Below are 207,146 nucleotides of genomic sequence, written 5' to 3' on the forward strand. Positions count from 1 at the left end.
AAACAATACCCACTACATAATAATATATTTACAAAAGCAAATACACGGAGGTCATAAGTCCAAGCTACCACGACCTCTGCAAAAAAAGAAGCATGAGTTTCATGACGAAGCATAAAACAATACCCACTACATAATAACATATTTGCAAAAGTAAATACACAAAGGTCATAAGTCCAAGCTACCACGACATCTGCAAAAAACAATACACAGAGGACATAAGTACAAGCAACCACGCCCTCTGCAACAATTAAAATATCGTCCCCATTACCCAAACAGGCAAAGACAGGCAAATTGGTTTGTAATCAATAAGCATTGGGTTGTGATATAGGTAAGAGACATTTCCTTTTTATACCGTTAACATAAAGCAAACAATGTACACGTGCATACATTAAAATACTAACAATTATAGCGAATAGGCTAACTTACTCCAAACCAAGCACCGTGACGAGATTTACGAAAGTAGCATGATTTTCGTGACATAGCATAAAACAATGAACACTACACAAAAACATAATTGCAGAAGGAAATACACAGAGGTCATAAGTACAAGCAACCACGCCCTCTGCACCAATTGAAATATCGTCCACCTTACCCAAACAAGTAAGGCAAATTGGTTTGTAACACAATAAACAATAGCTAAGCCTTAAAACTTAAACTGTCTGCCTCTTTCATATAAGAGTATTTAAATGTATGAATCTTTAATAATATCGCATATAAGTATGTAACTTTTCGTTCTATCATGCTGCTTGCATGTTAATTATTATCATTATGCAATAAAATTTTGTATTTGTATTTGTATTTAAATGAACCATGTCTCATACAGATACATAAGGTGGATATACGTTCTGCAAACATTTGGATGCTATTAAGGATTCAGTAACTTGTAAAAAGAACATCGGGTTTATCATCAGCTATCATTTTCCATAAGTATGGTAAATAAGTACATTTTGATCGCAAACGCACAGTATCGCCACCAACACCAAAATTAATTTTACCCGATATCTCTTTCACAAAGAGATAAATTTGACCAACTGCTACGTGTTTTGCATAAATCAAAATCGTGTAATCTATCCGAATTGAAGAATGGTCAAAAATTAACTGTACGTTTGTTCAGAATGTAAGCATACAATAGCTAAAGCATAAAAGTATAGTTCGATTTTACCTCAAATTGCTAAAAGGAATTCACTCCAGTCCAAATTATCCATAAAATTAAAATTTTTCACAAATAATTTTTCACAAATTGTTTGATAAGAATTACAAGTTAACACATCAAATGCTGATGATAAAAGTAAGTGACCACAACGCACTTACACGTGAACTCGTGCTGACCCCGCAAGATCATTGACCAATAAGAAAGATGTAATCCAATCATGCACTGGTCATAAGTGAAATTTCTCTGCACGTGAAAACATGTTATCTAATTTCAACAATTTATCGTTTAATTAAGTAGGACAACTCTGACCTTTTGACCAGTCTAGAGACATCATAAATTTACAGTAACAATATCTCACTCTTTATTTAAGTCTTAGTAATAAACAATTAATACAGAATTATCTTCTCTGCTGTCTTAAATTATTTTATTCAGCTTAATTGTCAATTAGCAAATAAAATTGGTTATACTAAACTAAGTACTGTATGCACGTTGTTTTGCATTCATTATGAATCTATAACGTATCATCGACAAATAATATTTCATTCAGAATTGTCGATCGCAAGCTTTCAAGTTTGTGACCGAAGTGAACATGATCTTGACATTGATAAAAAAAATCAACACAGATCATGTAGAGCACATGAACAATAAGTGAATTGACTGAGCCATGATATTTTTTTTTAATTATTTTCTATACATTGTCATTTGTTAATTAAAATTTTCCTTAACAGTTGTTTAGTGATTTTGTGTATTTAATTTGTTCTTTAAGAATCATTAATTACTATTTACATTCCAGTGCACGTTTTTTCCATTCTTTCATCACGGTTTTCCCCTCGCACTTGCGCTGTGTGGTTGCCGAAGTCTAACGAGATGTCTCGTAGTAAAGGTCACTGCATTCGGGAAAATATCGCCGAATAAGCGTGCGGGAAGACAATAATTCAATAACAGTACATTTATGTAGATGTTGATAATATAAAGGATTTTCTTTTAGAAGAAAGTTCACGTACACTTGTTTTATAGTAAAACTTAGCAATTCAAGTATAAAAAAACATATTCAACTTTTTTTTTCAATTTGAAGTTTCATATGACTTTAAAGATAGGATGCATCTTTTTGATTAAAGACAAATAGTCACAAATCTTCTGATTTTTGGTAGGTGCTTATATTCTTTTTATTTTTAAGATGCAAATTTATAATTTTACTTGTATGTCCTGGTACCTGCCTTACATTCATTCTGATTTAGTTGATTGCGCTTGTTTATTTTTTTTATGATAAATCCAAACAAATTGTGATATGCCAGTTTGATTTTATGATCAAACAATAATAAGTAAAATGGTAGTGTTCGGATGTTCAGTTCAAATCATACATGTGACCGACAAATATTGAAGTGGAAATAAAAAAATCACATGAGTTACAATTGTAGTATTTACAAATGGGTCAACAGGGAAAGCATATTCTGCTACTCATGCACCAAACGTCACATGATTTAAAAGTATCATCCAGTGGGGAGTGTCAAAGCAAGTAACATGTCAAAACCGGTAACCATGTCAGACTAACAGTATGGACATGTTCTATTAATGACATAGTTAAAATATAATGAGTGAATTTAGATATCGCGATAATATCACGATCAATCAATTCGTTATGGCGACTGTAGAACCTGTGAAATTTTACTTTCTTTTTTTTTTTTTCTCTTCATTCCATTTTTTTAGCTGCTAAACAAATTGAAAGAAAAAAATGTCTAAAAAAACAAACCATTAGAAAACAGAGAGTTCCTCAAGCAACACTTGTAATAAAACTTTGAGTCGGCTTGACACCGTTCATTCCATTGTTTGGGTTACCATCCTAGCAGACCTGTAGATGCAATGTAAAACACAGCTTCACAACTAAAGTGTTTTTTTTAATGATTTGTTTTTCAGTAAACGTATCTATCAAGAAAGCCCGGTTTAGGTAAAATCTTTGTCTGAAGTATAATTCAATTGTAACCACGTCAGTCCAATGCATGCCTCAGTTTGTTGCGAGTACCAAGATAAACTCGGAAGTCATGGAAGGGTATTCAATGTCTACATTAGCCAATTGACCTTGATAGTTTCATAATAAACCCTTTTACACCGAAGCAAACTTTCAATCTAAGGGTGATACAGTTGTCATGTTATATTACATAGTGAATTAGAGCAGCAGTATTCAAACATATCTGTAAAACGTAGTTGATTTAAAAAGTTGAGACAAAAGAGCAAACAGAGGGCTTTATTGTTTCCAAAAAGTTGGAATTTGTTTTATCTCATTCAACTCAAATAATCATTTTCTTAGATTTAGATAATTGATAAATCATAATTTTCTCTTTAATGATATAGGTTATTCATATGCTAGTGTCATACATTTTTCTGTTTCTGTTCATTTATATATCCGATTTAGTATCAAACAGCATGTTCCTCTTAGCAACTGGTGTCCACGAAAACGGTATTTATTTGCTTTAATAAACACACTATAAATTTGTGTATTAAAACAGCTTCATGTTTAATTTGTTTTTGATTTTTTTCTAATTTACTATCAGCATTCAGCAAAGTAAATTTTCTTTATATATCGGGTAAGACGCTTCTAATGATGTTTCCTCGAGAAATAATGCAAATGAGTTAATATGTTGCATGTTAATTCAAATAACATAGTTTAACAGATGTAAAAAATGTATGATTGTGTTTTCGAAATGATATTTAATCAGTCTAGTTTGACGCAAACAAACTGCTAATTTTGCTACCTTTTTTCTAAGACGACCTACGTTTCTACAATTTTCGCTTCCCATGTTCTTTCTGCATAATAAGTGGAAATTGTTACAAGCTAACAATTTTAAATGTAATTAGGGTTCTGTTTGATGGTCAGTTTTTTTCCCACAGTATTGTGTGTAATGTTTGTCCTGGCACGTGCCTCACAGCACACGATTAGGTTTTGGCTGGTGTATATTCTTGTTAGATAAAGGCAACAGTAGTATACCGCTGTTCAATAGTCATAAATCGATTAAGCGAAAACAAATCGGGGTCACCAACCAAAACCGAGGGAAACACATCAACTATAAGAGGAAAACAACGGAACAGCAGAAACACTGAACTGCAACAAAAACAAACGCCAATACTATTTACGTTCTATTTCTTTTACTGAATTTCTGTGTCATATGGTCTCTTGTGGAGAGTTGTCTCATTGGCAATCATACCACAATTTCTTATTTTTATAATAATATAATTCAATAAAATTGTGATGGAGAATTCGATTTTATAAAGCAATGATAAGTTGCAAATGTGGTATTAAGATGTGCAGTACACGTCTCTTTTGTATTAGCCAAAGAAGAAAAGAAGTGAAAATAAAAGGAAACCCGTGAACTGAATTGCCAAAACTGGGTCACCAACCAAAACCGAGGGAAACACTTAAACTATAAGAGGAAAACAACGGAACAGCGGAAACACTGAACTGCAACAAAAACAAACGCCAATACTATTTACGTTCTATTTCTTTTACTGAATTTCTGTGTCATATGGTCTCTTGTGGAGAGTTGTCTCATTGGCAATCATACCACAATTTCTTATTTTTATAATAATATAATTCAATAAAATTGTGATGGAGAATTCGATTTTATAAAGCAATGATAAGTTGCAAATGTGGTATTAAGATGTGCAGTACACGTCTCTTTTGTATTAGCCAAAGAAGAAAAGAAGTGAAAATAAAAGGAAACCCGTGAACTGAATTGCAATTGTGCAGTGAACAAGTGTATCAACAGGGTAAGTGTATTCTGCATATATGCTTCACTTTCCAAGGTCTTATCCAGTAGTAAGTGTCACAGCAAGTAACATGTCAAAACCGGTAACAGTTTCTCCTTTTTCTCCTTATTGCACTTTCAAAAATGACGAACATCAAATTAAGATTTTTTAGTACTAAAATTCTGTTATATAGATACAATGGATAAGCGTTGATTCTTGAAAAAGAAACCATGAGCCCGAAGGGCGAATGGTTTGTTTTTCATGAATCAACGCTTATCCATTGTATCTATAACTTAAACTATTGTGTTAATGTCTTTTCAAAATTAAAGCCTTTTTTTTAATTAGAAGGTATTGTAAGTGAGTTTCAATAACCATGTTATCGTGTCCAACGATGCATTAATAAATCTAAGATCACAATTAATTGGTTAATAAAATACAAATATAACACAATACGTATGCCTTTAAAGATCTTTATATTATCAGGCATCTGAATATTATCTGTTTTCACAAAATAAGACATATTCGAACTTATTTCTAATAAAATTGAGAATGGAAATGAGGAATGTGTCAAATAGACAACAACTCGACCAAAGAGCACATATAAAGTATATATAATAGGTATGTTACAGAAATTTCTAGCAAAAAGCCTAATTCTAGGCACATCACGATTTTCTCGCATAGGAATTTGCGAATAAACATTTGTAGAATTATGTAGTAAAACAGCGGAAATCATACTATATTTATAAAACATAAATGGACAAATAGAATGTAATCATTTTCGTTTCAAATATGTGAAATAGCCAATAATAATCCAAATATAAACGGTAAAATTCGCTATTATTACAAAAATATCCACAATAACATACAAAACAAGAAGAAAAAAAAACCCAGGAATTCTCCAGATTAGGGACAACAAAGAGAATACAGGGATTCGAACCTAAACCGACAAGTCCCTACCTTTAACTCATTGATCTTAACCACGCTAACCTCGCGGCTAGCAACTTATACTATACGATTGCCTATTATGTATATATAAAGGTACAAGACCTGTGTGTCCGTTGTACCGATGTATAGCATATGTTCATTTATATATATATATATATATATATAAAATAGACATTGAAATTATAACCCATTGGTAGCCGAGAGGTTTCGTCGTTATGTTGATGTCAGTCACACATAACAGATTTTAAGGACGGGTTCGATTCCCAGTGAAGGCATAGAGAAATTGCAAATATTAAAGGTAAGTTTTTAAATTAATTCCATTAGTGAACAGAAATCAGTAAATTAGCCAATTCAAACTTAATGAAATTAGGCACACAAAGGAAACAATTGAATATAATTTGGTGAGTCCATTTCAGCGACAGATTTAGGAAGCGTTGATTCTAGAAAAAGAATCCACGGTAAATGAATAGGCTGACGTCAGGACAATGGTTTAATATTTGAGAATCGTTTTGTAGTATATGTATTCCGTTAATAAAAATCTATGATTGCATATATTAAGTATCTTTGTTATACAAACAGACGTTTTGAAAGATATTTTTCTCTGCAAAAACCGTGTTACTTTTTAAAGGACATACCACCGAATTAGCGACATGGAGACATAAATAGTATACATATTCCAATTAAAGATCATGACCTGAAAAGATCACCGAGAAAACGATACTGTTACGAAATGTTGTCCGTATTCGTTGACAGACATTTTACGACAGTCATTGTTTTGTAGCGACATCACAAAGTACAACTTCATTTGTTCCTAACGCGACAACGGTTTTCAAAAATACAAATTTCTCTGTAAATGTTATACTTATGGTAAACTAAACGACCAATTTAAAAGGTCGACAATATATCAATAGTGAAATACATGAGAGTACAGAAAAGACAGACATTCAAAGTCTGATTCATAACCTTGAGGAGGCACAATTTATTTTGTTTAGTTCAATGGTTTCGTGTAATCAATATTTATTTGAAAACTCATCAGAAAATTCATAAGGAGCAAGGCTCGAATTCAATCTTAATTGACTAGGATCGTCAATTTTCCTACCGTAGGTCAGTGGTTTTCTCCGGGCACTCCGTCTTCCTCCGCCAATAAAAACTGACCGCCACGAAATAGCACAATAGTGTTGAAAGTGGCGTTAAACACAAATCAATCAAACTATCATAAGGAGCAAGACAAAAGAAACTGCTAAAAAAATCATGGATCATACAAGACGATTATAATTACATTAAACTCTTGGTCATTTTGAAAGAGCCTTTAATGAATTGTCAGTGAAATATCTTATTTATTTAACCACGACATATTACGTGGCAATAAATATGTATGACCAATTTTAACTCGTTTAGTCAATGGATAAAAGTTGGCATTTGATATGCATTGAGTCGGCTAGAATCCTTGTCGATTTGGGCAGGTTACAACGTGAACTTATCTGATAAATATGATCATTCAACGGCATATTCATGAAAAGAAAAAAATACTCGGATTCTGCTACTCATGCACCAAACGTCACATGATTTAAAAGTCTCATCCAGTGGGGAGTGTCAAAGCAAGTAACATGTCAAAACCGGTAACCATGTCAGACTAACATTATGGACATGTTCTATCAATGACATAGTTAAAATATCATGAGTGAATTTAGATATCGTGATAATATCACGATCAATCAATTCGTTATGGCGACCATAGAACCTGTGAAAATTTACTTTCGTTTTTTTTTTTTTGTTTCTTTTCATTTCATTTATTCAGCTGCTAAACAAATTGAAAGAAAAAAAAATGTCTTTAAAAAAACAAAGCATTAGAAGTCTAAGAGTTCCTCAAGCAACACTTGTAATAAGAATTTGAGTCTGCTTGTCACCCTTCATTCCATTGTTTGGGTTACCATCCTAGCAGACCTGTTGATGCAATGTAAAACACAGCTTCACAACTAAAGTGTTTTTTTTTAATGTTTTGTTTTCAGTAAACGTATCTATCGAGAAAGCCCGGTTTAAGTAAAAAAAAATTCTCAAGTATAATTTTTTTGCAACCACGTCAGTCCAATGCATGCCTCAGTTTGTTGCGAGTACCAAGATAAACTCGGAAGTCATGGAAGGGTATTCAATGTCTACATTAGCCAATTGACCTTGATAGTTTCATAATAAACCCTTTTACACCGAAGCAAACGTGCAATCTAAGGGTGATACAGTTGTCATGTTATATTACATAGTGAATTAGAGCAGCAGTATTCAAACATATCTGTAAAACGTAGTTGATTTAAAAAGTTGAGACAAAAGAGCAAACAGAGGGCTTTATTGTTTCCAAAAAGTTGGAATTTGTTTTATCTCATTCAACTCAAATAATCATTTTCTTAGATTTAGATAATTGATAAATCATAATTTTCTCTTTAATGATATAGGTTATTCATATGCTAGTGTCATACATTTTTCTGTTTCTGTTCATTTAAATATCCGATTTAGTATCAAACAGCATGTTCCTCTTAGCAACTGGTGTCCACGAAAACGGTATTTATTTGCTTTAATAAACACACTATAAATTTGTGTATTAAAACAGCTTCATGTTTAATTTGTTTTTGATTTTTTTCTAATTTACTATCAGCATTCAGCAAAGTAAATTTTCTTTATATATCGGGTAAGACGCTTCTAATGATGTTTCCTCGAGAAATAATGCAAATGAGTTAATATGTTGCATGTTAATTCAAATAACATAGTTTAACAGATGTAAAAAATGTATGATTGTGTTTTCGAAATGATATTTAATCAGTCTAGTTTGACGCAAACAAACTGCTAATTTTGCTACCTTTTTTCTAAGACGACCTACGTTTCTACAATTTTCGCTTCCCATGTTCTTTCTGAATAATAAGTGGAAATTGTTACAAGCTAACAATTTTAAATATAATTAGGGTTCTGTTTGATGGTCAGTTTTTTTTTCCACAGTATTGTGTGTAATGTTTGTCCTGGCACGTGCCTCACAGCACACGATTAGGTTTTGGGCTGGTGTATATTCTTGTTAGATAAAGGCAACAGTAGTATACCGCTGTTCAATAGTCATATATCGATTAAGCGAAAACAAATCGGGGTCACCAACCAAAACCGAGGGAAACACATCAACTATAAGAGGAAAACAACGGAACAGCAAAAACACTGAACTGTAACAGAATCAAACGCCAATATTATTTAGGTTCTATTTCTTTTACTGAATTTCTGTGTCATTTGGTCTCTTTTGGAGAGATGTCTCATTGGCAATCATACCACATCTTCTTCTTTCCATAATAATATAATTTAATAAAATTGTGATGGAGAATTCGATTTTATAAAGCAATGATAAGTTGCAAATGTGGTATTAGGATGTGCAGTACATGTTTCTTTTGTATTAGCCAAAGAAGTAGCGTGAAAATAAAAGGAAACCCATGAACTGAACTGCAATCATGCAATGAACAAGTGTATCAACAGGGTAAGTGTATTCTGCATATTTGCTTCACTTTTTAAGGTCTTATCCAGTAGTAAGTGTCAAATCAAGTAACATGTCAAAACCGGTAAATATGTCAGACTGACATAATGGACATGTGCGATCTATCAAAGAATTAAAATGGCTTAGGTGAATTGGGATATTGAGAAAATACTTTGATCAATCAATTCATTAGGGCAACTGAAAAACCTGTAAAATGATACGTTAACTTTTTCGAAACATTTTTTCAGCTGCTGAATGAAATGGGGGGAAAAACCGTAGAAAATACAAACCATGGGAGGAATAAAATGTTCCTCAAGCAGTTCTTGTATTGAAAGTTAACATCATGAATTGCATTTTTAGACGCTCAGTATCCTAGCAGGCCTGCAGTAGCAATACAAAATACAGTTAAACAACTGAAGGAACCGTGTCCATTTAAATAAAAAGAAATCCCGGCTTTAGTGACAACTTTGTCTGAAGTATAATGTAATTGTAATTTTACAAATCACGTCAGTCACTAGCATGCCTCACTTTCTGATAATATAGGGTAAAATAAAAGAGCAGATATCAAATTAAATATCGAGTACCTCATTGAAACCCAACATTAAGGCGGATGTCACAGAAGAGTATTTAATTTCTACATAAATCAACTCATTTATCTCGATAGTATCATAATATGCCCCTTTGCACTGAACCTAAACTATCAATTGCATGGTAATACATTTGAAGTGTTATATTGCAAGTGAATTGGAGCTGTAGAAATGTGCAACTGCAAACCATACCGGGACAAAAAGTAGTTTTTTGCCAACAAAATGGACTTTGTTTTATTTCATCTAACACTTATAATCATGTTCTTAGATATGAAAATTTAGATAAATCAGACAGTTATTTTATATACAGTTAAATGATTTAAATAAATCATGTCAGTGTCACGTGTTTCGGTACCTGTACATTATTGGTTTTCAAGTATTTGACGCTGAGCGTTCCTGGTGACGGTAAATCCAGACAAGCGTCTTGGACGCATAAAATTTATTAACAAATATCATACACGTGGGAGGTTTAATTAGCTTTAAAACCAGGTTAAACTCACTATTTTTTTTTCGGAAAATTCCTGTACCAAGTCAGGAATATAACAGTTGTATTTTTTTTCACTCGTTCCTTTGGTTGACAACGTTTGATTTTGTCAGGTTTTATGGACTGTCCCCTTTTACCTTGGAGTTCGGTATTTTTGTTATACTTTTTTTATAAAGTGTTATTTTCTTTTAGTTTGAAAAATTAGAGATTGAAATCAAGTTGAATAGCTTTCGAAGACTTGTATTTCAATTTCACGGAAAAAGTATTTTTCTAAAATTCCCCGTTCATAAATTTACAAATTATTAAGAAACTAAGACTCCAACTACATCAGGCAAAGTTGACCTTAGAGTTACTATTCTAGTAATATCCCTTTTTACTTTTCAGTATTTATACATCCCTTGCTTTCAAATTTTTGCTTTGACGATTTCTGGTGAAGGTTAATCTAGAAAAGCGCGTCGGACGCACGAAATTTATAAACTGTTATTTACTTTTACTAGCACTGGGTCGAGGGTATCGTCAGTTCAGTAGTCAGTAATTCGGTACTAGCATGATTTATAACATACTTTTTAAAAATTCCCAGTTGATCAATCAAGAAATTATAGAAATCACCCTATCATTATTTTACATCATTACAAGTTTTTAAGCTTGGTATCCATGATGAGTTTATTTAAAGTATACTTTATTTTGAAATTAAGCCCAAAATCTTCAAATTTTCTCTAATTCCTAAAAGCCGATCGCTTAGCGGAGAAGCAGCAATTACCGATTTTAGAGTCTTTTTGTTTGAACCGGCCGGGTTCAAACCCGCGACCTCCACACTCGAGGAGAACACGCTACCACAAGACCACCGAGGCTGTCATAAAAATTGACAAATCACACATGAAAAAAGATAATCTTACCAAAGCATAAAAGTGTACAGAAATAGTATCCCGAACAAACAGCATTCTAAAGATTGTGTAATTAAAAAGTGGGCATAAAAGTTCCCATAAGTTCAGAAAAATTGTCAAATTAAAGCAGGCCATATACTGTATAGAACTGTTAACTGACACATGATGTTATACAATCATAAGAAATGTTACAATTTTGGAGCAAACAGTTACTGAAGAGTATTGTTTACACAATGCAACATACAAATAATCTAATATTTCCATAATGTTACTCTTTACATAATTATAAATTCAAAAAAAGCAAAGCTGATAAAACTGAAACTGAAAACTTATTTGAAGCGCCCTTGTAGTATAATTGCACTTAATGCTTAATTATCTATAAACAAAATGATAATGAAGATTTCAAAGAAAGATAAGTGAAACTTTCAGTATATTATTAAAATATTTATTCAAGAAGCAATGTCATTTCAAGGAAATGGGGATACTTATAATAAAGTTCGCGAACTATTTTGGATAAAACACTTCAAACAGCTTATCCTCTCGGTCTCATTGACAAAATATTGGGACAGGGGAACATATCTAAAACTTCTATCGATGTCATTAATATTGTCGATAAACGTCTTAGAAATGATAGGTCTCATGGTAAACGTAAAAACCGTAATCTACGTATTAAACATCGTATAAATTATACACTTGCTGATCTGTTATCTATAATAAAAAAATAGTGGTAGACATCAATTATTATGCAAATTTGGTCATATACCATTAAGTTAATTATATGATATTTTTCTGGCGTGTGATAAAGTTTCATTTTTTAGCCCGTTGTATCAATACACCCGTATTATTACAGCCTTTTGTCATCACAGGCTGTTTCCTAGTATCGATAAACCTGAAAATCATAAACGGCATTTTCTTAAATTAAAATATATAAATAGAGGTACCGGTATTGATTTTATTAACTTATCTAGTATATTCAATGACTCTATCATCCATAGCCAAATACCTCCGTATTTTGATAATACAGAACCACCTATTATTTCGTATTCGTACAAAAAACTCAGCAGAAGTTTGATTTTTAATTATACGTCAGTAAGATCAGACGTCAATGTAGAAAATAATGCTCCTTCCACTTGAGACTGTGAAACATCTAGTTTTAGATATGTTCCCTATGGTCATGTCATTACAGGAGACCTCAACATCGTTGAAGATCGTGAGGTCAAAACTTTTCTTAAGAAAGGACCTACATATCGTCCTCCATCTATTATAGATTGGAAGCAGTGTCGTCAGGTCATTAAAGACGCTCTGTCTGGCTACTGTAAAAATTGGTGTAAACGTGAAAAATCTGCTAAAAAATGTCTGGACAGTTATTTGAATTAAATTATGAATACTGTTGATATTCGTATATTTCATTTTGAAAACAATTCTGAAATTAATAATAGGGTTCATGATATACCCATTTCTAGAATAAAAAATAAACTCCAAGTACTCGCAAAGCGGTTTGTGTTCGTACCGGCCGACAAAGAAGCAAATAATGTAGTGGTGGTGTGACGCATATACTACACGGAAGTTCTCCAAAACGAAATTATCAATTCTTCTACATTCAGGTCCGTACGCTCCATAGAGAGTCAAATTGTAAACAAGCATATCACTGCCACTACCCAGCTTAAAGCCTTTTCCGAACATTTGAAAATCCCGACTATGTACTGGTTACCTAAATTACACAAACAACCATTTAAATTTAGTTTCATCTCCGCATCTAGTAAGTGTTCTACTACCAATCTGTCAGTGCTTCTAACTACCTCCCTTACTACTATCAAAGAACTTGTAATTAACTTTTGTAATAAAGCTTATGAAAATAATCGTATTATTTATTTTTGGAGTGTTAAAAATTCTTTAGAGGTTTAAGATAAAATTCGTGCTTTTGATGGTCCTTTTAATTCTGTTGACAGTTATGATTTTTCTATTCTCTACACTACACTTCCACACAATCTTATCAAGAAAAAGTTTTCATATTTAATTAATAACATAAACGGTACCAATTTTTCTGCACCAGATGCGCATTTCGCCAATCAATGTCTCTTCAGTGATGATCGAGGCCAAAATATTTGAAAATCCAAAGCTTATTAATATTGAAACATTATTTATTTATTATTTCAGAAAATTGAGATAAAAAAGAAAAAAAACCAGAAATATAAAGGAGAAAATGTTTAGGGAAAGTTAATAATATCTAGTTACCATTTTTTCTATTCAAACAATTAAATTTTGATTTAGACTGTAAATCTGTATCACCTTTTGATCCTGGTAATTAAATTAAAACAGTTAGATTTTAACACCTATATATATAGTAAGTAGCATCCTGTTATACTGTAAAGTCATAAAGATCAAACAGTTGAGTAATCAGTAGTTGTAATCCCTCCAATCAGGTAATTAACAACTGGACCATGCCTATACCACCTGTTGTTAAATACATTTGTAAACTCTGTGAGTTTGATAAACATCATTAGAAAGGTGCTGTGAATTTAAACATTGTAGTTTATTAGATTTTATCACAGGCAAAACTCATGAACCCAAATGTACTAGTTATATAAATTTACAAAAAAAATATAAAATATTATATACTCCGAAACCTATATCTTTAATTTTTTTTTAACATCATAGTATCTAAAAGTAACTAATTTCACCAAATGTCATACTTCCCATGCATTTTCCAGTTTCTTTTTGGAGGTTGGCATTTTTGTAATAAATGGTCTACTTTTTAATTTTTTTCTATCAGATGATCTTTTTTATTACATATTATAATTAATCAATCTAAATCAGTTATGTCATTGTATGAAGGCATGACATAAATTCAGTAGTATTATTTTATGTTGTTTTTTTTAGTGGAAAAGCAGAGTTAAAAGGGGAGGAGGGGTAACCTTATATAGTCTTAATGATCTAACTGAAATGAAAAACAATTATGTGGATAAATAAACTTTATAAAAAGAAACAATAATATTATTATTATAATGTCCATGCTCCTTCACAGTGAATAACATTTTAAATCAAACTATGCAATATATGCAAGAGATTGCTTTGTGAGACTTAGTATAAACAAGCATTCACCAAAATACTTTTCTTTTTCAGAAACTACAGGAACTGTTGTATAATCCACCCATTGAAGAAACTAAGAACCCACCAGAATTAATTCCAACAGTTCCTATGCTCATTGATGATGAGAATGCTAACCCATCCCTAGAACCCTCTGCAGACCAAGAGTCACCTGTACATGTATGCAATAAATCTGTACCATCTCTAGTCAGCCCTGAGCAAGACACACCTGTATGTTATAACTCTGTGCTATCTCCTGTCAGCCCTGAGCCAGATAAACCTATACATTCTATTAATGCTAGTAAAGGTTGCAACAGTGATAGTCAGGAAACCACTCATTTAAAAGAAATTGAAAAGGTATAATTTTCATAACTGGTTAAATTCATGATGATAGAAAATAAGAAAATGTGGTATGATTCTACGAGAAACCAAATGACATGGAAGTTAACAACTATAGGTCACCATACAGCCTTCAACAATGAGCAATTGTCTTCCATTAGATTTTTACAAATCATTCATTCAAAAAAAAAGGAAATCAATGTTGTGATATTTTTATTTGCACATATAAATATGTATATTTGAACATTTTAACTTGTAGACTTTGTTACTTTGTCCTATTTTGGCATTTATGATTTAAATTACATTTCTGTTATTATAGGTAAATGTAACTAACTCGTAGAAAACAGCAGACAGTCAGACAGCAACAGTTTCAACTCAAAGGAGGTTCAGATCTGCCAGAATTCAAGTTCATCCGAAAACAAAAGCTAAATGTGAGTTATTCCATAAATACCATCAGTTTTTATTGGTTTATTTTGCTGACTAATTTCTAGTATTAGTCCCTGCATTAATTGACTTGGTACTGTCATGACATGAATATAACACTTTTTTCTAAAAGTTCTTGTAAACTTTTCGTATAAAAATTTAGAAACTGAACTTCTGCATTATCATGATTATATTTTGGAACATGTTTTTGTATTGGAAAATATAAAATATGAAATTTTAATTAAGTAGGATTGCAGAGGTCAATTTTTCTCTCTGGGGGCACTTCCATCTTCTTTCTCTAACAAAAACTGGCTTTGTGTATAATTTGGAGTTTAGTATGACGTCCATTATCACTGAACTAGTATACATATTTGTTAAGGGGCCAGCTGAAGGACGTCTCCGGGTGCGGGAGTTTCTCGCTGCATTGAAGACCCATTGGTGGCCTTCGGCTATTGTCTGCTCTATGGTCGGGTTGTTGTCTCTTTGACACATTCCCCATTTCCATTCTCAATTTTATTTAGTACCACAGTATAGCCAATATTGCTAAAATTGGTGTTAAACACCAACAATTAATCTTTTGCAATTTCAAGTAGCTGACAGCTAGTGCATACTTTTTATGAAGTGTATCTGAAAGTTACTATTTCATTTTTGTCTACTTAGGTACTCAAGCTTACTTTCAACCAAGATACCGTAGTATGGCTATTCAGTGTGATCTCATACCAACACCACATCAGCCACAGCCTGCAGACAATACAACAGAAAGAGTCCAATAACATGCTAATGACATTGAACACATAACACCTGATGATCCAGTTATTTCTGATGATCCCGAAGATCTTCCATATGAACCATCCCTTAGTGATTCTTCGGACAGTGGTGGTAGTGATGATTCTCATAATGAGTAAGTTGCTTTATAAGGTTAACATTATAAAGGAAAAAAAAGGATCGGGAAAATATAATAATACAGTGGACAAATTGAATGAATACCACGTGCACAAATTGTGAGCTAATCAGTTTATATGGGTTTGTTTTTAAATCATAAAAAGTGGAAGTTGAATGTCAGTTGTAAAACCAGTTTAACCACTCAACACTGCAAGAACAAATAATTGAGAATTTTTTGTAAAGAAAAGTTACTCAGTATTCCAATATACTTGTACTCTATCGTGATTGTTAGCTTTGTTGGTGGAAAAAGCGATACATTGTAGTACCGAAATAAACTATTTTGATGTAGGTATAGACAATTGCTATCATATGTTATGGGAATGTAAACAAATTACCAGAAGTGTCCAATTTTGTTAATATTTTGTCAAAAAGTAAATTTAGAATCATGCTTTTAGTTTTAAAGGAGTAAAAGTCCTATACATGTAGTAGACAATGAATTGCATATATATATTTTTTTCCAATTAATCGGTTTCAGCAAATAAAGTTTATCATGCTTTTCATTTTACTTTAACAGATCAGAAACAGGTCTACAAGAAAAGAAATATATTGTTAGTGAAGACCAGCTTATGGACTTGTTTAAGATATGCCGTAAATGTTGTGGTTGTGCTATTGCTACTATTTCTCAAATAGTGGGGACTCTTATAAAAGTTGAAGTCAAATGTGAACTTTGCAACAATTTCAAATCAGACCTTCTTTAACCATCAGAGACATTTCCTGTACCCAGCCGTAGTACGATTTTGGAAGCACCAGCAAACGCAGCATGTAGTAAGATACAGAGACGGTAGGGAGTCCCTGGTCGTTGGTGGTGATGTAGGGCTGATATTCCAGGCCATTCTGCAAAGTATGGGTCTTATTCAATGGTAGACTTGAACCAAGGTGTTGTAATTGATGTCCAACTGGTTCAGGTATGAAACACATAACACATATAATTGAATGTAACAAATTATTGATTATGCAGTATTTAATCATTTCATAAAACTTTCAGAGATTACTAGTTTTCATCAGAATCTATAAAAACCTAGGGTTTCTTCAATGACAATATAGTTATTTTAATGACAAACAAAAAAGAAAACAAACCACAGATACACAAAAAATGGATATTGGTATTTATAACTAGTTTGCCTTCAACAAATATTTTCTGAAGAATAAGGTAAACTGAGAACTGTTTGCAATAACTTCAAACAGACTGTATAGTCAAAAATAAAAGTTGAAAATACGTAAGAAATAACAAACAATGTTGCAAATGTAAAATGATGAATGTTTATACATTAAAGTTCTAGTGTGTTATGCAAAAGTCTGAACAACTGGTATCCAGCTGAGGAGTTGCAATTTTATGCCATAAAAGACCATGATATTTATTGCCTAATTCTTATCTTAATACAAAATCTTCAGTGGGATGCCTATAAATGTTGCTTTCTTTTCCAGAGTAATGAGGTCAAGTCCAGCAATGCTATGGAAAAAGAAGGTCTGATACGTGCCTTGAAATGGATAGATGACAACAACTTGTCTGTCAAGACGCTTGTCACCGATCAGCATCTTCAAATTGTGAAGTACGTTAGAGAGAAGGAACCACACATCAAACACTACTTCGACGTCTGGCATGTGGCAAAAGGTTTGTTTAAAATTTGTTGATCGATCTGAAAGATCTTAGTTTTAATTTAAATTTTAACGATATTTTATTATGAATTAACATACCACTGAAGAAAATAACAGTTTATACTTGTATATTAAATTCCACCTTAGCTCTTTTCTTGAATGAGCCTCATCAGGCATGACGAAAGAACAGAAGCAGCTTTATGGCAAAAATGGACCTAAAAGCAAAACCTATTTCATCTGAGGTAAAATTTGCCTGAGGGAGTTGAAACCTTGGAATAAATTCTTTAACTTACCAATGGATAATTTGAGGAAATGATCCTTAAATCACATAAATTTGGGTTTTTTTTCTCCTCAAGATATAGTTGTAAAAAAGTTTTCATTTTTGTATTAATCTTGTTTTTAACAGGTTTAAAGAAAAAAATGGTTAAACTCAGTAAGGAGACAGACTGTGCAAAAGTTGGAGAGTGGATAAAAAGCATCACAAACCACATGTACTGGGTAGCAGCTTCAACACCAGCTGATGATGGAGAAGAAATGGTGTCCAAATGGTTGTCGGTGGCTAACCATGTACAGAACATCCATACAGGCCACTCTGACACATTTCCAAGCTGTAAACATCGAAGATTAGTGGGACGAGACAGGAAAAAGAAATGGTTAAAACCAGGTATGATATTATTACACTATTTGTTAGTCTTGTTATATCATAAAATTCAGGCTTTTGGTCAAAAGGCCATTTAAAGTTCCTACAAGGTATATGTTAATGAGGGAAAAATCAAGGCCACAAAAAACAAAAACGTTTAAAGATGCCTTAGTTTAAATGAATTTTGAATATATTTTAGGCCGCAGCAACAACATTTCTTGTTTTTATATCAAATATAAGAAACAAGACGACGCTTTGACAGGAAATCACATGCAATGTTACATAAGCCAAGTCATCTTCTTACAGTAATGTACCTCAATCAGCACCCAATCATCAGGAATTATAAAGCATTAAGTAACATTTTCATTTAAATTTCTATGTCCAAATGATATTATTCAGTGGAAAAAAAAATGCATATTCACCAGGGAGACCGTAAGTTTCCATTTTTTAACTTTTTCTAACTCTAAAAAATTTTATTGTAATAAGAATATGTATCAACAACATCTTACAGGTAATCGCAATGAGATAAAAGGTATATATGGAACAGCAACCCAACATGAACATTCAACAGAGTAATCTTTGTAAATAAATAGATGAGTAAGACCTTGACTTTTTGTAATAATACACCCTTTTGTCTATTTATTATTTTGTGTCATTTGTTTGCTGTCTTGTTGACACACACAGTACTCATCTCCTTTTATTCATAATTCAATAATATGGTTATAACCCAGGCACTTTTAATACATTGTAGCTCTTTATTTTTTTTTTAAATGATATGAAATAGCTCTTTGTGATATTTTCCAATTTTGATCACTTTGTTTAGTGAAGGTTATAATAATATAACTATCTTTCAGGATACATCAACACACTGATGAAATCTGTAAGAAAAATCGTTGAAGGAACAAATATGCGACAATCGCCAAAAGTACCAATGCAAGCACCAAGACCACTCTGTGCCGAGTACATACATCCACTAAAAACAAAAGCTATACTAGAAATGCAATCTCGATTTAGGAAGCCAGAAATGTAGATTGAACATCTAATAAAGAACAAGTGCTAATTTTGTAAACATGACATTTAATTTGTATAATAAATATTGAATGCTTGGAATATTTGTACATATATATTAATGTTTGTAAAAAGTCAATTTATGCTTCTTCAAAACCTTTGTACTGGTTTGACTGGAACTTGTTTCTTATTGCAATGGTAGCACATGCTGGGAGTCGAACACGTACAGACTTTCCAAGATATCCCCAACCCCATCTTGCCAACTGACGATAGGCTGTATAACGATTTCTCCAAAAAATAATAAAACATTTATATTATATCAATCAGTTTTGGGGAAATGTATCTTGTTTTGGCTTCAGTCAAAGGCAACTATTGACATGTGCATTTGCACTGTATTTATTATTATCTTACCTCCTATACATTTCTAGGAATATGATTGGTTTAAAGCATTCGCATGGTGTATATTTCATATAAGGTTAGTAGGCGGGGCTTATTTCAGTACACAGTTAGTAGTGGTGTTACATCCCTTTATAAAAACAACACGGTGTTGAGGAAAAATCTGAAAGGTTTCAACAGACGAAGAAATTGGTGATAAACGATTGAAATAAATTCATAAAACACATTTAAAGGTAACAAGTTGTTACTATTGGCATTTGTTGTTGTGTAGACAAATGAAAGTAGGTTCTAAATACTAAGTATTGAAGAATTAATCACTTTGATAGGCCGCTAGTCTAAATACCATATGTGAAGATAGTCGGTAAGATAAATTTGTTACACGATGTGCTAGTGACCTAATACGATGTATATGGGGTCAGCAAATTCCATATGGGGATTCGAGCTTCGCTCTCATCCCATCTGGAATTTACTGACCTCATATATATCGTATTAGGTCACTAACACCATGTAACTAATAATATTAATCAAATATCACCTTATTTACTGGCTGTTAAACAAAATGAGGTCTCTGTAAATTATTTGATGTTGGATTGCTTATGCATCTATATTTTGTCTACGTCTATTATCATGATTATGTTATTATGTTTATATACATGTATGTGATGAAGCGTTATTTATATAGTAATGAAAATAAAATTACTATTTATTAAATTATAAACTCAATCTTCAGTTGTCACTTGAATCTCTCCATACTGCTGTCTGTACTGGTAATATGCTGTTTCCAGTACACACTGGTTCAGACACACAGGCTCAAATCCAGGATGCTCTGTGATCTGTGATGCATAGTGTAGGTGAAGGTAGTTCCTCCATTTTGTCTGTCATTCTGTTTAGTTCTTTTTCATTTGCTGTTGGCATGGATTCACAATGTCCACAGTCACACCTGCAAAGTAAAATTACATTTTAAAATCCAAGAAAATAAATGTAGCACAATGTGTTACATTAAAAACACCTATACAACTACAGCACAATGTCGCACTAAAAATGCAAAAAATATTTGGTATATATGATGTTGACATAAATGTGGAAATAATTTGTTAAGTCTCATACATGTATGTTGGAATGTTATGGCCAGAGAACTACATGTAGCAAGAGATCTGACACTTGATAATTGGTTTTTGAACAAGTTTAAATGGATTTTGAAAGATAAAGAAGTTTAGGTTTTTAAACATTTATTTTCTAAAAACAAAAATTCAGAGCCTTCTATTATATTTAATTTAGATAGAGGGTGGTAAATTATAATGACATAGCTGTAAGTTTAAAAGGTGGGTAAACTTATGAATGCCAATAAATTCGTGAATTAGCCTTTGTATCAGATAAATGTACATATAGATCTGTCTTTTCAGTTAAATGCATGAAAAAAGTAAAATTTTATAATAGCAATAGTAGAGAAGTCTGCACATGAATGGCTTAATTATTTGTGAATTTGTTGTTCAAATGGGTTTGCTATTTAATCAAATGTATTTTCCTGTCTGCAGCAATTTAAAACCATTTAATATCAAACAATTTTACATACCAGTTTGTATTTCCCGATCTGGGTTCCATATCGACGTCCCCATTTTGCGTAAGATCTTCATCATCTTCGCTACTTCCCTCTGAAAGTTCTGGCTCAAACTGATAAGGCTGAATATCTTCTGCTCGATCACCATCTTCAATGCTTTCAAATGAAGAGCTTTGGAAGGATAGCGATAATTCAGAGTTGTTTTCATCCATGTTACGTTCGTACTGATCAAAATGAAACAAATCTCGGGAGTTACCCTGTATACGTCACTTCCGGTAAATCTCCTTTTCCGGAAGTAGCATTGATTGGATTTTCCATAGGTAAAAATAGTCGACCTTCACAAGCTATTTTCTCCGTTATTAGTAGACCAAATTGAATCGGGTTTTTTGCATTCTTAAACGTTAATTACGAACTTTAGAATAAGACAAACATGATAATAGCTTTTTAGTACCTCTTTAAATTTTCTCCTGAACAACATATATGTACGTTTCGGCGAAAAAGTGTATCGACAGGTAGTAGGTATTCCTATGGGCACTAATTGCGCCCCTTTAATAGCAGATTTATTTCTGTATTGCTATGAATCTCAGTTTATGACCAAACTCAGTAAAGACACGTCATTGTTACATTTAGTTGACACATTCAACAATACCTACCGTTATCTTGATGATATTTTTTCGTTAAATAATCCAGAGTTCTCTAAATATACTTCCGAAATTTACCCAAATGAACTTACTTTGAATAAATCTAACATAAACAGCAGCAGTTGTCCTTTTCTAAATTTAGACATTTCAATTTCTAAAGGGAAACTCCATACTAAAATTTACGACAAAAGAGACGATTTTTTATTCCCTATTGTTAATTTTCCTTTTTTAGACGGCGATGTTCCTTTGGCTCTATTATACGATGTTTATCTATCCCAACTCGTTCGTTATGCCCGTGTGTGTAGTGATGTCATAGATTTTAACGAACGTAATCAATGCATCACTGGTAAATTATTAAGTCAGGGATTTCGTTACCATAAATTACTTAAAACTTTTACAAAATTCTTTCATAGATACAAAGATTTGATTTGTAAATTTGGCTGTACCTGTAGAAAACTTATTAAAAACGGTATTTCACATCCTAAATTTTCCGATAATATTGTACTTAAAGCGCGGAAATCACTATGGGATCCGTGTAAACTCACCGAACCTTTAAACAAACTTATTAGTAAAGGTTATCTAATCAATTTTGTAATAAGATCTTTGAATATTGTTTACATTGGCACAAATATCGATTTTGTCATCAACAAATTAAAACATAACTAAATTTGTATTCTTTTCGAATGGTGCTTTGGATGTATAAAAAACGCATCAACGTTCATTTTCTATATAGAAATTGCTTTATCTATATATTACATTATACATATTTATTATAAGGTTAAATCCAAACTATCCTACTGCTTGTCGATATTTTTATTTTGGCATTGCACAAGACATGTTTTCTTTGACTGTCCATGGCATTAAAACACTAAATCCCTGGGATGTGTTTTAGTTGATTTTAGTCTCTGATGCATGATTTTTTATTATTATTTATTATTATTAACTAGCTTTCAGTAACTGCGAGTACTCTCAAATCTTACTTACTACTTGATTTGACCTGTTACACAATTTGTAATGCATTTTTGTTATTCAATGTTTACTTATTTTGTGTTATATCTCGTCTCACTATCTATAATATGTACCACCTTTGAGTGTAGTATTGAGTAGGACGATAAATTTTCACTGCTGTTCTCGTACTATGTACAACAAATTTTATTTATTTTGTAAAAATATCTCCGTACTCCTAACAACAAAATTATTATATTTAAATTTACCTGTGTACCAGGGTTTCCCCTGGGTCCATTTTCTTTTTCGCCACCTCTTTCGCCAAAACAATATACTTTTCGCCACTTTCAATTTTTTTTCGCCAACTAACAATTAACATGAATATATTTTTCTATAAAATTTTCATTCTTTCTAACAAACAAAAAAATCAGTTTGCCACATTGTTGTCTATGATAATTCTACATATCTTTTTTTTTAATCTAGATTGTAATGAATAAACACTAAACATTTACTTTTTAAAAGATACTGTAAAATTGCAATATCGATCATGAAATCATAATTTTTGACTTCTGGGAACACGAGATTCATCGTCAATAAGTTTATCGGATATATATTTTCCCGTCTAGTTGAAGGATAAAGACTAAAGTCAGAGATTTTTCTTTCTTTTGAATATATTTCTTCGTAGCAACAGTTTTTTTTGTCCGGACCATCGTAAAAAGAAAAAGTCTAGACGTAAAACTATGCTTGAAATTTGTGCGTCACTAAAACGGTTGTAAAGTACTGGTACCTACTTCAAATCAATTATTTCTATCAAAGTAAAAGGATAAAGTTTAAAGTCGCAGATTTTCTTACTTTTGAACAGTTAATGTCACAACAACAGTTTTCTTTTCCGCCCATCATTTCGTAAAATAATACAATCAACACCTTTATTAATTAGAGTATTGTTGCCTACAGCTATGAAATGCACTCAGCTGATTATTGATTTTCTGTCACAGTCGTTACGAGTTCAAGGTGAATTCCGAATATTGTCTGATCAGGTAAAGTCCGAAAACAAGAAAAAAGTAAACAAGATGGATGAAATCGAATTGTTATATTTCTTTCGCCAAATTCTTTCGCCAATAATGAATTTTAATCGCCACAATTTTTATTTTTTCGCAAAACCCTGTTTTGTACGTTATTTTATTTAACGCCGTTTTGTCCAAGGTCATAGTTGTCTTTTTGACATTGTGTCATAGATCAAATTTATTCGTTCATTGTATGTTTACATGTTTTTGTTGATATGTCTTTTTGATTGAGTTAAGCCATTTCAATTGATATTTTATAGTGTGTCTTTCTATGTTGTAATGTAACACTACTATTTCAGGTTAGGGTGAAGGTTGGCGCCTGTTAAAACGTTAAAACCCGCTGCATTTGTTTGCACCTGTCCTAAGTCAGTAACCTGTTTCAGTGGTTGTCGTTTGTTGGCGTGGTTCTTAAGTGTTTCTCTTTTCTCGTTTTTTATATAGATTAGACCGTTGGTTTTCCTGTTTGAATTGTTTAACACTAGAAATTTTTTGGCCCTTTATAGCTTGCTGTTCGGTGTAAACCAAGGCTCCGTGTTGAAGGCGGTACTTTGACCTATAATTGTTTACTTTTTACACATTGTGACTTGGATGGAGAGTTGTCTTATTGGCATTCATACCACATCTTCTTATTTCTATGTATAAGTGGAAAAACAAAAACAAATATCTTTCCTATCAAGGCTTGCTACTATTTTCCTTTTCTTCACTGTATTTCTTATACCGGGAAATAAAATATAAAATCCCATATTTTGGTTTCTGTTATAACGTTTTCATTTACTCAACTTTCCATTGTTGTTACATCCTCGTTGCATTGATTATATTCCACTTCCTCCTAAAAGGAAGCACGAGACTATATAAAGTCGCATATATAATTCAGTTACTTTTACTTCAAAACATTGACCTAATGTGTACTACATTTTCACAGAGAGGATATCTAAAGTTTAATAACATTTTTCTGTTGTTTTTTTTTTTAAGATTGATAAACACTGAAGGTAAGACGTTTAGAAATAATAACTAATTTTATGTTAAAACTTCTTTTGGTTTTACATTTTATATTAAAATATTTCCTACATCCTTCATGACGGAAGTTTATATGATACCTCGCTTACACTGTCACATGTCCATGTTCAATGAACTGTGAAATCTGGGACAAAATCCTGATATGCTTGATTTCTTGATTGTCAAAACATATGTTACGTTTGGAGCACGTGTTTTTCAAAAAAAAAATCGGCTTTTCAATGGGAACCAGCTGTGTCCCCTTCTTTGCCAGCTTGTTGTTTAGTAAAACAAATTATGATTTAATTTAATATTAAACATATATATATATATTATATACTTATGATCAACACTACACGAAACTTATTTGTAAATTATGCATCAAAGATGAATGATTATTGTTTCATAAGATGTATTTTTATTTTTATTTCAAATGAAAAACAAAAATCAGCATAAATTAACAAAAGCATGTGTGGTTTTTATTGTAAAATCAGTTCTTTTATCATCATATGATAAATCAATAATTTAGGTGCACATTATTAGTGAAACGATAAGAAAATATACACCACAAACTGCGATAAAAATTTATGTGTCTTTGTTCCCAATTATATTGTTTTTACAAATTTAACAGTATAAGGTGCATTTTGAAAAAAGAAATGTTACAATTTTGTTTTTATTATATTTTTTTTTATGAGGGGGTATTTGATAATTTGTTCTGTTTGCAAAATGTAAACTAAAAACTTTTAAACTCAATATAATTAGAATATAGATCACTGATTTCATTATACTCATATGAGTTACACAAGTCACGATAGATCGATATCTTAATTAGTTGACTTTAAATGATTTGATGAAAATATTGAAATGTTCGGTTTACCACTGGTAACGTTACGCAACGTCGTTCTCGTAAACTTTGATCGACTTTCGTACCAAATTTCAGAACTTTGCTCTTTTTACACAGATTACATTATGATTTTTAACTATTTATTTTCTTTAAATGGACACTGTGAAGTTGATTTATTATTTATTTATGACATATACATTTTTTTTATCTTACAAGTGAGGACACAGATCAGTGTGGATAGTATATTTGGAATTCTGACAGTGTTTTCTGACAAAAAGAGTTCTCTGTTTTTTTCCCATAGGGTCCTATGTTAAACTGTGTTGCACAGTGACAGCCAACCTGTATCAAACACTTGAAATTAGCAGTGTCGTTTATTTAATATTTAGTTTAATGTTCAAGACTATCATGCAGGAGACATTGATTGCATGGATTACAAATGATTCTGATAAATTCTGATCCACAACTTTAATTTTGGATAGCAAAAACTCAAAATTAGGAGAGGAACACATTAGGTGCATTTCTGCATGATGTGATTTTAATATGCGAAATGGAATCTGAGAACCTGCATGCATGTAATATTTGTATGGTTCTATTTTTGTTCATTTGTTGTGGCCATTTCTTACTTGGGTTTGTCAACAAAAACTGTAAATTAGCTAAGAATTTTCCCAGTAACATTGGTAAAAGATTTCGTTTAAATGTCGAAATTAGAAGATATTTTATGGTTTTAAGTAATGACAATACCTGGAATGACGCTTAGGGTTAGATGAGCTAGAAAGTACACTTCTATATTATTTTAGTTCTTTCTTCGAAAATGTCTTCTCCAAGGCCTGCTCGAAGTTACAAAAAAAAGGACCAGTATGAAAATGATACCAATTAAAGAACCTTCGTGAGCATACTTCAAAGACTCATAGCTCCTACAAAAGTCAACTGATAAAAATTTTTGTGAATATGTTCTAATCATCTTCAAAGTTTCCTGAAATTCTGTTGTATGGTTTCAGAGGAGTTGCGATGAAGTGAACAGGACTGATGGACAAACGGACTGACGGGTCAAAAACATTACACTTATTTACTTTGTTGTGTGGGGTACAATAACTTGGTAAATCCAATGAATTTGTTTATGATTCTTAATTTCTATATATAAATTATGACAAATAGTGTAGACTTGAAGAAATATGAACTATGACTTTTTTAGTATTTGAAATTAAAAAGGTATTGTAAAATTGTTCTTGTTTCAAGATTTTTGTTATATGGATAAAAATATAAGTGATACCGGTACAGTAAGATGCATTTTTGTTGTGATATAAAAGTGAACAGTGCTGTAATTAACATTTGCACAAATTAAGAAATTAAGAAATTAACGAATGAATGATAAATGTTTAACAATGAAAGAAAATTTTAGAAATTGATTAGGCCTTGTGAACTTTGTCCTTTTCTTTTACATCAATAAACATAATGTATAAGTGAATGACCATTTAAAAATTCCATTTTTTGTTAAATTATTGACCCTTATAATTATGTGCAGTTTCATTTAAGGCCAATAAAAAAATAGGTGAGTTTCCTGTTGCATGCTCCCAAAAAAATAAATTGGAAGGTCAGCGGCTAATTCCACAAAACATCTTACGAGAAAAAAAAACTTGTAAGTCATGACCATTTTAGTATAACTTACGATTAATTTTTGTCGTAAGACCCCTCTGGATTTTATTTCCATCAACTTTTAGTTTTATCATGAAGTTCGACAAATGTTACCAACTGCGAGGTCATGTGAAAATTTATTTAAATGGGTATGCTGACTGAATGATTCTTTTCATTAACCACCCATGGCCATCAGATCAGTGGATTATCTGTTAACAAAAATAATGACATTAATTTTGTGACCATTGATTTCTCATATATTTAACAGTCTCAAACGTGTCCATTTCACCCAAACATGTCCTTTAAACCTCAAATCGCCCAAAACATATCCAATTTTATATCCCCAAAGGGTCTAATCATTTACTTTGCCAAAATGCGTTCGAATTTTTATTCTCCAAAACGTGTCCTACAATTGTTATTTGCCGAAAACTTGTCCACTTTATGAAAACTTTTAGCTCTAATATGTCCTCAGTTTTAATGCAATAACGTTTACCATACGGCATTCAATGATGGGACAGGAGACACGACTGAAGACGTCGGGTTTCGATCATTTTAAAAAAAAAAGTTTAACGCCGCTATCCAAGGATATCTAGAGGAAAGGTGTAGTGATCCGTGTAGTCCAAGATGTGGTACACTATGCACAGTTAAAGATTACTGACTTAATTCTGCTCAAATGAATATACACCAGATAAGAAAAAGATTATCACTACATAAAATTATCTTCACTTGCTAGCTTTTCTTAATTTTTTATCAATATGATAATGATAATATTATTGTTATAATTTTGGAAGGTATTTCACACTTTCAAAAATCTTATAATTTTATCTTGCAAGTTTTCACTAGACTAGTGCAAGTTTTCTCAGTGCTTCTACTATTGATTAAGTGGTCATTTATTAGATTAGCATTAGTTTGTTCAAAGAAGGTTATTTATATTTATCATAATTTGAGATTTAATTTGCAACACATACATTAACTCTAGACTGTTGATTGCTTAATGCCCAGTGGCAAATATTTCATGCATATTTAGAGCCAACATAAAGATTGCAATTAGTTAGTTTTGTACAGTTATATTCATTGTTTACAAAATTCTGTTGTACTAATATACTGCAGTGATGCCTAAATATCTTAATAATGTATTAGGGTATTGCACGGACAGCTTCTTGCAAGAGTTTTTTCTGTGCTTTTAGAGAGTTACTGTTCCATTTTCACTATAAAACAATTAATAATCCTGTAGTAGCGATTAGATTTATTTTTAAACAATGTGTGATTAATTTACAAATCACTATTTAATAACGGTGGATACGATTGAGCGTTCCTAAAAGGGAGACGTTTTGGCTTCATATAGAACGTTTGGGAGATTGGCCACGTTTGGGTGTTCATAAAAAGGACAGGTTTTGGTGTTCATTGACGTCTGACATATGGACACGTTTGGGGGGATGGACATGTTTCTGAGTGTACATACATATTACTGCTTACTTGGGAGCACTAAATGTGCACTTCAAAAATACATAATATAGTAATAGTTTATATATAATATGAAGAGAAAAAGCAATAATTATATGCAACCTTATATATGTATTTTAACCAAAAATTTCTTCACTACAAGTATTTAACATATCCAACTAAATAAGACATCACATGACTTCGATGACGTAGCAATGCGCCATCCATAGTAAATTTGTCTCATAGACATTGCATAGGCCTTTCAATAAACTTTAATTTTTCCGTTAATCCGATCCATTTTCTAACTTTTGCACCTCTTTCCTTTGTCTTTGAAAATAAATCTTTCTTAAAATATTGACCCTGACTGTTTAAATTTAGATGAAATTACGTCCCTGATCAATTGTTAATATTGCTCTTTTTCTCCTCATCTGCCCGTTGACTGTATTGTATAACCAAAAAAACCTTCGTCTTCTTATACATCAATTTCACAAATTCCTTAAACAAATGTATAACTTTGCACCTATATTGTAATATCTGAAACATACATCTAGCGCTGCATTCTATTTTTAACAGTTTAATTCGTTGGCAAATTACGTCCCTAATCGATTTGAAACCATGATTTTTTCGACGATGTCGGGATTTTTCCAAATGTCAGCTGTATCATTTGTCGTGTTCATACTTCAGATAAATTTGCCTTTCTCGTTATTTATTTGGCATATTTCTGAAAGTGGCATGTTTTGTCCATGATTATTTTAAAAGTAGTTTTTTTCGATGCAAAAAAAATATTTTTGTTACAGTCAATACATATTTTACCCGCGGGAAATTCTTCCAAACATAAAATTCTATCACAACACTGGATAAAATTTCAGCCTAAACTCTGATTTTCTGAATTTTTTTTTTTTTTTTGTAATTTTATTTGACAAAGTTTTTACCGAAATTTCTGGATCTTGATATCTATTTGTCAAAACTTATTATCGTTACAATGCCATCGTTCGTTTATATAAATTAATGTTAAGACATCGTATACGTTCGGGTATTTCACATCACATCTTTTATAGTTATGTTCTATGAAAAGCACAAAAATGTCGTTATTAACCTCAAAAACTTACCAAACCTTAAAACAGACTTAAATACAAAGGATATAAAAATTAAAAACAACACGTTATAAATTTCATGCGTTCGAAGCGCTTTTCTGGATTTACCTTCATCGTTACGATATTGTTGTCAAGTCATTAAAAATGGCATTTTTTAAAATTAATAGTGATTCACTCATAGGGTCTTTGCATAGCAAATAAACACAATTATTTTAAAACCAGTTTTTGGCATGATACGGGTTATGTTCTTTTCGTATAGTTTATGATGGCATGATACTATCGGGAGGTATTGTGGTTGATATTCATATGATCAAGATTTTTCAATCAGTTTAATTGAGGTCTGGAGCTGACATGTCAGTAACTGCTATTGATCTTTTGTTAATTTATGTTTATTATTGTCATTTTGCTTATTTTCTTCTGTAACCTATTCTGAAATCAGACTCGAACTTCTTTTGAACGGAGTTTTACTGTTCGTTTTGCTGAGTGTTTGTTTATTCCACATTAGCTAGAGGTATGGGGGAAGGGTTAAGATCTCACAAAACATGTTTTGACTAGAGGTATAGGTGAAGGGTTAAGATCTCACAAAACATGTTTTACCCCGCCGCATTATTGTGCCTGTCCAAAGTCAGGATCCTCTAACCTTTGTTAGTCTTGCGGGTGTGTGTGGTTTTTTTGTTTTTGTTTTTATTTTGGTTCATCTGTATGATTCGGTGTGTTTGGTGTGGTGTTAATTTAGCTGAACTAGTATACATTATTGTTTAGGAATCAGCTGAAGCGCGCCTCCGGGTGCGTGATTTTTCTCGCTGCGTTGAAGACCCATTTGTGGCCTTGGACTGCTTTCTGCTCTTTGGTCATGTTGTTTTCTTTTTGACACATTACCCGTTTCCATTCAATATCTTAATACCGAGACCAATTCGAACTATGAGGCACCCTGTTTCTCTCCTTTTTGGAGTTCAAGCTATTCCCTTAGTTGTTTTCACTTAGTTTGTATATTTAAAATAGATTTATGATTTTTTTTTATCAGTACACTACTGCTGCCACATATTTTCCAAGATACGAAAAAAAACACACTTTTTACTATAGCAATTTGCTAAATACTATTTTATACTTATTGTCAAATGAGATATTAGCTAAATATCGGTAATACTACATGACATTCTTATCTTATACATGCATGTTTTGTTAAATATGTTATTATTTATGTCACGAAATATTGTATTATAAGCAGAGGCACTTGTCACTGAAAAAGTACCGATTGTTTCCATTAATATAACATGTTATGTTAAGGTATGTAGGTTGTTTTTTTTAGAAAGACAAGTGTCTGTAAGCTAAGCTGAGATGTCAGCTCAAATTTGCAGATAATACACGATGCTGCGTCTTGCTTAATTTTTTATTAAATGTCTTGACAAAATCGTGGTTTGACCTTTATTCTTCATTTTTTGTTTTATTTTTCTTTTCTTTCTCTTTTTAATTATTTTCTTTTTTGTGCTTTCGGGCGTCTTTTAATAAAAAGAAATAATAATTTAACATATTATAAATTTGAACTTAAGTTAACATTATGACGTTCATAGTAACGTGTAATGCTTTATAATTAAAACATATGCTGTCATTAAAACCAGGTTTAATCCACCATTTTCGACAGAAGGAAATGCCTGTGGATGCTATCAACAGTTTTTTTTCTATTACGTCAAATTTTGAAGGACCATGCATAAGTGACCCTTGGTGTTAATAAAGATACTTGTATAAAACTAGATATCACTGGAATCAGAATTTTCTCTACTTTATAATGATATTAAAAAAAAAGTGTAATTTTAACCAACAAAAAAAGTTCTACCCAGAGAAAATGAAAAAAAAGCAAAATCTCAACATGAAAAACCTGAAATCAGGTCATGTGCATACCCATAGAGGCATGATGCAAGCACATTTCAGATAATCAAAACTGTATGAATTTCAAAGAATTTTATCTGGTCTTTTGAAAAATTCTCAATTCAGGGTACGTTCGCCTGCTCCAGAAGAGCTACAGTAACAACAAATAAGTTTTCACTTTTCATTTCCAAAAAACAGGAAGTTTACAGTGTTGTCTCCTCTGAAAACAAGTATATTTAATTATTTTTTTAAAAATTATTTTGATCTTCAACCTGTTTTAATTGAAAGCTAACTTACTCATTTTTACTATCAAATGCCAAAAAACATGATACTTTTCCCCAATTATGAAAGGGATTTCCCTCCATGGCTATTTTTAGTCTTTTATACGAGACTGTTTATAGCACCCTGTACCAAGTGAGAAATATGACAGTTGTTTTCCATTCGTTTGATGTGTTTGAGCTTTTGATTTTGCCATTTGATAAGGGACTTTCCGTTTTGAATTTTACTTTGAGTTCGTTTTTTTTTTGTTATTTTACTTTTTCAACATTAAACTATAATGTGTATGCTTTTAGATTATATATAAAAACACGTGGAACGTAAAAATTATAGTGGTTTACGGATGTTTAAATCTCATAAATCCATTTAAAACATACAAACCAATATGAAACAAAGCTGAGGCCAAGGCTTCCAAAGAGTAAGCGTCTCCTAAGTGTGCTGTATATAAGTCAAATATGTGAATCCACACTCAGTAAAAGTAAAAAAAAAATAATACCCGTTGAATAGGACACAATCAGGCGATCTTTCTGGTATCAATGTAAATGTCGTCATTTAGTTTAGATAAATCGCATCAGTAAAAAAAATCTCGATAGTGACAGTAAAACTTATGTAGTGTCGATTTTAGTCGTTCTTTCTCATAACTCTGTTGTGCCAGTGTTTGTGTTAGAACCACATCCCTGTTAATGAAGTCATAAAGGCAGATGAGTATGTTATTGCTGGAATGCGAGTTTTGAGTAACATGCCATCATCAATAGATCGGACACTAAAATTCAGAGTTTGGAAAAATCTTTTTTGTTTTTGTCTTAGAGGACATTCTGTATTAATTCTGCTTTCATGATGAGTACAAAATCAAGTCAGCCAGTAGGTTCCACAATTAGTAATTTAGTAATTTAGTACCCAGTGCAATACCGGCTGTTTAGGGAAATTTCAATCCACCAAATTCGACAATTGTGTGTTCAATCAAAAAGTCCATTAGTATGATGATGTTATGTTCGGTATATTTAATAATTCCTATCAGAATTCTTACAAAATGACACATCCCGTTTCTTGCAGAGTCCAAAATAAAAGCTCCTCGAAAAAACCGATATATCATCTTTAATTGATCAAAATGAACACTTTCGATAAAGAAATAAAAAACTTATTTTATAATGTATATATTCTTCCATTTCAATATTCGTATGAATTGTCTTGTCTTAAATATGAAAAAAGGTCGATCAAAAATTGTACACAGATCAGACAAATTTAACCTTGTTCTTTGGACTTCCCAGAAGTACTTAAATTGTTTCAATCAAACAATGAGTTTGTTTAAAAAGTAATACCCTTTGAATACTCAAATTGCTTCGCAATTATTTTTGCTATCTCCAAAACGACAAAGCAATAGAACTCTGATCATTTAAAGACATTTCAGTCCTTTACGTTCAATAACAAATTCAGGTTCAGGGTGTAGAGGCTGTACACCGTCATGATCATATTTATTTGATTGACAAATATCTTTTTCGGGCATATTTTTGGGCGATTATTACCATAATCATGATAATGGACATTAAATCCCCCTTTTCCTTCAAATCCTGACCCACCCCTGAACATTTTTTAGGATTTGAATTAATGTTGATATCATTCTCACGGATTTAACATATGTTTATACTATCCGAAAGGGTGGCTAGAACAAATCTTATTGTATTCTATTTATCAAAGTCATAAAAGCACAAACACAATACACATCTAATAAATAGACTAATACATAATAAAATTAATTATTTTGATCTTTAGTCGTGTATACTTAAACTTTGTGAATCTATTGGTCTCGAAATTTTGGATATTTCGCTACTTCGCCTTCTTGTTGATAGACATATATATATATATAATTTTTAGAAAATTCAAAGGATGACAGTCTTGTTGATTGACTCATGGAAAGTAATATCAATTTCATTCTACTTTCCTTTTTGATTTTCTGAAAATAGCATTGAGGTCTAATAATTGGAAAATACAAATTGATACATGACATACATTACGCGATTACTAAATCAATAGGATCGACACTAACGGTAAGTTGTTTGTCAACGGATTATTTTATTTTTTGAGTTTGTGTGCACTTAGATAAACATGTCCCCATTTCAGAATTACTATTGATAACATTTCACCTTTTCTGTTTATATACACACTTACAGCCTCTCGTATAGACATGCGCATTTATAACCTTACTTTAACAATGATTTGTACTTGATGTGTACTGACACAAGTCGTGTTTATAAATAAAAATATAAGAACCTGTCTAACAATAAGAACCATTTACTTCAAGATTTACTGCGTGTATATAATAAAATTGAGAATGGAAATGGGGAATATGTCAAAGAGACATTTTCCGTTTTGAATTTTCCTAGGAGTTCGGTATTTTTGTTATATTACTTTTTAAACGTGGTGGAACTTATAGAAGTTTTTAATTTGTGTTTACGGTAACAAGTACGTAAATGGATGATCTCACGGAATTTTATGAAATTTTGAACACAACTAGAGCATGAGGAACTGCACATGTACATCGAAAGAATGATATATTTAACTTTTATACTTTCGGATATGTAGCAAATAAAATATCCAGAAAATAAAAGTACAAATGCAAAGAATACATGTAAATATCGTAAAAAAAAAGTAAAGCAATTTTAAATAAAAATTAGCATTTCTCGAAATCCTGGCCTATGAATTTCCTCTAAATAATGATATGTTATTGCCACTTAAATTTTCATTTTATTGATATTAAATTCATAGGGGTCACCGAATTCTGTGTTTGAGTATAAAGAGTTGAATCTTTTGTACAGCGTGGAAAAGTATGAAACAGGCAAACATTATCGTGATGTCGTGGCTAGGAATCCGAATTTTTGACGTTTCTAAATATTGCCGAGACATTTAAGTGATTAGTACAGCAAAAACGCATTCGATGACCCCATATTATTTTCATATCGATGAAACGGAAATTTTAGTGGCAATAGCATATCACTTTTAAAGAAAATGTGTAGGACATGTTTTGATTGAAGGCAATTTAAAGTCAAATTTTTCCATATTTTTGTCGATATTTTCGTGCATTCTATACACCCCCAGTTTTTGGTGGGGTTCATGATGCTCAGTCTATGGTTTTCTATGTTGTGTTTTGTGTACTGTTGTTTGTCTGTTTGTCTTTTTTTCTTTTTTAGCCATGACGTTGTCAGTTTTTTTTTCGACTTATGAGTTTGAATGTCCTTTTGGTATCCTTCGCCTCTCCTATACATTGGCACTTTTATTTTGGCAGAATATTCAATTTGCTATATATCCGAAAGTATAAAAGTTACTTTTTTTCGATATTCAGATGCAGTTGCACTTCCTCTTATTGCTTGCAAAAATCTCATAAAAGTTCGTGAGATTGCTCCTTTACGTACCTGTTACCTTAACATCATCAACTTTGTTTTTTTTAAACAATTTTTAATTTCATATTCTTTGTTGTAAGTTTAAGATGTCTCTTTTTTTATGAAGTAATGCCGAACATTTTCTTTGTTTTCAGTCCTCTTCAACTTTCTACCTGAAAGCATCAATGAAGAGTTTATATTCTACTTAATTTGGCTTTTCAGCAATTTTGATTATTCGAACGCCACTTGTGAGTCTTGCAAACAATACGCCTGTCTAGCGTGACAAATATAAGCCAGGTATATTTCACGAGTTTTACAACTACTTGGTCGATGCAACTGCGTGTTGACGTTTCGTCCCCGATAGTATCAACAGCTGTGTAGTATTCACTTGATCAGGTAATGTTTGTAAAACATTTGTCTAATTTGTTAAGTTATGATACTAAGGATTTTTTACTCCCAGGCAGAGATGACCATACCTTTTTGGAATATTTTATTTTCAATGCTCTTTTATTTTAATGTGAGCGACACTGATGATTTTTGTGCTGACGAAACGAGCTCTGCCTTGACAAGTTATAAGGCTTAGCCTGGTATCTTTTGTCAGTTTGTTTTCTGTAATTTTCTTTTTAATAGCTTTCCTATCATACAGTGCAGATATAATTTATTGTTAGTAATGGCGACGAATATCTATATTTTATTTTCCAGGTAACAGCATATGTCTATTGGTTTCATTTTGGAAGACCTCTTGGCCGTAAAGCATTTTACTACATTTTGAATGTATTAAAACTATTCATTTCCAAAACGATTAGGTAAGTTCATGTTCCAATCTTTCTTTAAGATTTTTTTTCTAAAATGAAACACATACTTATCAAGAAAGCTTCTTTTATGACAATTTGTTAGAAGGCTAAATATAACTTTTGATATGGGACCAAATATGTATTTATGTAATTAATTCGTGTATAAGTCCCAACTTTTAATTACGTTAACGACGAAGCACATTGTAAAAGTGTCACACAATTTTGTGGTTCAAGGATTTGTCAAAAACATTAAAAAACACTTCCCCTTTAATTATATTTACAGCCATCAATATGTCTATTCAGTTCCGCAACAGAGAACAAAATCAACTCACAAAATGGATTGGAGGGAGGAAGAAATACACACTTTTGTATAAGGCATCCAGAGACGGATGTACTCATACAGCTTTCCGTAATAACTGTAATAACAAAGGACCAACAGTGACAGTCCTTTACAATACTGACAACTTCATGTACGGTGGATATACGTCGGCTAGCTGGAAAAGTATTGGAAACTATCAGAATGACGGTTCAGCATTCCTCTTCAGGTTTTATCAAAATGGCAAGTGGAAACCAGTACGGATGCCTATCGTGAATGCCCAAAATGCGATCTACGATCACCCTTCTTATGGACCTACCTTTGGTGGGTATGACTTGCATACATTTTCGAACACAGTAAACTTCGATGGAACAAGCTTCCCTTTAAATGGATCTGCTAGCTTTGGAGTATCGTACACTATGAACGGAGAAAACTACAAATCTATCGCTAATGGCCATCTTCGAGTAAAAGACATTAGAGTTTATTTGGTAGAAGGTAAAACATTTAATGATAAATTAATAAGACAAAATAAGATAAAAGATTTGACATAAAAAAAAGAAAATATATAAAACAGAAATATTGACGATATAGTGTTTCCATCTATCTACAAATTTTGCAAACAGTGCCACGGGAAAGGTTAAAATAGACTTCAGTTTAACCGGTCAATTAGTTTCTGTTGAGGTCATCTTGAAAACTCCATATGTTTCTAGGACAAAACTTTGATCATGGTTTTATGCTTTTTTTTTCTAATTGATAACTGTGTGTTCTGAAAAATATTTTTTTTAAATTTCATTGTTTTACCCTTCAAGTTGGCCATGTTACTATAAACAAATTGGGGTATTCTGTACTATTATTTTCATTCTAATTATTATCATTTTAATTATTATTGCATAAGATTTAGCTGGCGACACACCACTGGACGGATCATGGCGAAAAACTGCCAAATGGAACCTAAAGGTAAGCGAAAGTAGTTGTTTTGACTTGTTTGTTTCCTTAAGATTTAAACAACAATATTTTCAACTACAAATCAAAGTAATCGTTAACTTCTTTAATACCGGGTTTGTACTAACATTAGCAACACGACGGGTGCCACATGTGGAGCAGGATCTGCTCACACTTCTGGGGCATCTGAGATCATCCCCAGTTTTGGTGGGGTTCGTGTTGCTTAGTCTTTAGTTTTCTATGTTGTGTTTTGAGTACTATTGTTGTTGGTCTTTTCTTTTTTATCCATGGCGTTGTCAGTTTATTTTCTACTTATGAGTTTGAATGTTCCTTTGGTATCTTTCGCCTCTTTTCTAGGCAAAAGAAATATTACATCTGTGCTATATTTTATTGCGATTTTTTCTCTTTTGGGGTTTTTGGTACCTGCCAAACATTCAATCTGATTAATTTATTTCTGGTGTATTATCTTCTTATGATATGATAAAAGTTTATCCCGAAAAGTGAGAAGAACACGTTTTTCAACTTTTAGTTTTTGATTGAACAGTAATTAGATAAAAGGGTAGCATGCTCATGTGCAGTATAGGTTAGACAACATGAATATTATGGTGTGATGTATACGTCCACGAGATAGCAGCACAACGATAGCTATATGGCATTTTACCGTCTACAACAATAGACAGGTGTCTAGGTTTGAAAAAGAAGGAAAAAACTATTTAATCAAGAGATATGTTCAGTGTTTATTATTTCGATAGTATAATTTGCAAACATTGAATTAAATAACTCTTAATATGTTAATTAAGCAGATCTTTTCGAAGTCAATTATACATCACAGAGGGAGATGGGCCACATAGTCTCAATACAAATGAGATGCGGAAATACTAACACTTTTGGATACCAATTATCATTGCCTTATTCTTAGTTTCCATTAAACTGACCTAATCACAAACTTTGTCAAAATTTGGAATAGGACACTATTCTGGTATCTTACTGTAACTTGCCTATAGGTGTTGCTGTTACCTTTACCTATTGTTCAACCAGATTATAAAATTAACAATACAATTTGGACATTTAAATTGACCTGTTGGTATTGTTAGAGTTGATGAACAGATGATCACTCATGCATTTAGAGTCTTCCTTGATGCTGTCCCATCACTTTACCTGTTCAATTGTCACTGTAACTGAGATAGGTCTTTCAAAAGTTCTCCATGGAGTATTAAGGCTTCAGTTTTTATCTTTGTTAAATAACATAACATGCAAACAGTTTAAAGTAGTATATATGGTGTAAATAAAGCAAGTGTATAGCTACAAGATGAAAAATTATTTCATGTTCTAAAATTTGCCATCCAGTATTCCACCTTCAGTACTTAGTATTAGAAATCATTTTAAAATATTTTACTAACTTTATTAACTTTTCGGAATCTTTTCTTTCATGTTTCACTATATCAATAGAGTTTTTTCAGTATCCAAAGTATTCTGTTTAATTTCCTTTGATATGTATCACAATTAAACAGGTGCAGAGTCTTTATATTAGATCCAGAATTTTGTAATTTTATATTATTTCAAATATCACATTCAAAATACATATTCTAACTTTACAAATATTTTGGAATATTTTAGTTTTATTTTTCACTATATCACTTAATTTTGCTATATCCACAGTATTCAGTTTTTATTTCATTTCCCATGATATATGTCCCAATTAAAACATATTAGAGCCAGAATTTTATAATGATTATTTCCAATATCACATTCAAAATGGTTATCCTCACTTTATGAATTTTTTGGAATATTTTTTTTATACTTTTATTTTTCACTTTATCACTAGATTTGACTATATCTACTGTACTCACATTTTATTTCATTTCCATGATATGTATCCCATTTAAACAGGTAAATCATCTTCATATAAGATCCAGAATTTTATAATGATTATTTTCAAAATCACATTTAAAGCCATAGAAACATGTTGGATGAACTTATTTCTCCTACTTGCATTCCAGTTTTGATTTTTTTTACCTTTTAGATTAACTAAATCCCATCTTAAAAAAAGTGAATTCCTTTGAGTGAACGCAGTAATTTGATGCACAAAAATCCTAATAGATTTCAAAGAAAAACAAGGTATACTCCAAAATTATTTCGAATTTTACATGTACATCATCATGTGAAACATTTTGAATGAATTATTTCCTTCTTGATACATTCATGACACTCCATTCTTGTAAAAAAAAAGTCACATTTTTAAGAAGCAGAATTAAATGGCATCTAAGAAGTGAGTTTAAATAAATTAAATCCCAATATTTTATGCACATTGATTCCAATAGATTTCAAACACTGTGAATTATACTCAAAAACGAAATGTTTGGAGGGATATATGAAGAAATGCACAATATATCCATCTGAAAACTGAAACAGAAAACACCTGAATAGCTATTTCTTGTTTCACTGACAACAAACAGGACAATACTATGTTTAAGGGTTAAAAATTTAAAGATTCATGTATCATGTAAAAACAGTTTAATGTTTATACATGTTAACATATAGTTAAGAAATCTATTATTGATTCAGATTTTAGGTCAAAATTAGATTAATTATCTATATTGGTGATTTAAAACAATGAAAACCAACAATATTTTCTTTCCTATCAACTTTATAATAGAATAACACAAGGTGAAGAAAAACTTCAGGAAAAAGCATGCTGTAAGGTTGGGTTAGGTGAATAAAAAACAGTACAGGTAGCATAAAGGTAGATTCAACTCTAACAATACTAACTGGTAAATTTAAATGTCCCAATTGTATTGTCAATTTTACAATCTGGTTGAACAATAGGTAAAGGTAAACAGGAACACCTATAGTCAAGTCACAGTAAGTTCTGAAAAACAGTATTGCGAAAAATGTCGCTTGTGAGTTCAAACACATACATATCGTATCGGTATTGCGATATTGATAGTGACCGTACAAATTACGAAGTGTCGTTTTAAGTCTTTCTTCCTCATAACTTTGTTAGACCAGTTTTTTTGTGCGAGGACATTCCTGCTAATGCAGTTCGTATAGTATATAAATGCACGAGCGTAACGTATCAATCGAGAAACGTTAGGGCCATACAATGGGGAAGAGGGGATGAGGGAATGATACTGCTCAGAAATGGGAAGTCCGTGATTGGAAAATTCAAATCATCAAGTTTGTCATGGATTCATGTTTGAAGTCGTCAATCTGCGTCAATATCGAGAGAAAGATCAGATTATGAGGCAGACCTTCTAGTTTTTGGTTCTATCTTTAATCTCAAGTTCACTGGGATATCTGTGATGCAAGCACTCACAAAACCGGTATCTACGTCAAAACAACATGGTGGAAATGTGGGGTATATCCCTGTTTAAATGACACTAGCGATATCGGATATTAGTATCAATCAATTCATTATATCGACCGTATAACATGTAATGTGATTGATTCGGTGTTATCATTATTTCAGCTCCTAAACGAATTGAAAGAAAAAGTAGAAAAATACAAGCCTTTGAAAGACTTAAAGGTTCCTCAGGCACGTATTCTGCTGGTTGGACAAGTAGGAGCAGGCAAATCTAGCTTCTTTAACACCATAAACTCCATCTTTAGAGGCTACATAACCAGTCAGGCTTGCAGTGGCAACGCAGAACATAGTTTAACAACGATGGTAGGTTTTTGTCAATGATTTCCGGTTGTCGATAGTATGCATACGATTTAAACATTACAAGTTAACAAACAATCTCATTGAAAACGTTGTCTTCATTGTCATTTAAAAGAACGGCGAATGATACTAAAGGAACATTCAAAATCACATGTCGAAAATAAACTGACAAGGCCATGGCTAAAACGAAAAATACAAACGTACACAAAACACAACATAGAAAACCAAAGACTGAGCAACACTCGGGTGCTCCGGAAGGGTAATCAGATCCTGCTCTATATGTGGCACCCGTCGTGTTGCTCATGTTAGTACAAACCCGGTGAAAAGTCTTATTCGGTAGGTCACATTCGGTCAAAAGGGGACGGGATTGTAATTACGACAGTTGAAATATATCCGTTGTCATCTGTGAAACGGATCTTCCATAACGGTCAACCAACTCGTGGTGGTGTCCGTAAAATTTACGAAGGGACGATTTCAACTTCACCAGTTAGAACTCTTGGTTTAATAGCTTCCTTGTGAGCAGCAACCCTCTATCAAGGAAATCATGATAGAAAATACAAGCCCTGGAATATCGTATCAACTGGGAGATATGTACTCCTTATGCAGGTGCTGCTGGAATGTTGCTACACGGAAATGGGAAGTTTACAATTTTGAAATCATCTCTTTTGCCGTAAAGTTTTGTTTTCATCCTTGTCAGTTTCTAGATGTAAGTCAAGATACTAGGCCGACTTAACTGTATGTGTTGTATCCTTTATCTCAAGTTCGATTGGATAGATGCGTTCAACATAGACACCAAATTTTAAATTATTTAGTGAGAGAACATCATCTATATAGCGGAAAGTGAGGTTAAAAGATACTGCTAACTTCTTTATTTTTGTCCTAAGTTCCTGTATCAAGTCAGCCTCATGTGAATATAGAAACAAGTCTGTCCCCTTTGGAATGCCGATTGTTTGTTGAAAAAACACGTCCTTCAAACGTTACAAATATGTTGTCAATAAAGAAATCAAGAAATCAAGCATCTTGATAATGTCAGTTTCAGAGAATTTTTTGTTTGAATCAGAGTGACTTTTTACAAAGTACGAAATATATCAATATTAAAATGTCAGAATCATGCAATCTACAGTTTTAAAATAGAAACGCACACACCACACTACTAGGTCACGGGAAAGGATGCAATGTTTCACCAGTTATCTGGATAGATTCACAATATAGTTTGAATGCTCTATGTATTTTATTTGGCTTTCATACTCATAAAAATGAAATACTAGTAGTACGTGCATGTGGTTAATGTGGATTAAGGCAACACAATTCGCAATTTAGGTTTTAATCAATCAGAGTTTAAAAACATAGTGTCACAATGTAATCCCTGATGAAATGTGCCTTAAAGATTCATTTTGTATTTATATTGTATTCATTTACATGCTCTCGACAAAAGATGATATCTGCTTCATTGAAATTTTGTCAAATTTTTTGGTCAATAAGGACCTTTTGTATGTTTTGTGAACCTTCTTTTCTAATTTTAATAATGTCTGTTTAGTACCGAATGTACCAAATAAGAAATGGGCAATCAGGGACACCAATGAACTTTAGACTTCATGACACCAGAGGACTTGAAGCTGACCAAGGAATTGATTCACATGAAATGAATTACCTTCTTGATGGTAATTTACCAGACAGACACCAGGTATTATAATAATGTGAAATATTTTAAGGTAGCGTATTTGTTTTATGTCATATAGCATTGAAGATACAATGCTAGGTACATTGTTTAATTGGGTTGATAGACTTTTGTCATTTCCCCCTTGAAAAAAGTACTATAAAATAAGAATCTTTTTAATATGAGAATTAATATACCCAAAAAAGAGTCAACACAATGGAAAATAACAGAGAACATAAATTAAACTTTATTGTCATATTTTCCACTTTTGTTTTTTTACAAACATAATTTGGTGGAGTTCCTCAGCTGCAAGACAATTTTTAAAACCAATTTAAGAGACAATTTAATAATTTTTCAAAAATATTGATATTGAGAATTCTCTTCATTCAAATAATTTTACAATAGGTCTTTCACATGGTTGTCAACTTTCATTTTTTAATAGTTCAATCCCTCTGTACCAATATCAGGAGATACAGCAGGATTTGTTGTGAGTCCTAATTTAAGTGACAAAATCCACTGTGTCATATTTGTACTTGATGGAAGCATTGTTGATGTTATGCCAGAGAAGGTTATTGAGAGGATGAAGAACCTACAGCTTCGTATGAATCAAAGAGGTTTAAAATTCTATTTCTTTGACATGTTAGCACAATAGCAAAACACCTATAGAACTAAGGGTTAAACAATAAAAAAAGTCTAAAATGAAAACATTTAGGATTGAATTACATGCAGATAAAAGTATACATTGACTAAGTAACTGGAAAGATATATCATCTTGTATACTTCAAGTCATATCCGTAGAGATTATAAAGAAGGGAACAAGTTTTTTGAAATAAAGAAGCATGTGTTGAGTGTTGACTACTAACATTGAAATATTAAGACTACATTAGTTCAACTTAACTGTTAAAATTCTATAATTTAATAATTCAAAAAATTTATTTTACTCTTCCGCCTTCTTAACCAGTGTCTTAACAAGACCAAAAGTTGGAGATGTGGGAATGTGCAAGTATGCCTGAGGCCAATACATTGACATCTAAATAAATTCAATCTTTAGTTGCACAAAAATCAAAAAGGAATGAGCAAAGTAGCCTAAAACTCGGACCAACTTTACCTGGGGTGTTGCAAATAAGTTTTATACCAATTACAATGCACACAACACATATTTCTGGTATGTATTTATGTTTATGTCCTTTAAAGGGGCATTAGCATCGAGATAAAAAAAATAATAAAATATGATTTGTTTTTGTTCAATCATTAATGAAAGTGAAATAGTGAAATAATAATTCGCTTTTAGCAGCCAGTTTAGTTCAATTTTGTCAAAATAAGCTGAGAAACATCGCTGATGAATTATTCACTTGCAAGTGAATAATTCGACCTCATTTAATCCGTATTCATGTGACCTTCAATTTAACCCATTAGCTACAGATTGGTTACGCATGCATTAGTCGTGTTCAGCCATTAAAAGGAAAAGAATGTCAACATTTAAAGTGAAACAAAGGTGAATCATTTCGTTGACTGATTCGATCCACAAAAAATCATTCTTATATAGGCAAAAACGACGATTATCTGATTTTTTTAACCTATAACATGAAATCAAACAGACCTAGAAAAGTCCAATTGCACGAGGTTGCTATCTATTTATATTTATGTTTATGTTCATATCGGGTTATATGACCGTCGGCAGTCTTCGGAGGTCATTTCGATGGTTGATTAGATGGCGTCTAAACTAAAATACACACGAAAAGCTGATATATATTTTCGAGTCCATCCATTGTTAATTGTTTATTTCAGTCTTATTGTAATTTGGATATACGTTTTAGTATGTTATAAATCAAATATGAGAGTTTGAGTCAAATCGATGAACATGAATTTGACAGTCTATCCCCCTTTAAGTAATGTAACTAATGTAATATTCAATTTCGCAGGAATCCCCCAAGTAGTTTTGCTTACCAAGATTGACAAAGTGTGCGAGGCTACAGCCACAGATATATCTCGAGTTTTTTACAGTCCAGTCATCCAGGAGTCTGTAGATAGAGTATCCCAGATAATGGGGCTTCCAAGATCACACATTTTACCGATCAAGAATTATGAATCGGAGACAGAGCTTAATGCAAATGTGAATATTTTGGCTTTACTGACCTTACAACAGGTGTTACATTTCGCAAATGACTACATGTATAACTATCTTGACCAAATTGAGGAAGGGAAAGTTAGACAACTTAACATAAGGGAATAAGTGAAAGACAAACCACTCTGATTGAATAGAAACTTGTATGCCAAATATATTAAAAATTTGCTGTATGCAGAATATATTATCAAGTAATCTTATATACTTGAAGTATTATCTCATTAGAATATAAAGTTAAGAACAAGTTTTTTTTTAAATACAAAAGCAAATCTTGAAAATTGACTTCTGCGGTTAAACGACTTTGAATGTCAAAGATAACCTTAACAAATACTGTATTGTGTGTCTTTGTTTATTTTAATCAAATTTTTTCCTCTTATATATTTTAAATGACTCAGGAAATTTTCAAATAATAGTACAAGCAAATAACTAACATCAAGATTGAAAAAGAATTTATATTATCCTTCAATATTATACACAAACAAAAATAAATTACAAAGAAATAAATGTGATATCCATCAATAATTTACAGTTTATATTACACTACTTGCAAATTTTCAGACTCTCACAAAGTTTTAACCATGATCTTGTAAAACAGACAGGGATGTTCCCTCTTTCTAAGGTTTTGGATAAAAAAAAATTTAAATCAACATTATTGTTTTTTTTCAATGATATAAAACTTGGACCAATACACTTGATATAGACAATTAATCTATTAAACAAAATTTCTGTGTGTAAGCCAGTATTAATACAATACAATTTATCTCAAAAACAAACATGAAATTATCACAGTTTAGGACGGACTTAATTCTATATCACGGTTTACAATAGCATATCATTATGTACAATCATTTTCAAAGCACATTTATTGTATGAGATTTACAATTTCTTCAGTGAAATTTTAAAAGTTCTATCACTGACAGAAAACAGTATGAATTTTCAAGAATTTTCAAGAATACAGTGTTATCTCCCCTAAATCATTCCTGGTTTAGCATACATTGGCAGATGGTAATAGGTATAACTAAGGAAACTGAGGAATCTGGTATTTACAGCTCGCTTGGTTCCTGTCTCTTGATAGATCTTCAATAATTGTTCTTTCTGGGATTCATTCATCTGGAAAAAAGAAAGAAATTTAAGAATATTTGTGAATAGAACACCATGCTTCCCTCTCGCACTATCACACTTCATGTTCAATGACCATGAAATATTGGTCAAAACCCTGATTAATCATATATTAAAAGCAAATGTCCACATCTTTATAAACTTGTGTAATTAGGTTCAAGTTGTTGAGACAACAACTTCACTGAAAACTTCCTTAAACCAAAACTAACCAGATATGGGACAGATGACTGGACACATCTGTGTGTAAGCCAGTATTAATACAATACAATTTATCTCAAAAACAAACATGAAATTATCACAGTTTAGGACGGACTTAATTCTATATCACGGTTTACAATAGCATATCATTATGTACAATCATTTTCAAAGCACATTTATTGTATGAGATTTACAATTTCTTCAGTGAAATTTTAAAAGTTCTATCACTGACAGAAAACAGTATGAATTTTCAAGAATTTTCAAGAATACAGTGTTATCTCCCCTAAATCATTCCTGGTTTAGCATACATTGGCAGATGGTAATAGGTATAACTAAGGAAACTGAGGAATCTGGTATTTACAGCTCGCTTGGTTCCTGTCTCTTGATAGATCTTCAATAATTGTTCTTTCTGGGATTCATTCATCTGGAAAAAAGAAAGAAATTTAAGAATATTTGTGAATAGAACACCATGCTTCCCTCTCGCACTATCACACTTCATGTTCAATGACCATGAAATATTGGTCAAAACCCTGATTAATCATATATTAAAAGCAAATGTCCACATCTTTATAAACTTGTGTAATTAGGTTCAAGTTGTTGAGACAACAACTTCACTGAAAACTTCCTTAAACCAAAACTAACCAGATATGGGACAGATGACTGGACACACAAATCAGAATACATAATGCTCCTTACTATCGTAGGCAGGGCTTAACAATGTATGATACTGATTCATGTTTGCATAAACCCTGTTTCTGAAATAACCTTCATTAGGTACATTTGAGACCACAAGTTTGGCAATCCAAAAATATTGATTTTTTGAGACCAAATCTGGATGAAAAATAAAGAAGGTTAATAATAAGTGTCAATAGGATATCATGCCCCTCTTTCGTTATCACATTTTTATGTTCAGTGACAACGAATTGATTTGGCGTAAAATTCATTTCCTGAACAAAACATATAGAACTGGTCATCCCTTGTTTTTATAGGTACAATTGCATAATTTTTTAACTGAAAATTAACTCCTGTAAAATCATTTAAATCATGCCCATAAGCAATAACACAAACTACCTAAAGACATCCAGAGTATCCCAGATAATGGGGCTTCCAAGATCACACATTTTACCGATCAAGAGTTATGAATCGGAGACAGAGCTTAAAGCAAATGTGAATATTTTGGCTTTACTGACCTTACAACAGGTGTTACATTTCGCAAATGACTACATGTATAACTATCTTGACCAAATTGAGGAAGGGAAAGTTAGACAACTTAACATAAGGGAATAAGTGAAAGACAAACCACTCTGATTGAATAGAAACGTGTATGGTAAATATGTTAAAAATATGCTGTATGCAGAATATATTATCAAGTAATCTTATATACTTAAAGTATTATCTCACTAGAATATAAAGTTAAGAACAAGTTTTTTTTTTTAAATACAGAAGCAAATCTTGAAAATTAACTTCTGCGGTTAAACGACTTTGAATGTCAAAGATAATCTTATAGTCTGCTTTGCTGTGACATTGCTGCATAACAAATACTGCATTGTGTGTGTTTGTTTATTATAATCAAATTTTTTCCTCATATATATTTTATATGACTCAGGAAATTTTCAAATAATAGTACATACAAATAACTAACATCAAGATTGAAATAGAATTGATATTATCCTTCAATATTATACACAAACAAAAATAAATTACAAAGAAATAAATGTGATATCCATCAATAACTTACAGTTTATATTACACTACTTGCAAATTTTCAGACTCTCACAAAGTTTTAACCATGATCTTGTAAAACAGACAGGGATGTTCCCTCTTTCTAAGGTTTTGGATAAAAAAAAATTTAAATCAACATTATTGTTTTTTTTTCAATGTTATAAAACTTGGCCCAATACACTTGATATAGATAATTAATCTATTAGACAAAATTTCTGTGTGTAAGCCAGTATTAAAACAATACAATTTATCTCAAAAACAAACATGAAATTATCACAGTTTAGGACGGACTTAATTCTATATCACGGTTTACAATAGCATATCATTATGTACAATCATTTTCAAAGCACATTTATTGTATGAGATTTACAATTTCTTCAGTGAAATTTTAAAAGTTCTATCACTGACAGAAAACAGTATGAATTTTCAAGAATTTTCAAGAATACAGTGTTATCTCCCCATAATCATTCCTGGATTAGCATACATTGGCAGATGGTAGTAGGTATAACTAAGGAAACTGAGGAATCTGGTATCTACAGCTCGCTTGGTTCCTGTCTCTTGATAGATCTTCAATAATTGTTCTTTCTGGGATTCATTCATCTGGAAAAAAGAAAGAAATTTAAGAATATTTGTGAATAGGACACCATGCTTCCCTCTCGCACTATAAACTTGTGTAATTAGGTTCAAGTTGTTGAGACAACAACTTCACTGAAAACTACCTTAAACCAAAACTAACCAGATATGGGACATATGACTGGACACACAAATCAGAATACATAATGCTCCTTGCCATCGTAGGCAGGGCTTAACAATGTATGATACTGATTCATGTTTGCATAAACCCTGTTTCTGAAATAACCTTCATCAGGTACATTTGAGACCACAAGTTTGGCAATCCAAAAATATTGATTTTTTGAGACCAAATCTGGATGAAAAATAAAGAAGGTTAATAGTAAGTGTCAATAGGATATCATGCCCCTCTTTCGTTATCACATTTTTATGTTCAGTGACAACGAATTGATTTGGCGTAAAATTCATTCCCTGAACAAAACATACAGAACTGTTCATCCCTTAGTTTTTATAGGTACAATTGCATAATTTATTAACTGAAAATTAACTCCTGTAAAATCATTTAAATCATGCCTATAAGCAATAACACAAACTACCAAAAGACATCCAGAGATCAACACTAATGTCTTCAATAATAGACAAGGGTCTGTACAATAAGTTAATCTCTAAATTGTGTCGAGTCCATAAAAGTGGTGAATAATTTAAACCAAAAAAAAAAGTTAAAGATTAGTCAAGCTTGATATCAATGGTAAGCACATTCAAAGTTCACCAACCAAATTTGAGTTAATATCAAATGAAAAGAAATATAACAGGCAACACAGCAGCAACCTCTGGCTTTGAATAGGTATAATTGCTTTCTATCACGTCATGTGAACGTGGATAGTTGTCTCATTGGCAATCATACTGCATCTCCTTATTTCTACATAGAATTTTAACAGATGACCGCAGAGATACGATATACGACAACATTTAGCACGAGAACAAAGATCAACAAACTTGACACTAATGGATTTACGCAACGCGCTACTTGATGAATTGAACATTTTTGAAACAGCAAATTACCAGAATAAAAGAACAGAGTTCCAATGACCCCCGCGTTGCACATATTTTATCTATCCAAGGTACAAGGGCAATAACTAAAAAAAAAACACTTTCGTTTTGTTCTTTAAAACTTTTTATAAATATCTTAGAGAAATGAAGGCTTCAGAGGAAATGTAATGCGATTTCCGTTATAATTAATATTTCCAAGGGGCATAACTCTTTTGAAAATAAGTGATCGGCACTGATTTTCGATTTGTCCAAGACATTGATGATATAAACCTATGATATAAATTTCACAAAAATCTGGCAAGAATTGTACGCACGAGAGCGCTCACAAGGCAATTTTCCAAATAATTAATATTTCCAAGGGGCATAACTCTTTTGAAAATAATTGATCGGCACTGATTTTCAAACTCGTCAGAGACATTGCTGATATAAACCTATGACATAAGTAACATAAAAATCTGGCAAGAATTGTACACGTGAGAGCGCTTACGATGCAATTTTCCATATAATTAATGTGTAGAAGGTGCACAACTCTTTTAAAAATAGTTGATCGGCACAGATTTTCGAACTCGTCCAAGACATGCTAATATAAACCCACGATATAAATTTCATAAAAATCTGGCACGAATTGTACACATGAGAGCGCTTACGATGCAATTTTCCATATAATTAATGTTTCCAAGAGGCATAACTCTTTAAAAAATAATTGATCGGCACTGATTTTCGAACTCGTCCAAGACATTACTGATATAAACCTTGGATATAAATTTCATAAAAATCTGGCAAGAATTGTACACGTGAGAGCGCTAAGAAGACCGGACGAACGGACGCCCGGTATTTCTGTCCCCTGATGCGCGTTGCGCGGGGGACAAAAAGAATAAAGGCCACTCGCTATCGTTACATTTTTACTTATCTTAAGTCGCGTTCTAAACAGCTTTTGGAAACTCTGCAATTGATTGCTCATTTAATGTATCATCAAAATCGAATAATGCCACCGCAATACATTTAATATTCCGTATGAGTAAATACGCTGTAGGTACAGATATCGAAAAGGCAGTGTTTTTTCTGTTACAAACCAGTGAGCGGTTATTTTCTTTGTAGTAGAATACGCGTGTTGGTTCTTGTAGTCCATCTGCTTCAGTTAGTAATGTTTTGCTGACTTTCCCATCATTTTGTTGCACCACAAGATTATTAGAGCTTATACCCACAACAAACACATTCTCATGATACAATTGAGAAAGAAGTTCACGATTAAGCAAACAGGAAATGCAATGTTTATTTCAGGATGTACTATTTTGGCAAATGGTAACTTATCGATTGCAGATTACGGTGGACAGAACTAGAGAGTTTACCGAAGATGGACATTTTATCTGCGATATACCCGTCTCTGGACGAACGATCTTATACAGTACATGCGAATTGCTTATGTTTTTTATATTAAGTTAGTGTATTCATAGTGGATTTACGAGATCTGAACATCAATGAACTGCTTTCGCCTCCCATTTTTCAAGTCAAAATATTAGGGCACCACGACTTTTTTTTAAATTGATAAATTCATTGTATATTAACCAAACATTGTGTATTCAGAGTGTTTTGTAAGGATTGGTAAGGAAAATATGCTTCTTTGCTTGGACTTGAATTTTGCACACAATGATAAAGCCTCAGGATAAAGCCAGCAGGTTTGTTTTTTTATGGAAAAATATCCAGTTTCCCATTTAACTTCATATGTAAATTTGAAAAGTAATGCATTAACCGACCGATCAAAATGTGTGCATGTTCATGCATGAAATGACAATAGGAAGTACAAACATACTTTTTACTATAGCATTTGTTTTAACAAAAGCATTTGGTCACTTACTATTTTATATTTGAGATATGACTAAATATCGGTATACTACGTGACTCTTTTATAAAAGTGTTTATTTGATATGTTAATATTTATGTTACGAAATATTTCATAAACAGCCGAGATGATTTACAGCTCGAAATTATAGATAGAGCTCGATGCTGCGTCTCTTTATGTTTAATCAAATACCTTGTTTAAAAACATGTCTTCTCTTTTTTCCATTCGTTTTTCTCTTCATTTTTAATAGTTTTTTGGAGGGTTTCATTGGTTTTTTTATTCATATAAACACAAAAATAAGCTCAGTATATTTGAATATTAACATAGTGATGTATCTGGCAAAGTATTATGCCTTTAACATCAAACTATAACGTGTATGTCTTTAGATTATGTACAAAAACAAGTTTTACGGCAAACAGTTTAGTAGTTTACGGATGTTCAAGTCTCCGTTTTAATCCTATTTAGAAATACAATTCAAATTAAAACAAAACTAAGAGAATAACATTAACCCAAAAAGACGCAAGACCAGCTGCTCCGAAAATGTTAGCGTCTCTTGCACATCCAACATGCGAAACCACACTCAGTCAAAATATCACAAACAAGAATAGGACACAGTCTTTAACTTTACAGATCAAGCGACCCTCCTTGTATCATAAGATCTAAGAGACCCAGACATATTATATCGGTCGACAAATTCTTAATCGTAAAACTTATGTAGTGTCGATATCAGTCGTTCTTCTTCAAAACTCTGCTGGAGCAGTTTTTATGAAAGGAGCACACCCTTGTTAATGAAGTCATAATAGCAGATGAGTATGTTACTGCTAAAAATATGAAGTTGGCAACGCAGCGAGAAAATCCCGCACCCGGAGGTGGTCCTCAGCTGTCTTTAAGGAGGTTAAGTATGAATTCTGCTCTGGAATTCTGTTTTCATGAAGAATACAAAAACAAGTCTGCCAGTAGTGGTGCACTATTAGTACCAAGTGCAATACCGACTGTTTGTTAATTTAATCCACCAAATTTAACAAATGAGTTGTTTATCAAAAAGTCCATTTTTATTATGATGTTTTCTGTGGTATATTTGTAACCAGAATTAACGCAAAATGATACACCCCAGCCTTTGCAAACTATATATGTTTTCGATTTCCTTCTCAATAGTGTTCATTTTTATCAATCAAAATTATTGTGTGGGTTTTTCGAGTAATTGTGGGTTTTTGAGTTTGCAAAGGGTGAGGTGTATCATTTTGCGTTATTTTACAATATATATATATACTTCCATTATAATATTCGTGTTAATCTTATTGACTAAAATATGAGAAACGGTTGATCAAAAATTGTATAAAGTTAGAATTTAACCTTCTTTTTTTTTGTTCTTTGGACTTCACCGAAATACTTAGGTATCTATGATGAGTTTATTTGGTACAATCAAACATTCATTTAGTTTGAAAATAAAACCTGTTGAATACTCAAATTGCTACCGATTATTTTATGCTGTCTCCAAAACGACAACGTACTAGTACTCTATTTAGTTAAAAACATTTATTTCAGGCCTCAAGGTTCAGTTTTTTTGGCATGTTTTTTTGCCATTTTTTTACCTTCGTGGGCATTTAAACCCCTTTTCCTCCAATCCTGTTCCACTCCTGGGTATATTTTAGGACTTTAATAAATGTTTTCATCATTTACGCCGGTACAAGATTAGGAACATGACAGTCATTTTTTATTCGTTCTGTTGGTTATTAGTCAAGCATTCGGTTGTGTCAGCTTTTATGGATTTCCCCTTTTTTAATTTACCTTGGAGTTCGGTATTTTTTGAATACTTCTTTTTATTACACTAGGGTGGCCAGAACATATCTATTGGTATTATATTCATGAAATTCTTTAATCAAACGCAATACATGTCCTTACATAAAGAAATTGAATGTCCATAATCTTTACTATTTTAAGACCATTTATACTTAAACTTTGCAAATCTATTGGTCTCTAAATTTTGAATATTATACTACTTAACTGTCCTTCTTGTTCATACATATTTATACTATTTTTAGAAAATTTAAATAATGGCAGTCTGGTAGATCATGTAGATTGACTGATGGAAAGAAATATCAATTTCCTTCTACTTTCCTTTTTGATTTTCTGAAAATAATATTGTGGTTGAATAATTGGAAAATACAAATTGATGTACTACAGGATTACTGAATCAATACGACATCTGTGTGGTTAAGATCGACACTAACGGTAGGTAAATGTCGACGGATTTTCTCAAATATTGTACAGTTGCTTATCTTTCCTTTAAAGATTTTTATATCATCATTTAGAGTTTGTATTGTAAATAGATAAAAAGAAATGTGTCCATTTTTAGATAACTTTTAAAAATGAATCACCTATTCTATTTAAAACACACGATCTGTTTACATTTGGCATGCGCATTTATAACCTTACGTTAACAATGATTTTAAATACTTAATGAGTACTGACACAAGTTGTGTTTATAACATATAAGAACCTGTCCGACAATAAAGTCCACTGACACAAAGATTTATTGCATGTATAGGCCAATCAAGTTATAAACTTTCAATGATATTGTAAACGTGGTGAGATAAAAATAGATTTGCGCTTATTGTCAACACACCAAGTTTAATAAAATAAAAAAAATAAAACGTCATCTAATACATATAGTTGGAAATTCCGTGATTTCTCTCTTTCATGAAGTATGACATGACCTTTACTCTCTGGAAATTTTTGTTTTTATGGCTCTTAAAATTCGTATTTGAGTTGTTCCATAAGGTATAATGATTCAAGCACCACTGATGAATCTCTGCAGACAAACAGAGTCTGGCGCGACACATATTAATCCTGGTATATTTGAAGACCTTTTTACAACAACTTGATCGATTACACTACTTATGAATGTTTCTCGTCCGTCCCCGAGTGTATCGTCAGCCCAGAAGTATGCCCTTCTGTGTTGACATGAAATATCATTGATACGGTCTTTTTTTTCAAAATTACTGTTTAAAATGTTAAATTATTCGATACACTTTTTAACGACCCAAGTCATATTTGGCACAACTTTTTTAATACGATTGTTTTCAATGCTCTTCAACTTCGTACTCAATTCGCTCTTCCAACTATTTTGAAACTTGTTTGGGTGGGACAAGTTATAAGCCTGGTATCTTGAGTTTTTTTTTTCTATTATTCTTTTTAATAGCTTTCCTAGAATAAAGCTAAAACGTTATCTTTTGTAACGGCTAAGAATAGCTATATTTTTTTTTCCATGTAACAAAGTATTTGTATTAATCTGAATTTTATGACTTCTTCGCCTAAATTTAAGTACCTTTTACCTATACTAAAAAAAAAATTTCATTTTACAAATAACGATAAGGTAAGTTCATTTACAAATCTGTCGTCAAACTTTATTGTATAAAGAAATAAAAACTTATCAACAATGATAGTTTAAAGGCAATTGTTCTCTCCAAATTGTGAGAAGGCTAGCTGTTACATTTTACCTTGGACCAAAAGAAGTATTTGTGTGATGAATTGATGTATAAGTTCCGGATTTAAGTGACTTAAGCGACGAAGAACATAAAAAAATGCCACACAATTTAATATTGGTCAAATAACATCATAAAACACTTCTACTTTTACAGCCATCAATATGACTATCCAATTCCAAAAGAAAGAAAAAAATCAGCTCACCAAATGGATTGGAGGGAGGAAGAAGTATACACTTTTGTATAAGGCTTCCCGAGACGGATGTACTTCTACAGCTTTCCATAATACCTGTAACAATAAAGGCCCAACAGTGACAATTCTGTATAATGCAGACAATTTCATGTATGGGGGATATACGGCGGTCAACTGGAAAAGTGTTAATGCCCATCAGAATGACGGTTCAGCTTTCCTCTTTAGATTTTACCAGAATGGCAACTGGAAACCAGTTCGGATGCCTGTTATGAATGCGCAACATGCTATCTATGATCACGCTACTTATGGACCATCATTTGGTGCGAATGATATACTATCATTTTCGAACACTGTAAACTTTGATGGAACAAACTTCTCTTTGAATGGATCAGCCAACTTTGGTGTATCCTACACTATGAATGGAGAAAACTATAACTCTATTGCTAATGGTCATATTCGAGTAAAAGACATTGAAGTTTATTTGGTAGAAGGTAAACTGGGATTTTTTAAGAATAAAAAATACAAAACGATTTTACTCGTAGGAGAACATAGATAAACCAGATATAATTTTCCATCCATCAATAAATTTTACAAGCAGTACCCCATGAAAAGTTATATTAAATCTGTCAATTTTGATATCTATTGAATTCGTTCATCTTGAAAACTCGATTAGTTTCTAAGACAAAAGTGAAATTTTTCTGTATTTTATTTCATTAATGTTTTCCTCCTTCGTTTGTTTTACTATAAAAGTCATGGACGTAGTCCGTATTATTATTATTAGTAGTAGTAGTAGTAGTATCATTATTATTATTATTATTATTATTATTGTTGTTGTTGTTGTTGTTTTTTAATTAGATCTAGCTGTAGGTACACCACTGGACGAACCATGGCGAAAGACTGCTAAATGGAATCCCAAGGTAGGTGAAAGTAGTTGTTTTCACTTTTTCGTTCTAAAATTCTACACACATATTCAACTCCAGATTAAAACAAATCATTGGGCTTAAACGCAACACAGCGAGGTCTTAGGAAATTTAAGCTGTGAAATATTCGATGTCAAAGTGCCTTTTCTTTTATTCTTCTCTTTTTTCGTGTTTTGTACAATATACGTTTTTGTGCACGACTAACATTCAATTTGGTTATTAAACTCATCATAGATACCAAGATTAACATTTTGTACGCCAGATGCGCTTTTAGTCTACATAAGACTCATCACTGACGCTCGAGTCAAAAACGTTAAAAAGGCCAAATACAGTACGAAGTTGAAGAGCATTACGGATCCAAAATTTTACAAAATACAGCTAAGGTAATATAATCCTTGGGTCGAAAATCATAAGTATTTCGAAAAAAATTGTTTTGTAAAAAGTTAATTCATAATTATGATCATATCAAATAATGACAGAAGTGCGGACACTTGGGCTGATGATACTCTTAGGGTGAAAACCTCCACCAGCAGTGGCAACGACCCAGTGGCTGTAAATAAACTCGTCATAACTACCAGGATTAAAATTGTGTACACCAGACGTATTACTGGTGTATAATCTCTACTGAAATGATAAAAGTATATCCAGAAAAGCGCATAGCCCAAACCTTTTTTTAGATATGGGGAAAGTTTGGTTTTCCATGAGCAGCAATGAAAAAAGGTAGTATGATGATGTTCAGTACATGTTCCACAACACTAATGTATGAAGATATGAAGTATACGTCAATAAGACGGTAACCAAAAGTCAATAACAACCATAAACCATCTAGAGGGCAACATATTAAGTAGTCTTCAACAATAGACTAGCATTTAGCTTGAAAACAGATAAAAACTATTGACACAAGATATATATCTCGCCTGTGTGTATGGTCGATAGTGTTATCAAAATGGTGCAACTTTCAAAAATGCTTACACTTAATTAAACGTGTAAATTATGCAAATATTTCAGTTAGATTCAATTAAAAGGATTGTGCCAAATTATCTCCATAGAAATGGAATTTGTCAATGCTAATACAACTCCTTACCAAAAAGTCAGTGGCTAACAATTATTGTTTCCCCTTAAACTGACCTAATCACAAACTTTTACATAACTGAATTCCAAAAATATACGACTTTCATTATTATTTTCCCCGGTAAACTGGCCTTATCACAACTATGGAAAAGGATAAGCATCTCCTGCATCTCCTGCGTCACGATTTCAAAGTTGCATCTATTAAGTCTCAATCAAAGAAATTGTGAGCACTGAATGGTTGCTTTCATTTTTCAATGTAAAATTATAATTAAACATTGCATTGCTATTAGTAATGGAACATAATTAGACAATGTTTTAAACATGGGTTATCTTCCTTTGTCCATACAATTTGTAATTGTAGTTAAGCCAATTTTTAGAAAAATTAGTTGCATACACCATGCACAATTTATGTAATTTTCAATAAAATAATTGTCTTGACAAGAATGACTATACACACAAACATCATTTTGTGATTGAATATCCGACTGCATATCAGTGCTAAATTGTTTGAAATAAGGATCTAAAGAATGTTCACCTCAAATGCACTATGTTGTTCGTATTCTAAAAGGTAGAAATAAGGCCTGAAAATAAAGCAAGTGACAATAGGGTTTTGATTGCATTTTATGCAGTCTTTACCACATAAACAATGAGCATGAAAAAACTGGTATATAAATCTGAATTGACAATTTGGATATGTTGGATCTATGAGAGGTAAAAGGACACATACGGGTTGTGATATTGAAACACTTCAACAATCAATCAATTTATCACAGCGACTGTCTAACTTGTGAAGCTATTGTTCCAATTTTATCATTTCAGCTGCTAAACGAATTGAAAGAAAAAGTAGAAAAATACAAGCCATTGAAGGACTTAAAAGTTCCTCAGGCACGTATTCTATTGGTTGGTCAAGTAGGAGCAGGAAAATCTAGTTTCTTTAACACTATAAACTCCATCTTTAGGGGCTACATAACCAGTCAGGCCTGCAGTGGTAATGCAGAACACAGCTTAACAACTATGGTAGGTTTTTTTAAGTTTTTTTTCAGTTATCGATTGTATAATATAATAACGTGCAAAAATGTCTTTAGTAACAACTTTTACGTATCTTTGATCTGTATTCATAAAAAAAATTAAGACAACTGAATTTTAGTCTCAGCAATAATACACATTTCAGTATCACAAGTTCGTCCTTTTGTCCTCTCTATAATAATAAAACATTAGAATTGAATAGAACGTACCGCAGTTTATCAACTCGGGAAAGTATGCAATTCGTACTTTAAAAAATACCAGCAATCTCGATAGATTCATAATATAAAAAAGATTTGCATAAGATACAAAGGTGACATTCACAACCCATTAGTTAAAGAGAAACTGGCATCGCCATGGCAAAACAAAAGATGACGAAAAAACAGAAAAAAAGTCTTCAAAACTCTCAATAAAAAACTAAAGAATGGGCAACACCGATCCCACCAGAAAATGGGGGTGAACAGAGATGCTCCGAAAGTGTAAGCAGATCCTGCTCTACTAGTGGCACCCGTTATGCTGCTCATGGTAAGAACAAATAATCTTTAGCACTGAGTTTTGATAGCTTTATTAGCACATTTTCACGTTTTCAGTTGAATTTGATGTTTTAATTGTTTTATACGTACACTTTCGTCGGAAAAAACATTGACCAAATCTTGCTGCAAACAAATGTGTTAAATAATGTTGCATGTGGGTTACATACACATCCTTACAAAATAGTTCAAGTAATATATGCATGTTGTCACGGTCTGAAGCAAAAACGTTCATAATCTAGGATTAATCAGTTGAAATCATCAAGTGTGAAATCGTAACATCATGATATCAACACAGATGGAATACATGTATACCAAAACTTGTTCATTTGGTATTTATATCGTATTTCTGACCATATATTCTTCAGAGGATGATAATTGCTACATTGAAATATCTGTTAAACTTTTGTCAATACTGATCGTTTGTGTCTCCTCTAACTTAAACATTGTTTGTTTAGTACCGAATGTACCAAATCAGAAATGGGCAATCAGGCACACCAATGAATTTTAGACTTCATGACACTAGGGGACTTGAAGCTGATCAAGGAATTGATTCTCATGAAATGAATTACCTTCTTGATGGTAATTTACCAGACAGACACCAGGTATTTTGAAAGATAATGTAAACATTTGTTTACTGTCATATAGCATTGAAGATACAGTGCATGGTACAATTTTTAATTGAGATGACAGCTTTTTAGTATTTTCCCCCTTTAAAAAAATAGTTACAGGAATTCAAAAATACAGATCTGTTTAACATGACGAGTAATATACATGAAAAAATGTCAACACAATGGAAAATATCAGAGAACAGAAATCAAATTTTATTGTCATATTCTCCACTATTTAAAAAAAAAATTAGTGGATGTCCTCAGCAGCAAGTTTTTCAACCGATTTAAGAGACAATATAATAATTTTCAAAAATAATGTTATTGAGAATTCACTTCATTTAAACAACTTTACAATAAGTCTTTCACATGGTTGTTAACTTTAATTTTTTAATAGTTCAATCCCTCTGTACCAATATCAGGAGATACAGCAGGATTTGTTGCTAGTCCTAATCTAAGTGACAAAATCCACTGTGTCATATTTGTACTTGATGGAAGCATTGTTGATGTTATTCCAGAGAAGGTTATTGAGAGGATGAAGAACCTACAACTTCGTATGAATCAAAGAGGTTTGAAATAATGTTGTTTATACCAAAGCAGCCATGTTAAAAAAATAAATATAACTAAGGGTAAAAAGATAATCAAATTCTGAAGGAAAACATATGCAGACACTATTAACGTTCATTTTATTAACTAAGTTACTGAAAATATATATTATCTGGTATGCTTGAAGTAATACCCTAATTAAAGATTATCAAGTCTTTTTGAAAAAGACAGTATATATAGTCTCAAGTGTTGATTACCACTATATATGTGTTAACCAGTTTTTGATGCCAAAGAGATTCTTGAAAGGTCGGTAGCTGTTACTATTGTAAGCAGTGTAAGTCTTACCAAATTGTTTAAATTCTTTGAAAAACAATACTAATTTCACTCTTCTATCTTTTTACAAAGTTTATTAACAAAACCAAAGATGGAGATGTGGGGAGATGCAGATATGCTTTTAGACAAATACATTGTGATCACAAAATATTCAATCTTTTGATACACAACAAAATAGAAAGGGATGAGCAAAGAAGACAAAAATTTCTAAGACCAACTTTATCTGGGGGGTTGCAAATGAAAGTTTTATACTAAATTCAATGCACACAACACGTTTCTGGAATGTATGCATGTTCAAGACCTTAAAGAAATATAACTAATGCTATGTTAAATTTTACAGGAATTCCCCAAGTAGTTTTGCTTACCAAGATAGACAAAGTGTGTGAGGCTACAGCCGAGGATATATCTCAGGTTTTCTATAGTCCAGTCATCCAGGAAACTGTAGATAGGGTATCACAGATAATGGGGCTTCCAAGGTCACACATTTTACCGATCAAGAATTATGAATCGGAGATGGAGCTGAATGAAAACGTGAATATTTTGGCTTTATTGACTTTGCAGCAGGTGTTACATTTCGCAGATGACTACATGTATAACTATCTTGACCAACTCGAGGAAGGGAAATTTAGACAGCTTCACATAAGGGAATAAGTGAAATACAAATTACTCTGATTGAATAGAAAATTGTATGCTAATTATATTACAAAATTGCAGTATGCAGAATATATTATCAAGTATTCAAGTATACTTAAGTATTATCTCATTAGAATATAAAGTTGAGGACAAGTTTTTCTGAAATACAGAAGCAAATCTTGAAAATTGACTTCTGCTATTAAACGACTTAGAATGTCAAACAGAAACTTATAAGGCTGCTTTGTTGGGACATTGCTGCATAATAAAAAATGTACTGTGTATGTTTGTTAATTAAATGCAATGTTCTCTGATTTATTTTAAAGGACTCAGGAAATTTTAAAATAATAGTACAAGAAAAAAACTAACATCAAGATTGAAATAGAATTTATATGTATTTTCCTTCAATATTATACACAAACAATAATAAATTACAAAGAAATAAATATGATATCCATCAATAATTAACAGTTCATTTTGCACTACTTCGAAGATATCAAACCATCACAAGATTTCAACCATGATCTTGTAAGACGGGGATGTTCCGTCTTTCAAAAAAATCCACAGAATTGTCAATTTCTTTTATCAATTTTTATATTCCACATGATATAAAAAATTGGTTCGATACACTTGATATAAAAAATTCTTCTATTCAACAAAATTTTCACTTGATATAAATAATTCATCTATTAAACAAAATGTTCTGTGTGTAAGCCAGTACTAAAACAATAGAATTCATCTCACAAACAAACATGAAATTATCACAGTATAGGACGGACATAATTATATATCACAGTTTACAATAGCATATTTTTATGTACAGTCATTTGAAAAGCACATTTATTGTATGAGATTTACAGTTTCTTCATAAATTATACTCTTCATTGAAAATTTAAAAGATATCACTGAGAGAAAAAAACAGTATGAATTTTCAAGTGTGTAAAGAAACAATACAGAGTTATCTCCCTTAAACCATTCCAGGTTTAGCATACATTGGCAGATGGTAGTAATTATAACTTAGGAAACTGAGGAATCTGGTATCTACAGCTCGTTTGGTTCCTGTTTCTTGATAGATCTTCAATAATTGTTCTTTCTGTGACTCATTCATCTAAAAGAAAAAGAAAAAAAAATTGGAAATATGTGTCAATAGGACACTATGCTCTTTCGCACTACTGTGGATTCATTTATTTTCGTGGGTACCAATTTTCGTGGATTGCGGAAAACTTACACTTTCGTGGATATTCAATTTCGTGGTTCTGCTAAAGTCTGCATACAAGTCTATGGAAAATTTGTAATTCATTGAACATTTAAATTCGTGGTTCACCTGTACCAACAAAAGCCACGATAATTGGTTTCCAATGAAAATTAATGAATCCACAGTATCACACTTCCATGTTCAGTGACCATGAAATGTTAGTCAAAATCCTGATTTAGCATATATTTTTAAAAAGGTTCACATCATAATGAACATGTGTAATTAGTTTCGAGTTGTTGAGACACTGAGGACTACCTTGAGCCAAAACTAACCCGATATGGGAAGGATGAATGGACACCCAAATCAGAAAACATAATGCTTTCCTACTATCGTAGACAGAGCATAAAAATGTTTGATATTGATTCATGCTAGCATGAAACCTGTTTCTGAAATAACCTTCTTTAGGTACATTTGAGACCAATAGTTTGGCATGTCAAAAATATTGAACTGTTGAGACCAAATCTGGATGGAAAAGAAAGAAGGTTAAATATATGTGTCATTTGGACACCATGCCACCTCTCTCATTTCCATGTTCAGTAATCAAGAAGTATTGGTCAAAACCATGATTTTTTGTAAAACTAAAATGTCTTGAACAAAACATATAAAACTGTCTTAGGACAACTGTTCATCTCCTGAACTTGAAATTAACACACAAATGTATAATTTAAATTATGCCAATACACAATGTAATTTACCAAAAGACATCCAGAGATCAATATAATGTCTTCAACAATAGACAAAGTGTCTATACAATATGTTGCGCTCTAAATTGTCCTGAGTCTAAAAAAGTGGTGCATAAAATAAACCAAAATTGTTAAAGATCAACAAAGTTTGATACCAATGGCAATACAAATTAAAAATTAACCAACAAAATTGAGTTAATAACATCAAATGAAAAGAAATATAACAGGCAATACAGCATCAACCTCTGGCTTCGAACAACTACAAGTGTAATCTAGAAACCTTTTTTGATGGATGTGGATACAAATGGTTTCAGTTGTAATAAATAACTCACCGGTACATCTTCATCAATGATCTGTCTGACCTTTTCTTCCACAGCCTCTATACCTTTCTCCTGTTTAAATCATAAAATGAACATTATAAAACCCAAATCTTACTAAAACTGTGAAAAGGAAAAGGTATGATAAGTTTACATTTTTGGCCTCTTTTATGTGGTAAAGCCTTGACTGGTATCTAATTTCATAGAAAACTATGAGTAAAATTGCTATTTTTAGTAAAAGAAAATGTCAATTTCTATGCCATAATAGTGTCACCACAAATGACATTTCTGCACTAAAGTGTCAGATTATATCATCCTAGTAATTCATACATGGTATTTACATAATTTTAGTAGAATTGATGATTTTTTTTTTAATTTATACAATTTCAGGGGCCAGAAAATGACTCAAATTATACCTCTGTATTACTTTCCAATTTTTTTCTTCATCATATTTTGAGGAAACTATTTCTACATAATGCCAAGCAGATCCCTTTTTTAAAAAGCAAACCCAAAATTAAACCCTACATAGTTATTGTATATGTTCCAAACATAATATTATAGCTATCTTTCTCATGTCTTTTTTCATCAATCAAAGAGAAGCACCTGGTACAGGTTCAGTGGATCAGGATTTTTATCAATAATTAACCAAGACCTCTAATGTTGGTATGAACTTTGGTTAGAGGCAAACGAAGCATCACTTGGCACTTTTTTAAACAAGGAAGGAATCATAAAGGACTTTCCGATTCAGAAAGAATGTCATACTGTTAATTCAGAAATGATTGCAAGGTTTTTATTAATGCAAATAATGCGACTGCCTGAGTATCACAATATAACTCGCATTATAATATTTGCTACAGACATCTGTATGCAGATTTTCTGTAATCGCAATAATTAATCTCATGTTTGTCCATTCTTCAAAAATCTCAATAATAAATGCACACAATAATTTTTAATACCCAAATAGTACTTTTTTCAATTAATATGTTCCCTGCAGTATACAGTGAACTCACAACCTCTCAAAACGAATGATTTTTTCCATAAACAACAAAGTTAGAATCCATGGATAAAATAAACTTTCACAGTGTTTTCATCAATCAGTCTCTCTGAGTTGCAATAGTTCAATTAAAACATCATTAGACAAATGACTGATTTTATACACCTTTCACTAGATTCCTTCACAAACATTTTTATTCCTTGTTATATTTATTTAGTTATAAACCTGGGAATTGTGGGACAGTTAAAACATCCTTTCATCTCTCATGATTGGAAATTAATATTCAATTTACCGCTGGCAGGATTTATTGATCTTTGAAACCAAAGGTCAATTAAGCCAGAATTAGTGATTTTTTTTATAACTACAATCAGTCTAATTGCATTTGTGTTTTAGAATGGTTTTTTTAAGGAGTTACTAAAAATAGAATAAAATCTGACAAATCATATGTTACAGAGTCTTTTTAAAATTTTCACCTGTTCCTAGTTTCAAGGTTTTGTCACTCCATCTTTTTTAATGGTTCCTGTTTCAAGGTTTTGTCATGCCTTCATTTTGAATTTCCAACAATAACATTTGCATGCAACCAATAGTTGAGCCAGAAAATAGACATTTGCAACAGAAAAATGAAAAACTGACTTTGGCAGGTATTACAACAGTTTTTCTATTCCTAATTAGGCTGAAATTTTTCTTTTTAAATAACATTATTGTAAGTGGACAAATACATTTGTTGCACATAACATTCTGACAGGCAGATAACTAAATTTATTGTATCAAATCTGTTGATATTAACCAATCATACGGGATGTTACACATAAAACAAATTGAAATCATTCTAATTTCACTGACCACCAGGCAAAAGTTTTTTTGAACCCATGAAGTGAATAAAAGGTATGCCAATCATATCAATTTATCTACCAAAACATTATTAGCTTTAGTTATTGCTTAATGTTCAGTGGCCAATATTTCATGCTTAGTCAATACAATAAAAACAACATACAGGACTATTGCTCAGTAGTTCTCTAACTTCATCACGGAAATCTGTGAATCTATCATGGTACATTGCCAAACTCCATGTCTCCAAGAAATATCTGAGGATGAAAAAATAGGAAAATGACAGAGTGTACAAGTAAGAAAAAAGTAGTTTGACCAACATTTTTCTATGAGTCAAATATCACCAATCTCTTATTTATAACATCTTGTATTTACATTTTTAATTTGATTTACAAAAAAGTAAAACCACATGTTGTATTAGTAGCTGAACTTCTTGTTTAATAAAGCTACTGGTTGCATTATTTTGCAAAGGTTTAATTTGCACATGTTTTAATAACAATATCTTTTAAGATTTTGGAACATAACTATCATTGTTTGATTTTCGCTGATATAGGCCATATGGTGACCTAGACATGCTTACATGACCACATCACTTGGTCTTTGGTGGAAAGGTTGATAATCATACTACATCTTCTTATTTATATACTTGTCAGTATGTAATCTTGTAATCTATTGTATATCTTATAGTTTCCCACTTGATGATGATGAGTAGGTGTTCCATATCCAGTGGCAAATACTACATGCATATTGGGATAATTATATGTTAATAAGATATGAATGCGAACCCTGCTATGTACTAGACCTACATTCTGAGCTACACTTCAACCAGTTTGCAAGAAGATATGTTACCCTACCCAGACACATTATTCTGACTCAGAGCCAACAAGTCTGTTCTTGCTCCAAAGCACCTCGTACTTGGCAGAGAAGCAGCAAATACAAATTTTCAAGTGTTTGGTTTAACCGAATTGGAATGTAACCAACTATGTCTGCTTTTTAGACAAGCAAGCTACCACAAGACCCCCGAGTCAGTTCAGATCGAAAGGAATTCGATCTTGAGCTATCTTAAAATGTAAGGTAAAGATATTTAAAGTGCTTTAGTGAAACAGTTTTCTTCATGTGAATGCACCTTACATATACCCAAGTTCCTATTTCAGATTGAAACTTGACATTTTAGGTAAGATAATATTGAACTGATCACATGGTTTCAATTAAAAAGGTTTCTATATTTTAAAATCAAATACATACGTGTAAAAGTCCTTGATAAGTCCTTCATTAAACCTGGACACCAAATTATTTAGACATCTTTCATGAAGTCCATACAAACATACAAAGTTACTGGATGGAATAGACTGAAATAAAGAAGTATATTATTTACTGTGGATTTATTTATTTGGATACCAATCTTCGTGAATTGAGAAATAAATTGTATTTCTGTAGATACTGTGGATTCATTTATTTTCGTGAGTACCAATTTTTGTGGATTGTGGAAAACTTGCAATTTCGTGGATATTTAATTTCGTGACATTGGCAAAGTTTGCATACATTCCTTTAGAAAATTTGTCATTCCAGTACCCACGGAATCCACGAAAATTGGTATCCAACGAATGTTAATGAATCCACAGTACTTGAATTGCACATTTTACCCATTCTGCACACAAGCCATAGAAAGCATAATATAAAAAAGATACAGAAATAAGGGTTTACCGTTACCTACACTATTTAATAAATTTCAAACTTGGGAAAACTAGCCTCTACAATCACTGACTGTTAGTTCCTTACTATCCATTGGCAAAAGGGTCAAGCAAAATTCAGACCAAGAACAAATGAATAATTTTTAAATTCATAGAACCTAAAGAATGGAAGAATGGTCGGGTAATTCTTGTCCATTGGCAAAAGAGTCAAGCAAAATTCAGACCAAGAACAAATGAATAATTTTTAAATTCATAGAACCTAAAGAATGGAAGAAGGGTCAGGTAATTCTAACAACTACAGGAAAATTGACCTCTTTATCATTATTGATTTTTAGATGGACAGACAAGTAATAAGATTCGACATTGCGAAAACTTGTAGTCTTATATATTTGACAATGGCAATAATGTGTAGACTTATATATTTGACTATGATGATATTAAACCTGTAGACATATATTTGACTGACAATATCTTGTAGACTTACATATTCTACTATGTGAATAAATTGTAGACTTATATATTTGACTATGGCAACTTGTATGCTTATTTGGCTAAAATTGTAACTATAAAAATAGGGAGATGTGGTATGACTGCCAATGAGGCAACTACCCATCAGAGACCAAATGACGTAGAGGTTAGCAGTTATAGGTCACTGTACATCTTTCAATAATCAGCAATACCCATGCCACATAGCAAGCTATAAAAGGCCATGACATGAAAAGTGTAAAACAATTCAAACAAGAAAATTAAAGATCCGAGTTGAAATCAAATATTTCAGGTTTTAATTCAAGTGATATACTTTAAATTCACAAAAGTTATAAAAGTTCCATCTTAACAACTTGGTTTTCAACAACAACCAGTTTTTTCATAGTTCTTGATATAATATAAATTGAATTGTCAAGTTCCAAAAACACGCACTAGACTGAGAACTTCTTTTTCTGGTATCAAAAGACTATTAATGGTATTTATATATAACTTACAGACTTGGACACACATGTGATAGTCTCTATATTGTTATACTGATTCACATGTATCCTGAAGTATTCTGGACTTCCATCAGTAGCTCCTGTTATATATTCTTTACCCTGAAGATAGAAAGTCAATTTTGTTTATTCCAGGCATATTGTATATTGTATGAAAAATTATAAAGATTCTAAATAAAAACTTTATAAAATATTAATTTAAATTTCTCATAACATTTTTTAAAATATAATACTTAGAGATATCTGTCCGTCATGTGAACTTTGATGGAGTCTTGATGTGGTATGCATTTTATAAGTCTCCTTTAAGTGCACTGTATCAAGTCCCTGTGAGCACAATTCATAAAGTTTCCCTAGTTGGCACTGTTTTATGTTAATTAGAATGCATGTATAAGGTCGCTTGAAGTTCACTGAGTAAAGTCTCCTAGAAATTTGCTAATGTAATCACCTGGTTTTATTTGTAATTAACAACACAGGGAGGAACCTTAGTGTCATTGTTCTAGCACCTATTATTGCGAACCCAATGAAAGTTTTCCACAGTGCCATCTCTATCTTGACCAGGTATTTAAACTTTTGCAAGTTCACCTGTCCTATTGAATAAATACAATAGCTATTGTTCTCTGTGTAGTTTATTCTCTGGGACCTTTAAATTTCTTCTAAGAGAAATCTATCATTCATTGATTAAATTACCAGAGTAAAAAAAAATTCTTATATATAGACAAAAATACTTTTTTTATACTCATTAATTGCTAGTGATGATGTATTTATTCAATATTAATAATATATTTTCATTCAGTTTAATATAAACATTGATTCAATCATAAAAAGTTGATTTCTAACAAAAGTTTTCTCAATGTTCCTATTGAAATTTGATTTTTTTTTTTTAGTTGTAGAACACATTTAAGAAGATCTTAATTTGAAACATCATTATTTTCAAGTTCTTATTCATGTCAAACAAATTTTTTTTTAAAAGGAACAATGTTGAAAGTTTTGTCAGAAATCAACTTTTTATGATTGAATCAATGTTTATATTAAACTGAATGAAAATATATTATTAATATTAAATAACTAGTCATCACAAGCAGTTAATGAGTATAAAAACAGTATTTTTGTCTATATATAAGAATTTTTTTTTTACTCAGGTAATTTAATCAATGAATGATAGATTTCTCTTAGAAGAAATTTAAAGGTCCCAGAGAATAAACTACACAGAGAACAATAGCTATTGTATTTATTCAATAGGACAGGTGAACTTGCAAAAAATTAAATACCTGGTCAAGATAGAGATGGCACTGTGGAAAACTTTCATTGGGTTCGCAATAACAACTATTAGTGCAATAAAATATCTGAAGTTGGCTAAAAAAAAGAGAGAGTAAAGTCTCCTTTGATTGCAATGTATAATGTCCCCTTAAGGTGCACTGTATACATCCAACTTGAAGTGGTAACTAAAAATCCACTTGGTGTGTAATGCAAAGTTTCCTTGGAATGCATTTAATAAATTCCCTTGCAGTTAACTGTATAATGTAAACTTACATAATCATGTTGTGCCATCTGATCTGCCAGAGGCATGTCCAATCCTGGCTTAGCAATGTGTAAGTAGTTGTAGCCTCCTAAAAATAGAAAAATACTTCTGATATAATGATCAAGAACAGGGTGCACTATGAAACTTAATCGACATAATTTTTCACTGAATTTTAACTTTTCATTTGTCCATTTCAAAGATGAGGTAATGCAGAATCAACAAGTGAATCTGTGAGCTACTGCTCACTAAATTAATGATACCCCCGCCCGCTAAAAGTATAAAGTAAACAGGAAGTTGTTGAGTGATGAATCTGAAAACGCATCACACGGTAAAGCGGACTGATATAAACCCTAAAAACAAATTTCAGAAATCCTTGTATTGTAGTTCCTGAGAAAAATGTGACGAAAAATATTCATCGGACGGATGGACGGACTGACGGATGGATGGACTGACAGATGGACAGACAGAGGTAAAACAGTATACCCGCACTTTTTTAAAGCAGGGGTATAATAAAAACATGCAGTTACGGATCCATAAAGTCTACCATAAATGTAGTCTAAACATCGTGTAAATGGCACTTCTATATGTTTTTGGAAAATCATAGATTTTTGTCAACTTTTAACAAATTATTTACCCATTAGTACACATATACAACTTGCGTACTATATTAAAAAAGAAATAATTTATGAAAATATTATTTTATATATCAGCACCATATATCCTGGCTTAATTTATAGGCAACAGTTTTTGTTCTATACCAGTAATTAACAGTTAATTAACACTTCACTGCAAATAGCTAAATGTTTGTTATTTTTTACTGTCCATCATATAAACATTAGATGTGGCATGACTGCCAATGAGACAACTATTCACCAAAGCTCTACTGAGTGGATTTAAGCAATTAAAGGTCACCATACAGCCTTTTACAATGATAAAAACCCATATTAAATAGTCAGCTATAAAAGGCCCAGACATGAAAAAATGTGAAACAATTCGAACTAGAAATGTTTATTGTTTTTTCATTAAATCAGGTTGTTGGTTTCCTCTCTTAAAGAAATTGTTTCAAATTTTGTCAAGGGCATTTTATAGCTTAAAATACAGTATGAACTTTGCCCTTATTGAAGGCAACCTATAGTTGTTTACATGTTCTCAGGTGGATAGTTGAGACATTGGCAAATAAAATATCTCCTTATCTTTATATATAAGATGTTACATGTTTTAAATTCATTTGATACCATTATTTTGGTTCATATATCTGATAAAATTCAAGCTGATTGAAAAATTACATCAATCAATCAATTCCTGTGAGAAGAAATTTTGTTTTGATTTTTTTTTTTTTTTTTAAGTTTTTATAAAAAAATAAATGATGCCAATTCATGTGAGAGAAACAAACTTTGTACTTTAAATTTTTCAGGGTTTTTTTTTTATCTTTCATAAAAGATCTATCAAGCTAATGTTGCAGAACTTCAAACTAGATTCAGTAATTACAGAAAATAAAATGCAAATGTAAATGAAATAAACTGTTTCAAAAGAGTTTTCTTCATCCATGCATGTTTGATACCAATCATTTTCATGCAATGTACAACATGGAAGATTAGAAACATGTAAGCAAGATGAATGAAAATAAGATTTAAGTTTTTAAATCTTTTATATCTTGATTGGAATTTCCTGTAAGAGAATGAATAAAAAAACGCAGATTCCTATTGATTGCATTTCTATTACCATGTAAAACAAACTTAATGATGTACTCAGGTCAGGTTTATGAATTTTTGTCAGATGTTCGGACTTCTTGGGTTTTTTCCTATGATACAGGGTAAAATATTTTACCCCATATCACCAACTTTTCTTTTCATAGAAGATTTCAATAGCTCATAAAAAGGTTATTACCAAAATTTAAGCAGATTCTAGATTTTTTTTCTAACAATTTGAGACCCAAAAATTGCCAATGCTAAATACAAAGTAAAAGTCTGAGTCAGCCTTTTCCGCCATTTTTTTAAAATCAAATATCGCAAAAAGCAGTTCCATAACCTATCAATATTTTTAGCTTATTTTGTTCCTTTACTTATGCTCTTCTGACTTATAGTATCAATTTTAAATTCGAGATTTTTAAAATTTCACCTAACGTAACAAACTTAAGACTGTTAAAAGATCATTGACTCTTTTCTTGTAGTTCTTGAAAAACTGATTTAATATTCATCAATGAACCATGAAAATAAGGTCATGATCAGGTTAACCCTCTGAGGTGGATATCTACACCCAACAACAATTTTATGAACCTATATAGTTCACATATATTACTTATTGATAAACTGGCCTAATCACATATACTTGACCAATGAACCATGAAAATGAGGTCATTATCAGATCATAAGGAACATAAATTGAGTGACATCTGACAAAATAAAAACTCATTCAACTTTGACCACAGAATAAAAATAAACTCCCAAAAGTATAGAAGATTTAAGTAAAACACATACAATTTATCCAATTTCATATCTATCAAATAAAATGATAAAAATTTGTTTCAAGTTACTGTGTATTGAGAAATTATTGCAAGGTTTTATTAATGCTAATAATGCGACTACTTGAGTATTGCAATAATAAGAATTTGCATTCTAATATCAAATACATATATCTGTATGTAGCTTTTCATAAATTCGCATTTATTTTTGTCCATTCTTCAAAAATAGAATTAATAAATGTACGCAATAATTTCTGATTTCAAGACAGTCTATTCAAACCAACAGGAGACATCGTCACAGCATTTGTTTAAAGTTAATTCAGAAGATTTTATTTAAAAGAACGTGCCTACGTAAATTGGAATTAATGTAAGACAAACTTCAAAGTCCTTATGAAAAAAACAATCAAAATTCTGTTGACATGAAATCTAAAGATAAAAACTAAAATTGTTTAAAGTTAATTCTGAACATTTATTTCAACCAAAAGAACTTGCCTACATAAATAAGAATTCATGTAAGACAAACTTCAAAGTCCTTTTAAAAAAATATCCAAAACTCTGTTGACAAGAAATCTAAAGCTAAAAACTAAAATTTGTTTAAAGTTTATTCCGAACATTTATTTAAACCAAAAAAAAGAGCCTACATAAATTGGAATTCATTTAAGACAAACTTCAAAGTTCTTTTGAAAAAATAATCAAAATTCTGTTGACAAGAAATCTAAAGCTAAAACTAAAATTTGTTTAAAGTTAATTCCGAACATTTATTTTTAAAAACCAAAATATACAAGCCTACATAAAATGGAATTCATGTAGGACAAACTTCAAAGTCATTTTGAAAAAATAATCAAAATTCTGTTGACAAGAAATCTAAAGCTAGGTAACTTCTTATTTGTCTTCAGCTAAGTTTATTCACAAATCTGAATATCAATGTCTTTGGGTATTGATGTTTCATTCTATTTGTGTTTGTTTGATCTTGGTATTTGCTACAAGATTCAGCTAATACTATCCCCAAAAAATAGTAGTTTGTTTCTGGTCCCATCTGGTTCATTAAAACAGAGATCATAAAGATGATTTCCTCTTTTATTAATGATGACATCTTGTTAATTAAAAATGTTCCTTTCTCTGATGTTGTACTAGTAATAAGACTCCTATCTATAAACACTAATGTAGTTTTATGGTAAGACTCTTTAATCCAGGTTTTATACCTTATTATGTCACCAGAAAAAGTCTAAAAATTTAAAGAAGATCAGCAATAATTTCTTGAAGGTCGTTTTGTGTCCTTTATTATTGAAGGTTGTTGCCAAAGTATAATATATCTAGAATAATAAAGATTTGTTATGACAACGCTTAAATAACAATATCATTAAAAGTGTTCAATGCTTTGTATTCTATAATATTTATGATCTCAAGCGATTAATTTGATCATTGAATTCTGATCTTGTTTGCTGATTTTTCCTGGGAGAAACAAACCCATTATTTTTGCAAAAAAAATAAACATGTCATATTTGAATACTATTAAATGAATGCTTGTAATTTGAAGTGGGTCTAAGTTTTCCTAGAAATTACTGTTCGCTTTTTATTTTAATTTTCAAGCCCGATTTAGTATCATTTAAAAACAAAACATTTCCAAATAACCTTTAAGTCAACAGTTTTGTTTGCTGATGGTGTTGTAAAAATGAAAACGCTACTATTTTGTAAACACACATTTTATGCCAAATGTAAGATGTCATTTGCACTTAAATAAAAACTGTAATCACCTGGGAACAGTTTGCACTTTTACAAAGAATTGTCATTACCTGGCAAAACTCCTCCCTGAATCTTTGGATTCCTGTAGATTGGTATCAGATTAAGAGTTTCTTCTGGTGGAGCTGTCTGAGGCTCCATAGTAGGATCAAACAATCGAAGCATTTCTGTTGCCAGCTGCAAATAAAATAAATAACACATATTTTACATACATATAATGATAATACACACACACTACCAAAGATTCTTTTCTTTGTTGTCAGTTTAACTTTAATTGCTTTTCATGCTACACCAAACTTTTACTCAAAAGTTCTGTGTAGAGATTCCATGAAAATTCCATATGAAACTGACCACAAAATGAGCAGCAATGAGGAAACTACATAATCATGTAACAATCTGCAAAATTTGGCATATTTTCCATGGCAATAAAGAGTAACAGAGATATAAAATGGTGGTTGTTTAAATTTGCTGATCATCTGTCATATTCAAACAGCAAAAGGACAAATGGACCATATTCCATATTATGGGGGTGTTGCGAGATAATTCTACATAAGAAAAAGTTCACAATGGGAATTGATTGATTAATAAATATTGTAATCTGCATAAGGTAAAGTGACAAACATTTCATATCAGAACCAATTAAACAAATCCAATAAAAGAACAGAGTTCCAATGCACATATTTTATATTTCAAAGGGGCCTAACTCTTTTAAAAAAAGTCGATCATTTACCATTATAAAACATGTCCGAGATATTGCTGATATTAATCTATAGTATAAGTTTTATAAAAATCTGGCAAGAATTGTACCCTTGAGAGCGCTAACGAGGCCATTTTCCATAAATTTAATATTTCCAAGGGGCATAACTCTTTTAAAAAAGTCGATCGTCCACCATTACAGAACTTGTCAGAGATATTGCAGATATTAACCTATAGTATATGTTTTATAAAAATCTAACAAGAATTGTACCTGTGAGAGCGCTAACGAGGCCATTTTCCATAATTTTAATTTAATATTTCCAAGGGGCATAACTCTTCTTAAAAAAGTCAATCAGCCACCATTATAGAACTTGTCCCAGATATTCACCTATAGTAAAAGTTTTATAAAAATTTGGCAAGAATTGTACCTGTTAGAGTGCTAACAAGACTGGAAGGACGAACACCCTATATTTCCATGTCCCCAGCAACGTGTTACGCAGGGGACAAAAAAGGTTGATAGTAAGGAAGGAATTTCATTAAAAGAGGTATCCTTAAATGTGATTAACAGATTAATTGTTCAACCCATTAAATCATTGATCCATGAAACATAAACAAACTGCACATTGTGTAAGTACAAATTATACTGCCCGTGAAATTTACAGAAGAAAAATAATTTTATCAGAATAGATTATCCATTTGGTGCAAAATTGCTCCAGCTAATTTTTACAATAGGAGAAATAGCAAAAGATCCTCTGATTTATACAAGGGTCAAAGATTAAGTCTTGTATTTCTGACATGAAAAGCTCCATGCACTTATAAACAGACTGACTTTTGCTCAGGTATATATTGTATCTCTCTAAGTTTACAAAGATCACACATTAAAATATCCGGCACATTCCCCTTTTTCAGCAATGCCCTTTTTCATGCATTACCTTGCCCTAAAGAAAAAAGCTGTTTCACATCACCACTTGTTGTAGACTTAATATATTATTTAAAATACAGGTTACGAGGTATGTCATTTTGACCAGGTTACAAGGTATGTCATTCTGACATTATGATATTTATGATATGAAAATACCTGAGGAAAATTTTAGCATTGATATCTATCAGAATAATTACCCACTTGCCAGTTACCTATCTTATAGATTTGTTGTATTCTACATTAACAAGCTTATGATAAACATCATGATATAATGAATAATAAATGTTGTGAAATTTTCAATAATATCTTCTGTTACAATCGTTAAAGTACAATTATATACAATCAATTTGTTGCATACTTTTATGCATAGTTCCTTCCTCCCAAGCAAATAACAATCCTAGTTTTTTTCAATTCCAGGAAAAATCGTGTTGTAATCTTCAATAGGCATGTTTCATTTAATCTATTTGAACTCTAGTCCATTGCAGTTATTTTGTATGGGCTACATAAGTGATTGGTATCTTGCAGGAGTTAATCGTTTTAGTTGCTACCTATTGCACTTAGCAACTTTAAGTACACATTTTCTTATTTACAACCATAATCATACACTTGTTAACAATTTTTTTGGCAACTGATTAATTAAGTTTTACTTTATCTTAGATTTTAAACAATTATTAAGTATTATATAACCCTTAGTTCCACGTGAGAAATTTTGGTTTCATCATTAGATTTTTGTTTTCAAATAGCTCATGGCAGAATAAAATTTAAATGGAAAAAAATGTTAACTCATGTATGGCATCATAGATACATTGTATTGAAATTTGTATGTCAGACGAGCGTTTTGTCTACAAAAGACTCATCAGTGACACTCGAATCAAAAAGGCGTTTAATTAAACAATATTAAAAATGTATTCATGCATTAGTTTGATATTCCACTAAGTTTCGGCAAGGTAAGAAGTTTCCTTTCTAATTCTATTTACCGGAAAATATTTGCAGCTATCTTATTTCAGCTATTTTTCAAAAAAACAAATAGTCGTTTTTTAGATATTTTCACAATATATTGACTACGAAAATCATAGTACTTTAAATTAAAAACTATTAGAAATTTCAATCTAACAAAATATTGTAAATGTGAAATAAATACTCCTCAAAAAGAGATGAACTTATCTCTGCAAAATTTTAACCAGTAGAAATTAATTTGTTTATACATCATTTAGAATTCATATTTGCAAACAAATTTTCATTCCCCCCTGCTTATTATTTATTCAGAATTCTGAAACTTATTTGAAACAATTGTGGGGTCATTTATTTTCATGAGAACAAATTTCCATAGATTGAAAGAAAGTTGTATTTTCATGGATACTTAATTTTGTAATTGTAACAAATTATGCATACCAGCCAATGAAAAAAATGTATTATGGTTGATATTCAGTTTCAGGTTTGCACATGAAATCCATATTAATAAGTATCCAACGAAAAATTATGAATCCCTAGTTAATTTAAATTTGTCAATAAGTATGATATCAAAATAAATAAGACAACTTCACTTATAATATTTATGAAACTATTGACATCAAATTCAACTAAATTGGATTAGAAGCTACGATTTAACAAAATTGGATATTGTTTATGTCCTATAAAGCCTCCCTTGACAGTAAATATAACCAATACAATGTACCAAGAGAAGCTACGATTTAACAATATTGGAAGTTATTAATGTCCAATACAGTCTCCCGTGACAGTCATTTCTACCAATACAATGTACGAAGATCTATTAAAGAGTACCGCCCACTACCGTATAACCTGTATTTATTTTCAATGTTACAATAATTGTATCCCTTTTTACCTGTAATGACATTTGTTCATAAAGGTAAGTCATTAGTTTTTCTGTATAAATATATATAATATTTCAAAACTTTTGGCCCTGAGGTTTTTTCTTAGACAATCAGTTAAAAAAAAAAAGGATTTGAATAAAAAACTGGATCATAGGCCAAAGTTCCTTCTATTCAGGATATGTGAGAGGGAGGATGAAAAGATAAGAATAGTTTTTTTTTTTTCTAGAAAAAGGGGGTATCCTTGAAAAAGACTGGAACTGCAGGCCTATTGTCAATGTTTTCCTCAAAATCACTGCACAGGTGTTCCATATGCCAAAAAAGTTGTATTTCAAGGATTTTTTCTACTAAAATAAAAAAAAATGTTTGGGAAAATGAAATGTTAATTGCAACAAAAATAATGTTGATGAAGCTATAATCTGCAAAGAAGAAATAAGAGGACTCAAATTTTTTTTTATCAGAATTGTATTTAAGATGTCCAATTTATTCATACATTTAGGGATTGCTGGTCAACTTTTTTTCAATGGAAAAGCCATGGGAAAAAAATAGAGGGATTAAGAAATTTGAAGAACTATTTGTATTTTGTATTATTTTTGTTGTTGGGTTGCTGTCTCATACACCAAACATCTTCTTTCATTCATATTATAATTCAAAAATTAATCATACAATGGCTTAACTTCTTTATTCTATTTCTATTCAGGAAAGGTATTTTATGTTCTATGAATGTAATTCCCAAAGTAAACCACAGAAAAAAAATAAGGTTAAAAAATCCGAAGTTAGTCTTGCATATAATTAATTAGGAAATTTGAAAAGTTGGAATTACCTTAATTATGATACAGGAAAATAAATCTAATATTTTCAGGTTTCATCTAACGCTATGCTATGTCAAGCGAAGCAAAATGATAAAAATCTTAAGTTTATTTTTCAGGTAATTTATTATCAGGAAACTCCCAGATTTATTTTTGCTGTTCCTCATATAATAAAATACAGGTGAATATCAAGTCCAAAAAGGCCTTTACCTTCCTTATTAAATGGGAAAAATATCTTTTGTATTTTTTTGCGTAATTTACTTCTAAACCTAATGTTTCAAAGTCAAATTATAAGTTTATACCTTGAGGCTATGTCACATTAACATAATTATCAGGTCAATATTTGACAGAACATTTTTGACCAGGATATATAAAACATGCAGGTAAAAGATAAGAAATATGTGTTTATATCTCAAATTTGGATTAATAATGTAACTTACATTTTTAAATCTATGAAAACAACATTCTTGGTGTTGGTAGCATAACTGCAGTGTAATAAGATCATAAATATTTCATGAATGACATACTTTACAAAAATGCTTACACAAACATTATCATTTTCCATTTTTCATATATATATTTGTGTGTAAGATACGTTTAATTTTGCAACAATGAGTTGTTGCTTAAACCACATCTTGATAGCTTGATAAGAGGAAGTGAATAAAAAATACATAATAAGTAATTATATTTTTTTTTCTAAGTCTGTGCATACATTGGAAAAAATATAGTGAGGGGGGTTTAGGTTAAGGCAAGATTTATCTTTGAATCCCTTTTCGTATATGTCTAAAATTTTCTTATCTATCAGATAGTGGGGTAAATAAAGATATTCTTTTAAGCAAACTGTTGTTAGATTTTAATTCTTATGGTTTATTGCTGAAGGCAGTTTTTTGCTGTATATTATCAAAATAGGCAGAAAAGTCCAGTTTAAGCCTTAAATAATCTGTTTACCATACTATCACACTTTAGTCTAACCTTCTTTTGTGCACATCACCCCTTACCACCCCTCTGTGGCATTTGATAAATAATCTGGATTCTTTTTTATTGTAAAATATGACATATTTTCTTTTAAACCATTTTAGTTGATAGCATTTAGCAAAAGTATTCACTGAAATTAAAATTAAATATTCAAAAGCATCTCTATTATAAACAAGGCATTATTGGAATCTGGAATAATTTTTAGGTCTGGAAATTGTTAAAAAATGTATGATGAAAACTAACCCAACTTTTAAATAGAGGGTTAGCCATACGTGCATGGCTAAGGTTCAAGTTACTTTCACTGATATTTCAGTTTGAACTAACTAACCCCCTTTAACCTTGCATGCATGGCTAATCCTCCTTGATTTGGTTAGTTTTCATCATATATTCCTTATCAATTTTTCAGAATTCAAATTTATACCAGGTTCAAATAATTCCTTGTTTTTATGTCCCTGTACTGATACAGATATTGAAATAACCATCAAAATACAACGCAATTACAATACCAGTAAACACGATCAAGAATAATTTAATCTCTTAAAGCTTGAAAAAAAATTTTCCCCACAAAATATTCATATTTTTAAATAAAGCTTTTAAGTATCCAAAGTTGTTGTCCCTTCAATTCTGATCAAAGATTAATAATCAAAAGCACTAAAAACAACCTACAACATACTGAAACGTAAATACCCTTAGAAATAACACTAACATTCAAATTCTCCCACAAGAACCACTAAAAATAAATGACATTTTGTTTCTTGTTTCAGGCTAGGTTTCATCTGTCAACAGAGTAGAATATAGGAATTGCATTATGCTGATTCTAAGGCTTTGATCGCTGACAAAGACTTGTAATTACGTGACACAACAAGTACTTTATGAAATCAATAGGATTCTAAACGGATTTAAGATCAAATGTCGAAACAAGAATTGTTAATTTCAAAATCTGCATGAAATCTTGAAAGTGCAGAAAATCATTTATTTTACGATGGATACAACTTCACAGGTTTACATATCATTAGAGGTTGTGATTGGAGCAATTTCTGTTGTTGGAAACACTATGGTCCTTTTAGCAATATATAAAAACATGAAACTCCGAACTGTTACCAATACGTTCATCGGAAGTCTTGCTTTGGCTGATTTACTAGTAGGGATATTGGTCTCCCCGCTAGCGGCTCTTAGTTACCTAGGACTTCCAGCAGACTACATGTGGTGTGTTTTTACTAACTCAGTTATTGTTGTTTTTACCCAAATTTCTATTTTCAACTTGTGTGCCATTGCTGTTGAAAGATTTATCGCCATCAAAAGTCCATATTTCTACCAGGAGCACTTGACGATTAAAGTAGCAATTATCATCAGCATTATAGCATGGATCGCTGGTATGATAGTTGGGTTTACTCCCATGTTTGGCTGGAATCTAGGTCCAATGACAGACAATAAATGTGCATTTCTCAGCGTCATAGACATGAATTATTTGGTGTATTTCAACTTTTTCGGCTTCGTGTTGACACCACTAGTAATCATGCTTTTAATTTATCTGTACATCTATTATATTGTTCGCCAGCAACTTGTTAAAATAGCTGCACTAGAAATTGTAAATCAAAATGCACAAAAAAAGCAGAAACTGAATTTTGCAAAAGAAGTTAAAGCAGCCAAATCTTTAGCCATAGTTATTGGTGTGTTTGCCCTCTGTTGGCTGCCTATCCATATCTTAAATAGTATATCACTGATCTGCAAGGGAAATAACTGTATCTATCCTTATAAACTATTACTGGCAGGCATTTTACTTAGCCATATCAACTCTGCCGTAAATCCATTTCTGTATGCCATCGGTAACAGCCAATTTCAACTTGCTTTTAAAAGGATGTTCTGTGGAAAAGGAGCTGTATCTTGGCAGCATACGCTGACCGAACAGGAGATATCAGCCATGACTAGAAATGCCGCCATGGCAAAAGCAAAAAGCACAAACAGTGGCTTCAATTCCATCAATTCAGGACCGAAAACGACTGATAACGATTCCGAAAGCTCAACAGAAAATAATTTAAATACGGAAACAAAAACAAATGATAATGTTGGAAATGGTCAAATGAATCCTGTGTTTTATGTATAAAATTGCTATACCGGTACATAGGGAAATTTTTTTGAGAAAACTGACCAATGAGTTAATAATACTCAAAAATAGTGATCATTGTTACAAATGAAATAGCAAAAATTGCAAACTAGACTCAGCTAAAAAGCTGAGCTTGTAAACAGTGAGGGCAAAAACATTTTGTAACTATCATAAAAGTATGTTGATAAAATTTGATCTCTGATGTCTTTGTTTTTAAAATTGTATGTTTTTCGTTAAAATAAAAAAATGTCTTTAACTACATGAAGTGATTATATGGCAAAGAAATTTGTAAAAAAAAACCTACCACCAAGATCTCAATGTTCAATTTACAAAACATTTGAAATGAATAATGTATGAATGATCCAAAGGTTTCAATCTACATGTAAAACAAATGTATAATTAAAATAATTAAATTTAAAATACATGATATAATATCACTGATATACAAATTTGAATGTCTATAGTATAGACCTGTAAGTGACGTTATTCAATATGGGAAATAAAATCTTTTAAACTTACAAAAAAGGACATAAAAATAGTTTTTAATTAGAAATTTTGTTCTGTTAAATTATGAATTTGATATAGATTAATCAATTACATCCAAATTGATATTTTTCAATTATATATTTACACTGTTGAATAAATTAGTTTTAATCAAACCAATTCCATTTTGTGTTCTTTGATTATTGTGATTATATCCATCAATAAACTTTCATTTTTTAATAGAAAAGCCATTAAGGATGTACTTAGGTCAGGTTTAGGAATTTTTGTCAGATGTTCCGACTCCTTGGTTTTTTTCCTACAATACAGGGTAAAATATTTGCCCCATAACACCCATTTATCTTTTCATACTAGACTTCAATAGTTCATAAAAGGTCATTTACCAAAATTTAAGCAAATAGAGGCTGGAGAAAACAGAAATTTCTAAATATCTTTTAAATGAAAAGTAAATTGTAAATATCTTTCAAATGAAACAATCTTGTTTATATCTAAAAAAAAAATGAATTGAAGATTTTTTGCATTTTATTAGTGACAATTGTTTGTTCTCATCTCTGTTATCAATGCAACTTACAAAAAGGCACCAATCAATGCAGGTGGATCTTAAATCTAGTTCATAGAGCATCCAATCAAAGTTAGATTGACCTCCCTCTCAAAAGCTACAGTACGATAATTATAAGGTCAATCAACAAGTTAAAATAAAATTGTTACATCTCTTTCATTCAATCAATTGTAATTTTCAATCTTAATGTGAACAAAATAAGGGGATAATTATTATGCTGTAAGTCCTCTATATGACCAGGTGGGGATGACATACTTTTGGGATGGGACATATAGGGGTAAAAAGTAGGGATATAGGATATAGAGGGTAAAAAAGTGGACTGTGGAGGAAAAAAGGGACCTGGAGAAAAAACTACCAAAAAAAAGAGGGATTTGGAAAACAAGCACCCTTTGTCACCCCACTCTAGCCACTGTAGTGTAAAAAAAAGTCAACAAAAAAGATAACATTATAGTGCCAATATTAAGTGTTTACCTCCCTGATTTTGTTAAAAAATCAGTGAAGAATGGAAAAAAGTAAACTATGTATGTAGCCAACAGTAGTAGAATTAAAAAACAAATTTCTTAATATTTCCGGTATGGTAAAAAATCAGAATAAATTTATGGCCAGTTTTTCTCTAATTTTTTTTAGTAATATGATTGATTGATTGTTGGTGTTTAACGCCACTTTACGCACTCTTGAATATTTCATGGCGGCCAAATTCTATTGATTGAGAAAGCTATGGTACCGAGAGAGCACTATTGACCTTCTGCAAGAAAACTGGCAATCCTAGTCAATATAGATAGAAGTCAAAGCACCTTGCTATAAGCAGGGTTCAAATTCACAACCTTAGTGTTGACAGTCAAGTGATCACTGCTGAGGAACCACTCAACCACATGTAATCTAAATTTTTCCCATTACCCAAATTGCACAGTTAGACTTAGAAAAGCACTTAAGGATGTACTTAGGTGAGGTTTAGGAATTTTTGTCAGATGTTAGGACTCCTTGGTATTTTTCCTATGATACATAAAATATATTTTGCCCCATAACACCCATTTTTCTTTTCATATAAGACTTCAATAGCTCATAAAAGGTCATTTACCAAAATTTAAGCAGATTCTAGATTTCTTTTTCTTTCGATTTGAGACCCAAATAATACCAATGCAAATATAAGGTAAAAGTCCTAGTCAGCCTTTTCACACCATTTAAAAAAAATTAAATATCTCGAAAAGAAGCTCCATAACCTATCAATATTTTTAGCTTATTTTGTTCCTTAACTACTGCTCTTCTGACTTATGGCATCAATTTTAGATTTTAGATTTTTGGAATTTCACCTAAGTACATCCTTAAATCTTAAGAAATCACACAAGTAAGCAAGATAACTTAACTTTTAAAAATATATCCTCAAGAGAGTGGTAATATGCTTAAAGCATATAAAACATTAATAAAAGATAAATTACAATTTTTCATGACCATATTATTTCTAAAATCTATAGACTGATAAGACCGTTAATCTATATAGTAAGAAGAAAGAGCTAGATGTTAAAAAGTTGCAGGTAATCAATAGAAAATGAAAAATTGACTTGATTTACAAGTACAGCCTAATTTCCTGACAAACTGCTGAAGAAAAAATTGACTCCAAATATGGAATGAAGTTAATTGATCTGTCAGTTCTAGAAGACATATTCTACTGGTGTAAACAACTTATGCTCCGAATATAGTCTTGATTTGATGATCATTTACCATTAGGGTTTTTAATCGTCATGTTAATTAAAAAATCAATGATTACAATTTTAAATGTTTTTTGTTTCCTTGACAAAAATTGCAAAATTGACAAAAATATAAAGCTTCATTTGATGAATTTCATCTCTAATTGCATTTTCTGCTTAATTGTTCTGCATCATTGCACATTTATTTCCGTAGCAGAATTGTTTAAACAGTTAAATTCCTCTGTAAATATCATAATGATATATTTTTCAAACTATTATTCTGCATGAAGGGAGAAATGAAAAATGATATGATATTCAAAATTCATTAATTTGAACATTAATCATTTTTAACTTCAACTTAAATGTTTATGCTGACAGAATCGTCAGAATTCAGTACTAAAAGAGAAAAAATAACACTTTCCCCTTTTACAAAAAGTATTTCATTACGAAGTACACAAATATATAATTTCTTTGTCTGGCTTTTTGATTTACCAGTACAATATTCGTAAATTTGCTTTCAATTTTTTTAGTACAAAAGTTCCACTATTTGCTTAAAAAAATTTCAACAAATTCTCTCATCTTACCAATGTCAGTTTTTATGGTCTTCCCCTTTTTAAATTAACCTTGGCGTTTGGTATTTTTATTATATGTGCATTTGGCCATGCCAGATGTACAAGTTTGCAGCCAAGTCTGGTCAGAATGGGGACGTTAAATCTGATGCCTCACGTAGAGAAAGTGCCACCCTCTCTGCATGTTTAAAACACTTGCAACAACTCTTTGAGGGGTCCGTCGGTGGCATGTTAGAAGGCAAAATTTCTGTCCCTGTCCAATATCTGTACATCCTCATTTGTAAGTGGCAGTCCAAATTTCACCCGACCTTCATCCCGGGCGACCTCTAATACAGGACCTATCTATTGAATATATTGTTAATTTGTTCTTGTCCTGGACATGCATAAAATATTTGCCACGTCCAGCAACCAACAATCAAGCATATCCTTTTTTTAATCATTTGAAAAACATCTTCATATAAGCTATACATCAACAACAACACAAATAACCAGAAGACATCTGTATATATTGATGATGCTGAACAAAAGTTATTCTTTTCAAATCAGAATTTCCTCTTTCCCCTTTCCATGAATTACTACTTGCATATATCAAAGTTGCATTCAAATCTGACCCTGCATATGATCTCACATAGTATGTAACCTGATGCTGTCAATTAATGATTTGCACAAAATATGAAATACAGCAAGTATGTTTCCCACAAATAAATAAAAGAAGAATGTGTCTTAAGGACATGAATACCCCGGCTCAAGCTTTGCAATTTTCCACTTTGAAAAAGGGCATAACGTTAGAACAGTAGATATCTCACTACCCAAATATCGAACTCTCTCTACTTTATGTAGTTTTAAGCATTGTGTATGAGTTTCATAAAATTTGGGTGCGGCAAACTTAAGTTAGAGTGCAGAAACAAAACAATTTGCAATTTTCCAGGTTATAAAGGGGCATAACTCTAGAATGGTAAGAGACTCCCTTCCCAAATTTGATCTCTGTCTGCAAGTTTTGGTTCTTAAGTAGCTTGTGTATGAGTTTCATAAAATTTGCATGAGGCAAACTTAAGTTAGAGTGTGGACCCAAAAATGGGACAAATGGAAGGACAGACAGACGGACAGTGAAGGGTAAAACTTAATTCCCTCCTTGCCTACGGCTGGGGCATAAATATATAAGGAAATAAGGTCTTGTGGTAGGGTTCTGGACTGGACTTAAATGAATAATTTATGGTTGATGGGGTTAATTTACCTTTAAAAAAAGAAAATTCTTAGATTTCTGATCAAATCTTTATGGGTGATGGGTATAAGATACTAGATAAGATAAGAGCTTTTAACCAAAACATTTATTAATTTCTGGAATAGCGTTCACCATTTTGCTGCATAGTATACTGATTTTATACTTCACTAAGTAATTCATTCAACCCCCCCCCCCTCTTAATGTGCCTCATGCAATGCACCTTAAACATTAGGTAAAAAATAATCAAATATTTTCAAATCATACATGTAAAAAAATTTCAAAGATCATCCAATCAGAAGGACCATGATGCAGCATTTTCTAACAGGAAGTAGTTAATTTTCTACATTAAGTTTTACTTGGAATATTAAGCAATCATCTAATATGGTAAAATACGATTTTTGCTTGGAATCCTTGAAACACAACTGGACCTGTACAATTGAACATAAAACTACAAAGAATCTAGCGTAATTATCTCTTTTGAAGTATCATGAATTTGTTCAAATGATTAGAGCCATAAAAGAATTTATGTCTATATTACCTAACATGACAGAAGATGCCATGGCCAAAAAGCTGAAATAACATGCAATTTTGTTCATGTTACTAATTTAGATTTTAAAGTAGTTAGATGAACATAATAAAAAAATAAGGAAATGAAAATACAAACCACCATAATGAGCCAAATTTTCTAAAAAAAATATTCAAAATTCCAAGTTTCTGATTGAGGGATAAAGAGATCAAGAGATTAAGACATAAATTAGCCTATTCCTTATAAGCTTGTGGGTTCACAAGTTAAATCTGTTGACTTACAAAGCTTTTCTAAATGATAATTGTCAAATTGGTAACATCAGCTATTATTTGACAAACAAATTTCAGTTGGAGTTAAAAAACCTTTTGTTTTAAATTTGCTACTGATTATTCCTGTCCCAAGTCAGGAGCCTGTAATTCAGTGGTTGTCGTTTGTTGCTGCGTTCATTATTTTGTACATAAATCAGGCCGTTAGTTTTCTCGTTTGAATTGTTTTACATTTGTCATTTCGGGGCCTTTTATAGCTGACTATTCCCGTTTGAATGGTTTTACACTAGTAATTTTTGGGGCCCTTTATAGCTTACTGTTCGGTGTGAGCCAAGGCTCCGTGTTGAAAACCGTACTTTGACCTATAAATTTTGACTTGGATGGAGAGTTGTCTCATTGGCACTCATACCAAATCTTCTTATATCTATTTGCTCATTGTTGAAGGCCATATGGTGACCTGTAAGTGTTAATTTCTGTGTCATTTGGTCTCTTGTAGAGAGATGTCTCATTGACAATCACACCACATCTTCTTATTTTCATATATACAAATAGAAACCATGTCAAAGTTATGCTAAAATATGATGGATTTGTCCTTATGGAATTACTAAAATTTTATCAACTTCATTCAGGCATGAAATATAGGTCAAGGTTATTCAATTAAACAATGGTAAATCAGTATGCCCAGGCACAAGATACATCTGTGACTTCCAAAAGTAAATGTAGATGGATCTATATAAGGTAATGATGTAAACTGAAAATTAAATTCAATCAGACAGAACAAGACTTATAAATACTTGTTTGATTGTCTGTGTTTAAACCATTTTCAAAACATATGGTGGCCAATTTTCATCGGTGGAGGAAGAACCTCGAAAAGAACCAATTACCTTCTGTAGGAAAACTGGCAATCCTAGTAAATAAAGTTGGGAAATGAACGCACCTTGCCAAATTGGGGTTTGAACTCACAACCCTAATATTGAAAAGCTAGTGACCCCTCTGCCTTTGAGGCCCCAACTCATAGAGACACTGAGATTAATCTATTCACAAATGAGTATTGCCAAATTGGGGTTTGAACTCACAACCCTAGTGTTGACAAGCTAGTGACCCCTCTGCCTTTGAGGCTCCAACCCATAGAGACACTGACATTAATCTATTTACAAATGAGTATTGGGCCATCATAAACTTATTTTTGTTCATTCGTTTTCTTCCCATCTATTTTTTGCATGTTAAAAATAACAAAAATAAAGAACCACCACTCTAAACTTTAAACTTTCTCTTGTATATAAAATATGAAGAAACTAGTGATGAATCTGAAAACGCATCACACGGTATAGCCAACTTATATAAACCCTGAAACCCAATTTCAGAAATCCTTGTATTGTAGTTCCTGAGAAAAATGTGACAATAAATTTTCATGGGACGGAAGGACGGACTGACAGACTGACGGATGGATGGATGGATGGATGGAAGGACGGATGGATAGACGGACGGACAGACAGAGGTAAAACAGTATACCCCCACTTTTTTTAAAGCAGGGGTATAAAAATAAATCTCTTGCTGATAAATAACTCCAATAAATGTGTGAAAATTGTTTTCTCATAAAACTATTTTAATTGGATATAAATAAGATGCATGCTTTGACAAATTATCTTTAGAAACATTCATAAAGGACAACAAAACTCTGACTTTCATCTTGGAAAAAATCTATATATTCTGTATAGGTGCATTTATTCCTTTTAAAATATATATGAAAGTTCTTAATGAAGGCAAATTCAACAGGTCAAATATATAACTATGAGTACATAGAAATGTTTGTAAAATTATTTTTTCCTAGAAATGAAGAAATATAGAAAAAGACTTATCACACAGATAAACTCAACAAAAGAAACAATACTCCTAAGCTTATTTGATTAACATCAAAAGAACTTTACTTTCTCTCTGATTAAAATCAGATTGAAAAAAAAGCGGTTTATTGAACTAATTTGTCATTTACTGGCAACTGAAGATGAATCTTGGTCAATATAAAGCAAAGGAATAGTCGTTTAACTCTAAATGTCATTTGACAGAAATTAATTAATTAAACTTTTAGGTCATCCCCTATATCAAAAATGTAAATACGATAGATTTATAAATTACTTGAAAAGAGACCAGTAAAGATTTCCATTGATTTTTTTAAAGTGCAAATGTGACTTTTTCAGTGGCAGAAACCTTATGTTTAACTACTTTTCTGGTTTTGCCAAATACAGGATAATAAAATCTTTATTTGTAGCAAGAAAATATACTTAAGTACATTTAATAGCAATACTTTTATAACAAAAACAGAATTATGTGTACTTGGATATTAAATAGTAAATTGTAAATTGAAACCAACAAATCAACAAAAATTTCACACTTTTCTTAATTCTTAAATACCAAATTTACTTTATATTTATAGTATATTTGTGTCATTAATTGGACGTTACATGAACATAAATCTTATAATGCTATCTAGAAGCCACCTACGGACCCAATTTGAAAAGATGATACAATTGTAGTACCAGTATTTTGAATAGTAATTTTTTAAATCATATATCCCATAATGCGTCAGTAAAATATACGTACAAGTAAAAAACTTCCCACAACATAACCGTGAATATACTTACATGTACACCAACTTCTTTAGAGTTGAAGTTAGCATGTGTCCATTGATCCGCATGGTACTTCCTTTGGAATTTTGTGATCGTCCCTGCTCCACGGATTGACACATCATTGGTATGGAATGCTGAATCTATCACTAACTTTCCATCGTAAACCAGACAGGCATCATTGATTGCTGTGAATTACAAAATGAAAATAACGCTGAACAAATTTTGTGCATCAAAGCGCTTTTTTTGAATTTACCTTCATCAGGAAAGCTCAAATGCAAACATTTAAAACCAAGGGATGTATAAATATGTAAAAACTAAAGAAGCTTACAAATTTCCCTATATATCATATGATTACTCTTTATTTTTTAAAAGCACAATAAAATGTTTTGAAATTAAGCAAAAATTTGCAATTAGTTTGTTTCACTGTCAAGAATCAAATTAAAAAGTTTTGAAAACGCAAATAATTACATTGAGTTTCAAAAAGTTAAATCAAAATTAAAAGTAAAATATTTGTCATTGTCAGTGATGATATCTATCAAATGCAGGTGGAGAGCAGGAAACCTTTAGTTTTAAACCTTTAGTTATCAACCTTTAGTTATCAAACTTTAGTTATCACAGCAATATGTTTGCCAAAATGAAATTTTTACCAATATTTCTCAAATAAATTACTTACATCTGAATGCTTCAAAATCAACAGCTTTCTTGTAGTAAGAGAAGAAGGCCTGAAAATAATAAATATTTAAAAGATAAGTAAATACAAGTTAATAACTAGAAAATTAACTGTCAGCAAGGGCTCTGCTGGCACATTCTTGTTTGAAGCACATAAACAAATGATTGATACTGATGCAAACAAAGAAATATAGCATATGTCTACCAGCAAAAGATTGGCATAGCCAAGTTATATTGCATAGTTTCATCTTGATTAGTTATCAGTGTGTAAAAAGTTTTGTTTCATCCAAGTTCTAAATAAATATTATAAGGAAATTTTATGTTATGTTAAGAGTAATGTTGTTTCTCAAAATGCTGACTGCCATTTTTAAAAATGGTGGCCAACTAATTATTTAAAAATATGAACTCAGATATATTTTTTGACAGCAGAAGTGAGTTCATGATATCAAATATCAACCTAAATATTAAATTAAGTTGAAACCCAATTAAATTTTGACACCAGGATATTATTCAGGATATCAGGTTCTACATAGATATCTAATTTCTATAAAATTCAAGCACCATAAAAAAAAATTAATTTGACAGCTATTTTCAAAAATGAGGCAGATGTATAATTTTGGACAAAGGCAATAAACTTGGAATAGCATATGTTATGCCTTTGTTTCAATTTTTCCTTGAAATCGCTAGAATAATAAGATGATTCTCAAAGTAGATGATTTTTTACAAAAAACTAAGTTACCACAAATTGAATAATTTTCTATGACAGGAGCTAATTTGGAAAAGCATATTATAACGTTATTTCCATTTTAGTTGAAAGCCTAGAATAATAAGATGTTTCTACACATTTTGGATTTTTTCCCCCAATTTTTACAACCAATTTTTTGTTCCAATGTTTACAAAATATCTAAATCATCAAACACAAAAGAATTCAAATATTGAAAATTTGGAATAGTTATTCTATAATTTTATTTGTCTATTTTATACTTATATTTATGTCCTTCTTAAATAAAAACTAATACTTACACCACATTCTAACCGAGTAGGTTGTTTATTGGTTGTGAAGCTGGCAGATGAGATTTCAGTGCAATCATCAGCCCCATCATTCCATTGAGCCAGAACATGATCACTATATACATGTACACCACTGCTCTCAAGAGATTTCACAACTGTACTGTCAATTGCTGGGTTGTTAAAACATGTGGCCTGCAATAATCAAAGCAATTAAATACAATCATTAGAAATTAAAAATAACCCTTAATTATTGTGAACTATCACGTACTTTAATAACAAAAATATGCTACATTTTGCATAGGTACTGTAAATTCAGAAATATTTGCCTTCATTTATAATGGTCATTGTTGAATAATGGACAAAAATGTGTGTTTAATTCTTGCAATTTCAGGAATTTTGTCCACAAATAATGTTATCAGAATTTACAGTAATACAAATGGAAGTAAGTAGCCCATATAAGCATATCCAGGCTAATAAGCCTTTACCAAGCGTTCCTAGTGGGACAATGTCAAGGGCTAATATGGAAAAAGGCCATGTATGATGTATATATTTAAATCTCTATGTTTTCCAGCTACTTCATATTCCAAGAAAAATTGAAATCAATCCATTTGACGTTTCCATATCAAATTCTTTAAATTGATATTTTTTGTCCTAATTAAACAGGTGTTAGCCTAAACAGGATAAATTTTATAAAGACTGGTATTTTATATTTGTAAAGTGGATTGGGGTTGGCTTAATTTCCAGTGGCATATATTTCAAGCACGTTAAGGACAATTTCTTGTATTTTGGTTGAATACATATTTGTTCAGTATCGCAATATACAAACATATCAACTTAATGTATTATTAAAAACAAAATAAAATTATAAATAGTTTTTGTTATAATGTTTAGGGTACTGCATTGGAAATTTTATTTAGAGCTCTATGTAATATATCTTGAAGCCAGTAAAGTAAAAAGCAAAAACTCTTTAGTCAATAGACAATCATATAACAATGAAAAAAAATAAAGCTATTTGCAATATATATATAATAGAAGGCAAGTTTACTTTTTATTATACAAAATTTTAAAAATCCTATTACGGAGAATAATGTAGAAATGCATATTATTACTCAGTAGTTATCATGTAATTAAAACATATTCAATAAATCAATTTCAATAACTGGCACAATTGAATAAAACCTAAAATCATTCAAAAATGGGAAGGGATTTTTTTTTTCCATGTCATTAGGTTGAAATTTGACATAAATCTATATGCGTGCACATTTAACTTGCATTATGACAAACAAAAAAATTCAATATCAATTTAAGTTGATGTCGGTAATCAATTTCACCCTGAGATTACATTGTGTAAAATCATTGAAAATAATTACTCTCAACACAAATTAGCAGAACCACAGTTTAAACAAGTACAGTGACTTTTCATGTATAAAATATATTTCAGAGTAAAACTTTACAAATTTGGAATAATTGAGTACAAAATATCCTCTTAAGGAAAAAAATTCTGGTATCAGATGTGGATCCAGGATTTGAAAAAGGGGGGGGGGGGTTACATATTTGGGTTAATGCATAAACTTCTTACATGTTCTACTCCTAACGTTGCCTAGTTTGTCCCCCCCCCCTTTTTCTGGATCCGCATCTGATATCAGTAGCTGAATTAGTGGTCTTGTGTGTGGGAGGTTGTGGATTGGATCCTACTAAAAGATTTTGTCAGCTTTTCTACCAAGAATGCAGATATAAGATTTAGAAAAAAAATTTCAGTTCTATATTTTGGTTGAATAGTTATTGACAAATGATTTAGTCTACCCAGAGAAAAAAAATATGCTTCCAGGAATCCAGGTAGGGTGAAATGTTTTCCTGCAATAGACTATTATCTTGCAAGCTGTCACGTTAAAAAAAAAACTATTTTAAAAAGCAGGTTTAATATTCATAATTTCATATCATATTTACATCCTGAATATGCATGTAAAATAGAAACATTAAAGCAGCCATCAATCGATCATGTAATATCAGTATGTTTTTTTTTCTTTTAAATTGATATCCGTATTTGTCATACATATATACAAGAGTGCACACGCTGAAATGTCTCGCCTACTATACAGTATACTGACCATTGATTTAACACCGAGAAAGACGTAGAAATATCTGAATGTTTGTACTTAAGCAAGCGTAAAATCATTTGTTTCTCGGAACAATGCTATACTGAACAGAACCATTTACGACACTATAGAGACAAAAGGTCAACAATTTTCATCATCTCTACCTATGTTTAAAGATAGGAAGACAACATTTAAACGTAAGGAAAAATGCAAAAATTATGTCATCTTGTGTTTTTGAAATCAACCGTCCGCTTGCACGGGATTCGAACCGTTACCCCCTTTCATCGCATTGCTATCTGCATTGTGAGCGAGAACCTTATCCCCACTGCTACCGGAGAGATCATCAAATAATGGCAATTTAAGATATTTAAACTAAACATGGAAAATGATTAAACTATATGAAATAATTCAGTAAAATTTGAATAAAATAAGGGGGGTCAGCACATGCAGATGTGTATAACTTACAGCTTAAGGGTATTGGGAAAAGTAACTGAGTTTTATAGATCACAAGTCTGCTACCAATAATTATATATGCACACTTTAGAATTTGGTAATTTTTTCGTTGTTGTACCTTTTTGCATGGACTGGCTCATATAGGTGATATCGTCGAAAGTCAGTACCAATTAAGTTAAATAAGTGATTTTGCCATAACTTTTAATTGAACTCAATATATCTTAGATGTGTTTTTTGCAAACTATATGTTTTGATAGATGCCAAATCCATTGGAAACGGTTTCAAATTATTGCTAGATCATTGGAAATAGGGACTTTTTGCTGATTGGTGTGTGGTTGTTAAGGGTAGAATTTTAGTTGCTATGGATAATTGCTTTTTTTTTTTCTTCAAAATTCGCATAAAATCATAACGGTCGATATGATGTATTATGAGTATTTTCTATTTCCTATCTTTTCGGCAATTTTTTTTTTTTTTTTTTTTTTGTCACTCAACTTGAGTTGAAAATGATATGAGCAAGCCCATGCGAAAAGGTACAAAAAGTCCTTTTTATAAACTTTACAGGACACGTTCGTTAGAATATTTTTGAAAAACGATTTTTATCAGAAAAAAAATATATTAATGTTGATAGTCCTACACATAAAGTTTTACTACAAGTATCACATTAACATTCATGATCCAAGAAAATGAGGTCAAGGTCAGATAAACCAAGCCGGAAATACATGTACACCTTTATTACAATCCCTCCATACACAGAATATAGATGACCTATTGCTTATAGTATAAAAGAAAATGACCAAACCATGGAAATTCTATACTGACCAATGAACCATTAAAATGAAGTCAAGGTCATTTGAACCCTGCCAGACAGACATGTACACCTTAAAATCATTCCCTGCATCAAATATAGTTGAACTATTGCTTAAGGTATCTAAGAAAAAAAGTTAACCAGGAAAACTGAACATTGACCAATCAACCATGAAAATGAGGTGAAGGTCAGATGATACCTGCCAGACAGACATATACACCTTACAATCATTCCATACACCAAATATAGTTGACCTATTGCTTAAAGTTTAAGAAAAACAGACCAAAACACAAAAACTTAACATAAGCAATGAACCATGAAAATGAGGTCAAGGTCAAATAAAACCTGCCAGACTGACATGTACATCATTAAATATTTCCATACACCAAATATAGTTGACCTACTGCATACAGTATTAGAAAAACAGACCAAAACACAAAAACTTAACATTTAGCAATGAATCGTGAAAATGAGGTCAAGGTCAAATAAAACATGCCAGACTGACATGTACATCGTAAAATATTTCAATACACCAAATATAGTTGACCTACTGCATACAGTATTAGAAAAACAGACCAAAACACAAAAACTTAACATTGAGCAATGAACCGTGAAAATGAGGTCAAGGTCAAATAAAACCTGCCAGACTGACATGAACATCGTAAAATATTTCCATACACCAAATACAGTTGACCTATTGCATACAGTATTAGAAAAACAGACCAAAACACAACAAGAGTGCACACACTGAAATGTCACGCCTTCTTTACTAACCATTGATTTTATGTTGATAGTCCTAAATATAAAGCTTTACTACAAGTAACACATAAACTTAACATGATCCAAGAAAATGAGGTCAAGGTCAGATAAACCAAACGAGAAATACATGTACACCTTACAATCATTCAATAAACCAAACATAGTTAACCTATTGCTTATAGTTTCTAAGAAACAGTCTTAACCAAGAAAACTTAACATTGACCAATGAACCATGGAAATGAGGTCAAGGTCAGATGAACCATGCCAGACAGACATGTACACCTTACAATCAATTTATGCATTAAATATAGTTGACCTATTGCTTAAAGTATCTAAGAAACAAACTTAACCATGAAAACTTAACATTGACCAATGAACCATGAAAATGAGGTCAAGGTCAGATGATACCTGCCAGACAGACATATACACCTTACAATCCTTCCATACAACAAAAATAGTTGATCTTTTGCTTATAGTTGTAGAAAAACAGACCAAAACACAAAAACTTAACACTGAGAAATGAACCGTGAAAATGAGGTCAAGTTCAAAAACCTGCGAGACTGACATGTACATCATAAAATATTTCCATACACCAAATATTGTTGACCTATTGCATATAGTATTAGAAAAAAAGACCAAAACTCAAAAACTTTACTTTGACCACTGAACCATGAAAATGAGGTCAAGGTCAGTTGGACATGTACACCTTACAATCATTCCATATACCAAATATAGTAGACCTACTGCTTATAGTATCTGATATATGGACTTGACCAAGAAAACTTAACCTTGTTCACTGATCCATGAAATGAGGTCGAGGTCAAATGAAAATTGTCTGACGGGCATGAGGACCTTGCAAGGTACGCACATACTAAATATAGTTATCCTATTACTCATAATAATAAAGAAATTAACATTACAAAAAATGTTGCCTTTTTTTACAAGTAGTCACTGAACCATGAAAATGAGGTTAAAGACAATGGACATATGACAGACGGAAACTTCATATCATAAGGCATCTATATACAAAGTATGAAGCATCCAGGTCTTCTACCTTCTGAAATATTAAGCTTTTAAGAAGTAAGTTAACGCCGCCCCAAGGGCCGCCGGATCACTATCCCTATGTCGAGCTTTCCGACAAAAACCAGTCATTTTTCCACCACAGCTATGAAATTTTTTTGTTCATTTTATTTTAAAGAAATTCAAAAGAAATTTGTTCATTCTCTTGTCTGTTTTCTAAACACATAAACAAACAACTTAAAAAACAATAAAAATAATAACAAATAAATTTGTATGTCACAGAATGTCACTGATACTCACAGCTGAAAACACAGATTTCTTGAAGATAAAAAAAAATTGAATGGAAACGTAATTTGATACATGTATGACTTTTATAAAAATCCTGGGAGTATACTGGATCAAAGAGATAGAAAGAAGATACCTAGCTTACAATAAAAAAAACATAAAAAAAAGACATACTCCAAACAAGAATGTGTCCATAGTACACGGATGCCCCACTCGCACTATCATTTTCTATGTTCAGTGGACCGTGAAATTGGGGTCAAAACTCTAATTTGGCATTAAAATTAGAAAGATCATATCATAGGGAGCATGTGTACTAAGTTTCAAGTTGAATGGACTTCAACTTCATCAAAAACTACCTTGACCAAAAACTTTAACCTGAAGCGGGGCAGACGGACGGACGGACGGACGGACGGACAGACAGACGGACGAACGGATGCACAGACCGAAAAACATAATGCCCCTAGGTGGGGCATAAAAATAAGTACTGAGCAGGACACTTCCAACTAAAATCCAGGAGTGTACTCTGGTGCTCCTTCTCTGTCATACAACACATCAAGTTGAACAAACAATGTAATATATTTATATAAAATATATATATATATTATGTAAACAGTTCCAGTGTCTCCTATTCTAGAAGTTTACAGTCTCTGAAACTTCATTCCATTCAGTATTATATATATAACTTGTTTCAATCAAGTGATAAAAACTTGGATTATAGATCAAATCTAGCCCTAGTTAAAAAAAAAATGTCAAAGGACTTCATCCACCCTTTTACACATTTTGAGAATAATCAACAACAAAATTGAACCAGAACTTCATTTTAGCATTATGAAAATTGTGGATAAAGTTAATAAAAAATCTTACAGCAAACCTGATGTATTGTATGACATAGAAAGATTTTACAGCATGGACTATCAATGGGAAAAACACAAAAACATTAGTTTTCAATTAACGTATTTACACTTTTGATATTTAGCTGAATTTTGTCTCCGAATGACCTTAGATCTGTCTCCGTATAACCTTCTGACGTCAAGCAACAATCAATTTTCAATAATGAAGTCAATTTTTTTAAATTGTGATGTCAAATTTTAGTGGAACTTGTGTGATTTTAAGTAATGGCAGACAAATTTGCATACAAGTGTAAATACGTCTATTGATCAAACATTCAGTCATCTTTCCGTCATAAAAACTCTCAAGCTCATGAGCTGTTATCAATTCAAATTTCAAACTTTTGTGAAAATTGCATTACAAATACACTTAAATATAGAAATCTACTAATAAAATCACTGTTTTTATTTTTTTAAGAAATCACACCTTGCCTATGTTGAGAGTATTACATTGAAATAGGGAGATTGTTGGTGATTTAGAGTGATTATTCTCTAATAGACCTAATCACTATTTCGGAATCTGTAACACTTGAACCCATAATTTGCAACACTTGAAACTATTGACGTCATACAACAATCGCTTTTGTTTTGTGGCATCAGACATTTTCTCTTATGACGTAAATTCTAAGGGAATTCTAAGGGAATGTCTGTGGAGTTCTGTAATGGCTGACAAATAGCAATAAGGTGTTTTCCAACCTTGTCATATATCTCTTGTATATATACAAAGAAATATTTCAGTGAATCACCCACGATCACTAGCATTCACTGTAAAAAAAAATCCCCCTACAGAGTGATTTTAACAGAGTCCCCTTGTGAGTATTGTAGAAGTGAACACTAGCTAAAAAATCACATCAAAATTGAATCTAAAGTTGTTCTTGATCACCAAAAAATATAAGTAAGTAGTGTGTATCTAATGCTAATAGATCTACAAACAAATGTCTTATACTATGTAGACTAACCTGGAATGGTAACGGAGGTTGTACCAAATGAATTCTCTCCCCTGGAACACCCATGGTAAGTAAAGTCTGTGCACAACAGAAAGCATCTAAAGTGCTTCCATAAATAATCAAATTTCCTAAAAGAAAAAAAATACTTAATAGTCTTATTTAAGTCGGGCATTTTCTTGAAACAGACAAGACCAGGTAGCAATAAGTCAAAGTCCATTGAGATTTTATAAAAACTTATTTAAAATAAGCATTTTTGTCAAAAGATTATTTACTCTGATAATCTGCAAAATTAGTATAAACATTTTGTCCCATTAGTTTATACTTCTCCCTACCATATGCCATTCTATCTTCTACAGTCTTTTGCCATTTTTTCCCCTTGCTATGAAATGTAACAATTGTATCTTTCAAAACTTAGAGTGAATTTAAGATCAATTAGACACATACTCTATTTCAATATAACATGTATAAGATGACTTAATTCTGAATTTTCATATTTCTTGATTTTTTTTTTTTCCTTCTTAAAATTGAAAATTTGGTAATTTGGTAATTTGCTTGTAGATTTAAATTTATGTGGTAAAAAAAGAAATCAGCTGATTTTTTTTTGTTTTTTTTTTTTTTTTTTATGAAATCTAGCCATGTATAAAATACAGATTTAGATACTTACTTTGTGATTTTAACAGGTAATTTTCTATCCAGTAGAGAGCTACAGCAGCATCATAAGCATCATTTATCGTAAACAAATTTTTAGGTGGATTTTTGAAATATCTCCTGTCTGGTGGGTTTGGTAGTTCAGCATTAGTGACTCCAGAGTCAAGATCGGCATCTGTTGGTGCTGGGATTTGATATTGAAGTCCAACACTTATAATAAGGTGGTCATATGGCACCACAGTCCCATTGTTTACAATCACTAATTTCTTTTTTCTATCTATATTTGTCATTTTACCGTACACAACATTAATCCAAGTCCGCAGAGAAATATTGGCATAGTTTTCCTGCCCATAACAGAAATCGTTTCCTAACATCTGATCCCTGAGTTCATCAGGAGCCATCTCACCTGGTAATCCATGGGGTGAAACCAATGTTAAGTTGTTAAATCTTAAATGAGGACTGAAAACAGAGAAAAGGGCAATATAAATCAACAAGGGAGATAATAAAAGAAATTTTTTTTAAACCTAATTCAAAACATTTATATGCTGTTGATTGTTCCATTGTGTTTTAATTCAAAGTGATTGTAATAAAGAAAATTATTGGGGAATCTTGTAAAATTAAGAAAATCTATGGTGATTCATGTAAGATTGTTAGGTTAACTCTCATGAAATATCACAACTTTTTCTCATTTTTTCCCCATTTCAATATCATCATGGTCATTAAACATAGTGCTGTTGAAGACTGTAAGCTGACTCTAGTGTTTTGGTTTTATGTGTTATCGGGTTGCTGTCTCATTAATGTATACCTCATATTTCTTATTCAATGTGTAAACATCTTTTAAAGACCTGTGGCTCTTTTCACAAAAAATCTTTCAGTATAACTTACGATAAATTTTAAACTTGAGTTACCGTGCAGCAAATTATATCATATTACTTCCGTCTTTGAGTAAAAAATTATGTTGAACGGAACTGTACTGTTTTTGTTTTAATTTTTTCTAAAAAAAAAAAAATAAGTATGCAAAAAGATTAGAACTACTTCTTACCAGTATGCCAACTGCTCCAAAAATCCTATACCAACATTGGATGCACCAACAACAACTATCCTGGCATTTATTGTTACCTTGATAATAAAATGTAAAATATGTTAATTAAACTGTTAACACAGAGATATGTCTCGCCTATTTGTTATTTTGATCATGCAAATGTTGAAATTAAAATTACAATACTTTAACATGTAAGTTATGCAAATAATCAAAGTCAATGAACCATGACTGAATGTACAGGGCTAAACAGTCTCCATGGAAATGAGATGTGCCAATGCTAATACAACTGCAAACCAAATACCATTGACTTTTCATAAGTCGTTCCCTTTAAACAAACCTAAACACAAACATTAGCTTGTAAACTATGTAAAAGTTTCAAAGTCAATGAACCATAATTAGGGGGTGGGGTTATATAATCTCCATGGAAATGAAACTTGCAAATGCCAATACATTTGCATACTGAATATCATTGACTTAACATTAGTGGTTCATCTTAAACTGACCTAATCACAAACTAATACATGTAAACTAAGCAAAAGTTTCAAAGTCAAGGCGAGACAATTAAATCACTCGTAAATGAAATAAAAATATTATTGTTTTGTATTTGAATACCTACTGTATCACTTGTTTCAATGATTCTTGCATTTCTATTTTAGCAGCAAATTAGGAAAAACTAAATAGTAACTTCAAAGATAACTAAGTCAACTAAGGGATATTCAATTTAAATATCCCCTGAATTAAAAAGCATAAAATTGCTTCTGTGGGTGGCTATTCAATTTTCAGTGTGCCTTCATAAGGTAAGGTTGCATGTTTTCAAGGAAAAACTCTGATTTCATTTGTGCTTTACCGGTACTTCATATCTTTTGAAAGCACACTTCCCAACAAGAAAATTTTCCTGATGTCAAAAGTTCTTATCCCCCATAATAAAGCTTATAAAAATAAGCAAAAATTCACTTATACACAGGAAAGCTCCACTTTCCTATATTCTTACAGTGGATTATTTTGCAATTTCAGGTCCAAAACCTATTTGCAAGGTTATCTTTTCACTTTTTTCTTGTCTATGATTCTTATGTTTTTTTCAAAATAGAATTTAAATGAGGGGATATTTTTACAGTTTCCTCTTGATTGCAAAATAAGCAAAAATACATTCCTTGTTAAAATTTCCCATTTTCAATAAATAATTTTATATTCTTTGAGTATCAAATAAAGGATACTACATGTCACTATCTTATATCATGCTCAATTCCAACTTTGAAGTTTCTGTTTTAACAAATAAATTTACCTTTGGTTCTAACACAAGTTTCCTGTTGACGTGATTGAGAGCATACGGTTCCTGCTTTTTCAGCACTCTGTCTGAGGGAGCATTTATTGATAGTTGTTCCAAGGGGTAGGTAATTTGTCTCCTGGCTCTAACTGGTACCATGTCATTTAAACTGGTAACCAGAGAATGCTGATCTACAGCCTAATAAAGAATTAAATTAGTTTTTAAAATGTTTATAAAAGAAATACTGTTTCAAATATTATACAGTGAAAACTGACTAAACAAAATGGTACCTAGTCATTTCGCACCATCTAAGAATACATTTTGTACCATAAATTAGCCATTTCCTGCCATGGAAAAATAGCATAAAATAGTTGGTCTGTATGGAATAAAAAGACATATATAAAAGTGTTTTGATATAATATCAAATGGCATACATATAGGTCTTCCATTTGGTATGAAATGATTTTTGTTATACCATGAATAGGTTATGGTACAAAAAAACTTTAATTCAACCAAACTCCTGCTATAATGAAGATTTTTTTCAGACAAGTCTTTTGTGTACTCAAGTTAAATTTCTTATCAATATTCACTCAATGTACTGATACAGAGCTCAGTGAACAATTTTGCTATCCAGGGTTCAGTTGACAGCAGTTTTCACCATATGATAGAAATAAGAAGATGTGGTATGAGTGCCAATGAGACAATTTTCCATCCAAGTCACAATGTGTAAAAAGTAAACAATTATAGGTCAAGGCTTGTTTATAAATATTGATTTCAAAGAAGAAGAATTATTTATCATTAAACATTTTTCATGCTTAATGTATGGTTAATTCAGAATTAATGGCAAACTTTTTTTAAATGTTAAGAAATTCAACCATTATACAATTTCTAATGATGTAGGTAAATTCATAATTTATTGTAAAGATCTTAACATGTAAAAGATTCAACTGGATGAGTATATGACGTCTAAATTTTTGTCTCGTCTGAATACTTTTAATTACATATATACAACTTTTTTGGCATCAAAATAAATAACTTTAGCCTTTCTCAAGTAATTTGGGATTCTCCCAAAATGTGCACATGTAGTATCCACAATCGACGATTTTTGTTATTATGTCACACCCTATTTCTAGCTATTGGTAAGGCAGATGCAAGTAACACGGATCAAAATCCGCTGTTCAAGATTGCAAAATTCATTTTACTGCAATGGCTAGATAGCCAATACAACTGTTTTCAAATAGCAATGGGGAACACAGATCCTATTGTATATGCCGTGCTGATAGCCGTATAATAGGGTGTGCATATTAAACTATTGACCTAAATTACAGAACAGATAATCTGAATGTTCTTAATTAAAAATTTCTTACCTCCTTATTTGTGTATGCTGGATACAGTGGGAAATATAAGCTGGTCTTCTTTCCTTGTCTTAAAATTTCCTTTATAAATAGAGAAATATCAAGTTAGTATGATGATGATAATGGATTGATGTTTAAAATCAGTGGCAATGATTGCATGCATATCAGGACATGATGGACTGATAGGCTGACCAGATTTTTAACATGCTAATTCACAGGGTATTTTGTTTTGAAGCAAGAAAAAGAGCCACAGCAATATTCCATTTTTATTTTCTGAAAGCAAATTATAAGAGTTATCTTCTCATATTTTATCTTAAAATTCTATCATTTAGTTTACTTACTAACATACAAAATTGGTTTTTCTGACAACCTGTAGCTTTAAAAAAAATTCTCAGACCCATACTTTTTAATATATTTTTGAAAAAAGGCATGATATAAACTACATTTTTGCAAATAATTAAAATTCTATCGATCTTATTTCAGACCTCTGATCTACCTTCATCACAAACATTGACAATTGTGATGCTTCAAATGCCAGAAATAGTACAATTTAGTCTCGCTTTCTTGAACAAATCTCAGATGAGACAAAATTAAAATTGATCTAAAAGCTATGGTTTTACAAAACTTGATAAAATGACTGATTGATTGATAGGTGTTTAACGCCACTTTCAGCACTACAGGCTATTTCATCGCTGTCAGTTTTTATTGGAGGAAGCAGGAGTGCCCAGAGAGAATCACAGACTGTCAGTAGGAAACTGACAATCCAAGTCAATTAAGATTGGAATCGAATGCACATATGAAATTATTTTGTATTTTGAACAAAATAAAAAGAATATTTAGCTAATAATACCAACCTTTATAAACATTTTGGACATATGTGTAAAAACAGGATTTAAAGCAAAATGATGAAGATGTCCATGCTCTTCTCTTTTATGATGATTGTAGTATATAAAGTCTTCAATGTTGTAATGTGATCTGATGTATTCTATGTTCTGAAAGAAAAGAAAGAGGTATGACAAAATTACTTTACACCTAGTCCATTTGTCAAATAAAATTTTGTATGTTTTTTTCTCTACATAAATAATAATATTAGTTTTAGCATCTTTGCAGATTTTAATCTCATCAGACAAGGTAATTTTCTTTCTATGACATCATTCATTGTTTCAAAGTTCAGGTCGAACAAGTTCTTCAGAGTTATTCCTAAAACCTTACAGCATGTCAAGTTTCAATCTAAATCCACCTTGTTAAGTTAATGAACACCTATAAGTCAAATAATCATACATTATGTGTTTAATAATACAGACAAAGTATCATCAGGACATGGAAATCTTTTTATTAGCTTACTGTGAAAGTACTTTTATTCGTGGGGCACCAATTTTCGTGGTTTTCGTGGATGGCTTTATAAACGAATTTAAGTGTCCAACAAAATTTAAATCTTTTTTTTTGTACAAATCAAGATATGGAAAGATCGTAAAAAGAAAGTAGGTTTGACTACATGGATAGGGGCATATAATCTAGAGTATACATCGAATTTCAGCAAACGCACTATGAAGTTTATATACAAATTCAGGCTGGATTTTACCCATTTAATCTTTAAAAAACCTATACACTGTACGACTCTTCACCTTTTAATTCTCAGGTAAAAATAGTTTTGATCAATGAAAGTCAGATTTCCAGTGATGATATGCCATGATGAAGTGTTCATTTTATCTCCTCATAATTCTCATACGGAAAAAAAAAAGGTAATATTAGGCTTGTTTTTCATTAGAATTGATTCTACAATTCAAAGTACATTTATAGCATTTATTTATGAAACCGTTTTCTTAAGGTGCAGGTTTATGGCCCAATTAACACCTTTGATGATCATTAATCTGTTGATCATTTGATCTTGGGTTAATTAATGTCATCACTTCTGATTACATGTGTGCAACAATTTAAATTTTCACTTTGCAATTTCTTTCAATCGAGACAATTTGTAAGCATAGATGATTCAGCTTATTTCCGAAAGCAATTGTTTAATTCAAAATTTGTTGCATGTTGTCAGTTATGAAAGACGAACAAGTAAATGAAAATATACACCTGTTTTTTTAAATGTTCACAAATCATTATAAAATAACATGATTATTTTCAGAAATCTGCATTTCCAATAGCTTCAAATTCTTCACTCGATCTTTTTTTCTTTCAGAAAACTAAAATCCACAAATTTAAAAACCCATGACCATGTAAATTTTGCTCAAACCACTAAAATTGATACCCACGAATATAGGTACTTTCACAGTATTAAAATGAGTTTCCTTAAACACTTTTATGAGATAATATAAAATACATCAAATGAATGGGAAAATAAAGATAATTTGTTTTTTTTATCTAAGCAATTAAAAGAATAAAAAATATGGTGGGAAATATCATCTCTTGCTTTATTTACTATCTTTTTCTGAAACAGACCAAATATATAATGAAGATCATACCTCTTCTCTTCTAATAACTGCCACTCCAACTATCTGGTCTTGACACTGAGCTACAAAAGCTTTAATTTCTGTTCCATCCTGAAAAAAAAATTTACCATTTCAAATGAACATATAAAAGTGTTAAAAGATATTTTGTTGAACAAAAGAAAATTTTGTTTTCTAGATACATGTATCAGTTGTTTAATTGACTTCACACCCAATTTTACTGTTTACCTAAATTTATTGTAATCTACATATAATAAAGATTGATCAAATGATTCCTGCTTGCTGAATGTCCAAAGAGCATGGCTATTATTCTGCATGAAGCATCAGATTTAACATCCCCATTCTGACCAGATTTGGCTGCACACGCTATACATTCTACACAGCCAAATGGACGCCTCACTATAGAAAGGGTTTTACAGCTAAATAGGAGAAGGCCATGGAACACCTTATCTCTATTCTCTAGAATTTGAGTCCATGTTAAAAAGAAGAAGTTTAATCAGAACAACAAAAACTACAATATAAAGGCAAACTTTGAAACCAGATCATAAAATCGGTAATATCTCTTTCATCAGACCAACCTTTCTGCACTAAAATTGTGACCTACGAAAATAGTAATCTGTACAATCATGAAAATTTAATTATGAATTATTATTCAAATGTTAGATGTTGGACTTGCATCTGGTAAGAAAAAAACTATTAGAATATTAATTGAAAATTCACATACATCATTTTTGTATTTGCATCTAAATTCTCAAACGCTTTTAAAAAAAAAACATTTAGCCGTTAAAAACATACTGCTGATCATGAACTCAGGTAAATCTTAGGTAAAAATCAACTATTCTGAGTTTATCAGCTAAAAAATAGTTTTTGTAAGTTGCTAACAATTTAAACAGAACTGGTAACTTCGACAGAAAATGGGTTAACAGGTAAATGACAAACTTTGATAACACCCTCCAGCAACTGAATATTGTTCATTAAAACAATTAAGTACAAAAAAAAAACAATAATGAGACTACTACTAATTACTTCATCAAAAGGTTTAGTTTACGTAAAACTTAATATAAATCTTGAAACAAGATATGCTTTAATCACAATAAATTTTTAATTAAAACTATTAACCAATATATTGATTTCTTTATTAAATTTTATAATTGCGGAAGACAGTATTGATGAAAGTATTATCTTCATACAATTTTCTATCTTTCCCGCTATAAAACATACATCCTTAACTATAAAGAACTGACCTCATCTCTCCTAGCTTTGTTGAACTGCTGGATATCTTTGATGAGATTATCATTCAGGTTAATAGTCTTAACGAGTTCCTCTATGCCTTTAAGATCTTTAGAACAGACTGGACGCACATGGAAATCTCTGAAGACATTAAATTATCATTAAATCATTTTTTAATTAAAAGTATTGTATCACAGGTTATATAGTCATTATAATTAAATCATAGTTAAAAGAAACTTGGGTTACTTTGCTTGTTCTTTTTTTTTCCAGAAAAGAATGGAAATGGGTTTGTGATTTTAATTTCCTGCATTTATTTGATAAAAAAGAAAATTTTCCAATTCATCAATAAAAATTACTTAATTAAACATAAGATTTTCTAAATTTAGATAAAAAAAATCTGAATAAAATCTGGTGATCTTGATTGTGAAAAATGTTATAAATAGATACATGGTTAAATACTGACTTCATTTAAGTAACTGTAATGGGAAGACAACTATTGAATACATTTAAGTAAGTAAAGATGCAAAAGTTCAACATGCTGGACAGACAACAGTATTTTTAAATATGTCCTTTCTTTGTGTATAAAAGGCTACTACGAGCAACTAAGTGTAAAACTTTATGTGAGTTGATCAAATAGTTAAATCTGCAGTTTCCTTTAATAGTATATATTATAAAATCAAATAAAATTTCCCTGTAATCCAAAAGGAATATGTTAAAAATGCCTTTTTTACATTCTTGTTCTGGATTATTCAAAGTAAGCGAGTCCAATGAACAAGCCAAATATTGTTAACACCCAAGCAATCATTATCAATGATATAACTTATCTAACCCTGAAAAATATTATTTAAATTCATAAAGGGTTTTTGTTTGAACATGCTTTACAGTACAAGTTTTCTTATATTATTATAAATAAAATAACATCCAGACATTTATCTTCAAACATGTAAAAAAATTGTGATGACTGCCATTTATACATACTTGAGAAGTCCTGATCTGTGGAACACATACAATTCTTGTGGCAGTGTGCTTGGAGATCTTGGTGTGATTCTCTACAGAAAAATATAAAAATTTAAATATAATCTGGAAAGAAATTAAACTCTGATATCGATATAGACTTAGTATTAATTCACTTTAATTGGTAACAATTTTCATTGATTGAGGGAAATTGTAATTTTCATAGATACTAGATTTCATGATTCTAATAAATTCCATTAATTAATCAATTTGTATTTTATCGAATACTTTAATACATGTTTCCACTATACACAGGTAAATCAACAAAAGTGAATACATAATGATTTATCAGACATTCACAAACAAGGATACAAGAGTGCACACACTGAAATGTCTCGCCTTCTTTACTAATCATTGATATTATGTTGATAGTCCTAAATATAAAGCTTTATCACAACTGTCACATAAACTTAACATTAACCAAGTAAACTAAACATTGACCAATGAACCATGAAAATGAGGTCAAGGTCAGATGAACCATGCTAGGCAGGCATGTACATCTAACAATTCTTCCATAAAACAAATATAGTTGACCTATTGCTTACAGTTTAAGAAAAACAAACCAAAACACAAAAACTTAACACTGAGCAATAAACCTTGAAAATGAGGTCAAGGTAAAAAAAAACCTGCGTGACTGACATATAGATCATAAAATATTTCCCTACACCAAATATAGTTGAACTATTGCATATAGTATTAGAAAAAAAGACCAAAACTCAAAAACTTAACTTTGACCACTGAACCATGAAAATGAGGTCATGGTCAGATGACACCTGCCAGCTAGACATGTACACCTTACAATCATTCCATACAACAAATATAGTAGACCTATTGCATACAGTATAAGAAAAACAGACCAAAACAAAAACTTAACTATAACCACTGAACCATGAAAATGAGGTCAAGGTCAGATGACACCTACCAGTTGGACATGTACACCTTACAGTCCTTCCATACACCGAATATACTAGACCTATTGCTTATAGTATCTGAGATATGGACTTGACCACCAAAACTTAACCTTGTTCACTGCTCCATGAAATGAGGTCGAGGTCAAGTGAAAACTGTCTGACGGGCATGAGGACCTTGCAAGGTACACACATAACAAATATAGTTATCCTATTACTTATAATAAGAGAGAATTTAACATTACAAAAAATCTTAACTTTTTTTCAAGTAGTCACTGAACCATGAAATGAGGTCAAGGACATTGGACATGTGACTGACGGAAACTTCATAACATGAGGCATCCATATACAAAGTATGAAGCATCCAGATATTCCACCTTCTAAAATATAAAGCTTTTAAGAAGTTAACTAACGCCGCCGCCGGATCACTATCCCTATGTCGAGCTTTCTGCGACAAAAAATAACAGCACAGGAATAACAAGTGAAACTGTGAGCTACTGCTCACTGATGATACCCCCACCCTAATATTTCGGTAAACAGGAAGTTGTTGAGTGATGAATCTGAAAATGCATCACACAGTATAGCTGACTCATATAAACCCTGAAACCAAATTTCAGAAATCCTTGTAATGTAGTTCCTGAGATAAATGTGGAGAAAATTTTCAACTACTTGGATGCCATGTGTAAAATAATGTAAGTGTTCGGTAAACAGGAAGTTGTTGAGTGATGAATCTGAAAATGCATCACACAGTATAGATGACTCATATAAACCCTGAAACCAAATTTCAGAAATCATTGTAATGTAGTTCCTGAGATAAATGTGGAGAAAATATTTGTGGGACGGATGGACAGACTGACGGATGGACTGATCGATGGATGGATGTACGGACAGACGGAGGTAACTCAGTATACCCCACTTTTTTAAAGAGGGGGTATAATAAAATGATGTGTTTTACAACACAATATGACAGCAAACCAAAACCACAAAAGACATCTTGAGATCAACATTATCCAAAAACATCTCCATACTTTCAATAATGTAACTTCTGATAGTTCTCATGACGTATAATGAATTTAGCATAAACAATGCCAAACCATTATAGTCAATCTTGAATAAACTTACCACAAATCCCTGAATTAATGGGAATTCTGGTACAAGATGAGGGACTGTAATGACACAGAAATCATACTGTGGAAACAACTCAAAAGCTGATGATAGAAAGTCTGATGACCTGGAAAAAAGACATTAATTTTTTTAAATTAGAATGTGCAACAAAACAGAAGTATAACTACTATACAATTATGTATTTTTTCCATATGGAGAGTCATTTCATGTCAATTTGATATAATACATTTTAGTTCATCAGCAGTCTTGTATAAATCCTGTTGTTATAATGCAATCATTTGTATAAAATATATAAATCAAAATATATTGCCTATGGTCTAAAACCATGGTATCAGTTTGGTTTCAAAGCCTTTCAAGAAAGATAATAATAACTACACAAAGCATAAGATTTTGTTATTTACTATGGAATCATTGTTTGATACAAATTTTCATTAATTTCATAGGTACAGGAGAACCACTAATTCAAATGTTCAACGAATTACAAATTTTTAACAGGCTTTTATTCAGACTTTTGCAAAACCACGAAATCAAATATCCATGAAAATGTAATGTTTCCTCAATCCACAAAAATTGGTGCCCACAAAAATAAAAGACCATAGTAAGAATTTAAAACATATATATGTCAATTTTAAAAAGTATTACAAACCTCATTTCGTATCTTTCATCAATACAGAAGAGCTGGATACTAAAAGCATTCTGAGCTCCTTTATATATTGGAACAAATCTTTTAGGCAACTGTGTCATTGGTGTAATAGGTTTGGGTGTTCCAAGACGAGATATTACCTGAAACATAAATTATTTCTATTATTAAAGCATTTACATTTTCAAACAAAATTTTTTTGCACTCAAACCACTGATATCTGAAAAATCTAAAAGGAGTTTAATGAGTTGCTACACTCCACGTAGAAATTAACCTACTTTACATGTAAGAACAAAGTAATGGGCAGGCAGGTTAAAAAAAGACAGTATACTGACTAATTTTATTGTATGGGCTATAAGTACAGAATGTATATGAGACGCTGAATTGAAAAAAAAGCATTCTGTCATTATTTTTTTTTAAATATTCAATTTCCATCAAGACACTGATCTCCAAAAGAAAATCATCAAAATATTAAAAAACGAATAAATTAATTCTCAAAATATAAATGCTGAAATCTTACTTCTTCCTTGACTGAACTTTTTCTACTAGACTGCCCCGATTGTACCCTCTCTGCTTCTTTAGCTATTTCCTCTCCTTGTCCCTCGCTTAGTAAAGATGTAGAACTTTCCCTCATGTGAGCATCACTTAATTTCTTCTCTACCTTCAGTTCACTTGTTGGACTTGTGGCTAAAAAAGAATAAAAGATAAGATCAAATACTTCATGTTGATCTCATTAAATCAAATATAGATGTTTCGTTGCATTACAAGACACAAATTAAAATGTAGTAATAACTTTTCTGTTGAATTGTTGGTAATTGCTCACACAGTACATGAAAAGATAAAATCATTTGTTTATTCAGAAAAACAGACAAATATGTTCCATTGCATCAAGGCTAAAAGAATAAAATTTTATGTTCCGAGTTACATGACCAACCCTTTTGTTTATTCAACTCATATTTTTTATATAACTATTATCATTATTATTTCATTACTTATATAATCATGAAAATTTTTAAAAATCTGGTTTATATTATCTGATCTTCAAAACTAAATTGTTTACTTTTTTTGTAAACACATTTTTGGCACAATTTCAGGTTGGAACTTAATGACATAACATCAACCTTTCCCTGTACATTATACTGGATTAAAGAATAACAATAATACCAAAAAAACACTGGAAATACATTTGGAAAGATGAACTTCAATTTGAATCCTCATATGTTGATAACATTCAAAGCTTACACAAATATTATGCTTTGATTCAAAAAGAAAAGTTTGGTAAAAAATTTAAAATCTGAATAATTTATCATACCCATTTCACTGTTTGTCATTTTTTTCAAAGGCCTATTGAAAACTATGATGTGGGCAATTCTAAGTTTAGTAGAGACAAATTAATCAATTGTCCTGCCACGTCTTTGTTCCGTTTAGCCCTATAATTGTTTTTGCAAAAAGGTCTACACACTAAGACAATAAATGCCACTGCTGCAATGGGAACAAAATGGATGACAATAGCTCATGTGATCCTTCACACAAGGTGAGCTAAAAAGTGGTATAAAGGCTGAAATAAAAGAAATGGAATATGAAACTTACCTCTTGAACTCTGTTTACTTGACTGTCTACTAGCTGATTTCTTTTCTGTGCCTGCATCTGTTGGTTCTGAAGGGGCACCATTCACTGGTGCTTCTTTAGCTGAGGCTGCTGACTTTGTAGAGGATGCTTTAGATGCAGGTCTTTCTTCTGCCAGTTCTACATAGAAAATAAATACATAAAAGTCACAGACATTAGACAATGAGATGAGGAAACATTACACAGATTTCAAAACACATTGAAAAAATATAATTTATCTGCCCCCTTAGATACTGTTGTCTTGTCTATTTTGAAGTGATTTATTTTGGTAATATTCTAACTTTGTTAATGTATACATACAATATGTGATCAAAATTTAACATATTAGTGTGGATTAAGATTGGCGTTATTTCCCTACATGCATAAGTCCAGAAATTAAGTTACTCAGTTTGTTCAAAAATATTTCATAGATTTTTTTATTTGGACATAAATAGACAGGGATCTTAAGTGGAATAGTGCTAAATGCTTAATTTCAATTTTATACTTAATAATACCATTATCTATATACAAACCTGGAGGAGGACTTGGTGTTGGGGTTTTTGGTGGGATCAGATCATCATCTTGATGTGGTTTCTTCAAACCATGGAAGGATCCTAACTCAAAACATTCATTTAGCATATCTGTGTTGACATCATTGCTTATACTCATAAACCCAACTGCTGTTCCTTCGACCTGTCAAAAATATAATTTTATGAGCTATTTCTTTAGCAGTAAAATGTGCCTAAAATTTTCTATTAATTGTGCATGTTTTAATAATGTTCTACACAGATATCCTAAAAATATGAGGAGAATAATTTTTTATGAAAATTTCTCCCTTTTAGGATAACAGAAAAACATTATAATTTTTAACAAAGTCAACTGTTTTGAACAGTTTTGATTGAAGCAAATGTTTTGACTTTCCAAGAAAGGAAATTTTTTTACAAATCCTTAATTCATTAGTGAATTTGTACTTCGTCCATAAATTATTGTAAATTCTACTTACAAAATAAATAGCTGTTCCTTTCAAATATTTATGGTATTTTAATAGACAAAATGTTTTGAAAATGGGAAAATTTGCCTTTGGAAACTTTAATAATCTCTCATGCATATAAAAGACTCCCATTCACAAAAGTAATTTCAAAATGCCTTTTTTTGTCATCAGCCTGAGTATACTTATAAAAATTCACATTAGTAATTTTTTTAAATTATATTGTTTTTATTACAACATGCAATGGAATGGCACTAAATAACTCTGAAAGAAATGTCTTTGAAAGCTTTAAAAAAAAATTAAAAACAAAATACCTCTGCTACTAAACACTGCATATGGTCATCTTGTGCTTCAATTAATTCAGCAAGGAAGAAATCACCATAAGCCATCTTCAGCATATCACTATGGCGATTAAAGATGGGCGTTAAGTCGTCATGGTCTTCAACACTGTAAAAGTCAATATTTCAATCAGAGAATTTAAAAAATTAAAACAATTAATCTTATAGGTAGGAAATCTGTTTAAAATGTTTTGACAGAAATGATTTTTACATACACAAAAAGAAATGTAAACTAATGGTTATATGGATGTTTCTATTTCAATCACACATTGTAAAAGGAAGCGATTTAGAATTAATAAGACTTATTTAGGACAAAAGAATAGAAGACAAATAAAACCAACCCAATAAAATCCAACTAATTTTTCAAGAAATGAAAATGTATGTACAATCATATCATCCCCTGCAACATAAATTCTACTACATACGTTGCCTTTCTGACATGAAGAACAGGAACATGGTTATGTCTGTAGCAAGCAAACAGTGCTCCTTGTGTACTGCTGACACCTTCTCTTTTCGGTAACTGCTGGAATACACCATCAAGTGAAGCATCTGTAATAGAATAGAATACATTATCATATCAAAATTACCTGTAAAAACACTACGGAAAGACCAAAACCTTTTTTTTGATATGTGTATAGTCTCCCGTTAGTGTACGAGTTGCTCTTGGGTAGGAATCCCACAAGCCGAATCAAATAGCTATGAAGACTTTGGCAAGATGAAATATTAAAGACAACTGATAAAATTGTACAAAAGGTAATAAAGAGCACACAACAAATCTGAGTGTTGTGGACTTCAGAAGACTAAATAAATTTTCAGATCATTCAAATGTCAAAAAAATGCTAAACCTTCCCAAAAGGGAAACAACTCTTGTAAAATTTGTTAGATAAAATGAAAGAATGTGTCTGAGGACACAAATGCCACTGCTCAAGCTTTGCAACGAAAATGGGACGGACAGAAAGATGCAAAGACGGAAGGACAGAAAGACAGACGATCAAGGGTAACACTTAATGTCCCCGTCGCCTACGGCAGGGGCATAAAAAGAGAATTGTGCAATAAACTTTTTTGCAGTTATAATTGTCAAGTATGCAATATTTGCGTTTATCGTTGTCATACATAAAATCATGTGCCAATTTTTCCCAAAATAAGTAAACCAATTTTCATGAATTGAAGAAAATTATATTTTCAGGGATACTTGTTTTCAAGGTGTAAACAAATTCTGCATACCGGGTACAAGCCTATTAAAGGAAGTCTGCATTTTGTTGAACACTTTGAATTCTTGGTTCACATCTTCCCTCTAGAAAATCCACGAAAATTAGTACCCCACAAAAAATTATGAATCCTCCCACAGTACCTAATTTAATAACATACCAGGATAAGCTTTCATTGGTACATTCAGGAATAAATAGTGTAGGTCAGGAACGGCATTAAATGCAGTACGGATTATCTCCCTTGCGCAACCACTGGCATATTCTTTTTTTGCAACAAAATAATGCATGTACAATGAATTTAGAGCTGATGTCTTTGGAGTGTCAAAAATCTTGTGAAACCATTCCTCCCATGTCGATGGATCAACACCTTCAATGTTTGGATAATCAAAGAATGCTGCATGGCCCAGGATTTCTTCTTTGTCATTGCATAGAGTAACAGCTAACACGGCTTTCTCTCTGTGAATAAGAGAAGAATAATAAAACCAATAAATTAGAAAAGTTTAGAATCAAATTACATAGAGTGCAATTGAAAATGTTTTTGTTTAAGGAATATTCCCAATTATAATTCTGAACCTAAACGATTACAAATCATTTAAAAAGTGGTTTAAGTATCATTTTGTATAAATATATTGAAACAAGGTGCTCAAATTGTTTTGTTCTCTTAAAGCTGATCAATATATTGGTTTTTATTTTTTTATTTATGGATGGATGAATGGATGCTTAACGATATACATATTCAGGACAAGAAGATGTTAATGTAATATGAAAATGAATCCTGCTTTGTACTAGATTGACATGCTCAGCCAGATTTTTAACATGCTAGTTCACAAGGTAACAGTCTGCAGGAAGACATGTCACCTTACTTGGACACATTATTCTGACTCCGAGCCGACCAGTCTTTGCTCTTACTCCTTAATGCTGTGTGCTTAGTGGAGCAGCAGCAAATACCAATTTTAAAAGTCTTTGATTTGACCAGCCTGGTTTTGAACCCACGACCTCCAATACTCGAGGCAAACAAACTTCCACGAGACCATCGAGGCGGTCTTTAATTTATGGAATACTGCTCTTAATCAATAAAAATTATGTGGAGCCTGCAAGGAATTGTTGTTTTCCCAACACAATAGGTAGAATCTCTATCAGTCAGATAAGATGATAAAAGTAATTCTTTCATGTTGTGGCAATAACCATGATAAGTTCAAAAAGTTGTTGGGTGATGTTAATTTTGAATATTTTTTTCTTGCATCTTAAATAATTTTACAATGCTATGTATAGCACACAATGAGTGCCACTGTTGAGATAGCATAACAATCTCTAGAATAGTATCAAACTGATTCATTATTCCTTACATTAAATTGACAACATTAACTCTTCCAAACAATTGGTCTGTTGAACTGTTCACAAGCTTGATTATGTGTGGTGCATCTAACGATTCTGTTCTCCTAGCATTTACAACCTCTGGGGGTCCATCCACAGGTGTAATTGTTGCCATGTTTTCAAGTTATGCAGAATTCTGGAAATAAATTAAATTTTAAAATGTATTTACACTGTCAAAACTGTAGCATAGATGCCAACACCCTTTTTGATGCAATCGGTTAAAAAAAATTGAGATGCCTGTAATTTGTGTTTTCAGTAATCATGGTAATCATCATTTTTCATAAAATTTTACAATTATCCTATAGAACCAATTGTGACTAAAAATAAAAACCTAGAGACCTCATAACTTTCAGGGAGGAAACTCAAAACACATATTATATGGGCCTAATAATTAAATAAAAACTGCAAAAATACTTTCAACAGATGTTAGTTCATTATGAGAAATATAATGGCATCTTTCAACACATTATATCATTATATCCAGGGCAACAGGAAAAATTCTGTTTTGTTGCTCAACAGAAGTTAAAACAAACAAAAAAGAGAAAAAAGAGAAACTGCAAAACATGACAAAAATATCATTCTTTCCAAATGCATATTGGTATTTTACTTTGTTCAGTTATTTTACCCCAGTTCTTTAGACCTCTTCTGTCTATAAATGATACTTGTCCTAGTTTAGGAATAAACTTAAAACATTTAAAAAGAAAGCATACAGTTTGGCTAATATTTGTACAAATGCATCATACACAGTGATAAAATCAAGAATGTGCATGCATTTTAAATCCTTGTTAATACAAAAGTCTATTTCATTTCAATTGGCCATGAATGCATGCACACATGTCCCCCTTTTCTATTAATGTTGAAAAACACAATAATGAATGATTTTTCCATATATATTTATATGCTCCTGAAGGGAGCATATTTAGTCAAAATATTAAGTAGGGTTTATACCACTATGTTACTAAAAGACATTCAACAACAAAGATCAATAAAATCCTTTCTGATATTTGTTTCTTTTCTGGATTTTTCGTAAAACATCATAAAAGAAGCATTCAATTTCCAAGGCTCACACTACTTTAGAATCATAGGGAGATGTGACTCCCTTTTAGAAACTGATAGGGAGAAGTGGTGAGACTTAAAAGAGAAGTGTTTGTTCGCTCACAGCGCTACAATGTTTGGTTTTATTTAATTATTTTTCATATTGTTCAATTCATACCTGAGAATACAATTAAAGTAACAGTTTATGTCTTAAATAATCATTTATAGTTACACCATTATATTTGTTCTTCTCATCAGAAACTACATGTACGATTTCTGGTCCGTTAGCTCCAAATACACGTTCGCCCCCTGGGTCTGATCGCACCCTACACCTTGGCACCCTTTTTTTAATTGAAAAACCTGACGAATTATTAGATTAGACACAAAACCAATAAAAAGGGTGTGAACATGTAGGGTGCGAACGTGAAAGGGGGGCGAACGTGAATGGGATTGAACGTACCCGGATTCTACATGTACCAGCTAAATATCTAGCATTAAAAAAACTTTTTATAGCAAAAAGGAAAAGAAAGTGTCATATAAAAATTAAAAATTCAAGTCTTGTCACAGAACTGTTTTCTGATTGACTACACAGAATCCTTATTCAAACACCTGCAACTCATTAAGGAAAAAATAAAATATCAGTTGATGTTTTTGTTGACAACATCCAAACCAGTCAAAAACTAAAATATCAACACAATTTCCTTACACTTACAGAATCGTTAATAATCGGTTAAATTTGTGAAAAATACTTTATCATTAAATCGAGTTGTAGATGGTAATTGAGTTAAACGTGGTTGGTAGGGGATTTGATTGGCAGTCATGTCAGAAAACAGCTATAAAATTCCAATCCCCTCATGTTGATGTCCAACCTATCACTTGATTTAAGCTTGACATGCATCAAATGTGCCCGGTTAGTTAATGATATAACACCTTATTCAAATTTAAAGTCTGGTGTTCAACAAACAATTACTTAAATGTCTATTTTTCATAAAATTAGTGTAAATAATCAATATAAGTTCTCACTTTTCGGAAACCTCAAAGCTTTACCGCCATTGCAAAGCTGCTACTTAGCAACGTTAATTTAGCAGTTTCGTATATCAACAAATATCTAATATGATATCTTAAATCCTATAAAAAAAATCTTTTGTTATAGAAAGGAATTTTTCATCATTTTTGAAAGTAAAAGATGGACTAAACTGCATTTATTTCTACCAAATATTGCGATAAGTTTCGAACTTTTTCATTTCCGTTTCCGGAAAAACAAATTTTCGATATTTGAACGTCCACACTTGCTTTAGTTACTTTTATATTTAGAAGGCACTTTTTATGTTAATTGAACAGGATGCTTGAAGTAGATGAAGATGGCAAACGCAAAATGCCTAAAGTGGCTAAGGTGACGTTCATAAACCTAAAAAATGTTTACCTGTACACTATAGTTATGACCCATGTAAAATGTAATCAAGATAGGTAAATAGTAACAAGACACTTCGGCACCAAGACAAATCGGCACCCAGGTCCGAAGACATTTCGGCATCAGGACATTTTGGGACCAAGACAATTCGGCAATGTAATATCTTCGAATATTCCGGGAACGTTACGCACAAACCTTCGGGACATTAACTTATTACGTTACATCGCTACGGCGATACCAATTGTATATTTCGTAGTCATTATTAAAATACCATCTGAATAATCAAGTCTTGCTGAGATCTTTCAATATGATATGTGATTGCGGGTGCCTTTATTACAAAAACATAAGTGAACATTTCAGAGACTGTGATAATTTAACTCATATATACAAACTTTATTTTACACATTATTAATTTACAATTATATAGTTATTTTCTAATTCAAAGTTAAGGAGGAATGTAATATCTTCGAATATTCCGGGGAACGTTACGCACAAACCTTCGGGACATTAACTTATTACGCTACGGCGATACCAATTGTATATTTCGTAGTCATTATTAAAATAACATCTGAATAATCAAGTCTTGCTGAGATCTTTCAGGCACCTAATTTTTTCTCTATATTTTCCTGAATTTCCTGAATTTTTACAGTAGTATTAAAATCCTTAAAGAATTATATGCAATATAAAATTTGAAGGCATTTGAATAAACATCATTTAATTAAATAACAATTGAATACAAAATATGATGGTGTTTGCATAAAAATCATTTATTTAAATCATAATTAATTGTAGTTATGCATTAATCAATATTTTATGTAAGTTTTGGGGCATTACATTTGCACGAAAAAAAATCCACATTTGTGCGACGAAACGCATTACGTTTGCGCCAAATTAACCTGTTGAAAATCCATTAAAAAGAAATCCTTGACTGTTTATGAACAAACTATGACAATGTATGATTGCCGAAATGAAATAAATTTACTTTTAATTATTTTAAAATTATTTTACCCATAAAGCGTACCAACAATGGGCCAGAGTATTTTCAAAACCATTGCATTGAACAGTTTTGTTCTATTGATCCAGCATCTACACCTCTATTGAGATTAAACTGCAAGTTCAGGCTACTACTTACATTAGCATGATTAGAATTCAAGGTAGCGATAACCAAGCTCTTGTAAAGCGCATATGTAATGCTTGTCATATTCAAATTCGTGCAAATGTAGGTCGCCCATAAGTTTATAAGAGGTTTTGATAATTTCTCAATGAAGAACAAAAGTGTACACTTTGTGCTTGCAGCTTGGGTTATCGTTTGATCCTTACATCTCTAAAGACAACAAAATACATGAAAACTATATTTTATTGTTTTTAACATTATATATAATTACAAGCCATACTCATAAAATGCATCATGTGTTTTATTAATTAAATACTAGAATACCATCGGAATAAAACTATGCATTACATAAAAAACTAGTATATGCAGAATTTCTATAATCTCTGTGAAATCAGTATTTATGCATGAACAAATGAGACAGCAACCCAAATGTCTAAGCTGTAATACAGTCTTCACCAATAAACATTAAAAAGAATAAACCACTTCATAAGATTTTTCATTGAAGATACCATATACAATAATGTCGTAAAACTTTAAAAATTCAAAATCAAATTGGTAATTGTAAAAAATGTTGTAAATATTTGCTATATCTACACTAAACTTGCAAATTGAGGTCATGCATACAAACCTACATCAGTCCCAGGTAATTTTAAATTTTGGTTCAATATATTTTGAACAAGGATTTAATAAGGTCTGAAAGCTAATAAATGGAATAAACACAAGGTTGATTTAATCTGTATGAGGTGCCAATTTGTTTAAGTGAAGTGCCGATTTGTCTAGGTGGCAATTTGTCTTGGTGCCGAAGTGTCTTTCTGGGCTTAGGTGCCAAAATGTCCTGGTGCCAAAGTGTCTTGAATTCAGGTAAATACCCCCCAATAATTCAGAATTATTAATTGGACTTTTTATTAACCAGGTCTTCAGCCCTTAATGTAGCCATTGTAGATTGCGTTTCGTCTGGTGTTTCCTTTTTGGAACAAATCGTCTGTCTTTTGTCCCCATTTCCATCTGTCAACTGGGTAATGTGCAAGTGCAAACTTTTAAAAACAAGTTACATGTGGTTTAAATTGATAAAATTTTATATGCTCTGGTTTTATCCCAATAGAATAGTGTAAACAAATCATGTGATCAATTACATTATTTTTGTTATCACGGAGACAATACTATGACTGCAAGCAATGCATGAAAACAGCAGTCATATTCTTTTAAAAGTATTGAATAGAAGCACAGTTTAAAATAATTTTTAACAGCTAAAGGATAACTTTGATGATGATAGGACTCAGCTAATGTAATCAAAATGAGTCCCATTACACACAAGTTATGATATGGCCCATACAGACAAAAAAATCATGCTGCCAGTATGCATGTACACACGACAGTGAACCATGTATTTGTACTTTATCATTGAGGTGTTTTTTCAATTTCATCATCCAATCTTCCGCCTATATCACCACGCCAGATTTAAAAATGTGACATAATTGGGCATACATATATGATTTAAGCAAAGAAGATGTGTAAATGACTGGCAGAAAGTATTAAACAACATTTTAATCATCTACATTGTACCTCAAACTTTTCAAATGTAATTTGCCCTTAAATGAAAATTTGAATTCAAATTGGGTTTATGAACACTTGCTGTTTGGTGTGAGCCAAGGCTTCGTGTTGAAGGCCGTACTTTGACCTATAATTGTTAGCTTTTTATTATACATTGTGACTTGGATGGAGAGTTGTCTCATTGGCACTCATACCACATCTTTTTATTTATACTAATATTAAGTCACTATCATATCTTATGTTGAATAAAAAATAATTAGGCTGAATTATTACCTTAGTACACCTGCAATTACATGGGGTTTGTGTTGCTCAATATTAAGTTGCATGTATCTGTGTAGTGCTTTGAGGACTTTAGTTCGTCTTTTATTTTCACCATATGTATGGTGTTGTCTGACCAACTGCAACATTTGATATGTATTGCCTCACTTTTTTAAGATGTGATGACAGAGCTTATAAAAACATTTGCTATTGTGATTGAAGGATATTTTCTTATGTAGGTGCCCAACAAGTCTGTAGACAGTTATCTTTAAATCAAATTGAAAAAAAACAAAACAAATTATCAGTCCTAAACCCAGCAAATTTTATGCATCGAGAAGTTTAGGACTTAAAAGTGGACATTTTTTCATTTATGAATTAATTAAGTTTGAAAATACCAAAATCAATCTCAGTTTTCCACCTATTTATGATGAAATATATATGATAAAGCAAAAGATTAACAATATAAAATGCTAATACTGACTTGATTTAATTCATTCATGTCATACTGTATATTGACTTTAATTTTTTTATTTGAAGGTTAAGAACAAGATGCCAGCACCAGTCCAGATTACTGCAGAACAGTTACTCAGAGAGGCCAAAGAGAGGGAATTGGAGCTTGTACCTCCAGTATGTTACTTATAGGGGTTCAAAAAAGTTCTTTTGGTTAACAGTTAACCAATTTTCCAACAAATTGTCAATTTTATTATAATTTTACCAACAGCTTTTTTTTCAAATCAGGTGTTGAAAAAAAATTATCTTATGTTAAAGTCACCTGAATTGAGATTTTGTTACTAGTGCAATATTGGTTTCAGTACCTAACAGTTTTGAAAGTTGCTCTTGAATGATAGAGAATAAATTGACCATGTCTATAAGGCTCAAGACTGGTTATTTTTTTCGAACTCCTTTTGAATTTCAACAAGTATCTACTTAATTTAATTAATAAGTTATTTCCAATATATGGAGACAGGTCACAAATGTTTTTTTTTAAATTCTTTTTATGGTTCACATTAATAATGCAATAACAATACTGATGTAAGCAAACTTTTATTTTAAAGCCTCCAAAACAGAAAATATCTGATCCAGATGAATTAGCAGCTTATAAAATGAGAAAAAGAAAAGTGAGTACATTTTACATATTATCGTTTAAAGGACTATGAGATTTTAGCAATTTCATGCATTTATTTCTTTTGAGATCAATCCTAACTTTTTGAAATTTCTCCCAAATATATTTCTCTAAGGTGTTATTATAAATTTTTTAACTCTGAGTCAGTGACACTATATCAACAAGAAGCTGTTTGGAAAAAGTCTACAATGTCAAGATGCTACTTGAAAATTTCTGCTACTGTGAATTCATTATTATTTGTGAAATACTAATTTTTGGGGGTATAAGTGAACCACTAATTTAAATGTTCAATGAAGTACAAATTTACTGTAGGTTAATATGCAAACTTGGCAAAACCACGAAATCAAAATATATCCATGAAAAATACTATTTATCCGCAATCCACCAAAATTGGTACCCACTAAAATAAATGACTACACAGTATGTCAGGATGCTCCTTCAATTTTTAATTATGTCATCATGTTACTTGAAAATTTCTGCTAGGTCAAAATGGTACTGGAAAATTTCTGCTATTTCAGGATTCTACTGGAAGATTTCTACAATGTTCTATTACTACTGAAAAATGTTATTTTGTCAGGATGCCACTGGAAAATTCTTTTATTCTACAGGAAATTTTGTACAATGTTTAGGATGCTACTTGAAAAATTTTACCATGTGAGCATGTTATTAGAAATTTTCTACTATGCCAAGATGCTACTGGAAAATTTCTACTGTGTCAGCTTGCAATTGGAAATTTTGTACTATGCAAGAATGCTTTCTGAAATTTAGGGGGGGGGGATGTTTTGGCACACTGAAAATAAGATAAATCTTTATTTTGAATTACTTTTGCAGTAATTATATAGTGTGTGTGACACTATTTTTAGCTTGCTTACATTATCTATCTGATAGGCATCTGAAGATAACATTAGGAAGAATAGAACAGTTATGATAAATTGGATTAAATATGCTCAGTGGGAAGATTCACAACAAGAAATTCAAAGGTATTTAATCTTATCTATTAAAATAACTGTATGGTTGCAGAGTAAGGTACACTCTTAGAATACAGGACATTGGTGGAATCTGTGCCAAAATCAAACCAAAGACTAAATCATTGGTTTTTGCTGCTTCTCTTTTTAATAAGCACACAATATTTTTTAGTAAGCAGGGTTTAAGCAAAGATTTTGAAGTCTTTAGTCACTTTTGCTTGGTACAAAAAATTTACCATTTTTGGGAAACAGCATAAGATTATGACAGCTATTGCATGGGCTTGAATATATGCAAAAAATAATGTGTTCTTCCATCTGTTTTTTTTTTGGTATTATGCTTAAAAATATGCATATCGCATTAAAAAAGTTACTTTTTGACATTATGACAGCTATTATTTTTTTAAAATGTTAACATTGAATACTTACTGTTTCTATGAAAATAGAGTTGCTAGTCATCTTTTAAGTATGTTTGATCTGAGACAACTCACTATACAATACCTCTGAGGGCTTTCAATAGTATGAGTAGATTTTCCTGTCCTTCATACAATGTAGCTGATGTTCTGGATGTGGTTTACAGAATGGTAATGTGTTGATTTATTGCTTGAATGTGATGCTATCTTAAATGATCTGCTTTAGCAATTATATTCAATATGTCATATTGCCACTTTGTAATGAAAAAAATTACAAAATATCCGTTCATATAATTGACTATGGAAACAGACAACAAGTTAAAAAGAGACAACAACCCGACCAAAGAGAAGAAAACAGGCTAAGGCCACCAATGGGTCTTCAACGCACCGAGAACATTCATTGACATTTATGGTTGTTCCTTTTTCAGATACTAGTCTACCATAATAATAATGTAGTTTTGTTATGTGGAAAGTAATACTTTTACTTAATTTTCAGAGCCAGATCAGTTTGGGAAAGAGCATTAGATGTTGACCATAGAAATATAACAATATGGCTCAAATATGCTGAAATGGAAATGAGGTATTAATTTCATATGAATTTCAAATTGCTTGTATTATTAAAACAAAAATTTGAAATACAGTCAATCAATTATAATGACCTTGTAGAATAGTTTTAAAGTGTATAGTAAATTCCCAAACTACATTTACTTTTATAAAATCTGAAATTTATTTATCAATAAATCATTTTTCTATCTATTAAAAATATTTTCTAAAGTAATAACAAATATTTTGCTGAAGAAATGTATCTGCAAGATACGTTTCCTCAGCAATAAACAAGAAAACAACACATTGATATATGATACTTCATACATGTAATCTTTACTTTGTATATGTAGATGATGAAAAACTTTAAGATTATATCTATGTTTCAGAAATCGTCAGATAAACCATGCTAGAAACATCTGGGACAGAGCACTGACAATATTACCAAGAGCCAATCAGTTCTGGTATAAATACACCTATATGGAAGAGATGTTGGGTAACATTGCTGGTAAGTCTTTATTTTTACTTTTTTTATACAACAGAAAATTCTTGCAATCATATGATAATGGCAGGGTTCTATACTTGTTGCATTTATGTAACTGCTGTTGTAGCCATTGATATGGTATTTAGAAGTTGTTTAATTCTTTAAATGAATTGTGAACTATGCATCATTCTGAACAATGTAAATTGCTTTTGAACAGGTTTACTTTAGTAGAAAAGTTACATGGGTAAAATATTAATGTAGATACAAATGATGGGAGATGTTGGGTATATGTCAATGAAACAGCAACCCAAAAACAAGAAAAGATATTTTCATGGTTACATAGCTATGTTAAAGGGAAACACAGTAATAATGCTGAATTTTTTGTAAATTTTATTGACTATTATGAAAATTGCAACTGTGTAGGTTTCGCAAAAACTGATAACTTAAATTTTTGATTTTGATAGCATTATTGGTATGCAGCCTTTCCTGAAATCACTATAATTTATCTCACATTCTTGTCTATTATACAAAAATCGCAATAAAAAGAATATGAAAAATTCTGATTTTATAATATTTTTAGCTCACCTGGCCCACAGGGCCAAGTGAGCTTTTCTCATCACTTGGCGTCCGTCGTCGTTGTCGTCGTCCGTAGTCGTTAGCTTTTTACAAAAATCTTCTCCTCTGAAACCACTGGGCCAAATTTAATCAAACATGGCCACAATCATCTTTAGGGTATCTAGTTTAAAAAATGTGTCCGATGACCCCGCCAACCAACCAAGATGGCCGCCATGGCTAAAAATAGAACATAGGGGTAAAATGTAGATTTTGGCTTATATCTCTGAAACCAAAGCATTTAGAGTAAATCTGACAAAGGGTAAAACTGATTATCAGGTCAAGATCTATCTGCTCAGAAATTTTCAGACAAATCTGACAACCTGTTGTTCGGTTGCTGCCCCTGAATTGTTAATTTTAAGGAAATTTTGCAGTTTTTATACGCCCGTTTACGGGACGTATTATGGTATACCGTTGTCCGTCTGTCCGTCCGTCCGTCTGTCCGTCTGTCCGTCCGTCTGTCCGTCGTCAACATGTCGGACATTAACTCAAAATTGCTTAAACCAATTTGCATAAAACTTTGGTGAATTGTTTATATCTATTGACGTGAGCTCCCTTTCGTTTTTTATAAAATTTAGATTTTACGTTTCCGAGTTATGGGGTTTTATTCATTAAAAAAAGGGGGATTTTCCAGTTTTCGGACAATAAGTCAAGAATGCTTTCACCAACTTGCAAGAAATTGTGGTGAATTGTTTATATCTATTGACATGAGCTCCCTTTTGATTTTTATAAATTTTAGATTTTACGTTTCCGAGTTACGGGGTTTTATTCATAAAAAAAGGGGGGACTTTCCAGTTATCAGACAAAAACTCACAAATGCTTTCAGCAATTCTTATGAAACTTTGGTGAATTGTTTGTATGTATTGATGTAAGCTCCCTTTAGAATTTTATAAATTTTACATTTTACATTTCTGAGTTATGGGGTTTTATTCATTAAAAAGGGGTGATTTTCCAGTTTTCTGACAATAACTCAAAAATGCTGTCACCAATTCTCATGAAACTTTGGTGAATTGTTTATATCTATTGATGTAAGCTCCCTTTTTATTTTCATAAATTTCTAATATGACATTGAGAATTAATTATACTTTATTTGTTTATAGTCTGACAACAGATTTACTAAGTATTGCACAACAGCAAGAAATCTTTAATTGAACATAAATTCAATTCATATAACCAATTACAAGTTCTTTGAATACATTTATTCAGACACCTATAATATGTCAAATATTTAATTACAATCCAAATTTGGACCTGAATCAAGCTTGAATATTGTGTCCATTTTTGCCCCAACTGTTCAGGGTTGGACCTCTGCGGGCGTATCTAGCTGCGCTCAGCGAAGCAGTTTATTGGTTATTATCTTGAATATTATTATAGATAGAGATAAACTGTAAACAGCAATTATGTTCAGCAAAGTAAGATCTACAAACAAGTCGTCATGACCAAAATTGTCAGTCGACCCCTTTAGGAGTTATTGCCCTTTATAGTCAATTTTTAACAATTTTTCATAAATTTTTGTAATCTTTTACAAAAATCTTCTTCTCTGAAACTACTGAGACAAATTTAACCATACTTGGCCATAATCATTATAAGGGTATCTAGTTTAAAAAATTTGTCTGATGACCCCGCCTTCCAACCATCATGGCCGACTTGGTTAAAAATAGAACATAGGGGTAAAATGCAGTTTTTGGTTTATATCTCTGAAACTAAAGCATTTAGAGTAAATATGACAGGTGGCAAAAATGTTCATCAGATTAAGATTTATCTGCCATGAAATTTGTGTAGACGAATCCAACAACCCGTTGTTGGGTTGCTGCCCCTGAGTTGGTAATTTTACAGAAATTTTACAGTTTTTTGTTATTATCTTAGATATCATTATAATATCTAATATCTAATACTATTAATTATCATTTTAACCTTATTTTACATGATTTCCAAAGCATCAGTAAATACAGGTGAGCGACACAGGCTCTTGAGAGCCTCTAGTTTATAAATTTATTTGTAGGTTGTAGACAGGTGTTTGAGAGATGGATGGAATGGGAACCAGATGAACAGGCTTGGCATTCTTACATTAACTTTGAATTACGATATAAAGAATTAGACAGAGCTAGAGTTATATATGAGCGTTATATCCTTTTATAAATTACTTTTTTGTTTGAATACTTCCTTTTATTGATCAGTTGTTGTGTGACTAATGAAAAATATTCCATGCATATTGTAAGTAGTGAAATTAAAAATAATTCAGTCCTATGTTGAATGAAAGAATGAAAAAGAACTGTCTCTGGTTTGTATATTTTTTATACCCCCGCTTTAAAAAAGTGGGGGTATACTGTTTTACCTCTGTCTGTCCGTCCATCCGTCTCATGAATATTTTTCGTCGCATCTTTCTCAGGAACTACATCATAAGGATTTCTGAAATTTGGTTTTAGGGTTTATATAAGTCAGCTGTACTGTGTGATGCGTTTTCAGATCCATCACTCAACAACTTCCTGCTTACCGAACACATCATTTTACACATTACATCCAAGTTGAAAATTTTCGTCCCAATTTTTCTCAGGAACTACATTACAAGGATTTCTGAAATTTTGTTTCAGGGTTTATATGAGTCAGCTATACCGTGTGATGTGTTTTCAGATTCATCACTTAACAACTTCCTGTTTACCGAACACTTGCATCATTTTACAATAACTATTTAAATATTCCAAATTCATATTTGGGCGGGGGTATTATCAGTGAGCAGTAGCTCACAGTTTCACTTGTTAGGCCTGTATACAATAAAACATTACACCTATCTTTATTTAAAATCATATTAAAAAAAGTGGTAAACTGTTTACAAAATCTGGATTTTTTTTGTATCCATTGAATTACAACAGCTAATGGGAGGTAAATCCATTATGATTATTTTAAAGAAAATTATTGGTGAAAATATATCTCAAGCCAAGTAAAGGTAAAAATAAAGTCTGTTCTTTGAATATAGTAGTTAATGTTTTTTCCTTGACTATATTACTTGTACTAGTTCATCCTGAGGTGAAGAATTGGATTAAATACGCTAAGTTTGAAGAGAAAAACAGTTATATCAGTAGTGCAAGACGAGTTTATGAGAGAGCTGTGGAGTTCTTTGGTGAAGACAATATTGATGAAAGACTTGTGGTTGCTTTTGCTAAGTTTGAGGAAGGCCAAAAAGAAGTAAGTACTGGTAAACCAACACTAATGATATAACAGACTTATAGGGGTCAATAATTTAGAGCAATATTGGTGTACTGCATACAAATTTTCATGCTCATAGTCACTTCTGTTATCATATATAGTGAGAGGTTTTAATCAAAAGAACTGATAGAAGCAAATTTAATGAATCAGAAGAAATTAAAAAAATATATCATAATTTAATGTCTATTGAAAGAAATGCTGAAAGTGGTTACATCGTTGTCCTTTGGTCTCTAGTGGATAGTTTTCTCATTGGCAATTATACCACATCTCCTTATTTTTATTTACTTTATAGAATGAATTTCCAAAATAACAATTGGTCTATAGTGCATCAGGTAATAAAAACCAAAATTTAAAAACAGAAAACAATCAGAACTGACTGAAAAAAATAAATAGAACCAGATGTAACTCAAATATCATAACTAACAAAAGAAATTCTGAATGAGGCTATGAGAATAAAATTTTAAAAAAATGGTATTTTGGTACATCAGGTTAACACAGTGAAGTTAAAAACAGTATAGAAAACAATAAAAGCTGAAAGATAGAAAATATCAACCATATATTAAGATTTTATTGAGAAAAGGGTTGTTGAATTGAGACTAAAAAATGTCACTCTATTCTTGTGTAACATGAACTTTTTATTCTCTGTACATCATCACTATCAGCTGTTTAAATGTTGTTTTATTTTCAGCATGAGAGAGCCAGGTTGATATACAAATATGCCTTAGATCATCTTCCAAAAGATAGTTGTCAAGAAATCTACAAACATTATACCGTCCATGAAAAGAAGTTTGGTAGTCGTGCAGCTATAGAGGATGTTATTGTCAGTAAGAGAAGATTCAAATATGAAGAGGTATGGTTTTATAGAAATATTCCATATATGTGGGACTTCTATTTCTAGATTGAATCTTTGAACTCTATCACTTTAAACTGTCGAGACCTTTAACTAAAAAAAAAGTAGTCGATGTTTACACCCATAGAAAAAGTAGGGTTGGTTGCTTGGCAAAATATTTATTATTTCATTTGATATTTTTATTTTGAGGTAGAGTACAAATTTATTTATGTAATGATTCTTAAGTTAATTCCAAAAATAATAAATAATGTATGAACATCCATTAAGAAAAAGGGTTTGTTGAATGGCAAAATGTTGGTATTTTATAAATTTTTTTCAGTTAAGAGTACGAAAACATGTCACAATTCTAAAGACTATTTGTAATTCTGGTGGAAAAATTAAAAACTATTTTGAAATAAAAACTAAATGATTACACAAAACTTATATTAAATTGTAAATCCTGTGTGTTTTGATCTTGTCAAGTTGTGTGCTACAAAACTGCTGTTATTTTTCATTTGTATGCAAGACTTTTGTGATAAGAACTAATAATCAATCCTATTACTGAAAATATTGGGGATAATCTGTTTTGTGACCATAAACACCCATTGTTTTGCCTTTATTTGTAAAAAAGTATGCACACAGACAATGATTAGTTATGCACAAATTCTATTGTTACCATAAAATTTTAATTGATGATGATGATGGATGGCTGCTTAACATCTAGCAGCAAATTAATATGCATATTCAGGACGAGAACATGTTAATGTAATATGAGAATTAACCCTGCTTTGTACTAGACCAACACGCTGAGCCGGATTTTTAACGTGCTAGTTCACAAGGTAACAGTCCACAGGAAGACATATCAACTTACCCGGACACATCATTCTGACTCCGAGCCGACCAGTATTTGCTCTTACTCCAAAATGCTGGATGCATAGTGGAGAAGCCATAAAATACCAATTCTAAAGTCTTTGGTTTACTATTTTAAGGATTAAGGATTACTTTATAGGTATCTGTATACAGTTAGATGAGAAACAATAACTCAGCCAATACAAAAATGGCATAAAATCCTATAAATTCAGAAATTTTTGCATACAGTTATTATTGTGATTGTTGTAAAATAGACAAGAATGTGAGTTAAATTATTGCAATTTCAGGAAATACTGCATACAAATAATGCTATCAAATTATAAAATGCAGTTAACTTTTTTGCGACCTATCTCAAAGCAGTTTTTTGCAATAATTAAAACATAAAATACCGGTAAGTCTTAATTTACTGTAATAGAATAGTAATATTCAAGCTGGTCAAGTTTGTAGGTGTATTAAGTAAGTAACATTTATAGGTAAGTTTCTATTTTTCAGGAAGTGAAAACTAATCCCTATAACTATGATGCCTGGTTTGATTATCTGAGGTTGTTGGAGGCAGATGGAAATACAGAACAAATTAGAGAAACATATGAACGAGCAATAGCAAATGTACCTCCATCTAAAGTAAGATGATGAAAAAAAAAGAATAATTAAACTATAGCAATGACTTGCAATTGATATTTTTAACTTAATTTATAAGCACTGTACATTCTATAACAATTAATGATTAGTTTGCAGGTTGACTATTTGAATTCTTCTTCAGAAAGTTTTATAATTTCAAGTAAATATTCCTTAAATATTCATATATACCTACAAAACGTGCTTATGCAGCAAAAGAATACATTTTAATAAAAGAAAATTTACAGTATGTGTCAAATCAAAAGACATACTGCCCTCAATCATGACAAGTGTCTACCGGTATACAATATGTCATCCTCTAAAATCACCCATGTCTCGAAAGCTGTGAATGAATTTAACAGGGACTATCAAAGATCTCTGCCATCTTAACCAAAGTCCTCATGGATAAAAGCATTAAAACAATGTTTTTGCCTGGGGACAAGCACATGAACATACAGCTTAGTCAAAGATGTCCTTTGAGTAACTAACCCTAAAAACAACACAGAACCCAGAGCAAAAACTCATTTAGAAAAAGCATCTAACTCTTTGAATACCAGTATAATATACATTCGTTTTATTTCTACTATAGATCATACTATTTTGTTGTAAATTTGGTACAATAGTTTCCAGCATTTTTTAACTATAAAAATATCTGTTTTCTAGGAGAAACGCCATTGGAGGAGATATATATATTTATGGATCAATTATGCTGTATATGAAGAATTGGAAAATGATGATCCTGATAAAGTCAGAGAAGTGTTTAAAGCATGTTTAGATGTGATCCCTCATAAAACATTTACATTTGCTAAAATCTGGCTTTTATTTGCTCAGTTTGAAATTCGTCAGAAAAGTTTACAAGGAGCCAGGAGAGTCATGGTAAGATATTCATGATGGTATTAAATTCATATAAGTTAAACAGTAAAAACTGTGCTTGTATACTTTTGATAACAGAAATTTATAAGTTTTTTAAATAGCTTGATAAAAATCAAATACTACATTTCATAAGAAAGTCTATTTGTCCGAAAATTTTCAAGAGTCTGACTATATATGCATTTTTATTATTATAATTTAAATGTAATATTAAAAATATCAAATCTCTTTAGAACAAGGTATCATTTGAAAAAATATGTAGAAAAGAATATATTTTTTAAACTTTTTTTTCAGGGTACAGCTGTAGGTAAATGTCCCAAAAACAAATTGTACAGAGGATATATAGAACTAGAATTACAGTTAAGAGAGTTTGAAAGATGTAGGATATTGTATGAAAAATTTCTCGAATTTGGACCAGAAAATTGCACAAGTTGGATAAAGGTAGGCATATTGATTTTAATAACTAACCAAGTTGATGTTCATAATTCAGTTTACAGGAACAGAATGCTTGAAAAAGAAGTTAGAATGAAGATCTGTGTGTCAAATAAGTGTAATCAAGTGTTCATCCATGTCCAGTGCACAATGTTAAAACAATATTGTCAACATCGCGATATTTACAATGTTAACACGATATCGTGTCAATATCGTTTACATTGTATGAACTCTTATATATTGTTTACATCATTGACATCGTTAACATCGCGATGTATACAATGTTGTAAAAATATCGTGTTTACATCGTTTACATTGCGATATCAACAATGCTAACACTATATTGTGTCAACATCGTTTACATTGTAACAGCTGTTTTATACTGTTTACATCGTTTACATCGTATACATCGCAATGTATACGATGTAGAAATGATGTAGTGTTTACATCGTTAATATTGCGATATTAACAATGTTAACAAGATATATTGTCAACATCGTTTACATTTTAACAACTCTTATATACTGTTTACATCGTTGACATCTTTAACATCGCTATGTATACAATGCATTATCAATAACGTGTTTACATCGTTTACATTGTAGTGTGCACGATATGGTTTCAGCATTATTTATAATGTTTGAAATGTAATTAAATGTTTACATCGTTTACATTGATATATTACAATTTATTAACGGTATATTATTGATTACAAATGTGTAAATTTTTGTAATTGGATAACAATACGGAGATGTCAGTATATATTCAGGAAACTGTCGGGGTATATACTTCATGTATTACCCCAAATATAAAACATCAACAACGTCATCATAGCAAATGTTACTATGTGACATAGTCTTAAGCTATGCAGAACACTTAAAGAATGTAAGAGGCTCTCAGAGGGAAAATAATGAAGTGTATCCGTCAATAATATGTTTTTGATTTAAAACCACGCTATTTACACATTCAATACTTAAGTAATGTATTAAATTGCTATTACAAATTATTGCATATATAATAGAATTATTTTCACAGCAAATTATAAAATCATTTGCGGAAAATATCAAGTTGTTTTTTTTTAGTATTTGTTGTTGTTAAAAAAAATACATAGAAAATACAAACGGTATACATGAAATCTAAAAACTTTATTGAAAAATATCAATGAAGAAAAAAACAATATTTGAGAAGATGGAAACTTGTATTTAAAAGAATTACACAAAATATTAGGAAATAATAATCATGTACTGAAAATATATACTGCGTGGTGAATGTTAAACAAATACCTGATATTGATAAAAAAAAAATAGGCAGGGATAATCAGTAATATATATGGTTTCATACAGGGTATATAATGTGATATTCCCGGCTTAGGGTTTATACGTTGTGAACGATGTAAACAGAAAGGTATAGATTTCATGTACAACATAAACACGATGTTGACACGATATTGTCAACATTACGATGTATACGATGTGAACGATGTAAACACAAAGGTATAGACTTTGTATACAATATAAACACGATATTGACACGATATTGTTAATATTGCGATGTATACGATGTGAACGGTGTAAAAACAAAGGTATAGACTCTATATACAACATAAACATGATGTTGACACGATATTGTTAATATTGCGATGCATACGATGTGAATGATGTAAACAGAAAGGTATAGACTCTATATACAACATAAACATGATGTTGACACGATATTGTTAAAATTGCGATGTGAACGATGTAAACACAAAGGTATAGACTTGTTACACAACATTAATACGATGTTAACGATGTGAACAATGTAAACACAATATTGTCAACATCACGATGTATACGATGAGAACGATGTAAACAGAAAAGTATAGACTCTATATATACAACATAAACACGATGTTGAAACGATATTGTCAACATCACGATGTATACGATGTGAACGATGTAAACACAAAGGTACAGAACATATATATATATAGATAGGATACAATGTAAACACAATAATGACACGATAAAGTAGACATTGCGATGTTGACAATATCGACAAAACATCGTGCACTGGACATACTTCCAAGTGTTCTGTTAAAATCAAATCACTATTTAATGAAGTCACAAAAATTCCATATTTAAAATAATGTGACCCTAGATATTTTCTAATTTCTGAAAAAAAATAACTAGAATAGTGAGAATGTATTACAGCTCTTTTTCTTGAGTGTGTACTTCATGCATAAAAATTAATTTCGCTTGTTTGTTTGTTGGTCCATGAATTCTTTTTACCAAATCTGTTAGATTATATAGTCACCCCAGACATGACATCATTTTTATTTTTATTTTTATGAATTTTACATTTATTTTGCAAGAGTTAATGCCCTTGTTTCTGTAGAAAGCTGTATAGTAGTTAGGGTATTATCACACATCTTTATAGTTGAAAATACTATGTTTATCTTTAAAATTTCTTTCCCCTTTAATGAAAACATTTTCATAGTTTCTGATATATCTTAACCAACATTTTTTTATTTCACAGTATGCAGAGTTGGAGACCATATTGGGTGACATAGACAGAGCTGAAGCAATATATGAACTAGCTATAAATCAGCAACAGTTAGATATGCCTGAAGTCTTGTGGAAATCTTACATTGATTTTCAGATAGAGCAGGAGGAATATGATAAAGTGAGGAATCTGTACCGACGGTTGTTACAACGAACAAAACATGTAAAGGTAATACATAACACCAAACGTACAATCGTCTGCTAACTTTTAGTCTTAATTAATATTTTTGCATTTTTGAAAAGAAATGATATGATTGGATGGAAATGAGACAATAATTTCATAAAATACTAAACATAACCAATATATCAAAAGTACAGCCCATTTAATTGCTGTTCTTGATCTTGCAGTTGTTTGAAGGACTTTATTGATTAAATAAAGATTTCAAACCACATAGGGAGACTGAGATGCCACTTATCTTATACATGTAGATCATAAGTAAATATTTTTTATAAATATAGCATATTAGAAACAAATTTTTTGACAGACATTAAGGAGTCTGGAAAAGAAAAAAGTGGTATAGCAAAATACAAAACCAAAGAAGATTTGTTAGGTTTTTTTTTTTCTTTATTTGTTTATATTTTTAATGTTGTTTTTTTTTTTGTTTACTTAATTTTTATCTCTATAAAAGATTTTCATGGGTTTTTATATTTACTTTTTTTTGTCTTTCTTGCTTTAGGAAATTATATACTTTTTTAACTTGATCTCTTCCTTTATTTGTGTAATCTCATCTTGCCTGACAATAATATATAGATGAGGGGAGATAACCCAAAAAATGCATTTAAAGTTAAAACTAGATAGCATATGATTTCTTTACAGACATTAAAGTGCTAAATTAAGGTTGCACAATTTATCTTTGGTGTTTTAAAGGCTTTCTTATAATATACAGGTATAGTCTGAAATTGTCAATCAATGTTCTTGTTCTCACTCTTGTTCAGTGCAAAGCATTCATTTGTTAACCCAATTTCTACATGTGGTGAACTCAATTTTGATTGCAATTTGATTGCCTGAAAATGATTAGTTGTTAAACTTTTATTCAAATAAAAGAAAATTAAGGAGAAGATTTACATGGTGTTGAGGACAGGGTTGGCAAAAACCAGGGTTTTATGAGTATTGCCCAGCCAAGTGGGAAATACTGGGAAAACCCGGGTTTTACTGGGATTTACTGGGTAATACTGGGCAATACTGGGTAATATGAAATACTGGCCTGGTTTTTCAAAAGGTAATTAGTGATTAATCACAAATGCAATACATTAAAGTCAAAGAATTCAATTTTTTTTTTTAATCAATATAAATAAAATTAACAATTACCAATTCTATGTAAGGAAAGTTACTTTTAAACATTTTTTGTTCATTACTAAAAATGTTTACTAAGTTTTAGCATATGTTTATGTACATCACTAATTAATAAGTAATTATTCAGATTATAACACAGATTTGTTTATATAACAATAATCATCCTTTTGATTTCTATAAGTGTTCAAGGCCTCTCCCCCTTAGGCTGTTTATTTAGCAATATGATTGTATAACAATTAAAATTTACAATTCACTTAATCACTGCAATAAAATGCATTTTCAACTTGGATTTAGTATTAAAAAACAAATCCTGGAAATTAACAAGGTATTCTGAAATGTCCAAACCTTGTATTCTGCCTACATAGAATTAGTCGAGAAAAGGAAGAAATTGAATTTACAATCTTTAGGAATGACTCTCAATGGTTATCTGAATAAAATTTATTTATTTAGTTATAATACTATTAAACTACAACAAGTCTTTACTATTTTGTGTAAAAACAAGCTTGAAAAATCATATTACCCAGTATTGCCCAGTATTACCCATTTGTAGGAGTATTGCCCAGCCCTGGAAAACCTGGGTTTTCCCACCTGGGTTTTCCCGCCCTGGTAATACTTTGCCAACCCTGGTTGAGGAATGGTGTAATGATAACAATATGTTCATCAATAAAAATAAAACAAAATATATGATAATTGGAACAAAGCAAAAAGCAATGCCACATTACAATGAGAGTTGTTTAACTATTAAAACAATCAAGTGATACAATCTTCCACATGCGAAAGTCTCTTAGGCATTAAAATTGACCCTTCCCTCACATGGACAAACCAAACTGATGTGATCTGCTCAAAAATTTCATCTAGGCTATATCTACTATTAAAGATTAAGAAATTTCTAAATCTAGACTGCAGAAAATTATTCTATAATGGTTATATCTTACCACTAATTGATTATTGTTGTATAGTGTGGAGTAGTTGTAGCAGTGAGGGTTTAAATAGGATATTAAAATTACAAAAGAGAGCTGCTAGATTAATACTAGAAACAGACCCTTTTGCTCCTTCCGAGCCCTTATTCAACCACTTAAACTGGATGACAGTTGAACAGAGAATAAAATATCACAAGTTTGTGATGACATTTAAGTGCATCAAAAATGACGCACCATCATATCTTACTAACAAGTTTCATTATGTTTCAGACAGAAATCTATACCCCTTGCTATTCAAGGAAACCTCATACTCCCTAAACCAAAAACAGAATTGTTCAAAAAATCTTTTATGTATTCTGGACCATTCTTGTGGAATAATTTGCCAATACCGTTAAGAAATATTACCAATGTTAATTCTTTCAAATACAAAATCACAGATCATTTATTGAAATCAACCTAGCTGTATAAAAAATATTGAAAACTAATTATGTCATCATGTTTATTTTTTCATAACATTTTATCAAGTTGTATTGAACGTTATTATCATACTTGACTTTTTATACTAATGTATACAATGTATATGTTTGCATTTTGTTTAATTTTTTATGATGAGGGCCTCAGGGAAGATTAGTTATATAGCTAACTGTGTAACCCTCTAAAAATAAAGTATTGTTGTTGTTGTTGTTGTTGTTATTCCCAAAGAGATAACTATCCTCCAGAGACTGAATAACAAGAATGTAAATAACTATATGTCATTGTACAGCCTTTAACAATGAGCACATACCCGTACCTTATAGTAAACTAACAAAGGACATTGCATGACAAAATTTGAAACAAATTCAAAAGAGAAAAATAATGAAAACCACTGAAATCAAGCTACTGACTTTGAACAAATATAAACAAGTAACTTGGACTATCTTGAGTACCAGCAAAACAATTTTGATTTCAACAGCAATCAGACAGCTTCAACATATTTCGTAACTGTCTGAATTGAATTTTTCTGATGAGTATCCTTGCGTTCCATTCTAAGATAAGCTTAAAATTAGATTTAACTGTTTAAAAACATCAGAATTTGAGTTTGGTTGTTCTTTGTAGGTTTGGATAAGTTTTGGTCAGTTTGAGAAAACAACAGGAGAAGAAAGTTGTATCGAAAAAGCCAGAACTGTATATAAAGAGGCAAACAATGCTATGAAAAGTGCAGGAGAAAAGGAAGAGAGACTTATGTTATTGGAATCTTGGCAGGAATTTGAGGTAAGTTTGCTTATAGAATTTGACATATGTTAATATTCTGTTTTAATAGATTAAAGCTAACTGGAGACTTTGTGAGCGAGTGGTAAAACTATTTCATTAACAGTGATCATTAGCCTGTCAACACTGAGGTTTTGATTTGAACCGCTCTTGTGCAAGGTGCGTTTGACTCTGACCTTAATTGACTTATATTGCTAGTTTTTTTGGCAGAGGAAATTGGCTTCCTCCTCCAATAAAAACTGGCCGCTATGATATAACCAAGTGTGCTGAAAGTCGCATTAAACACTAACAATCAATCAATCATAAGCTAATCTAGCTAAAAGGCCATGAGAGCTATTACATCCCTTTACATTTGTACATCTTCAAAGTTTTGAACAATTTAAAACTGCCTCCGTGGCAACATGTAAGCAGGAAATTGTTGTTTCCATCTCAGCTTAGTCAAACCAAGAACTATAAAATTCTTTTACTACGAGGAATCAGCATTAAAGAGCAAGTACAGAGACTTTTAAGTTTGAAGTCTGAATAAAATGTCTGTATGTGAGGTGACATGGCTTCCTGCATGCTCTTTCGTTTTTAGCTCAACTGGCCCAAAGGCCATGTGAGCTATTGCCATCACTTGGCTTCCATTGTCGTAAACTTTTTCAAAGATCTTCTCCTCTGAAACTATTGTACCAATTTCAGCCAAACTTTAAGTGAATGATCTTATCTTAGTATAAAGTTGGTGGTCAACAAACAGGGCCACCATTGTTAACAATAGAACATATAGATAAAATGCATTATTTTGTCCTATATCTAGAAAACTCTAATAAATTGAAAATCTGACAGGGGCATAAATGCCTAGAATGTCAAGATCTACTTACTTAGTGTTTGTACTGAAATTATCAGATTGTCCTAAAACGGCGATTTTTGGCTTATTTTCATGTTTTTATACGACCGCAAAAATTAAAAATTTTTTGGTCGTATATTGGTATGACATTGGTGTTGTCGTCGTTGTCCGAAGACACATTGGTTTTCACACTCTAACTTTAGTTTAAGTGAATGGATCTCCATGAAATTTTACCATAAGGTTCAATACCACACAAGGAAGGTTGGGATTGATTTTGGGGGTTATGGTACCAACAGTTAAGGAATTAGGGGCCAAAAATAAGCATTTTTGTAACTTCCAGACATAACTTGTGTGTTAGTGTATGGATCTCTCTGACATTGTACCACAAGGTTCCATATCACAAAGGGAATGGTGGGATTGATTATGGGGGTAATTGCCTTAAAATTTTAGGAATTAGGGGCCAAAAAAGGGGCAAACAACAAGCATTTTTCTAGTTTCATGATAATAACTTGTGTGTAAGTGTATGGATCTTTCTGAAATTGATGTACAAGGTTCCATATCACAAAGGGAAAGGTGGAATTGAGTTTGGGGATAATTGCCCAAAACGTTTAGGAATAAGGGGCCAAAAATAGCATTTTTCTAGTTTCCAGACAATAACTTGTGTTCAAGTGTATGGATCTCTCTGAAATTGTACTGCAAGGTACCATACCACATTGGGAAGGCTGGGATTGATTTTGGGGGTAATTGCCTCAAAATTTTGACATTGGGGGCCAAAAAGGGGCAAAAAACAAGCATTTTTCTAGTTTCAGGACAAAAACTTGTGTGTAAGTGTATGGATCTTTATGAAATTGTACTACAAGGTTCCATATCACTAAAGGAAAGCTGGGTTTGAGTTTGGGGGTAATTGCCCTAAACGTTTAGGAATTTGGGGCCAAAAAGGGGCCTAAAAACAAGCATTTTTCTAGTTTAAGGGCAATAACTTGTGTGTAAGTGTATGGATCTCTCTGAAATTGTACTGCAAGGTACCATACCACAAAGGGAAGGCTGGGATTGAGTTTGGGGTGATGAATCATAAGGGGGTTCAAAAAATTTAGGGGAGGGATTTTTTTTTTTCTTTAAAATTTTCCATTTTAAATTGGTTATTTCTGATTTATATATAAAAGCAAATAATAATGATATGGTTTGAATAGGTAAATTAACAAAATTTAAGTTCTTAGACCACATTCATTCTGTGTCAGAAACCTATGCTGTGTCAAATATTAAATCACAATCCAAATTCAGTGCTGTATCAAGCTTGAATGTTGTGTCCATACTTGCCCCAACTGTTCAGGGTTCGACCTCTGCGGTCGTATCAAGCTGCGCCCAGCGGAGCATTTTATTGCCTTATAACTCAATAACTATATTAGATAGGTAGAAACTGGTAAATTAATAATCAGTGTTTTCCATTCGGCATTTAAGCCGGGTGTGCCGACCACCTTCTTTTGAAAGCTGACCACCTTTCCATTTTAGGAGGTGGTCGGCTTTTTTTCAAATTCCGGATTTTTTTCGGTTCCGCACCGTGAAAGTTTGAATACTTATCGCTCCTCCCTGATTTGGCCGACCATCAAATTTCAATGTTTTCTTTTATCAATCGGGGGGGGGGGGGGGGAAGAGAAAGGCAGATGACGATGGTGATAAAGAAAAATTCTAGGCCAAATAAGTCAGATAAAACGGATAGTTGTGTTGAAATTGTTGAAATTTAAAAAAAAAAAGCATCAAAACAACGGGAAACGGCATGCAAGCAAATACAAATATGAACACAACAGGACTTAAAATGGCTAATCGTCACAGAGGAAGGATACTACTGTTCTGTGTGCCAAAAAAACAGCACTAAAGGGAGGAACAGGACAGAAATTTGGATCGAAAGGCCATGCATTCGCAGGAGGAGGAAGTCCTGCAAAAGCCATCTGCTATCTGAGATGCACAAAATCGGCAATGCTGATGCATAAAATAGTGATTGTAGGAAGAGAAAAAAAAGAGATAAATTATTGAAAAAAAATCAAATAAAAAAAGAATATTTGACAGTTTATATGACTACCTCTATTTATTTTTGTTCAATTCCATTAAATGTGAATACAATATGAATCTTTCTATTTGTGACCCCCGGCCCCACCCACAGTAGAAAAAACCCGGTTGGAAATGTTCAAAAAACACCCGGTTGCAAGTGTTTTTTTCAAAACACCCACCTTACCTTAGTGAAAAAAGGAGAACACTGATAATGATCAGAAATACAAGATCTACAAAAAATACCTAAATTAATCGAAACCATTGGATGACCCCTTAAAGGAGACATGACACGATTTTTTTTTTTTTTATTAAATTAATAAATATTAGTCTTAAAACATGTTTTGTACAATTTTGCTGGTCAAAACCTGATAAATCAGCATTTTTCTGGTCAAAGAAACCAGCGCTTGTCATTAAGAATGACTTTTAATTAGATAACGATCACATGATCGTGCTTACGTCAGTGGTTACAAGCTGGGAAAATGTGTTTTATTATAACTGGACGATGTCGATACACTATGGACGGTATTGACAGCACTTTTCCTGATTACTGACAAACTATAAAGACATTGTGTGTGAAAAATAACCAAGAAAAGGATATGAATTATTCATGCGAAGAGTCCAAAAACGACGATTTTTCAGACAATTTAAATCATACATTTCTAAGAAAAACTATCTTATGTTGAAATAATTAATATAGTTATACTACACTTCTAAAGTATGCTATTCCATCCAGACCCTTATAAATCTAACTTCAAATTTAAGGAATTACACAAAGTAAATTCAAATTCACTTATTTCCACTCCTCTCTTCCAAATATCATTTAGCAATCAATTTGTTTATTGCTACCAGCAAAACGCTTGAGTCCAGGAAAATATTCGCAACACATAATGTTCTTTTTCAAAATATTTTTTCTAAAAGGGGTCATTTGAATAAATGTTAGATTTTCAAATGGAATGAGCAGGAAAATGTTTACATGTAACATACTTCAGTCTTCAAGAACATGAGTTGTGTATTAGCTGTACTTGGCTTTGATCTAGCTAACAGTATTTGTGCGTTGTCTCTATTGTTTTAACGTTAGTGGTTTCTCTACCTCGTACCAATCTTTTGCGTTATACTGGTTTTTATAGTTCCTATGTACTGCTGTTAGACCACTGTCACACCTTGGGAGGGGGAGAGGGTACCGTAGGCGCTTACAAACATATACCACCGACACATTTTGAATGTGCCTGTCTTAAAGACCAAACAGCCTATTCAGTTCTACCAGTGATTTTTCCTTAAAATTTTATGTGAAGGTATTTCATGTTTTGAGGAACAAAATATGATAAAAAAAATTGGGGGTCACCGACTTAGTTTTGTCACTATAGCAACCTCAGTTTCGTGTTTTCCCGAATATTAACATGATATTTGCTTGTTATTTAAACTCTCAAAAAATACCATTATATCAAACCTACAAGCATAATTCTTGTTTCATGTTAAACAGTAGATTTGTGTCTATCAAATACAGGTTCAAGACTTTAAGACTCTTATTGTTTTGATTTTAAAAAATATGATTTATTTCATTCCCGCCAAAAATAAAACGCAAGAATGAAAAACGTTTCAAGTATTAAAAAATATCTACCAGTGATTTTTTCATAAAAATTTCAAGAAAGAAAGTGCCATGTGTACCCTTCAAAATAAAGCAAAAAAATGTATATGTCACCGACCTTTCAAAAAAGTTATGATTAATTTTCATGTTTTTTTCTCGTTCGTTTTGAAGAAAAGAGTTGTCGTTCTTCAGAACATTGAATCTGACGTCATAGTACAAGTTTTCCTTGTTGTCGCACGGTTTGAAAAAAAATTGCAAATTGGACGTTTGAAACCCACATTTAAATTTTCAAGAATCAAGAATAACAACTATATTCACCTACTTTATTATCCGGTAATACAAGCGATCACATGTATGTATCAGTATCAGATCTCATGATGTTGTTGCCGCACAAAATTAACCTTCAGAAACACCATCCGTCGGAATGAAAAATTGTTCGAAATAACCTATTACGACGCTTTAGAAAGGAAAGTCTGTTTTTGTCCTCTCCATCTCATTAGCAAAATCATTGAAAATAAAAAGAGAAATGAAAGATGATTACTTACAGACTATTTGACTATATTAGACTAGATGTGTGGGTTTTTTTGTCGCGTCAATTTCAGAACTTCGCCCTAGCGCACACTTTCGCTACTATTGACAGACGAACAGACATTAGCACGGACGGACTTCTTTATACCATTATGTGTCCCGACTAAGACGAGCGTATACAAATTATTCCATCTAGTTTGTGGATTCATTATTTCTTCAAATATTTAAAATATAAGAAAATTAAAATTATAGGTATAATATATGAATTAAAGTTTTTGATTCTAAAACGTTTTACATCCATTTAACCTATCATAAAATACGATCCCCGTTATTACTACCTCACGTGTTTTGAATAAACGAGACAGTAAATATAAAATACAAATAAGTTTTTAATTCAAAAATTGATGTAAAATCTAAGAAATAATTTTCCGTTGAAAACTATAAAGTATTTCTCAAAACAGGATGAAATATTATGAATCTAAATAGCTCACTTTGGAAATTAAAACAAAGACAAGGTTGTATGTATAGCCGGATTGCCGGCATTGAAAATCGAAATTTATTTTCAATCTTTCCGGTCATTGTAGCTTTTTGAAAGTGAGAAATTTTATGTTGGATCTTATTCTTGAAGCAATTGTTTTTGTCATAAGTTAAATTTACAACAAGTTTAGTTTTAAAAACCGTAAATTTTTATTTTAATTCACATTCACTCAGTATATTAATTTCTTATATTTTTATCATTTCTCCTTGAGACAATTTGAAATGAAACAAAAGACAAAATACAATGTACCTTTATCATTTTTATTTTTACTATAAGATTTTGTCAATTAAGCAGTATAGATAAAATTTAACTTCATTGCAAGATCACCATTAATTTACGAGAATCTTAAAGAAATAAGTTAATCTCATCATGCATACGTTGCCAGTATATCGAAACTTCTAGAAAGTATTGTTTATCGGCCTAACCTTCTGGAAACTCAGTTTTGAAAATCACATATTAAGTTAAATTTCTAAGCGTAAGTCGTATAAATCTACCAGTGTAAAGTTACACGGGCGTACGAGATTTGCGCCGATTTAAAAAAAATTTCGATCTTTAATTTGCGCGGATTTGATTCTTTCATTAGCGCCTATTTTATTTTTTTTATCACTAGCCCCGATACTTTATTTGCTATACGAGTAAATACATGTACATGTAGTAAACCTAGAATGTATATTGCATGGTAATATATGGATATAAATAGTGTTCTCTTATGTTTAAGATAATTTTGGTCATACTGTTCGAGAACTTCGTTTTGACACGAGAAAGAAAAGATGGATTTCGTTATTGGCAAGTACAACAAGTATAGAAAAGATAAAATGACAAGAAAGAATTATATATCAGATGTGTGGCATATAAATTCTCGGCAAGATAATAATTCATTGTACTAGTATTACATTTTTATGGATTTTATTGTGGTGCTTTGAAATGCTGTACTGATGAGAATTTTACTCCGTGATTTTAGTGGATGTAAACAGAGTGCACAAATATCTTTTAAATTGACTTATCCTGCTCGAAATTCTACTCCCACCTCCCCTTTGTGAGCAGGGGACAACAGTTATATACATGTTATAATTGAAAATTCATAACATATGTACAACTGGCTAACGGAAGAGGTTTATATGATAAATAAAAAAATAACTTTCACCTATAATATACCATACACAATCGGCGCAAATGAAAGACAAAATCGGCGTAAGTGAAAGAAAAAAAGTGAAATGCAGATCGGCGCAAATGCAAAAAGCCGAGTTCAAAATTTATATTTTTACTATTATTTTTTTTTTGAACGGAGGTTACAGATATGTAGTATCTTTTGTGTCCATTTGTGTTTAATTTCCACTAGGTATCAGTGCGACGCTTAATTCCACTTTTCTTGGAAGACGTAGTTTTAAGCGTACACCATGTTGGAATCCGTGAAAAACGCGAAATAGGACGTTATAATTTGACGGTTTTTTTCATGGCTAGAAACAACGTCATAGAGCTTTTATGTCACTACCAAGTTGCGTTAGTTGATGCGCATCAACAATAGGCTGTTTGGTCTTTAAATAAGGATCATATATATCAGTGGTTGTCGTTGATTCATGTCTGTCAATCTTTTTCTACGGAAATTATTTTATTATAAATAGGTTAGTTTTCTCGTTAAAATTGTTTCACATTTTCACGTTGAGAACTTTTATAGCAGAATATACGGTATGGGGTTTTCTCATTATTGGAGGCCGTACGGTAAACTGACTGTTTCTTCATTTATTATAAAGTTTCCATTTTAAAAAGAAATGTTTTTCATCATCTGAATCTTTACCAACTAAATAGTTGTCAATAATTATATTCGATGTTCAATATAATAAAATTGAGAATGGAAATAGGGAATGTGTCAGAAAAAGAATGTAAAAGACTTATGATTCACATTCTCGTATCATTTCCTTGTTTGCTTTAAAATTTTATGCTTTTTATCTAACAATTTCTTATGAAGTTATAGACTTGCAAACATACAAGAATATTACGTTTCCATCTCAAGAAGTCAATTAAAAATGCATCTGTTATAAACCTTTTTATATCTGCATATTCTTAAAAGCAATAAAAATAAGATCTATATACAGGTTGTCTATTAGTTATCAACACGGGTTAGGGTATTTAATTGGTGGTGCATAGGGTATTGTATGGTCGTACTACAGGTATTCATTAAATACATATATGATCAGGTAGTTGTACCTGTTTTACTGTACACAACAATAATATATTCCAATCTCACCTGTGCCCTCGGCAAAACCAACATCCAGGATGTACACAAAGAGCTTATGAAGTTATATTGCGTAATCACTACATGTCTTATCAATCCCCCATGTGGAGTGACACCTGAAGTTTGCAACTTCAAACGAGGCCTGAAATTGCGAAACTTAATCATCTGTACCGTACACCTGTGAACTATGATGAACTGATGGCATGGCAAAGAAGTGTAGTTTGGGCTTGTTAAAAAGTCCCATCTTTACACCTTCTAAGTCTGCGTGTTATTCAAAAAACAGAAAATATCATGTCAATGTTCTTTTTAATTATAATTGTTGAATCCATCGGCATTACACATAATCATTGTTTATCACTGTCATGCGTTTTGTTGGATAATAATCGAAACTAAATTTGTGCTGTACCCATATGTCAATATGAATGAATGTAACCACTGACGTAGTAGCCTCTTCTGAGTGACTTCCGGAATGGAAATATGCATATTTGACAGGTCGATAAACCGTTGCATTAAAATCTCATTAAAATACATATTTTCCTAAATAGTTGACACTTATATTGCTATCGATGTATTTTTGGGGAAAGTTAAGTATAAATAAACATTTTGAAACACAGATTGAAAATCGTGTCATGTCTCCTTTAAGGAGTTATTGCATGTAAATGACGAATTTTGACGAATTTTAGTGTTTTTGTCTATCAATTAAAAAACTGTAATAGAAAGGTAAAAACTGTAAACAGCAAATATAATCAGAAATACAAAATCTACAAAAATGTCACACCAACTGAAAAAATTGGCTGACCTGAGCCTTAAACAACGATTTTTGACTAATTTTCTTATCCATCCAATACTTTTTCAAAGATCTCTCTATAAGGGGGATGTGTCTTTTGTTCACTAACTCACAAGAATAAAGCACTCCAAAATATAACTATAATTGTTTATTAAACAGACATCCATATTTCAACATGTAGTTCATATGATACGGATTAAATAATATATAATTCTAGATATAAGGTGTCATTCTAAAACTAAAAGGTTTGGTACAGGGCTTCCAAAACAGTCGTATTTTCCGGACATGACCGATAAATTACAAATATGACTTGTTGTGCCAAACCTGAAACGGACATTTAACGTGGGTTTGCCATTTTAACATAATTCAGAAAAAATTGAAGTATTTGCGATCTTTTTGACCTGACCGTTTGCCTTAAACAGCCACATTTCCGGTCATAAAAGTGACATGGTGAATAAGTACTATCAAAACAAACCCTAATTTAATACCCTCTCATTACAATCAAGGTTAATTAGTTGTCAGACAGTTGAAATTTACCTGTTCAGGTAACAGGTAAACTAATATGTACCGGACATTGATCGGTCTATTTGAAGTTATTTTCAGCGGTTTGCATCTAATTAATTTAATCAAAAAGTTTGAAATGATCAAAAATATGTATATAAATATGATCACATATGATTTGATGAAAATTTTTACAAGGTAGTTATGAAGGTTTCCAGCGAAAAAAATCGTCAGGACCACGTTGTTTGAACAAAGTACATGCGTGCGCATGTACGCAGTTGTGAGATTTAATTATGTGCATCCGAATTCTTCAAAAATACTAAAATTATCATTGATACCTTTATCTAATTTCATTTCAAGTATTTTCTTGAAGAAATAACGTTAGAAAGAGCTACTTAAACTCGATTGTGCTTTGTAAACGTACACGGATTTTTCGTATCCGTCTCTGGTCCATGTTTTATCATTGTCAAGTCAACATCTGGTATGAGAAAATGTACCTTCAAAAACAAAAGTAAAGATTTTGACAACGTAATTTTGCACAAATAAAGATTCTAAGGCATATATTAGTACACTAATGTTGCACACTTTGAATGATGCACTGTCAATTTAACAGTTTACGTCAGTACATCGAATTTGTATCAAAAGTCAAGTTTAATATAGTTTTTATGTCAATCATTCATGGTTTATATGATGCCCGACTGATTAGCATGATTGCCTTTTGTTACGTAGTCTTAAGGGATCAAAAACTGGATAAGACAAAAAATGTCTGGCTGGCACAAATATTTTTTGGAAGCCCTGGTTTGGTACCATTAAAATGTTTAAACCCGCTGCAATTGTTTGCACCTGTCCTAAGTCAGGAATCTGATGTTCAGTAGTTGTCGTTTGTTGATGTGGTTCATAAGTGTTTCTCGTTTCTCGTCTTTTATATAGATTAGACCGTTGGTTTTCCTGTTTGATGGTTTTACACTAGTAATTTTTGGGGCCCTTTATAGCTTGCTGTTCGGTGTGAGCCAAGGCTCCGTGTTGAAGACCGTACTATGACCTATAATGGTTTACTTTTATAAATTTTGACTTGGATGGAGAGTTGTCTCATTGGCACTCATACCACATCTTCTTATATCTAATTAAAACTGTAAGACATAATTTTATATTTAATTTGACTGTCCCTCTAGCATGTTACATAATAATCTAAATTTATCTTTATCATCAAACTGTTGACCTTTTAATTACCAAATGTAATTGCTTATTTTGACAGAATGTATTTATCTTAGAATTTCTTTAAGGGCATACGATACAGTTACTCTCGATATAACTAACATATTTACAAATTATACATGTATATCTATGTATGAATGCAATAAATATTATGAACTCTAGTATTGCTTTTATTCAAAGGAACATTTGATGCATACACTACCAAGACACAGTGAAATCTTCTTAATACATATATCAACATATAGTTCATATGATACAGATTAAAATAATTAATTTTATATTTAATTTGATTGTCCCTTTAGCATGTTACATAATAATCTAAATTTATCTTTATCATCAAATTGTTGACCTTTTAATTACCAAATGTAATTGCTTATTTTGACAGAATGTATTTATCTAAGAATTTCTTTAAGGGCATACGATACAGTTTTGATCCCACTGATTTTTTTACGAAAATTTGCAAACAAGCTATTTTTCACCTAGTCAATTCAATTATGTAAAAAAAAAAAACACCTTTTAAGTTCTTCTTTAAGAGATAAATGGATTTGAAATTTTAGATATTTACTAAAAAAATTGGTTTCTTGGAAATTGTTATCCTTTGGAAAGACATATCTCACTTTTTTGTTTCAAAAGATAAACACCAGCGGATTGTTTTTAAAAAACATTTAGAATATCTTGTGGACATAAGTATGCTCTAAATTTATGTAATAATGCATTGGAAATAATTCATTTTTATAAAATTTTCATGATTTAAGAAAAAAACAGCATGTTTCGTTGAATATTTATCTAATTTGAAAAAAAATCATCTTTGATTTGTTCATAAAAATTGGTACATTTAATCTCAAATGTCATTTTAACGAAGAGGGGTCCATTTACTTGTTTTCAAGCTAATGATTAAAATCAGTCGAAAAAATGCATATTTCCCAATATGTCACATTTTGACATCACGAAAAATAACATTTTATGTTAGCAACATTATTACCTTCCCTGTAACTGTATTGTATGCCCCTTAATTCTCAAGTAGTGGTCAATAACATGTGAAATAAACAATTAATGACTTTTCTTAACTTCTGCTACCAAAATCAACACCTATTATTTGCAACTAAATTCTAAGGGCTGTTCCATTAAAACATACATGGTACCCAGGGAAGGCACTTTGAAAACGGAGTGACCACCCATAGAAGCGATTTTAGAGTCCTGCATAATTTAAAACCCATTAAACATAATATTTCACACCCACCCATAGTGGAAAATTTAAGTTGCCTTCCCTGGGTCCCATATATGTTTTTATGGAACAGCCCTAAGCATGCAAACCTAATTTAAAAAAAAAAATTAAAATACTGAAAATTATTCAAAATATAACACTACAAGCTTTCATGTAAATTAGCACTACTATATTTCCCTCTTGCTAAATAAAGTATGAAAAATAGTATAAAACCTAAGAAATAAAAAAAAAAATATTATTTAACAGAACACATTCATCAAAGTTAATGTTCATTCATTTTCACATAGTATACTGCCATGTTGTATTTTAAGTCCAAAGTTTATAGATCCATATCTGTAAGTAACATCAGTTTAAATTGTTCATAGAAACTGAAAGTTCTGGTAAATAGTCTAGTTCACAAATCATCGGAAATGAATTTAGCAACGAAAGGTTCATAGTTCTGCTCGGTTTCCACTAGCACACTGCAATTATCATCAGTTCAGAATAGGTATATGTCCAATAGGTTAACAAAATTGTCATAGTTCTTCATCTAAATTGTTGAAATAAGTTACAAATGTGATCAGTTCAGCATCTTAGTATTTTGATATAAGAATAGTTTGTGTCCATGAAATATCATCATCAGACATATAACAACTGTTCAGACGTTTGTCCTTTCACTCTTATTTACAGTTCTCCAGTCCTAATGTTCAAAATGTTCTAATATGCCTGATAAAACTTAACTATACAACTATTAATATGAAAACTTATTTACTTTCGAAATACATTGTACTTCAAATTATATTGCCCTAAAATGACTTTATTTGATTATCACTTTTCAAAAGCAATTTTCATTTGCACAGATTTGATCACGTTTCAATTTTTATACGCCTGTTTACGGGACGTATTATGGTATACCGTTGTACGTCCGTCCGTCCGTCCGTCTGTCCGTCCGTCCGTTGTCAACATGTCGGACATTAACTCAAAAACGCTTTAACCAATTTGCATAAAACTTTGGTGAATTGTTTATATCTATTGACGTGAGCTCCCTTTCGTTTTTTATAAATTTTAGATTTTACGTTTCCGAGTTATGGGGTTTTATTCATTAAAAAAAGGGGGATTTTCCAGTTTTCCAACAATAACTCAAGAATGCTTTCACCAACTTGCAAGAAATTTTGGTTGATTGTTTATATCTATTGACATGAGCTCCCTTTGGATTTTTATAAATTTTAGATTTTACGTTTCCGAGTTATGGGGTTTTATTCATAAAAAAGGGGGATTTTCCAGTTTTGGGACAATAACTCAAAAATGCTTTCAGCAGTTCTCATGAAACTTTGATGAATTGTTGATATCTATTGATGTAAGCTCCCTTTAGAATTTTATAAATTTTAGATTTTACATTTCCGAATTATGGGGTTTATTCATTAAAAAAGGGGGATTTTCCATTTTTCAGACAATAACTCAAAAATGCTTTCAGCAATTTGTATGAAACTTTGGTGAACTGTTTATATCTATTGATGTAAGCTCCCTTTAGAATTTTTTAAATTTTATTTGTTTATAGTCTGACAACAGATTTACTAAGTATTGCGCAACAGCACAGTGTATTGCACAACAGCAAGAAATCTTTAACTTCAAGTTCTTTGACTACATTTATTCAAAAACCTATAATACATGTATGTCAAATATTTAATTACAATCCAAATTCAGACCTGTATCAAGCTTGAATATTGTGTCCATTTTTGCCCCAACTGTTCAGGGTTAGACCTCTGCGGGCGTATCCAGCTGCGCTCAGCGAAGCAGTTTATTACTAAGGGATTACAATCCAAGTTACTGGAACTGTACTTTACATGTAGCTAATTCCTTAGTATATAACATATCAGAATATTTCATTTCAAATGCTTAGAATACACTATGAAACTCTCGATATAACTAACATATTTAGCATATACATGTATATCTATGTATGATTGCAATAAATATTATGAACTCTGGAATTGCTTTTACTCGAAGGAACATTTGATGCATACACTACCAAGACACAGTGAAATCTTCTTAATACATATATCAACATATAGTTCATATGATACAGATTAAAATAATATACAATTCCAAATATAAGGTGTTCACATGGCAAATGTCATTCAAAAACTAACTTAAAACTTAAAACGTAACTTTATATTTAATTTGACTGTCCCTCTAAGCATGTTACTTAATATTCTCAATTTATCTTTTATCATCAAACTCTTGACCTTTTAATTAAAAAATGCAATTGCTTAATTTGACAGAATGTATTTAAATAAACTCATCATAGATACCGTGATTAAAATTTGTACATGTAAGAATTCTTAATGTCTCAAGTAGTGGTCAATAGCACTGAAATAAACAATGACTTTTAAACTTTGTCTACCAAAACCACCACCTGTTGTTTACAACTAAATTCTAAGCATGCAAACCTAATTTTTATCATTCCTAATCATTGAAATAATTAAAAATACTAAAAATTATTCAAAATGTAACTTTACAAACTTTCATGTCAATAAACACTACTATATAGAGGAATCCAAGATGAACAGTTTTACTTTTTCAACAATTATATATAGTAATACAAATGCAGATCTACATCATTAGACATTTAAATTTAGAATGTTTTAAAGGTCTTTATTTCATGTATTATTATATAGGAATTTAGAAAAAAAACCTTCCAGAAATTAAAATAATCAAGACTCAATTTCTTTCTTAAAAACTAGCAACAATAAGGGTTGAAATTGGATAAATTCATGTTCAATTTTTTCAGCCATTTTGATCATGATTAGTTACCAAGGTTAGATACAATGATTTGTTCCATCATTTCATATACATTGTATTAACAAAATATATATATGGACATAATATGGTTGCTTTTCATATTTTTAAATGAATGCCACTTTTGTTGGCTTACACACAGGCCTTCTGGCACATTGTTTTGTATAGTTTTGTTAAATCAAATTAACCATACATAGAGATGTTTAAAAATGTTTAAAAAAATAACAACAGTAAAACTTCTATATATAGATTTATAAACATATAAATATAATACTAATAAACTGAATCAATCAAGTCTGAAATACATACTGAATTGGTGGGAAACCAAGTTGGAAAGTGTTATTTTTCTATAAATAGTAAAAGATCTAAATCATTAGACATTTAAATTTACACCCATAGGTCTTTATTTCAAGTATTACTTATTGAATGTTTATTTTTTTTATCTGCAATTGGGTGCAAAATATCCATAAAAATTATATTTCAACTATAAAATATGTTAGTATCTTGATGTTTTTTTGTGTGTCGTTGTTTTGCTGCTTAATTGTTGTATACCTACCAATATACATTATTATACCTCAGTTATCATTTTCTATATAAAATAAGTACACAATATTATCACTATTTTTCAAATTGCAAGCGTTGAACTATTTGATCGGTCAATAGTTTCCAGCTATTTGCCCTCGATGAAACTATTTGACCGCAAGCGTCATTATATTTCGAGGCATTTTAAATGCAGCTATGGGATTGGAGGATGTTGAGAATACCGCGGGAGTTGCGACGTCGCGTTTTACCTATTGTATCTAGGGTTGATGTCATTGCAGGACGTAGCCTTAGCATTCACAATATATATGAAGTGAACGTTAAACAGTATGGTTGTGTTTCTGCTTATTATATTACGATAGTTGATTTTGCCCCGACATTTATTGTCTGTTGTCTCTTTCGGTATAATAAAACACTTACTGACTGGATATTTGTGGAATAGTAAGTTTATTGTCCCCTTGGATACAACTATTGCCCTCGGCTACGCCTCAGGGCAATAGTTTCACCTCGGGGACAATAAACTTACTATTCGACTCATACCCAGTCAATAAGTATAAACTATACTATACTGTTCTTGGCCAAACACTACTAAATTACAGTATTTATTTAAATTAACGTCAGTTTCACTTTTAAAGGAATTGTGGAATTACTTAAAATCTGCATAGTCTATCAGATCACATATTATTAATTAATGTTGTATGTTTTCTTATTATGTATTTTATGTATTGGTCTCTGCTGTTTATCATTTGTCATGTTGTAAATATGTTTTTGTTGCATTAATGCTTTCTGCAATAAAGTATTCATTCATTCATTCATATACTTATATCATTCATAAAAACAATGAAAAATGTATTGTATTACATTTTTGTACTTTGTCATATGCAAAAGATTTTCTTAATTTTTTAAAACAAAATATCTGTCTCAATTGTCCTAATATGTTTATTGTGTATGATTTTTATAGTCAGCTTTCAGATGATATGAAATACTTTTACCTATATTTCTTAAGTTTCTGTCAAGAATATGTTTTGAATATTTTAAAATCCTGCAATATTTATTTCATATAGCTTTGCTTTTTTAGTTTGACTACCTGATGCCCTACCACATCCTATATAAAGTTGTCCAGTTGTGTTGAAGGCAAGAGAATTTGGATATTTGATTGCTATTTCTTTCATATTGAAATATGAAACTAAATTACCCTTGTTATTGAGGATGTGTAAGATGTCAGTATCCAGATCTATCACAACAACATTGTCACTTGGTGTTGTCACAATGTGTCGTGGTTTGAATGGTTTACTCTTATTGATGGTTGAATGACCTGTATACTGGTTTATTATATGTCCTTCTTGTCCCAAGACCACTAATTTACCACTGTGGTCATCTGAAATCTTTTCCACTACATGTATATTTCCAATACTGGTTCTAGTTATACTCTTAGGGTGAGAAAATAAAGTTTGATTATGTTTATCAAGTTCATATACAGCCTCTTTGTCTCCTTTCTTGTTCAGTATGATCACAGCACGTCTATTTAGTTTTTTATTATGAGTTCCAACTATGACTTCATTTTCACTGAAAACATGGATGGCATTTGGAAGGTAAGGATTTACGTCATAAACAGAGTCAGTCAGTTCACCACCACTGCTGATTTGTTGTAACTTGGTTTTACCTTTAACACACATAAGGAGTTGATTAGATGAAGTAACTGCCATTCCACACACTCTAATGTCAAATTTAGACATCACCTTTAGATTGGTTCCTTCAGGTTTTACTCTTTGTAATGTTCCAAGTGTACCAGAACTTACCCAAATTGACTTGTCGAGACATGGACTTACAAATACTATCTTCTCAAGTTCAGTCTGGTATTCATTATTGATGACTAGAGAGATATTTGTTTCTGCTGACAAAATCCCATCATCTTGTAATATTCCAATGTTTGATTGATCAATATTCCCAAGAACAAATTTTGGTGAAGAACTATAGCTTTGCTTGGTTTGTGGTTCTTGGATTTCAGTGGATTTCTCCATTATTTTAACCCCTTTGAAGAATTCAGTAGCATTGGAAATCTCAATTGAATCTTGGACTTCATTGATTTTGTCCTCAATTTGGTTTGTGAATGATGCTAAAGCATTAAGATCAGATTTAACTGATGTTAAAACAGTTTCATGACTCTGATCCAATGTACTTATGAGTTCCTTAAAATATTTTTCTACTTGTTCTTTTACAGTTATCTCATGCTTAAGAATATCTTGTCTTACTTTGGAATACTTTGAATTTTCTGCTGACATAAGTTTATTGAGTTCATCTTTCTTTGCATTCATGTTAGATTTACTCTTCTTCATTTTACTTTGTCCTTTTTTCAGTCTCTCAACTTTCATTTTGTATTCATCACTTATTTCAATTAAATCATGCCTTTTATGAACTTTAGCAATACAGGTTGGACACACAAGGATGTCACATGTCTTACAGTAAAGACATGATGATTGTCCAGCATGTTCATCACATTTAATATTGGTAAAATCCAGTTCTTCCCTATGCAGTCCAATCTCTTCTCTACTGATGATCTTATGAGCAAGTGCATTCTTGAATTGAGAATGTACATTGTCCTTGCAATAACCACACATCAGAATACTGCAGTCCATGCATTTCCACTGTATTGGTCTATCTGTTTTACATAATTTACAATTAACAGGAACTTGACCTTCTCCAACCGACTGGGAGGAAGCCATATTTGTCAGGTGTGTCCCAGGTATTTTACTTCCTTGTTTGATCTATTTTTAAGTTTGTTATGATCACCAAGTATTTACTGAATATACTGATAACATGATAGAGCATTTACATTATTGATTGTGTAATATGGAAGTCTAAGATTGAGAATACCAATAATTATACAATAAATATTATATTACATGTGCTTACAATAGTAAATATATTATTCAACTAATTATCTGACATTTTGCAATCACTTCATATCCTTTATAAACTTAAAAAAAGAAAAGTTTTAGGAACCAATTGGCCAATTATTAACTCATGTCGGCTTTATGTCTTATGAACTTTTCAACCAACTAACATTTAAACCATCATAAATAGAAGCAAAAAAGATTTAAAGACCTATGTAAAACATAACACCTTTATTAGCTAATCTTTCATGGAATCTGATCATTGTCTCCCTATACCAAAGGAATTATGTTAGCTATTTTTATACCATAGTAGACTATTTTAATTTGATGGTAGAAATTGCTTCTCAAAATACCAAACTTTGAAATGTCCCATTCTGTTTTTATGCACCCGCCGTAGCAGAGGGGCATTAAGGTTTACTCTTGTCCATCCGTACATCCCGTAAAATTGGTTTCCGTTCTCTGACTTTAGTTTGCCTCAACCAAATGTTATGAAACTTATACACAATGATTATTACCACAAAACTCAGATCAAGTTCGAATTTGGATGGCATCACTTTTACAGTTCTTGAGTTATGCCCCTTCATAACGTTATTTGCAATTGGGGCATCTTCTGTGTCCAATGGACTCATTCTCTATTTATTTTTACTTCATTTTGATGGAACTTGGTACATGTGCTTTAATTTTAAATAATCATTATGTTTAGGAAATAAAACTTATATTTGCTAAATATTGCAACTGTTTATAACATATAACATATAATTATTTTCATTGTTGTTTAATTTATTGATTAATTTCAACACATTTAAGAAAAAAATCAAAAGATTAAAAAACAATACCCATTTATTGACACCCAATCTATTATTTTTTTATTTTCATCATTAACTAATTAACAAAGTACATATACAACAATGTCCCTTGATTATATGTAAAAGGTAGTAATTTATTCTTCCTTGCAAACCCAACTAATGAATTTTTCCATATTGAGATAAATTTGATTGGTGCAAACTGTTAGGTATACTTATTTATTGAATAGATCCTCCCAATGTAAAATACAGCAACTGGTACTTTGCAAAACAAAGGGCAATGGAATGAAGAGGTAGAAGTAAAAAGGATCACAAATACAAGAGCTACAAAAATGTGAAATGATCCTTGGATGATTCCTTAAGGAGTTTTTGCCTTCAGATTATAATTTTTGTTCAATTTTTGTGTTTTAGGCATTTATCTCAAAAACTATATTAGATAGGTTAAGAAAATATTTTAGGCAAAATTGATATGCAATACAAGAGCTACGAAAGTTTCAAAGCTACCTAAGTGTCAAATGACCAAAACCATTGGGTGACTCCTTACGAAGTAAATGCCCTTAAATGACCTTTTTTGTCTAATTTTTATATGACCACAAAATATTTGCAGTCATATAATGGTATGACGTTGTTTTCGTTGTCCTCATAGTTGTCCAAAGACATTTGCTTTCCAGACAATAACTTGGGATCTCTATGAAATTTTACCACAAGGTTCCATACCTCAACAGGAAGGTTGGAATTGATTTTGTAGTTTATAGTCCTAGCTGATTAGGAATAAGGGGTCAAAAACAAACATTTTTTCTTCTTTTGGGACAATAACTTGTGTTTAAATGTATGGATCTTGATGAAATTGTACCACAAGGTTCCATACCTCAAAAGGAAGGTTGGGATTGATTTTGGGGTTTATGGCTCAAACCTATCAGGAATTAGAGACCAAAAAGGGACTAAAAAGTTAGGATTTTCTGGTTTCCAGACAATAACTTGAGTATAAGTATGGATCTCTTTGAAACTGTACCACAAGGTTCTATACCAAAAGAGGAAGGTTGGGATTGACTTTGGGGTTATGGCCCTAATCGTTTTGGAAAAAGGGGCCAAAAACAAGACTTTTCTAATACTTTGTAAAAAATGATTATTTCTTGACCAGTTTCAATGGGGTTTAATTCAAAATCTTGAATTTTTGGGGTCTTTTAATATGCTGAATCTAACTGAGTATCTATATTTTGGATTTTGGGCCCTGTTATCAAATTTTATTGTGTTTATGGTAACTATCTCTAACACAATTTAAGATAGGAAGAACTGTTATGGCAAAAATTATCATCAATACAAGAGTTAGATAAGTGCTGTGGCATGAACTAATTCTTAGGATTACTTCAGGTGATTTTTCCCTTAAATGATGATTTTTGTCTAATTATTGTGTTGTTTTTTTTTGCAAAGATCTCAAATACTATATTAAATAGGTAGGAATTAACTGTTTATGGCAAAAATTATCAGCATTGCAAAAGTAAGAAAAACATTTAAAGGCTAAAACCATTGGATGACTCCTTAAGAACTAATCTTTTATATGATGACTTTTGTCTTATTCTTGTGTTTTTGCTATTATCTCGAAACAACTGCAAAATGATCAGAAATACAAGATATACAAAATACCTACATGACTGTAATCATTTGATGACTTGTTCTGAGAGTTATTGCCCTTAAATTAAAATTTGTGTACTAATTTTTGGGGTATAGATTGCATTTCTGCAACCAAAACCGTTATGTGGCTGGCTTAATAGTTATCAATTTTCCAAACTTTATCACTACTTTTGAGATAAAAAAGAAAAAAAATTCTGTACATTCTATCACTAAACATTTCACGAAATTCACCAATGAAAAATATACTCAGATGATTAATATACAAAATGATGTGTATGTGCATTACCATGCATTTCAAGAAAATTAAATTAACTGTGCATGGTGCATGAATCTTGGTTATGTTTTAAACATGGTAAAGTAGTATTTGAAATCAGAGTTATCTTCCCTTGTCCACAGTTACAATTATACCTTGCTGATAGACCATTTAGGTAAAAAAAAAATCATCATTTTGAGCTTTTTCTGAAAATACCAAGGCCTAGAATACCAATAATCCTCTGTTAATGTGAAGGACTTAGAGAAATAAATATAATAATCTTTTCTTCTTACACATGAAAAAAGTTTGAACCAAACATGACTTGTCAGAAGTTCCATTAATATTGGTGATTGGCAGTTGAAGGGTGTGGTGAATGAACTTCTTTGTATATTTGAAGTTACTGTAATAACTGTTGAAACAGTTCCATGTTGATGGTAACCTCAGATTTAATGTCCAAACAAAACAAAGACATTTTTCATTTTCACTTATGTTGAGTTTTCCAAAGTTTTATGGAAAGGAAAACTGGTAATTCTTGTCAATTATGATCAGTCAAAAGAGCTAGTCAGGAAGGAGGTAAGAACTCACAACCTTAGTGTTGACAGGTTAATGATTACTGTTAGTGAACTACTTAGACCACTCGACCACTTCAAAGTTTTATAAGAAATGACCTATGCAGTTTGATTTCATCTATTAACTTACTACTTATTAATTCTATTTACAGGCAGATAATGGGGATGAAGAGACATGTAAACATGTAGATAAGTTAATGCCACAGAAAATCAAGAAAAGGAGGAAAATTCAAACAGATGATGGGGTATGTTCTCTGTTCATTAATCAGATGTTCTCTCTCAAAAAGTTATATGAAATAATTTGTTTTCTATTGAATACAAAATATTCCCCGTTGGTTTAGGAAATGTAGATGTTTGTTTAAATAGCCTGCCGTCCTCATATAACTAAATTGTTTAAACTGACATTTCATTTATAAGCATATTAAGTATCTGAGCATCTACACATACTTTTACTGTAAGTGGGAAAAAAAGTTTTAAGGATTTTATCTTTGTCCTATTGAATGATTAAGAAAATATACTAAAATTATCCTGTTGAATGAATTTGATCTTTTTTGCAAGGTCAGAATCTGGGTCAAGAAAAATGTGAAAATCAATTTTCATGAACCAGTTTGGTCCTTGGAATCATGCAATTTTGATTTTGCCAAAGTAAACCACATTACTGAAAAAGATGTATCTGAAATGTATGTCAGTCAATTTTTAAAGATTTGTTTTCAAAAGATGAAGAAGTAATTTTCCTAATATTTAAGTAGATTTTCCCCTTTTCTTTCAGTCTGATGCAGGCTGGGAAGAGTACCATGATTATATATTCCCTGATGAAGAAGCTTCTCAACCAAATCTTAAACTGTTAGCTATGGCTAAGAAATGGAAACAACAAATGGAAGATGATGAGGAAAGCTGACCAGTGGATTAATAATGACAAGGGGAAGTAACTCATCTTACACCATAAAATCATGTCTGACTTAGAATTTGTACTTAAAGGTCATGGAGACACTGTTTCATCAAGGAATCTCATCATGAATATAGAATTCAGTACAGTGAAATGTTAATGCTGTCATGAGTTCTGTAAAATTTTCTATTGGCATACAATTATATCATTCAGGAGGGTCTGGATGGGGTTTACAGAATAGAGAATAATGGGCAAAAAGTGCAGAATAAAGGGCAAACAAAATAAAAAAAAATAGATAATAATGAGGAAAATAAATAATGAATAAAGAAAAAAATCTTAAAAATTAAAGAATGTTGAAAAATAGGACCCCATTCAGACCCTCATTCAGTAGGAGTTTACAATTAAAAGCTTTAAATGGTTGTTTCAATAATTGTTTAATCGTCATGTATAATTCATTGAAAGGCAGCACCATTTTGAGAAAGTGCTGACTGCTGGTTTATCATTTGTATGTATTGAACAGTCTGAAAGTGGTATATATCTGGGTTATTGCCCATTTGTAAGAGTTGTGATATGAGAGTTTATATTTGAGAATTAAGTGATGCAAGATTTTTATAAATAAATGAGTCCTTAATAAATTGGAATGGTTATCTTTATTTTTTACAGCCAAGTCTAGATTTTTTAAAGCAGTTTTATTTTTTAGATTTTTTTTTAAAAGATCACTGTCTAAAATATCACTGTTACAGACTATTATGGTTCTATTATTATTGGGATAAAATATTTGTAAGGTTTGGTTCATATATTTGACTGAACAATTTTCCATAACATGGGCTTACTTTTCTGGTCCTGACATAAGGAGTAATTACGTTAAAAATAAAAACAACTTTACAAGTACTAATTAGATACCTGGGCTCTCGGTCACAAAACTTTACTCAGAACTCGGAGTACAAAATTTGTGCTGGAAACACCAAATCAATTGATTGGTTGATTTCTGAGTCTGAGTACGAAAACCGTGCTCGAAAGTTTTATGACCGCAAGGCCTGGTCATCATAAATGTTGCTTTATTGATTATTTGGTTCATCTAAAAATGACAAGAAAATTGTTTCAAGGCTTGGATCTTTCTTTTTCAATATGGATAAGATGAGATTTTGATTTAACTGGATTGCAACCAAATAGTTTTATCAAAACGTGATTATTTAATGTTTCAAAACAATATTAAAATTTATTTTGATTTACAAGGTTTGGAGCAAAAACTTGACAGAAACTTATTGTTTACATACACAGAAGAGGAGCACAGATGTTAAAGTCAAAGTTGCATTTGAAAGCTTTCAAAATAGTTAAATAAGGCAGCTATCAATCTTCTTGAGATGAAGGGCATTTTTTATGCCCCCGCCGTAGCGGAGGGGGCATTAAGTTTTACCCATGTTTGTCTGTACGTACATACGTCCCAAAGTTGGTTTCCATTCTCTAACTTTAGTTTGCCACAGCCAAATGTTATGAAACATATTCACAATGCTTATTACCACAAAACACAGATCAAGTTTGAATTTTGGTGTTGTCACTTTAACGGTTCTAGAGTTATGCCCCTTTACAAATGAAAACAATGCTGAATTTTTCGTTTCCGTTCCCTAACTTAAGTTTGCCTCATCCAAATGTTATGAAACTTATACACAATGCTTATTATTACCACAAAACACAGATCAAGTTTGAATTTTGGTGTTGTCACTTTAACGGTTCTAGAGTTATGCCCCTTTACAAATGGAAAATTGCTGAATTTTTCGTTTCCGTTCTTTAACTTTAGTTTGCCTCAACCAAATGTTATGAAACTTATACTGAATGCTTATTACCACAAAATACAGATCAAGTTTGAATTGTGGTGGCGTCACTTTTACTGTTCTAGAGTTATGCCCCTTTACAAATGGAAAAATTGCTGAATTTTTCGTTTCCGTTCTCTAACTTTAGTTTGCCTCAACCAAATGTTATGAAACTTATACACAATGCTTATTACCACAAAATACAGATCAAGTTTGAATTTTGGTGGTGTCACTTTAATCGTTCTAGAGTTATGCTCCTTTACAAATGGAAAAATTGCTGAATTTTACGTTTCCATTCTCTTACTTAGTTAGCCTCAACCAAATGTTATGAAACTTATACACAATGCTTATTAACACAAAATACAGATCAAGTTTGAATTTTGGTGTTGTCACTTTTACTGTTCTAGAGTTATGCCCCTTTAAAAATGGAAAAATTGCTGAATTTTTCGTTTCCGTTCTCTAACTTTAGTTTGCCTCAACCAAATTTATGAAACTTATACACAATACTTATTACCACAAAACTCAGATCAAGTATAAATTTGGGTAGAGTCACTTTTACCGTTCTAGAGTTATGTCCCTTTATAACTTTATATGATATGCAAGGGAGGGGGGGGGGGGGGTCATCTGTGTTCCATGGACACATTCCCCATTAATTTTTAAAGTTTTGATTCCAAATTTCTTGAGAAAAATAATTAGTCTCCAAAAGGAAGTGTTTCTATTGAAAATAAGTTAAAAAAAAAAAGTTTTAAATCAGCAAAAAAATTTCTTGTTTGAGTATTTTATTAAAGAAATAGTTTGTGTTTTTGATTAAAGTTGAAAAAAATTGTTGATCTAAGGAAAAAAAAACATGACCGCCCAAAAAAGATGAATGGTCAGTGTTTTATAAGTCATACTAAGTTAAGTCTCAGGTATTTATTTGAAGAAAAGGCATGAAAAAGATATACTATCACTTTTGACACAGATTCACTTATTGCATCTTTGTTCCAAGTTTTATCACTGAGAAGACAAATATTATCCATTTGATTGATTGATTGGTGTTTAACACCACTTTCAGCGCTATTGTGCTATATCGTAGTCAGTTTTTATTGGTGGAGGAAGCAGCCAGAGTGCCCGCAGAGAACCACTGACCTTCAGTAGGAAAAATGACAATCCTAGTCAATTAAGATTTGAAATGCTAAACCATTTGTTAAGGAATATACTAGTATGACAAAAAAGTTTCTTATAACTGTATTTGCTTTGTTGCCGTTCAGGCAAGTAATATAACTGCCAATGGCGATCCCTATTTCATTTTGCATTTGAAGCCTTTGTGAAAGATATTTATGTAAAAATATCTTATGAATTACTTCAGCACCCTAATTAAAACGAAATGTGTCCTAGGGAACTGTACTTGAAATAAATGTATAGTCCTCAAAACTCATAATATGTCTGCCAAGTTATATATACATATTTATGCCACTCTTATTGTTTTTAAGCATTTTTTTCAATATCCAAAATATCCACAATAAACAAATATATTTCCAGTTTGACTAACAGTTGCTTAGATCTAGAAATCAATGCAAAAATGTATACTGAAGAAGAGACACCATTGTATTTTATATGTCTGACGGAGATGCCCCAATTTTGTATCAACCTCCGTTACTTTTCAACCCAGTGTTGGGTATGTTGTGCTCTCTTGCACGTTAAAGAACTTTTGCAACTTCTTTCTGAGGAGTCATAAGGTGACCTTTTGCAAATCAAAATTCCCGTACCCTATCCAATATACACCTCATTTCCCAGTTGCATTCCAAATTTCCAGTACCATATCCAATATACCCCTCATTTCCCAGTTGCATTCCAAATTTCCAGTACCCTATCCAATATACCCCTCGTTTACCAGTTGCATTCCAAATTTCCAGTACCCTATCCAAATACCGCTCGTTTACCAGTTGCATTCCAAATTTCCAGTACCCTATCCAATATACACCTCATTTCCTAGTTGCATTCCAAATTTCCAGCCCTTTATTCCTGTCTACCTACCTATTGTATTGAATTTTAATCTGTTGTCTTGAATATGTATGAAATATTTGCCACTGGATGTTAAGCAAGCAACAATCAGTCATATTTATGAAGACTGCTTTGTGTGCACTGAAAAAAAATCAATTCACTGTCTTGTTAATCTCTACCTTTACACTATTTGATAATAAAATTTTAAAATATCTGTAACGGAAAATATATGTATATACAAAAAAAGGGGAGAACCAGTGGCAGATCCATGCTTTTGAATGGGGACATATGGTTGGAAACCCCAACCCCCATCCCTCTTTTGAAAATGGCTGGATCCGTCTCTGAGAACCTTGTGATGCTGATATATTCATGTGATAGAACAGTATAAAACCTTTTGAATCAAACAACTCTGTATGCATATTAGAGCTGACGTTTTCTTTATCTCAAACTTTCTTCCTTTGGTAACTGTTTCATATAACTCTCACAATAAAGAGGGGCCTGATGGGGGGTCTCATCACGATTCACGAGTTGATTTTTTTGTCAATCACGATTCACAGACTTGATCACGGATCACGAAAATATAAAAAAAAAATCTGTAGAAAAACGGATCACGATAGCGAAAATGCGCCGATCACGAAGAACGAAAATAACCCATCAGGCCCCTCAATAAGCAATGGCATGCCGCCAAATTGCGTATTGTCATCACGTAAGAGACCTGTTTGCTTTATTACGAATTACGAACGTAATATTTGCCACTGGAACAATCTTAAAGGTACGGCCAATTTACACTCGACAGAATAATAATAAGCAGATAGAGATGTTCTGAAATTAGGGACAATAAAACCTTTACCATGATATTTAACATACACCAATAAAATTAAAATGTTGTTCAGTGCGTGCTATACATTGCTGTTGAAAAGAATCTACGTTCAATATTGCAAACTTTATACGTTTTTGTAACCAAAATGAATTATTTCATATCAGAACGAAAATACATATAGCTTTACTGGCTTTTGATATAGGATTTAAAATTTTATTAAAAATGTCTCAGTTATTTTTAAAAGATAGATACTTAAAGTTTGCTAACATTTTTCTAGTTCGGAATTTTATATAAAGATTAGAAGGTGTGGTACGATTTCAAATGAAACCACTCTCCACCAGAGACCAAATCACAAATGTAAGACAATTCAAACGACACAACTAACGACCTGGTTTATGTACAAAACAATAAACGAAAAACAAATATGATATACAGCAACAAATGACAACTACTGAATTAAAGGCTCCTGACTTGGGACAGGCACATACAGAATGTGGAGGGGTTAATATAAAAATAAGAAGATGTGGTATGATTGCCAATGAGCCTACTCTCCACAAGAGACCAAATGACACAGAAATTAACTATAGGTCACCGTACGGCCTCCAACAATGAACATGCCAAACCCTTTTTGTAACATGAGACATTGGTGTAACAATACAACATGAGAACAATTTATAAAAATCATCTTTCAGCATTCATAATTTGCTTGTATAAAAAGATACGTCATAACGTTTTAACAATCTCAGAGTATGTTAAAGGCTGTGATATTGATAATTTAGGAATTGAACTACATTTTTGAAAATAGCCCTAGTGTGAAATAAATTGGCCTAACCTCTTCTTAAACACACAATACTGAGTGGAATTGTGTACCGTATGTTAGAATTTATGGGATTTTAGTCGATGCGAGACATACGGGTGCCGTAGATTTCACGTGATTTTTGTCTCATCAGAATGCGACATAGGGGTGCTTATCCGGCGGCGACAACGTATATTTTTGTATAAAGCTTCATATTTCAGAAGGAAGAATTAAAAGTTGGATAATGTATATCTTGTATAAAGGTGCCTTATTGTGAGAGTTAACTTGACCTTTACACGTTTTATAGTTACTAGTAACTGATCAACGTTTAAGTTTTCATGATTGGACCTATTTTTCGGGTACTATATAGGCAACAGGTCAAATATACCGGTATTTGGTATTTTGGTATATAGAATTAATGCGTGTAGTACTGTGTACATGTCCGTTTGACAGACTTCATCTGACCATGGCATTATTCTTTTAATAAACGCCAAGATTTCGAGATCAAGTTCTTTTAATGATCAGTGTAAAGAATGATCGTTAAGTGTTCATGTCTGTCTGACAGGGTATATATGACATTGACCTCATTTGCATGGTTCTTTGGTCAACATTACTATTTTATGTTAGATCCGCTTAACAAGTACTATAAGTAAAGGGTCAACTATATTCGGTGTATCGAATGATTGAAAGTTGTAGATGTCCATCTGACAGGGTTCATATGACCTTGACCTAATTTTCATGGTACTTTTGTCACCGTTAAGTTTTTGTTATCAGGTTCATTTCTCGGATAAGTAATAGGTCAACTATATAAGCTGGGTAGAATAACTGTTAGGAGCATGTGTCAAAATGACAGGGTTTATCTGACCTTAATATCATGAATCATTGATAATTTAAGTTTCTGCAATACCTGCATCAAAGACTTTCCACAATTCCAATCATAATCAGTTATACAGACGAGATATTTCAGCGTATGCACTCTCGTTAATCTGATAAATAGGTTTCTCAAAACTTCTGGGTTTTTTAGTGGTTTTTCCTCGTGGCAAATCTCCATTTGTGTCTACGTCATACGACAGAGCATGCTTAAATATCTTTGTGTTAACAATAACATGCTGATGGATTTTATTCCCAATTCATACCATCATTTGTTATTTTGTATGCTGAACCCTTCTTTAATATAAAATTGAGAATGGAAATGGGGAATGCTTCAGAGAGACAACAACCCGATCAAAGAGAGAAAACAGCAAAAGGCCACCAATGGGTCTCATCACAGCGAGAAAATCCCGCACCCGGAGGCGGGCTTCAGCTGGCCCCTAGATAATAATGATAAGATACTAGTAAGATAAGAATTTTATTAATCTAATCAAGAACCCATAAAGGGCATCATTTACAACAATATTAAGCACAATATGATTGGAAAAAAGAAAAACTAGATCCTAATATAATACTATCATATTATGGACAGGATCAGAGCCTAACACATCATGTGTCTTACATAACTATAACAATAATTTCATAATAATTAAATATTATTTTATATATTGTGTATCCACCTGGATCTTATTTCTAAACACTTAATTATATAATTGCCTAGGCACATGAGAGTTGGTAAATGCTCATTTGTGAACAGCCAGAAATATTTTTTATCCTTGGGCAATTCTTTAAAATTATTACAAAAACTGTTATAATGTATACTAGTTCAGTGAAAATGGACGTCACACTAACTTGACTCCGAAACATATGCATGGATTTCTTGATACCTAGTCCAAATAACCATATATATATATAACGTATTGTACGGCTTTTTGTCGAGCCTGCGACTTTTGTCGCAAAAGCGAGACATAACGATCCTACATTCCGTCGTCGTCGGCGTCGTCGGCGTCGTCGTCGTCGTCGGCGACGGCGGCGGCATCCACAAATATTCACTCTGTGGTTAAAGTTTTTGAAATTTTAATAACTTTCTTAAACTATCCTGGATTTCTACCAAACTTGGACAGAAGCTTGTTTATGATCATAAGATAGTACCCAGAAGTAAATTTTGTAAAAAAAAATCCTGTTTTTCCGTATTTTACTTATAAATGGACTTATTTTTTCTGCCAGTTAACATTACATTCACTCTGTGGTTAAAGTTTTTAAAATTTTAATAACTTTCTTAAACTATCCTGGATTTGTAACAGACTTGGACAGAAGCTTGTTTATGATCATAAGATAGTATCCAGAAGTAAATTTTGTATCCTATTTATCCGTATTTTACTTATAAATGGACTTAGTTTTTCTGACAGTTAACATAAAATTCATGCTGTGGTTAAAGTTTTAAAAAATTCAATAACTTTCTTAAACTATTCTGGATTTGTACCAAACGGACAGAAGCTTGTTTATGGTCAAAAGTAGTACTAGTATCTAGAAGGAAATTTTGTAAAAAATTATTTCCTGTTTTTCCGTATATAACTTATAAATGGACTTAGTTTTTCTTCCAGTTAACATTACATACAGTCTGTAGTTAAAGTTTTAAAAACATTTATTAGATTCATAAACCATTCTGATTTTTACCAAACTTGGACAGAAGCTTCTTACAATCAAAAGATAGTATCTAAAGGAAAATTTTTAATAATTTTTTCCCCATTTTTGTTGAGCCTGTGACTAGCAGCAAAAGTAGGCGAGGCACTGGGTTCCGCGGAACCCTTACGAATTTTTATACGACCGCAAAAATTAAAAATTTTTTGGTCGTATATTGGTATGACGTTGGCGTCGTCGTCGTCGTCGTCGTTGTCGTCGTCGTCGTCGTCGTCGTCTGGCGTCGTCCGGCGTCGTCCGAAGACACATTGGTTTTCGCACTCTAACTTTAGTTTAAGTGAACGGATCTCTGTGAAATTTTACCATAAGGTTCAATACCACAAAAGGAAGGTGGGGATTGATTTTGAGGGTTATGGTACCAACAGTTAAGGAATAAGGGGCCAAAAAGGGGCCAAAAATAAGCATTTTTGTAACTTCCAGACATAACTTGTGTGTTAGTGTATGGATCTCTCTGACATTATGCCACAAGGTTCCATATCACAAAGGGAATGCTGGGATTGATTTTGGGGGTAATTGCCTCAAAATTTAAGGAATAAGGGGCCAAAAAAGGGGCAAAAAACAAGCATTTTTCTAGTTTCATGATAATTACTTGTGTGTAAGTGTATGGATCTTTCTAAAATTGAACTACAAGGTTCCATATCACAAAGGGAAAGCTGGAATTGAGTTTGGGGGTAATTGCCCGAAACGTTTAGGAATAAGGGGCCAAAAATGGGCCAAAAATAAGCATTTTTCTAGTTTCCAGACAATAACTTGTGTTCAAGTGTATGGATCTCTCTGAAATTGTACCACAAGGTTCCATATCACACAGTGAATGCTGGGATTGAGTTTGGGGGTGATGAATCATAAGGGGGTTCAAAAAATTTGGGGGGGGGGGATTTTTTTTTTTTCCTTTTTTTTTTTTTTTTTAAATTTTCCATTTTAATTTGGTTATTTCTGATTTATATTTAAAGGCAAATAATAATGATATGGTAGGAGATACACACCAAACAGGATGTGTAAATTATTATATAATAAGTATTGTGCAATAGCAAGAAATTTTCAATTGCACAGTATTGCACAATAGCAAGAAATCTTCAATTGCACAGTATTGTGCAATAGCAAGAAATCTTCAATTGCACAGTAATGCGTAATAGCAAGAAATATCCAATAGCACAATATTGCGCAATAGCAAGAAATTGTCAATTGTGCAATATTGCGCAATAGCAAGAAATATTCAATTGCACAGTATTGTGCAAAAGAAGATACTTCGTATAAATTGCCTATTTTTTGACCAATTTCAATGGGGTTTTATTCTTGAATTCTTGGGTTTCTTTAATATGCTGAATCTAACCATGTATTAAGTTTTTGGATTTTGGGCCCCGTTTTTAAATTGGTCCACATTGAGGTCCAAAGGGTCCAAAATTAAACTTTGTTTGATTTCATCAAAAACTGAATTATTGGGGTTCTTTGATATGCCGAATCTAACAGTGTATTTAGATTCTTAATTTTTGGTTCCGTTTTCAAATTGGTCTACATTAAGGTCCAAAGGGTCCAAAATTAAACTAAGTTTGATTTTAACAAAAATTGAATTCTTAGGGTTCTTTGATATGCTGAATCTAAACATGTATTTAGATTTTTGATTATGGGCCCAGTTTTCAAGTTGGTCCAAATCGGGGTCCAAAATTAAACTTTGTTTGATTTCAACAAAAATTGAATATATGGGGTTCTTTGATATGCTGAATCTAACCATGTATTTAGATTTTTGATTTTTGGGCCCCGTTATCAACTTTGTCCACATTGAGGTCAAAAGGGTCCAAAATTAAACTTTGTTTGATTTCATCAAAAATTGAATTCTTGGGGTTCTTTGATATGCTGAATCTAACCATGTATTTAGATTTTTGATATTGGACCATAATAGGTGAATGTCCAATTTAAAATTTTTAAGTTCTTAGACCACATTCATTCTGTGTCAGAAATCTATGTTGTGTCAAATATTTAATTACAATCCAAATTCAGAGCTGTATCAAGCTTGAATGTTGTGTCCATACTTGCCCCAACTGTTCAGGGTTCGACCTCTGCGGTCGTATCAAGCTGCGCCCTGCGGAGCATTTTATTTATATTTTTTGTTGGACGCCTTCTTTTCGCAGGAAGGCGTAACAGCAAAAATCAAAAATAGCCTTTCTAGACGTCATAATTATTTGGACTACATGGTACCGTGACTGGTTTTTTTTCAGCATGTGACCTTCCCAGAATTATTGCAGGCTTTCGAGCGCAGGCTGCCCGGTTAAAAAATCTATGCGTGGAGCGAGATGTTAAATATTTTAATGCGATTTAAAAAAAAAAATTTAGTATGTCCTCCTTTCTCCAAGGAGGTTGTTTTGTTTGCTGGAAATTAAAGTCAATCGGACGTGTTGATTTACTATATGTATATTGTTCTCGGTACTATACTTATGAGGGTCTGTATGGGGTTTGCAGAATAGAGAATAATGTGCAAAATATGCAGAATAAAGGGCTAAAAAAATTAAATATAGAGAGAGAAATAGGCAAAAAAAAAATAAAGAATAGAGAATAATGAGGTGCTTAAATATAAAGAATAGAGAATAACAAGCAAAATTTATAAAGAATAGAGAAACATGGCCTAAAAAATTAAAGACTACAGAAATGAAGGACCCCCCTCCCCCTTTCCCCCCATCCACACCATCACTTATGGTATGAATAGTGATTAGTTGATGATAGACACATTTATCCAGATTAAAGTAGTTATATTAAGAATATCATTCCTCAAATCCTTTGGTGCTTCAAAACGAAGATTACTGATTTTAAATGTCTCTGTTCAAAACACAAAACTATTTTTCATACGTTAATGGATTTCTTTTGGGCATGTCACATATTTTTTATCTTTGCATTGGGTGAATACATTTGAATAAATATTCCTGCAGCTTCTTATACTAAATGCTGACATTCCCGAGGGTACATCTGAGATAATCTCATATCTGATGTTCATTGAACTCCAAAGGAATGTCTGATGCACAATCCCTCTGGATACAATAGTCGGAATGCAGCCCGATTTCAGACGGTTCCCATCAGAAATAAATAAGAAAATAATATTCCTTGTAGCATACGATCTTATTGATGATCACGGAAGTCTTCTAATCTATAAATCGAATACAATCCTGATTTGATTAATGAGAATAATGATAGAGTTACTCATATTTGTCAATATTGTATTAAAGTATAGTATAGTGATGAGAAAACTACTTAGGTTAATCCATTAAATTCAAGGGGTGGTGTCTGTATTCGTTACACTGCATATCAATATAGGGACTAGTTTGGTTAGCTATATCTCCTTATTTATTATTCTAAAGTAGTCATATGAATATAATAAGTTTTAAAAAAATGTATGTTCAGATTTGATTAACATAAAATATTGTTTTAAAGTGAACGAGACTACCTTTGTCCCCTGTTCTTGGAACACACTAATATTGTCCGAGGTGAACCAATAGGATAAATCTGAGCTTTTAACCAATTTGTTCTTTAAATTGCGCGATGTTATAATTTTGTCTTTTGAACAAGTTAGACGTTAAAACATTTATATAATGTAATGTAATATTAAAATATAATCTTAAAAAATAAGATGGAACTTAGCTATATTTTATCCAATTTAATATTGTGGATGTTCATCAATTTGACTTGGGGAGAACCTCTTAAGAGATATCAGACCCCGTGTCCAAATGAGTGTGACTTAAAAAAGTGTCCAAAATTACAATTCTGTGACGGTGAAATTGTAAAAGACAGATGTCGCTGTTGTCCGGATTGTTCTACGAATATTGGATTCAATAGTAGTTACGCTCAAAAAGGTAGGATATAATTCTTTTATTTTTCGAATGGTTTTGTATGATGTGTAAAGTATATCATCCTTATTCCTAGAAACTATATTTATAAATTTAACTTTATCACATGGATACAAAATGAGTTTAGACCCACTTTTTAACCATAAAGTTGATTGAGTGACTACATTTATCTGTTTTCACACTTAATACTGAAAGAATTAAGAAGCTTTACACTATTTTTATAGTTTTCTCACGAACTGGTCTTTAAAACATGTATTTATTTATCAGCTCATGATTAACTGTGTCAGACGGTATTTGTGTAGAAATTTGACAAATGTACATGTAAAAACATAGCTCAGACAAGTATTATAGATTTTCATCAAGTATACTGTTTACATAAATTACGAAATGTTGACTTACAAAGGTGTTAAAGCCACCCCCTGAATTCTTTAATATAATTTTATCATATTTATTCAGCAGAACGGTTGTCATTGTTAAGGCTTATAGTAGTGTATAAATTATAAACTGACTTTTATGGTCGCTTTAATGTAATCGGAGATAAGTATACCGTTATGTAATAACTTATTTTAAATTAAACTAACAAGCAAAAAATCTTAGTGATGTCTGTACGAGAAATTGGTGTCAATCAAACATTAACCTATATTAAGATTATTAAAAACTCTTAATATCAGTGAAACTTGATACTCTTGTGGTTTATAAATGTATATGAATCACAGATCCTCAGTCATAAACTTAATAAATTACAAGTGTTCATTTCCATAGGCGTAATTGATGTGAAAATTACAGATGGGTGCAGTTCAGGTTTCGTTTCTTAAGATAATTTGAGTTGTTTCCCTTTAACTTTATAAAGCGACAGCTATACCAACTATCAGGTTTAACCCACAATTTTCTTCGAAAAATACCTGTACCAAGTCAGGAATAGAACAAGAACATATTTTATTTCCAATTAAGGGCCCACAAAGGGCATATATGTATAAGGAAAAAAGAACATTGATTAGCATAGATACATAGAATTTAAATACACAATCACAATACAGACATAGACATAGAATAGACAGCTGTTTTTCACTCGCTCCGCTCGTTCCGTTGATTTATATTTTTCATTTTTTAATGGACTTCCTCCTTTTTGAATTTGCCTTGGGAGTTCGGTATTTTTTGTTATACTTTTTTATTCACCAGAGTTCAAATGAAGTGTGGATGTAAGCATTTATTGGCAACCGTACGGCCTTCAACAATGAGAAAAATCCCATACCGTATAATCGGCTATAAAAGGCCCCGAAATAAAAAAATGTGAAACTGTTACAAATCAAACGAGAAAACTAACAGCCTAATAATTATAACAAAACAATTTACGACAAAAAAATATGACAGACATGAACCAACGACAACTACTGAACTACAGGCTCCTGACTTGGGATAGGCACATACACAATCGATATTCACATATGTATTCCGTTGCAAAAATCTTTCCAGACACAGGTGTTGGATGCCATGTATATTCTCAATATTATAATATTGTGTGAGCATGGAAAAGGCACCTCGAATAATGCTCACACTAACTATGGCGCAGTCCTTCAGTTTTATATATTTAAATTTTACCGCAATTCCATTCCACTCAATGAAGTTCGGTTGTTTCCTTTAATGGCTTAGTATATCAGTTATGCTAAGAGCGTGTTGTGAAGATGTCGGAGTACCTAACAAACCGTTTATAAAGCCAAATTTTTTTTTTGGTTTAGCCGATTTAGACAAACTTTTTATGGAGAAAAGGAGACGTGTGGGATACATGTCAAAGAGACAGCAACCCAACGTATGTCCAGCAATAAAGAGCTTGAAAGGTTTACGTTTGATAAATCTTAACTTCTTCGTTCATAGCTATACACAACTGAAATTCTTGGTTTAGTTGAAGCGTTTTGAAAGGAAAAGTTAAGTGAGAGAGTAAAACAATAACCAATTCACACCGCTACGTGATCATTTTTCAGGATCCTCGTCAGTGCTTTTTAAGTTCAATGTAATTGTTGAGGGTGTGGATGCATGGGGGTTTACAGAATAGAGAATATTAAGCAAAAAATATAAAGCTTAGAGAAAAATAGACCAAACAAATAAAGAATAGAGAATAATGAGGTGCTAAAATAGAAAGAATAGAGAATAACGGGCAAAAAGTATAAAAAACAGATAAAAAAGGACTGAAAAAATTAAAGAATACAGAAATGGAGGACCCCAATACAGACCCTCACTATATCTTGTGTAATTTGGGAACTTGATGTTGATGGCAGATCGTTGATAGTTCCCAGAGGTGGATTTAGGGGGGGCTGGGGTGCCTGGGCCCCCCTTTCTGGAGCTTCATTCATGGTTAATCTAGACTTTTTACCGGTTCTACTACGAATTTTATCTAGTTTGGCCACCCTTTTTCGAAATTCTTGATCCGCATATGTTTCCTGATAATTGTTTTCATATTTTATAGACATAAGTCAGGTCCTGACTTAAAAAAAAAACTTTAAACAAGCTGATTAATAACAAGCATGTATTTTTAATTGTCAGATGTTGACATTTGGATGTTTGGTTTTTGTTTTTGTTTTTTTTTTTTCATGGCCCGCCGTAGCGGAGGGGGCATTAAGTTTTACCCTTGTCCGTCTGTACGTACGTACGTACGTCCCATAATTGCTTTGCGTTCTCTAACTTTAGTTTGCCTCAACCAAATGTTATGAAAATTATACACAATGCTTATTACCACAAAATACAGATCAAGTTTGAATTGTGGTGGCGTCACTTTTACTGTTCTAGAGTTATGCCCCTTTACAAATGAAAAAAATGCTGAAATTTTCGTTTTCGTTCTCTAACTTTAGTTTGCCTCAACCAAATGTTATGAAACTTATACACAATGCTTATTACCACAAAACATAGATCAACTTTGAATATTGGTGGCGTCACTTTTACCGTTCTATAGAGTTATGCCCCTTTACAAATGGAAAAATTGCTGAAATATTCGTTTCTGTTCTCTAACTTTAGTTTGCCTCAACCAAACGTTATGAAACTTATAAACATTGCTTATTACCACAAAAGTAAGATCAAGTACAAATTTGGGTAGCGTCACTTTTACAGTTCTTGAGTTATGTCCCTTTATAACGTTATATGCAAGCGTTGGCATCATCTGTGTCCCATGGACACATTCCCCATTTATTTTTTTTGTGTCGTTGGGTTGCTTTCTCATTGACGCATTCAATACAACTTATTTTATTTGTATTCTTTTTTAATATCCTTTCAGAGTAATAGCTAAATTAAGTTTAATGGAAAAATCAAATTGAACGAACTGAATAGAAATTCTATGTGCCATGCAAACAAATCATTTTATTGACCTTTTGTATTCCTACCGGGATTGAGGGACCACGCCATTTAAAAAAAATCTTGCTAAGTAAGCGAGTCGAATATTCTTAATGTTTATGTACACAATAATTTGAAAGAAAACGCTCTTTTCAAATATAGGAGCCCAATAAAGATCCGTGCAAAACGCCCCACGTCGGGAAATCCAAAGGGAAGATAAATGATGCAAAACTTGAAATTTATCAAATATTCAGCAACGAGCCTTGTAACAAAAACTAGAAATCAAATCTGCCAAATTTCATGTGGAGACAAAGAGATTAGAAAATATACAAGATATATTCAAATTGGGATAAAATTCGTAAATGCCCAACGTCAGAATATCTACACATGCCGTTTTTGTTATTTTCATTAATAACTGTGATGTGGGAGCGAAATAGGTCACCAAATACAATGATTTGATAAACCAAACATTCGAAAACCAGGAATGTATAAATTTTACATTTACGTCGAATAAACGCTAGAGCATCTATATTATATAAACATTGTATATGAGTTGTTAAGTCTTCATAGGACCCTTAAATTGCATTTAACAGGTTTATTCTTAGCATGGGATATTAAGGTACTCCGTAGAATCTAACCCAAAGTGAGTATATCAGAAGATGAATTGGTTTATGGATCAACAAGAAGTCAGTCAAGCGTTTAGAATCTCGTTTAATATTAGTAATAGTAATAAGTAGATATTAATTGCTAGTAAGTGGCATTATAATAACGACATAAAAGACAAAATATGGGTTTCCAAATATCGTCCGAAAGATATGAAATTTTTACCCCCCCCCCCCCCCCCCCCCAAAAAAAAATTATATGATATCAAATAGACGTACAGACACACATTTTGTTCAAGTGAAAAGACTTTAATCTCTTGTTTTGAATTTTGATTAGAATGATTTAAGTCGAACACGTCGAAGCCAATGTTAACAAGCTTTGTTTCAAGGTCTTAAAACACTTTATTACTTTCGATTCATAGCGGACGTGTTTGTGACGTTTAATTGAGTTCAAACTTTCGTGCAAAATGTTTAACATTTATAACTGTAACTATTGCTAATAATTGTCTGTTAAAGTACACCATACGTTATTTGATCTCGAACTTTTGAGTTTAAATACTAGTACTTTTAAGACCTCCATCTAAGGTCCAGTTAGTTGCAGCTGATCATTCGAAGATTACATGCAGTAATTTTCAATTTAACAGCCTACGACATTCACTTGTGACAAGCTATGAATGAATGAAAATAGCTACGATCACAAGATATGCATGCTCCCACGCCTACGACTATTTTGAAAAAGACCAATGTAGATTCCAAAAACAAAACTATTAGTTCCAAAAACGTATATCCGTTTTCAGCATGTGAAATTATACAACTCATTAGATTGTAGGAACTGTTGTTAATATCCAGACCATAAATCGCACATAATTCCGATAACAGCGCAATCAATATGGATAAATTGTTTTGCCCTTTGTCCTTTTGGATTCCAGTGGGGTAATACCTGCTCGGAAAAGATACAATCCGAAATCGAGTCGATTTTGTCATAGTGTCAATTTTTGTTTTAAAAAGCTAATTAATCGCTTTACTTATAATCTCAGTTGATTATCGGGTTAGGGAAAGTTCAAATACGTATATAATTATTAATGATGAGTTGATTGTAGAAAATGTACGACATAGAACATTCATTTTGCCGTGACATGAGTGCGAAGTGGTGGTGACGGTTGTATGTGTGTTTTTTTTTTTATTATTGGGGGAGGGAGTAGATCTATTGTCCATATTGTGCGGTAAGGGCGTTATTCGACATAATTTTCACTGAAATTTAAACTTGCAGGAAGATTTCCATTTTTGTCTAGTCAAAAGATGAGCTCATCATGAGGCAATTAAAAATAAAAAAACAGATAGTTTTTACGATCAGTCACGTCATAATAAATATATTGTCGTGACGTTATGGAAAAAAGCCTTTTCATTCGTTTTTTGTTGAGCCTACGACGTCTGTCGCAGAAAGCGGGGCAAAGGGATCGTGATCCGGCGGCGTTAACTTACTTCCTAAAAGCTTAATATGTAAGAAGATAGAAGACCTGGATGCTTCATACTTTGTATATAGATGCCTTATGTTATGAAGTTTCTGTCTGTTACATGTTCGTTGTCATTGACCTCATTGTTTATGGTTCAGTGACTACTAGAAAAAATAAGATTTTTGTAACGTTAATATCTCTCTCATTATGAATAATCATGAGGATAACTATATTTAGAATGTGCGTACCTTGTCAGGTCTTCGTGCCTGTCAGACAGTTTCACTCGACCTCGACCTCATTTCATGGATCAGTGAACAAGGTTAAGTTTTTGTGATCAAGTCCACATATCAGATACTATAAGCAATAGGTCTACTATATTTGGTGTATGGAATGATTGTAAGGTGTGCATGTCCAACTGGCAGGGGTCATCTGCCCTTGACCTCATTTTCACGGTTCATTGGTCAATATAAAGTTTTCAGGGTTTGGTCTGTTTCTTGTATACTAAAAGCAATAAGTCAATTTATATTCGGTGTATGGAATGATTGTAAGGTATACATGTATTTCTCGCTTGGTTTATCCGACCTTGACCTGTGAATGTGATACTTGTAGTAAAACTTTATATTTAGGACTATCAACATAAAATCAATGGTCAGTAAAGCAAACGAGACATTTCAGCGTGTGCACTCTTAAGTTATGCATTGATTGTGGTCTATTTTCAACAGATTTTGGACCCACAAATATGGAGCACATGCAATTAAGTACAAACAAAATAATTTACCAGGAAAAACAGCCCTCATACAAGTGTTTACTACACGCGAAAATATGTTAGTTTATAGTATATAATTTAAAGCTCACCTGGCCATACGGGCAGTGTTGTCTTTTCCCCATTACCTGGCGTCTGTCGTCGTCGTCGTCAGTCGTCTGTCATCGTCCGCCCATTGTTCACAAACTTTTACAAAAATCTCCTTTGAAATTACTGAGCCAAATTTAACCAAACTTGGCCACAATTATCACTGGGGTATCTAGCAAAGGCACTTGTCTTTGAAAAAAACCTATATACTTTAATATAACACGTTGTATAGAAACTTCATCTCAAATAAGTCAAACGACTAGAATTGTCAGTCAAATCATTGTCAGTTGACTCCATATTAGATTCATTGCCCTTATTTTTTACCAGTTTTTGGTGTAATTGCCTATTAGTTTGAAACTATGGTATATAGAGAGCAACTTGAAATAGAAAAAGTGATCCACAAGGCAATACCTCCAAATAAGTTGGTATTTCTGAAATCGTTTGTCAACTCTTTATATGAGTAAGTGCCCTTAAATGACAATTTTTACTAATTCATTGCGTGTCTGCCTATTATCATGAAGGCTATATAAGATAGATAGAAACTTTAAGAAGCAAAATTGATCAGCAAGGTAAGATTTGCAAATATGCCAGCATATATGACTTATAGGACTTATTGCCCTTTAATGACGATATTTTTTTTTACCTTTTTTGTGTTTTGATAACATTTAAGAAGCTAGGGATAAACTGTACACTGAACAGAAAAAAATGATGAAGTAGTACAAATTCAACAAAAAAGAGAATTTAGTTATAAATTATATTCTAGTCTGCAATGTTTGAAAATGTCAATTGTCGAAGAGCGCATAGATCTAGGTGAGCGACATTAGAGCCTCTAGTTCATTTTATATTACTTCAATTTTTAGGACAAATAGGGCCTCCAAACTGGAAAAAAATTATAAAATTGAAGGCAAATTTTTATTTTCTAATGAAAATTATAGCAAAAAAAACAAAAACAAATAAACATTGATTTAAACAACAATTCGTATTCCTGTATGTTATTCACCAAAATAGTTTTACTATGATTCAAGTTGTCAAATTGTTTGTTCCGAGGGAGAAAAAAAACATGCTCAAACGTCCACAAAAGATGAATTGTCGTCTCACGAAAAGTCATTACAATAAGATATAGAAGGGAACGTACAGCTATTTTTCTTAATGGTGCTAAATGAAAAGCTCTTTGAGTGTGCACATCCTTCAGACGTTTTTTTTTCCTATTTTTTACATTAGGGAGCTACCATTTGATTTTTATGGGGGGCTAGGATGAAAAATGTTGTCCTGCATTTTTTTTTAGTTGTAATCTCTATGCTGCCTTTTTATTTTTCACTCTGTTCGGTCCTGCCTTTTTTTTTAAAGTTTATCCTGACTTTTTTTACCTAAATTGTCATCCTGACTTTTTTTTTTTTGCAAATGTCTCATCCTGCCTTTTTTTTTACTCAAAACTCCTGTCCTGCCTATTTTTTTCAAATTTCATCCTAGCCCCCCCATAATAATCAAATGGTAGCTCCCTTAGAAACTAGCATCCATGACGCGCTCGCGTGTGTAACGTAAACTGGAATAGGCGTGCCTTCACTTCTCTATAACATTTATTTATGAAATTTAGCCCACCAATCTGCATATTTGCTTGCGCAATTTTTTGTTCATCTCATTGCGGGATTCGAACCCTTGCTTCTGTGACATTGTGTCATCAACGCCTGTAGTGTGTCCAGTGCCTATATCTATATATATGTGTATGTGTTAAACTGTTACATTGCAATTCTTATCTTTTTTCTTCACAGATGGTGCCTGTAAGCAAGTGTCGTGTCCTAGGTTTAAAGTCTGTATGGAAAACATGCAGGGATTGCCACTATGTACTTGTCCAAACCCATTTGTTTGCAAAGGCCGACGGAGACACGTTTGTGGCAAAGATGGAAATACGTATGAATCTAGGTGTCACTTGAGAGTTACATCATGTCACAAATCAAAACGCATCAGAATGGCCCACAAGGGGGCGTGTGGAATGGTAGGAACACAGGAACACGGAACAAATGTAAAATATAAAGAGACAGAATTTGATATAAGTGCCAAACGACGAAAAAATAGAAAACAATTAAAGCGAAAAAACAAAAAATCCAAGAAAAGACGGAGACGTAAACAGAAAAATAGAAAAAATAGAAGAACGAAAAGAAGACGTACGCTTGGACCTAAAGCTAAGAGAGCGAAGAAAGAAAGAAGGAAAAATAATTTAAAAGATAAAACTGCATTGAAGAATGGATAATCATATAGTATATATGATAATCTGAAACAAAAGATCTCAAATGTACAGCCAGTATCAATTCCGCATATGTATAAAACTTCTAACTTATTCAAAAGACTGTATTTACAGCATAATGAACCCTTGAATCACCATTGTTTCATGAAACTGATTTGGAGAAGAACTTAATTCAGTACTATTTGCGTTTAACCAATCACAGACTTTTACACATTCCGACAGAACTGTGATATTTCTAACAAACTTACACTCTCGTCTGCTAAAACACAGTTGGTTGGATATTTAAGGAAACGATTTGTGCCGGACATTTTTTGCAACAATTACTGCCTGATTTAAAGCTGTTATATTAGGTTCATTCATTGTTGACTTGAAACGAATACGATTAGGTTCATTAATTGATGTATAAATGTATTTTCAAGATTGTTAATTGTTTTTGTAAATGTTGTTAATCATTCTTAAATGTAAGTCTTTCATTAAAATTGTATTATTTGCAAAATAGATAAAATTATTGATATACCTAGATCCTAGTCCAGTTCTTAGTCTAATCCATTAAAAATTCTCATAAATATAAAGTAAGGAGATCTGGTATAATTGCCAAAAATCTTAAAACATGTAGATATCACAAGAGTGAGCATTCTCAAAATATGGAGAGCATTCTAAAAAAAATATACGAAGATGTCAAAAGAGGACGCAATCTACAAATATGCAATCTGATGTAAATTCAGACCTTCATTAACTCGCGTACTCGTAAATATATGAGTATAACGAAATCACAGAACTATATTTTAATTAGATTGACAAATATGAAGATATCAAAATAATGAGCACTATTTAAATATGGAGAAATAAAAAAATTGAACAATCTACAAATATGAAGATATGAAAATATGAAGATGTAAAAAGAGTGAGCAATTTACAAATATGAAGATATCAAAAAGAGTGAGCAATCTAAAAAAAAAACATTAAGCCATCATAACATGCAGTGAACAATCTAAAAATATGAAAACAAAATAAATACAGTGATCAATCTTTAGATATGCAGAAATCAAAAGAATGAGCTATATAAAATTGAATTTGAATATACCAAAATTAAGATCAATTTAAAGATGTGAAGATATAATAAGAGTGAGCAATTGGAATAATGAAGCAATCAAAGACTGAGCAATCTAAAACTTTCAGAAATCAAAAGAATAAGCAATCTAAAACTTTGAATATATCATAAGAGTTTAAAAATATGAAGATATAAATAGAGTGCGCAATCTAAGAAAAAAATAGGAAGATATCAAAAGAGTGAGCAATTTTAAAATATGAAGATATACATAGAATGAGCAATCTAAATAATGAAGGAATCAAAAGAGTGAGCAATATTAAAATATGAAGATATAAATAGAATGAGCAATCTAAATAATGAAGGAATCAAAAGAGTGAGCAATCTAAAAAATATGAACAATATCAAAAATGAGCAATCTAGAAAATGAAGCCATCACAAGAGTGACAATCTAAAAGTTTGAATATATCAAAAGAGTAAGCGATCTAAATATATGAAGATATCAACAGATTGAGCAATCTAAAATAGAATATACCAAAAGAGTGAGCAATCTAAAAATTAGAATATATCAAAAGTGCGCAATCTAGAAATATGAAGATATCAAAAAAGTGAGCAATCTAAAAATAGTCAGAAACCAAAGGAGTGAGCAGTCTAAAATAAAATCCTAAGCAGCAGGACATACATGATTCACTTATAGGGTCTTTGCATCGGAAATAAACACATTTATTCTAAAACCAGTTGTTGGCATGATACGGGTTATGTTCTTCTCGTATATTTTATGATGGTGTGATATTAAACTCGTATCGGGAGGGATTGTGCTTGATTTTCATATGACGAAGACATAATCTTTCAATCAGTTTAATTGAGATCTGGAGCTGGCATGCCAGTAACTGCAATAGTCCTTTGTTAATTTATGTATCATTGTCATTTTGCTTAGTTTCTTTTGTTACCTATTTTGACATCGGACTCGGAATTCTTTTTAACTGAGTTTTACTGTGCGTATTGCTGTGTATTTGTTAATTCTACATTGGCTAGAGGTACAGGGGTTAGGGTTGAGATCTCACAAAACATGTTTAACCCCGCCGCATTTTTTGCGCCTGTCCCAAGTCAGGAGCCTCTGGCCTTTGTTAGTCTTGTATATTTTTTAATTTTAGTTCATTTAAATGTTTTGGAGTTTAGTGTGACGTCCATTTTCATTGAACTAGTACACATTTTTGTTTAGGGGCCAGCTGAAGCCTGCCTCCAGGTGCGGGATTTTCTCGCTATGATGAAGACCCATAGGTGGCCGTCGGCTGTTGTCTGCACTTTGGTCGGGTTGTTGTCTCTTTGACATATTCCCCATTTACATTCTCAATTTTTTTAACATTATGACCAAATGAGAATAGACGAGAAGACAAACAATTAAGAGCATTCCATTTAATATCCGAAAAAGGAGGTGGATGGTTACCTTGTCAAAGGCCCTCTAAGAAAATTTGTGGCAAATTTCAGTCCCTCAGATGCTTGGTTTTAAACTCCTCATCTGCCAAATCGTGCCATCAACACCTAATTTTTGTCGAGCCTGCGACTTTTGTCGCAGAAAGCTCAAAATAGGGATAGTGATCCGGCGGCGGCGGCGGCGGCGTTAGCTAACTTCTTGAAAGCTTTATATTTTAGAAGCTAGAAGACCTGGATGCTTCATACTTTGTATATAGATGCCTTATGTTACGAAGTTTCCGTCTGTCATATGTCCATTGTCCTTGACCTCATTTTCATGGTTCAGTGACTACTTGAAAAAAAAGTCAACATTTTTTGTAATGTTAATTTCTTTCTTATTATGAGATAATAGGATTATTATATTTAGTATGTGCGTACCTTGCAAGGTCCTCATGCCCGTCAGACAATTTTCATTTGACCTCGACCTCATTTCATGGATCAGTGAACAAGGATAAGTTTTTTCGTGGTCAAGTCCATATATCAGATACTATAAGCAGTAGGTCTACTATATTTGGTATATGGAATGATTGTAAGGTGTACATGTCCAACTGGTAGGTGTCATCTGACCTTGACCTCATTTTCATGGTTCAGTGGTCAAAGTTAAGTTTTTAAGTTTTTATACGACCGCAAAAAAATTTTGCGGTCGTATATTGGTATGACGTTGGCGTCGTCGTCGTCGTCGTCGTCGTCGTCGTCGTCGTCTGGCGTCGTCCGGCGTCGTCCGAAGACACATTGGTTTTCGCACTCTAACTTTAGTTTAAGTGAATGAATCTCTATGAAATTTTACCATAAGGTTCAATACCACAAAAGGAAGGTTGGGATTGATTTTGGGGGTTATGGTACCAACAGTTAAGGAATAATGGGCCAAAAAGGGGCCAAAAATAAGCATTTTTGTAACTTCCAGACATAACTTGTGTGTTAGTGTATGAATCTCTCTGACATTGTACCACAAGGTTCCATATCACACAGGGAATGCTGGGATTGATTTTGGGGGTAATTGCCTCAAAATATTAGGAATTAGGGGCCAAAAAAGGGGCAAAAAACAAGCATTTTTCCAGTTTCATGACAATAACTTGTGTGTAAGTGTATGGATCTTTCTGAAATTGTACTACAAGGTTCCATATCACAAAGGGAAAGCTGGAATTGAGTTTGGGGGTAATAGCCCAAAACGTTTAGGAAAAAGGGGCCAAAAAGGGTTCAAAAATAATCATTTTTCTAGTTTCCAGACAATAACTTGTGTTCAAGTGTATGGATCTCTGTGAAATTGTACCACAAGTATCCATATCACACAGGGAATGCTGGGATTGATTTTGGGGGTAATTGCCTCAAAATATTAGGAATTAGGGGCCAAAAAAGGGGCAAAAAACAAGCATTTTTCCAGTTTCATGACAATAACTTGTGTGTAAGTGTATGGATCTTTCTGAAATTGTACTACAAGGTTCCATATCACAAAGGGTAAGCTGGAATTAAGTTTGGGGGTAATAGCCCAAAACGTTTAGGAATAAGGGGCCAAAAAGGGTTCAAAAATAATCATTTTTCTAGTTTCCAGACAATAACTTGTGTTCAAGTGTATGGATCTCTGTGAAATTGTACCACAAGTATCCATATCACACAGGGAATGCTGGGATTGATTTTGGGGGTAATTGCCTCAAAATATTAGGAATTAGGGGCCAAAAAAGGGGCAAAAAACAAGCATTTTTCCAGTTTCATGACAATAACTTGTGTGTAAGTGTGTGGATCTTTCTGAAATTGTACTACAAGGTTCCATATCACAAAGGGAAAGCTGGAATTGAGTTTGGGTGTAATTGCCCAAAACGTGTAGGAATAAGGGGCTAAAAAGGGTCCAAAAATAAGCATTTTTCTAGTTTCCAGACAATAACTTGTGTTCAAGTGTATGGATCTCTCTGAAATTGTACTGCAAGGTACCATACCACAAAGGGAAGGCTGGGATTGATTTTGGGGGTAATTGCCTAATCTAACCGTGTATTTAGATTCTTAATTTTTGGTCTTGTTTTCAAATTGGTCTACATTAAGGTCCAAAGGGTCCAAAATTAAACTTAGTTTGATTTTAACAAAAATTGAATTCTTGGGGTTCTTTGATATGCTGAATCTAAACATGTACTTAGTTTTTTTATTATGGGCCCAGTATTCAAGTTGGTCCAAATCGGGGTCCAAAATTAAACTTTGTTTGATTTCAACAAAAATTGAATATAAGGGGTTCTTCGATATGCTGAATCTAACCATATATTTAGATTTTTGATATTTGGGCCCGGTTATCAAATTGGTTCACATTGAGGTTTAAAGGGTCCAAAATTGAACTTTATTTGATTTCATCAAAAATTGAATTCTTGGGGTTCTTTGATATGCTGAATCTAACCATGGATTTAGATTTTGGATATTGGAATACCACAAAGGGATGGTAAGAATTGTCTTTGGGAGTTATGGCTCAAACCGTTAAGGAATAAGGTGCAAAAAAGGGGGGGAAAAGGGTTTCCAGGTTAATGGACAATTACTTAAGCACAAAACATAATTTAAAAGGCAGTGTAAGGTTGGTAATTGAAACTCATTTGAATATCTCACCTAAACTGCTTTTAAATTATGTATATTGGAAATTTGCCAAAAACTTTATTATTAATAAATTCCATTGGAAATTTGCCAAGTAATTTAGTTTAATGAACTTCATTGGAAATTTGCCAATATAAAATGTTGCTGATGGAGCTTTTTTGTTTATCTCACCTAAACTGCTTTTAAATTATGTATATTGGAAATTTGCCAAAAACTTTATTATTAATAAATTCCATGGGAAATTGGCCAATAACTTTAGTTTAATGAACTTCATTGGAAATTTGCCAAAAACTTTATTTTTAATAAATTTCATTGGAAATTTGCCAATAACTTTAGTTTAATAAACTTCATTGCATTTTTTCTAGTTTCCAGACAATAACTTGTGTGTAAGTGTATGGATCTCTCTAAAATTGTCCTGGGGGGGGGGGGGTAGGGGGGGGGGACGGGGGGTGCGAAAAGGGGGGGGGATTTTTTTCCCCAATTTTTTCGGGTTCATATTTTTTTTCTTCAAAGTTTTTGTAATCTTCAATTGCACAGTATTGCGCAATAACAAGAAATCTCCAATTGCACAGTATTGCGCAATTTCACAGTATTGGGCAATAGCAAGAAATCTTCAATTGCATAGTATTGCGCAAAAGCAAGAAATCTTTAATTGCACAGTATTGCGCAACAACACAGTATTGCGCAATAGCACAGTATTGCACAATAGCACAGTATTGCGCAATAGCAAGAAATCTTCAATTACACAGTATTGCGCAATAGCAAGAAATCTTCAATTGCACAGTATTGTGCAATAGCAAGAAATCTTCAATTGAAAATAAATACAAATCTTTTAACCAATTTCAATGGGATTCATTTAAAGTCTTTAATTTTTGGGGGTTCTTACCTTGTATTACTTTTTTGGATATTGGGCCCCATTTTTAAATTGGTCTACATTGAGGTCAAAAGGGTCCAAAATTAAACTTTGTTTGATTTCATCAAAAACTGAATGATTGCAGCTGTATGATATGCTGAATCTTATTGTGTATTTAGATTTTTTATTTTGGGCCCTGTTTTCAAATTAGTCCATATTAAGGTTTGAAGGGTCCAAAATTAAAATTTTGATTGATTTCAACTAAAATTAAATTTTTTGGTGTTTTTTTTATATGCTGAATCTAACCATGTTGTTAGATTTTGGATATCAGACCATTCTAGGTAAAATGAATGTCCCATTTCAAATTTTTAAGCTCTTTGACCACATTTATTTTGTGTCAGAAACCTATATTATGTCAAAAATTTGATCACAATCCAAATTCAGACAGTATCAAGCTTGAATATTGTGTCCAAACTTGCCCCAACTGGTCAAGGTTCGACCTCTGCGGTCGTATCAGGCTGCGCTCTGCGAAGCATTTTATTGTCTTTTTTTCTAATACTATATGCAATAGGTCAACTATAAATGGTGTATGGAAATATTTTATGATGTACATGTCAGCCTCACAGGTTTTATTTGACCTTGACCTCATTTTCATGGTTCATTTCTCAGTGTGTTTTGGTCTGTTTTTCTTCAACTATAAGCAATAGATCAACTATATTTGATGTATGGAAGGATTGTAAGGTGTATATGTCTGTCTGGCAGGTATCATCTGACCTTGACCTCATTTTCATGGTTCATTGGTCAATGTTAAGTTTTCATGGTTAAGTTTGTTTCTTAGATACTATAAGCAATAGGTCAACTATATTTAAGGCCTAAATTGATTGTAAGGTGTACATGTCTGTCTGGCATGGTTCATCTGACCTTGACCTCATTTTCATGGTTCATTGGTCAAGTTAAGTTTTCTTGTTTAAGACTGTTTCTTAGAAACAATAAGCTATAGGTCAATTATGTTTGGTTTATTGAATGATTGTAAGGTGTATATGTATTTCTCGTTTGGTTTATCTGACCTTGACCTCATTTTCTTGGATCGTGTTAAGTTTATATGTTACTTGTAGTAAAGCTTTGAATTTAGGACTATCAACATAAAATCAATGGTTAGTAAAGAAGGCGAGACATTTCAGCGTGTGCACTCTTGTTTACATATTTAGACAAGATAAAACCCCTTAGAAAGAAAAAAAATTAGTACTCCTCAGATATATATGGAGCCAATTGGTACCCCTAAGAAATGACTTTCGATACTCCTCAGAAAAAAAACATCCCCCACCCTCCTTTTTCAGATATGAAATAGAATGATCCAATATGCAACACCAAAATTACACAATAAAAATTTCCCGCTTAACGCGTGACAATTAACTCACAGTAAAAACCTTGATTATTATAAAAAAAGTAGATGTGGACAAGTCGCCAATGAGACAACTATCCACCAGAAACTAAATGAAGTATATAGTTATGGCCCTCAACAATGAGCATACCGTATAGTAAGCTTTTAAAGGTCCTGAGATGTCAAAATGTAAAACAATTCAAACGAAAAAGCGAGAAAGCGATTTATGTATGTAAGGTATATGGAGTATTAGTTCATGTAAAAAACCTTACATATACAGTTGACAAAATCCATAACAAAGGAAACCTGTATTTTTGTTGCTCTTTATCTTTATGTCAAGTCGCAATGTAGCGTTCAACACGGAGCAAAAGTTTTTTTTTTGGGGGGGGGAGGGTATTCGATCTCCACAGACGAATCTTTTATATAGAGCATACGCACGTATGGCGTACAAAATATAAACCGTTGATGAACTTACTTTCAGTAAATCAAATATAAACGGTAATAACTGTCCATTCAGTGGCGTAGCCACTGAAAACAAATTGTAAGCAAATTGGTAGCCCCTCCCCATAAGCTGAACGATTATAGTAAAAATGTTTCAAAAAATTATTTGTAAGCACATGCTTACAATGCTACATTGGTGCTACACCATTACCTTTCCTAGATTTAGATCTTTCAGTTTTACACGGAAAACTCTACACAAAAATTTAAGACAAAAGGAACGACTTTTCTTTCCTTATTGTTAATTTTCCTCATTTTTTTGAAGATGGTGATGTTCCTTTGGCACCATCTTACGGTGTTTATATATCACAACTCGTTCGCTATGACCGTGTCTGTAGTGACGTTTTTGGATTTCAATGAACGTTATATATATATATATAAAATAATTACTGGTAAATTTATAAGTCAGGGACTTCGTTACCACAAATTACTTCAAACTTTTACTAAATTCTTCCATAGATACAAAGATTTTGTTTTGAAGTTTGGCTGTTCCTGTAGATAAAGAAGCCTTATTTCAAACGGAAAAGCACATCCTAATTTTTACGGAGATGTTGTTTACCGAGCCCTGAAATTTAGATACGATCCGTGTAAACTTATCGATCCTTTAAATAAACTTATTCTAAAAGGTTACCAATTCGACACTTTATTTAGATCTTTAAATATGGGTTTCTATTGGTATAGACATTGATTTTGTTATCAGTAAATTAAAACCAAACTAATATTATTGTTATATACATATACATATGCACAGTTATATTTAGCATTGCACAAAGTCATGTTTTTCTCTGACTGTTAACGACGTCTTTATACTAAATCCATTGGATGTTGGATGTATACTGATTGATACTTTAGTCTTATAGATACATCATATAGTACTTTAAGATCTGTACTTAGTGTTTTGTTGTTGTTGTGGGGATGTATAAATACCCTGCCACGCCCGGTCTGTTTTTTTATTACTTATTTTTCTGCTTTGTATGGATCTGATGTGTTAAGCCCTTTTCAAACGATTTTTATAGTTTTGTTCATATGTTGTGCTGTTACACCACTGTCTTCGGTTAGGTAATGGTTGGGCGCCCGCAAACATGTTTAACCGCGTCACATTCTTTATGTGCCTGTCCCAAGTCAGGAGCCTGTAATTCAGTGGTTATCGTTTGTTGCTGTATATCATATTTGTTTTTCGTTGCTGTATATCATATTTGTTTTTCGTTGCTGTATATCATATTTGTTTTTCGTTGCTGTCATATTTGTTTTTCGTTCATTGTTTTGTACATAAATCATGCAGACCGTTAGTTTTCTCGTTTAAATTGTTTTACATTTGTCATTTCGGGGCCTTATATGGCTGACTATGCGGTATGGGTTTTGCTCATTTGAAGGCCGTACGATGACCTATGAGTTGTATACTTCTATGTCATTTGGTCTCTGGTGGAGAGTTGTCTAATAATAATAATAATAATTATAATAATAATAATAATAATAATAATAATAATATCTTTATTTAGAGAGAGTAACTCATTTGGATTACACCAATTTTCAATAAGGCTCTCTTAATACAATAATAATTACATTAAAAATAAACAATACATATTCAATAATAATGATAAATAAAGAAGTAATACAATTTAAATACAATTTAAATACAATAAACAATTATTTTATGGCATTACAGTACAAATATCATGGTAATGTTAAAAGTACATAGATTTGTAGTTATGTTTAAATTCTAATACTGTGTTTGATTTTTTAATTGAATTAGGAAGAGCATTCCATACGTTTGGTCCATTGTACGAGAAACTAAACTTATACGACTCTGTATTTGGTTTTAGAATTATAAAACTATCTGAGGACGAAAATCTCGTATTGTATTTTGGGTTTGCAGAAGCTGATAAAATAAGACTGGACATATATTCTGGAGCTAAGCCATGTTTTGCCTTATACATTAGTAATGATTTATGATAATGTATTCTTTGTGTAATCGGAACAATGTTACATTCGTGAAACAATTCGCTTGAAGGTTTGGTGTAATCGTGTTCGTCTAAAATTATTCTTGCTGCCCACTTTTGCAGTTATAGTAAACTATCTAATAGAAAGTTACCCCATATTGAACAACAATAATCTAAGTGAGGTAAAACGTAAGCGTTATAGAACATTTGTCTAGCTTTGTGATTTAAATATTTCTTTATCCTTTTTTAGTAAAGCTAAAGAAGAGTTAACCCTTTTTATGATATAATCAATATGAGAAGACCAAGATAGAGATGCATCAACTAAAATACCTAGAACCTTTTCACATGTACTTTCTTTAATTTGTTGTCAATTTATAGCAAGATTAATGTTTTCATTTTGTGTAACTGAAAGCTTCTGTTTAGAGCCAATACATATAGCCTTCGTTTTAGATACATTTACAGCCATTTTATTGTCATCACACCAGCGAAAAATATCTTGTAAAACCGTATTAAGTTTATGACTGATACAACTTTTGTTTTGTCCAGTGACTGATATGGTGCTATCATCAGAAAATAGATCTAATGCCTCGTTCACACGTTTATTTAATTCGAATCGAATGCAAATCGAATTCGCTAATCACGTTCACACACTCTTTTTTTTTTATTCGAATCGAATTCGAATTGGCTAATTTGCACTATCCAATCCGCATTAGAAATGCGTTTTCGTGAATGCGAATTAGTTAATTCGCCTCAATTCGAATTAAACTGTGGTGTGGACACTTTCTAAATTGTAATTCGAATTACCCGAACAAGTGCTTGGACGGACAAATTAAAGATATTGTCAATATTTCTTGATTCTTTAAAATTAAAAACTTAACACTAATAATTCGTGTTCTCGAAAATATCATAGGCGAAGCACGAGAGAAAATCTCTGTTGATATGATAATAAAAAAACCCGAAGGATATGTATTGATCGATAACGCCATAAAATCATTTCACAAAAATATCGTGAAAGTCCATTAAATGTTTAAATTCACTTTAAACAGCTAATCACGGGAGATTATTACACCATCTCCGTTTCGTTGTTGTTTCTTTGTGGGGGGAAATTACTTTGCGTAATCTCATATAAACATCTATATTTTAGGATGGTTTTTAAATTCTTTAATGCAAAAAAAAAACTGTAGTAATAGCACAGTTAAAAAAATTACAGCCTTTTGAGATCCTGTCTTTTTATTTCAAATTTGATCCTAGCACCCCCCATACAAATTAAATGGTCGTTCCTTAAAGAAGAGGTTTTTTAAGAAGTGATAAATCTGAGCAATATTTCAAAGACAAATCAAAAGATGCTTTTTCCGTTGAACAATGGTTTGTGCAAAACAGGAAAAAATGTTCTTGGAAAAAAATAGGAAAACCCTAGCCATGTTATTGAAATGAGAAGGAAAATTGATTCCGATAAATAGTTTTGTTTTAAATTATAATAAGTTAATTGATAATGCGAATTAAAAGTTAACGTCGTTCTGGCAGTAAAGCGAATTTGACACGCATTGCAATTCGTATTTAAATTTACGCTCGGACGTAAAACGTTTCGAATGCGAATTAAACTAATTCGAATTATTTAATGCGAATCGAATTCGAATTACGTGCGAACGCAGCATCATTGGCAATCATACCACATCTTCTTATCTTTATATATATTTTATAGAGGAATAGATTCTTACAATTCGAACTGTTAAGAATGAACGTTTGAGACAGGAAATTATCACTACAAAAGAAAAATAATATTTAACACTAGTTTTGAATTTAGGAATTATTGGTATCTTATGCTCTTAATTGGCCTTCCAACTGTCTTTTATATAGAAGAAACGCACGTGTGGCGTACAAAACATATAAGACTGGTACCTTTGATGACTGTTTTATTGTTTACAATTTAACTTGTAACACAAATTAAACAAGTTTACATAAGCTTAACAGCTGACATAAACAAAATCTTTAATTAAATCATAAACATCACACATCGTGTCCACAAACAGATTACAATGAAACAAAGCACTTCAATACGAGCACAATTTTTACAATTTGCGGCGAAAGTTTTAAAACTACACTGATTTGTTATGAAACAGTAATACAGAGGACAGAAAACACGCGTTGTAGAATCACGATGTTTAATATATGAGGTTCAGGGTGGGGTTTACAGAAAATGGGCCAAAAAAATTAAGAAAAAAGAAAATATTGGCAAACAAATAAAGAATAGAGAATAATGTGGTGCTGAAATATACAGAATAGAGAATGATGGGCCAAAAATATAAAAATAGAGAATAGAAAATCACTGACATAAAAAATTGAAGAATACAGAATTAAAGGACCCCATGCAGACCTCCAGGGATGATAGTGCCGTGTCATATTGGTACACTCCCAAGTCATATAATTCCACTTCAATCTCACACTTTAATTGGCATGTTATGATACTCTGTGCATGTGATTTTCCGGTTAATAAAAATCGTTAGTATATTAAGATACATGTATGAGGGCGTTAATCCGATTCGCTGTATCTAATTTATACCATAATAGTACGGTTAATGCAAGAATATAGACTTCAATAATTTAGGGGAGGGTCCATTCAGCAATTTAACCTTATTTTATGGCAAAACATGATAAATGCAGGATATCCAATTACATTTGACGGTATCATGATATAAATTGTGATAAAACAAAGATTACAACGCCCTCTTGCATGGTTGAACTTTCGGCTCTCCTTGTTAAGCAATATTCGGTTGTATGAACTTAAGTGTTTTATGATTTATACACGTTTACAAACACGTAATGTTGTTATACCACTGTCCAAAGTTAAGGGAGGATTCGGCGCTCACAAACATGTTAAACCCCGCTAGTTTCTTTACATGCCTTTCCGAAGCGAAAAACTAGACGTAATGCAGTGTTGTCGTTGGTTGCTGTCTGTCATACTTGCTTTTCGTTCATTGTTGTATTATAAATCAGGCAGTTTCTTTTTTCTTTTTTGAATTGATTCATATTTAGTCATACCAGGGCAATTTATAACTAATTTACGGTAATGGGTTTTGTTATTAGTTGAAGGCCGTGAATACTTAATTATTGATAAATTATACTATTTCAATACGCCATGTAATTATAAAATCACGGGGGTATATAATTATGATTAATTGAATGTACCGAAATATTCTATTTTTTGGAAGTAAAAACAGTAGTGGAATACATCATTCATTTCCGTTGCCTTAATTAAGAATACAATGCTTCTTTCTATAATTTTATTAGGGTGTAAAAGCCTTGACCGTAGCACATTTTAAAAAGCATTCAATTCTCATAATCACATTTTTATGCTACGAATGTGAAATTATAAATTTTATCAAGCTTTTCGTTTGTTTTTCTCTCCATTGTTTTAACAATGCCACAGATAGCACGTGCTGTCATAGCTTTTGTATTTTATACGGAAATAAAATTTGATATTGGAGTGCCTCACGGTTGTTGTCAGCCAATCAACGTTTAAGGATTGTAATGAAACATATACATGCTGTATAATTATTAAGTTATAATTACATTACATGTATGTTTCATTATAATCCGTTATTTTGATTGGCTAACAGCAATCTCGCGTCATTCTGAAATTAAAGGGGCACTAGCTGTCAAATTCATGTTCACCGATTTGACACAAATTTTCATATTAGATTTATAGCAATGTAAAACATTTATCCAAATTATAAAAAGTCTAAAATAAAAAATTTACAGGGCATTGGCTCGATAATATGTAGCTTCGTTTCGTGTGTAGTTTAGTCTAGACGCCATCAAATTAACTATCGAGATGACCCCAAAAACAACCGACGGTCACATAACACGATATAAACATAAACATAAATATAAATAGATATATGAACCTCGTGCAAATGGATTTTTCTATGTCTGTTTGATTTCAAGTTTAAGGTTTAAAAAATAAGTTAATTTTCGATTTTACCTTTATAAGAATGATATTTTGTGGATCGAATCAGTCAATCAAGTGATTTACTTTTGTTTCACTTTCAATGTTGACATTCTTTTCTTTTAATAACCTAACACGCATCAATCATGCATAATCCATCTCTAGCTAAGGGGTTAAATTGAAGTTCACATGCCGGTGAATACGGATTCAATGAGGTCGAATTATTCACTTGCAAGTGAATAGTTCATCATCGATGTTTCTTAGCTTATTTTGACAAAATTGAACCATACTGGTTGCTAAAAGCGAATTATCATTTCATTATTTCACTTTCATTAATGATTGAACCAAAAAAATCAGAATTTAAATTTTGTATGTATCTCGTAGCTAGTGCCCCTTTAACCTTCATTTCAAATTGAAATGTAACATTCATGATGAAGCGAGCTTACGCAATAGTGTGCACAGGTAAATAAAAGAAAAACTTGATAGAAATCATGTTTTCATGATCCTAGCAAAAAATGTAATTATAAGTATTGAATACTTCTTTTAGTAATTTTATAGGGTTGTACAAGCGTTGACCGTGCGCACATTTTTAGAATGAAGCTCTTCCGCGCTTCATACAAAATGTACTTCGGTCAACGCTTTTACACCCCAATAAATTTACAAAAAGAAGCATTCAATTCTTAAATAAATTTGATTGGGTGACAACAATCGCGAGGCACTCCAATTAGGAGATAACTCTTGTATTCTTGGCCTTCAACGTAGATTTTACTGCCACACATTGAGTTTACCTATATTGACGCTAAGCGGAGTAAACGGATATTTGCGACAGTAAAATCAAATTTAACGAAAGCCAAGCTTCAAATACAACACAGTTATCGCCATTCTAATGCCACATATTAAAAATAGATACCATTTTAGTAAATATTTTGGCTTAAAAATGCCTTAAATGAAAAAGTCCGCAAAACTTTTACATCGTCTTTGGCATCTTCACAATCAGACGTCTAGGTATACTCCCGATGTCAAACATATATAACACTAGACGTACTTTGATCTATAATTGTTGACTTTTTATACATTGTGACTTGGATGGAGAGTTGTCTCATTGGCACTCATACCACATCTTCTTATTTATCTTTAAAATATTTGTCAACATCCACACTCCAATATCATATTTTATTTCCGTATAAAATACAACGGTTTTATAACTGCACGTGCTATCCGTGATAATGGTAAAATGATTCATCGAAAAACAAAAAAAATGCTTGATATAACTCTTAATTTCATGGTTGTATAGCATAAAATGTAAGTATAAGAATTAAATGTTTCTTTATATAATTTATGGGGTTGTAAAAGCGTTGATCGTGTGCGCATTTTTAATATGAACACTTTTTCACCCAATAAAGTTATAAAAAGAAGCAATCAATTCTTAAATGAAGATTTAGGTCTTGTATGTTTCGGGTTGCTGTTTCTTCCACCGTTAATCTATATTTGCTTTATTCGCATTTTCTCGCTTCATACAAAATGTGCTTCGGTCAACACTTTTACACCCCAAAAAAAATTATAAAAAGAAGCATTCAATTCTTAAATGAAGATTTAGGTCTTGTATGTTTCGGGTTGCTGTTTCTTCCACCGTTAATATATAAAATTGAGAATGGAAATGGGGAATGTGTCAAAGAGACAACAACCCGACCATAGAACAGACAACAGCCGAAGGTCACCAACAGGTCTTCAATGCAGCGAGAAATTCCCGCACCCGGAGGCGTCCTTCAGCTGGCCCCTAAACAAATATATATACTAGTTCAGTGATAATGAACGCCATACTAAACTCCAAATTGTACACAAGAAACTAAAATTAAAAATAATACAAGACTAACAAAGGCTAGAGGCTCCTGACTTGGGACAGGCGCAAAAATGCGGCGGGGTTAAACATGTTTATGAGATCTCAACCCTCCCCCTATACCTCTAGCCAATGTAGAAAAGTAAACGCATAACAATACGCACATTAAAATTCAGTTCAAGAGAAGTCCGAGTCTGATGTCAGAAGATGTAACCAAAGAAAATTAACAAAATGACAATAATACATAAATAACAACAGACTACTAGCAGTTAACTGACATGCCAGCTCCAGACTTCAATTAAACTGATTGAAAGATTATGTCTTCATCATATGAATATCAGGCACAATCCTTCCCGTTAGGGGTTTAGTATCATACCATCATAACATATATGAGAAGAACATAACCCGTGTCATGCCAACAACTGGTTTTTAAATAAATGTGTTTAGTGCCGATGCAAAGACCCTATAAGTGAATCAATATTAACGCCAAAATATGCAATCTTTAATGACCTGACAACAGTATCGTAACTATATCCCTTCTTAATAAGTCTATTTAAAGGTTTTGTTAGCTTCAGAGGTGAATACTGACATTTTTGTGCTTTATAAAGAATATTTCCATAAAAAATTGGATGTGAAATACCTGAACGTATAAGAAGTCTGCATGTTGAGCTATATTTACGAATGATGTCCTTATACCGATGATAAAATTTAGTAAATGTTTTGACTAGTTTGTGATATCGAAAACCCTGGTGTAATAATTTTTCAGTAATACATAAATTTCTCTCGTTAAAATCTAAAACATTGTTACATACACGAGCGAATCGTACAAGTTGAGATATATAAACACCGTAAGATGGTGACAAGGGAACGTCACCATCTAAAAATGGATAATTAACGATAGGAAATGAAAAATCATCTCTTTTATCATATATTTTAGTATTAAGCTTTCCGTTAATGATATAGATATCAAGATCGAGGAAAGGGCAGTGGTCATTGTTAGTATTAGCTTTATTTAAAATAAGTTCAACAGGATAAATTTCTTTAGTATACATACTGAAGTCGTCATTATTGAGAGCCAAAATATCATCCAAATATCTAAAAGTATTATTAAATTTGTGTATCAGATGTTGTTTCGATGGGTCTTTGCTGATTTTTGTCATAAATTGTAACTCATAGCAATACAAAAAAAGGTCCGCAATAAGTGGTGCACAGTTAGTCCCCATTGGAATTCCGATAACCTGACGATATACGGAATCTCCAAAGCGAACAAAAATGTTATCTAGTAAAAAATCAAGGGCATATATAGTATCAAAGCATGTCCAATTGACATAGTTTTTTTGTTTATTGCTACTAAAAAATGACCTAAAAGAGTTTGAACATATATATTCACATTCTGACTTTTTAAATGCCCATTTAATTAGGTGTGTGAATTTTTTCTTAATGAGAATATGAGGCAATGTGGTATATAGGGTAGAAAAATCAAAACTTTGAACAGATTCAAAATCACCAATATATGCATGCAATTTATCAAGTACTTCCAACGAGTTCTTGACACTCCAAAAGTAATTAATTCCACTATTTTCGAATGCCTTATTTGAACAATTTATTATCAGGTTTTTGATTGTACCAAGTGTACTGGTAAGAAGAATAGACAATTTAGTAGTGGAACAATGGCTTGAAGACGAAATGAATCTATATTTGTAAGGTGTTTTGTGTAGCTTCGGAAGCCAATACATAGTTGGGACTTTCATTGTATTTGGTTCTGCTTGTAAAGCGGTAGCTAAAAGTTTATGTTTGTTACAGATGTCGTTTTCTGAAAATGGAGTCAGTTGGAATGTTGGTGAATTGGTGATTTCTTTTTTCAGAACCTCAATGTAAAATTTACGTCAAACAATAATAATATTATTAGCAGCTTTATCGGCCGGGACAAAAACAAATTCCTTGGCTAGTTCTTTTAGTTTATGTTTGATACGAGAAATAGGTTTATTGTGGTTATTGTTAAGAGTAAAATGTTCTTTAAAATGTTGAATACGTATATCAACTATGTTCATTACTGATTTAAAAAAAGAGTCCAAAGATTTTTTGTCAGCTTTTTCCCGTTTTATCCATTTAAAACAGTAAGTATGGAGTGAGTCGTGGATGATATTGCGACACTCATTCCAATTAATAATTGACGGGGGACGATATTTAGGTCCTTTACTGAGGAATGATTTTAACTCTCGGTCTTGAACGATGTTAAGATCTCCTGTTATAACATGGGAAATGGGTCCATAAATGTATTCGGAATTACTGCAATTACATGAAGTAGGTGTATTTTCACTGATATTAACATCTTTACATAATTGGCTGTAATTAAACACAAATTTCCGGGTAGATTTCTTGTAAATATAACAAATAAGAGGGAGCTCAGTATTATCAAAATATCCCGGAATTTGTTCTTTAACAGAATGGTCGTTAAAAATACCGGCAATATTTACAAAATCAAAACCTTTATTGACATACTTTATTTTAATAAACTGTTTTTTATGATCTTCAGGGCGATCAATTTTGGGAAACAGTTTAGAATAACAATATGCCATTATAATTTGAACGATTTCATACTTAGGACTGCTATATGAAATTGTGTTGCAATCCTCTAAAATTTTATTTAACTTATCAACCGGTAATGAACAGATAATGTCTGCCGTTGTTTTTTGAAATAGAAATTAGGTCCGAAATATTGGTATGATTGGTCCGAAATTTTCTTTGATTGCGATTTTTTCTACGACCATGAGAACGGTTTTTACGAACAGTTTTAGAAACTATATCCAAAATGTTAACAGAATCGGTTCTTGATATATTACCAATTCCCATGATATTATCATTAAGACCGAGAGGGTAGACTGTCTGTAATTTTTTAATCCAATTTAATTCAATTATTTTCCGCGATCGTACAAACTTTGAATGAGATTCACCAGACTGCTTATTTACTACTTCTAAAGGTTGAACTGCTAAATATTTAATAGGATGATTGTGCTTCTTAAGGTGTTGATAAATGATACTTTTGAATTTATTGGGTCTTTTAAAACGATACAGATGTTCTTGAGTGCGTTTAGATAAATATCGTCCAGTTTCACCTACGTACTGAATACCGCATCCCGGTTTGTTTCATGTGAGTAAATAAATTATACTGTTTGTTTTTCAAGTTATATCAGTTTCAAAATTTAAAGAAAATGTGCGACCATTAAACGTGGACCTTACCGTATTGTTGGTGGAAAGACGGGGACATGTAAGTCATTTTTTGGCATGACACTTATCGATAGAAGGGTAACCACGATTTTTATTGTCAAAAATGTTAGCGATGGTAGTATTTTTAGATAAACGATTTTGAAGATTGAGACGTGTAGATACCCTTTGAACGAGTTTAGTATTTAATATTTTTCCATTTCTAAGCTTCATATTTGTTTTTTGTTTGTGAATTATATTAGAAAGGAGCAAAGACTGGCGTCCAGAATATGAACCAGCATACAATGAATTAAATTATGTAAAAATGATAAATCTGTTCGGCTAAAGATGTCAAACGCTATCCGTATTAATTACCCGAAAAAGAAAGGGTATATCAGGGTAGCGACTGACGTCTGACTAAATAGTAGAATGGGGCTGAATATTGAAATACTACTTTTTGATAAATATTCCTAAAGTAATGAACTAGAGAAGTTCTCGCTCGGACACACACTCCATAATCTAGTATATTATAAGAGCATAAACCTGAAGCACGGGGAGGCACTCTACTGTCTCCACACGGCACTAAAGACAAACTCTGTAAAAAATAAAATTGAGAATGGAAATGGGGAATGTGTCAAAGAGACAACAACCCGACCATAGAACAGACAACAGCCGAAAGTCACCAACAGGTCTTCAATGCAGCGAGAAATTCCCGCACCCGGAGGCGTCCTTCAGCTGGCCCCTAAACAAATATATATACTAGTTCAGTGATAATGAACGCCATACTAAACTCCAAATTGTACACAAGAAACTAAAATTAAAAATAATACAAGACTAACAAAGGCTAGAGGCTCCTGACTTGGGACAGGCGCAAAAATGCGGCGGGGTTAAACATGTTTATGAGATCTCAACCCTCCCCCTATACCTCTAGCCAATGTAGAAAAGTAAACGCATAACAATACGCACATTAAAATTCAGTTCAAGAGAAGTCCGAGTCTGATGTCAGAAGATGTAACCAAAGAAAATTAACAAAATGACAATAATACATAAATAACAACAGACTACTAGCAGTTAACTGACATGCCAGCTCCAGACTTCAATTAAACTAATTGAAAGATTATGTCTTCATCATATGAATATCAGGCACAATCCTTCCCGTTAGGGGTTATTTACTTTATTCGCATTTTCTTTTCTGTAATTTTTGTTATAAATTATCACCTTTTCATTTAATGTCTTTTTCAAAGTTGCTTCCTACTTTCAAGAAACTAATTTATATACATGGTCTTAACCTGAATGTACTTGTTTACGGTGCATCCCCGTGTGGGGGCAGGTACTAGATTTATAATCGTTAGACAGAGGTCGTGATTTATACATGCATTTTAAATTTCCTCTATAGTTTTATACAAACAACATTTAAATTAGATGACAGGTATTTCAAATTGAAAAATTCGTCTTATTTACAACATCAAAATTTCTTCTGATGGTATAAGCTTCTCTTAATAATAGGACCAACTGTTACACCAGACTTGATGATTCAAACATAGTCAATTACAAAACCTACACTTTCAAACAAGAATACTTTGCATAACTTTGTTCTGTCATACATTTTAAGTTTGAACCCCCGACGGTTTAAATGAAAGACTGAATAAGTGGTATTTTCTGCTTCTTTGCTATAAGCACGAGACTTTAAGGAGTAAGAGAATAAAGGACTTGGTCGGCTCGGAGTTAGAATAATATGTCGGTAATGTGACATGTCTTCCTGCGGACTGTTACTTTGTAGAGATGTTGAAACTGCTCTACTCTTGTTCGGAATCCTATAGTTTTATCCATGTAGTGCCAATAAAAATTTTGCCCACTACTCCCTACTTTTCTTTTCATAATATAAGTTTAAAAAACCATTCTTCAAAATCTTATAAAATCCTTTTTATTTTTTCATAGTTTTCGAAAGAAAATAGGTTGGCGTTACATGTATGAAAGTTCTATAGAGAGAATCATTTCTCGCCAAATTTTCAATAGATTCTATTTCAAAAACAAGGACATGGAGTCACGGTCCTGTAATTTTTTCTTCTTTTTAAGTTCCATTATTTATATACTATCAATACATAACAGTCTTTTAAAAAGCTTGTTACTTTTAAACAGAGGAGCGAACATCCTTATAATCTCAGCGTGTCGGCCCGAATATTTATTCAATTTGTCACTGGACGATAAACAGCCGCTACCGCCATCATCCTCATCGTCATACGTTTTCAAATGTTTAAAGCTGATAATGAAAACAACTCGACAGCTGGACCTCGTGTCCCTTTTTCCTGACGAAATCCAATGGTGTCTGGTGAATTAACTATGATTTATGTATATATCTTCGGTGTAGATTAAAAACATTTTAATAGAAGGTGGAAATTTGCGGCATTGGTCTAGTTCGTAAAACACTTTTGCACAAACCACAAAGAATTCAATTTCAATTGACAAAAAAGATATACATTTTTCAAGCTGGAAATCACAATTATGAGCACAGATCTAGAGAGGACACACGAACGAAACGAAGAGAAGCAACAAGTCATTCAAGTGAACGGGCGAACAAGCTTCATATAAAATTTAAAATTAAAGGCACTTCGAACTGTAACAAACTACTAGTGGTTACTTACGAAGGGTAGGCATACATTGCATCAAATCCGAAATCTGCAGTATTGCCTATAGTGAAAGCTTGTAATGGGGCTAAATCGATAACTAAAAACGATTACTAGTATATACTGAAAATTCAGAAATTATATATTGCGAGATTTTTATTTCAAAATGATAATAATGCGACTGGGTGAGTATCGCAATAATAATTAAGAACTCGCATTCTAATATCTGTATGCAGCTTTTCCTGATATCGCAAAAATTAACCTAGCATTTATAGAATTGATGGGAATGTGTCAAAGAGAAAAAAAAACCCGAACAAAGAGCAGAAAAAAGCAAAAGGCCACAAATGGGTCTTCAACGCAGCGAGAAAATTCCGCACCCGGAGACGGGCTTCAGCTGACCCCTAAAGAATAATGTATACGAGTTTAGCGAAACGCACGCCACACGAAACTCCGAAACATATAAATGAACTAAAATGAACACACAAGACTAACAAAGGCTGGAGGTTCCTGACAAAGGACAGGCGCATAAATGCGGTGGGGTTAATAGATATAAGAAGATGTGGTATGAGTGCCAATGAGACATCTCTCCATCCAAGTCAAAATTTATAAAAGTAAACCATTATAGGTCAAAGTACGGTCTTCAACACGGAGCCTTGGCTCAAACCGAACAGCAAGCTATAAAGGACCCCAAAAATTACTAGTGTTAAACCATTCAAACGGGAAAACCAACAGTCTAATCTATATAAAAAACGAGAAACGAGAAACACTTATGAACCACATCAACAAACGACAACTACAGAACATCAGATTCCTGACTTAGGACAGGTGCAAACAATTGCAGCAGGTTTAAACGCTTTAATGGTGCAAAACCTTCACCCTTATCTGAAACAATAGTGTAACATCACAACATAGAAAAGCACACTATAAAATATCAATTGAAATGGCTTAACTCAATCAAAAGACATGTTGACACCAGTGAACATACACTGAACAAATAAGTTTGATCTATGATACAATGCAAATACAAAAAAAATAAACTAAGGGAAGAATAGTTAAAGTAACATGTTATACCGCTGTGAAATATTAAACAGTTTAAGAAAAACAATATACTTGAACAAAAATATCAGCCATTTGCAATTACTTTAAACACAGGTTAATAAAAATAATTGTGTTGTTAGGTATACGTGTACAGTTCAAATAGAGAAAGGAAATATTTTTACAAAATAAATAATTTAGATGTTCATAGTACGAAACATGTTTTGTGAGATCACAACCCTCCCCCTATACATATAGCCAACGTGGAATAAACAAGCACACAGTAATACGTCGCACGTTCATTCATCAAAAATCGCAATAATAAATACACGGAATAATTTCTGAATTTAAATTAACATAAAATACTGACAATAGAGACAGTATGTATAAGGTCTTTGTAACGTAACATAAAGTACTGACAATAGAGACATATGTCTAAGGTCTTTGTAACGTAACATAAAGTACTGACAATAGAGACAGTATGTCTAAGGTCTTTGTAACGTAACATAAAGTACTGACAATAGAGACAGTATGTCTAAGATTTTTGTAACGTAAAATAAAGCACTGACAATAGAGACAGTATGTCTAAGGTCTTTGTAACGTAACATATAGTACTGACAATATAAAGAGACAGTATGTTTAAGGTCTTTGTAACGTAACATAAAGTATTGACAATAGAGACAGTATGACTAAGGTCTTTGCAACATAAAGTACTGACAATAGAGACAGTATGTCTAAGGTCTTTGTAACGTAACATAAAGTACTGACAATAGATTTGATTTGATTTTTGGTGTTTTAAATACACGGAATAATTTCTGAATTTAAATTAACATAAAATACTGACAATAGAGACAGTATGTATAAGGTCTTTGTAACGTAACATAAAGTACTGACAATAGAGACATATGTCTAAGGTCTTTGTAACGTAACATAAAGTACTGACAATAGAGACGGTATGTCTAAGGTCTTTGTAACGTAACATAAAGTACTGACAATAGAGACAGTATGTCTAAGATTTTTGTAACGTAAAATAAAGCACTGACAATAGAGACAGTATGTCTAAGGTCTTTGTAACGTAACATATAGTACTGACAATATATAGAGACAGTATGTTTAAGGTCTTTGTAACGTAACATAAAGTATTGACAATAGAGACAGTATGACTAAGGTCTTTGCAACATAAAGTACTGACAATAGAGACAGTATGTCTAAGGTCTTTGTAACGTAACATAAAGTACTGACAATAGATTTGATTTGATTTTTGGTGTTTTAACGCCACTTTTAAGCACCGCTTTTGGGCTATTTCGTGGCGGTCAGTTTTTATTGGCGGAGGAAGCCGGAGTGCCCGGAGAAAACCACCAACCTTCGATAGGAAAACTGACACTCCGAGTCAATTAATATTGGAGTCGAGTGCACCCGCTAAGCGGGGTTCTAACTCACAACCTCAGTGTTGACTGGCTAGTGATTACAGTAGTAACTACTTAGACAACTCGGTCACCGAGGCCCCTACTGACAATAGAGACAGTATGTCTAAGGTCTTTGTAACATAAAGTACTGACAATAGACAGTATATCTAAGGTCTTTGTAACGTAACATAAAGTACTGACAATAGAGACATATAACTAAGGTCTTTGTAACATAAAGTACTGACAATAGAGACAGTATGTCTAAGGTCTTTGTAACGTAACATAAAGTACTGACAATAGAGACATATGTCTAAGGTCTTTTTAACGTAAAGTACTGACAATAGAGACATATGCAAATAACAATAACAGTATACTTTATTTTGAAACACTCAGACACATATATATATGTGTAAAAAGAGGCAAAATACATAATCACATTTATGATTGCTATAGAATAATGTTAACATAATCGTATAATTGAGAGTATTATAACAATATATTAGCTAATTTGTTAATGATAAGTGATAAGTTCTTCATAACTTGAACGTTGCAAAATGAAAGCAGCCCTTTCATTTTCTCGACATAGGGATATACCTGTGGTAATATTCTGTAATATGTTTATTTCTTATATTTTCAAAAATAACAGACTGGCACTCAAATAGATAGTGAAATTCATTTCCAATTGACAAGGAGCTGAAATGACACTGTCTTTCATCTCTAGGAATTCCATTTCCTGTTTCTATATGGATTTTTAGGTTGCAGCATCGCAGTTTGGTAATATTTTTACGATCGGCAAACGAGGTCTAAGGTCTTTGTAACGGTAACAACCTGATAACTATCTAACCTTGGTTCCTAGTTCAACCTCTTCGTCACGTCTACTGTCGAGCAGTAAGCCAGGATTTAGTACTTAAAACGACTGACGAACTACGGACTATGTTAAACTAATGTTATGATGTTATTAACCATGTTTACTATAACCATGATGCCCGAGAAAAGTAGACCAGATAAGTGATACCAGTTTTTAACTGAGTGTTGTTATAGTACAATGTCTTGATAAAATATTAGTATACGAATAAATTAGTACCAAACGCCAGTATCGTGTGGTATAATCGTTAATGAGAAAAGAGAAAGTGGAGATGGGTACATACATACTGAGGAAGCCAAATAACAGCATTACAAGGCAAGCCTTACAGTGGAACCCATAAGGAAAGCGTGGCAGGGGCAGACCAAGATACACCTGGAGACGAAACGTTGCAGCCGAGATGGAGAAAGATTGATTGATTGTTGGTTGCTTAACGTCCAGTGGCAAATATTTCATGCATGTTCAGGACGACGATGGAGAAAGAAGGGTACAAGTGGCATGATCTGGAGAGGCTAGCAAAAACAGAACAAGGTGGAGAAATATCGTTAGTGGCCTATGCTCCACTAAGGGGCAACAGGATTAAGCTAGTAAGCAAACGCCAGTATCAGGTTTTTGCAGAACCTAAACTTCTAAATATTGTGATAAATCCCATATTGCAACAGATTTAAGACACTTGTCCTATGATAAACAAACACTTATGGGATATTAATGTCTTCCTAAGACTGTCATTAGTGCAATTCAATTAATATTAATTGTGTCTTGGTTGATTCATGTATTTTGTACATGTGGTGTAAAAATAAACATTGTCCTTGAGTTCCCAGTAAGTGTGTACTTTAAATGGCGATTTCAAGAAAGGAAATTTCTATACGATCTCCACCAATTACACTTCGGTCTATAAAGAAATGCGTGGGCAAAAAAATGCATATGGACCGAGCATTTATCTGCAAATAACCATGCAGTATAAGGGAGCTACCATTTGATTTTTATGGGGGGCTAGGATGAAATTTGAAAAAAAAGGCAAGACAGGAGTTTTGAGTAAAAAAAGGCAGGATGACAATTTATGTAAAAAAAGTCAGTATAATTAAAAAAAGGCAAGACCGAAAGAGTGAAAAATAAAAAGGCAGGACATAGACTACAACTAAAAAAATTGCAGGACAAAATTTTTCATCCTAGCCCCCTAAAAATCAAATGGTAGCTCCCTAAACTTAGTCTGAAAAGATCAACTCATGACACACATTCTATCTGGTGTGGGTATGCAGGTAGTGCACGACACGTCATTTCGATAAATAAAAACAAGTAATGACATATTATATATGTCAACTGTAAAACACACAGGCACCTGAGTAAATTAGGAAATGAAAAGGAAAGGGCAAGAAGCTTTAAGGTAAAGTTAGGTGATGAAACTTGTAAAAGTAGGTCAGATCTTGAATACATGCCATGAAATGAAACATGTCAGGTACGGTAGTTAAGGGAAAGAAAGTTAAACGCATGTTATTTAAAGTAAAAAAAGAGAAATATATGAAAAACTTAGATAAGGTCACAAAACTTATGTCATCTTAGGTACAAGTAGCTAGGCCAAGGAGGATTTGTCATCTAAGGAAGCTTATATAAAGAATGATATGTTATGTAATACATGCCACAAAATGTAAAAGCAAGTCTAATACTAAGCAAGGTCATGAATACACGCTGTGTAATGCTAAGCAAGGTCATGAAACATAATGCCGTCTTATGCCAAATAAGGTAATGAAATACATGCAGTCTATGTCCCAGCAAGGTCATGAAACACATACAGTCTAATGCTAAGCAAGGTCATGAAACTAATTCAGTCAAATGCTAATAAAGTTCATGAAACACATGCAGTCTAATGCTAATAAAGTTCGTGAAGTGAAACACATGCAGTCTAATGCTAATAAAGTTCGTGAAACAAATGCAGTCTAATGCTAATAAAGTTCATGAAACACATGCAGTATAATGCTTATAAAGTTCGTGAAACACATGCAGTCTAATGCTAATAACGTTCATGAAACACATGGAGTCTAATGGTAAGTATAAGGTCATGAAACACATGCAGTCTAATGCTAATAAAGTTCGTGAAACAAATGCAGTCTAATGCTAATAAAGTTCATGAAACACATGCAGTATAATGCTCATAAAGTTCGTGAAACACATGCAGTCATGATAATGCTCATAAAGTTCGTGAAACACATGCAGTCTAATGCTAATAACGTTCATGAAACACATTGAGTCTAATGGTAAGTATAAGATCATGAAACACATGCAGTCTAATGCTAATAAAGTTCATGAAACACATGCAGTCTAATCCTAATAAAGTTCATGAAACACATGCAGTCTAATGCTAATAAAGTTCATGAAACACATGCAATCTAATGCTAATAAAGTTCATGAAACACGTGTAGTCTAATGCTAATAAAGTTCATGAAACATATGCAGTCTAATGCTAATAAAGTTTATGAAACACATGCAGTATAATGCTCATAAAGTTCGTGAAACACATGCAGTCTAATGCTCATAAAGTTCGTGAAACACATGCAGTCTAATGCTAATAACGTTCATGAAACACATGGAGTCTTATGGTAAGTAAGGTCATGAAACGCATGCAGTCTAATCCTATTAAAGTTCATGAAACACATGCAGTGGAATGCTAATAAAGTTCTTGAAACACAGTCTAATGCTTGTGAACATGAAACACGTGCAGTCTAATGGTAAGTACGGTCATGAAACACATGCAGTCTAGGAAAAGACCTGACAACATCCCTATAAAGTGAAATGACCACTACAACACCACTTAAAATAGATGAAGCCTTAAAATCTTCTAGCTGATGTAGATACGATTATCATATCCTTCCATTTAAAAGTAAGAGTCCTAGTACAAAAGAGCAGCCGTGAAAGCAAGGCCAACCAACAAAATCAAGCTCAAGAAAACAGTCTATCAGAGATAAGGTAGATCAGGTGAACAAATGAAATATAAAAAGAAAGCCATACCACATTTGGTCAATAATGCCATAATGCCTTGGAACAAATCCAATCCCTTCTTTAAGAGAAAATGACATATTCAACATAAAACCTATAAGACGAGAAAAGAGTGCAGATATGTACCAAGGGGACCAACAGATCAACTGTCCACAGAAGTGGTCAAATATTTCAAATTCTGAAAAACCTAAATGGATTTGAACTACTTTTGGATTTAAACATTCTATTGTAACGTTTGCAGATTTTGATTCTCTACACAAATGACACTGAAGTTGGTCTGTACATAGTGACAGGCTGGTGCCCACATTGTCTCCTAGGTCTGTGTATACTAGTACAAAAATCAAAGATCACAGGATATTATTCTATACTT

General features: G+C 31.9%; 7 protein-coding genes across 16 annotated transcripts; 5 read left to right on the plus strand and 2 right to left on the minus strand.

The window, feature by feature from the left end:
* Positions 1–16,748: 16,748 nt before the first annotated feature.
* Positions 16,749–18,415, plus strand: LOC127737121 (uncharacterized). Its single transcript, XM_052247655.1, has 3 exons — positions 16,749–16,986; positions 17,507–17,693; positions 18,084–18,415. Exons 1-3 carry the CDS (start codon positions 16,939–16,941, stop codon positions 18,413–18,415), a joined length of 567 nt encoding a protein of 188 aa, XP_052103615.1. The 5' UTR covers positions 16,749–16,938.
* A 762-nt stretch (positions 18,416–19,177) lies between these two features.
* LOC127737122 (uncharacterized) lies at positions 19,178–23,765 on the minus strand. Its single transcript, XM_052247656.1, has 3 exons — positions 23,718–23,765; positions 20,445–20,554; positions 19,178–19,616 (listed from the first exon to the last, which is right to left on the minus strand). Exons 1-3 carry the CDS (start codon positions 23,763–23,765, stop codon positions 19,466–19,468), a joined length of 309 nt encoding a protein of 102 aa, XP_052103616.1. The 3' UTR covers positions 19,178–19,465.
* Positions 23,766–34,008: 10,243 nt separating this feature from the next.
* LOC127738813 (interferon-induced protein 44-like) lies at positions 34,009–61,066 on the plus strand. 9 transcript variants are annotated; one of them, XM_052250204.1, is made up of 9 exons: positions 34,009–34,122; positions 35,674–35,847; positions 36,154–36,257; positions 36,529–37,056; positions 37,457–37,518; positions 40,973–41,170; positions 42,702–42,848; positions 43,264–43,435; positions 44,744–45,593. In XM_052250204.1, the coding sequence occupies exons 4-9, from the start codon at positions 36,537–36,539 to the stop codon at positions 45,052–45,054; spliced, it is 1,410 nt and encodes a 469-aa protein (XP_052106164.1). In that variant the 5' UTR covers positions 34,009–34,122; positions 35,674–35,847; positions 36,154–36,257; positions 36,529–36,536; the 3' UTR covers positions 45,055–45,593. The 9 variants fall into 9 exon arrangements, with proteins under 9 accessions (XP_052106164.1, XP_052106166.1, XP_052106169.1 ...); XM_052250206.1 differs by lacking the exons at positions 37,457–37,518; positions 40,973–41,170; positions 42,702–42,848; positions 43,264–43,435; positions 44,744–45,593 and adding exons at positions 55,979–56,040; positions 57,934–58,131; positions 59,126–59,272; positions 59,673–59,844; positions 60,495–61,066 and having other exon boundaries at positions 34,012–34,122; XM_052250207.1 differs by lacking the exons at positions 37,457–37,518; positions 40,973–41,170; positions 42,702–42,848; positions 43,264–43,435; positions 44,744–45,593 and adding exons at positions 55,979–56,040; positions 57,934–58,131; positions 59,126–59,272; positions 59,673–59,844; positions 60,495–61,066 and having other exon boundaries at positions 34,035–34,122; positions 35,607–35,847.
* A 94-nt stretch (positions 61,067–61,160) lies between these two features.
* On the minus strand, positions 61,161–116,762 carry LOC127738802 (cilia- and flagella-associated protein 61-like). Its single transcript, XM_052250178.1, has 29 exons — positions 116,725–116,762; positions 114,639–114,802; positions 113,453–113,748; positions 112,510–112,633; positions 112,061–112,193; positions 111,292–111,451; positions 110,744–110,899; positions 109,674–109,840; positions 109,160–109,296; positions 108,511–108,619; positions 106,445–106,515; positions 105,481–105,607; positions 104,252–104,329; positions 102,638–102,775; positions 101,796–101,864; positions 100,447–100,626; positions 99,165–99,241; positions 98,139–98,581; positions 97,487–97,602; positions 90,235–90,414; positions 89,216–89,264; positions 88,558–88,727; positions 73,309–73,432; positions 69,066–69,142; positions 67,533–67,637; positions 66,107–66,210; positions 65,028–65,118; positions 63,055–63,114; positions 61,161–61,892 (listed from the first exon to the last, which is right to left on the minus strand). Exons 2-29 carry the CDS (start codon positions 114,779–114,781, stop codon positions 61,752–61,754), a joined length of 3,825 nt encoding a protein of 1,274 aa, XP_052106138.1. The 5' UTR covers positions 114,782–114,802; positions 116,725–116,762; the 3' UTR covers positions 61,161–61,751.
* On the plus strand, positions 76,692–81,253 carry LOC127738820 (adenosine receptor A1-like). 2 transcript variants are annotated; one of them, XM_052250220.1, is made up of 2 exons: positions 76,692–76,740; positions 79,251–81,253. In XM_052250220.1, exon 2 carries the CDS (start codon positions 79,469–79,471, stop codon positions 80,588–80,590), a length of 1,122 nt encoding a protein of 373 aa, XP_052106180.1. In that variant the 5' UTR covers positions 76,692–76,740; positions 79,251–79,468; the 3' UTR covers positions 80,591–81,253. The 2 variants fall into 2 exon arrangements, with proteins under 2 accessions (XP_052106180.1, XP_052106181.1); XM_052250221.1 differs by lacking the exon at positions 76,692–76,740 and adding an exon at positions 77,738–77,894.
* Positions 116,763–116,961: 199 nt separating the features above from the next.
* Positions 116,962–159,484, plus strand: LOC127738836 (crooked neck-like protein 1). The gene is made up of 16 exons (XM_052250239.1): positions 116,962–117,094; positions 120,573–120,662; positions 121,091–121,153; positions 122,047–122,138; positions 123,030–123,113; positions 123,466–123,584; positions 126,175–126,297; positions 127,177–127,355; positions 128,065–128,226; positions 129,568–129,696; positions 130,354–130,566; positions 130,855–131,001; positions 133,510–133,704; positions 136,845–137,000; positions 158,103–158,195; positions 158,720–159,484. Exons 1-16 carry the CDS (start codon positions 117,044–117,046, stop codon positions 158,846–158,848), a joined length of 2,025 nt encoding a protein of 674 aa, XP_052106199.1. The 5' UTR covers positions 116,962–117,043; the 3' UTR covers positions 158,849–159,484.
* Positions 159,485–170,315: 10,831 nt separating this feature from the next.
* LOC127738832 (follistatin-like) lies at positions 170,316–179,635 on the plus strand. Its single transcript, XM_052250235.1, has 2 exons — positions 170,316–170,653; positions 178,641–179,635. Exons 1-2 carry the CDS (start codon positions 170,431–170,433, stop codon positions 179,117–179,119), a joined length of 702 nt encoding a protein of 233 aa, XP_052106195.1. The 5' UTR covers positions 170,316–170,430; the 3' UTR covers positions 179,120–179,635.
* Positions 179,636–207,146: the final 27,511 nt, after the last annotated feature.

The sequence above is a fragment of the Mytilus californianus genome, unplaced genomic scaffold, assembly GCF_021869535.1.
Source record: "Mytilus californianus isolate M0D057914Y unplaced genomic scaffold, xbMytCali1.0.p SCAF_4, whole genome shotgun sequence".
NCBI classification, from domain to species: domain Eukaryota; kingdom Metazoa; phylum Mollusca; class Bivalvia; order Mytilida; family Mytilidae; genus Mytilus; species Mytilus californianus.

Bases quoted from the DNA above. Each gene is read 5' to 3' on its own strand.
- LOC127737121 (XM_052247655.1), top strand. From the start codon at position 16,939: ATGGTAGACTTGAACCAAGGTGTTGTAATTGATGTCCAACTGGTTCAG. The intron at 16,987-17,506 runs GTATGAAACACA...TTTCTTTTCCAG, and splicing joins TTGATGTCCAACTGGTTCAG to AGTAATGAGGTCAAGTCCAG. The intron at 17,694-18,083 runs GTTTGTTTAAAA...TGTTTTTAACAG, and splicing joins CGTCTGGCATGTGGCAAAAG to GTTTAAAGAAAAAAATGGTT.
- LOC127737122 (XM_052247656.1), bottom strand. From the start codon at position 23,765: ATGATGGGCGGAAAAGAAAACTGTTGTTGTGACATTAACTGTTCAAAA. The intron at 20,555-23,717 runs GTAAGAAAATCT...TATGCATCACAG, and splicing joins GTGACATTAACTGTTCAAAA to ATCACAGAGCATCCTGGATT. The intron at 19,617-20,444 runs TTGAGTTTATAA...TATTATTTTTTG, and splicing joins ATTCAAGTGACAACTGAAGA to GAGAAATCGTTATACAGCCT.
- LOC127738813 (XM_052250204.1), top strand. From the start codon at position 36,537: ATGTCTATTCAGTTCCGCAACAGAGAACAAAATCAACTCACAAAATGG. The intron at 41,171-42,701 runs GTAGGTTTTTGT...ATGTCTGTTTAG, and splicing joins AACATAGTTTAACAACGATG to TACCGAATGTACCAAATAAG. The intron at 43,436-44,743 runs GTTTAAAATTCT...TCAATTTCGCAG, and splicing joins GCTTCGTATGAATCAAAGAG to GAATCCCCCAAGTAGTTTTG.
- LOC127738820 (XM_052250220.1), top strand. From the start codon at position 79,469: ATGGATACAACTTCACAGGTTTACATATCATTAGAGGTTGTGATTGGA.
- LOC127738802 (XM_052250178.1), bottom strand. From the start codon at position 114,781: ATGGCAACAATTACACCTGTGGATGGACCCCCAGAGGTTGTAAATGCT. The intron at 112,194-112,509 runs GTATGTAGTAGA...TGACTTTTACAG, and splicing joins CTTCATGTCAGAAAGGCAAC to TGTTGAAGACCATGACGACT. The intron at 69,143-73,308 runs GTAATGACAATT...TTCTATTTTTAG, and splicing joins TCAGGGAGGAGTTTTGCCAG to GAGGCTACAACTACTTACAC.
- LOC127738836 (XM_052250239.1), top strand. From the start codon at position 117,044: ATGCTTGAAGTAGATGAAGATGGCAAACGCAAAATGCCTAAAGTGGCT. The intron at 120,663-121,090 runs GTATGTTACTTA...TTTATTTTAAAG, and splicing joins AATTGGAGCTTGTACCTCCA to CCTCCAAAACAGAAAATATC. The intron at 131,002-133,509 runs GTAGGCATATTG...TTTATTTCACAG, and splicing joins ATTGCACAAGTTGGATAAAG to TATGCAGAGTTGGAGACCAT.
- LOC127738832 (XM_052250235.1), top strand. From the start codon at position 170,431: ATGGAACTTAGCTATATTTTATCCAATTTAATATTGTGGATGTTCATC. The intron at 170,654-178,640 runs GTAGGATATAAT...TTTTCTTCACAG, and splicing joins TAGTAGTTACGCTCAAAAAG to ATGGTGCCTGTAAGCAAGTG.